The sequence below is a fragment of the Bactrocera oleae genome, chromosome X (assembly GCF_042242935.1).
Source record: "Bactrocera oleae isolate idBacOlea1 chromosome X, idBacOlea1, whole genome shotgun sequence".
In the NCBI taxonomy this organism is placed as follows: domain Eukaryota; kingdom Metazoa; phylum Arthropoda; class Insecta; order Diptera; family Tephritidae; genus Bactrocera; species Bactrocera oleae.
Window position 1 is genome coordinate 28,284,730 of NC_091541.1, and position 288,358 is coordinate 28,573,087.

At 36.8% G+C, this 288,358-nt stretch overlaps 6 protein-coding genes, 6 long non-coding RNA genes and 2 pseudogenes across 25 annotated transcripts in view; 6 read left to right on the forward strand and 8 right to left on the reverse strand.

Moving 5' to 3' along the window:
* Positions 1 to 16,248: 16,248 nt before the first annotated feature.
* On the forward strand, positions 16,249 to 17,305 carry LOC138858171 (uncharacterized; annotated as a pseudogene).
* Positions 17,306 to 27,246: 9,941 nt separating this feature from the next.
* LOC118681075 (uncharacterized) lies at positions 27,247 to 27,710 on the reverse strand. The gene is made up of 2 exons (XR_004976685.2): positions 27,569 to 27,710; positions 27,247 to 27,492 (listed from the first exon to the last, which is right to left on the reverse strand). It is a non-coding gene; the product is annotated as an uncharacterized lncRNA (long non-coding RNA).
* Positions 27,711 to 37,571: 9,861 nt separating this feature from the next.
* On the forward strand, positions 37,572 to 39,211 carry LOC118681074 (uncharacterized). Its single transcript, XR_004976684.2, has 2 exons — positions 37,572 to 37,955; positions 38,074 to 39,211. It is a non-coding gene; the product is annotated as an uncharacterized lncRNA (long non-coding RNA).
* Positions 39,212 to 40,581: 1,370 nt separating this feature from the next.
* Positions 40,582 to 42,251, forward strand: LOC106620743 (uncharacterized). Its single transcript, XR_011397222.1, has 3 exons — positions 40,582 to 41,139; positions 41,202 to 41,540; positions 41,598 to 42,251. It is a non-coding gene; the product is annotated as an uncharacterized lncRNA (long non-coding RNA).
* Positions 42,252 to 67,665: 25,414 nt separating this feature from the next.
* LOC106620749 (ATP synthase subunit beta, mitochondrial) lies at positions 67,666 to 69,713 on the reverse strand. The gene is made up of 4 exons (XM_036363656.2): positions 69,497 to 69,713; positions 69,264 to 69,319; positions 68,938 to 69,196; positions 67,666 to 68,879 (listed from the first exon to the last, which is right to left on the reverse strand). The coding sequence occupies exons 1-4, from the start codon at positions 69,558 to 69,560 to the stop codon at positions 67,738 to 67,740; spliced, it is 1,521 nt and encodes a 506-aa protein (XP_036219549.1). The 5' UTR covers positions 69,561 to 69,713; the 3' UTR covers positions 67,666 to 67,737.
* A 6,438-nt stretch (positions 69,714 to 76,151) lies between these two features.
* LOC138858172 (uncharacterized) lies at positions 76,152 to 77,875 on the reverse strand. Its single transcript, XM_070112715.1, has 2 exons — positions 76,292 to 77,875; positions 76,152 to 76,212 (listed from the first exon to the last, which is right to left on the reverse strand). Exon 1 carries the CDS (start codon positions 77,857 to 77,859, stop codon positions 76,456 to 76,458), a length of 1,404 nt encoding a protein of 467 aa, XP_069968816.1. The 5' UTR covers positions 77,860 to 77,875; the 3' UTR covers positions 76,152 to 76,212; positions 76,292 to 76,455.
* An 11,107-nt stretch (positions 77,876 to 88,982) lies between these two features.
* Positions 88,983 to 120,466, reverse strand: PlexA (plexin A). 3 transcript variants are annotated; one of them, XM_014239347.3, is made up of 9 exons: positions 119,852 to 120,466; positions 104,217 to 105,640; positions 102,462 to 103,707; positions 98,714 to 101,050; positions 98,458 to 98,653; positions 97,934 to 98,269; positions 97,732 to 97,862; positions 97,526 to 97,671; positions 88,983 to 97,452 (listed from the first exon to the last, which is right to left on the reverse strand). In XM_014239347.3, the coding sequence occupies exons 2-9, from the start codon at positions 105,621 to 105,623 to the stop codon at positions 97,285 to 97,287; spliced, it is 5,967 nt and encodes a 1,988-aa protein (XP_014094822.1). In that variant the 5' UTR covers positions 105,624 to 105,640; positions 119,852 to 120,466; the 3' UTR covers positions 88,983 to 97,284. The 3 variants fall into 3 exon arrangements, with proteins under 3 accessions (XP_014094822.1, XP_014094816.1, XP_069968815.1); XM_014239341.3 differs by having other exon boundaries at positions 97,934 to 98,320; positions 120,068 to 120,465; XM_070112714.1 differs by having other exon boundaries at positions 97,934 to 98,320; positions 119,852 to 120,465.
* A 29,774-nt stretch (positions 120,467 to 150,240) lies between these two features.
* Positions 150,241 to 156,184, forward strand: LOC118681070 (putative nuclease HARBI1; annotated as a pseudogene).
* Positions 156,185 to 156,208: 24 nt separating this feature from the next.
* Positions 156,209 to 160,802, reverse strand: LOC118681073 (uncharacterized). Its single transcript, XR_011397396.1, has 3 exons — positions 160,000 to 160,802; positions 159,254 to 159,922; positions 156,209 to 156,536 (listed from the first exon to the last, which is right to left on the reverse strand). It is a non-coding gene; the product is annotated as an uncharacterized lncRNA (long non-coding RNA).
* Positions 160,803 to 162,851: 2,049 nt separating this feature from the next.
* Positions 162,852 to 224,874, forward strand: Pur-alpha (Purine-rich binding protein-alpha). 10 transcript variants are annotated; one of them, XM_036363682.2, is made up of 11 exons: positions 162,852 to 163,007; positions 174,873 to 175,564; positions 183,899 to 184,153; positions 184,266 to 184,511; positions 185,527 to 185,589; positions 193,557 to 193,678; positions 193,739 to 193,841; positions 207,677 to 207,810; positions 216,272 to 216,393; positions 222,826 to 222,931; positions 223,009 to 224,874. In XM_036363682.2, exons 5-11 carry the CDS (start codon positions 185,544 to 185,546, stop codon positions 223,168 to 223,170), a joined length of 795 nt encoding a protein of 264 aa, XP_036219575.1. In that variant the 5' UTR covers positions 162,852 to 163,007; positions 174,873 to 175,564; positions 183,899 to 184,153; positions 184,266 to 184,511; positions 185,527 to 185,543; the 3' UTR covers positions 223,171 to 224,874. The 10 variants fall into 10 exon arrangements, with proteins under 10 accessions (XP_036219575.1, XP_014094823.1, XP_014094826.1 ...); XM_014239348.3 differs by lacking the exons at positions 183,899 to 184,153; positions 184,266 to 184,511 and having other exon boundaries at positions 174,873 to 175,261; positions 175,410 to 175,564; XM_014239351.3 differs by lacking the exons at positions 183,899 to 184,153; positions 184,266 to 184,511 and having other exon boundaries at positions 174,873 to 175,261; positions 175,422 to 175,564.
* Positions 224,875 to 229,603: 4,729 nt separating this feature from the next.
* LOC106620747 (ATP synthase subunit beta, mitochondrial) lies at positions 229,604 to 232,382 on the reverse strand. Its single transcript, XM_036363655.2, has 4 exons — positions 232,220 to 232,382; positions 231,211 to 231,266; positions 230,891 to 231,149; positions 229,604 to 230,832 (listed from the first exon to the last, which is right to left on the reverse strand). The coding sequence occupies exons 1-4, from the start codon at positions 232,281 to 232,283 to the stop codon at positions 229,691 to 229,693; spliced, it is 1,521 nt and encodes a 506-aa protein (XP_036219548.1). The 5' UTR covers positions 232,284 to 232,382; the 3' UTR covers positions 229,604 to 229,690.
* A 27,684-nt stretch (positions 232,383 to 260,066) lies between these two features.
* Positions 260,067 to 260,919, reverse strand: LOC118681066 (uncharacterized). Its single transcript, XM_070112734.1, has 4 exons — positions 260,914 to 260,919; positions 260,562 to 260,751; positions 260,386 to 260,505; positions 260,067 to 260,335 (listed from the first exon to the last, which is right to left on the reverse strand). The coding sequence occupies exons 1-4, from the start codon at positions 260,917 to 260,919 to the stop codon at positions 260,067 to 260,069; spliced, it is 585 nt and encodes a 194-aa protein (XP_069968835.1).
* Positions 260,920 to 279,627: 18,708 nt separating this feature from the next.
* On the reverse strand, positions 279,628 to 285,828 carry LOC106624234 (uncharacterized). 3 transcript variants are annotated; one of them, XR_011397240.1, is made up of 4 exons: positions 285,682 to 285,828; positions 284,914 to 284,995; positions 284,226 to 284,415; positions 279,628 to 279,704 (listed from the first exon to the last, which is right to left on the reverse strand). It is a non-coding gene; the product is annotated as an uncharacterized lncRNA (long non-coding RNA). The 3 variants fall into 3 exon arrangements; XR_011397241.1 differs by having other exon boundaries at positions 279,628 to 280,924; XR_004976686.2 differs by lacking the exon at positions 279,628 to 279,704 and having other exon boundaries at positions 284,111 to 284,415.
* Positions 285,829 to 286,058: 230 nt separating this feature from the next.
* Positions 286,059 to 288,358, forward strand: part of LOC138857984 (uncharacterized) — a 7,190-nt gene continuing 4,890 nt past the window's right edge. Inside the window, exons 1-3 of the long non-coding RNA XR_011397242.1 lie at positions 286,059 to 287,780; positions 287,843 to 287,893; positions 287,953 to 288,358. The exon at positions 287,953 to 288,358 is cut by the window's right edge and continues 4,890 nt beyond it. This is a non-coding gene — a long non-coding RNA (uncharacterized lncRNA). The remainder of the gene's footprint in view (positions 287,781 to 287,842; positions 287,894 to 287,952) is intronic.

Sequence of the window (288,358 nt, forward strand, 5' to 3'; positions counted from 1 at the left end):
GGCGGATGACACTACTGCGGTAAGGAGCGAATGCCTCGTAGTGAGTCGATCATCTGGCAGGCATTTCACTCTTAACCTTACGAAGGCTCCTAATTCTGAGCGATAGTGACGCGCTAACGGGCCACGCAAACCGCTACTCTGCCATAGCGCCATCCTCGGGTGACGCCACTACAACGCGGAAGACACCATTTTGTACAGTCAAGAAAAAGGGAAATTGTGGATGTATGGTAATTTTTAATAAAATACGATTTATAAAAGGCCCAATCGTTTACAAATTTATTGTAACGAACCCTTGACACGGCGATTATACCTCAGTAAATCACAAGAAGCAGGGGCAGCAAAAAGCAGTTAGTTGATAACATTTGATATAATGAAAAAGGGTAATATTTATAGTTTTTAATTATCGGGACTCGATGATAATTCAAAATGACAATTTGATTTAATTTTTTACGAATTACACAGGAATTCGATTTACCGAGATTCCCATTTATCGAGGCTCAACAAAGAAAAATTCAAATAAACGAGGCTTTTATATTTGAGATCATGTTTTCATTTTTAACATTATTGGAAATTAAAAAATAATATAGGTATGTACATTCATTTGTACCACTTACAAATTTAATAACAATTAAAAATTTAACAGAAACATAAAATTATAATAACAAAAAGTCAAGCGTTAAAAAAGCCCGTAACTTTTGATTGCTTTATGTTATTTCTCTTAGTTTTTCTATTTCGTTATCCAAACGGATTAGGTTGTCATATGCACTGTTATGAACATTATGTGTTGAAAAAGTTTTAATTGAGGAATCAATGCTCTGGATTGTATGTTGTCATCTCCTTCGGCGTAAACATCAGCTTTGTCACTTTCAGTATTTATATCCGAAACTCCATACAATATGTGGTTATCTGTCAACATACCAGATACAGCAAATTCATTATCAACATCTTCGTATTCCTCAAAAGTACCAGAATTTAGAGAGCTCTCAGAAATAGTTGCCCAAAGATAATCTATTTTCACTGGACTATCCTCCAATATATAATCGTTTAACTGAAACCGCAAGCACGGAAGCAGTTTTGAATACACAATGTGCTAATATTTTACCAAGCTTTAAAGCAATTTCTGTAGTTGTTAATATTGTGCAATTAAACATTTTTTTCTTCAAAGCTGTTTACCATTAATATTAATAACCATTTCCTTCTGGTATAATGATTTAAAATCTTTTATAATACCCATGTCAAGTGGCTGCACCGTGGAAGTGGTGTTGGGTGGCAAAAACTCAATTTCCACGTGGCTAAGATGAGGGTAACTATTATGCGACATACAATTGTCTATGAATATATACAATATGTTATCATTCGATTATTAGCTGCCATGGAGTGATTTCGTATTTACAGCAATTCGTTAAATATAGTTGTTGTTATCCACGCTTTCTTATTATGTCGATAAAGGTTGGTTGGTTTTGCTGACTTTCCGATTAGCAGGGGCTTTAGTTTTTCGGTGCCATCCACGTTTACAGCAAATAATAGGGTCACTCTCTTACTGTGTTTGCCCCCATGATATTTTTCATTTTTGAGGCAATAGGTTCGATCTGGCAAACACTTGTAGAATAACCCAGTTTCGCCTGAATACATTATTTGATTCGTAGTCCTTTATCAGATCACTCTGCTTTTTCTTCCATTCAGAATGTGTTTAAAATGATCTAGCCAACCACTGCTTTTCTTAAAATCAGTTATGTTCATAGCTTTAGCAAAAGCCAAAGCTTTTTCTTTTAATAACTCTCCCCCAATGGGAACATTGCTTTGACGGCATTGTGTAAACCACCAGAGTAGAGCCTTTTCTAAATCCGGAAATAGGCGACAGAAGCTTAGATGATATGGTTGATGGAGCGATATAGAATTGTTTTGCCAATTCAATCTTTTTTGTTTCATTATCCATGGCTGAAATAATGCTTTGTTTTTGCCCGATTGATAACGTTTTATGCGTACGTTTTTGTGCCATTTTGCCGCTTGAAAAAAACACCGCAAACTGCGCGAAAACAGTGTGAAAAACACAAAACTCAACATGCACAACTTCATAATGGCGCCATGGCAGTCTGCAAAACCTAACGGTGATTTAATGACAAGAAATTCCAAATTGAATTATAACAGGTTACGAAACAAAATTTCGTTTTATTAGAGGTTAAACATTGTTTGCGTTGCGAAAAAAATACGAATTAACGAGGGGACCAAATATATGCAATTTTTACAAATTAACAAATTTTTTTCAAGGATACTGCTTTTTTTTACGAGTTATTGAGGTTTTCGATTTCGATTTTTTCAAATTCAATTTAATTCAACTTTTTCGTATCGTACATCATTGGAAAACGTGGCAAGAGGATAATTTCTCTATTAATTTTCCAGTTAAAGTGGATCTACAATAATATTTCCTCTAATCTTTTTAATTACCAAACGTGTACCATTGCATAATTGAGTTGGATTGAAATAACGCAGTTTATTTTAAAATAAATTTTTCCTTTCAGGAATATACATTCAAGTAATCAATTGTTTTCGTGAACAGGAGTGCGAAAATTGTCTGGTAGTATAATGCAGTTCTATTCTACTATTTCCAATATCTAGCAATTGTTGGGAACATATTTGTGCTGTTGAATCAATTTGCTATTGTGCTCGCATATTTATGGTCCATCGAAGTATTTCAACACATTACCATGAGAGCAATTGCTGAAACATTCGATAATCTTATTGGCTTAAGAAAAGCGAAGGTGACCGTGCCGTCGGCAATAACCAGACAGTTGTAAGACAGAACCACGGAAAACTTCACTGTTGCCGTTTAAATATTGCTCTGTACAATGCTTCGAGAATATTTATGAGCCCTTATGCACTCATCTTAAATTATAATTGAACTTTTTATCAACACTGCAGCTATTCCGCTATTATTTTATGTTAGATGTTACATTTGGTTTGTTATGAATGCCTGTGCATCGTTCGTCCATAATCCAGCAAAGTCTTGGCGATGCAACTGTCCATAAAATTACCTGTTGTGATGTTAAAAATGCCTTACGCGTTCCAAATGGTGCGTCCTAACAAAAAACCGCCTTGTTCAGTAGCAACAATCAGTATAATAATCCATACAATGTATGTATATGAAAATTACTGTACTTTTGCAGTAGCTATGTGTTGTTAGTGTTTTTGTTTTTTTGAAGTAATAAAATATTGAAATGATTCTTACATGAATTTTGATTACATGCTTATGTTTTAAAATATAATTTTTGTATAAAGAAAATGTTCTACGTCCGCCCCTGGTTCTAAGCTACCTCCTTACCAATTTTCAGCCAAATCGGTTCCGCAGTTCTTGAATTATAAATAGTGTAACTAACACGACTTTCTTTTATGTATGTATACAGATGTAAGTACTTACCATATATGCAGGTGCTGTTTTGTTGGAAATTTGTATATTAGATTGTTAAGTTAGGTTTTTTCTAACTTTTTCTGATGTATGTTTTAATGGGAAAATCGCACCAAAACGAACCACAAAAGCTAATACATGTGTTTTTACAATATATACAATATAACAAAAAAAATGATATGAATATAAAATTATATACATACATATAATATATAAAATTATATAAATATGGGTTTAACTTTATTACGATTAGAAAACTTTTATATAAATTAGGAACATGTGTACAATTTATAATATATAAGGTTGTCATATATCTCCCTTCCGCTTTTTTGCTCTTCATTCAATGCTTTATAAAAAGTGTTACAGTGATCGGATTTAGTTAAAATATGCGCCGTTTTGTTCGATGATCTGTTTCCATCTAGACGGCAACTTCATAATACCTTCTTCGTAGAAGCCCCCCTCCTTATTTGCGAAGAATTCGGACAGCCACTTTCCACAAGCCTCTTTTGAGTTCAACTTCACACCACCAAGGGCATTCGCCATGGACAGGAACAGGTGGTAATCACTTGGCGCTACGTCCGGGCTATATGATGGATGCGATAAAACCTCCCATCCGAGCTCCCGTAGCTTCTGACGAGTCATCAACGAAGTGTGTGGTCTGGCGTTGTCCTGGTGGAACACTACACCCTTCCTGTTGGCCAATTCTGGACGCTTCTGGTCGATCGCCTGCTTCAAGCGGTCCAGTTGTTCGCAGTAGATGGTAGAATTAAGCGTCTGGCCATATGGGAGCTCATAGTGGATGATTCCCTTCCAATCTCACCAAACACACAGCAAAACCTTCCTGGCCGTCAATCCCGGCTTGGCCACTGTTTGGGACGATTCACCGGCCTTCGACCACGACCGTTTTCGTGTTGCCATATATCTCCCTTCCGCTTTTTTGTCTTTTGAATTTCGCGGCTATGTACAAAGCGCTACAGAGCTCGTATCTGGCAACACTATACATAATTTGAAAGGTCTTGACATAACCTACAAAACAGCGCTATGCATGATTAGTTTGGATATTGCGTTCAACAGTTATAGACGTGTAAACATGGATTTCACTAACGCCGAAATTCGCGCTATTTTAAAGTTTTCCTTCGTTAAAGGCAAATCCGCTAGAGAAACGTTCCGTGAGATTAATGGTGTTTTGAGGGATAGTACTCTATCACTTCGAACCGCGGAGGAATGGTTTCGACGATTCAGAGCCGGTGAAAACGACACCATGGATAAGCCAGCCGGCGGAAGACCTGTGACGACAAATACCGATCAAATCATGGAATACATCGAGTTAGACCGGCATATGGCATCTCGTGACATCGCCCAGGAGATGGGAGTTAGTCACCAAACCATTTTGAACCATCTGTAGAAGGCTGGATACAAAAAAAAGTTTGATGTTTGGGTGCCGCATAATTTGACGCAAAAAAACCTTCTGGACCGAATCAACGCCTGCGAAATGCTGCTGAAACGGAACGAACTCGTCCCATTCTTGAAGCGGATGGTGACTGGCGACGAAAAATGGATCACATACGACAATATCAAGCGAAAACGGTCGTGGTCGAAGGCCGGTGAATCGTCCCAAACAGTGGCCAAGCCGGGATTGACGGCCAGGAAGGTTTTGCTGTGTGTTTGGTGGGATTGGAAGGGAATCATCCACTATGAGCTGCTCCCATATGGCCAGACGCTTAATTCTACCATCTACTGCGAACAACTGGACCGCTTGAAGCAGGCGATCGACCAGAAGCGTCCAGAATTGGCCAACAGGAAGGGTGTAGTGTTCCACCAGGACAACGCCAGACCACACACTTCGTTGATGACTCGTCAGAAGCTACGGGAGCTCGGATGGGAGGTTTTATCGCATCCACCATATAGCCCGGACGTAGCGCCAAGTGATTACCACCTGTTCCTGTCCATGGAGAATGCCCTTGGTGGTGTGAAGTTAAACTCAAAAGAGGCTTGTGAAAAGTGGCTGTCCGAATTCTTCGCAAATAAGGAGGGGGGCTTCTACGAGGAAGGTATAAGATGAAGTTGCCGTCTAGATGGAAACAGATCATCGACCAAAACGGCGCATATTTTAACTAAATCCGATCACTGTAACACTTTTTATAAAGCATTGAATGAAGAGCAAAAAAGCGGAAGGGAAATAATGGCCAACCTTATACAATGATACAAAATAAATATGAACATAGATATATAAAAGTATTTTATTATGATGAACAATACATACAGAAAGAGAATACAAATAAAAATTAAGTACTTCAAACACGTGTCAGAAAAAAAAGATTAAATTAAAGTATGTTGTGTAGCATGTGATGCACTCGGATTAACTCTGTTCATTCAAGCATCTCGTGGTAAACGGCATTCTTTGTTTTTTTGTCTGGGGCAAGAACAAATAAGGCGGATGGTTTACCGACATGTGAACATGCCACGTACAATTGACCATGAGAAAACATGCATGCTAGATTGAGGCCACAAATAGTCAATGATTGGCCTGTGATTTGTTAATCGTCATGGCGAAGGCAAGACGAATCGGGAATTGAATTCGATTAAATTCAAAGGGCATATCCATTGGGATCATCGGAATCCTTGGAATAAGAACTTCCTTTTTCCTTTGAGTATCAACGCGTGAATCACATTTTTCATCAGTTTTCTTATCACCAAACGTGTTCAATTGTTGCCTGTATGTATTTCATATAGGACTTTTTCATTTGCCTTGAGCTCTATCAAGGCTCGAAGGGCCAATAAATAAACTCAATGAAGATTCTTTAGACTCTTACCGCTGGTGGAGGAAATATAAAGATCTTCACTGAGCTGAGAAATATTTCATTCCAATTTTATTTTATTAAATGCATGTCTTATATACTATTTACAAGTCTTACTATCTAATTATATGTATATATATGTGTATATTTTTCATGTATCGTTGCACGACATGGGGTTGTTTTTAATTGTACAACTCAATCTATGTGCGTGTACACATATCATTGTATAAGGTTGTGTTCGTAGGTTATCTATTTTATGTGATGTGACATATAATATTTAGTGTTCAAGTGCACAGAATTATAGTGCATAAATGTATTTTCAGAACTCTTTTTTTATCAATGCATACATTTATTTATGTATGCATATGTATTGCAGCATATAGTTTTATATTTGTTAATGTCTATATGTAAGTTTTGTACTACCTCAGCATTATTAAAGATAAGCTTGTTCAAAGATATTTGAACATATTGCCGAAGGAAAATATTTTAGTGGACTGTATTTCTTACATGTTTCTTATCTTATCTTATATTCTTAATAAAACTAAATTTATTGATGTATACTGAAAGTGATGCCCTTTGGCATCAACGCACATGTTCATTTTTGAACATACTACCGGGCGACAAAAGTGACTGCTGAAAAGGTACCCGCAGCATGTAGTCGTGTCATGGTCAACTAAGTGACGTCGTAGCTGGTTGCTGCATATTCGTCTTTCTGCCATTTAAATCTTGACATCTCAAATAACGGTTCACGATGACTATGCGCTTTTCTATGTTGTATTAACGATAGTTTACTTGTAACTATTTCTTCATATTCGTCGCAAAGTTATTCTGTCGGTTTTCTCTCTCTCTCTCATCAGGCGGTGGTGTACCCTTGATTTTATGCTTCTTTATTTGTGGCTTACCATACTCCTCTTCATTGCGTGGCGGACGTCTCATACGTTTCTTCTCCTTGACCTTTGAGTTCCGTGTTGCTGCTATACATACAGGCAACAATTGAACATATGGTCCTTCGAGCCGGATAGAGCTCAAGGCAAATGAAAAGGTCCTGTATGATATACATACAGGCAACAATTGAACATTTGGTCCTTCGAGCCGAAGAGAGCTCAAGGCAAATGAAAAGGTCCTGTATGATATACATACAGGCAACAATGAAACATTTGGTCCTTCGAGCCGGAGAGAGCTCAAGGCAAATGAAAAGGTCCTGTATGATATACATACAGGCAACAATGAAACATTTGGTCCTTCGAGCCGGATAAAGCTCAAGGCAAATGAAAAAGTCCAGTTTGATATACATACAGGCAACAATGAAACATTTGGTCCTTCGAGCCGGATAAAGCTCAAGGCAAATGAAAAAATTCTGTATGATATACATACAGGCAAAAATGAAACATTGGAAGCAAAAGAACAAATTAAAAGAGGATGCAGTTCTAGTGATCTTTGAAGATCTTACATACATAAAATTTACAAAAGAAATAGATGTTGAAGTTGATGTCATAATGGAAGAACACGACCCAATGGTAGCTAATAGTATGAACACCAAATTGTGGTCTCCTCTGGTATTCAAGGAGAATGAAAAAGGTGAGGAAGAAAACCTTATTATTTCCCCGGAGACTCCTCACCCTGGAGAAATTAGGGAGGCTGGGTGTGTTGTCATAGACGCAACATTGGATCCTAATCCTCCTGATGAAGAGGCAAATGACGATGAGGAAATTATTGTCTCCGACGATGGAGGCATAACAAATGAAGATGACTCGGATGATTCTAATACCAAACTTAGACGCTTTTATTGCAGCATATAGTTTTATGTTTGTTAATGTCTATATGTAAGGAGTTATGGAGTTGTACTACCTCAGCATTACTAAAGATAAGCTTGTTCAAAGATATTTGAATAAAACGTGTTCCTTTGCACAGTTTTTGTTGCTTTAAATTTCTAAGCAAGATGACTACCGAGCTAACCTTCAGTTGCAAATTGTGCGGTGGTAAACCAGGCACATCCAAGGAGCTTAAAAATATAGTTGGATAATTAGTGGCTTCATCTTCGTTCGTTACGCAGTCGATAGATTTGAAAGAATACAGAGTACCTACGATTTGATTCTGAATTATAATATTTAGGTCAGCTACATCTTTATTTTTAGCCCCCAAAATTGCTCGCTCGCTTAACCATTTAGTATTGTTGTGGTTAGCAATGATATCCGGGAATACTTTGTTGATAAGATCGTCTTTCGATGAGACGAAATTGCAAAAATTTGGAGGAAACGAAATCAATCCGCTCGATTCGCCAACAGGAACATGCCCATTACCGATAGTCAGCAATTGCTTGGAGAAATCATCAGCAGATAGATCTTTCAACAATACAACTCTCATATTTACTGACAGTTGAAGTTTCTTTGCATATCGCCACAGATTTGATGCTTTGAGGCAAGCGTTGATTTCGTCGGCAGCAGTAGATCTTGGAATGACTTGTAGTATTTGTCGGAAATCGCCAGATAGTAAAATCATTGCACCACCAAAACATCTCGAGTCATTGCGTAGATATTGTGTTCGGTCAAGAGCCTCCAATGCGCGCTTGTGCGCCATTGTGCATTCGTCCCATATTATGATTTTTGATGCTACTAAAACTTTGGCCATTGCGGAGTTTTTTGAAATGTTACATGTCGGTTGTTCAGTAGTTTGAAGGTCTTATGGCAATTTTAACGCTGAGTGAACCGTACGGAATCCGTCTAACAATTTGACCGCAATTCCAGAAGAAGCAACTGCTACCGCAATTTCTGATCTCGCACGAACAGTGGCCAAAATCAGTGACATGAGGGATGTTTTTCCAGTTCCGCCAGGAGCATCCAGAAAAAATAAACCACCAATTTCATCATCAATTGCATTAATCAATGTATCATAGACTTCTCTCTGTTTAGGATTCAACAGTGGAACATTCGTTCAAACTGATTGTACTACTTCATGTAGATCATATTCACGTTCACGTTCCAATTCTTTATTAAATGCGTCATTCATTCCGCAATCGGGCGCTGGCATTCTTAATCTGACTAAACTGCCGCAAATGAGGTAACACATATCTTCGATTTAGAGCAAAGCCTGGTTATGCATCACCTCATTCGCCTCAATATCGGGATTTCTTGTCCTGACACGAATTCGATGTAAAATGTCTTCTGACATGTTATCTTTGTATTTGTTCCACAGGTCACGTGGGTTCGATGGGAAGCATGTCGATATGATGATAGCAAATATTGTGTGTATCTGATTTGGAGATGCAGAAACAATTGCTTCGTGCGAACGGATCGCTTTAACAAATCGCAGAGAAACTGGTCAGTGTTGTCGCTGGAGGTGTTGCGGCACGTTGAGCAGTATTCGACGTTGTAAAATAAACTTTCTGACCGTTCTCTAGATGCACTCCCAAATGTGCATCAGTGGGATGACGTTCGTGAATAGGGAATGAGAATATACGGCAAATTACTTCATTGCAGTTCACGTATCTACCGACTTGATAGCGTGTAATTTCATCGTTGGTATTGGATGTTTGGATACCAAAAACCGCCATGTCGCTACCTTTCGAGACATATTTGCAAATGTATTTTATTGACTTAACCTAATTGCAATACTCAACATTACAATGTGCGTTGAATGTTTTGGAAAGAAGTGGCGAATATGGAACAACCCAACTGTTGTCGACCACAAAATCGTTTCCTTTCACTTTAGTTGTGATAGTTCTACCATATACAGTGAATAACCATCGTTGCCTGTGATGGTCTCTGCTGTAATTTTTCGTGGATACGATTTGGATCACTTGCCGTTGACCATGCACAGTGATTCAGTTCAGCTCCAAAACAGGTGAAGTCACAACGATCAGCAAAGAAGGTTATGGCATTAGTTTTTTGGGATGCAAAAGGAATTTTGTTGATTGGTTATCTGCAAAATGGTAAAACAATCAACTCTGAATTTTATTGCAGCCTTTTGGAACAGCTGGATAAAAAAATTCGTGAGAAAAAACCTGGTTTGCAGCACAAAAAAAAATTTTTTTATCAACACAATGCACCCGCTCACAAAGATGTTTTAGCAATGACAAAATTCAACTAATTAAAGTACGAATTGCTTGAGCATCCGCTGTATTCACCAGTTTTGGCTCCCAGCGACTACTATCTTTTCAGAAACCTGAAACAATGCCTTAGTGGAAAGCGTTCTTCGTCGAATGAAGAATCTATTACAGGTATTTTCCAGAGCTTCCGAAAAGTCATTATATGGATGGCATAAGATTATTGGAGGACCATTGGAATGAGTATATTGGAGTTAAGCGAGATTATATTGAATAAAAAAATATATTTCAACCTGTAAATAATTATTTATGCTTGATTTTTTTTTCGTCGCAACTTTCCGTTGTTCTGTTTTATAAAATTTATAACAAAATAAAGACATGTCTACATATGGTGTGTGTATGTACTCTTATTACTCGTGTGTATATGGATTACTCAAAAGCAATTTAAAAATAAAGGTTTATTTTTTTAACTAATTTTTTAACTTCGTCGAATTTTTCAAAAAAGTTACGAATTTCATTATTTGATTATTCAGGTAATAGAGAGATATTTAAAAAATATTTCAAGTAAATCGGCTGATTAGAACTTTAGATATTGTGACAGCTGCATCGAAAAAAGTAGTTTCGAGAAAAACGCGTTTAAAGTTTTACGTTAACGTTTACCGGTCCAGTTGCCACGCCACTAAAACGACTATAACTTCGGAAATAATTGGAATTTTGAAAAATACTTTTAAGGAGATATTTTTGATTATCTAAACTACCGATTTAAAAAAAAAAAGAATTTCTCAAATTTCTAGAATAGAATACCTCCTTAATTATAATATAATATTTATATAAATTTTAGCTTATTTGAATTTAAAATTCTTTTTGTCTGTAATTAGGACACCATGAAGCACCCAGACATTTGTGGACTGCTCCACTGGCACAGAGAAGATGCTGCAATAGCAGCTGCGTATCTAGACAGGCGACGCTCTTCGAATTCCCAAAAAAGAAAGATGTTCGCCAGAGTTGGGCAAAGGTTTGCAACATAGTTGTGTCGCCTTCCGATATCCCATTTGTTTGTAGCAACGATTTTAACCCAGATTACGTCACTAGATTCAAACTTTTGCCTGTGGCTATTCCATGTTTAAGATTATAGTAAGCACTAAATCGTAGCTCATCTAGTGCTGACTCTGATTGGGTGTGCCCACCCGTCACTGTCATCTATGAACGTCCTAAGGTAGCTGTAGAAGGTAGAGAAGAAGAAGACGACATAACTTTGAGGGCATTTAAAAAATATTCCATTTTAGAATAAAAAATATTAGGATTAGAGCCACAAAATAACGACGTAGGCTCTGCATTAGACAGCCGCGAACAATTTGCTCGATCCTTACTTTTTTATCAGAGTAATGCACTCAAACCAAATAAAATGGTCGAAGAGTTCGAGGGGGTTATTAAAGAATTAGAAACACAATATAAAGAACTTAAAGAACCCGCAATAGAATGAAGTTTAAAGCAATGATGCCGTAACATTCGCTAGGATGAACGTCTCAAAACGCACTTTTTTTAGCGACAATGAAAAAACATTGGCACAAAATATTAATTACATGTCCATCAAATCCTATAGTTTTATGCGTGGGCGAAAAAAGGCAGTAAGTCTTGTTTTTTTATGGTAAAAGGGTTGAGTTCAAGTTGGAAATATGTGTTTTCTTATTTTATTTCCAAAGGCACACTTCTTACACAAAATATATTATAAATTTTAAATAAAAATATCGCAGAACTGAAGTCGATTGTCTCGTTTGGTCATAAAGTAAAGGCTTTAGTCTGTTTCAGTTTCCTAATTCATTAGAAATCAGTGAATAAAATCCTTTTTACATGCAGACGTTTCTATGTAAAAGTGTATTGCTTATATGACTATTGCCAAGTATTCAAGCCCGTGCGCAGAACGTTGACGAAATATGAATATGAAATATGGAATAATCAGTTTTATTTTCACAAAAAAACTATTGCTTATTCTAATGTTCGTCGTTTTCTAATGTTATCCGCTATACAACAAAAAACCGGAAAGGTTTTTCCTCAATGGTTTAATCAGTCCGATGAGTTTTATGATCATAAAACCAAACTTTTAAAATATTTAGTGACTGTAAGTTGCAAGTCAGGTCCCGTTGATTAATGAACATCTTACTGTTGAGTGCGAAATGAATTAACAAAATAAAAAAATATTTCGGTTTTATTATGTGTTTTGAATTTGATTATTGTATAAGAACTTTTTTGTATTCAGTTTTGTTTTATATTTTCACCTTTTTTTTCTACTTTCAGTTTTATCTTATTATATTTCCAGTTTTTTTTTTTTAATTTTAATTTTTTACTAGCTAACCCGGCGAACCGTACCGCAATAGCGTAGTTTTGATGCACTACTTTATTTTGTAGAGCTGACAGTTGTCTTAGGTATGAGTACCTATTCAATTTAAACTGGAATCTATAATATCCCCATATAAAAATGAATCCCTATTTCCCTGGTCTCGCCATAACTGAGAAGGACTTTACTAATTTCATAATTTTATTACATAAAATATATATTTTTTTTTTCATAATAGTGCTTATTCCATAGAGTTTCATAAATCCACTTACATTTTTACAAATCGCTACCGAACAAGTTGGTATTTTGAAGTAAACACTGAGCTCAACACCACGCGCCACCACATTTTCGAACAAACGATACTCTTTCAATATAGTCTATGGCTGTGAATGACGATGACATTCGTTACGCGCGTTTTTTAAAATATGCAAAATTAAATGTATTTTTTTTCAGTATTTCTGAGACATTTTCTTAATTTTTTTTTTCCATAAGAACCTTCTACAGAGTATTAAAAGACTACAAAAAAAAAACAGCCAAATCGGTCTAGCTGTTCTCAAGTTATGGCGTGACAACGGGAAACGTGTTTTATTTATATATATATAGATAGATTAGCGTTGCAACTGAGCCTAGCTTTTTTAAACACTAATATTGCACTTGATCAAGATAGATTGATTGTGTTAAAAAAAAGCAGGAGAAATTAAATGACTTAATTTAATTATTAAGTCGTGTGAGAAATTTCCATTTTAAATAGAAAGCTTCGTAAATCAGTATTATGCATAATTTAAATTCTTTATTCATTTAAAAAAAACCTTAAGCTGTTAGTTTTAAGTAAAAATATATCAATAAAATTTGCATTTTTTATCCCAAAACAATTATTTATTTAGAAGTCCAAATAATTTTGGATTGAATTGAATTCAATTTCATGCATATACATACATATGTACAAACAAAAAAATCGCGTGCAGCACAATGCACGTAATAGAAGTAAATACTTCTTACCGATTCATCGCCACTTGAGAAAATCTCTGGGTACCAAAATGCCTATCAAATCTGTTGCAAAACTACCAAATTATCTCATCATTAAAACATTGGGTCTTTAGATCACATTTGAAAAATATGTACATACAAATAAACCTTAGAGGTTAACTAAATTTAGCTTCATGTAGGTATACCCTTCATTTTCTTCAAACCAATCGAATATGTTTAATCACTTCCTACGAAAATTTCGCTTTGAAGGTCAGGCGAGCATTTATCACTACAAAAGATTATCAAGAACTACCTGAGCGATCGGCAATCAACCGTACTGTTTCGAGGTCAAAATTCACGTTAAGAAGAATAAAACAAGGGATTCCGCATGGTCCTCTCTCCGCTACTGTTTAACTTCTATTCCGACATTCATCAACTACCCTGTACCCATTTGGTCGCCTGGATGTAGTGAAACGCAAACGAAGAATCTTCAGACGTTTCAGAATACTGCTCTCCGTATAATTACATATTGAGGAGTTGTGCTTGGGACACAATGAAGTTAATGTCGTACTTACAGTCAAACTACCATCCATAGCAGATGAAGAGCTCGAGTTGCCCCGAATCTAGAGTGACCTTTGAGCATCTTCGTTCTGGATACTGGAGCAGGTTAGACTCCTACTTATCCAAAATCGACCCCGACATACCAAATATATATATCAATCAATCCCACTCATCGCCAACTCCACTCCACTAAAGCCCGACCCCGTCGAAACAGCACATTTCCGTTAGATAACTTCGATGACAACTAACTTGAACCTTACCACCTAAGCGAAGATTAGATAACCGCTACAACAACAACATTATCAAGTTGTTAATTGACATGTCGCAAAATTAATAATTTTCATTTACCTGACGTCGATATCATTTTGCTTGCTTACTACGGAGGTTTAAGGTACTTTACTGTTATATCTAGAAAACCAGTTAAAGAGTATACTAAAGTATTTATTTGCCCATCAGCATCTTTTTCTGTCATTTAATGGAAGAAGTTTCAGAAATGCGCGAATATATCGTATTATTGACCATTTCCATCTTTATTTCACAGTTTTAATTATAGTTAGATCTCTCATTTTCCACACATTGAACAGATGGTTCCCATTCATGGCTGTTTTTAGTTAATATGAATAGCAAACAAGAAATTATGTAATTTCCAGTGAACTAATCTTAAGATTAACTTTCCTTCTAAATACATATGAAAAAAATACTGCCATAGGACTACCTATTTTGGTCTGATCGGACCAAAACAACCACACTGGTTACAGGGATAATCGAAATAATAAGATGGGGAATAGCAATTTTATATATAATTTATTTTTTCAATTTGTACATTATCTTCAGTCGGAGCAGGTATAGGTATAACGGATATAATGTCTAATGGTAAATAAAGAGTGAAACATATGTTCCTGATTCTAAATAGCGTCGATTTCTGGAGAATAGAGCATCAATCGTTGTTCCTGATTTAGTCGCGGCAATTTTCCGGTAAAATTTTTTATCTAAACCGAATTTTTTACGAAGAAACTGAAGTAATGACAAGGACGCATACTCCGCAAAACTTACATTAAAGTCGCCACCGAGAATCGATGGTATTGATCATCATTTCTAGGGTTGGAAACCTCGATTTCGATTCTTGACAATCGATTTTACGCTTAGGTGACTTGTTTCATATTCTACATACCAGAGATAAAGAGATGCCCAACTCGTCTCTCACTGGAAATGAGAGCGCAATTGCTAAACGTCAAAACCTCCTGAACTCAAGCAACTGTCAAAGTTCAGGAGGTCTGACGTTTAGCAATTGGAAAAAGAAGGACGGCCAGATTGAAATCACACAAAATTATAATGTGAATGGAGACATTTTTTATTTATACTCTCAATTTGTAACGGCCGTTATTACGAAGAATAACGAAAGAAAAACAGCACGCAGCTTGTGAACTGGTAAGTATATTTTAATTTTTATAAGATAAATTTGCATTTATTTAATAATTTTTAACGTTATTTTACAGCCGAAATGCCAAAATCAGTGTTAAAATGGAGAAAGTGTGTTGCAGGCTGCAGCGAGGAGGGACGAACTTACCATTTTCCATGTGAGGGAACGGATCTCGAACGGTGAGTACATCACAAAATAAATTAATTAAATAGTGCAAAAAGTGTGTTTAATATGTGATATATGATAAAAAAGTGTTAAAAATGTCTTTCGATAGTTTTCGATATATTAAAATTTAGACAATTATTTTTTGAAGTAACGACTGTGCGCATATCATTAATTATTTTGAATGTGCTATTAATAATACAATTTAAATTTTAGTTCTGCATATATTTAAGTGCAAAAGTGATCAAAAAAGTTTTAAATAATTGTAACAAGTGTTAAAATATGAGTTTCGATAGTTTACGATTTATCTAAATTTCATTCTTAAATTATTTTGAAGTAACGACTTATCGTTGAATATTTATGACAATTATAAAATAACTAACTAAATTAAATATCGATACGGCTTCATTAAAATAAAAGTTTACGTGTTTTGCCATTTTTTGCACTATTATAATTATATATATTTTATATTATATTATTTTATAACTTACGCATATAATTTTTTTTCTTTTAACAGGCGTAAATGTTGGCTCAGACGTTTAGGTGTTTCTGAAAGATTTAATGAAGAAACACCTAAACACATTTTTGCTTGTGAGCGACATTTTTCCGAAAAAATGCGCCACGCAAAAAAATTGCGTCCGAGAGCCGTTCCCGACGTTAATTTAATTGTTGAGCCTACATTTAACGCCTCAAATTTTTTTTTTGAAAACCCCATAGAACTGGGTTTTGAAGATTTCGCTCCCCAAATGGAGGAATCTGCCTCAAATGCAAACGGTGCAGCGAGGCAGCTTCTTCCGCTTTTAGAAAGGGAGGATTGCAAAATGATTTTAGAGCCTCTTCCACTTCTTGAGGAGGAACTATTAAATAGTACCGATAAAGCCGCGCAAACAGGTAGGGGTCTGACAGCAGGGACAGATAGGAAGAAGAAATTGAGAGAAGAGAATAGGATTTTAAAAGTAAAATTAGATGAAAAAGAACAGGAGAATAGAAGTTTAAAGGCTCAATTGGTCCAAATGGCCACTGAATTAGAAAGATGTAGGGAAATGTTAAGAAGTGGTTCATTTAGGGAAGAGTCAGATCCTCTTGAGATAGTTTGCAGCAAAGTTCCTCCGCAGTTAGGTGCTTGTATTAGAAGTAGTTTTATAAATAGTAATCGCCGTAACCACGGTCGGCGTTATGACAATTTTTTTAAAACGATAGCTTTGGGTGTATTTTTTTTGTCGCCAGTTGCTTATCGTTACTTGAAGCACCAGTTAGATTTTCCCTCCGAAAGTACTTTGGAAAATTTTGTTACCGACTGGCCTCGTTTCCCAGGTTGCACCCAAAGCAGCATAAAATCGTTAGAGATTAGGAGTAGGGGATTCTCTTTTGAACAAAAGTTCGTGTCGATTTCATGCGATGAAATGTCACTGAAATGTCATTTGCAGTATGATAGGAAATTCGATAGGATAATAGGTATTGAAGATTATGGCGATGAAAATCGCACTTCGAGATTAGCCACAACTGCAATGACCATAATGGTGCAAGGTATAGGTGGGGAGCCTTGGTCCCACCCATTAGCTTATTTTTTTGTTAAAGGAGCCTGCAAAGGGGATGTCCTCAAGAAATATATTCTTGAAGTCATTACCCAACTCCAAAATATAGGACTAATTCCTTGACATTTTGTATGCGACCAGGGCACCAATTTTCAAAATTTCGCTAATTTGTTAGGTGTTTCAGCGTCACGGCCTTTTTTTAATGTTAATGGCAAGAAAATATATTTTTTTTACGATAGCCCCCATTTAATAAAAAATAGTCGTAACTGTTTACAAAATTTTAAAAATACGGTTTTCTTTAAAAATTGTCGCGTAAGTTGGTCGGATATTATTCATTTTTATGAAATCGACTCAAAGTCGAGTTATCGGTGTGCGCATAAATTAACCGATGCTCATATTTATCCCAATACCTTCCAAAAAATGAAGGTTAAATTTGCATCTCAGGTATTGAGTAATACGGTCGCTTCTGGTATGTTGTCCCTTTATAGCTCGGGAGCTTTAAGCTCGAACAGTGGGAGCTTTATTAATACCGCGGAATTCGTTTCTTTTTTTAATAAATTATTTGATATTTTTAATAGCAGTTTCGTTGAGGCTATTGTACCCACTAAAAAAGTGTTTGTAGGTTCCCCAGAACAGTTAGAGTTTTTAGATGAGGCCGAAACAATTTTAAAAACTATTCGGGTCGTAGATGAGTTAGAAAACAACACAACCAATAATTTTAGTTTTTTAAAGGGGTGGGTATTAAATATAAACAGTTTAAGACGCTTGTGGCGATTTTTGTCACACTCAGGATTTCTATACTTGAAGACTAGACGACTATGTCAGGACAGTTTGGAACATTTTTTTGGGCAGATTAGAAGCAGAGGAGGTACTAGAGTAACGCCTTACATGTTCTCTAGATTATTTAGGAAATCGTGGGGCTTACGTTATGTAAATATCGTAACAAAAGGAAACTGTGAGCTGCCTTTAGAACCTGATGCTACAGTAATTTCAGAACATAGTAATAATGTTCTACTTAATGTGTGCAATGATTCACTTTTGAACGACCTTTCTTGGCAGGATTTTCAAGGCTTACCACGGCCTGAACACTTCCTCGTTAGATCAATTTCTTTAGATAGCACTTTAGAAATTAACTTTTTAAAAGAAAATGCTTTTTGTTATTTTTGCGGCTATCTGTACTTAAAAATTTTCAAAATGCACTCATGCTCCCTTCCATTACCTTATTTAGGAGATGAAATTCCTTCGGACGAATTCATCTTCATTTATCAAAATCAAATAGACAAATGCAATTTAGTGAAGCCGCCTCAGGAGTTTGTTGCATTTGTAAAAGTCTTGGAAACAAAATTTTTAGAAGAATTCGATAGTAATTGTCATAAGATAGGAATAGGAGACATTCTTTTTAATAAAATAAAAGATGTTAGGCCCTTTTTGTGTTGTGAAAATTGTGACCCGAAAATAGTTATAGCCCTTTTCATTCGAATAAGAATTTATTTTGTAATAAAATTTTTAAATAAAGAACTTTCTGTCCCTAATTTTAAAAATAAAATTTTGTGTGTTTCACACCTATAGGTTTTTATATTTATTTTTTAGTGGTTACAATAAGTGAACTTAATATACAATATTATACCAAAAAAATTTTTTAAACAGATGGGCTAGAACAAAGAGGCTCTAAAATTATAATGCAATTTTTTTTAAGTAAAATTAGAATTTGGGGTTTGAATGTAGGCATTTGTATATATGTATATTTTTATATTACTAAATTTTTGTATATTGTATATTTTTATATTACTAAATATTTTATTTTATCTGTGATATGAAGTGATATTGTTTTTGTTAATTTTATTTTATATGTATTTATCTGTGAATTTTTATCTTTTGTTTTTTGGTTTTGTTTTTTTATACAAATAAATGTATAATGGGTGATATAGGCCTACTGGGGAACCGAGCACCCAAAAATAACTTCGGTAACGCTTCATTTTGCATACCTCCTGGGTGGTGTGGAAACTGCAAATTGGGTATTTTAATTTAAATGCCCAAAAATTATTATTTTGTCCGATCTGGCTACAATGGAAAATGTTATACAAAACGCTAATTTTGAGGCGCTCTCACACTGGAAAGAGTTGGGCATCCCATTATCCCTGCTACATACCATTGCCATATCATAACAGACCGTCAGATAGAAAGGCATACAATTATATAAGTATATGTAGGAACTATTATACTATGTTCGCACCGAATTGAAATTCTCTTGAAAACACAATTTGTGGATTGTGGAACCAAAGTCGTTCTGACCGACATTGTGTGTTTTCGATGAGTTTTCATTGACAGTTCACACATCTATTTGTTATGTACCCTACAAGAACAGTGACGGTCATCTGATGGGTAATATGACAGTTATAGCTGAAAAAATTTTGTCAGTGCGGAGAACAAAGTTTCTATCATTTTCTTAAGAGCCATGTGCAAAAACTGATGTAAACAAACATATGTGTGTGAGTTTGCATCTCTCTTTAACACATGGGTATTCGGAATTGATTCACTATATATCTATACTGCTCACTCTCAAGTCTTTTTCTGAGTCATTGCTGACCATAAATCCGTCATAGCCGAAAATTGTCAGCTATGACTAAAACGCTATCAGAAGTGAAAAATTCTTTTGCGCAGTAGATAATATAATTTTTATTTCTTTACTAAATTTCAAACTATTAATCAAAATTAGTTATAATAATATACTTATACAATTTATAAAAGGAATGCAACAAAAAATATAATAAAATATGAATATATAAAAATAAATTTTCACTTGATGCCATCTCCTCCTCTCAATAGCTCTGTGTACGTCTTTCTCCAATCAGTAGATATTTCTGAATTTAAAAATGCAAATGTAAATTAACAGTACTGACATATCAAATGTGAGTGCGTTGGTGAACCCATCAGCAGTTTCTTGTAGGGTACATTAAGGCCAATTATGGAATGTAAACAAATTGTCGACCGACATTTAGGGCTGGCAAAATATATCTTCTAATAATATCGATTAAACTAGAGCAGGCACCGATTATAATGAGTGGAATGTAAGTTTTCAAGGGGTTTTCAGCGAAAACTGTGTGTTCGTTTGACAGATTTTGTATGAATGAAAACACAAGTTTTCGCGTGAAAACCTCTTTTGTCTATGAAAACCCGAATTTTGTCAGTGCGAAAATAGTATTAGGCTTTGATGAACGTAATACAATGAAACAAAATAAATATGCACATATGAAAGTTATATAAAAGGAGCTTTTATGATCAACAATACATACAGAAAGAGAACACAAATAAAAATTAAGTACTTCAAACACGTGTCAGAAAAAAAATGATTAAATTAAAGTATGTTGTTTAGCATGTGATGCACTCGGCTTAACTCTGTTCATTCAAGCACCTTGTGGTAAATGACATTCTTTTTTTTTTGTCAGGCATTTTATAGATTGAGGCCACAAATAGTCAATGATTGGTTAATCGTCATGGCGAAGGCAAGACGGATCGGGAATTGAATTCGTTTAAATGCAAAGGGCATATCCGTTGGGATCATCGGAATCCTTGGAATAAGAACTTCCTCATCTTTTAATTTTCCTTTGAGTATCAAAGCGTGAATCACATTGCTCATCAGTTTTCTTATCACCAAACGTGTTCCATTCCCAGTTTTGGTTGGTTTAAATTTCTAAGCATGATGACTACCGAGAAAACCTTCAGTTGCCAATTGTGCGGTGGTAAACGAGGCACATCCAAGGAGTTAAAAAATTCAGTTGGATAATTAGTTGCTTCATCTTCGTTCGTTACACAGTCGATAGATTTGAAAGAATACAGAGTACCTACGATTTGATTCTGAATTATAATATTAAGGTCAGCTACATCTTTATTTTTAGCCGTCAAAATTAATCGCTCACTTAACCATTAGTATTTTTGTGGTTAGCAATGATATCCGGGAATACTTTGTTGATAAGCTCGTCTTTCGATGAGACGAAAGTGTTCGTCGGGAATAGCCAGATAGTAAAATCATTTCACCACCGAAACATCTCGAGTCATTGCGTAGATCTTTTAATGTTCGGTCAAGAGATTCCAATGCGTGTTTGTGCGACATTTTGCATTTGTCCCATATTATGATTTTTGATGCTACTAAAACTTTGCGATTGCGGTTGTTCAATAGTTTGAAGGTTTAATGGCAATTTTAACGCTGAGTGAGCCGTACGGCATCATTGGGGGCGCAATTCCAGAAGAAGCAACTGCCACCGCAATTTCTGATCTCACACGTACAGTGGCCAATATCAGTGACATGAGGAATGTCTTTCCATCTCCGCCAGGGGCATCCAGAAAAAATAAGCCACCATTTCCATCATCAATTGCATTAATCAATGTATCATAGACTTCTCTCTGTTTAGGATTCAACATTCGTTCGAACTGATTGTACTTCTTCAAGTGGTTATGCATCTCCTCATTCGCCTCAATATCGGGATTTCTTGTGCTGAATTCGATGTAAAATGTCTTCTGACATGTTATCTTTGTATTTTTTCCACAGGTCACGTGGATTCGATGGGAAGCATGTCGAAATGATGATAGCAAATAATGTGTGTATCTGATTTGGAGATGCAGAAACAATTGCTTCGTGCGAACGGATCGCTTTAACAAATCGCAAAGAAAATGGTCAGTGTTGTCACTGGAGGTGTTGCGGCACGTTGCTCAGCATTCGACGTTGTAAAATAAACTATCTGACCGTTCTCTAGATGCACCCCCAAATGTAGAACAGTGGGATAAAGTTCGTGAATAGGGAATGAGAATATACGGCAAATTGCTTCATTGTAGTTCACATATCTACCGACTTGATAGCGTGTAATTTCATCGTTGGTATTGGATGTTTGGATACCAAAAACCGCCATGTCGCTACCTTTCGAGACATATTTGCAAATGTATTTTATTGACTTGACCTAATTGCCATACTCAACATTACAATGGGCCTTGAATGTTTTGGAAAGAAGTGGCGAATATGTAACAACCCAACTGTTGGCGTCCACAAAATCGTTTGTTTTCACTTTAGTTGTGATAGTTCTACCATTACCATCGGACGATCCACGTTATACAGTGGATAACCATCGTTGCCTATGATGGTCTCTGCCGTCATTTTTCGTGGATACGGCTTGAAGCACTTGCCGTTGACCATGCACAGTGATTGGCGGTTGATGGTGCCACACGGCCCATGAATCATATTCTTGATTACAACATCATGTAGGTCTGGGTCGGTTTCAGGATCAGGAATCTCCGCACATATGATGTCATCTATTTGATCTGTCCGAATTCTTTCGACTAACCAAATTAGAATGTGTGCATGTGGCAAGCCTCGTTATTGCAAACAAATCTAAAGAGTACCTGAACTTTCGAGACAGAGACAATAGTTTAGATAATAGACTATTACTTTGGATAGTGCACTTTTTAACCTTGGTAATAAATCTTTAAAAAATTATAAACAACATAAAAAGACATTTACGTTTTTATTAACCTATAAAATAATTTTAGAAATTGTTTTCGGAAATACAATAGTTTAAATCATAGATTACTACTTTGGATAATGCACTTTTTAACCTTAGTAATTATTAGTCTTAGAAAAATCACAGACAACATAAAAAGACATTTACTTTTTCGTTAACGTATAAAATAAATCTTAGAAATAGTTTTCGAATAAACTTTAATTCGTATAAACTTTAATTTACACAAAATAAATTTATGAACGCACGCGTAAACGTTAATCATTTGTCATTATTTCTAAACGCATGTCAACCATTACTTATAGTATTTGACATGATGGACAACAAATGTTTGGCAGGTACGAAACTAAGTAACATTTAGGGAAAATGATTCAACTTTTATAATTATGTTCTCGTCGAGTTTTTATTATTTTTAAGATGTATTCTGCTATTCGGGGCGGGGACAAATCCAACGAACCAAATCCATGAAAATTGGTCTAGCCGATCTCGAGTTATAAGTGTTGTAACAAACCCGACTTTGTTTTATATATATAGATTAGTTTATAATAATTAATATAATTTGTGATAACTGAAACACCATAAATTTGTACAACAAGTTGTTTTATAACGGTTTCGTTCCCGGTTTACTTAAATGTTTAAGTCCTTATTTCAGTCCGCCGGTCCCAGTCGTGCACTTTGGCTGATGCCTCGCCAAGGATGACATGATGCGCGACTCTCTCATTTTCAATTTTTCTGTCATTTTCTTTCCCTGATTATTAAGATTAGGGAATTTTGAACAGCTGATATTAAAAAAGGCGGGATGGCAGAAATAAACCCTCTAAAAATAGCTAACAAAAGCAGTGCGAAACAAAATTACAAGAAACGACACAAATACTTTTGAATTACGTGCAACTAAAGTTTTTTATGCTAATTAATTTTAAAACGTTAATCATAAAACCATGATATTATATTATGACTTGTATTGTTTCTTTGTTATAATTTTTTTATTTATGTACATATATTTTTTTTTTTTGTTATATGATGTTTTAAAAATTTTATTATATGAATATACGTATTTAGGGATGTATATGCGTTATAAAGGTCTACTCGGGAACCGAGCACCTAAAAATAATATCGAAATGCAAAATACCAAAAAGTTATTTTTAAAATACCCAGTCCATTTTCTTTCGACAGTGGCATGATTGACAAATGTTATAAAAAATGTTAAAACCCGGTTACACAGCTCTCTCTCGAATAAAAAAGTTTCGCATCATTTCATTCTTGGCCTCGCTACCAGAGAACGTATATCATAGAGAAGGTTCATGGTGTGCCGATTGTCAAAATGTTCCTCTTGACGGAGGGTTACTCGCCAACATTAGTGCATTTCACCACAAACAAATTATAAGCTGATTTCACCAGAATTTTACCCCTGCGTAGCGCAAAATAGCAGAATTGAGCATTTTGAATGTTAAATGAGAAAAATAATGCTAAATTTAATGTTAAGAAATGTACGCTTACAAATTCGTATATTTACAATGCGCAAACGACTTTGCATATAATTTTAAGATATTCTGCATATACAGGGCGGCTCACGAATCGTGCTACAAAAATTAACCGTATTAAGTTTCTTTTTTATCAATTTTTGTTGTATTGTATAGAAAATTTTAATTTTATTTTATACAATTAATTATTCCTCCATGCTTGGTCACGCATATGCGACACCTAATTAGCAAATTAATGCGGGCTGGAGGGTTCAAGTCGGGATTGCCTCAAATATCTATTTAATGGACTGCTGCAGTTCAGTCAGATTTCTGGGTTTGATTTTGTACTCCTCTTGCTTGACATAACCCCATAAGAAAAGACCAAGCGGTCGCAAATATTCTTATACATATATATGTAAGTATATGTATAATTATGTGTGCATGTAAACAAATATGAAAGTACCCATTATAATTGTTAATTTGTCTATATGCAACGTATGTGTGTAAATATGTACATTCATTGTTTCATGGGAAATCTCCGTTGCCACGGACAACCAATGGCCGAAGCTCACGTCTTTTGTTTTCTTGTCAAAGAGTCACTGTGTCGAAGGACTGACGCGACGACAAAGCGTCACAACATTGTGTTGTTGGTAGAAAATCCGAGCTGTGCCGAAAAAATATTAACGAACGGCCGCCGATTGTCACCGCTTCCCTTGCCGCTCTAACAGCTTTGCCCACAAATCATCGTAAATATGTATGTTTATATATGAGCATGCATACATATTGACGCAGATTTTTATGAGACACGGAAAAATATTTTAAAATTGTAAATTTAAATTGTAAAATATTTTAAATCGACAAAAGCTTTGTTGCCAGTTTTGTCAATTTTTTCTGTGTTTTGTGGGCGTGCGTGTTTGCAACTTTTCCCTTCCAGAGGGAATATCAGAAATTTGTTCAATTTATGATTTTTAGCTTTTGCCATCGTCGTGAAAAGACGCTTGTAGACAAAAGCATGCTCGGGGAGATGTGAGGGTGTCTGTTTTTATGAATAAAGCGAGGTTGCTTGTTAAAAGTACGCCTGCGTTCATGAATGAAAATGTTGTTGTTGAATATTTTACTATAAACTTGTGACGATTGTTGTTTTTGTAGAACAATGTTTGTAGTTTTTGCGGGTGACATATTAACATGTGTACGCATATACATATGTATGTATGTTGGTGTGTGTATGCATTATTTGTTCGGAAATTTTATGTATAAATACATATATGCGTGTACATATAAATCAATGCGCGCACATATAGTGTATTGATAAGTGATAAAATCATGATTTGAATTTCTGAATGCGTACATTCAAATACATACGTACATACATATGACTATATAAGATTAATATGATAAAAGATGTATATACATACATATATTGTAATAAATTTAATCTCTATTATTATAATATAAACTATTTAGTATGAATGTATATTAGGTAAAAACTAAATAAAATTATTAAATGCCCAAATTGACTATAAATATTATTTCGAAATTCCATAATTTCAGTTTTGCATGCATTCATAAAAATTCGCAAAATGATATTCATATCAATAAATATGATTGCATATAAACGTATAAGAATATAAGCCAAAAGGCTAACATGCAGCTGTAATATCAAAGCAAGTCTCTGAGAATAATTTTCATTGAATTCTCAGCTCTGTTCACTCTTCACTGTTAAAATTCCTCCTTCCGAGCCAGATTTGGTGAAATTCACTAATAAAATCTTGTTAGGTTTTGACAATTCACACGCTGGTCCGCAATTGAACCTTCTCTATGATATACGTTCTCTGTCGCTACTCACTGTCTAGCCAATGTAATTTTTGTCGTGTTACTCGTTTTACTTTCGATTCATCAGGGTTGTATTTTTTTGTACGTTAGTTGGTCTGTCCACTACATGTTCGGTGTCCATGCGATTCCACATACATACAATTAAGTATATAAGTATAAACAAATGTAATTACTCCCTGTACTTATCTATATATAATATATAAAAATTAAACCCGTTTCCCGTTATCACGCCATAACTTGAGAACGACTAGACCGATTTGGCTGATGTTTATTTTTGTAGTTTTCTAATACTCTGTAGAAGGTTCTTACGGAAAAAAATATTAAGAAAATGTCTCAAAAAGATTAAAAAAATACATTTAATTTTGCATATTTTAAAAAACGCGCGTAACGAATGTCATCGTCATTCACAGCCATAGACTATATTGAAAGAGCATCGTTTGTTCGGAAATGTGGTTACTTATTTAAATTCTATCGCACTAATTTACTAATTTTTGAAAATTACTCGCCACAATTAAATGTACCGACTTTGACGGTAATATTAATAATACCAGTGATGAATTTATTTTAATGTAACTATTTAATAATAATAAAATATGTATACTATAAGTTAGATTTCAGAACGCAGTATACAAACTTCGCATAACCTATTTAGCAATCTGTGGTAATCTGACACACATAGCCTAACATAGCGCAAACAATAATTTTATTAAGTTTTTGATAAAGTTTGTTTTGTTTTAAAGACTAAGAAGTTTGTTGTTTGCTAATAAGTGTTTGTTAATCACGGTAAGTTCACAGCTTAATATCGATTTTAAGTAACTTTTGATGACTACACAATATTAAAATTTTGTATACCTGGTTAAACAGAAAATATAAGGGAGCAATTTTTTATTTTCAGTTGGATTTTCGTTTTTAAAAATGCCACCAAGCAGACGTACAAACTTAGACCGCAGAACTCGAAATACTGCAAGTCAAAGATATATAAGAGCAAATCAAACAATTTTACTGTATTTAATAGTATGTAATTAATGTATACCTTAGCCACAGCAACGCGCGGACACAAAAAATTTATTTATTATTTGAATTTTGTGCTTTATTATATAATAAATTTAAATTAATTGTTTATGGCATCGCGATTTTATAAACAAACTAGCATGCCCAATTTATTTATTTCTTAGTTTTGTATATTCACTATATCCTGTGCAGTATAATTCAACATGAAAGATAACTTGAAATTGTATCTCTGAAAACCTTAAATTACAAAAACAAAATGTAAAGGATAGTTATGTAGGTTAGGAAGTATTTATAAGAACTTATGTAAAATATGTTCTTCGAAACAGTAACAAATTTCAAATTAATTTCAAAATAAATAGTTTTTGGTAATATTCGTAAGAAGAAAGAAATGGATGGTACCAAAACGTAACAAATGTGTTCAGCCGAACTATCCTTTATGAATCTTCATTCAGATATGTACTATATATAAAGAAATAAATTCAATGTTAAAACATTATCTAGTTGATCAAATTGTGAATCGAAACCATTATCTAACCTCCTTGAATACACACAAAAAATTTCATCAGAATCGGTCCAGCCGTTTAGAAAGAGCTCAATTACAAACACACGTACAGAAGATTTATTAACAATAAAAATTATTGATATTGTGGCGAACACGAGTACCAGAACAAATCAGAATTGACGATAAACGAATTCGTAGTTGCCAGGATGTTCTAGTAGCGAACTTTTGTTAAAAATTTACTATATAAGGGCTGCCGGATTGTGCAGCAAACACAGTTCTAATTAGAGTGTTGCCGTGTAAAGAGCAATTAAGCTATAAGCAATAAGTTGTAAGTTCGAATAGCGAGCAATAAGTGTTAAGTTGTATATTTGAAAATGACCAAGTTTAACGATTTGAAGATTCCACAACTGAAAAAAGGACTGGAGCAACGCGGTTTGGCGACAAATGGATTAAAAACTGAATTACAATCACGGTTGAGAGAGGCCATGGAGGCGGAAAACATTAAGGTTGGGGAATATGTCTTTCACATGGAATTAGAGGAAGAGACAACAAAAATGGAAGAAAAGAAGAGGCTCAATGCTCGTCAAAGATTGTGGACATAAACATGATTTTTGCTGCAATATCGCAGATGGGGAAAGAGATGTCAACGCAAATGTCGACACAATTTAAAGAGCAGGATACACGCATGTCTCAAATGTCAACGCAAATATCAACAGAAATATCGACACAATTTAAAGAGCAGGATGCACGTATAACCCAAAAAATAGCAGAGGTGTCATCACAAATGTTGATACAACAATCCCAATTGTCCTCGTTAGAAACGAGGTTGGAAGAGCAGTTCACAGCGCAAAATTCACGTATATCAGCACAGGTGTCCTCACAGTTAGAAGATCAGTTCACAGCGCAAGATGCACGTATATCAGCACAGGTGACCTCACAAATAGCAGAAACGTCCTCACAGATTTCGGAAGAGCGGGATAAAATTAAAACTGAAATGAATGAATTAAAAGATTGTCTCCGCGAGCTACAATTAAATCGGCCAATTGTGTCAACAGCTTCTGCCAAGGTAAAACCTCCATCCTTTGATGGCACTGTTCCGTTCCACGTTTTTAAGCTTCAATTCGAAAAGACGGCATCTTCAAATAATTGGAACGCTGAAGATAAAATAGCTGCATTGTTCGTTGCATTAAAAGGATCTGCAGCAAAGATATTACAGACCATTCCAAACTGCGAGGCGAGTAGTTATGAAACGTTGATGGGTGCATTAGAAAGACGGTATGGTAGTGAGCAAAGGAAGCAGATCTTTCAAATCGAGTTGCGAAATCGCCGCCAGAAAGCCAATGAGTCTCTGCATGAGTTTTCTACAGAGATTGAGAGGTTAGCTCACTTAGCTTATGCACATAAATCCATGAAATACATCGAGGACACGAAAATTCAGACTTTCGTCAATGGAATACGAGAAAACACTACACGCTTCGCTGCATTAGCATGTCCAAAATTGACGTTTGCAGAAACCGTTTCGTATGCTCTGACACAGGAAACTGCATCTCTGCTTTGCAATCAAACATTTAAAGCTCACAAGGTAGAAATAGAGGAACACACTTGGGTGAACCAATTACTTGAAAAAATTAACAACATGCAGAAAGCACTGGAAAAATCTAAGGAAGCGCATAGGAAAAATGATGGTGTGTTTAAATGCTTCAACTGCGGGAAAAGTGGCCATATTGCACGCAACTGTAACCAGCCCAATAATCCAGTTGGACGTAAACGCAAAGCTGAGGACGATCAAGCAAATGTCAAATCAAACCAATCGTTAAACTAAAACGAGCCAGCCGAAAAGGGCACGGGCTGGCTCCCGCAAGCAAATGCCCTGTAATCTCCATTTCACAAATAAGCAGGAATACGAGTAACGTTACCGTTAGTGGATGTGTAGACGGTAAAAAGCGCATACTGACTGTGGATACGGGCGCATCACATTCCATAATTCGATCTGATCTGGTTGAGAAAGAAGTGAGACCGTTACCTGGGGCAAAGTTGCGTACGGCAACTGGAGAAGATACCCTAGTTCTCGGAAAGGTAACGTGCGAGATTTTAATTGGAAAGGCAGCCGTGTTACACAACTTGATAATGACAGATATCGTCGACGAAGTCATTACTGAAGTAGACTTTCCAGCGAATCAAGAAATCAAAATTGAGATGAAGGACTGAATCCATACCAATATGGAAACTCCACTTATGTGCCGTTACGCTAATAAGTACAACGTTAGACGAGTGATAACAGAGAGCCAGCAGATTCCACCAAAATCAGAAGCAGTTATTTGGGCAGAAATAGATGAAGACTATGGGTCAAAATGGTGGATTTTTGAGGCCACAAAAGAATCTACACCAAACTTACTCATAGGCAAAACCCTGGCTACGACAAGACAAGATAAACGTGTTCCAGTAAGAGTACTTCCATCATCCATATTTGATAAAGACAATGCCAAACCAGGAAATACCAAAGTTGTGAAACATTTTATTAACACAGGTGATGCAAGACCAATCCGCAAGGCTCCTCGAAGCGTTCCTTTAGCAAAACGTGAAGTTGTAAGCCAGACCATACGTGAAATGAGCGAAAGCGGTGTAATCGAACCATCAAAGAGTCCGAGGAGCTCACCTGTAGTACTTGTGAAGAAGAAAGATGGCAACATGAGATTTTGTGTGGACTATAGAAGGTTGAATGATGTAACGGAGAAAGTCAGTTATCCACTACCTAGAATCGATGATACACTGGACTCGTTATCAGGCACAAAATGGTTCTCAACACTTGATTTGAAAAGTGGTTATTGGCAAGTGGAGGTAAACCAAGAAGACAAAGAAAAGACGGCTTTCAGCGTTGGAGATGGTCTATGACAATTTACCGTGATGTCCTTTGGATTATGTAACGCACCTGCTACTTCTGAGAGACTTATGGACCAGGTACTAAAAGGATTACACTGGAAGACCTGTTTGGTATACCTCGACGATATCATCGTGTTGGGTAAAAGCTTCGATGAACACCTTAAGAACTTGGAAGAGGTTTTCCAACGAATAACTAGCGCTGGTCTGAAGCTGAGTCCAAAGAAGTGTTCCCTTTTCAAAAAGCAAGTTAGCTACTTACACGAAGTGACAACGGATGGCATTTGCACAGCTGATGAAAAGATCGAGGCAGTAGGAGATTGGCCCGCTCCTAAAAATTTACATGAATTGCGGAGTTCCCTTGGACTGTGTACTTATTATAGACGATTCGTTCCACATTTTGCCAGCGTAGCTAGTAGCCTTCATGAACTCACGAAAAAGAACAGAGTTTTTGAATGGAATAAAGAACAGGAAGTGGCTTTCCAAACTCTGAAGAAACGGTTAAGTACTGCGCCAATGTTAGCATACCCTGTCCCAAGATCAACGTTTATTTTAGATACGGATGCTAGTGGATTTGCAGTAGGAGGCGTTCTATCACAAGTCATTGATGGGCATGAGAAAGTGGTTGCGTATTAAAGCCAGACCATAAGCAAACCAGAGAGAAATTATTGTGTTACTCGGAGGGAATTACTGGCGTTGGTGAAGGGCATCAAACATTTTCATAAGTACCTTTATGGCCAGCGATTTCGGGTGAGGACAGATCATGCAGCATTAAAATGGCTTTTACAATTCAGGAACCCTGAAGGACAGTTGGCACGGTGGATTGAGAGACTCCAAAGTTACGACTTCTCTATAGAACATCGCAAAGGTAGTAGTCATGGAAATGCTGATGCCATTTCCCGCCGTCCCTGTAATCTGGATTGCAGACATAGCTCAAAAGCTGAGGCCAAAGAAGACATTATTGATGTCCGATTAATGACTATAACATCAGACTGTATAATACACGGATTGGAGATGAATAAACGTCCAACGAGAGAAGAAAAAGCTGCAGAAAGTCCAGTCGCAAAGGCTTATTGGGCACAACGGAATAGTTTGAAGTTAGCGTCTGGCTGCTTGCATCGCGTATGGGAAAGTGAAGATGGGCAAAGTTCACGAGCTTTGATGATTGTTCCAAAAGCTGCACAACGGTCCAAGTGGAGGACACATGGGTGTCACCAAAACCTTGGAGAAATTAAAACAAAGATTTTATTGGGTTGGTTGTCGTCAATCAGTTACGGAGTGGATCGCCAATTGTGTCGAGTGCATTGCTGCTAAAGGGCCGCGGTCCAGGAGTCATGGTCAGATGAAGTCAGATATGTTTTGGTAGTCATGGACTATTTCAGAAAATGGCCAGAGGTATACGCAATTCCTAACCAAGAGGCAGGATGTATTCATCAACAATTGGGTATCGAGATATGGTGTTCCAATAGAATTACATTCTGACCAAGGAAGAAATTTTGAATCAGCTCTAATACAGGAGATATGCCAGAAGCTAGGTATCCGGAAAACCCGTACAACTGCACTACACCCGCAGTCCGATGGCATGGTAGAACGATTCAATCGAACTTTGGAAGAACATTTGAGTAAAGTTGTGGACAAATATCAAAAAGATTGGGATACCCATATATTCTTGTTCCTGATGGCTTATCGGTCTGCTGTACATGAAACAACGGGGCAGACTCCAGCAAGGGTAATTTTTGGTAATGATCTTCGTCTACCGATTGATTTAAAATTTGGAATTAACGCCAACGGAGGAAGGAATACTAAGAAATTCAATAGCATCCTAGAAGACGAGATGAGGGATATACGTGCTATGGTGAGACAGCGCACCAAAATTATGAGCGATAAGATGAAAGCAAAATTCGACAAGGCAGTAAACTCTGAGGGTTTTATTGAAGACGATTGGGTATTGTTATATAACCCTTATCTTTACTTTTATTTCCAACAACTTAACACTTATTGCTCGCTATTCGAACTTACAACTTATTGCTGCATTTGCTGCACAATCCGGCAGCCCTTATATAGTAAATCTTTAACAAAACATTGCTTCGATAACATTCTGGCAACTACGAATTCGCTAACTAGTTGCTTCTGGCAGTTTATCGTTGATTCGATTTTGTTCTAGCATCCGTGTTCGTCACACTGCCCTCCACCTAAGTCTGATCGTCCCGATAAGACATATTTGCGATACCAAACACAAAGCTTTTATGTCCCCCATCTCGTCTTCTAGGCTGGTGCTGACATCGTTAGCCGTCCTTCTCTTCTTGGAGTTAATTCCATCCGTTTTCCGGATACTCAGTTTCTGGTACATCCCTTGACTTAAAGCTGACTCGAGATTCCATTTTTGATTAGAACGTAACTCCATTGGAACACCGAATCTCGTTACCCACTTGTTGATGAATGCCTCCGCCACTGGTTCAGTCTCTTGGTTAGGAATTGTGTATACTTGTGGCCATTCGTTGAAATGGTCCTTGACACCCAAAACATGACTATTTCCTAATTTATTGGTGGGGAATGGAGCCTATTTTCTCAACTGGCGCACGCGAATTGTGCTGTTTCATCTGTCCTACAATGTTCTCAGCATATTTCGCAATCCTTTCTATAGCTGATTGACAACCAGTCCAATGAAACCTTTGCTTCAAATTCTCCTAGGATTTCAAGTCTCTCAAGTGCCCTCCTCTTGGACATTTGTACTGCACGTTAAGAACATCAGGAATTCCAACCCTAGAACAACCATAAGTACTCGGAAGGTTTGCCCATTTTCGCTTTTCCATACTCGATGCAAGCAGCCATACACTAACTTTAAACTGCTCCGTTCTGCCCAATATGATTTTGTGACTGGCCTTCCTGTAGTTATTTCTCCAATCGTTGTACATTGGTTCAACTCCAATTCATGTAATGCACCTTCCTATTCTGGATCTTCTTGCAAAGAGTCATCCGTTTCAGGTTCAATTTTATGCTGATCTTCTACCTGTGATGGTATACACGCTTCTTGCTCTTCCAACTGTGAGGACACCTGCGCTGGCATGCGCCCGTTCAGTTCTTCCGACTGTGAAAACACTTGTGCTGGTATACAAGCTTATTGCTCTTCATACTGTGAAGATCCTGGTTCACATGCTTCCTCCTCTTCCAACTGTGAGGATACCTGCACTGACATATGCACGTCGAGCTCTTTCGGTGCTGACAACTGTGCTGAAAAACTCTCAAAGAAAGATTCCAACGCAGTATAAAAAACCTCTACTGAACATTTATGCCTTTCAAGGGAAACAAGGCATCTTTAAGACGCAGAAAAAATTAAGATAGGCTGTGGGTATCGACAATAATAAGAAAAAAGTAGAACTGCCGTCTAAAGCCAGCGAAGCTAGCGAAATCGCGGATATGAGAAGTAGCTGTCACAAAGTTAGGCGGCAACGTCAAAGAAGTAGGGTTACGTGGAATATGTGCGACTACGCGAGAGTTTTAAAATAAAACGAAAGGAACTTAAAATAGCAATCAGGAGAAGCAAATCTGCGAATCTGCAAATCAGCAATTCAAGAACTCTGTGACAAAAGGGATGAAAGCCCTTGGGATGGAGCGAATAAGGCAGTAATGTCAAAGGTTAGAGGTGGTAAAGGATAAATGCCGACCTGCCCGGTATTACTAAGGTTTTTCTACCCGCCGAGAACCATGAGGTAGTGCAAGCATCGCAGCGTTTCAGAAGAGAGAGAACTGGTTTGAATTTAAGCCGAATAATGGCTAAAATAGGCGAGCCTAGTCAAAGACTACTATTGGCAAAAGTAACACAATCAATAGTGATGTATGCTGCGCCTTTATGGGCTAACGCCCTAGAGCAAAAAACATTTTGCGCATAGCGACGTTGACTTTTATTTGACGCAGTTTCTAAGTGGTCTTGGTTGTTTAACAAATATGGTCATGATGATGCAAAAATGTGTTCATGTTGTGATAGTGAGAGAGAGAATGCTGAACACGTCTTTTTCCACAGTCCGAAATGTAAGACAGATAAAATAAATTTAGAAAATCAAATTTCTGAGAGACTAATGCCAGAAAATATAGTGCTACACGTGTTTCATTCATAGCAGGTGTGGAATCATGTAAACTCTTAGGCCGCAAATGTTATTGAAGAACAGCGAAGATTAGATCGAATGTAACATAGCGTGACAAACAATCAAAACCAGTTAGTAAATCGCTGAGACGATCAAGCAGATAGGCTTAGCTAGCCCTGCGATATAATATTTAACGGTAGTCCCGCAGGGCAATCAAAACTTCGAATTATTTTTTGATAACAGGTTTTTTAGTGGGTTAAAGTCGCACACTCCTTTTGTAAAGGCAACAGTGTCTTTCGATAAAGAAAAAAAACACAGCAAACAGCAAAAAGTGTGGTGACGCGACCTTGAAAAATTACTCTACATATATTTACATACGTACATTCTTTGACAAATACAGTCAATCTTGGTTAAGTGTCACAACCAAAGATCCCGCGTTTTGTGATTTGTTAAAAATACAAATAAAGTATGGTACATAAGAGAGTGGTACTTAAAAGAATAATTTCCATGCTTTTAAAAAGAAGCGTGAGATGCAGCAAGACACAGGCAGATAAGGGGGATTGGCACTTAAGCGAAGTGGTACTTAACCAGGATTGACTGTATACATAAATCAGAGGAATATTGAATATTTTCTTTAAAAAGTTTTTTGACTTGCAAATTGACCTGTTGTTATTTTTATTCTAAAATATTTAAATACTTATATTTTTTGAGTTGTCACTTTTCCCTTCTAGAGGGAACATCAGAAAATTGTTCAGTTTACAATTTTTCGCGGAGATATGTATCTGCCGTCCTTAAAAAAAAGCGTCGAGTGGCGCGTTTTTTACCGCTCAGGGTTAACGCCGACGCGGCATCCCTAAATAAAGCGGCAACTTTACGTCAAGTTCTCACTTAAATTCTAAAATTAGTACAAAAGAAATCAAATGTAAAACGAATTAATTTATTTATATTACTTACATCCTTTTGTACAAACATTAAACATCGCGTGTTATGAAGTTTTTCAGAAAAGTAACAATTTCTTCGCTTTTTTCAGCCAATTTCACTTTTTAACGCTCTGTCAAAATCGAATTTTTCAACGCTTAGCGTTTTCGCCGCGTTTATTTAGGTAAGCGCCATACAAAATCTATGGGCATGAGGAATGTTTGACAGTAATTTACCACTGCCGCTTTTATTTAGGGACGGCAGTATGGCGTTTGGTTTTATGAATGAAAATGTTGTTGTTGTGCGATTTACTATAAATTTGGGCTTGGGTAATTTGGCTGCCATATCGACTTGTGAGGCTACTTGAGATGATTGTTGTTTTTGTAGAACAATTTTTGTAGTTTCTGCGGTGACATATTTATATGTGTAAATCAACTGGATAGGGAAGGATTAAAAAATTTAATTTATCCGCGAACGCGTTTATTTATACAGCCGAGTTCGTCCTCTTTTTTGATAAATTATTAAATTTTTTTAAAGTAATGTTTTTGGAGCAGTAAGGAATTTTAAAGAACCCTTTTCGGCAACTGCGGTGCAATTAAAATTTCTTAAAGAAGCCGAGGAGCTTCTTGACTCCATAAAAGTGCACAGTTTTTTCGGTCACAAAACAACAAACACTTTTAGCTTTATAAAAAGTCGGCTTTTTAATATAAGTAGCTTAAGACCTTTGTGGCGCTTCTGGTCAAATAAGAGATTCACACATTTAATGACTAGAAAACTGACTCAGGACAGACTGGAGAATTTTTTTGGACATATACGCAGAGGGGGGGTTTGTATTTTCAGAAAAGTCTGGGGATATATAAGATGTGTAGATAAATAAAATTGCGAACTCTTGCCAGTTGACCAGTGTGAGTCATTTTGTAATAGCTCCTTCCAAAACGCCTGTAACGACGCTTTGGTTAAAGCACCTCTTGGCAAACTTTTCAAGGTTTTCCAATTCTACTTCATTTCAAAATATACCAATCGAGGTAAATGTAGATGTAGACGAAACAGCTTTCTACATAAAACTGCTTTTGTATATTTCTGCGGTTACTTGTATTACAAATATTTAAAAACAAAACCTGATTGTTTAATGCCTTTGCCAATATTTGATGATGGTATTACTGAAGAAGAATTCTTCTTCACTACTGAAAAGCAATGTAGCCAAATAGTAAAACCACCCACATTTTGATTCAACTTGCCACAGGATCGGTCGGAAAGGGTGAACGTAGAACCATAATATTGTTGTGAAAATTGTAATTCCGATATTATAAAATGTTTATTCATTAGAATTAGAACATATTTCCTAGTAAATGCTTTTAACAAAAAAGTGAAACAAAATGATTTCAAAAACCTACCCTTACCTGGATCTATGATTTTGAAATAAGAATTTTTGTAATTAGGTTTGTACGCTTATTATTACGTATTTTTTTTGTTCGCTAAGTGTTTTCGTGTACCGAGTATAGGACCCTTTTCTCCACCACTATTACTTTGATAGGGGTTTTTAATTAGTATTTCGCTGTGAGTGATTTGGAATATTTTCTCAATATTATTTATTACTTAGTAGATTGTTTTGTTTATTATTATTGTTTTTCCTGAATTTTATTCAATTATTTTTGTTTTTGTTAAAATTAATACAAGTAGATTGTTTTCACATATATTTATTTGTTTATGAATACAATTGATTTGTACCTGATTTTTATATATTTATTTCCGTTTTTGTTTAAATCAAGTTGTATATTTCAACTTATATTGTTAATGTAATTAATATACATTAAACTGATTATATTTGTTACGAAAATTAGATTGTGTTAGAACTGTATATATTATATGGGTGAATATAGGGCTTTTGGGGAACCGAACATCCAAAAAAGATCGGTAACGCACCTATATTGCAACCTCAGTGGTGGTGAGGAAAAGCAATAAATATATAATAACCTTTCGTTTCGAAAATATTCTTGAAAGTTTTCATTAATATTCTCGATTATAAAAACATGTTCACAAACAAGTTGTTAAACTGCATTCTTTTTGTTTACATTTCTGTGTCAAAAGGCAGATTCGATCATGTGATCTCAGCTGTGTCACACACATAGGAAAACAGCTGATTTTTGGTTATCTGTTGGTCTATACAATGTTGCAGACTGATTTCATTGTCGCTTTGTCCCATCGCAAAGGCTCAGTTCAGTGATGCCAACTTGGGGGATTTTACCCTAAATTTTTAATTAAAAATTTACTGAATATACTGAAGCAAAGTACCAGAAAAGTGTACAATGAAAATTTAAAGTTGTGCTATAGATACAGATTCACGCATCTATATTGTAGTCTACGTCACTCAGTGGAATTTACTATTGAAATGTTGAAAAGTTCTGAGTCTAGTAAGAAACAAGTTTTATATTTTAAACACTGCACAATAACTCACGATTTATATTAACATAAATAATGAGCTTTAAGGAAAAAAAATTTTCAAAAATATTCCAAAGAATGGGGAAAAAATGATAGGTTGAAAGGTTCGTTTTTTATAATTTTAATAATTTCTTTTCTATTTCTACTTCAATATGATATATTTAATTTGATTTTCAAAGAGTTTTTGTTTATGAATAGAACTTTTTTTCAATATTCTTGTAGATTAGTTATATCCTGATCCTACTCGTGATAGTACGAAGGCGTTTTGTAAATATCTGTTTATGCAGCGCATAAAAAAGATTTAATAAAGCACACTTGAGTGTCGTCCGTTGCCAGTTATAAAACCTCCAGACACTAAAGTTAAGGAACTTCAGCTTGCAGCAGAACACACATCGATTGTTACAATTGATCACGAGTTATTAAAAAAAATTGACCTTGATTCGGCAATTTTTGGTAACATGATATTGCATCGGACAAAGTGCGCTGCTCTCATTAAAAATAGTTTAGGTCCGTGCATGCTTGAAGACTTAATAAATGATATGAAGGAGGCTCCCTTCTCACTTATTGTTGATGAAAGCACAGATGTACTAACTGAGAAAGTTTTGTGCATAATGATGCGTTATTTTTTTTTTAAGAAAAAGACATTAATAACAACATTCTATCGTATTGTGAAAATAGTTGATGCTACTGCCAATGGTATTTACAAAGCTTTAAAACTGCAGGCTTTCTTTGAAAAATTTAGTTGGGATTGGAGTCGGTGGTGCTAATGTGGTGGTGCGTGTAAATCACTCTGTTTCATCGCTGTTAAAATAAGAACTTCCTGATGTTATAATTATTAAATGTATCTGCTACTCTCTACACTGCTTCGTCAACTGGAATATCTTGTCAGGGAAGTTCACAATTGGTTTTCCAACAGTCCAAAACGCAAAGACGAACATAGATTACTTTACAATGTTATGAATGAAGCTAAGGATCCGAAACAAATTGCTGGTTTGAGCGGGACACGATGGCTTGCAAGATATTCAGCTATTAATACTATTTTGGAGCAGGGAGATAATTTAAAACTGCTCTTTGAACTAGCTAAAAGTAACGACAAATGTTTACAAGCGCAGTACTTATACGACATAATTGTTTGTCCGGCGTATAAACTATTTATGGGTTTTTTGCACTCTAATTTAGAACTATTGACTAATTTAAATAAACTGTTTCAAAGTACTACAATATAGAGATATTTATATATGTAATATAGAGATATTTAAACTGCTTGAAGACTTATTTTTTTGTATTAGAGTATTCTACAAAAAATTGTTGTTCTAACTCAACTACAAAAAAATAAAGATGACGATTTAGTTACATTCCAGTTTCAAAATTATCTGATTTATACATCATCAATTTTTTTAGGTTACAACTTTGATCAGGCAGCAAAATCAATTCCACTAAATGAAATATCCAATATTCGAGATCGGTGTAAAAAATTGTTAGCAAAATTATGTACTGAAAGTCAGGAACCTGTTAATATTGCAATCTTAAAATCAATTAATGGTCTTACACCGTTATACGCTACATCACAAAGGAAACCTGATATAGTGAAATTGTTGGAGCAATTTATAAGATAACCATTGTACGGATCGAAATATTACATTATGAAAGAGTGGAACATGATATCCAATAAACAATGGGAAAATACCAAAGAAACAGTTCCATTTTGGTCGAATGTTAATGAAGATCTTGATTCAGGTGGATTCAGGATTTAAAAATGTTGCCAAACTTGCTTTAGCACTGATAACTATTCCTATTTTAGATGCTGTTGTCGAGAGAGTATTTTTAATATATACTGTGAAAAAAAATAAGTTAAGGAACAAATTAGCATTAGATATGGTTCAGAGTATAATGATGTTTAAATTTTCTTTGCAACGAAATTACAAACAATGTACTTTATTTGTACCTACAAAAGAAATGCTGAGCATGTTTACTGTTCACATGTATGATCTTAAAAATGACTGTGAAAAAGTAAGTGATTCGGAGTTTCGGAGGAATTACTCGCTTTAACAAACGTAATACTCGTATAGTTAATTTAATCGTTGAAATGTGTGAATGTAGATAATATGAACAGATTAATATATATTAATTTATTATTAAAAATATTAGTAAAGTAAATATAATATGATATAATATATAATATAAATAACAAGACGAATGCTAAACAAAATAAGTCATTTTCTATTTTAAAGCCTTTTGAAAAATAAAAATTAATGAAAAAAAATATTCCTACACATCTTTGTTATTTAAATAATTATTATTTTAACTATTTAATTATTTAATAATTCTTAATTATTTAATTTATTTTAATTATTTCGATTTTAGCTTGTTCTTAATAGTTTAAACTATACTAATGCTATCTTAGAATCTGATCTCTGCGCCATCTACCAGGCAAATATACTTTTGAATATCTGTCACGATTGCAGCGAAGTCTGCCGGAATTCTATGTAAAACGTTCTAACATCTGCGATGGTAGCGCAGTCTACCGGATCCCATGTAAAACATTCCAAAATTAAGAACTACTTATAAATGAAAAATTAGTTAAATACAAATTTTACCAGTGGATCAAATTGTGAATCTAATCCATCCTCGAGTCCCTTTGAACTCACACAAAAAATTTCATCAAAATCGGTCCAGCCGTCTAGAAGGAGTTCAGTGACATACACACGCACACAAGATATATAAGTATATAAAGATTTTTATTGTTGCTGTTGTCATTGCTTCGGGGCCAATCAAGAGCAGGGAGTTTCTTTCGTTTATGTTAGGATGTTAATGTCGTAAAAACCTTCACGTTTAAATAACACCTGCAGGGAGTTTATTCCGTTTTAGTGGTTCGGGTATTTACTATTAAATAAATATTTTCATGTTATTAAAAAAAAAGAAATAATACTCTTCACAAAGTTTCATACAATAACTTAATTGTCATCGGTCAGTTTGTATGGCAGCTATATGCTATAGCGGTCGGATCTAAACAGTTTCTTCGTAAATTGTACCGTGGCTTTAGCCAATAATCCATGCCAAATTTTATAATGGTATCTTGTCAAATAAAAAAGTTTATTCTACAATATACAACGACATGAATTTCATAGTTTATTTTGTATGACAGCTAACGGGTGATCCAACTAGAGGTACTTTGTATAATATTCTTTGGCATTTCATCATGGAAAGACCTAGATCTGAACAACGTTAACAAATCGTTCAACTTTATTACGAAAACTCACGTTCTATAAAGAATGAAGTCTAGGAGGAGTTCAGTGACATACACACGCACACTAACTTTTATTCACATATATTTTTAATTTATGTTGTAGGTACCTCTTTCACGGAACTCCTTTTGAACTTGTTGCCTCTATGCATAAATTAGACAAAACAAGAGTGCGGAATATCGTACTTGAAACGTTCGAAATACTTTGGTCAAAATTGTCCACAATACAAGCACATTGCTGCTGATTTTTTAAAACTATGGAATCTACCAAATCGTGTTGGAGTGATTGACGGGAAGCATATAGCTATTATTCGTCAACAAAACTCAGGCACGTTGTTTTATAACTATACAAGGTTCTATAGTATAGTTTTAATGGCAGCCTGTGATGCTAGGTATACGTTTACATCTGACAGCATTGGTAGCTATGCCGGACAAAGTGACGGAGGTAACACTAAGTGATTTAAAACATTTTAATATTTACTTATTTTAATTTTATTTCAAGGCATTTTTCAGCAAATTACGTTTGGGAAAGCACTCCTGGAAAACAGATTGCCACTACCACCAAGAACTCCTTTATGGAATGAATCCACAGCACATTTTCCACATTTTTTGTAGTTAACGCAGCGTTTCCATTGAAGGAAAACTTAATGCGACCTTATCCCGGCTTACAGCTACCACGAAAAAAAGCAATTTACCAGTTTTCACGAGCTCTTCGAGTAATAAAAACTTGCTTTGGTGCTGGGTTCTGCACAATTTGTAATTCTGAATGATCATAATCGTTGGTATTGTCCAGACACATTTGTAGACACAGACAGCGCAGAGCACGGAATACTGCAAGCAGAATGGCGTGAAGATTTGGAGGTGCATTACTTTCAATAAATACATCTCGACGCATGCATCTATTGTAATACTAATAGCTCATTGCGTTTAAGGGACTTTTTGGCAGAGTATTTTGTAAACCAACGAGCGGTGTCATTTCAAGAAAATCATGTATACGCTAAGTAGTTTTTTTTGTTTTTTTTTTGTTGTTTTTAAATTTAATTTCAACCTAAGATTATAATAAAAAACATGCGGTGTATTTTTTGAATTTACAATGTATACATTATATATATTTTCGTTAATTTTAATAAAACTATAGATTATTCTATAACTTAAACCATCTGTACATTTATTTATTAAATTGCACTTAATATAAATATATATTATATATATAGCTCTGAACCATTCCTCGAAGTTACTTCAAGAATGTTTTCAGCCGCTACAACAACAAACATAACTATGTATATAAAAAAATAAAAAGGATACATGATTCAAAAGCATTCATTGTTATATACATATGTAAATATAAGTATAATTTCAATAACAAATTTTTAAAGCTATTATTAAAAATTAATTAATATAGATATCTGCTCTGGAGGTACATATGAACAAAGTAATTCAGTTAATAAACATATATGAATATATATGTATGTAAATATATATGTAGGTACAATTACATAGGACCAAAGTAAATCATGTAATATATATGAATAAGCAGCGAGACGGTGCAAGCATTCGGCAAAATGTTAACAGACGTTAAAAAAGAACACACGATCAGACATGGCTAAATTCAAATTCCTCTAGCTCCGCTTCTATGGCCATTAAATTATTGCTGAGCACCTGTGTGGCTTTCATCTGCTTACCTTAGCTCATATCAGTCATTATATATGTATGAGTTTCACCAACATTTTGTCGGATGCTTGCACCGTCTCGCTGCCTTTTTGAGAAGCCCGCTCCTTACACGCTTTTTTGTATAATTCAACGGCTTCTTTAAAACTGTCGTCAACGTCGCTGTTTGTCTTCCTTCGTTTTCTCCTTACTCCTTTACGCCGACAACTCCGGCGGCGACTGCATCAACTGCGGAGACTCCTCTGCATCAACCAACAGCGAATTTCGACGAGTTTTGAAAATCAAATATATTTGATGTGCAGCGATTTCTATAAAATAATATATATAAATAAATATGTCTATAATACTTTACATGTAAATAAATATGAACTTACGGTCTAGCCTTTACAAACGGTTTTAAGAAGTCTATATTTTTCAGCAGTGGCCAAGTGTCGTAATGAGCGCCGCACTGCCGAAAGAGGACTCAACCATTCGTATTTCCTTAATAAACCTGTTTCTCCTAGCCCTCGGGCGATGTTTGCCCATGTAGCCTTCTTTTTATCCGGCAACCATCATGATTATATTATATGTACATATACATATATAAGTGATAAAATCATGATTTAAATTTCTGAATGCGTACATACATTCATATGTGCATGATGCATGTGTTTACATTAGTATATAAGATTAATATGATAAAAGATGTACATATCTATCTTTTCTAATAAATTAAATCTCTGCAAATAACAATTGCAATACCAAATATTTATTAGGAAAGTATATTATGTAAAAATCATATAAAATTATTAAATGTACAAGTCCAAATTGACTATAAATATTATTTTAAAAATTACATAGTTTAATTAGAGTGTTATCAGTTTTGCATGCATTCATAAAAATTAACAATTTGAAATGCATATTAATAAATATAATTGCACTAGCTGACCCGGCCACGCGTTGCTGTGGTTTGAAACAGAAAATTTAACACAAATTAATATAACATTTATTCAACAAATACTTTAAAAATTTTTGTTTAACAATTAATACTCTAAATTAATAATTAATAATTGTAATAAATCACAGTTCCAATGTTTAATGAAGCGCCAATCGGTGTACAATATTTTTGGTCAACCGGTCTTTGGTTAATACAAATAAGCTTGATGGTCTTCCTACTCGTGAACAGGCCACGTATAATTGCCCATGAAAGAAACATGGATTTTCCAAGTCTAAACCGCAAATAGACATTGTTTGGCCTTGAGATTTATTTATAGTCATCGCGAAAGCTAAACGAATGGGAAACTGTAGTCTTTTAAATGGTATGGGAGAATCGGATGGTATCATCGGAATATTAAGGTTAGATTTTCTTGGTCGCATTTTACTAAAAATATTAATTTAATTTTTAATGTGAATGAATTTCGTTGTTTTCGGATTTTGTATATTTGGCTGTATTTATGTAACTGTCAAAGTAATGTAAGCAACGAAGACAAAATGAAAAATGATTCAAAAGAAGCGACGTCAAGTTATATAGTCAAAATAACACATGTATAGTGTGTAGTCTATAAGAAAGTATACTACATTAATGTGTGGTGCCATCTATCAGGTGCACAGGACAAAATTTTACAGTTCTCTGTAAAGAAACTCGCTTGAGGCGCCATCTGTTCCAGACTTATGGAACCTACGACTAATGACAACAATCAACATTGATGATCAGTTTATTGTTAATTATTAATTGTTGAGACGATTAATTGAAATAATAACTATCCTATCATTCAAGTTGGACCAAATTACATATACATGCCAATTTTCATGAATATCAGTTGACTCGTTTTTGAGTTATTTCGGAACATACACAGTGACACTGGATTTTTATATATTAAGATATAAACGTATGTATACAAACATAAGCCAAAAGGCTAACATGCAGCTCTAATATCAAAACAAGTCTCTGGGCATAATGTTTATTCAATGCTCAGCTCTATTCACGCGCCAATGTTAAAATTTCTCCTTTTCTCTGGTGAAATCCGTCCATCTTATCTTGTTAGATTTTGCAAATTCACACGCTAGTCCGCAAATGAACCTTCTCTATAATAGGTATACTACGTTATATGGCATTACATCCTGTCCGTTATATAATGATATATATGAGATAACTTGATCCGACTTTCGCTGTATATTTGTCGTAACATGTTCAGTTATTTTTAGTAAGATATATATATAGAAAAATACAAAATTCATTATATTGTATACACATACTAATATCAGAAAAAACAAACCCATCATTGCCATCAAATTGTATTCACATATTATTCATAAGCATTTCAAAACCATAATTGAAACTCATTAATATATCTCACATATTGACCGATATTTTCGGTAAAATGTGGCACAAAGATGTTTTTAGAGATACACATTTTCTGAATTTCCGTAAGACATCTCACATGCTGTCTGGTATATACGCTGTAAAATCAACCGGAGGTTCAAAAATGTTTATGTTAAGTATGTGGGGTGTAATGTAAGATTAAACCTGTTTTGAGTCAAGGGTACACTATTCTGATCAAAAGATTCTCTTTGAATTTCAATAATAAATTTCTGAGTTTTACCGATATTTTCAACCACAGGCACTGAGGTCCACATATTCTGTATCTGGGAACTTGAAATGATGAAAGGTGAGATCACATACCTTAAATTAACTTTATATGCCTAAATTTTATTGCGATCATATCATTGGCTTTCGATGGCACTGACATAAACTATAGTATATCCCATATTATACTTTCATTTAATTTTGCTAAAATATCTTACATATCGACCAATATAAACAGTATAAAGCCAACAGGAAGTTTGCAATTCTTACATAATTATTTTTTGTTAACATACCTTTAGAACATTTAACACAAAGACGTTCGTTCGATACGAAATGTTTTATTGAAGTGAACAAAAAACTGTACTTAGTATGTAAAAATAACAATGAAAAGAGTAACAGGTGTAATACATAAGAAACTTAATTATGTACATATACATGGTATTTGGTTTGCCCTTTTAGTGATGTCAACTATAACTAACAAGGTATATAAGGGCTATGGAATATTTTGTTCCGATTTTCTCCAAACCTCATATTGATAACTGCATTGATGTTTAATTTGTTTACTCTGAAGTAGAAAAATCAGATTAAATTTAAAAGTTTGTTATATACCTGTATAAACTAGGCGTTTCCGATTTCGCCCATTTTCACAGCGTGTGATAGAAATATTTGGATAACCTTACTAATCAAATTTGGTTGAAATTGGTCAAGTAGTTTTTAAGATATAGGATTTCCCCCAAAGGTGGACGGTGCACCTGCTCCCGTAAAACCCTTCCCTGGCATCTTGGTTGTAAAATTTCATGCATTTATTCAGTGAGATATCGCAGTTTTTAACACAACCGTTTATGGGGTTTTGATATTTTTACCATATGGGGTTTGGATGATTTTACCCATTTTCACAGCGTATGAAGAAATGCTTAAAATAATTTAGCAGCGGTTTGGGAGATATGTACATTAAACCATTTAGGGGACGATGACACGGCCACTTTAAAAAAATTGACATAGGTGTCCCTTGATCTGCTGTACCAAATTACAGTTTTGTATCTTAATTTAGTACTTAGTTATGACACATTATGTATGTATTTTCGCTTAACGGCTGTTTGGGTGCCAAGGAATATGTACCAAGTTTCATCATGATGTCTAAATTTTGCTCAAGTTATCGCTTGCACGGACAGACAGACAGTCACTCGGAATCCAACTCTTTTCGTAACCAAGATCTTTTTTATATTACATTGTAACGAAATTCTCGATAAATCGTCTACCTGTAACTCACTCTTGAGTTCGATCACTGGATTGTTAAATAAAAGTCCCAATTTAATGGCTACACACTTATCTTTATTTTTTATTCCAACAACTTAACACTTATTGCTCGTTATTCGAGCTTACAACTTCTTGCTTATAGCTTAATTGCTCTTATCACGACAACACTCTAACTAGAACTGTGTCTGCTGCACAAACCGGCAGCCCTTATATAGTAAATCTGTAACAAAACATTGCTTCTAGAACATTCTGGCAACTACGAATTCGCTAACTAGTTGCTTCTGGCAGTTTATCGTTCATTCAATTTTGTTCTATCATCTATGTTCGTCACACTGCCCTCCACCTAAGTCTGATCGTCCCGATTAGACATATTTGCGATATCAAACACAAAGCTTTTATGTCCCCCATCTCGTCTTCTAGGCTGGTGCTGACATCGTTAGCCGTCCTTCTCTTCTTGGAGTTAATTCCATCCGTTTTCCGGATACTCAGTTTCTGGTACATCCCTTGACTTAAAGCTGACTCGAGATTCCATTCTTGATCAGAACGTAACTCCATTGGAACACCGAATCTCGTTACCCACTTGTTGATGAATGCCTCCGCCACTGGTTCAGTCTCTTGATTAGGAATTGTGTATACTTGTGGCCATTCATTGAAATGGTCCTTGACTACCAAAACATGGCTATTTCCTAATTTATTGGTGGGGAATGGACCATCTTCATACACGCCTATTTTCTCACCTGGCGCACGCGAATTGTGCTGTTTCATCTGCCCATGAATCCTGGACCTTGATTATTTAGCTACAATGTTCTCAGCATATTTCGCAATCCTTTCTATCTGATTGACAACCAGCTCCAAGGATTTCATGTCTCTCAAGTGCCCTCCTCTTGGACATTTGTACTGCACGTTAAGAATATCAGGAATTCCAACCCTTGGAACAACCATAAGTACTCGGAAGGTTTGCCCATTTTCGCTTTTCCACACTCGATGCAAGCAGCCATACACTAACTTCAAACTGCTCCGTTCTGCCCAATATGATTTTGTGACTGGCCTTCCTGTAGTTATTTCTCCAATCGTTGTTTATTGGTTCAACTCCACCTTATGTAATGCACCTTCCAATTCTGGATCTTCTTGCACAGAGTCATTCGTTTCAGGTTCAATTTTATGCTGATCTTCCACCTGTGATGGTATACACGCTTCCTGCTCTTCCAACTGTAAGGACACTTGTGCTGGTATCCAAGCTTTTAGCTCTTCTAACTGTGAGGAACCTTTTATTGGTTCACACGCTTCCTCCTCTTCCAACTGTGGGAACACCTGCCCTGACATACGCAGTTCCAGCTCTTTCGACTGTGAGAACCCTTGTACTGGTACACACGCTTCCTCCTCTTCCGACTGTGGGGACACCTGCGCTGGCATACGCCCGTTCAGTTCTTCCGACTGCGAAGACACTTTTGCTGTAATACAAGCTTCTTGCTCTTCATACTGTGAAGATCCTGGTTCACATGCTTCCTCCTCTTCCAACTGTGAGGATACCTGCGCTGACATATGCACGTCGAGCTCTTTCGGTGCTGACAACTGTGCTGCAAAACGTGCATGTTGCGCTGCGAGCAGCTCTTCCAAATGCGTTGACAATCGCGTTTCCATTTGAGACATACGTGTATCCTGTTCTTTAAATTGTGTGGACATTAGCGTTGACATCTCATTCCCCATCTGCGATATTGCAGCACAAATCATGTTTATGTCCACAATCTTTGACGAGCATTGAGCCTCTTCCTTTTCTTCTATTATTGTTGTCTCTTCCTCTAATTCCATGTGAAAGACATATTCCTCCACATTAATGTTTTTCGCCTCCAAGGCCTCTCTCAACCGTGATTGTAATTCAGTTTTTAATCCATTAGTCGCCAAACCACGTTGCTCCAGCTCCAGCTCCTTTTTCAGCTGTAAAATCTTCAGATCGTTAAACTTGGCCATTTTCAAATAATTATCTCCTTGGGAATTTATTTGAAAATCCCACTTCTGACACCAATTGTAACGGATTTCTCGATAAATCGTCTACCTGTAACTCACTCTTGAGTTCGATCACTGGATTGTTTAATAAAAGTCCCAATTTAATGGCTGCACACTTATCTTTATTTCTTATTCCAACAACTTAACACTTATTGCTCGTTATTCGAGCTTACAACTTCTTGCTTATAGCTTAATTGCTCTTATCACGACAACACTCTAACTAGAACTGTGTCTGCTGCACAAACCGGCAGCCCTTATATAGTAAATCTGTAACAAAACATTGCTTCTAGAACATTCTGGCAACTACGAATTCGCTAACTAGTTGCTTCTGGCAGTTTATCGTTCATTCAATTTTGTTCCATCATCTATGTTCGTCACAATATTATATATTGTTGTATAACTCCATATCTATCTCGATTGGTTTTAGGTGATACAAACAACCCTTAGGTAAATAAAACTATTATACTCTGTGAAACTTGTTGCGCGAGTATAAAAAATGCTCATTATAATCAAAAACAAGGTTTTAACAATGGTCGGAAAAAAGCTAGATCATTTTCAAATACAAAGTCTTTGACGAGGCAATGGAGATGATTCTAATAATGAAATTGGTCGAAAATTAAACTATGATTTTACATAATAATGACGGAGGTAAATCCAAAATTACTGAACCAAAATCATGTCTTCAATCAAGTTATAAGTAAAATAGAATCCAGCAACAGAGAATCTTCTTTCTCGACGCACCTGCAGGAACCGGAAAAACGTTTTTACTCAGCTTATTATTAATGCCCGTCATAAATAACCAAAACATATATAATGGGAGGAATGGCAGTTTAAGTTAAATTCAGTTTGAAAACGAATATGAGGGTAAATCTTTATAATGACGTAGATTCCGGACTTAATGAAAAAATGTTGTTGAAAATCGGTGACGGTTGTTTAGACTTTGACGACGATGGTTATATTTCACTTCCAAGAGAACTTTTTAATTTAGTAGAACACGATGTTGATCTCATTTCTCATGATTTTCCGGAATTCCAACAAAATTTGAGTAGTAAAAATTAACAATTTGAAATGCATATTAATAAATATAATTGCACTAGCTGACCCGGCCACGCGTTGCTGTGGTTTGAAACAGAAAATTTAACACAAATTAATATAACATTTATTCAACAAATACTTTAAAAATTTTTGTTTAACAATTAATACTCTAAATTAATAATTAATAATTGTAATAAATCACAGTTCCAATGTTTAATGAAGCGCCAATCGGTGTACAATATTTTTGGTCAACCGGTCTTTGGTTAATACAAATAAGCTTGATGGTCTTCCTACTCGTGAACAGGCCACGTATAATTGCCCATGAAAGAAACATGGATTTTCCAAGTCTAAACCGCAAATAGACATTGTTTGGCCTTGAGATTTATTTATAGTCATCGCGAAAGCTAAACGAATGGGAAACTGTAGTCTTTTAAATGGTATGGGAGAATCGGATGGTATCATCGGAATATTAAGGTTAGATTTTCTTGGTCGCATTTTACTAAAAATATTAATTTAATTTTTAATGTGAATGAATTTCGTTGTTTTCGGATTTTGTATATTTGGCTGTATTTATGTAACTGTCAAAGTAATGTAAGCAACGAAGACAAAATGAAAAATGATTCAAAAGAAGCGACGTCAAGTTATATAGTCAAAATAACACATGTATAGTGTGTAGTCTATAAGAAAGTATACTACATTAATGTGTGGTGCCATCTATCAGGTGCACAGGACAAAATTTTACAGTTCTCTGTAAAGAAACTCGCTTGAGGCGCCATCTGTTCCAGACTTATGGAACCTACGACTAATGACAACAATCAACATTGATGATCAGTTTATTGTTAATTATTAATTGTTGAGACGATTAATTGAAATAATAACTATCCTATCATTCAAGTTGGACCAAATTACATATACATGCCAATTTTCATGAATATCAGTTGACTCGTTTTTGAGTTATTTCGGAACATACACAGTGACACTGGATTTTTATATATTAAGATATAAACGTATGTATACAAACATAAGCCAAAAGGCTAACATGCAGCTCTAATATCAAAACAAGTCTCTGGGCATAATGTTTATTCAATGCTCAGCTCTATTCACGCGCCAATGTTAAAATTTCTCCTTTTCTCTGGTGAAATCCGTCCATCTTATCTTGTTAGATTTTGCAAATTCACACGCTAGTCCGCAAATGAACCTTCTCTATAATAGCTATACTACGTTATATGGCATTACATCCTGTCCGTTATATAATGATATATATGAGATAACTTGATCCGACTTTCGCTGTATATTTGTCGTAACATGTTCAGTTATTTTTAGTAAGATATATATATAGAAAAATACAAAATTCATTATATTGTATACACATACTAATATCAGAAAAAACAAACCCATCATTGCCATCAAATTGTATTCACATATTATTCATAAGCATTTCAAAACCATAATTGAAACTCATTAATATATCTCACATATTGACCGATATTTTCGGTAAAATGTGGCACAAAGATGTTTTTAGAGATACACATTTTCTGAATTTCCGTAAGACATCTCACATGCTGTCTGGTATATACGCTGTAAAATCAACCGGAGGTTCAAAAATGTTTATGTTAAGTATGTGGGGTGTAATGTAAGATTAAACCTGTTTTGAGTCAAGGGTACACTATTCTGATCAAAAGATTCTCTTTGAATTTCAATAATAAATTTCTGAGTTTTACCGATATTTTCAACCACAGGCACTGAGGTCCACATATTCTGTATCTGGGAACTTGAAATGATGAAAGGTGAGATCACATACCTTAAATTAACTTTATATGCCTAAATTTTATTGCGATCATATCATTGGCTTTCGATGGCACTGACATAAACTATAGTATATCCCATATTATACTTTCATTTAATTTTGCTAAAATATCTTACATATCGACCAATATAAACAGTATAAAGCCAACAGGAAGTTTGCAATTCTTACATAATTATTTTTTGTTAACATACCTTTAGAACATTTAACACAAAGACGTTCGTTCGATACGAAATGTTTTATTGAAGTGAACAAAAAACTGTACTTAGTATGTAAAAATAACAATGAAAAGAGTAACAGGTGTAATACATAAGAAACTTAATTATGTACATATACATGGTATTTGGTTTGCCCTTTTAGTGATGTCAACTATAACTAACAAGGTATATAAGGGCTATGGAATATTTTGTTCCGATTTTCTCCAAACCTCATATTGATAACTGCATTGATGTTTAATTTGTTTACTCTGAAGTAGAAAAATCAGATTAAATTTAAAAGTTTGTTATATACCTGTATAAACTAGGCGTTTCCGATTTCGCCCATTTTCACAGCGTGTGATAGAAATATTTGGATAACCTTACTAATCAAATTTGGTTGAAATTGGTCAAGTAGTTTTTAAGATATAGGATTTCCCCCAAAGGTGGACGGTGCACCTGCTCCCGTAAAACCCTTCCCTGGCATCTTGGTTGTAAAATTTCATGCATTTATTCAGTGAGATATCGCAGTTTTTAACACAACCGTTTATGGGGTTTTGATATTTTTACCATATGGGGTTTGGATGATTTTACCCATTTTCACAGCGTATGAAGAAATGCTTAAAATAATTTAGCAGCGGTTTGGGAGATATGTACATTAAACCATTTAGGGGACGATGACACGGCCACTTTAAAAAAATTGACATAGGTGTCCCTTGATCTGCTGTACCAAATTACAGTTTTGTATCTTAATTTAGTACTTAGTTATGACACATTATGTATGTATTTTCGCTTAACGGCTGTTTGGGTGCCAAGGAATATGTACCAAGTTTCATCATGATGTCTAAATTTTGCTCAAGTTATCGCTTGCACGGACAGACAGACAGTCACTCGGAATCCAACTCTTTTCGTAACCAAGATCTTTTTTATATTACATTGTAACGAAATTCTCGATAAATCGTCTACCTGTAACTCACTCTTGAGTTCGATCACTGGATTGTTAAATAAAAGTCCCAATTTAATGGCTACACACTTATCTTTATTTTTTATTCCAACAACTTAACACTTATTGCTCGTTATTCGAGCTTACAACTTCTTGCTTATAGCTTAATTGCTCTTATCACGACAACACTCTAACTAGAACTGTGTCTGCTGCACAAACCGGCAGCCCTTATATAGTAAATCTGTAACAAAACATTGCTTCTGGCAGTTTATCGTTCATTCAATTTTGTTCTATCATCTATGTTCGTCACACTGCCCTCCACCTAAGTCTGATCGTCCCGATTAGACATATTTGCGATATCAAACACAAAGCTTTTATGTCCCCCATCTCGTCTTCTAGGCTGGTGCTGACATCGTTAGCCGTCCTTCTCTTCTTGGAGTTAATTCCATCCGTTTTCCGGATACTCAGTTTCTGGTACATCCCTTGACTTAAAGCTGACTCGAGATTCCATTCTTGATCAGAACGTAACTCCATTGGAACACCGAATCTCGTTACCCACTTGTTGATGAATGCCTCCGCCACTGGTTCAGTCTCTTGATTAGGAATTGTGTATACTTGTGGCCATTCATTGAAATGGTCCTTGACTACCAAAACATGGCTATTTCCTAATTTATTGGTGGGGAATGGACCATCTTCATACACGCCTATTTTCTCACCTGGCGCACGCGAATTGTGCTGTTTCATCTGCCCATGAATCCTGGACCTTGATTATTTAGCTACAATGTTCTCAGCATATTTCGCAATCCTTTCTATCTGATTGACAACCAGCTCCAAGGATTTCATGTCTCTCAAGTGCCCTCCTCTTGGACATTTGTACTGCACGTTAAGAATATCAGGAATTCCAACCCTTGGAACAACCATAAGTACTCGGAAGGTTTGCCCATTTTCGCTTTTCCACACTCGATGCAAGCAGCCATACACTAACTTCAAACTGCTCCGTTCTGCCCAATATGATTTTGTGACTGGCCTTCCTGTAGTTATTTCTCCAATCGTTGTTTATTGGTTCAACTCCACCTTATGTAATGCACCTTCCAATTCTGGATCTTCTTGCACAGAGTCATTCGTTTCAGGTTCAATTTTATGCTGATCTTCCACCTGTGATGGTATACACGCTTCCTGCTCTTCCAACTGTAAGGACACTTGTGCTGGTATCCAAGCTTTTAGCTCTTCTAACTGTGAGGAACCTTTTATTGGTTCACACGCTTCCTCCTCTTCCAACTGTGGGAACACCTGCCCTGACATACGCAGTTCCAGCTCTTTCGACTGTGAGAACCCTTGTACTGGTACACACGCTTCCTCCTCTTCCGACTGTGGGGACACCTGCGCTGGCATACGCCCGTTCAGTTCTTCCGACTGCGAAGACACTTTTGCTGTAATACAAGCTTCTTGCTCTTCATACTGTGAAGATCCTGGTTCACATGCTTCCTCCTCTTCCAACTGTGAGGATACCTGCGCTGACATATGCACGTCGAGCTCTTTCGGTGCTGACAACTGTGCTGCAAAACGTGCATGTTGCGCTGCGAGCAGCTCTTCCAAATGCGTTGACAATCGCGTTTCCATTTGAGACATACGTGTATCCTGTTCTTTAAATTGTGTGGACATTAGCGTTGACATCTCATTCCCCATCTGCGATATTGCAGCACAAATCATGTTTATGTCCACAATCTTTGACGAGCATTGAGCCTCTTCCTTTTCTTCTATTATTGTTGTCTCTTCCTCTAATTCCATGTGAAAGACATATTCCTCCACATTAATGTTTTTCGCCTCCAAGGCCTCTCTCAACCGTGATTGTAATTCAGTTTTTAATCCATTAGTCGCCAAACCACGTTGCTCCAGCTCCAGCTCCTTTTTCAGCTGTAAAATCTTCAGATCGTTAAACTTGGCCATTTTCAAATAATTATCTCCTTGGGAATTTATTTGAAAATCCCACTTCTGACACCAATTGTAACGGATTTCTCGATAAATCGTCTACCTGTAACTCACTCTTGAGTTCGATCACTGGATTGTTTAATAAAAGTCCCAATTTAATGGCTGCACACTTATCTTTATTTCTTATTCCAACAACTTAACACTTATTGCTCGTTATTCGAGCTTACAACTTCTTGCTTATAGCTTAATTGCTCTTATCACGACAACACTCTAACTAGAACTGTGTCTGCTGCACAAACCGGCAGCCCTTATATAGTAAATCTGTAACAAAACATTGCTTCTAGAACATTCTGGCAACTACGAATTCGCTAACTAGTTGCTTCTGGCAGTTTATCGTTCATTCAATTTTGTTCCATCATCTATGTTCGTCACAATATTATATATTGTTGTATAACTCCATATCTATCTCGATTGGTTTTAGGTGATACAAACAACCCTTAGGTAAATAAAACTATTATACTCTGTGAAACTTGTTGCGCGAGTATAAAAAATGCTCATTATAATCAAAAACAAGGTTTTAACAATGGTCGGAAAAAAGCTAGATCATTTTCAAATACAAAGTCTTTGACGAGGCAATGGAGATGATTCTAATAATGAAATTGGTCGAAAATTAAACTATGATTTTACATAATAATGACGGAGGTAAATCCAAAATTACTGAACCAAAATCATGTCTTCAATCAAGTTATAAGTAAAATAGAATCCAGCAACAGAGAATCTTCTTTCTCGACGCACCTGCAGGAACCGGAAAAACGTTTTTACTCAGCTTATTATTAATGCCCGTCATAAATAACCAAAACATATATAATGGGAGGAATGGCAGTTTAAGTTAAATTCAGTTTGAAAACGAATATGAGGGTAAATCTTTATAATGACGTAGATTCCGGACTTAATGAAAAAATGTTGTTGAAAATCGGTGACGGTTGTTTAGACTTTGACGACGATGGTTATATTTCACTTCCAAGAGAACTTTTTAATTTAGTAGAACACGATGTTGATCTCATTTCTCATGATTTTCCGGAATTCCAACAAAATTTGAGTAGTGATAAGTGGTTGTGCGCCACAGCAATATTCGCGTCAACAAATGAGGTGGTTAATAAAGAAAACACCGATATTTTGAAAGAATATCAATGAGAAATGAAAGTGTATTTGTCAATGGATACAATCATCATCAATGGAAACAAATATCTTGTGGAGTTTTTAAATTCACTTGAACTATCAGGTGCACCGTCACATAAATTGATACAAATGTATTAATAATACTTATGAGTAATCTAGATGATCCGAGGTTATGTAAAGGAACAAGGGTTCGGATTACAAATTTGGAACAAAATATTTTTGAAGTAAATTATTTCAAGCCTCCTAGGAGCATAAAGAGTTCTTTATATACCAACTTCAACCAGTCCCTCCCAGTGAATAGCGTACTTGGAGTTAAACCACTAGCCAAAGCAGACGAAAAGCTCGAATTGGCCCCAAGAATCTAGAGTGAACCTTGTGCAATTTTGTTCTGGATACTGTAGCAGGTTAAACTGCTACTTATTCAGAAAAGAACCTGACATACCAAATATATATTCTGCGTGTGTCCCACATTACTCTAACCTCCTCTTTGCATGCCCAATGAACCCCACGCATCTAACACCCCTCTCCCTATTGTCCGACCTCGTCAAAGAAGCACGTTTCCTGGGCATCCCGTTAGATGACAACTTGAAGCTTACCACCCAAACGGGGATTAGATAACCGTCAAAATAACAGCAATATCATATAGAACTACACATTCAAAAAGTAAACAATATTGACTGCTTATTTCATTAACAAATGGTACTTTTTAATTATTTTATTAAATGTAATACGTAGATAGATAGATAGATTGAATAGAGGTAAGCACCGCGACTTATGGTCTATTGTGTCCTCCCAGAAGTCACAACAACTCACCTAGCCCCAGCACATTGAAGAACTCCAATATACTACTAGGTGCTAGTGAGGCGATGTGATCCCTATTAGAAAACATGGATCCAAGGGCCTTAATTCTGCATCTGCAGACTGCTACGCAGTCTACTAGTAGGTGTTCTGGGGTTTCCGGATCCATGTCGCAGAACCGGTAGTCTGCACAAGAGGCCTATCCATTGGATGGTGCATGCCTTGGAGTTGTTGCCAATATCTCTCCCTGCCTGCTTTTTCCTCACTACGGAGTAGCTCCTTAATGGTGTGCGGACCAACCGCGACGAAATGCTCTGGTCCTACCATTCTTGTGGAAGCTGCAGAGCGGGCTAGCTCGTCAGCCAGTTCATTCCCAGCTATATACACTTCTGCACTAGAAGCGATTTGACCTCATAGGATCCCTTTTATTGCCGCCTGACTATCGCAAAGTATGGCAATGCTTTCATTGCGATAATTACGTTACAGGTTTATCCCTACAGACTGACCTTTAGCTTAGGTTTCCGCTTGGAATATGCTTGAAAAACTTCCCATGAAAATGGAGAATTCGGTACGTGGTCCTGCGACCCCTGCACCAATCCTTTCCGACGTTTTCGAGCAGTCGGTGTACCACTTGATAGTACTTTCCCTTAGCAGGAATCATTCCATTTCTCCTTACTGCCAAGGGCAACTTTGAACTTCCTAGTGAAGCTTACTACTTTGGTAATGCTGTCCCTTGGGAAAAGGGCTAGTGGCATTTCGTCACTTAGAGCCTACATCTGTTGGGACGAGATTACCTTCCCTCTGCCAAACCCTTCTGCTGTCATTAGAAGCAGGGTCTGTTTGGCCATCATTTTGATCACTAAATATAACGTTGTGAGTTCAAGCATTACTTCCAGTGCTGCAGTCGGACACGTACGGATTGAGCCCGACGCGCAGATGCAGGCTAGTCGTTGTAACTTCGATAGTTGAAGTCTCATCGAAGTCTTTGATACTTTAGAGACCCAAGCCACCGCTTCATATGTGATTACCAGTCAATCATGGTGTACATCCATCTTATAATCCTCGGGTTGCAGCCCCAGGATTTCCCAGCAATTGGATTGCACTCCATAAGCGCTTTTGTAGCTTTGACTTAGGTCAGGTCCACATGCTGCTTGCGGCCTAGATACTTGACCGTGTTAACCATCTCTAGCTATCTGTCGCCAAGGGATAGATTTCTGAGGCCCGGCAGTGACCTTCGTCTGGTAAACGGTATGATTGTAGCTTTAGAGGGGTTGATGTTTAAGACAACCCCACTACACCACCCCTTTGCCAGCCCCAATCCCCTTTGTCCAATATCGCAGAGAGTGTCTACGAATTTACATCTGGCTAAGATAACAATGTCGTCCGCATATCCCTAACAGCGGACTCCATTGCTCGTTAGCAGATCAAGAAGTTCGTCCACAACTAGGCTCCAAAGAAGGGGGAATAGCACTCTACCCCGTGGACAGCCTCTTGTTGTGCCCAAACGAATTCTGGTATCGCTTTCGGTGGTTTCAGCTATCCTGGTGCGCAGTACGGCTTCTATCCATACCGTACCGGTGCTGCCACATTCTTTTTCTCTAGTGCTCTTGACACGCTTTCGTGTGACGTATTGTCAAGGCACCTTCGATGTCAAGGAAGGCGCATAACAACACCTCGAGCCCATCTAACGAATTACGTATCTCTGAGGTTAACTAATACTAAGCAGTATTATTTGTCTGCCTGCTCTGTAAGCATGCTGCTACGCATGTAGCGGTGCAGCCTTCAGAACCTTCGATCGTATTTCGAAGTCAATGATCTTTTCCATGATCTTAAGTAGCAAGTTAACCTGATTGGCCTGAAGTATTTCGCCAATGTATAGTGTTTTCTTCCTACCTTGGGTATGAAGATCACCTCTGCAGTGCGCCATGGTTCTGGGATATATACCAGCACCAGGCTATCCCTGTTGCAGAAATGCTGGAAGAATGCCATCCGCACTCGGAGACTTATATTTTTCGAAAGAGGTCAAAGCCCAATTGATGGAGTCTGCAGTGAATTGTGACTATGAAATCCAAGCGAGATAGCTTTCGTTCGACAATGGGTCGAATTTGGTCTTCTCGAATTGTCTCCGGGAAATGCGAAGAGCCGTGGCTCTTTCTTCTGCGCTGGACGTATACGTCCCATCCGATCTTTTAATTGCTAGTACTGTGTCCGTCTTTCCTCTAGCCAGAACCTTACGCATCCTTGCAGCCTATGGCGTTAACTAGACGCTTTCACAGAACTTTCTGAAGCTCTTCTCCATTGCTGTCCTAATCTCCTTGTTGTAAGCAGTGAAGCTGCACTTGTAATCCTTCCAGTTCCCGGTACGCTTGGCTTTTTTAAATAGTTCGCTTACCGTTTTTCTAAGTACTGAGAGCTTACTTGACCACCAAGAACAACTGCGGCTCTTGGTGGTCGCCTTTAGGGGGTAGCTGCTGTGATATGCCTCTGTAATGGACTGGTTTAGCGCAGACAATCTGCTCTCCAGTCCAGAAGCAGTTGCACTGTTGTCCAGCTGCCCCCTCCTTCTGACATTTATTTCAAGCATATCCCTAAAGGTGGCCCAGTCTGGGATACGCCTGGGAGGGAGTTGTTTGACCTCTACCTCCAGTGCGAATCTAATGATGCGATGATCTAACATGGAAGGTTTCGATGACACTCTCCATCGCCCTGTCATAAGTTTGTCACAAAGGTGTGTTCGCATCCCACGTTTGCAATGCTTAAACTCTTACTAACTATAAATTCAAGGAGAGACTCACCCCGTTTGTTGCAGTCCGTGCTGCCCCATTCCATGTGATGGGCGTTGGCGTCGCATCCAAGGACGAGGGGCAGGTTATCTCTCCTGCAGTACTCCACCAGGTTACCGACGGCCTCTGGGGGTGTTGTCTCTCCCGGAAACTAGGCCGCTGCCAGGACGAAGTCTGTTCCTTCGTTGTTCTTTGCCTGCACTGCGACCAGGTCTTGTGGTAGGAACTCTGAAATACAAAAGAAGTCAATATCTTTCCTAATTACTACGCAGGTTCTAGCACTCACTAAAGAGATTCCAGATTACCTTATTTGACTCTGTTTTGAGATCCCTGACCTCTCCTTTGTAGATCCAATGCTTCTGCATCAACAGTATGCCCAGGCCATCCGCTGAGAATCTGCTCGCATTGACAGCCGACTACAGGATCGGATCAATGAGGAACTGGTCCTCATATTCGCGGTCCTGTGCGTTGCCACCCGCTAGGTACGTGAATCCCTCCAGAAACTCTTGCATGCAGGATAGCACACCCCTTGTTCGTGTGTCTTCTCAGTAGGGACCTTCACCTTGGCCTCCGCAGTTGCCGGGTTGAGTCGCACCTTATCTGCCAGCATCTTCTCTTCCGTTTTGTTTTCGGTGGCCGCCTTGGGCTTATAAGGCCTCGTAACCACCAAGCTGAACCTTGAGTTCAAGCGAAAGCTCTTCCTCCGGACGAATTTGTACGATTCGTCGTCTATGCAGAGGTTAAGCCTCCACCCAGAATCCTCGACCTTGTTATTTACTACATGCCAGGCTGATGTACTTAGCCCTTCGTTCTAGTTCTTTATGAGCGCGAGAGCAAACTCGTACGCGCACCTGGGGAGGAACACCGTTACGCTATGCATTGGCGGTATGTCGTCTCCTTTCTTTGCGCAGAGGACGGAGCCATTCCAGCCTACCAGCTTGGGAGCGCTCTCCCTCAGCCAGCTAGCAGATCTCTCCTTGCAGTCAACCTGCAGCATGCCTCCTTTGAAATATACTCCATGGAAGGAGGCTGCATATTCAGATCCTCTGAATACCTCCTCCATGAGTAGGTCTTGGAGCACGGTAAGCTCCTCCGACCCCAGCGTCTACGCCGGGTAGTTTAGTAGCAGTAGCAGTTTCCCCCCCGCAAGGAGGAAAGAGGCGAAAAGAGAACATATATTATAAATTTATGTTGATAAATCCAAATAAATCTGTAAATGCTGCATCATTAATAATATTGTACAATATTATATGCAAACATAAATTAGATATAGTTGTTAAATAACTAATTGACTAAACAATTAGTGGAAATAATTTAATGCTAAAATAATAATAAAATGAAATTTAATGTGTAACAAGTAAATGTTAAGATCAATAATAAATGTCAAAAATAAATATTTCAGACCAAAAAAGAATTACGTAAATAGGTAATTTTGTTAAACCGTAAAATAAAATCATTTCCGTGCTATTTCCAATAAAAATTTTAAATTACACTGTTATTTAAACTTAAACCAACAAAAACGGGCATGTTGCCAATAGCATATATCAGAGTATACCGCAAAATGTGCGTAATGCCCTTAAAACTTGGGTGGAGTAAATATATTACCACTTTTATTTACCCAACCTAAAACAACTAACTTCTTTTAATTGAAACCTATGCTATGTTAGAAATTAATTGTCATTACCAGGGTTGCAAACAATGCACTAAAAAATAATTTAACTAATATTTGAGTAAAAAAATTTTTAGGAATATAATATACAATAAAAATACCGAATAAAAAAATATATCCCAAGCATATAATGAAGAATTAAAAAAAAAAAAGTTTTAAAATTCAAATTTTTTTGGCGTTTGCGTACTTTGTGTTTTATTATTTTGAACTGGAGTTCGCACAGAACTATCTTATTCAATGCTTTAAAACACTGGTCGGCAAACCGACACTTTCGAGCGATTTATATTTTATCAATTTTTAATTCTGATTTTGGGATTAAAAATAAAATTTTTAATTTGACTATTAAATTAATAATTAAATTTTAAGGTTTTTCTGTTAAATTCAAATTTTTGATTTAATCTAGATTTTTCATTTTTAATCCCAACATCGGAATTAGAAAATGAAAATTTTTTTTTAACCCCAACAAAAACTTTAAAATTTAATTTTTAATCCAAGATGTAGGAATTTTGAATAAAAAAGAATCGCAACCCTGTTTAATACAAACGTGATATTGTAGTATATACATAAACATTTTCTACATATTGTGAGCAACTATGCTGGAAAGTAAAATCAAAAATCTTCCATTGAACAGCATTTTCTGAGCTCAATTTGTTTATGGCTCTATTCCTGACTTAGAGTTATGAAAACTATTTCATATGTTCTTTAAATAAGAGTCTTAATACCAATATACCCATCTAACACAATAAATTATTTGATTTATCATATACTAATAAGTTTCTGGCATTTTTGGTACCTCCTATTACAAATGACAAAATGTAAAAGTCGATAACAGATGTATTTAGGTATGCATAGAAAAACTATTTTATTATTTGTGTCTTTGACAAAAATGCTTTTGAAATTGGGATAATTAAGATTATTATCCTGATGTGGTTGTTGCGGCCGAAAACATCCTTAGCAAAATTTTGAAGAATGCTGCCGAGTTAATAGTCCTTGGTCGGATAAAAATCCGGGTCCGTTCCGGTTCCGTAGACCCGACTGCCGTGCCTATTTTAATGCTAGAGGTCAGATGTTATGAAGGTTTTCAAGAAGGAACTATCGGGTTCTCAACAAAATGAAATACTTAATTTCTCTGGCTACGAAACCTTAAGCAAATGTTTCCTTGAGAATTAGAACAATCCAAACAGAGTTAGGTCCCCGAAATAACAACCCCTGGCCGTATAAATTCCGTTAACGAAGAACATGCTGTTGCGAGAATTGCACTGTTCCTTCTGGACAACGTATTTGCTTTAATATCAACAAATCTCTAAAGCAACGAATTGGGAAATGATTTGCACTTTGTTTTTATATGGGCTACTAAATCGTTACATATTTTGTATAATTAAATTGTTACAAGTCGATGCCTGCACATATAAGATATTAAGAAATAACTTATTTCAGTAATAGCATAGTAATAATCAACATTTTAAACGCTAAACGGGGTCACAAAGTTTGTAACACCGGAGACCCTATAAAAAAATATATATATGAATGATCAGCATGACGAGCTGAGTTAATTTAGCTATGTCCGTCTGTATATACCTACGCGAACTAGTCCCTCACTTTTTGAGATATCGATAGATGGAAAACTTTTATATTTGACAAGATATCTTCACGAAATTTGGCTCGAATAATTATTTATAAGACAGTTGTTCAGATCGGACCACAATAGCATATAGCTGCCATACAAACTTCGATCAAAATCATTTATCTGATGCCTAAGGACAACAATAGTAATTGTACTATACTGTATATTATAAACAACAACAACTCATCTGGTGCTAAAATTTATCCGATAGAGCTTATAAGTCCTATTTCCTACCGAATTCTTCGTGCATAACAAGTCTTTGAAAGTGCCTACCTCGGGCATGATGCACACGCACTTAACATCTCTCCAGTTGTGCAATAAAACCAGTTTTAATTTGATGACTTAATTTGATTAAAATTTTACTGGCGAAGTCTCCGCCATATGTAAATTTCACAGAATGACCACTTTTGTAACCAACGGACAATAACAATACCAAACGCTCCCTTGAGCTGACAACCAACGTAACACAATTCCCACGACAACCAGTTTTACGTTATCGGAATCCAACAAGAGCTGTATTTTCTGTTTTGTATTCATTGAGCAACACCTAAAGAGGCTGATTTTCAGACCTTAAGACACACAGTGAGTGAACCACAGATTATGTGGCACATACTGTCAACACACTACTGACATACCTAGTTCACGTACGGCGCCATACCTCCCACTGAGTTGCTGTCAAATAACCTTAATTATAATGATCAACCCTTGCTCCCCCAACCTTCTTCCAGCTCTAATCATGGTTCGAGAACTGTGAACTCCTGGTCCCTCGCACAGTCGGTTCCGTGTGTCAGACCGTAATATATCGCAACATTGCAATTAATGCTTTGTCTGATATCATTTATAGCGTGTTATGCCCTGCTCACCATAAGTAAGCCGAATGTGACATAAGTTGCCCCGTTGGAGTCGCCAAACAGCACCACAGTGCGACCACCTACCGACCGGTGGTACTGCAGCAGCAACGACCACTACCTGTACACAACTCCTACATACTCATAGTCATTACTACTTCACCGAGACATATATTTCTAATAGTTTAACTACAAAGAACTGAGTAACATCCAAAATATAGTTAATTTAATATATCGATAGCTGCGGACCAAAAAAACCAAGCAACACAGCTACTCGGATTTTGTGAGTTGTGCCGATTTCAAAGTTATACGTATGGCGAGCGAGAAATTGGTTGGCGCCTACCTTTCAACCTGTACACTGTGTCGTCTCATCGATGACGACATTGACCGCAGTTACACTAACCTTGAATGTCAGGGCGAAAAATTTAACATATACATACATCGGTAAATGTTCAAAACAGCGGCTTTTTTGAAAGAACTATCCAATTTTTTCGGAAAATGTAAGGGCTATATTAAAAAATAAAAACTTGGTAAGGTAAGGTTAGGCTGGATTTTTAAATATAAAGAAAGGTAAGTTTAGGCTACAAAAGAACCAAAAGAAATAAATATAATACGTCAATGGCAGGAAATAAATAAAACATTATTAGTTTTCGCGTAGATAATAACCCAGGTCGATCCAACACCGGGGTGTCATAAAAACAAAAAAAAATCTTGTTTTCAACCGCATGCGTCCTATTTTTTGGTTAAGTGCAATTTAAACACACATTTGAAGATATTTTCCTAAAAAAATTTACCATTTTTTCAAAAAAGCCGCTGTTTATAACAATTACCTATACATCCCCCCTATTATATGTTGCCCAACAGGATATTAGCCGAACATAACTGCGCTACTACGTGGTGAAAACCGTTTGATACAAGCCGATTTTAACGCGCACCACGATCTTTGGCAGTCCAAATGTCATTCTTCTCAATCTAGATCACCCGAATTATGGACACATGTAGTACCTTTCCATTTATTACCACCGCTAGCCAGGTTTGATAAATCAATTCCCACAACAGCCGGTTCTGCGATACCGGAATTGACCCGGATTTTATCCGGCCAAGGGATGTTATTTCGGCGATCTAACCCTGTTTGGATCGGTGAGTTTTAGATTAAGTTTGTCGTCATTGGAGCAACGCCCAGCAGCAGGGTTGCTCCGTATCCTCCTAACCCGTGCTGGCAGCCTTTTAGCGCAAACCCAGCAGTAAAATTCTTACAATTCAACTGCAACGGACTCCAGAGTAAGATCGAGGAGATAGTTGTATTCATGAGCCGGGAGCGCGTAACGATAGCTGCGGTCCAAGAAACCAAGCTAAACAGCCGCTCAGATCTTCTGAGTTGTGCAGGTTTCAACGTTTTACGTAAGGATCGCGAGCGAGATAATGGTGGAGGCCTAGCCTTCATATTGCACAACACCGTGCAATATCGTCTTATCGATGTTGACATCGACCGTAGGGATACTACCCTAGAATGTCAGGATATAGCTGTCCGGTCAGGCGATGTCGAGCTTGAAATATTTAATATATACATCCGTCCAGTTACATGTTGCCCAACAGGATATCACCCGAACATAGATGCGCTACTTCGTGGTGAAAACCGTTTGGTGCTAGGCGACTTTAACGCGCATCACGATCTTTGGCATTCCTGCCTGTCAAACGATCGTTGGGGGATGGAGCTGGCGGAACAGATAGACGATTCGACATTCTGCACAATGAATGACGAAGCCCCCACCAGAATTATGGGCACCTGTAATAACTCGCCAGATATTACCATCGCTAGCGGTGGTCTGATAAATAGTATAACCTGGCGACCTATGCCAACTCTCGCATCAGACCATCTGCCCATAATTATCTCGATCGAGAAACCTCCTGACTTTATTTCTGTGGACAACCGCACTTATGTTAACTTTAACAAAGCTAACTGGGTCGGATTCACAGAATTTACTGAGAGCACCTTCAACGCACTACCCATTCCTACGGACGTCATCGTTGGCGAGCGTCAATTTCGCAAGGTGATCGCTGCTGCTACTGCTCGCTTCATACCGGCTGGAAGAATCGCGGAACTCCGCCCTAATTTCCCAGCCGAAGCTGCTGTACTAGCAAACGAGCGCGACACCTTACGCCATGCCGATCCCTGTGATCCCCGAATAAGGGATCTCAATTTGGAGATTCGGCAAATGATAAATCATCATAAGCAAACAAAATGGAATCAGCGTTTGAAGTCCTGCATTTATCCACCGGTGTGAGTAAACTTTGGACTACTGTCAAGGCCCTGTCAAATCCGAGAAGACATGACGATCGGGTTGAAATTCAATTCGATGGCCATGCCTCCTCGGACCCAGAGAAGTGCGCGAGCTATTTCAGCCGACAATTTACACTGCACCCTTCGACTGACAAGGCCAAACGACGTGTTACCCGACGGCTGCGCAAAAGGCCAAAGGCTGCGCACCACTTACTTTCGCCGATGGGGAGTTTCAGAGTGTCATCAAAGAGGCGAAATCGTCTAAATCCATTGGCCCTGATGGAATAAGCATGCTGATGCTAAAACACCTAGGCCGAACGGGAGTAAATAATCTCACCAAGGTCCTCAACCTGTCGATATCCAGTCTTCAAATACCCGATGTGTGGAAAGTCGGAAGAGTGGTCCACTACTGAAACATCGGAAACCCGCCAACAAAGGGGAGTCTAATCGTCCGATAACTCTCCTTTCCCCAGTAGTGAAGACACTTGAGGCTTTGTAACTCCCGTCATTCACTCACCACCTGAGCCTAGCAGATCATCAGCATGGCTTCCGAAAAGTCCACCACAGCACTTAGCGTCATAAACGCCCCGATAGTTCATGGCCTGAACCAGAAGCCACCCTGCGAGAGGACGATCCTCGTAGCGTTGAACTTGTCAAAAGCTTTTGACACAGTCAATCACACAACGCTACTTGAGGACCTAGAACAATTAACGCTCCCTCCAGGGCTGAAGCGGTGGACTATGAACTACCTGAGCGGGCGGCATTCATCCGTACTGTTTCGAGGTCAAAACTCCAAACTAAGGAAAATTAAACAGGGGGTTCCGCAGGGCGGTGTCCTCTCCCACTACTGTTTAATTTTTATATTTCGATACTACCCAGCCACCAGAGAGAATTTCCGTGACCTCGTACGCTGATGACTGCATGATATTGACTTCGGGCAATGGAATCGATGGCATGTGCTCAAAAGTAAACGGCGATCTTTCTCGCTTCTTCTCTGCAAGGAGTCTGACACTCTCCCCCACTAAATCCACAGGGACCATATTTACGAACTGGACGAAGGAGTACAGACTGGATCTAAACATTTCAGTCGATGGTACCAAAATTCCGACGGTAAACAACCCTAAAATTCTAGGCGTTACACTAGACAGTATTTGCTTCTTCACTCCTCACACGACCGCGATAACTGCCAAAGTACAGAGCCGCAACATAATGCTCAAGTCGCTTGCCGGCAGCTCTTGGGGAAAAGACAAAGAAACGTTGTTGGCAACATACATGGTCCCCAAACGGGGACTAGGTAACCGTTACAACAACAACAACAGGTATGATAAATCGCATAATCTGGCATGTGCTAACACTCCACCCGACTTTTAAAATTAAACAAATCTGCTATGTTTTCGCAGAAATTCTTGTACCTTCGCGCAACTTCGTTTTAGATACTGCAGTGCTACTACTCCTACTTATCCAGAATGGACTCTCACATACTGAACCTATGTCCTGCTTACAGAGTCAACGCATGACACTAACCATCTACAAATATCTGCTGTATTTTCGCAGAAATGCTTGGACCTTCACGCAACTTCGTTCTAGATACTGCAGTATGTTTAACTCCTACTTATCTAAAATGAGCTCTCACATACTGAACATGTGTCCTGCAAGCAATGAGTCGCCACATGACACTAACCATCTCTTTGTATGCCCTATGAAACCAACTCTTCCACCTATCCCCTATCCGACCCCGCTGAAACTGATCCTCCTCTAAATAACTTTAATGAAAATCAATACATGATCCCTCCAAACAGGGTTTATATCAGCTATGCAAAAATACAATTTTTTCTATGTAACCGGAACAGGCTCAAATTTTTATGTGATCATGGATTGTCAACTAGGCACCTTTCCATAAAAATATTTGGAGACTTTTTATGTTGTTACTATAAGTTATCTGACGGTTACTTACGGTGCTGCATAACATCATTGAAAAATACTCAATATTATATGTTGTGTGAACACCTTTTTACTATTTTTCGTTAAATCAGCTTAACATCCATATTTCATAATATAGCCTAAGCAGCTTCCTTTGCCAAACGCTCGGCTTTTTGTACCACTTCTTCGATTGGGCCAACCATATAGAAAGCGACTTCAGGAAGATGATCGTATTCACCTGACAAGATTTGAGTGAATCCCTTGATAGTTTCTTCCAATGGGACTAATTTTCCAGCATGACCAGTGAACACTTCAGCGACCTGGAATGGCTGAGACAGGAAACGTTGAATCTTGCGTGCGCGAGCAACTGTAAGTTTATCTTCTTCAGACAACTCGTCCATTCCTAAAATAGCAATAATATCCTGCAGCGATTTGTAGTCCTGCAAAATTTTCTGGACACCACGAGCTACATTATAGTGCTCTTGACCAATGATGTTGGGATCCATAATACGAGATGTGGAGTCTAAAGGATCCACAGCTGGATAAATGCCCAATTCTGCAATGGCACGTGATAATACAGTTGTAGCATCCAAATGAGCAAATGTTGTTGCTGGAGCAGGATCAGTCAAATCATCCGCTGGCACATAAATGGCCTGCACTGAGGTAATAGAACCTTTCTTCGTAGTTGTAATACGTTCCTGCATAGATCCCATATCAGTGGCTAGTGTTGGTTGATAACCCACAGCAGATGGAATACGACCCAACAAGGCAGACACTTCTGAACCAGCTTGGGTGAAGCGGAAAATGTTGTCAATGAAAAGCAGCACATCTTGTCCTTCCTGATCACGGAAGTACTCGGCAACTGTCAATCCAGTCAATGCAACACGTGCGCGAGCGCCTGGGGGTTCGTTCATTTGACCGTATACCAAAGCCACCTTCGAGGTCTTATCTTTTAATGAAATGACACCAGACTCAATCATTTCATTATACAAATCATTTCCTTCGCGAGTGCGTTCGCCTACTCCAGCAAATACCGAATAACCACCATGAGCCTTTGCCACATTATTAATAAGCTCCATAATCAATACAGTTTTGCCGACACCGGCGCCACCGAACAATCCAATCTTACCACCCTTGGCATAAGGGGCTAACAAATCGACTACTTTAATTCCAGTTACCAGAATTTCTTGTTCGACTGACATATCCACGAATTCTGGAGCTTCAGCGTGAATAGGGGCAGTCTTATTGGTTGGGATTGCACCGCGTTCATCAATTGGTTCACCTAACACAAAATTAAAATTAATTTTATTACTAGGCAAATACACCTATCCTTAATTTACCAATAACATTGATGATACGGCCTAAAGTTTCTGCACCTACTGGGATACGAATTGGGTAACTAGTATCTAGAACCTTTTGTCCTCGTACAAGGCCTTCTGTACCATCCATAGCAATCGTGCGCACAGTGTTTTCTCCCAAATGTTGAGCGACTTCCAACACAAGCCGTGGAGCGCGATTTTCCACCTCCAAAGCATTTAAAATTGGAGGCAAGTCATCGTCAAACTGAACATCAACGACGGCACCAATTACCGCTACAATCTAATGTATTATATAATAAACATTAACATATACATATTGAATAATACAATCACAAAAACAGACATACTCTGCCATTGGCCCCAGCCGCCGCCCGGCTTGCGGCTTTTGCTGTAGCACCACGGGCTAAAATATGCAGATAATATATTAGTTATCATTTTTATAATCGTCAAACGAATTGGGTCCGAACTTAACAATACATTAATTCAACACCAACATTCTTATTATGTAACCCTGTTTTTCAGACTCCACTTGCTTTAAATCGAATACTATTCTTAAATATTTCATTAATAAACTACTCACTGATTTTAGATAAATGCGGCAAGAGATTTTTCTCGCATTTTACAACAGCCCTTATTGCAAACATTTTGAATATAATTTTCGTTCTATAAAATAAATTGTAATGTTGGCGAACCAAATGACAGCACCGATAGAGTTATGCAAGGCGAATTTATTCCATTGCATACATTGTATAAAACTACAAGTAGCCAATCCTAAGATATTCACTAATACACAAGCAAAAATATCCCACTTGGTACGGGTTGCCTCGTAAATTCTACTACTAAAATTACACTTGGTACGGGTTGCCAACCAATATTCTGCTACTAAAGTCACACTTTATACGGGTTGCCAACCATTATTCTGCTACTAAAACGTCCAAATGACAGAAATCTGCTATAGTGTGTCGCCGTGTTCTGTTTTAAAATTTATAACTTTAAGAATGTTTTTATTACATATTCAAATAGTTTTCGGTTATTAAGATTCTTAAAGATTAAATTTACATTTAATAAGTATATCGCTGAGGGTGATTTAGAATATTTTGTAAATATTGTTTTTTAATTGGTACATTGTTTCGCTTATTATTATTGTTGTTCCTGAATTGTACCCCATTTTTTATTCCATTATAATATTTAATTCCATAATTTTTTTTTTTAATTAATTCAAGTAGATTATTTTCATTTATATTTGTTCATGAATACAATTGAATTGTACCTGATTTTCATATATTTATTTTCGTTTTTGTTTAAATCACGTTGAATGTTTCAACTTATATCGTTAATGTTATATCATATTGGTAATGTAGCTAATTTTATGTATAGATATTTTCGAGTTATATTTGTTACGAAATGTAGATTGTTTTAGAACTGTAATATAGGCCTCCCGGGGAACCGAACACCTCAATATTGCAACCTCAGAAGGAGTGAGGAAAAGCAATAAATATATAATAACCATTTGTTTCGAAAATATTCGTGAAAATTTTCATTAATATTCTGCATTACAAATACATGTTCACAAACAAGTTGTTAAACTACATTTTTTTTATTTACATATCTGTGTCTAACAATGGCAGATTCGATCAGGTGATCTTAGCTGTGTCACAAACAAAGGAAAACAGCTGATTTTTTGGGTACTTATGGAGAATACAGTAACTTTAAGGGAACAGGCTAGCAGTTGTCGCTGCCGTTATTGAAGCAGCAAAAAAGTCGATGGGACTATCGCTAGTTTTTTTCCGTCTCACTATCAATAGTTTATCAATCAGAAAATTGCTCTAAAGCGGCCTTTACACGGTCATTCATGTTTGCAAGCATGTGCGGCGTGATGAGAAGAATGAGCGTGTAAACATAATAAATTCGTGTTCGTCATACATGTGCGATGGGTTTTAATATTTTTAAAAACATGATGTTGTTATGAACATGTTTTATGGTGTAAACGCTGGCATCATGCACGCAGTATATTTTTTCAGTCGTAAGCAAACATTGAGGCGTAATGACGTCACGGATAAACGAAAAAATTTTGCAAGGACTTCTTTGAAATTTATCGAAGCGTTCTGGATGGCAGGATTATAAATTTTTTAAAAAATCATATAACATAAAAAAACATATAATTAAAAAAAATATAACAAAGAAACAATACAAGTAATAATAAAATATCATGGTTTTATGATGAACGTTTTAAATTAAATAAGCAAATAAAATTTAGTTGCACGTTATTCAAAAGTATTTGTGCCGGCCCCTGAAATTTCGTTTCGCACTACTTTTGTTAGCTATTTTTAGCTGGTTTATTTCTGGCATCCCGCCTTTTTTGACATCAGCTGTTCGAAATTCCCTGATTTTAATAATCAAGGAAAGAGAATAAAAGAAAAATCAGCGAAAATGAGAGAGTCTCGCATCATGTCATACTTGGCGTTAAGAGCAATTGAGACATAAGCAAGAAGTTGTAAGCTTGAATAATATATGATACAAGTATAAAATTATAAGTGTATAGCCATTAAATTGGGACTTTTATTTAACAATCCTGCATTCTACACTACCAATCGGTAATGAAAAATGCCTGGCAGAGAGCCAGAGAGCATTGCATTGATCAACGCATTGATTTGAACCGCTTTACTTTTGAGCACCGTGGGGTAAGGCTGTCGTCAGGAGGTACCCACGTTAAACACACCGGACGTTGACCCGAGCCCGTTGTTTGGATTCCGACGCGAATAGACGTGCTTGCGCATCGTTGTTATTTTATAGTGAGTTTTTCGGCATTTTCTTTTGTCCGGTATTTGTTTACGTGAATTAGTTGGCACCATTTTTACCTGGCGCGTGTTTATAGCGGTAGTGCGGTGCAATCGGGTTAGTGACCGCTTGTATTACTATTGCAGTTCACATTTTTTTCGCGTTTTGTGCATTTTTGTGCATATTGGACGAGTTTGGTGCATGGGTAGCAGTAAGTACACATAGTGTATTTGTAGGGTACTGTACCTTTAGGTACTTACTCAACATGGTTATTCACGTTGTTATTGTTGTAGGACTCCTTGCACAATCCCAGTTTAGTACCGTATTGTTGGTATTTTTGCCGGCGGGGCAGCCTATTTGGAGTGTTTTGTTGGGCATCTGGTGTTCAGTTGGATAGTTTCGGCAGACTCTAAGCAGGATTGCTCAAAAGGTACCGGCGTCTGTCCAGTGCTGAAGCTAGTAAATCTTGTGCAGACAAACGGTCGTAGCAGTGGGCGTTTAACCCACGGATCGATTCGGTCCAGCGCCACATCGATCGACTCGCGGCCATTGTAGGGACATTGATCCGTCCGGCGGTCAATTGAGTGACCTCTGTCGAGACCTTTGGCTGGAGTTGTGGGCTGTACCCTAGCGAGCATTAATCGTCTGATTAAGTCGTCGCTGCTATAGAGCGGGTCTACGATAGAGACATCTTCTCCAGCGCGTTCAGTTGCACGTGCCTGCCGAGCAGCTATTTCGGCATTTGTTGAACAAGTGCCATTTGCGTCAGCCGCCACCACGGAGGAGGTGGGTTAAATCCCTCGCTGGAAGGTTGGGGCCATCGACGGAAGCGGTGGATACTACGTCGGGAGACGAGGCAGCGGGGCCACCGGAAAGGTCCCCGCCACGGCGGAAGGCACGTATGGGGTCGCTGTGTAAAACGAGCGGTGGTGACAGTGCTGAAAAAGCGGCTGTTTACAACGCAAATTTGGGCGAGGGTGAAACAGGTGTCTCGCGCGTTGATATGGACGCGAAGAAAACGGGCGCTAACAAGGCGAGTGCGAACAAGGAGGGCGTGAGTAACCGGGAATGCCTGCGCCCCAGCACCTGTACTGGAGGCGATTGCATCGGTGACGCCGAAGCCTGTTGAGACTTGGTCGGTTGTGGTCAGGAGTAAGGGGCAGCAACTTTCTCTGAGGAAGTCGAAAAAAAAGTTGTTAAGGAGGTGGGTCCTTCACTCGGTTTGAGGATCCACAAGGTTAGGCCGGTTATCCGCACTCCCTTTGTTTTGGAGAGGGAGAAAGTAGCGACTAACGCAAGATTCGGGGAGGTGGGGTTGAACGTGACTGTCAACCGGAAGTTGGGTACTCGGGTTATAGTTCAAGTGGTTCATACGGAGATCTCCCATGATAAGTTCATGGAAGAGTTGATTGATTGATTGATTAATTTTGAGGTATGCACCGCGACCTACGGTCTATTGTGCCCTCCCCTAAGTCATATCGTGTCATCTAGGCCCAGCATATTGATAAATTCCAAAATTCTGCTGGGTGCTAGTGAGGCGATACAATCCCTGTGTGGAAACATGGATCCCAGGGCCTTGATTCTGCGTCTGCAGACTGCTGTGCAGTTCATCAGCAGATGTTCGGGGGTTTCCGGCTCTATGTCGCAGAACCGGCAGTTTGCAGAAGAGGCTATGCCCATGTTAAAGAGATGCTTCTTGAGCCTGCAGTGGCCGGTGTAGAACGCTACCAGTAGCCGGAATTTGTTTCTTGGGAGATTAATTATGGCATTGAACCGCTTGAGGTCGTAACCCCCCATTAGCAGTCTGGCATGGTGCATGCCCTGGAGTTGTTGCCAGTGTATCTCCCTGTCTGATCTTTCCTCCCTGCGGAGGAACTCTTTGATGGTATGTGGACCAACCGCTAAGTATGGTTCCGGCCCTACCATTCTTGTAGAGGCTGCAGAGCGAGCTAACTCGTCGGCTAGTTCGTTCCCAGCTATACCCCTATGGCCGGGCACCCAAATAAGGTGCACTCGGTTGTGCTCAGATAGGCTGTTCAGCCGTTCTATGCACTCCATCACTAGGAGAGATCTGACCTCATAGGCATTGATCGCTCTTAGTGCCGACTGACTATCGCTGAGTATAGCGATACTTTTATTGCGATAGTTGCGCTGGAGATTTATTCCTACACACCGACTTATAGCATAGACCTCGGCTTGGAATATGCTAGGGAAACTTCCCATGGGAATGGAGAGTTTGGTGCTTGGCTCTTTCGGTCGGACACGTTCGCATTGCTCCCGACGCGCAGATGCAGGCAAGTCTTTGCAGCTTCGACAGTTTAAGTCCTACCGAAGTCTGCGATGCTTTCGAACCCCACGATACCGCTCCATACGTGATAATCGGTCTCACAATCATGGTGTACATCCACCTGATAGTCCTTGGGGAGCACCCCCAGGATTTTCCAGCAAGTCGGTTGCACACCATGAGTGCTTTTGTAGCTTTGGTTAGGGTCTGGTCCACGTGCTGATTCCATCGCAGTGTGGAATCCAGCGTGAGTCCCAGATACTTGACCGTGCTGGACATCTCAACCACTCTGCCGTCCAGGGATATATTCCTGAGGCCCGGCAGTGACCTCCGTCTGGTGAAGGGAATGATTGTAGTTTTAGCGGGGTTGATATTTAAGCCAACCCCCCTACACCACCCCTTTGCCAGTCCCAATCCCCTCTGAACGATATCGCAGAGTGTGTCTTCAAATTTTCCCCTAGCTAAGATAACAATGTCATCCGCATATCCCTGACAGCGGATTCCATTGCTAGTCAGCCGCTCAAGGAGGTCGTCTACAACTAGGCTCCAAAGTAGGGGGGATAGCACTCCGCCCTGTGGGCAACCTCTTGTTGTACCCAGACGAATTTTAGTTTCGCCTACTGCGGCTTCCGCCACCCTAGTGCGCAGTACGGCTTCAATCCATCTGCGCACTGGTGCTGCCACACTCCTTTTTTCCAGTGCTCTTGACACGCTCTCGTGAGACGTGTTGTCGAAAGCACCTTCTATGTCGAGGAAGGCGCATAGCGTCACCTCGCCCCCATCTAACGAATTCTGGATCTCTGAGGTTAGCTGGTACAGAGCAGTGTTAGTTGATCTACCTGCTCTGTAAGCATGTTGCTTCTCATGAAGCGGTGAAGCTTTCAGCACCTTCGATCGTAATTCGTGGTCTATGATCTTTTCCATACTTTTGAGTAGGAAGGAAGTAAGACTTATTGGCCTGAACGATTTCGCCAATGAGTAGTCTTTCCTCCCTACTTTGGGTATGAAGATCACCTTTGCGGTGCGCCATGGTTCTGGGATATATGCCAGCGCTAGGCTATCCCTCATCAGCCGAACAAGGTGGGGCAGTAGCACCTGCTCCCCCTGTTGCAGAAAAGCTGGAAGGATTCCATCCGCACCCGGTGACTTGTATTTTTCAAAAGAGGCCAGAGCCCACTTGATGGAGTCTGCAGTGAAGAGCTGTTTTGCGACTGTCCAGTCCAAGCGTGACGGCCTTCGTTCGACCATAGGTCGAATCTGGTCTTCATGAATCGTCTCCGGGAAATGCGCTAGTAGAAGGGCCGTGGCTCTTTCTTCTGCGCTGGACGTATAGGTCCCATCAGATCGTCTGATCGCTAGTACTGTGTCCGTCTTGCCTCTAGCCAGAGCCTTATGCAGTCTAGCTGCCTCTGGGGTAGAGGAGACGCTCTCACAGAACTTCCTAAAGCTCTTCTGTTTCGCCGTCCTAATCTCCTTATTGTAGGTAGTTAGGCTGCATCTGTATTCCTCCCAGTTTCCGGTGCGCTTAGCCTTATTGAATAGCTTGCGCACCGTTTTTCTCAGTACTGAGAGTTTACTTGACCACCAGGAGCAGTTACTGCTCTTGGCGACTGTCTTTAGGGGGCAGCTGCTTTGATAGGCTTCTGTGATGGATTGGTTTAGGGCAGACAGTCTGCTCTCCAATCCAGAAGCCGTTGCGCTTATATCCAGCTGCTCCCTACTGCTAACATTTATTTTAAGCGAGTCCCTAAAAGCGGCCCAGTCCGTGTTCCTAGGGTTACGCTTGGGAGGGAGTTGCCCGACACCCATCCCCAGCACGAATCTTATGATACGGTGATCCGACATGGAGGGTTCCGATGATACCCTCCATTGTGAGATCAGCCCCATCTCAGGCTCACTGCTGAGAGTGATGTCAAGCACCTCCCTTCTGGCACTAGTTACAAAGGTGGGTTCGCACCCCACGTTTGCTATACTTAAATTATTACTAACTATAAACTCGATAAGAGACTCACCCCGTGTGTTGCAGTCCGTGCTGCCCCATTCGATATGGTGGGCATTCGCATCGCAGCCCATGATGAGGGGCAGTTTATTCCGCCTGCAGTGCTCTACCAGGTTGCCGATTGCCTCTGGGGGTGCTATCGGAGTCTCCCCCGGAAAATAGGCCGCTGCCACGACGAAGTCCGCTCCTTCGTCGTTCGTGGCTTGTACAGCGACCAGGTCCTGTGTTAGGAACTCTGAAAGACAGAAATAATCAATATCGTTCCTAAGTACTACGCAGGTTCTGGGTCTCTCACTTGAGAGATCCCAAATTACCTTGTTTGACTTCATTTTGAGGCCCCTGACCTCTCCTTTTCTGACCCATGGCTCCTGGATCAGTAGTATGCCCAGACCATCGATCGTAAACCTGCTCGCGATAACCGCCGAGGCTGACGCCGCGTGGTGCAGGTTTACCTGGGCAACTTCTATTCGCGGACCCACTACAGGATCGGCTCCATGAGGAACTGGTCCTCATTCTCACCGTCCTCCGCGATGTCTCCCGCCAGGTTCGTGAGCCCCTCCAGAAGCTCCTGAGTGGAGGGTAGCGCCCCCCCTTGCTCGCCCGTCTTCTCGGAGGGGACCTTCACCAATGTCTCGGCAGTTGCCGCCTGCTTTGACGTGCTTGCGCAGGGATGAGTCGCAACCTCATCCACCTGCATTTTTTCCCCTGCATCGCACATGGTGGTCGGCTTAGGCCTAAATGGCCTCAGGACCACCGAGCTGAACCTGTAGTTCAGACGGAAGCTCACCTTCCTGACGAATTTGTACGATTCGTCATCTATGGAGAGGTTGAGCCTCCACCCTGAATCCTCTTCAGTGCTGCTGGTCACCCGCCATGCCGATGTATTGAGGCCATCGTTCTGGTTGCGGATGAGCCCTAGAGCAAATTCGTAAGGCTTGCCTGCGCATCTGGGGAGGAATACCGTCATGCTATGCATGGGCGGAATTTCGTCCCCCTTTTTCGCGCAGAGGATGGGTCCATTCCAGCCTGCCAGCTTGGGAGCGATCTCCCGCAGCCAACAAGCCGACCTTTCATCCTTGCAGTCTACCTGCAATATGCCTCCCTTGAAGTAGACCCCATGGAAGGAGGCTTTGTATCCAGACCCCCTGAATACCTCCTCCATGAGCAAATCTTGGAGCACGGTGAGCTCCTCCGACCCCAGCGTCTCCGCCGGGTAGTTCAGCGGCAGCACCGCCATACGAATGCCTTTGAGGGCATCCGCATACCTGCGCTGTCCCTCCGCTACCCGGGGGGGATTAGGGGCGGAGCGGTTGCCACCAGTCGCATGAGCCACGTTGCCCCTCTGCCGCTTGGTGTTGGGCGGCTCCTGTGGCGTCAGCTGTCCACTTTTTCGCTTCGCCGCTTGGGTGGTCGAGGGAGCTGCCCTTTCGCAACCTCGGCCTGCGGGCTGAGTTGCGTTTACTGGGCAGTGGCCTCGATTGTTGCCATTGCGTTTTCTAGTGGCCGCAGTATTTCCACCCTTTTGTTTACCGGAAGCCGGGGAAGTGCTGTCACCTCTCACCCTGTTCCGCGCTAGGTCTTCTGCTACCTCCGGAGTTCTTCCCTCCTGGAGGTGCCTCAGGTACCACTTCAGGCTGGCACCGCTCATACCTTTTCTCCTGGGATCGTCCTGTCCTCCCGGACATCCCGTTGGTGGCAGGGGGGGTAGTCTGCCTCCCCTCTTCCTTTTCCGTTTAAGAGCCCCTCCGGAGGTCGCCCGTTGCGACTCCTCTACATCCGAGCAGTTGCTCCTGCTCGAGAGAGTCTCCGTGGGGTTCTCTCTTGTTTTTTCCGCAGCGGCCGCAGTCGAAATCGCCTGCTGAGCGCCGCTGCACGAGGGCATGTCATCGTCGTCGTCCCTGGCATGCTCCTCGAACAGCGCACGCTCCTCTGGCGAAAGGGCGTCCAGGAAGCTGAACTTTCGTTTAGCCCCTGATTCGCCCTTACCTGCACCGCTGCCCTTGTCGTTGCCGTTTTCCGTAGTCGTTAGCTGTTGTTGTTGCCGAGATCCGTTTGTTTTTGTTGTGGTTTCTTTTTTGTTTTTGTTGTTCATCTTGTTCGTACGACCCTTGGCTCGACGAGGCGAGCCGTCGGGTCAGCTTTTTGTATGGGGAACAAAGAGTCCGCCGCGCCAGAGCCCCTTGACGCGGTAAGGCCACCGTTACTTCCCAATGCGGCCCGGTGTTGGGAAGGCTCCGTTAGAATACAGCCGAATTTACCTCCTGGCTGCAAATCATCCAATGGGCACGGGAGTCGCATAACACCCTGGATTAGGAGGTGGCAGCTCTTGGTTGTCGCACGCATACGGCCTCTGACAACCAGTGTGAGGGTGCAAGCACCGCTCGCACCAGTTGGGAGATGCCGAGGATGCCTTGCGACTTAAGCCCCTGCACCACGGCAAGGTGCCTGCCATTCGCAGAGGAATGGAAGAGTTACTCCGGCTGAACCTGCAGGACTTCAGCCCGGCGCCCCAGAGGTCAGTCGTTCCTGGAAGGTGGCCCTTGATGGTAGCACCAATGTCATTCTAGACGGTACTGACAAAATGATGTCCGCCCTCTTGGAGGCAGGTAGGTGCTACATTAAGTGGTTCTCCTTCCATGTGCGAGCGGATAGCCCCGTTGCTGGCTGCTTCCGGTGTATGGGTTTCGATCACAGATTGGCTGAGTGTAGGGCCAAAGAAGATGTCTGTCAGAGGTGCGGTCTAGAAGGCCACAGAGCTGCCGGTTGCGTCAATGCACCCCAGAAGGGTGGGGATTGAGTGATCATAATTTGATCTCATTTCATCTCAGCTAAGATGAAGAGAAGTTAAGAACTCTTATTATTCTCCCTAAATTGCCAACGTTTACGGGCTCACGCAGTAGATTTGACGGAGCTCAACGAGTGAATATTTTACTATTGTCGGAAACATTAATAAACAATGAAGAAGCTGTGGATGTGCCGAACTTCGATTTTGTCGTCCATTTCAAACGTCCCAATGTAAGAGCTGGTGGGGTAGCTGCCTACCATAACTCCACTGACATAATAAATATTGTCACTTCACATGTCGTCCATTTTAAACGTCCCAATGTAAGAGCTTGTGGGGTAGCTCTCTACCATAACTCCACTGGCAGAATAAATATTTTCACTCCACATATGGATATGAATTTACAACAAATTAACTGGTTGGCTGTGAATGCTGCTGCAGTTAATACTATTTGTGCGGCCGAATGTGTCATAGATAGCGGACAGAGTGTGACAATGATTGTTCTTTATATCACTCCGAACCAGAGAATCAACGATATAATAAAATTTATACATAGAACATTATTGTCATATACTACAGAAACGTATACATAATCAAAATTGGTTTTAGAAGGATATATTAGGCCCTAATATATGTATTTTAGTCACAAAGGATTTCCAACATCAACTTTTAAACCTCAATATAACAAACTATTTTATTATTTCAAAACAATTACATGTTTTAAATCACCTAAACATGAAGCTTATTTCTTTTTCTGTTTAAATAATGTTATTAATAAACAAATACTCTTTGATAATTTATTCGGAAGTTAAACTTTAAATAACATTTGGGGCGAATTCTAACCAAAATATATACAATTATGCGTTGACTGTATCAAATCAGTTAAGCAAAATTGTGGAGTCTTAGGATTCTTTGCAGGATTCTTAGTGGTTGTTTTGCTTGTCATCTGCTCACGAAATTTCAGTGCTGTCAAATTAAACCACGAGATCATGAGCCCTCTCAACAAGCAAAAAGGAGGCTTTTTAAATCATATTATCCATATATTTCTTCTTGTATGATAATCTCGCTTTTAATTTGTAGTTACGCTCAATCAGTGTTTTGTAATTCAAAACAAGAAAAAACTTCGTTTGTACCGAAGCAAAAATACCCTTCACATATAAAAATATTTTTCATACAAGAACTTGATTTAGATCGGTCGATTTGTATGACAGCTATATGCTATAGTCAAATTTCGTGATGATATCTTTTCAAATAAAAAACAATGTACATTACCTGTGGAGATGCGGCGTTAAGTTATAACATTCCTTATACCATGTTCGAATCGACATTGAAAACATCTTGACAACAAAATCTGTGAATTGTGGAATCAAAGTCCTGATCGACATCGTATGTTTTCGATGCGTTTTGGTTGACAATTCACAAATTTATTTGTTTGAGGAACAAGAATGGTTAGTTTTGGAATCTTTAATATTTGCGTACAATTATTATTAAAGATCGTGTTTTATAGAATTTCGACAAGAAACTTTTAAAAATAAAAGTATTGGCTTAGAGAAGCCAGATAAATACCTTGCGCAACGATGATTCTTCTAGAGAAGTGATACGAGACTACAAGTATTACTACCCAGCACCTTGCCCTTGTAAACGATAAAAAGGTTGAAAAAACACTACGCTACTAGGTATAATAAGTACCATGGGATGCCGACTAAATCGTGTTGGACAAAAGTTTGTATAGGTTTCTACTGATGCAAAATTTTCATGGATCTGTTTTTTTAAAAAAAACTTTCGCATGAACCGAAGTTCATTTAAAAATTTTCAAAATATATATTAAAAAAAAACAATTTTTTTATTATTTTTACTAAATTTGCATTAAATTCAGATGTTATGGCTAATAATGTACTTATGACGGCAAGATGCTGTGCCTGCATTTTTGATGAAACGGAATAAATTATCTATAATTTAACTATTTGCTTTTAATTTTAACATTTTAGTGTTTATACGCTCACGAAAACAGAACAACTTATTGCGAAAGTAAACTTTGCAGTAAAAGTGTTCTATAACGTCAAATTATACACGCATCATTTTGCAATGTTGTTTGGCGTTGCATACCGACGACGTATGAACACTGTGGCGAACACGAATGCCAGAATGTTCGAGTAGAAAAGTTTTGTTAGCAATCCACTATATAAAGGCTGCCGGATTGTGCAACAAACACAGTTCTAATTAGAGTGTTGCCGTGTAAAGAGCAATTGAGCTATAAGCAATAAGCTGTAAATTCGAATAAAGAGTAATAAGTGTTAAGTTGTTGTAAATTGGGACTTTTATTTAACAATCCAGTGATCGAACTCAATAGTGAGTTACAAGGTATACGATTTATCGAAAATCCGTTACAAGTGGTGTCAGAAGTGGGATTGTCAAATAAATTCCCAAGGAGATAATTATTTAAAAATGGCCAAGTTTAACGATCTGAAGATTCCACAACTGAAAAAGGAGCTGGAACAACGTGGTTTGGCGACAAACGGATTAAAAACTGAATTACAATCACGGTTGAGAGAGGCCATGGAGGCGGAAAACATTAATGTTGAGGAATATGTCTTTCACATGGAATTAGAAGAAGAGACAACAAAGATAGAAGAAAAGGAAGAGGCTCAATTCTCGTCAAAGATGGTGGACATGAACATGCTTTTTTCTGCAATATCGCAGATGGGGACGCAAATGTCGACACAATTTAAAGAGCAGAATACACATATGTCTCAGATGTCAACGCAAATGTCGACACAATTTAAAGAGCAGGATACACGTATGTCTCAGATGTCAACGCAGTTAGAAACGCGATTGTCAACGCATTTGAAAGAGCTGTTCGCAGCGCAACATGCACGTTTTTCAGCACAGTAGTCAGCACCGAAAGAGCTCGACGTGCATATGTCAGCGCAGGTATCCTCACAGTTGGAAGAGGAGGAAGCATGTGAACCAGGATCTTCACAGTATGAAGAGCAAGAACCTTGTATACCAGCAAAAGTGTCCTCACAGTCGGAAGAGGAGGAAGCGTGTGTACCAGTACAAGGGTCCTCACAGTCAAAAGAGCTGGAACTGCGTATGTCAGGGCAGGTGTTCCCACAGTTGGAGAGGAGGAAGCGTGTGAACCAATAAAAGGTTCCTCACAGGTAGAAGAGCAAAAAGCTTGGATACCAGCACAAGTGTCCTTACAGTTGGAAGAGCAGGAAGCGTGTATACCATCACAGGTGGAAGATCAGCATAAAATTAAACCTGAAACGGATGACTCTGTTCAAGAAGATCCAGAATTGGAAGGTGCATTACATAAAGTGGAGTTGAACCAATGTACAACGATTGGAGAAATAACTACAGGAAGGCCAGTCACAAAATCATATTGGGCAGAACGAAGCAGTTTAAAATTAGTGTATGGCTGCTTGCATCGAGTATGGAATAGCGAAAATAAGCAACCCTTCCGAGTACTTATGGTTGTTCCAAGGGTTGGAATTCCTGATGTTTTTAACGTGCAGTACAAATGTCCAAGGGGATTGCACTTGAGAGACATGAAATACTTGGAGCATTTGAAGCAAAGGTCTTATTGGACTGGTTGTCAATCAGCTATAGAAAGGATTGCGAAATATGCTGAGAACATTGTAGCTAAAGGATCAAGGTCCAGGAGTCATGGGCAGATGAAACAGCACAATTCGCGTGCGCCAGTTAAGAAAATAGGCGTGTATGAAGATGGTCCATTCCCCACCAATAAATTAGGAAATAGTCATGTTTTGGTAGTCAAGGACCATTTCAATGAATGGCCACAAGTATACACAATTCCTAACCAAGAGACTGAACCAGTGGCGGAGGCATTCATCAAAAAGTGGGTAACGAGATTCGGTGTTCCAATGGAGTTACGTTCTGATCAAGAATGGAATCTCGAGTCAGCTTTAGGTCAAGGGATGTACCAGAAACTGAGTATCCGGAAAACGGATGGAATTAACTCTAAGCAGAGAAGGACGGCTAACGATGTCAGCACCAGCCTAGAAGACGAGATGGGGGACATAAAAGCTTTGTGTTTGGTATCGCAAATATGTCTAATCGGGAATCAAGCTATAATCAAGAAGTTGTAAGCTCGAATAACGAGCAATAAGTGTTAAGTTGTTGTAATAAGAAATATAGATAAGTGTGTAGCCATTAAATTGGGACTTTTATTTAACAATCCAGTAATCGAACTCAAGAGTGAGTTACAGGTAGACGATTTATCGAGAAATCCGTTACAATATGTAAAGTCATATGCATATACATGTTTAGTTAATATATAAATGATAATTATTAGTATACGTACATATCTATTCACATATTTCATTATTGATAATGGTACTCTCAAACTGGTAAATTGACATTACGTTAAAATTATTAAACTGTTGAACCATTTAAAATGAAATCTTATTTTTCCAAAAGTGCATATCCGTGCGTTCGTGCTGCGTAATAATTATAGCAATACTGCAGCTATGTTACATATTTAACAGTTCGTTGCTGATGTGTATCCATAAATTGAGTGTTGCCGATTATTTGTGTAAATTTTGCGCAAAACGTGACAGCAGAACGTGATGCTGGCGCAAGTGTTGCCAGAAATTCCCTCATAACGTGATACTATGACACTTTTGAAACACTGTTGTCGTGATTGTCATCTCGAACGCACCCTTTGTCTAAACAGATAAATTTTCTTTTTCCATTATCCTTATACATTTTTTCTTCTTCATAAAATTTCTAAACGGTTCAAGAGCTCAACAAATGTGAATGTGTGATGAAGTATTCACCCAATTCGATCTATTCGAGGCACATGAATGCACTGTTATTAGAAAACCACGCTCTCTCATTATTTTTAACACAACCCACATGTTGACCGATGATGGTATAAAGACAACGAAAATATTTACGATATATACCTCGTATATGAGGTATTTAGAGGCCAAAGTTTTTCCCCTTTTTGGCACAAGAGCACACTCTTATCAGGAAAAAATTTTTTCTGAGTTTTAATTATATCTCCAAGAAATACCTATATTTTAACTAAAATATCAGTTATAGGCACTGAGGTCTACAAATGCGATATCTAGGGGCTTGAATTGGTATGGTCCGATTCCAATAATTTTTAGACGTAAGAAGCCATGCTCCAAAACCACTCTTCAAACAAAGTTTCATTTCGATATCCCTTCGGTATTTGATTTCTACACTGTAAAGTGAAGGAATTAGATGAAATTCAAAGTTTTGTTATATGGAACGAATACGTGGTTGTCCGATGTCACTAATAAGAGCTACGTCCATTTCCCAGTTTTGACACCGGCTCCTATAAAGTTTTTCCGTAGCTACTTGGCTATGGAAATAAATGCCATAATGACGTACATATTTATTTAAGGAGTTATCGCACTTTTAGTTGTTTTCATCAAAACCGTTATATGCGGAGTGGACGGGGTTATCATCCGATTTCACCCATTTTCACACTGTCGTAGGAGATGTTGAAAGGATTTGTCCTCTGCAAATTTGATTGATACAGCTTGAGTGGTTTGGGAGATATATACATTAAATCTATTAAGGGGCGGCACCACTTCCACTTTTTAAATATTTTCAAACACCATAATATGATTCATTGCACCAAATAAAAGTTTTGTGTCTTAATTTGAGGCTTAGTTATAGCACACATACCCACATACCCAATGTTCCAAGTATCAACAAGATATCACATTCAAACGATTTTTATTTTATCAATTTGTAATTCTGATTTTGGGACTAAAAATCAAGCTTTAAAGTTTTAATATCAACATCGGAATTACAAATTTTAATTTTAAATTAAACATTTTTGAAATAAGAAATTCCCAACTGAGCAAAAGTAAACGTTTTTTTCACGGCAGTCGGTTCCGGTGATGACAAGACAATATTCGTCAAAATTATTTAGAGAGTGTCTTTTGCCCTTACAACCATCTTAAAAATTATACATGGAATATGGGATTTTAAAATATTTATCCGTATATACAAACGGAAGAGATTAATCAAGCAGCCTGCACTTGAACTCATTCTTCTTTAATAACAATAACAGAAATTTCTATTCCACTTTTATTGTAGCTTTTAAAAGAATATTTTACACATACACATATACATAAAATACAATTACATTCATTATATTATATTCATAATTATTCAAAATCTTATTCAATGTTTTATAAATTAGTTAGATATACTCACATTTTTACTTATTTATGACATTTTTATTACACAACGTATTTTGTATTTGTTTTTATTTTTTTTTTTGTTTTTGTTTCAATTTTACTTAGCTCTGCGCTTTGTAGTTATTAGTAAACACTTCTGCAAAGGGTGTGACAATTCGCTCTTCTACATATTTATGAATGTCATTTTTGGTATTTAGCTAATATTATTATTAATAATAATAATTTTGTTTAAACCAAGGCTGATTTTAACTTCAGCTATTTTTTTTTTTGTCCCGTGTTACTGCAAATTGATTCGTTTTAAGTTTAGCGTTCAAGTAAACGTTGAACTACATACATATGTATGTATGTAACCACCAGGTTATTTTGCCCTGCATACAATTTATATGCTTAAATCATGAGTCAATTTCATTTATATTTGAGATATTCTACTGTTTTCACATTGTAAAGTAATAATCACGCAATTGTTTATATAGTTTTACTACACACAAATAAAAGTATTGGATGATACCATGAATAATTGGTTACTTGATTTTGCGGTGCAATAAATTTGTATCGTTTTAGGATATGTTTTAAGACAACTTTTCATTATGTTTTAGAAAATATTCAAAAATATTCATATTCAAATTTTTGCGTTGCTAAACATAAGAAACCAGAGATAAGGAGATGCCCAACTCGTCTCTCACAGGAAATGAGAGCGCAATTGATAAACGTCAAAACCTACTGAACTCAAGCAACTGTCAAAGTTCAGTAGGTCTGACGTTTAGCAATTGGAAAAAGAGGGACGGCCAGATTAAAATCCTACAGAAAAATATGTAAACAGAGAGATTTGTGCTGCTGTTGAAGATCACTAACAAAAATTAGAAAACAATGAAAATGAAAGAAAACGCGAAATTGAAATGTATGTGATGATATCTTTTGTGATGTCATGCTAAGTGGTATTGATTTTCAATTGAAAATTTTTAAAAACATTTATTAATTGAGAGCTAATACATTTATTCTTTTGATTCCGTATTGAAAGTTCAAAGATCAATTGTTTAATAAATCACAAAATCACAAAAAAAAAGAGTATAAAAAGTTTCTGCATATGTTTAACGGATACATGTATAATAATATTTAATCTTAATAAATGATGGGTATTTTAAATTAAATTCCCAAAAATTATTATTTTGTACCATCTGGCTACAATGGAAAATGTTATAAAAAACGCTAATTTTGAGGCGCTCTCACACTGGAAAGAGTTGGGCATCCCATTATCCCTGTAAGAAACCATCGTACGAATTTAAGTGATTTAATTGATCATCTGCTTGTAGCACTAGGACTGATGCTGTTGCAATCTTGTTATTCATGATCAGTCTTCACTCTTCGTTAGTTAATCGACAAAATATAAAGAATACACCAAACGGAACTTGGAAGCACGTATCGATTTCATACAAAATTTCTATAAAAATCGACGTGAAAACCAAAAATATGTGCTCCTACGTGTTTAGATACAATGAAAAAATTGCGTCGATTATTACATTAAATTTAATCCACTTCAGTTAAGAAAAAAAAACCCTTTCATAAAAGCATTCCAATAAAACATGATCGATAGACATTTTATTATCCTTAATTCTAGTTCTAGGTTATCTTGGGGTCTGTAGGGCGTTGCGAAGGGCAATCGGTACTCTGTAACTCATTCGCATTGTAAACAGTGTTGTGCGGTTTTGCGATGACACATTTACGCTATTTGCACTGCGCTCATTGCCTTATCGCTATCGCGAACATTTTCACTTGCGCAACGTCTTACAGAGTAACTCTCCTGGTGTAGCATGCTGTGGCATAGAGCAACAAAACTTTGATGCAGTCAACTAGATTTAATTGAAAAAGTATGGAATTGATAAAATTTTTTAGTAATCAATGCTGATTAAAAAGAGTGTTTTTTTAGTATTTTGGTGCTTTTTTTAGTATTTTCGCGATAGCGAAAATTTTCACTTACGCAACACAAAGTAAATTTTCTGGTGCAGCATGGAGCAACAAATATACAGTCAACTAGTTTTAATTGAAAAAGTATAAACTTGATGAACTTTTTTAGTAATCAATGCTTGCTCTAAGTTATATAGTTTTTTTTTTAATTTTTGTAAGAAATTAATTATTCGCAAATTACGGCGTTAGGCGTAGTCAGAATTTTCGAAAAATCTATAATTTTTGCATTTTCTTAAAGTATAATATCTTAGAAATATTTTGAAAATTTGAAGTAAGTGCAACAAATGCTTCTTGAGTTATTCGATAATTAGCAAAGGGTTCTCGGTCTCTCTGGAACGTTCGTCTAAAACTTCAAATGCGTTTTTTTCAAAACCATGTTTTTTGAACTGGTGACCTCTGTAGCTCGAAAACCGTTCGGTAAGTTTCAATGAAATTTATACTGTTTCAGAAAACTTGAAAAACTACTGCCTGGTCGAAGGACCTTTTTGTTTTTAATTTCGTATTTTTATAAACAATTAAAGGTTGGTTTTTTCAGAAAATCTGGGAAAAAATTCCAGAGACCGCCATTTTGTAATTTGAAAAAAAAAGCTTCAATCGGGCACTAAATTATCTATTAATAAAACTAATTATTTTTGTCCTATTGATTTTATCTGAAGGATTCATTATATAAGGGTTAAGGATTAATCCAAGGATTAGTTATGGTCACCGCAAGAAGCTTCGGCTGGAGCTGGATCAACACAAACAGCCATTATTTTTAAAATTACTTTTTTAATTTCTGTCAAATCAAGTCGAAACCTTATGCAATGATGCTTTTATAAAATAAAAAAATAATAACATACAGCAATACATATATTGAGCTATTCAGGGGTGTTGTGGAATTCAAGACAGATTTGCGTAGTTGTCAGAATTGCAAACCAATTCTGATTTTGAATGGTGTCACAAAATCTGATTGGATTTGCGTCTTTTCGAACATATGCAAAACCAATATTCGAATCAGCTGTCTACTAATGTGACTGTGATTTCAAATGAATAAATAATTCTTGTTTTATTCTTATGTTTTCCCTTATTGAAATAACGATAAATTAACTCGTAACAATAATATAAATTATTTTCTTAACTAACATTTCAAATCTGTCAGCAAAAATCCTCTTGCTTTATTTCTGATAACAAAACCGATAAAATTGGTTTCCGTGACATCCAAAACCGATAGAATTTCTGTTTCGAACGTCAAACCAATAATATCTGAATTCATGACACCTACTACATTTTTTTATCGGTTTCAATTCTGATTCCGACAACTATCAGATTCTACAACACCCCTGATTGATATATATACTAACTAAGAAAAAGAAATTTCAAAAGTATTATTTCAAACATTATTATTAATTATAGTAGGAAATTTACTAAAAAAGGAAAAATATGGAGATAATCTACCCTTTTCTCTAATTTCAATGAGGTATAACATTTTATTTTTCTATTAGGCTTATATTACAGATGTATCCAGCGACCAATGTCAGCCCTTCGAAAAAAATAAAAATTTTATATATGAAAATAATATGGATTAAAAATTAAATTTTTGATCTTAAATTCAGTTGTTCGGGATTAGAAATTACAAATTTTATTTTTTAATTTAGTAGTAAAAACAGTAATTTTAATTTTTAACATCATGGATTAAAAATTTGAGTTTTAATTCCGAATTTAATTTGTAATCTAAAATTTTTAAATTTAAAACTTCGCAACGCTGAGTAACAAACATGTTAAAAATAATATTGGTGTTTGAAATAAGGTCAATTTCGAACTTCGAAGGCATATATTTCGTTTTTGGGGGCTAACTTCTCAAAACGGAAAAATCGTTTTTGTATTCGAAAAAAATTGCTTTTTTCTAAAACCCAGTCGAGTGTTGTACAGTGTAATGACCAAACAAATGCTATATACGCAATTATATTTGATTGTTTCATTTTGTAATAGGCATTACTTATATAGTTTAAAGTTTTGAGGGTAAAAAAATTCTGTATACTAATTTTTTAAACGTTGTGCAATTAGAATCGTAACAAATTATAACTCTATATGTACATGTGTTTTATTAAATTAAATTTTCTAATAGTTACATTTTTGTGTCACATTCCTTTATATAAACTAATTTCATTTAAATACCCTGTTATATGTTAAAAGAAATCATAGATGGTAAAATATGAAACGAACTTTGCGTTATTGTAGTGATAACTAAAGGTGATCAAAATTTCTAAATACATTGGTATGTGTGTATATATGTATGTTAAATGTGTATTTTACACAGGTCTAGAGTATTCTTTTATTTTGTAGCTATTTACCAAATGAAACCTACATATATATCTATTCAAGTATTTAAAGAACAAACATTAAAACTTATGTAAGTATGTTGCTGTTATTTGTTTACATTCACGATATTCGTAAGTATATCCGGTGAGGGATTTTGTGTCCGTGCTTATAAAACTAATTGACCTACGACCTAAGAAGTAAATGTATACAATATACCAATTGAGGGAAATTAAGAATGATTGACAAGCTTTCCTTTTTAATACTGCTTACATATGTATATCGGCGATTATATTTCAAAATATTCTATCCACACTAATAAACTTCTTTTAAATCTGATGAATAATCTGTCAAAAATTATTTTTAAAGTACGTATAATAAAAATTATCATATTTCTTAATAACATACACAGCTGGTTTAAAATGCTTATTGCTTAAAATTATTACATTTTATTTGTGATTCAAACATCATTTTATCAATACTATTAAGCCCGTAATCTAGGTCAAAATTAAAGTCCATGTGGAGTTTATAAATTTTTAACTTGTTTGTGAATAAATCTTTAACACGAATATTAAATCTGACTGAAACTCTTATGAATTTTGCCGTCATACATACATACATATGTATGTGATCAGTTTTTGATTAAATATAGTAAGTTATGGGTCTCCAAATATTGAACATAATTAAACATTAAAAACTAGTAAACAAGTAAGGAAGGGCTAAGTTCGGGAGTAACTGAACATTTTATACTCACGCAATTAGGGAGCTAGGAAATACTTTCAGGGGCTGCAAAACTTAATTTAAAAAAAAAAAAATTATTTCTAAGAATTAAACATAAATTATTTGACGCAACCTTGGATGAAAAAATTTCGTATTTCATTGACTGATATTAAAATTTGCAGACTCACTTAGTTTGATTACAAAATTTTGCTTCGTGTCCACAATATTTATTTTAAATCATCCTAGTAAACCCATTCAAAGGGGCTAAATTTAATATATTTTGGGTTTATGAGAAAAAAGTCAACTAAAGAACTACAAGTCATTATATTAGGTATGTGAGGTTCAGGTCAAGGTCAAGATCAATTCGATTCATATTCAACACTAAACCTCATTATTTTAAAATTGATTACTAGTATTTGTATAACCAATATAACACGTTCACTTAATTTTGCTTAGACATCATTAATGACGGATATATACGGTATAAATTCACTATGAAGTTGGACATTTCTATATTAGGTATATGGGGCTAGGGTTATTATTGGCCCTATTTTATCCATTTTAAACCCAAGGACACAATGTTACTAGAGAGCAACGCTGTCTTAATATGTTTAAGATATCTCACATATTTACCGATATATACGAGCGTGGGTGTAGCTCGATTTCGCCAATTTTGATGTTATGCACCAAATTTTGTTGAAATTGGTTAAGATATGGGATCTCACCTAACGGTGTACGGTGCCATGCCTACTGTCCAATTTTTATTTAGCGAGTTATCGCGTTTTTTGCAGTTTTCAACATATCCGTTATATGGGAAGTGAGAGAGGTTATCTTCTTATTTCACCCATTTTCATACCTTCACATGTACATAATATGTCAAAAGAATTCCTCCTTAGCAAGTTCGGTCGAAATAGTTCATACGGTTAGTAAGATATAAAAATTAAACCTAATCGTATCAAATTTCAGTGTTGTAGTCTAATTTGGAGCTTAGTTATACAACAAGTTTTGGGTTAACGGCATTTTGTGGGTGTGGCAATAGTTTCGTCCATCTGCAACAGCAACCTCTCTTGGCCAAGGTGTACCAATATCAACTCAATATCCCAATTTTTTACCAAGTTACCGCTTGCACAAACGGACGGACAGAATCACCCAAAATTGAACTCGACTCTTCATTCTGATCATTTATATATACATATGTACATATCTCTATATCTATCTCGATTAGTGTTAGGCGTTACAAACAACCGTTAGGTGAATAGAACTATTTTACTATGTAGAAGGGATGGTATTTGATGATTTTCAATTGTGTCGAATTTAGTGGAGAAATTGGGCAAAAATGTAGTTGAGTGCCGAAATTAATGAAGTTCAGTCTGAATCAAAGCGGCAAAGTCTTGATAGCTAATTAGTTTCTACATTATCTTTTCATTAAATTTTGTATAGAAAGTATCCGCTCAACACAAGCCGAAAAAAGGTAGTGCCAGAATACCTGTGCGATACGAAAAACATTTGCAACTAAATATTCGTTCAATTCATTGTTGTTAAAAAATCTTTTATTTCTGAATAGTTAGATAATGTTCTATATTCGTAATTAATTTAGACCTTTTTATTACAAAGAGGTTTTAGATATACATATGTATGTACATATTTTCGTTATTCGTCATATCGTACCAAAAGTAGTCGATTGTGCTTACGTACCGACTAGAGTTGAAAGGGCGGAAAAATGCACAATTGTGCGTACATTTGCCTTACTGCTCTGTAGAAACATTTTGAGAGAATATAAAAAATAAAACTAAACCTAATGCATCAAATATTAAGGGTTTTGAGGTGAACTAGTTAGGTTTTTGTCCGGGAAGTTTTCTTTAAATAATCTCGGTATTTGCTGTATACACAATATCAGTACCTTTGATAAAATACAAGTATATGAGTAGTGTAGCTAATATACATTGTTTTTTTTGTGCTTTTGTTGAAATATACTGTGATTATAGTGTGATTATTGTGCTATAATTTTTTGTGTGTTCTTAAAAGTCACAAGCTGTTATGGAAATGCTATTACAGATTTTTCACACTATTGTTATAACATTTATTAATCAAATTATACATTTAGAAGCATTTCGTTGCTATTCACTTTACTTATACAAAGTTTAAACAACATAACATGCGTAAGCGAATGCGTAACTTTGACAGATGAGTAGAATGAATATGTAAGTTCTTATGAGTTGAACTTCAAGCTTACACAAACAACACTCTGATATTTCGAGCATGGGTATAAAATGGTAAAGTTGAATTTCCTCTACTTTCAAATGCTAACTTGCGTAAAGATAATCAACTTCAACAGGTTGTATACTATTAACCCTAAATTGTTTGTATTGTTCTTTGTATGTTCTAGCTATAAAGTTGTTCGAATTTTATGCAAATAAATTGCTATGATTGCGAATACGCTTTCGCATGTTATGTAGTTACAGTTTATTACGTACATTGTTTGTGATATATTTTTAAAATGTATTTTTTAATAACTTTACATTTTCTTGTTGGTAAGTGTAGTATTAATGATGCTTTACGGATTTTTCATATAAGGTATACTATACATGATTTACACACAACCTATTATTATTACGCTATTTATTTACGGTTTCATTGCTTACATTTACATTTCTAACTACGTATTTTTATGGAATGTCTTGTAAATCATCTTTATACAATAATATTAAGAAAATATAATATAGAATTACATAGTCAAATTTAAAGCCAAACAAACATTTTACAACTTACTAAAATTCGATTAGCCAGATATACCGGGACGAAAACTCCAGCAACATTTCCTAAAAAGGTTTGTGCGGTGTTTCAGATTTATTTTTACGTAATTGTGCTTTTAGATATTCAGTATTTCTTGAATTGTGCAACAATTCTTCTGAAATTCTTCTGCACTCAACCAAATTGCAAAGTAGTTGTTTTGTTCATAAACGACTTTTGTAGTATATTGCGTATATAACGCATTTTAAGAATGTCTTGTATATTTTTGTTTCTTGTTTTCAAGTTGACATTAGTTTATTAACTACTGGCTTTTGTAAACAGAAAATAAGATATACAATATCGACATGAGAAAAGTACAACAACGTCGATATTAAATTGTGTGACAAAAATCCATTTCCCATCGGTTTAAAGTCAACAGTTCTTGTCATTAATAAATGTTTTTTGCGCTAAAATAGCATTTAATATGACACTCACCATTGGACATTCTTCATCTAACAATGAGGGTGTCATATATCTGTTATATTCATACTTTCTTTGAAATTAATCTACGTTACGTCAATTCAGGAAATTTACTGGAAAATGCCAGTAACCTAATCATAAATCATTTTAATATTAAATATTAAAATTAATTAGTAAATTGTAGTCTTGTAGTATGAAAATATATGCATTTATGTATGTATATAATATCGCGTAAATGTAACTATATTTTGACTATTTTTTCGCGTTGGTAAATATCGAGCAGTATTCAAATTGACATATGCGCAAAAGCACTTCTTTACAGAGCACTCATATGAACTATAACCTTTTTACAAACGTTTTAATATCTAACTCGTAATATAAAAAGTTTACAAGCTTTCAGGTTTTAAGTGGTTAAGTGTGTACCAGCATAGTCCTATGAACATACATACCATATTATTATATACATAAATGTTACGTATAAACAATATAAATATATATATATAGTTCTAATCAATTAAATCGTTTTTATGATAGAAATTTAAAAAGTAGATAACTCGCTCACTATTTTATATCGTTGTTTTCATTGTGTATCAATCTTGCAATCAATTGCCACACTATTTTCATTGCAATTTTAAATTCAAATTCGAAGATATTAGCAGTAATTATATATTTTAATACTTTCTAAATCAGTTCGATCATCAACAATTAGAGTGTGCATGCAATTTTAACGAAGAGCTGAAAGAAATAAATACGTATCTGTTTACATTTTCACAATGTTGATCATATGAGATTTAAAGAGGCATGTAAAATCTATACTAATTACAAGACTAATAGTAAACAATATTCATTGTAATCTAATTGCGTAACTCATTATAAATAGATGAAGTTATAGTTGTATTAGACATTAATATGAGATTTATTGGACTACGTACATACACATTAGGGTGTCCGTTATTTCACAAGTTGATTTCATATATAAAAAATATAGATTTTTTGATCTTTTGTAAAGAACAAAAACCTTGAAGATTGTTTTGATAAAAACATTCCTTCAAATGCTAATACTTTCTCAATCTTGTAGATTTATTCGCTTAATGCGAAGTATCAAAAAATCCCATGCTATATACATGGGAAAGGAATATGAATTAGACACGGTTTAAATTATAAATAAAGAGCTTGTTTACAATAGATCATTGTTTTTATGACAGAAACTGAAACTTTAGTGGCCTTTGCAAAAAAAAAAAAACAGCCTGGAAAATGATGGACGAAATACGTACACATGTACATGCTGAACTCTTGCACATATATTAATTACAATAATCTCTGTTACGTAGTCATATCGATTGAATAATTCAACCTTGACATCCATGTAACGTAATCTTTTATACCACTTTTTACGAAAATAGTAAAGTTATTATAGATATAGAAACAACTGAACATGATCATACTAAACGAACAGAAAGCACACTTAACAATTAATAAATAATAATATAGCTTATATAAAACTAATTTTTTTATTATTATTATTTGCGTTTTATTATTTTTATCAAAACTTACGCTAAATTGTTTAAAAAGATATATCTTCCATTAATAATTGTAATACACTTTTAAAAAGTCTTTGCTATAGAAGATGAATGAAGGATTTAAAACAATTAATTATTAAAGCATTATAATGCATGAAACAATTAAAAAAAAAGTTATAAAATAATATAAAGGCTAATATATTATGCAATCTTTAACCGCATTATTCATCAAATAATATATGATTAATAATTACAAACTAACTACTGGATTTTATTCGTCTATTTAAATTATTGCCCTTAGCAATTGTTTTTTTTTTAATTTTTTTGTGAAATGTATATAGCATATAGTATATAATATAATATAATAAAGATATGGGTAACATAATGTTCAGAGGTTTATAAGGGGGGTGAAAAGTGCACTTTACATACAGATATACTAATAAGTAATATGGATGATATGTATTGCGTTTTAAAACGCAATTTTTCTATTAATGGGTAAGGGGTAGTCAGAATTTTCCAAAAATCAATCTTTTCGCATTTTCTTAAGAAAATAATATCTTATAAGAATTCTAAAAATTTGAAGTACATTGAATTCAAAAATAAAAAAAATATGCGCTTATACATATATGTTTTTGTTTTTGATGACACATTTTTACAAATAAAGCATCTTCTTGTCTAGGTAAAAAGGTTTATTTTACAAATTCGATAAAAATCCAAACCAAAAAAGTACAGCAAAAACCGAAAATACCCGTATTTTGTAATGTTACTGAATGCCAACCAAAGCTTTAGCAACATGTCAACATTCGAACGCCACATTTTTTTAATATTACTGGATGGCGAGTTCCATATACTATTTACCATATTTGAATCACTCTAAATAAATTTCGAGTCAACCGGAACATTTGTTTAAAAATAACGTATATATTCACTAATTTTAGCAAGCAAATAAAAAAAATTTAATTAGATTAGCAAACTTGAGTTTTATTTATCAACTATTTAAACTGGGCTCCGTAGACTCGAGTTCCATTCCAAGGCGCAAGCTAATTAAATGGTTGTTGTACCAGTAGATTTTTTACCGTTGTAATAGTTTTAGTTTTAATATAATAAGAGTAGTAATGCCGAAACAAATATAACTTAATGTATCCTCTTTTTCTAATTTTAATTAGGAAACTTTTTAAAATTGCAAAAAAGTAGAATAGAAGTTAATCAATTCCCATAATATCTACAAATGATAACACCATTACGAGGGTTGTAACAAAATTCATGATTGCATTTCGGGAACCATTGGAAAATTTTATAGTTAGAAAGGAAATGTTATGGTATAATCTCGCTGTCATCCGAGTTCCATAATATATACCTTTATATATGTATAATAAGTAGCATATTCCTATGCAGTGAACCTCCCATCTGTAACCTAGGTTTACACTAATTTGGAGCAAATAGATTTACTAATACAGTTCTTATTGTTACGATTACGACTTACATTCAGTACACATTTACAATTTTTAGATAAATTATACAAACAGTTATTACTACAATTTTAATTTAACACATTACTTACATCCTTAGCAGTACAACCAAATAATATATTTTATAATATAAACATTTATTTTACTTTATATTTCATATAAAAATCAGTCGTTTTTGTGTTTTTACGATTATTTATGTTTATATGACCTTAAATCTGCTACATTAATATTTATGTTCGTGATTATGCAATTCCATCTGCAACAGATGGGCAAAGGGATGGAAAGATCTAAATCGACTATAGAAATACTTAAATAACAGCACTAGTGAGTAACCTTTAGATTTGCGACAGTTAAGCAAATTATATTTTTTAAAGATTTATGTCTACTTTTACAACTGCATTAATAAACAGAATAGCCAAAGGATTTAAAAAAAAAAAAACAGTCAAAATTATGTTGACTATGTGCGTTTCATTATAATTAAAATATATTATTTTTTTTTAGTATTTGACGTGGTTGGACTCTCTTGGATTCACAATAAAAAAAAAAATTATGATATATATATTGGTAAACAAGAAACGCAGATCAAAAGGAACTATATTAATAAACTTTGAGGCCTTTTGTCAATTGTATACTCAGAAACATTTGTTCGCCACCACATAAGAGATTGCCTTTGAGACTAAAAAAATTTAAATCATATTTCGTTACTCTGATAATTACAAACAGTTTACAGCATTTGTGTACGCAAATTAAAAAAGCAATAGTTACATTATACAATTTTTTAATACATTTATAGTGACGACTTTACTTCTTTAAATTTGTTTAGCATACAGATAAATCCGAATTGCTGTTTTTATTTTTTCTGTCAAAACTTTATATAAATAATGGCACTATTATAGTGTCGATCCATTGCAAACAATTATGTCTACACTGGCAGTTTCAAATTATTGCTCGTTTTTTTGTATATAATTGTTGTCGTTGTTATTAAATTAAGCAAAAGTTTATGAAAAAGCTGCTAAATGTGCCGTATTTCTTTGCTCTTTTGTTGAATAAAATTGATTTTATATATGTGTGTTTAGATAGAATAGACGACACTTAGCAAAATTATATCGCATATAAAATAAAATTTCTAGTTTGTATAGCTTTTTACTCTCCTGACATCATGTTATGAACTTGCTCCAATTTAAAGGCAAGTCTCTGTTTTTGTGAAAATTCATCTTCTTCTAATGTTACAGTTAACTGCTCATTATATTTTACAGCATAAGTATATAGTTCGTGGAGGGCACAGTTTGTATTGAACTCCGTTGTATGTAACTGAAATAAAAAGTTTCAAGATATTAATTTACATTTTATATATATGTAATTCATATATGTATATAATTCATACTCTCGATTCCTCGGCTAACATAGCATTCATGTCTTGATCGGAGATCGATGGCATCTCTCTTATATCACGATAATATCTTTCAACCCATTTGCGATACTCCGGTATATCTTTTGCGTACAACAATTTAGAGCTCGGCGAGTCCTTACCTGTTTAAAGTTTTGTACATTAACTTGTTAATAAGGCATAAATTAATAATGCACAATTACCTAAGCGGTGATCTGATGTTGAGCACGAGTCCATAAACGTCTGTGCTACAACTGATAAGCAGGAATCAACTATATTTGATTTATGTATGTCAAACACAAAATTCGGATTTTTAATCAAATTAACCCAAAACCTAGAATAAAAATGATTTGTTAGCACAGAGCAAAGATGATCGAGAGATCCCTATCCTACAAGTATAATTACCTTAAAGGCAAACTATTACTTTTCCAGGTGTGCACAACTTCGTGGTCTGTTATTCCATGCAGTATTGCTTGATCATCCAAAAAGTCAAACATATATTTGATTGCTAATGGCAACGCGGAGCCTCGATGAGCCGTACTAAAAATTGTCTCAAAAAGGTCATCGACAAACTTCTGCAAAGTCCCTTTGGTTGCTAACAGACGTGTCAAATATATCTCCGATACTAGCTTATTGACACGTTCACCCTCCTTTTGAATATCGCTATCGTGGTGTTTTACCAAATGCCAAAATTTTATACCATTTTCATGTAAGTCATGATTTAGAGGGCTACCAGCTCGGCTAAACGTTGGTGAGGAAGATGTATATTTCGATAAATTCAATGTTTCATATCTGTGGGAGAAACATTAGGACCAAAACTTAATTTAATATCTTTAAAGAATATGAAAGAAATATGTTCTATAGTATAGAGCAATATGCATAATTTTAAAAAATTGTAGCACAAAAATTACAACGTCAATATGACTCACTTGTGACACTTTTCATTTCTGTCGGAAAGTATTGAAAAGTTGTAGTTTGAGCTTTGCTTGGGTACTAAGCTCAGGCCTGCGCCGTCAGGAACATTATAGTGTTGTAGTGTATTGAGTTTCTTCCATTCACTTTCGGTTTTGGAAGTTGTATCTTCATCATATAAAATTACCCGACCACTAGCTCCCGTACGCCATTCTGATAAAATATAAATTTATATTGCAAATGAAGTTATATTGTTAATTTCGCCAGCAATACCTAAATCTAAGTCATCTCTTCGCGGTCGCTGACTCCAGGGAATGTTACGATATATTGTGTCCAAACACTTTTCCTTAACTTGACCAATTGTATCACAATCTAGTACCTTGACAGGTACATTTTCGGTATGTGTTGGCATCATATCAATACTATTGCAGAATATTGGCTGTTGTATAATACTAGCATACACAGTCATTGGGCGAAAATCGATAAGTTGACGTATAAGCTTTTCTTCACTTAGTGAGTAACGAGCCTCGTGTGTACACGCGTCAACGGGTCCTTTGTCTACTTGACCTTTGACTGCTCTAAACAGCATATACAAAGGTTCACCAGCACATTCCTTCAAAAACTTATACAACAAAAAGGTGAACCAAGCGCTAAGCATTTTTTCCGCCACACTTTCGGTACGACGCAACAGAAGTTTTGGATGACTCTTACCTTCAATACATTTTTCAATCAAATCGCCAAGCAAGGTTTTTAGTATGTCGGTGCAATATTCCAACTTTGATTGAAGTGTTACCATTATTAGAGAAGCGACGTTAACACGCTCACGCATGGAAAAGTAACGATTCGATTCTAATGTTCGAATAAAAAGTAATAAAAATGTTTTATTCATTATAAGTTGGCCAAAAAGACGTAACCCCTTTTCTTTTCGTAGCAATTCAGGACGTTCCCATTGTAGTACAATATGATCTTCGTGATTTGGAAAAAGAATTTTCATAGCATATGTACGATAGTCCAAAAATGGTATTCCCCCGGAAGTGAGATCACCTGTTAAATCTGTCATTTCAGTTTGAAGTTCGGCAAACGCTTCTTTACATTCCGCCGCAACACGAAGCTCTAATATATCCATTTGTTCTTGCATGTTACGCAAAACGCGATTGGATTCCGAAGTTTTCTTTTTGTATGCCACAAGAAATGCAACAAAAATTAAAAGAATCACCACTGTACCTGCCCCGATGCCTAATTGTACATTCTTGCTCAAATCATGCATTAAATTTGGTGATGCATAGCTTAATATTCCAATACGATATTGCAAAGAATGTCCTATACGCACAATTACTTCTGGCCCCGATTCATTGCCCGTTTCTGTTGCTACTTCTGGTGGCGGACGGCATGTCAATTGTTGACGGGACAGTGATGTTATGTTACAAATACCTCTGCCAATTCGTACTATTACGTCTGTTTCCTTACATGCGCGATCCAAATTTCGCCCGTTAATGGTTAAATATTCACTTTTATAATATTTTATATCCTCTTCAAAATTGTAATATAAAGGATTTGGATAAAGCTCAAAATGATTATTTTGCTTACTAGAGAGATTTTGAACTCTCAAAACGTTGTCCATAATAAATCCGTATTCTAGTAGTTCCGGATTATCTGCATCAAATAAGTCATTGCCAGTTTCAATTACAGGCGAATAACATAACATCTCCGTCGCCGATTGTACCTTACATTGGCTATAAAATATTTCACTTCTATAATATACGTACATTCTGGGACTTTGAATATAGTTAAATTGAGTTCCAGTTACAGCGATTTCAATACCTCCTGCTGGAATGCCACGGGGTACTTTTAGTTGGCTACTAGGACCTGACGACACTTGGTCGATACTGGGGTCCAGAACGTACTTAAAATTATATTCGTTAAACTCTCGGGGTCCGTTGTCAAATAGCATTTTGAGGCGACCTTCTATGATACCTGGTGAAGGTGCAGTGCGACATATAGCTTCCGTAACATCTACGCTTATTATTTCGCAACGCAGATGCTCGTTTATGAATGCTTGAATTCGGGATCCGGCATTCAAATATTTGCCAACTATCCGTAAATGAGTGCCACCAGAAACTGGGCCATATTGTGGCGTAAAATTTGTAATTTTTGGATCAACAAATTCGTAATCCTGTTTAGATTCACCCCTATAATCACCAATTTGTACGACAATGCGACCACTTCGATACAGTTGAACACCAGGACTATCTACGTTGCAAACTATTTCCTTTGTATCAACATAGTATTCTTGGAAAGGCATGCAGCTAATACCGGCGATTCGTACCCCTGAATATATGTCGGAGAAATTTTTTCCTAAATTGATACCGCGTATAGTAATGTTGGTCCCGCCTTCCCAGGGACCAGTTTTTGGGTAAAATAAATGAATTTCAGGGTTGGGGCAAGTTTCCATACGATTCAACCAATCAGTTTTACCTTCATTATTTTTATTACATTGTTCTTCTACTTCGCACGTATTTGTAGACGAACACCAACCACAATTATATTTTTCTGATAAAGCTAAACACATGCCACAGCTATCAGCCATATCACGACATCTATATATCACAACTAAATAATAATAGAAAAAAAAACCATAAAAAAAATAAAGTATATTTTATATTATTAGTTTTTTTCTTAACTATAAGCTAAAGCATTTTGATAAATTTAAAAGGCAAAAGGCACAAACAAACATTACTTGCTCGTTTCTCTCAACAATGCAAACTGCACAGTTTTTATGGCGTTAGAAGTTGTCAGAATTTGCATTTTCTTAAATAGCATCTTTGAAATATTCTCTGAAAATTTTGAGTAAATCCGACAATACTTTGCGATTTATTCAATGATTAGCAAAGGGTTATCGGACGCTCGAAAGCAGGTAGTTAGCAGCAGCTGCAAGCGACCGGTAAAATTGAGTGTAAAACTTTAAATGCGTTTTTCTCAAAACTATGTTTTTTGAACTGGTAACTTCTATAGCCGATCACCGCAAGGCAGATTTTAATAAAATTTATGCAGATTTTTGAAAACATGAAAAAGTAGAGCCTTATCGAGAGTTTTTTTAATTTCGATTTTTTTATACCATAAACAGTTAAATATGTTAGTTTTATACCAAAAATTTTCCTGAGACAGCCATTTTGTAATTTAAAAAAAAAACACAACTTCAATCAGGCACTACTTTATCTCTTAATGAAACTAATTCTTTTGTCTGATTGATTTTAGAATTATCTCCAAGGATCAATGATAGTTACCGCAAGGAGCTTCGGGCGGAACTGAATCAACGCAAAAATCCATTACTTTTCAAATTTCTTTTCTTTTTTAACACGCTTATATAATATTAGCGTTATATGTATGTACATATGTAATGGAATATTACAACTCAATTTTCACAGGTTTCCAGAAGTCTGATCAACTTGAAAATTTGCATACGTATCAAAGACCGATGACAATGCAATTGTTTGAAAGCAGTTTCCCATTATTTTAAAAGCGGGCGTAACCCCGCCACCCAAATTATTAAATATCCAAAAATACAATCCGCCAAAGCTAACTCAACCAAATTTGCTGATAGTAAGTCCTTTGAGCACTTTTCATACGCTGTGGGTAAAATCACGTGTGAGAAAAGCGTGCGATGGTTTGTGCCATATTTTTCGTATATCGGGCACATCACATTTTTCTCATATTAATACAAATATTTGTTGGTCAATATATCTGTCAGTTTATATAAGGAATTATTTTTCACTTTTTAGTTTGAAGTGGTTTAAAGGCGTGTTTTTTAGTTTTTTTTAAAACTATATTTATTAAAATTTCAGTCAAGCCAAGCCGAAACCTTAATGGTGTTATGCTTTTACTTTTATAAAATAAAATAATGTACTGGTAAAAAAAAATTATTTCAAATTGTAATTTTTTCATGACTCCGACTACACCTACCTAATACCTTAATGTTTGTTATGTTGAAATAATATTTTTTTCCGTTAAAAATACTACTTACCATGAATATCATGAGGGTTATCGAGTGGCTTAGAGCCACCCCAGATAACAGCAAATGTTGCAGTTAAATTGGGAGAGCGGGAAGTGTATTGAAACTCCATATTGTCACAATATATAGTATCTCCCAATAATTGTGCATTTAAACTAGTGACACGTCCTTCGATGTTAAACTGGCATACAAAACGTGTTTGCACTATGAACTGCCCGATTATATGCACTTTCACTTTTATGGACTTACTAGTCCCAGCAGCAACAAGCATCTCACTACCTTCCCCAGTGGCATTTATAGTTGGACAAAATCCAGGGCCTGAGCGATAACTAGGTCCAATGCGACTCACTCCAGTAACAAGAATGTCATTACGACAATTTTCAGCAGTGTCATGCGTACATCGATGAGCTTCTACACACCAATCGCAAGGAAATTCTGAAGATACACAGCGAGTACAGGATGAATGTGTGCTACAATCAAAGAAAGTAAAATCTGTGGAGACAAGATCTGGTCCATCCTTAGTTCGTACGGATAGTTTGGCGGTGAAATGATGTTTTCCCTGTTCTATTTGTGGTAGCATATCTGTACGTGGAGTTGTGCAATTCACACCATTACGTTTTTTTGTAGCATTAGTAAAGAGTGCTTTTTCTTCAGTAGTAAATGCGCATACAAGGTTCTCTTTCAATTGCGGCAAATGGTCGATAATGAGTTCTAAAGTTCTTGCTGTAGTACGCTGAAGTTGATGTGGTACAACACTTGTAATTGTAGTGCATTTGCCCGTTTTATAACTAACCCAGTATAGAGGGTCGTTGGCATCATCTTGGCAGCTAGAACGTGGACTACATTTGTTTTCAAGCGAACACCACCCGCAATAGGGATCACGTGCACCCAAACACTCCCCACATGTTCCATAATCGGAGCAATCATAAACCTTAACTTTGGCTACTTCATTATGCGACATTACGTATATGAAAAGATTTCGGCTATCATAGTGCATATCTGGATTAATAGGAGAACCCACTTTAATTGGTATATCTGCGTACTCATTTGCGGAATCCACCGATTCGACAACTACTTTTTTTAGGTGTCCATTTGCAGTGCCAATGAAAACGACTGTATATCCACTAGTACTTGTAGCCGCAACTGCCGTTAGTCGAGTATTAAACTTGGCTACGGGTATAACGGCGATGGGTTGTTCACCGCCCAATGGCGAGTTCACGTCGAGTCCGCAAAAATCTTCGCCAATAGTTTGTAATTTCTATGAACAATTTCGAAATAATATCCATAAATTTTCTGAAGTTATTTGGTTTAGAATTTAAGTTATAAACATATAAATGCTCTAAATGACGAAACAAGTTGAATTCCGAGTGACTGTATGTTCGTCCGTCTGTCTGTGCAAGTGAGAACTTGAGTAAAAACTTCGTATCAATAATTATTGATTTGGTCTAAACTTCGTATCAATAATTATTGATTTCCGTTCCTCTTTGGTTGCTGTTTTCGACATCTTCGGAAATCAGGAGAGTATCAAATGTTCGGTTACACTTTTCCTTACTTGTTCATATTATGTTTTAAGAAATTCAGTTTATTGTTTGTACTCAATTTGTTCAATTTACAAAATTTTTTTTCAATACATAAACCAGTGATAACCAGTTTTACTATAAACAACAATACATATACTTAATGAATGCTCTCGAATTATTACTTTAATTTCGTAAGTTATTAGAAAAGTTTTTAAAATCACAAACAACAATTTTACATAATACTTACAGTTGGAACACATAACATATTTGGTGATATAAAATCCAGACCGCGAGATCCAACGCCGTTAAAGCAAGATTTGATATTCTGCATAAATTTTCGTCGTATAGATTTTAATGAGTAAATGCACAAAGCTGAATTATCAGTAGATACATTTCCATCTCCAACACTAAATACTCCGAACAGAACGTCATCTTGGACTGTTATACCCAGACTTCCGGCTAGATCCATACTCGGCTTGCCCAAGTAACCAGCCTGAACTAGATTATATTTTGTTCCACCAGTTATACAGTCGATTGGGATTTCTGTATACGAATAGTAGTTTGAGTCTTCCTGGCAAATACGCACAATTTTCGTTATATACTCTTTCGGCGAAGAATGATAATTGTGTTTCAATTGGGTCGTTAAAAAGTATGAAAATCTTTCGGAACTAAATCCATAAACGTAATTAATTAAATATCCTTCACGGGCGTACGAATTTATAAAAGTTCTTGTTCCCGTTGTCACTGCCGATGATGCGATTTGAAACATTTTAGTTTTTTCCAGTGAGCGTGATGCTACAGCAGGAATCTCACTACGATATGGAGAGTTATTTGTGTACGTGACACCAACATACATGACATTGGTAATCGAAGGTTGCGGTGGCCCTGGCGCTATGAATGCTACAGTTGATGAGTTTGCATCATTCGCAACAACTGCATCTGGTACATCCTGTTCGACAATGCTAACGTTTTGCAAATTACGGACTGTGCACGTACCTTGAAATAAAGATCCACACGCAATTAAACGTGAGGTCGAACGATCGATGAGCAACACTTTGTTATAATTATCTGTAGGCTTGCGTACGGCATGAGCTGGGCAATCTAGAACAGTGCATTCGACAGAGTCATTTTTTGGACCGGTTTTTACTGTTTCGTGTAATTCTAACTCTGGTGAAAGTTGATATAAATAATTGACACCACCCACAAACACTCGTCCAGTGAATGGGTCGACAACCAAATGGTTCAACCGTGTATCAAAATTAATAACATTAGTTATTATGTTGCTATAGTTTTTGGCATCTACAGCACCACCTTTCTCACTATCGTCTTTACCACCGAATTGTGCTGATTCAGATGAAGATGGTGAACTTCCGCCATTGTTATCAGAAAGCGCAGATTTTAAGCTAGCAGATGTAAAACCGTCGATTATACCGTCGCTGTTTTGCACAAGGTCCTCTTCATCGCTCAAAAGTTCGGTCTTGTGAATACGTACAGCATTTAATAAGGAGCTAGCATATAAAATATCTGTGCTGATGTGATTATTTTCATTAATTCTACTGTTACTTTTAATTTGGCTATTTTGGGTATTAATGCTTCCTATTGAAGTCACGTAAGGTAGCATAAATGCCAGAAGGAACCAAATGATAACCGGCATGATTCATAACATCAAATCTAAAACGAAATAATCGAAAAATTTTTAATCTATATTATCCATATTATATTCCATATAACTTAATTTTAATAAAAATTATAGAAAGCCATTTTCTACAATAATATCGTCACCTAACATGCGTATCCAACGTATCAAAAAAATTGTATTAGAGTTTTTATTGAATACGATTTATTACATAATATTGCATATAATTAAAAAAAATTTAAGTTGCGGTTATTAGATAGTTACTAGTTATATCCAAAATTCAAATAACTTCATCCTCGCAGACTGACTTCATCCTCGTTCAGGACTAAAGACATCGGGGAATAATCTATACATGGCAAACTGCTTAGGTATGGTTAGGACATGTATATTGGCTAATAAAACGCTTAATGTCTTCTTGTTACAAAGCTATAGAAATTAGGACACCACAGCAGTAAACTGGGCGACTGCCAGCAGCAAACATTGGCTGGTGTCATGCTACATGCCGTATGATGATGTAGAGATACCATCGTAGCTGTCGAAAGAGCATGTACAAGACAGTGAAGCATACAGGTGCATGACTATACTCTTTAACTACCTACTAGGTACTAGGCTGGTGTTATGTAATAGAGATTAACCGGCAGGAGGTATTAAACATCACACTCAGGTCGGAAGAATTGATAAATAGGCCTAGACATCCTAGTTAAATAAGGCCCCCTTGGTGGTCTCATGTAGTTAAGAACTTACAGAAATATTGCAGGAAGCAATTTAATTTACCCAAATTATACCAAGGAGAAGAGAAGTGGGATAACTATTATAACCTCTTAAGGGCAAAAAAAAAAATCAGGAACGCAAACAGAAATTTGTGGAAATCTTTTTGTAATGATATCGACAATACGGAGGAAGCGTCTCGACTTAGAGAAATAATGACACAATGGGTGCATAACATTGGATATCTAAAGAAGACAAACCACAGCTGAACGATATCAAGTGAAAAGTCTCTAAGCCTGCTAATGGATACTCACTTCACAGGCAACTCTGAAAACCACGCAATGGAGTATACACTGGGCAGTGAAGTGGAAGCAGAGTCCCTTCCTGTAGACATAGTGTCAGACAGTAATGTCTATTGGGCAATAGACAGCTTCAAGCCTGATAAGCTATGATCAGACGTGATATTCCCGGCTCAGTTACAGCAGTCCCAGAGCTACAAAATAAACTGGTTAACATCCATGCTTAAAGAGGCACTGCAATTAAACTATATTCCCCCCGATATGGAGGAAAATCAACGTGATATATGTACCAAAGGTCAGCAAAAGCTCACACACTAATCCAAAGGATTTTAGACCAATTAGTCTTTCCTCATTTCTCTTAAAAACTTTTGAGAGACTAATAGAAATACACATAAGGGGAAAACTAAACCCAGGAAAAAATGGCAGTTTCACAGCATGCGTTTTCTAAGGGTAAATCCACAGTTGTCTGGCGACGCCCCTTATGGGATTGGGGGGGCAGACTCCTACAGCACGGGGCAACATACGACGCACTCCACTCACGTGTGGTGCGCCGGCCGGAACACGACAGAAAGTGACACCAACCAGCACAAGAATTACACTTGACGGATGTGACGTTCTAGCGTATTGCGGTCTGACACACGGAACAGACTGTGCGAGGAACCAGGAAATGCTGAGTGGATCTCGCACGAGGATTGGGAGAAATATGCGGTAAGACGTATGGAAAGTAAACATAGAGTAGCTAGTATTCGCATCAGGTGGAGGAGAAAAAAGGAATTAAAACAAATTTTTGTTCTTAAATTTAATTTTTTTAATAACAATTTACACTCACGACATTAAAAAAACCAAACTTAATCGAAATCAGAAGTATCGGAAGGACACAAAGGTCATTTTAGCTAAGAATAGCAGTTTCGCCTCTTCGTCCAATTTAATATTTCTTTTTGCACATATTGATCAATCTAGAAAAGTGAAGCTGCTGGCCTGGTATCACCCCTCTGCGAATACTAGGCACCTTGTTGTGGTGCAGGGGCTTAAGTCGCAAGGCATACTCGGCACCTCCCAACCACCATGAATGGTACTGAATGGCACTTTTCATGCGGGTTGTCAGGCACCATATGCATGCGACAGCTAAGAGCTGCTAACTGCTAATCCTGGGTGTTATGCGACTCCCGTGCCCATTGGATGATCTGCAGCCAGAATGATTCGAACGGAGCCATCCCAACACCGGACCGCATTGGGAAGTAACGGTGGCCTTATCGCGTCATGGGACTCTGGTGCGGTGGACCTCTGCGTTCCCTTCATAAACGGTCAGCTTCTTGGATGCCCCATCGACTGAGGAGCGTGCGTTGTTTGAGGATCATGCCAAAAATGATGACGATGACATGCCCCCATGCCGACATCAACTGCGGCCGCTGCTGTGGAAGCGAACACCACCAAAACTGCCTCTAGCCGGCTCAGCTCCTCGGATTCGGGTGAGTCGCAACGGGCTTGTACGGGGGGTGCTCGCAAAAAGAAGAGGAAGAGATGAGGCAGATTGTATGCTCTCCCACCAGCAGCTTGTCCCGGTAAACAAGACAATCCTCGAAAGAATTGTATGAGCGGTTTCAACCTAAAGTCGTACCTAAGGCACCTCCAGGAGGGAAAAACTACTGAGGTAGCCGAAAAGTTCGAACGAGAACGCAAGCAGCAAGCAAGACAGCTTTTTACTGTGAGACTATGGCTTATTTCCCAAAATATAATAAGTCTCTGGAGCCGGATGGCATCTTTCCAGCATTTCTGCAACAGGAGGAATAAGTTTTACTGCCCCACCTTGTTCGGCTGATGAGTTATCGTTGGCGCATATCCTGGAACCATGGCGTACTGCAAAAGTGATCTTTATAACCAAAGTAGGAAGAAAGGTCACTCACTTCCTTCCCACTTAAGAATTTGGAAAAGATCATGGATTACGAAATAAAATCAAAGGCGCTGAAGGCTGCACCTCTACATGCGAATCATAATGTTCACAGAGCAGAAAGGTCAACTAATACTGCTCTGTACCAGTTAACTGCGGAAATCCAAAGTTCACTGGATAGTGGAGAAGTAATGCTATGCGCCTTCCTAGACATCGAAGGTGCTTTTGACAATACGTCTCACGAAAGCGAGGCAAAAGCACTGGAGAAGGTCCCTGCCAGGCCTCAGAAACTTATCCCTTGGCAGCAGTGAATTAGAGATGACTTATGTGGTCAAATATCTGTGTCTTACTCTGAATTTCACTCTTCGGTGGAAGCATCATGAAGATTTGACATTAGATAATTTGATTGACATAGTCAAAGCTACAAATGCACTCATGGTGTGAAATCGATTTGTCGGGATATCTTGGGGCTGAGGATTATCAGATAGATGTACATTATAATCTTGAGACCGATTATTTCGTATCGGACTGTGGCTTGGGCTTCGAAAGCATCGTAGAGTGAGCTCACAACAAGGATATTTATATATACATATAGCCAGGCGGCTTTGAAATCACTTAAGCCTGTTAGGGTCTCGTCAAAATTAGAGAAAGAATGCCGTGGTCTCAAAGTGGATCTAACATCCTATTTCACGAACGATAAACCTGCAATTGGTGAGATGAACTAGCCAGAACAGGCACTAGACTACAACTAGAGTCCGGAAACGAGAGAATATGCCTCTGGCTACTTGTAGATATTTAATAGACAAATATGTTATAAACATATTAGAGTCTCGATGGGATCAATCGCTGACTTGCTCAACAAGGCAAACGCGGCAAGATTGGAAGATGGGAAGAAGATGCCGACTATTAAAATTTAAAAGGAATGATATAAGAATTCTAGTAGGAGTGCTAACAGGTCACTGTCTAATTGGCAAGCATGCCAGTAGACTAGGAACGCCATATAACGGCTATTGTAGAAGCTGTCAAAAGGAAGAAGAGGAAGAGACTATAAAACATCTTCTATACGAATGTAAGGGCCTATATAGGAAAATAATCTATAATAAATATATATATAAACTATCGGTCGAGAGTTTCTTGACGACGTCTCAGAGGTTGCACAGACAAAACTAAATAAAAACCTACCTACCTATCCCGTTTTTGTTGTTGTAACGGCAGAATTCTGCCGAGTTGGCAGTCCTTGGTCGGATAAAAATCCCGGTCCTCTCCGGTTACATAGTCTCGACTGTAGGGGGAACGACCTACACAGTTGAGTGCAAAAGTTATACATTAAAGCAAGAAAGAAAGGGCTAAGTACGGGTGTCCCGCCCCTGCAGGTAATACCGCTGCAACTACAACCGCCTGTACACAACTCCCTCACTCCCAGGATCACTACAAATTTATCGTGACAAACCCGACTTTTAGAACTGAACTGCAACGGATATCGAAGAGACAGTTGATTTTATGACCCGGGAAGGCATATCGATAGCTGCGGTGCAAAAAACCAAGCTAAACAGCAACAACAGTGGCGTTCAATCGGTTAGACATTAGTTTTGTATGTTACGATACAAAATCAGGGGAATTGCATTCCAAATTTCTTTAGTCCGCTCCTACAATTAATTAACCCCCTTAGGAGGTTTAGGGTACTTCGCTAGGTGCACCTTGACCTGACTTCACAAATTTTCGATTGGATTCATATCCTCCTTACGCATGATTCCATTAATGCGTGATACACCCCCCAACCATGACCGACACCGACCACATATGTTGTTAGACGTGGTTTTCAAATAATTTTGGTTTAACCTGTGCACAACTAAAAAATTCCCGCGTGCTTATTACAATTACAAAAACACATCGGTAATAAACGCTCACATGACGCGCGAGCATAACTTTAACACTTTAGTTCCTTTTAATTTTTGCTGTGCACAGTAGTTTATTGTTTTACAGAACAGGTAAAATACGATAAAATACACACAACATTAAAAAAAAAATTATGAAATATACTTAGTCAAAATAAAAGCGCCTTTAACCTGTTACAGTATTGCTCGTCACTGTATGAATTAAATATTTCGATCTCGACATCACCTGACCGGATAGCTATGTCCTGACATTCTAGGGTAGTATCCCTGCGGCCGATGTCGCCATCGATAAGACGATAATGCACTGTGTGGTGCAATATGAAGGCTACGTTACCAACACTATCTCGCTCGCTATGTTTACGTAACACGTTGAAACCTGCACAACCCGGAAGATCTGAGCAGCTGTTTAGCTTGGTTTCTTGGACCGCAGTTATCGATACGCGTTCCCGGCTCATAAATGCATTTATCTCCTTGCCTTGAGTCCGTTGCAATTAATTTAAAGTAGTTTTTAGTAAGGTCTGTGAAAGCGTCTCCTTAAGGCCATAGGCAGCAAGGATGCATAAGGCTCTGGGCAGAGGCAAAACGAACACAGTACTAGCAATTAAAACATCGGATGGGACCTATACGTCCAGCGCAGAGGAAAGAGCCACGGCTCTTCTAATTGCGCACTTCGCGGAGACAATTCGAGAAGACCAGATTCGACCTATGGTCGAACGAAAGCCATCTCGCATAGACAGTGGCAAAACTGCTCTTCACTGCAGGCTCCATCAAGTGGGCTGTGGCCTCCTTCGAAAAAGTCCCCGGGTGCAGATGGCATCCTTCCAGCATTTCTGCAACAGGGGGAGCAGGTCCTACTGCCTGACCTTGTTCGGCTGCCTAGCGCTGGTATATATCCCAGAACCTTGGCGCACTGCAAAGGTGATCTTCATACCCAAGGTAGGAAGGAAAGACTATTCGTTGGCGAAAACCTTCAGGCCGCCAATAAAACTAACTACCTTCCTACTTAAAAATATGGAAAAGAGCATTGATCACGTAATAAGATCGAACGATATTGTTATCTAAGCCAGGGGTAAGTTCGCAAACACTCTGCGCGATATTGTACAAAGGGGATTGGGGCTGGTAAAGGGATGATGTAGTGGGGTTGGTTTAAGCATCAACCCCTCCAAAACTACAATCATACCGTTTGCCAGGTGCAGGTTACTGCCAGGCCTCAGATACCTATCCTTAGGCGGCACGGAGCTGCAGATGGCTAACACGGTCAAGTACTTAGGCCTTACGCTGGATCTCACTCTACGGTGAAAGCAGCATGTGCACCTGACCTTAGCCAAAGCTACGAAAGCGCTCATGGTGTGCAATCGACTTGCTGGGAAATCTTGGGGCTGCAACCCGAGGATTATCAGATGGTTGTACACCATGATTGTGAGACCGATCATAACGACTTGACGACGAGCCCGTTCCCACGACAGTCGGGTCTACGTAACCGGAACGGACCCGGATTTATTCCGGCCAAGGACTGTCAACTCGGCAGAATTCTGTCGCTACAACAACAACAACTTGACGACGAGCGGTGACTTGCCTGCATCTGCGCGTCGGGCTTCAAACGACAGCAGAAAGGTTTGGCAAAGGGAAGGTAATAAGTGACGAAATGCCACTGGCCCTTCTTCCAAGGGACAACATTACCAAAGCAGTAACCTTCACCAAGAAGTTCAAAGTTACCCTTGGCAGTAAGGCGGAATGGAATGATTCCACACTGGACCTACTGCTAAGGGATAGCACTATCAAGTGGTACACCGACGGCTAGAAAACGGCGGAGGGGACTGGTTCAGGGGTCGCTGGACCACACACCAAGCTCTCTATTCCCATGTGAAGTTTTCCTTGCAAGTATATGCTATATGTCGGTGTGTAGAGATAAACCTCCAACGCAACTATCGCAATAAGAGTATTACCATACTCAGCGATAGTCAGGCAACACTTGCTCTAAGGACGAAAAACTTAAGACTAAAACATACCGATTCAAACAGGGTTAGATCAGAGAACTTAGAACAACGAAAAGGTGCAAATTGAATTTTGTATGATGCTCGATTGGTTGGCTGAAAAATTAAGATCAAGGAGTTCACCATTTTCTGTAGGATTTGCTGTTATTTAACAGAAATGAGAATTTCTAACAACGTTCTCTGACAAATTACGTATCTCCTAACATAAAGAGAAAAATGAAATGAAATGAATGAGAAAACAAAAAATACAAATGCCACTTCACATATGCATGATTATTTTTTGCCATATAAACGATTTTTATGATAAAAAATTTATAAAATATGATTTTTTTTGCACAAATGAGGCATGATAAAATGCGAAAGATTATGCAAAAAATGATATTTTACTATTTTTATAATTTTCTAATTTCAATTGTTACAGAACTAATAATTTATGTATGTACATATGTACATCAATATGTCATATAATATAATAATATATTATCACTTATCAATAAATACATGTGCGCGTACTGATCTATATGTAAGTATGTATGGACAAATCCTAAATTTGTAGTAAATCACACACCAACAACATTTTCATTCATGAACGCTGGCGCACAAGCAATAAGCTAAGTCGTTTCATTCATAAAAGCAAACGCCTTACACATCTCCCCGAGCATGCGCTTGCCTAATAGCGTCTTTTCGCGACGATGGCAAAAGCTAGAAATCATAAATTGAACATCTTTCTGATTTTCCCTCTAGAAAGGAAAAGTGACAACCCTGCAAACACAGAAATCAATGACAAAGCTTTTGTCGATTTAAAATATTTCACAATTCTAAAATATTTTTCCGTGGCTCGCAAAAATCTTCGTCAATATGTATGCATGTTCATATAAATACATACATACCTACAATGATTTGTGTTAGAGCGGCAAGGGAAATGATGACAATCGGCGAGCGTTCGTTTATTTTTCGGCACATCTCGGATTTTCTACCAATAACACAATGTTGTGACGCTTTGTCGTCGCGTCAGTCCTTCGACAGATAGACTCTTTGACATAAAAGCAAAAAATGTGTCAACGGAGATTTCACATGAAGAATTGAGTGTACATATATGTATATATATAATATGTTTCAAATAGCATATCAATATTCCCAGTTTGGCATACACATTATATTCTCTTCAATATTCGCCGTTTGGTTATGTTAAGAGAGCGTATGTTTACAGATTCACCGCTGTTATAAAAGCGAGAAATGTTATTTGTTTTTCGTGTATGTGAGGTGAACTCCTTGATAAAATCCTACAAATTGTTCGCTGTCGAACCTGCACCTTCTCGTTGTTCTAAGTTCTCTGGTTAGATCGCCTAACTAACAGTCTTTATTCGGATAAAATCCGGGTCAATTTCGGCAACGTAGAACAGGTTGTTGAGGGAATTGTTGCGTTGGCGGTTTTCGGCCGCGTTTGAAAAAACAATAACCCTGATCGGCCCAATACCATGGTGTTCTCAGTTCTTTCGCGTAGATCTCCGTTTTGGGTTGGCGGCCTTCGGTCGCGCTTCAAAAATAACCCTGGTCGATCCAACACCTGGATTTACGAAGAGGAAGGAGATTCATCAACTCATCACACGATTATAATACTTACTTTTATTTAGTTTTAGTCGATTGCAAAATATGGAATATGGCAAAAACACGGCGAATTTTGTCTTCCAAATGGTTAACCGCTTGTGGCTTAAGCGCATAGACCAATGACTTTACATAACCCCACAGAAAGTAGTATAGCAGTGTTAAATCACAAGATCTTGGGGCCAATTAACAGGTCCAAAACGTGAAATTAGGCGGTCATCAAACGTGACTTTCAATACATCGATTGTGGCACGAGCTGTGTGACATGTCGCGCCGTCTTGATGTGTTGGAACCACAGTTCAATTCAGAAATGAAAAAGTTAGTAATCATGGCTCTATACCGATCACCATTGACTGTAACGTTCTAGCTATCATCGTATTTGAAGAAGTACGGACCAATGATTCCACCAGCCCATAAAGCGGAGCAAACAGTCAGTATTTCTGAATGTAACGGTGATTCGACACACACTTGGGGATTAGCTTCACTCCAAATGCGGCAGTTTTGTTTATTGACGTAGCCATTCAACCCGAACCAGTCGACGATAAAATGAACGTAGTGGGGTATTACGCACAGAACCATTATTTTCGAAATAAAATTGCACTATTTGCAAGCGTTGTTCAGGCGTGAGTCTATTTACGATGAATTGCCAAACCAAACTGCGAATACATCACTTGACAGCTGTTAAATCGGTCGCCATCTTGAACAGTAATGCCAACTTAAAGTTCTATACCTCAAAAAAAAAACACCCGATATAATAACATCAACGCTGTTCCTAACCGTGGTAACATTTATGACAAATATCATTGCCATATTGCCGTCAGTGCAAAAGAACTATGGTCACCACGGTGTTGGACCAATCAGGGTTATTTTTTTGAAGCGCGACCGAAGACCGCCAATTCCCATAACAGCCGGTTCAACTTACCGGAATTGACCCGGATTTTATCTGGCCCAGGGCTGTTGGGCTTTAAGAACGATAGGGAGTGGACTACAAGTTATGTGGCCCCATGCTGCCAACGCACAACTGCGACACCTGTCTCAACGCCTGTGCAAGCTGCACCATGTTCGCGCACTGCCACTCCAGTCGAGTGGCTAAGGAAGGACCCCCGCAGCCCCAAGGAGCTCACACAGGCAGCATGACTCCCATTCTGATCAATCCTCCCCCCAACCTTCATCCCACTCCAATCCTCGTGCTAGAACCATTCAACAACTCCTGGTTCCTCGCACTGTTTGTTCCGTGTGTCAGATCGTCATACGCCAGAACGTCACATCAGCCAAGTGCAATTCTTCTACTGGCTGGTGTCACTCTCTGTTGTGTTCCGGCCTGCGTTCCACAAGTGAGTGGAATGTGTCGTATGTTGCCCCGTGCTGTAGGAGTCTGCCCCCGCAATCGCATAGAGCGGCGTCGCCAAATAACACCACAAAACGACAACCGCCCCTGCGAATATAACAGCTGCAACAACCACCACCTATACGAACCTCCCTCACCCCCAGGATTACCACTAAACACCCGAGACAAACCCGACATCTGTAAATTAATTGCAACGGACTCCAGAGCAAGGTCGAAGAGACAGTGCATTTATGAGCCGGGAACGCGTATCGATAGCTGCGGTCTAAGAAACCAAGCTTAACAGCTGCTCAGATCTTCTAAGTTGTGCAGGTTTCAATGCACAGTGCAATATCGTCTTATTGATGGTGACATCGCCAGCAGGGGTACATCGCTAACGGTGGTCTGATCTATGACTATCTGCCCATAATTATCTCGATCGATAAACCTTTTAAACTTTAACAAAGCTAACTGGGTCGGCTTCACAGAATTTACCCAGAGCACCTGCACCGCACTACCCTTTCCTGCGGACATCATCGTTGGCGAACGTCAATGCCGCAAGGTGATCGCTGCTGCTACTGCTATCTTCATACCGGCTGGAAGAATTGCGGGACTCCGCCCTTACTTCCCAGCCGGAGCAGCTGTATTAGCCAACGAGCGCGACACCTTACGCCATACTGATCAATGTGATCTATAAGGGATCTCAATTTGGAGAAACGGCAAATGGTAAATCAGCATAAGCAAACAAAATGGAATCAGCGTTTGAAGTCCTGCATTTATCCACCGGTGTGAGTAAACTTTGGACTACTGTCAAGGCCTTGTCTAATCCGAGAAAACATGACGACCAGGTTGAAATTCAATTCGATGGCCATGCCTCCTCGGGCCCGAAGAAGTGCGCAAGCCTTTTTAGCCGGCAACTCACACTGCACCCTTCGACAAACAAGACCAAACGACGACTTAAACGACGGCTGCGCAAAATGCCAAAAGACTGCGCGCCACTTTCACTGATGAGGAGGTTTACAATGTCATCAACAAGGCCAAATAGTCCAAATCCATTGGCCCTGATGGAATAAACATGGTGATGCAAAAAAATCTAGGCTCGACGGGAATAAGCTATCTCACCAAGGTCCTCAACCTGTCGCTGACCATTCTTCAAATTCCCGATGTGTGGAAAGTGGGAAGAATGGTCCCACTGCTGAAACCTTGGAAACCCGCCAAAAAAGGGGTCTTATCGTCTGAGAACTATCCTTTCCCCAGTAGTGAAGTCACTTCAGGCCTACCCACTCCCGACATTTACTCACCACCTGAGTCTAGCAGACCATCAGCATGGCTTTCAAAAAGTGCGCAGCACTATAGCACTTACCGTCATAAACGGCTATCTCTCCGACTTTTCTCGCTTTTTCTCTGCAAAGATCCCAGGGATATTTTTTTTGAAGCGCGGTCAAAGGCCGGCAATGCAGAATAGGATCCTACGCATAATAAATAATTTAAATAGTTGAATTTTTGAACATAAAAGTGCAAATATCTCAAAAACCATAAGTATGTATCTAGATTTTCTTAATCTGTAGAACCTCCTCTACAAACTCATTTAAATCCCCAACTCGGGAGATGCAATTCTATAATTTACCCAAAAAATAACACCGGTCGGCCCAACACAGGGGTGTCTTCAGTTCATTCGCGAAGAACTCGTTTTTGCGTTGGCGGCCTGCGGCTTTCAAAAAAATTACCCTGGTCGGTCCAACATCGAGACGTCTTCAGTTCTTTCGCGTAGAACTCTAACTTCCGTTCCCGCGACAGTCGGATGTACGTTACCGGAACGCATCCGCGTTTTTATCCGGTCAAGGATTGTCATCTCGGTATAATTCCGCCGCTACAACAACAACAATGAATTAAAGTTAGATTTGCACTATTTAATAGAAAACAAATGTTTAGAAACGAATAAGTAAAATGTTAGTGGAAATAAAAGTTAAAAATATCAGTATAAAATCATATTTCGAAGAAATACGCACTTTTAATAGTAGAATTTTTTAACTTTAAATGCAAATATCTCAAAATCCAAAAGTAAGCAGCAAAAGATATATAAAATATAACTGGGAAAACTTTAGAATACTGAATATTCGGGTATAGTCGGATAGAAGAGATCTTCTAGATCAAGAATATATATAGATATAGCCGGGGGAAACTTACTAGTTTTCGAGATTTTTACGTTTAAGGATGTAAATACCAATTGTTTAAAATACGTATTTTTTCAATTTTAAATGAATTTTTTACTTTTATATGCACTAACACTTCACTAATTCGTTTGTACACATTCATTTTACATTCTACAGTGCAAAAATAGCTTTAATTGCAATAAATAAAACCAATATATAAAAATTCAATACGGCTGAAAGTAAACACATGTGTGCACGTTGTGCTAAACTAATTAGAGCGAATTCTGGTTGTATCGGTTGCTGTGACTGTAAAAATTGGTATCACAAAATGTGTAGTAAGTTAAGTGACTCGGAGTTTAATGTTTACCTAGCTGAGTTCCGGAAAAAATGCTCAACTAGCTGGAAATATGCTAATTCACACGCAATGTCCGTCAACAAGAATGATCTCGAGAAAATTCTTGCTTTTACTTATCTCCTTTACCAAACCAAATGAAGAATATATCTCAAGAAAATTCTTGCTCTTAATTATCTCCTTTTACAAAACAAATGAAGAAAATTGAACAGAGTTTTCGCAGGTATCCGCACTGACCTAAATACTCTGAACAAAACAAAGTTTTTCCCAGCAGCAACAGAAACTTGATACGAGATTGACAGATGTTGAAAACAAACTTACATCTCTTAAGAACTTCCTTGATGATCCTATATATATAGGGGAACTTATAGTTTTCGAGATATTTACGTTTAAAGTTGAAAATTTCAACTATATAAAGTACGTATTTATTCGATTTAAAATGAATTATACACTTAAATTTTTCTCTTCCACTAACACTTCACTAATTCGTTTTAAACATTTTTTTTATATTATATGATGCAAAAATAGCTTTATTTCAATATTTAAATCATTCTTCAAATGTATTAATTTTGACAATAACAAAATGGTTGTGAATGTCAAAACACCAGTGTTGCCATACTAATATATTTTGTAAACGAAGAAAAACACCCCGGTGTTGGATCGACCAGGGTTATTTTTTTTTCAGCGTGGAGTTCTGCGCAAAAAAACCTTGATTCACCCCGGTGTTGGACCGACCAGGGTTATTTTTTTAAAGCGCGGCCGAAGGCCGCCAACGCAAAAAGAAGTTCTGCGCAAAAAATATTTTGATACACCCCGGTGTTGGACCGACCAGGGTTATTTTTTTTGAAGCGCGGCCGAAGGCCGCCAACGCAAAAAGAAGTTCTACAAGAAAAAAGTAATATTGTTATAGAGGGTATAACATAATACTTAACATCAATGCTTTGTAATAGTTTATTTCTCTAGGTTTTGGATTCCTGTATTTGGGGTATTATCTGTTTTAATTTCTTTCAGTTCAATTACAAAAGATGTCGATAAGGTAACACTGGTTATTTGAAATTTTGCAACCCTTTTGTTATTGTCAGAATTAATAGAATTTAACAATGATTCAATTATTGAATTAAACTATTTTTGCACTATATAATGTAAAATAAATGTGTACAAACGAATTAGTGAAGTGTTTGTGGATATAAAAGTGGAAAATATAAGTGTATAACTCATTCAAAATGGGAAAAATGCGTACTTTAAATAGTCGAAATTTTGAACTTTAAACCCAATTATCTCGAAAACTATAAGTTTCCCGCGGCTATATCTATATATATTCTTGATCTGGAGGATCTCCTCTATCCGCCCATACCCAGAGCGTGGGACGTTATACTAAAGTTTTCCCGAACTATGATTACCACTATTAATTTACTGAAAGCACTTCCCGCTTAAAGATTCCTAAAAATATTCTTTAGGCCATTACTGTATGAGGGTAAACCCAATATACAAACTAGTACAGGAGTGTGTAATGACGAATTTTATAGGTTTCTAACTACAATACATAAGACCCTTTTACAATACAACTTTTGCCCTGTCGGGGTTGACAGCTGATTATGTATACACACAATTATATGGATACCCTCAGATATCACAACGCAAAAATATGAGTTCTAAAGTTTGAAATTATCGACAATCAATCACTATCCAAATATGTATATTTTCAATGAACAATAATAAGATATTTTTACAGATCTCAAAGAATTTACAATAACATATCATTTGCATGTTATCTGTGTTGACGGAATCGCGTGACTTCTATATAAATAGGAGTATATTTAAGTTTATATTCCCCCATACGCACATATCAGGATATGTGCATATTCGTATACACTCCCACTTTCGCTCTCGTATGAGAGGGGCGAAAACAACAAATGTACAATAATTCTATACCTGCAGCTGCCGCCCCGGTAAAATTCGGATTGAAAAAGCAAGTATCTAGCACATTTCCACAATTCAGTTACAAAAGTATATCATTGTTAAACTTACTTAAGAATTTCAAAAGGATGCGTCGCATATATACTCCACAATGTCAATTTAAATTCCACTGCTTCAGTTTAAATTTCTTATTCAATTAAAATTGTTTTTACAGTTCCAAACAAACGAGAATTACATACTGTGAATTTGTATTTGAATTGGTAGATGTATGTATGTATTTAAATACACTTTACTTAATATAATTAAAAAAGTAAGAAAAACACACACCACTTTAATGAGAAGAAAACCACTTCCTCTATTTTCTTTTATGTTCCTTAATTATTGCGATACAGAAAACACAATGCCATAAACTTGATGCATGTCATCCCACACCTTGTAGCGCCTTTTAGCTATACTTTATTACACAAATTTTCAGTTATTTAGTGATTCACACTCTCAAATCCAAACAAACACACAGTTGTTCATTAATTAAAACTTCACTAAATGCGATGCATTTTGTATGATCTTACGCTGCACACAAAAAAGGAACTATTACAGAACCCACAATTAAAACAAAATCTTCAGCAAATGAACGAGTTCAATATTCCTACTAAAACCAAATTTTGTAGCAACAGATATATGCACATACCGTCAATTTATTCCCCGATTCAACCCGACCGTTTCAAATCGTTTATACGATTCCATACTGTACATAAATATACTGTATAACGGAGCATCTCGAGAAGCAATTAAAGATTGCTTAATATATGTATTGCTAGCAAGAATAATATAATACAAGGCTACGCCTATCGCCATCTTGCGACATTTCTATTCTTTTGACTTGAGAAGAAGGAGCATAGAACAGCTTGTAAATTGGAAACAGATACATAAACACTTTTATTAATTCGTGAAAAAGACATAATTTTTTTTGTTACTATTATTTACTTATTAAAACTATATATATATATATATATATATGAATTAAAACTAAAACGTTATTTCCGGTGTAAAAACAACCCAGTGTATTACTTCCAAAGTTTAAAATGATTGATACTAATTTTCTTCGATTTGTTATTAAGCACAAAGGTTGTTAGTATCATGCGGAGCTTCATTGCTCATGGTAAGTGTTAGTTTAAGTACTAAATTTTCCAGTCAAAGTGGTCGCTACACTAATATTTCCTGTAGTATGATTTGATTAACGTGTACTGTTGCATAATTGAGGTGGATTAAAATTACGCTGAATAATAATAGTTGAACGATTTTCAACCGAAGATGTGATATCATTTTAGGTATATTTATATAATTTACGTTTTCATTTTGATCAACAACAGTAGCGGATGATTTAAAACACATCTGATAGCCTGGCAACAACTGTTGTAACTTAAAACTAATTTCATCAACTTCTACACTTATGGCCGTTAATGTAGCCCAATTACTGAGCTAGTTATGATCCAAACAATTAAGTTTTACCTTCAGGAATACACTCTCAATTAATCATATTTTTTCGTGAACAGGAGTGCAGAAATTGTCTTGCAGTATAAGTCATATATGTGGCTGCAGTTCTATTGTATTAATTTCAATATCTAGCAATTTTTCTTAACACTTCACTATAAGAGCGATTGTATAATCATATTGCATTGTTCTGTGCTTCGCGAATATTTATGAGCCACTCTGGAGCTTTTCCGATATTTTTTTTAATATTAGATGTTGCATTTGGTTTGGTACGATGCTTGTGCGTCGTTCGCCCATAATCTAGCAAAGTGGCCGCTTTGCTTTGGCGATACTATATCCATGCGAGTTTCTGTTGGCATATTAAAAATGTCTTAACAGTTTCACATTGTGCATCCTAAAATACCGCCTCGTTAAGTAGCAACAATCAGTACAATCAATATAAATATAATATGTATACGAAAATTGTTGTACTCTAGCAGTAGCTATGTGTTGTTATTTTTTTTGTTTTGAAGTAATAAAATACGCAAATGATTCTTATCTGAATTTTAAACACATGCTTTCGATTTGAAATATAGTTTTTGTATATATATATTGTATTGATATATTGATAAAATGTTTTTCTATCGCCGTCCCTTGGTTCTAAGCCACCTCCACGCCACCTCAGATAAATCGGTTCAGGCGGTTTTGAGTTATAAATAGTGTAACTAACACGACGGTTTTTATACATATGGGTCTGCTTAATATTTATTGCAACTCGAGACTGCAGACTTCATTTTTCAAAATCAATATATTTTATACCTATAAATTTAATTTAATACAACCATCGCAATTACAATCATTTTTATCCGTTTTTTTAATTGGTAATTATGTTGTCAATAGATATATGTATTTATTTGAAAATAGGCCAAATATTCTCACGCTACATTATTAATAGAATATATATATATATATAAAGAATTTATATATTAAGAATTTTTCACTGTAAAGTAATATATTAATAAAAGTGTTGACGTTTTTGTTTACAATTTACATGCTGTTCTATGCTTCATCTTCCCAACTCAATAAAATTACGTCACAAGATGGCGGTATAGTGCAATTTGTTTTTGAAACAATTGTCAAAACCTAAACCGAAAAAGGTAATGGTAAATTATTGTTGTAATCATGTATTTTATCATTCTTGTGTTGCTAGCATATTGCCAATGGAGACTGCGCATTGCTAACGTTTAGCAATAGAAGTTTAAATATATATCTTGCCATCCATTGCCAACAACGAACTGTCATTTTGGTGCTTTGACAGAGATATTTTCATTTCTACAGAACATTTGAAGCGGCAACATACATATATAATATATACATACATACATAATTTCGGTCCCATGATGCCAGCAAACATGAAATTTGGGATGGTAACAGCGCGCGAAAAGTTGACTTTCGATTTTAGAGTCGACTTAGAATTTTATGACTCTTAATGTCAATTAAACATTGCTAAAAGTCGACTCTCAAGTCGACTTTTTTAAAAATTAAACAATTATATTTCGGTCAGTTATGTTATACTATGCTTATTTAAAACGGTTACCAAGGATACCAGCGATGATGTTTAATTATGTCCAATCAGAAAGAGGTTAGTTTAACAATAAAGTATAAGATATATATAAGTCGGTACATGAAAACGATACAAACTGTTATACCATCGAATGTTATAACTGTTGACAGAAAAGTCGAAGTCATCGAGTTAGAATTGATTTTAATCGACTTGAGGCATTCAAACTCGATTCTAAAAATCGATTATTTTAAGTTAAAGATCGATTCTTGACCAAAGTCAGAGTCGACTTTCCTACATGGATAATATTGTGACGAGCCTAGATGATAGAACAAAATCGAATGAACGATAAACTGCCAGAAGCAACTCGTTAGCGAATTCGTAGTTGCCAGAATGTTCTAGAAGCAATGTTTTGTTACAGATTTACTATTTAAGGGCTGCCGGACTGTGCAGCAAACACAGTTCTAGTTAGAGTGTTGTCGTGATAAGAGCAATTAAGCTATAAGCAATAAGTTGTAAGTTCGAATAGCGAGCAATAAGTGTTAAGTTGTTGGAAATAAAAGTAAAGATAAGTGTATAGCCATTAAATTGGGACTTTTATTTAACAATCCGGTGATCGAACTCAAGAGTGAGTTACAGGTAGACGATTTATCGAGAAATCCGTTACAATTGGTGTCAGAAGTGGGATTGTCAAATAAATTCCCAAGGAGATAATTATTTAAAAATGGCCAAGTTTAACGATCTGAAGATTCCACAACTGAAAAAGGAGCTGGAACAACGTTGTTTGGCGACAAATGGATTAAAACTGAATTACAATCACGGTTGAGAGAGGCCATGGAGGCGGAAAACATTAATGTTGAGGAATATGTCTTTCACATGGAATTAGAAGAAGAGACAACAAAGATAGAAGAAAAGGAAGAGGCTCAATGCTCGTCAAAGATGGTGGACATGAACATGCTTTTTTCTGCAAGGTAAAACCTCCATCCTTTGATGGCACTGTTCCGTTCCACGTTTTTAAGCTTCAAATCGAAAAGACGGCATCTTCAAATAATTGGAACGCTGAAGACAAAGTAGCTGCATTGTTCGTTGCATTAAAAGGATCTGCAGCGGAGATATTACAGACCATTCCAAACTGCGAGGCGAGTAGTTATGAAACGTGTATGGGTGCATTAGAAAGACGGTATGGTAGTGAGCACAGGAAGCAGATCTTTCAAATCGAGTTACGAAATCGCCGCCAGAAAGCCAATGAGTCTCTGCAGGAGTTTTCTACAGAGATTGAGAGGTTAGCACACTTAGCTTATGCACATAAATCCGTGGAATACATCGAGGATATGAAAATTCAGACTTTCGTAAATGGAATACAAGATAACACTACACGCTTCGCTGCATTAGCATGTCCAAAATTGACGTTTGCAGAAACCGTTTCGTATGCTCTGACACAGGAAACTGCATCTCTGCTTTGCAATCAAACATTTAAAGCTCACAAAGTAGAAATAGAGGAACACACTTGGGTGAACCAATTACTTGAAAAAATGGACAACATGCAGAAAGCACTGGAAAAATCTAAGGAAGCGTATAGGAAAAATTATGGTGTGTTTAAATGCTTCAACTGCGGGAAAAGTGGCCATATTGCACGCAACTGTAATCAGTCCAATAACCCAGTTGGACGTAAACGCAAAGTTGAGGAAGATCAAGGAAATATCAAATCAAACCAATTGTTAAACTAAAGCGAGCCAGCCAAAAAGGGCACGGGCTGGCTCCCGCAAGCAAATGCCCTGTAATCTCCATTTCACAAATAAGCAGGAATACGAGTAACGTTACCATTAGTGAATGTGTAGACGGTAAAAAGCGCATACTGACTGTGGATACGGGCGCATCACATTCCATAATTCGATCTGATCTGGTTGAGAAGGAAGTGAGACCATTAGCTGGGGCAAAGTTGCGTACTGCAACTGGAGAAGATACCCTAGTTCTCGGAAAGGTAACGTGCGAGATCGTAATTGGAAAGGCAGCCGTGTTACACAATTTTATAGTGGCAGACATCGTTGACGAAGACATAATTGGAGTAGACTTTCTAGCGAATCAAGGAATCAAAATTGACATGGAAAACAGGATTATGTCCTATAGAAATATGGAAGTGCCACTTATGTTCGGTTACGATAATAAGTACAACGTCAGACGAGTGATAACAACAGAGAGCCAACAGATTCCACCAACATCGGAAGCAGTTATTTGGGCAGAAATAGATGGAGACTATGGGCCAAACAAGTGGTGGATTGTTAAGGCCACAAAAGCATCTACACCTAACTTACTTATAGGCAAAACCCTGGCTATGACAAGACAAGATAAACGTGTTCCAGTAAGAGTACTTAATGAGTGCAAGTTACCAATCAAACTCTCCAAAGGAGCTATATTAGGGCAGTGTCAAGAGATTGAGGCCGTGATAAATTGCGAAATACGTCTTGTGGAAGATTCCATGGACGAAAACGACATATCGAGCGAAATAAACGAATGGACCAAGGAACTAGAGGCAAACCATCAAATTATGGCTAAACAACTTCTTTTCAGATACTCATCCATATTTGATAAAGACGATGCCAAACCAGGAAGAACCAAAGTTGTGAAACATTTCATTAACACAGGTGATGCAAGACCAATCCGACACGCTCCTCGAAGCGTTCCTTTAGCAAAACGTGAAGTTGTAAGCCAGACCATACGTGAAATGAGTGAAAGCGGCGTAATCGAACCATCAGAGAGTCCGTGGAGCTCACCTGTAGTACTTGTAAAGAAGAAAGATGGCAACATGAGATTTTGTGTGGACTATAGAAGGTTGAATGATGTAACAAAGAAAGACAGTTATCCACTACCTAGAATCGATGACACACTGGACTCGTTATCAGGCACAAAATGGTTCTCAACACTTGATTTGAAAAGTGGTTATTGGCAAGTGGAGGTAAACGAAGAAGACAAACAAAAGACGGCTTTCAGCGTTGGAGATGGTCTATGGCAATTTACCGTAATGCCCTTTGGATTATGTAACGCTCCTGCTACTTTTGAGAGACTTATGGACCAGGTATTAAAAGGATTACACTGGAAGACCTGTTTGGTATTCCTCGACGATATCATCGTGTTGGGTAAAAGCTTCGATGAACACCTTAAGAACTTGGAAGAGGTTTTCCAACGGATAGCTAGCGCTGGTCTGAAGCTGAGTCCAAAGAAGTGTTCCCTTTTCAAAAAGGAAGTAAGCTACTTAGGACACAAAGTGACAACGGAGGGCATTTGCACAGCTAATGAAAAGATCGAGGCAGTAAGAGATAGGCCCAATCCTAAAAATTTACATGAATTTGCGGAGTTTCCTTGGACTGTGTACTTATTATCGACGATTCGTTTCAAATTTTGCCAGCGTAGCTAGTAGCCTCCATGAACTCACGAAAAAGAACAGAGTTTTTGAATGAAATCAAGAACAGGAAGTGGCTTTCCAAACTCTGAAGAAACGGTACTGCGCCAATGTTAGCATACCCGGTCCCAAGATCAACGTTTATTTTGGATACGGATGCTAGTGGATTTGCAGTAGGAGGCGTTCTATCACAAGTCATTGATGGCCATGAGAAAGTGGTTGCATATTACAGCCAGACCATAAGCAAACCAGAGAGAAATTATTGTGTTACTCGGAGGGAATCACTGGCGTTGGTGAAGTGCATCAAACATTTTCATAAGTACCTTTATGGCCAGCGATTTCGGGTGAGAACAGATCATGCAGCATTAAAATGGCTTCTGCAATTCAGGAACCCAGAAGGACAGTTGGAACGTTGGATTGAAAGACTCCAAAGTTACGACTTCTCTATAGAACATCGCAAAGGTAGTAATCATGGAAATGCTGATGCCATGTCCCGCCGTCCCTGTAATCTGGAATGCAGGCATTGCTCAAAAGCCGAGGCCAAAGAAGACATTATAGATGTCCGATTAATGACTATAACATCAGACTGGGATCCGGAGGAGCTACGGAAATGTCAGCAAGAAGATCCAGATTTCAAAAATGTAATACATGGATTGGAGATAAATAAACGTCCAACGAGAGAAGAAATAGCTGCAGAAAGCCCAGTCGTTAAGGCTTATTGGGCACAATGAAATAGTTTAAAATTAGTGTCTGGCTGCTTGCATCGCGTATGGGAAAGCGAAGATGGGCAAAGTTCACGAGCTCTGATGATTATTCCAAAAGTAAAAGTAGTCTGAAGTTCTCAACGAGCTGCACAACGGTCCAAGTGGAGGACACATGGGTATCACTAAAACCTTGGAGAAATTAAAACAAAGATTTTATTGGGTTGGTTGTCGTCAATCAGTTACGGAATGGATCGCCAATTGTGTCGAGTGCATTGCTGCTAAAGGGCCGAGGTCCAGGAGTCATGGTCAGATGAAGCAGTACAATTCGGGTGCGCCGTTTGAGCGAATTGCCATGGATGTACCTGGTCCATTTCCTATCAGTAAGTTAGGAAACAAATATGTTTTGGTAGTCATGGACTATTTCAGCAAATGGCCAGAGGTATACGCAATTCCTAACCAAGAGGCAAGAACAGTGGCGGACGTATTCATCAAGAATTGGGTGTCGAGATATGGTGTTCCAATAGAATTACATTCTGATCAAGGGAGAAATATTGAATCAGCTCTAATTCAGGAGATATGCCAGAAACTGGGAATCCGGAAAACGCGTACAACTGCACTACATCCGCAGTCCGATGGCATGGTAGAACGATTCAATCGAACTTTGGAAGAACATTTGAGGAAAGTTGTGGACAAGTATCAAAAAGATTGGGATACTCATATATCCTTGTTCCTGATGGCTTATCGGTCTGCTGTATATGAAACAACGGGCAGACCCCAGCAAGGTAAATTTTTGGTAATGATCTTCGACTACCGATTGATTTAAAATTTGGAATTAACGCCAACGGAGGAAGGAATACTAAGGAATTCAATAGTCCCCTAGAAGACGAGAAGACCAAAATTATGAGCGATAAGATGAAAGCAAAATACGACAAGGCAATAAACTCTGAAGGTTTTATTGAAGGCGATTGGGTATTGTTATATAACCCACAACGAAAGAAAGGGTTATCTCCCAAATTACAGTGTAATTGGGAAGAACCATACCAGGTTATTAAACGACTCAATGATGTAGTGTATCGCATACAGACCATTGGAAGACCAAGGAATAAAATGAAGGTGGTTCATCTGGAACGGCTTGCAGCGTTTGGTACCACAAATATGTCTAATCGGGACGATCAGACTTAGGTGGAGGGCAGTGTGACGAACACGGATGATAGAACAAAATCGAATCGACGATAAATTGCCAGAAGCAACTAGACAGCGAATTCGTAGTTGCCAGAATGTTCTAGTAGTAAAGTAGTTAGCGAATTCGTAGTGACCAGAATGTTCTAGAAGCAATGTTTTGTTACAGATTTACTATATAAGGGCTGCCGGATTGTGCAGCAAACACAGTTCTAGTTAGAGTGTTGTCGTGATAAGAACAATTGAGACATAAGCAAGAAGTTGTAGGCTCTAATAACGAGCAATAAGTGTTAGGTCGTTGGAATTAGAAATAAAGATAAGTGTGTAGCCATTAAATTGGGACTTTTATTTAACAATCCAGTGATCGAACTCAAGAGTGAGTTACAGGTAGACGATTTATCGAGAAATCCGTTACAATATGTTTCTATGAAGAAAAAACCATAAAATAATTATATTAAAAACAATTATCAAAAACAACTTACCTTACAAAAAATAAGTCCGTCCGTTTCTCAAATAGTTGTTAATAAACTCAAATGTGTTGCCAGTATTGCTATTGAGCATTGCGTAACAGTGTTGCGTAAGCTAATTTTAAGTACTAAACTCAAAACTATATAACAATATGGTAATTTAATTATATAAGGAGTAGTTAATAAGAGACAGCTACTGGGTATACCTACCGTATTTTATACTATAAAGATTCACTTTGTGTTTGCGTTTTTGTTGCTTATGCGTATGCGTATGCGTTTTTATGTTTGCTTATTAAAAGTATACATTCGCCACAATTGAGGGAGCAACTTCAACAAATAATTTATTTAAAAAGGCTATATATTTAAGAAATAAACTTAGAACTATTTATTAATATGGTAATTTTTTATGTAAAGAGCTGTTAATGAAATATTGTACATATAATATTTGTATCGATAAATGCTAAAATATAAATGTAAATAAAATTCGTAATTAAATAAATGTTTACTTAAATAAGAGAAAACATCGGCTCAATAATTATTTCGTGATAACAATGATAAATTTTGCTTTATTGTTTAAATAAATTATTATGACTTTTAATATGAAATTATTTTACAATAGGTATTTCTTCCCGTCCCCTCATAGTTAAAAAAAATTTCAGTTTGTCCATTAATAAGTTAATTAAAAGGCTTAAAAATATACCGCATATTTACCTATATCAACATGGTATTATAAACAATAATATCATATTTGCTAACAGCATGAAACATCATTCTATTTGAATAACAAAAATTTTAAATATTTATAAATAATATACGGTTCGTCCATTTTATTGAACGAATAATGGAAAAAAGGAGTTTTATCATGGCAATGGTCCGAAGCACTCCTCGTTGTTGGTGAAGACTTAATTGCTATGTATATAAAAATTTGCCCCAAGGTCACAAAACCACCAGCGCAATGACCCGACCTAAATATGTGATATCAGCTATGTCACATGATTGAAAATAAAAGGTGCAAAACCAGGGATCAACTTAAAGCTTTGCTCCAAGAGGAATGAACGAAAATAACTCAAGATGTTTTTCGGAAACGGTAGAGAGTAGTCCTTAAATACTCCAAGAAATGGAAAAACAAAATTGATATAAAGCATAGAACAGCATGTAAATAGTAAACAAAAACGTTAACACTTTTGTTAATTCGTTAAATAAAATTTACGTATTACTTACATCGAAAAAGTTTTAATAAAATAATACAATAATTTTGCGTGAAAATATGTATGTCATTTTTAAATACATTTATCTATTGAAAACAAATGTATTGTAATTGCCAATTAAGTGAATGTATTGCGACGGTTGTATTTATTTAAATTTATACTTATAAAATATATCGATTTTGAAAAATGAAGTGTGCAGTCGCGAGTTGTAATAACTATTATGCAACTAAACCATTAAAAATTATTTTTTTTTTTGAGATTTCATTTGGATTTGGACATAAAAGTAGAGGAATGAATTTCATAATAATTATAATTACAGAAGTTTCTCACTATAGTCCCATTTAAAAACATCAGAGCTATTATTAACATATGTATATATTTGTGTATAATTAAAGAAAATACTGCTGGATACTTCGCAATCACAATTTATATATTTATCTATTAACAACATAATTGCTAATTAAGTGAATGATTAAGAGTACATTCGTTGGAGGAGTTTGTGTGAAATATTTTGTTAGCACGAACTCAAATACCACAATATTACGTCATTGCTAGCTGTATTGCAAAAAACAAAACGGGTAGCATAATTCCGCAACATTGTAACGGAGATCTCGATAAATCGTCTACTTTGTAACTCACACTTGAGTCGACAGTACTATACCTCATATCTTTTCTGTGTTGATTATTATGCACTTTGCTGAACTCATACCGAAATGACTGATTTTTAAATTCTCAATGACAATGCAATGCTTCATTGTACATTGCATCACTGGATGATATCGTTAGATCGTTGCACCCGTTGCGATGTCGACACAATATATCATCAGTCATCGAATCTTTATGATTATCCCACACTATTTGTGATCGGGCCGAGAAACATTTCGAGGATACTATAGCAAGTAATAGACGAATTTGTGTTTCTGTGCAGTGCTTTGCTGCTTCAAGAGGCATACTGTCCCACTTATTGTCATCTTCTAGTAATCCCAGTGCAAGCCATTCTTTACGTATATCTTGAAATGTTAATATATTATATTTTATATTTATTTCATCTGGTACAAGTCTATAGAGATGTTTAACATTTGTGCATAGAACCAGGGCATTAAAAATACAATATATTTAAGAGCTTATTTCCTAATATTATTAATATTATTGTATAGATAATAGTATATTACACTAAATATTGCGTTACAAAGTTATACATATAAAAATTATAAATTATACCTAGCAGGAGCAAAAATGAAACACTTAATAGATAGCTAAAATTTACTATATTGATAAGTTATTTATCCAGGATTTTAGATATTTGTTAAGAGATTTTTGATTACATGTAAGAATCTTCAAATTATTAGGAAGCATGTTAAAGTACTTAATTGCTATATAATATGCATTTTTAATGCTAATTGACTTTTTAATTTTTGGTAATGTTAGAGTATTAGCTCTAGTTTGTACTTGTTTAGTAAGATATTTTGATTTACACTTTTCATAGTATTGTATTAGAGCTTCAACAATAAAAGTTTTCTTAATGTCAAGTGGCAAATTAGTTTCATAATTGTTTTCAAAGAACTTTAATAAACGGTTTTGCATATTTGTTATGGGCTGCAGAGCATTTTTGTAGGCTCCACCCCAGGCAATTATTGATTACACTTTCGAAAAGTCCATAGTATATATATAAAGAGGAAAGCAAAGTATCTGACTTATTTTTGCCAGCTCGTTCACATAAAAATTCCATTTCATATGTGTATCAAAGTACAGACCCAGATATTTGCTGTAATCTACTCTTGTAAGTTCTCTGTTGTTTATATTTAGTATATAATTGACAATAACTGCCAAAAGTGATGTAAGTTGTCTATGTTAAGAGATAATTGATTACTCCGTAGCCATTTATTTAGTATCTCCAACCATCTATTCAGGCGTGTTTTAACTTCATTCCAATTTTTACCAGAGGTAAGCACGAGTAACTCCTTGTTTAGGATATGGATAAGGTTCCTCGGTCCTCTCCAGCCTAACCACCTTCCAGTCTTGGGTGGGAAGAGATGGATTGCAGTACCGCAACATCCCTTCAATTTCGGTCGTGGTAGAGGGTTCGGCCGGAAGCCAAACACGAGCACAAGGTCGCATCGGAAGATCCGATTTGGCCACCGCCTCGAGCCTTGCTCCCTTCCAAACTTCCCCCACCCTGGCTACCGCCTCCTTATAAAGGAATGCCGACCGTTCGTCGGCACACCTTATAAGTTTGTGTAAGCCGAGGTTCCACCCGGCACTTTCACATCTCCAGGTCCAGGGCTTCCCCTGACCACCTTCATAAACACAGCGGGGATAGCAGCCGCTACCCCTGGTGCTGTCGTACACCCCAAGCTCTATTGAGCTGGCGAGTTTAGCAATTTCGCTGAACATCAGTGCGGCTCCGACCCGAGGCTTCTTGCCGAGGGAGGATTCCCCCTCCTGCGACCTCTGTCGCATCATCGAGATGTGGGGCTCGCTCGGCCCCACTTTCCCGTCATTAACGTCGCTTAGCACCCTTTTGGCCGAATTAAGTGTGCTAGCATGCTAATCAGATTTCTGGTCAGCCTGCTTGCCACCATAGCGCTCCAAAATCTTGGCAGCCAGCCGACGGTCCGACTTTAGCTTTTTAGCTGTGGTCATGCACTTCCCTCCGGAACCCTTAGCGTTCGCTGAGGACCCCGCGCCCCCCATCAACTTAACAGAGATTCCTATGCTAGTGCTGGCGATTCCGCCGCGCACTTCCGCCCTGCCTAAGGTGTCAGTCGGCAGATTCCTGCCCACTCCCCCCGCCTTACCGCCCCTAGTGACGGTAAGCCAGACACCCCCGGAATTTTTCTTCTCAACCTTTAGCGGCAACGGTTTCGTCCCCATAGGTGAGGATGTCCCCCCCAGGGAACTGTCCACTGTTGAAGAGGTCGGTCTCGACCTGCTTCCTCCCTCGTCCTTGGTTGTGTAGTTAGCATTGTAACCTGGTGATCGGATATGATTTCATCATTACATACAAGATAATCCAGTACTGGCGTTACTTTAGTTTTTTTTACCTATTTTCGTGTTAACGTATTACCACATTTTTTAACATATTGTATTTATTTTCGTAGTTAGTTCTCTCAAGTACTTATACTACTTTTGTATTTTACAGTACGCGTTATAATCAGATTTTAATTTTAGATTATTTCTATCCAGGTTCTATAGTCTGTATAAAGTTTCTTTTGTTTTACATGATTTTATAATACCTTTAGTTATTCATTTACTCCTCGATTTGTTATTGTTTTTAGTTTTATTTACTTTGGATCTTAAAACATCAATAGTATTCTTTATATTTTCAGTCAGGAGCTTAATAAAGCTTCTGGATCTTTTGTATCGAGCATATGAGACCAATCATATAAACTAATATTTACTTTAATAAGATTGTGGTTAATGAAATTGGTTTCTTTAAGCATAGACTTTATAGGGAACAAATCAGGAGCAACAAAAATAGGATAATGATCTGTAAAAACATTAGCATAAGTAAAGGATCTGATTTTCTCAATATTTGATTTAACAAAAATGTTATCGATACAAGTACCCCTGAGTCATTAGGTCTGGTTACACCATTGAAATATGGTTAATAGCCACGATCTAATAGATTATTTAAATATTCATTTGTAGCAATATCAGAATTTAATAAATTGATGTTAAAATCCCTAACTAGAAAATGATTGTTCTCATGCTTGTTTACGTTTAAAATTTTGTTATTGCATCTATAAAGTTGTCTTTAGGAATGTCGTGACATCTATATAAACCCGATATTTTTACATTTTTATTACCTTTTAATTTTATTGTCGTTGAGATAATTTTCACGTTATCAATTACATCTATCTCAACATCATGTTTTAAAGATTTTTTAATATACAAGTATAATACAATAAAAAATATTACAATCAATCATTTCAAAAAAAGTATAAAAAGTAAGGAGCCAAGTCTCCGTACAGACAATAATATCTGGTTTTATTACAAGATGTTCAATAAATAACTCTAATTTGTTGAAATTTGTATTTAGACTTCTAACAATTAGGTGAACTATCAAGAAATTATTACTAGCACTCAGTCTGCCCCAGGGCATACATTTTTGATTGATCTGATGTAAAATAGCGCGCTACTTTTGCATAGGAATATTTGTGCAAAATCACCAAAAATATTCGCACGATTACACAATTCATTCGTGAACGGCTTTGGCCGCTTTCGAGATGTAAAAAGAAAATATGTTAAATTCGCTATGAGAATGTAATTAACGTGACTTAATGGGAATAAAATAAGCCGACTTATTTTTACTTCTACTCCGTGATGTTTGCTGCTTAAGAAGTGACAACGGAAGACATTTGGCGGGGATAACTGATTGATTGATTAAACTATTAAAATTAAATTATAGTATTGTAATCGCTTATATTTCTTTACTAAGCCGCACTCTAATTAGAACTGTCTGTGCTGCACAATTTTAGAGTGTTACCAAAACATCGCCACTCGAACATTCTGGCAACTACGAATTTCGCTATTTAGTTGGTTCTCACACTGCCCGCCACCTAAGTCTGATCGTCCAGCTTAGGCATATTTGAAGTACCAAACGCTGCAAACCGTTCAAGATGAACTATCTTCATTTTATTCCGAGGTCTTTCAACGGTCTCTATGCGATTTGAGTCGTTTGATTACTTGGTATGATCCTTCACAACTACCTTGTAATTTGGGAGACAGCCCATGCTTTCGTTGTGGGTTATATAACAATACCCAACCTCCTTCTCTCAAACCCACAGAGTTCATTGCCTTGTCGTATTTTGCTTTTATTTTATCGCTCATAATTTTTGTGTGCTGTCTTAGCATAGCTAGCCTCTAGAGAAATTGCTTCCTTGATCTTGGAACGGAGAGTCCTAGACAACCACTCCTTCTCCGATCATAAATATATTTCCGTGTACGAGGCCGGACTGACCATTTTCACGTCTGAGTTAAAGAAAGCCAAGAAAGCCTCGTGGAGTGCTTTTTGCGGCGGTGTAAAGGGTTGTCATAAGGCTTTTACGATTTAGGCGCATTCTTGCGAAAAATCCTACTCCATTAGAATATCTGAGAAATGCAGATAGTGGCTGGACAACGAGCAGTGGGGAGTCGTAGAAACTACTCCTGGATGCTCATTTTCCTCTCAACTGCTCTGCTGAAAAAGTGCCACTGGGGGAGCTTTCGGAGAGCTATACTAGTTGACCCGGCAAACATTCTTTTGCCATATAAATTATTTTTAGTTTCTAAATAAATTGTAGAGTAGACAAAAAGTTACTTACTTATTATATGTTTGTAAATATGTGGTATATGCGTGTTCCAATTTAATGACTATACACTTTCATTTACTGACAATTTAATGACTATATAATTCCAACATTTTAACATTCATTGCTCGTTATTCGAGCTTACAACTTCTTGCTTCTCTCAATTGCTCTTAACACGACAACACTCTAACTAGAAGAGTGTGTTCTGCACAATCTGGCAGTCCTTATATAGTAGAACTTTAACAAAACTTCTCTTTAAGAACATTCTAGCAACTACGAATTCGCTAACTAGTTGCTTTTGCCAATTTATCGTCGATTCGACTTTATTCTATCATCCGTATTCGTCACAGTATATAGTCGTATATAAGTGTTGTTTTGAAGATACACAGTCCAATCTCTACATTCATTGAAAGCCGAATTCAAATAAATTTTTCCATTCAAGTTCACTTGACGATCAAGTTTAAACAGCTAATCACATAGTTTTGCAAACAAATGTCATGCATTAGAACTGGTTTTAATTTTACCGATGACAACGGCCGGCTGTAGTGTTGCCACTAATATGTGAAATTTAAAATTATTTAAAGCACTAACTTATCTAATGTTATTTTACTAACAGAAGCATAAACTAGCATTAATATATTATTTTTAATAACAATTGAACGGAACATTTAAATATAATTGAAGTGAATGGTTTTAGTACGGCAGCAGCGAGATTTAAACATCAGCTGCTTGATATGTCGCTGCCGTCTTCAAAATGTACAAGGCGACTGTCGGGCAGTCTTGTCGTGCCGTCGTCTTTGTGTCGTCATGCAAAGCGAGCCAAGTTGTATGTCAATGGATCTTTACTTTTCGAACTTGAACGCCGTCTTGATTTAAATTTTCCCATTCAAGTCGTGGGGCAACTTGGCGATCAAGTGAAAACAGCTGATCACATAGCTTTGCAAAAAAATGCCATGTAACTGTCGGGAATATGAATATTTCGTTACGCTGCAGTTACACAATCAAGAACTTGATTTAAGGTTTATCACACAAACTACTTGTTAAAACTGATGTTGCCGTGCCGTAGGCTGCATGCAACTTGATAATCAATTTTAGTTTCAAAATGCCGTCGTCAAGGAAACAAATTAAAACTCTTGCATCCTTGAAAGTTTTGCAAGAAAAAATTAGTTTAATGGAAAAAGATAAAAAATGTACAAAAATATGTTGGATGAAACCGTTATACCTTGTTACGTAAATTTTATTTACTAAAGAATTTGGTTTGGGATGACGATGAAGTGATACCAGCAGCTTTACATTCATTGATATAAATAAGTTTGAACACTTACTCCAAATGGTAAAGATTTAGAATAATTAATTATACTGTAACAAAATAATAAAAGTACATATTAATTTCTATAAATCGGTTCAGAACCGGCTCAAAAAACACTGACACGGTAATGCGAGCAGCTATTACACCCTGAATGAAATTGTGTATTACTTAAAGGCTTTTAAGTACTGGAGAGCCCTTCAAGTCCTGGGAATTTTAATCAAGACAATTAGTTGTAGTTTTTCAATATATTTTTCCTTACCGATTTATTTAATTTATTTAAAACTAAAGTATACGCATTTACACAAAAAACATAAAACAAAATTCATTGCATACCACACAAAAAAAAAAAAAATTTTAAGCAATGACTTCTACATACATATAGGTATTTTACTTAAGGAATTATGCAGTCTTCTAGTATCTCAGCATCAGATACGGAAGAACTCTAAACATCACTTGAAATATTGGAATTATGTCTTTGAATCAGTGTCGATGCTCTGCTAACCATTTTTTTCTCACTGATTTTCTGTAACAATACCATTCTTCGGCTTGTTAATAAGACTTGGATATCCGCCATAAGCTGATAAGCCTCAGGAAATTCCTGTATTTCTCTAACAACATTTTGTCCAAACGTTCCATATATCCGAGTGCTTTCATTAACTGCTATTCATTTTTCTAATTTAAATTTCTACTCGTTCGGGATTGATTTTTTTTGTTCTTGTTGAAGATGATGGCATTTCTTCAATTTGTTTTTAAAATGTTGTTTTAAAATGTTAATATACATACAACCATAATTAAATCGAAAATTGTATATTATTTATTTCCAGATGATCATTACAGAATGCGAATGGAAACCTTGTGGCGATTCCCCAGCAAATGTTATAAAAAAGGTGGGTTTTGACAGCTCTCTCTCTCGAATCAAAGAGTTTCGCATCATTTCATCCTTGGCATCTTGCGCATCTTGCGCATATTCATGCATATGACGCGGGCTACCTGTGTATGTCGCCGGTAAAATAATCAATCGACCAACATTTTCTGCATCTCCTTCTGTGCTAATTGCATTGCGTAAATGGATATACTTTTCCGAACGCAATTTAGCTTGGTTCAACCGATGAAAGTCAGGCGCTCCGTTTCGATTTTAACGTACATGTCAACGCAATATTGTTGAAGCAGTCTACGAAATCGCAACAAATAGTTGTCATAATATTCACGAATCATCAAACGATATGCATAATAATTCATCGAACTAACCTTCTTGGTATGTTCCTCATCTGAAACAAATACTTACTGTATTTGTATTTTAGAAAAAAATCTTTGTCTGTATTCCTTGAAGGGGTAAACAGAATGTGATCACTAATTTTTGTTCAATATTTTCTAAACCAACAACCCCTAATAGGGTTAACAACTTTTACAGCTACTCTCTGCTAAATTAGTAGTGACCATTTTTTGGTACCAAAAGCAAGCAGAATAAAATGTATATATTAAGTTAAAATGAAAACTATGATATTGATGCTTACCATTCAATAGAATAATCATTTAGATATTGAAGTAATATCCATCATCGTAACATCAGGGGGTATTGTAATGCGTCATATGAACGGTGTGTTTCATATATTTTTTGTAGTTGCCTAGTATTGCGTCGTGTAAGTACGATCTCACGTGTTTCCAAGCTTTCACCAACAATCACGATTGCTACTTCATCGATTGTTGGAGCATTAAATGTGCGTTCATGTGTTCCAGCTGGTCATATATCTGCTCTGATCACAACTTTATAATCATCACTTGGCATGCGCTCTAATACTGTCTTGAACAGCCTGACCAATGCATGAAGTTCATGAAGCAGTTGCTGCAGATCTTGGAGAACTGCTCTTTTCATAGCTGTGTTGATCGCTTGACGCCGGTCAAATTGTTCTTCCATATTGCCCATGAAGCATATTTGCAGGAATGTATGCTGTGCATCTTCAAAAGGTTGCAATAATCCAATGCGATGGTAAATTTGGCTTTGAATCTGTAAAGTCAAAGGCATAGTTAGATTTACAATCACTTTTATTTTCAAATGGTAACATGAAATTTTTGTTTTAGAGACAAATACAGAAATCTAACAAACTACATTCCAACAATTTTTTACCATCACAGAAAATAAAGTCTTTAACATAAATTACCTTAACTGTCGGATTATATACGTGTTCTTCGACAATTTCTGCTCCAAATGAAGTCATTTGAAAGCAGCCATTGTATTTTTGAGTGTTCGCTAGAAAATGTGGTGATTCTGGTGTTTCGCCATAAAGTAAGGAACACAATGGCTCTGGTGGCGGAGCCAATAAACGCAATTTCACTTTGCCACTAAGGCAGCACAAAACAGACGTTTCACCAGCAAATTTCAATACGCCACAATTCTGGCAAGCAACGTCCATTGGACCAATGCTAACTAAACGATACAAGCTGTAGTCGATGGTGCAATCATATAGAAATGCTGCGATGTTCCGTTGCCTAATTGCATTACGGCTTCGCTGGGAAAAATTTGATCTGCTAGGACGCGGCATTATTATGAATAGTAATACTGAATATGTACTCGCACAAAACCACACAAAACAAACAAATTTACTCTTTGGAAACAAATTTAAAGAGAACCTGAACTTTCGAGACAGAGACAATAGTTTAGAGAACGCATTTCAACCATTACTTATAGTATTTGACAGGATGGGCAACAAATTTTTGGCAGGTACGAAACAAAGTAACATTTAGGGAAAGTGATTCATCTTTTATAATTATGTTTTCGTCGAGTTTTCATTATTTTTAAGATGTATTCTAAGATGTATTTAAGATGTATCTATTCGGGGCGGGAATCCAACGAACCAAAAACCATGAAAATTGGTCTAGCCGATCTCGTGTTATAAGTGTTGTAGCAAACCCGACTTTATTTTATATATATAGATTGATATCAAGATATAGATCTAATTATAAATTTCTACAAATGGCTGTGTCTCTCGAATAGCTATTATTGTAGATTTATACAATAATAGATATAGAGCAGAACAAGTTGAAAAAAGCAAAAAATCTGTAATATATCCTAAAGTAGCTTTCGTACAACGAAATGCCTTTTTTCAACTCATCTATTTCTACCCATTCCACCTCTCTATTAATTTATTAAGGACAATATGTGCATTATTCTAGCTGGACGCCAACACGTGCGAGATGTACTTTTGTATGACTACGTTTACATCAAAGCGATACGCAGCAAAGCGAAGAAAAATGTTGGGCAGCTCTCATTTTTTTACGCTTTGCCAAGCAACAGTCGCCATTACTATTAAGGAGTAGCATTCTGACATACCCTTTCCTTTCTTCGCTTTGTTGTTAAAATATGAATTATTAAGTAAAAAACGAAGAAAGTTGTATGTGAATGGGCCATAACAGTATACAATACAATCAATTTAATTCAAAAAATTGACGCGGAGACTAGTACGTCTGTAAACGCTGTGCAAGGCATAGCGCCAGTGCATAAGAAAAGGACTGATATCTCGTAGCGCTTTTGGGTAAATAACTGGTAATTTAACCGCTAGTTGGGCTGCAGGGACTTTTCTATCTAACAAGAAAATTCCAAACACTGTAAACTTTTTACACATGCTGCCAGTAAAAAGCAAAATAGTTTACATACACAACAAGCATTCATATAATCATAAACACATAAACATGCCCATTTGTGGAAAGAATATTATTCAAAAACATCAAATGAGATTATCAGATGACAAATGTGTTGAATTTGTTCTCTTCTTGGTGAAGCGAAATATAATATTAATAAAAGCGTTGAAAACAAAAAAAAAAGACCGGAAAAATTATAAATTTTAAAGATATGGAAGAAACAGAGAAGGCGATTGTATACTTAATTGCGCAGATTGTTGCCAGAAATAAAAAGTTGGCAAGAATACGGAAAAGACGACAACACAGATTGAAAATGCGTTATTGCATTTTGTATTAAATAATAATAGACCAAATCGTGTGTGGAAACACGTAAACAATTACATCACTTTTTATTAAATTTCCAAAAGAACTTATCTGCTTGATGTTGTATTGTAGGAAAGGTACAGTAATTTTTAGGAGCTCGACGTTGCTTGCAATAGTGACCAAATTTTCTAGGAAAGCTTCGGGATGAGTCGGGAATCATTCATAATTTTGTGTAATGAGTTCAAAAACATTGGCAAACGTAATACGAGATACAGGCAATATATTCCTTTTGAAAAAAAATAGCTTCGCTTATCGAATGAAACGAAAAAGCGACAGGAAATGTTAATAATAATGTTAATTCTTTACGGGTTCACGCAGTAGACTTGACGAACACGAGCGAATACTTTATTATTGTCGGAAACATGGATAAATAATGAAGAAGCTGTGGATGTGCCGAACTTCGATTGTGTCGTCCATTTCAAACGTCCCAATGTAAGAGATGGTGGGGTAACTGTCTACCATAACTCCACTGACAGAATAAATATTGTCACTCCACATATGGATATGAATTTACAACAAATTAACTGGTTGGCTGTGAATGCTGCTGCAGTTGGAGATATTTGTGCGGCCAAAATTGTCATAGAAAGCGGACAGAGTGTGGCAATGATTGTTCTCTACATCACTCCGAACCAGAGAATTAACGATATAATAAAATTCATACATAGAACATTATTGGCATATACTCCCTCTAGTGTAGCAGAATTAGGACCAGATTTGCACACCATGCCAATGATTTTAAGAAGTTTAATTAATGTCAATTTTGCTCTGGAAGAACCTTAACAACTTGTACAAATTTTAGATTAGTTAATTTAATTTAAAAATGAAGAATTCTCCCAAAGACGCAACAACCAGATCAGGTACGACAATAGATGTAATTTTCTCAAGATATTTAAATAGTTTACAATGACGAGTTTTCATTTCATATTTTTTATATCACAAACCAATTCTCCAATATTTGAAAAATCGCTTGAAAAGAATTTTGCAAAACCCTCTGCTTAAAGAGAATGCAAAAAAAATGTGTGACACTAAAGTTCCCATTGATGTTCTTGGGGACTCAGCATTTCGCTATACTCCGTTTCTAATGAAGCCCTATCCCTATAATCCTGCCACTGAGGATCACGAGTTTATTTTCAATTACCACTTATCTAAATCTGGAAGGGTTGTGGAGACCGCATTTGAACATCTGAAAGCAAGTTTAGAAAGATAGGAAAATGAATTGACAACGATATTAAAAACGCAATAACAATAATAAAATGTTCTTGCATCTTGCATAATTTTTAAATGAAATGGTTGCAAATGCAAACAAATTTCGAAAGCGCTTGCACACGAGAGCAACCAGATCCGTTATTAATTTCAGGAACTAATGACAATAATGCAGAGAACATCAGAAAATCAATAGCTCTATTTCTATGTAAGTTTAATTTCTTATATCAGTTAAATTTTTCATTTACATTCAGTTAATTTTTTGTTATTTTATTATTTACTGTAAATCAATTTTATCTCAACAACGAAACAAGTTGAATTCATTAACAAAACAAAATACTTAAACTTAAAAACTTAAAATTTAAATAGTGAATTTCTTAGTTTATTAGAAAGAAGTTGAACTTCCCTTGGACTAGAGCAGCTTCGTGGTGTTAATCACAAATCGCATGTTTTTAGAGATATATCGGTGGAAAAGGCCACAAAAAGGCCTAATGCTTCCAGAAATTTTTCGAAGATGGTATTTCTCTCTCCTTCAATTTGCAGGACCTCCTTGCCATCCTCTTTAATTGCTTCAATTTCTGTCGCTATTCTTCTATTTGCCACCCGGAATTCCTCCAAAAATTCATTTTGAATGTTCACTGATACATTTGTTTTTTTCTTTTTCTTTGCAGGCCTCATCCTTTGGAAGCGACAATTCTTCCTGGGAATCGATTCCAATCAGCGAAGAGCTTTTAAACGATGATTCATAATCTTCCACAACTTCGTGAACTGTAATAAATTAATTTACAAAAATAAATACAAACTTTTCAAAGTTCTGTCTTGTTTCACTAACCTGTGCTTTCCCCACCAAGGTTTCCAAATTAAAACTTTTATAGCCTCTGAGAATACCATTAATTTTTCTATAGTATTACCAAGTCGACGGGCTGCCACCAGAAGGACCCACTGATTTCTTTTCATCTCTGTAAATAGGTTAATTTTTTAAAGACTTTTTTATATATAAATAAATATGCATATTATATGAAGTTACCTGTAGTTATTGATCAAATTGTGTATCTTTACTTGAATTTCATTGTCGGAATAAGCATATCCCTTATTTAAACACATGGGAATTGCGTTTAACGCCACGAAGCTGCGGCAATACCAATCACATTGCGCTTTAGCTCTTACCAACATTACACCATGTTCACACCGATACTTAATCCACGAGATTCAGGCCAGGCTGTTGAGTAGATTAGACAGTACAAACTGTCAAAGAAAAAAAAAATACAGAAAATAGTATAAAACAAGTAAGGAAGAGCTAAGTTCGGATGTAACCGAACATTTTATACACTCGCAAAATCAAAGTCAGTGATATTTTCGGTAGAAGGTCAACTATAGGCACTGGGGTCCACATATTTAGTACTTAGGGGCTTGAACAGTTTTGGTTCGATTTAGACAATTTTTGGTCACAAGGTGGCATACTTTAAACGAAGTTTTACCCCGATATAATCATTGTTGCTTGATTGATATGCATAGGGGAAAGTGAAAGAATCAGATGGAATTTAAAATGGTGTTATATGGGAAATAGGCGTGGTTGTAGTCCGATTTAACCCATTTTCTGTGCCACGCCCACTGTCTAATTTTGAACGCGGTTCCTATAAAGTCATCTCATACCATCCCAGAGATAAAATTTAATGTCTCTGGCGTGTTTAATGCTTGATTTATCGCGCTTTTAGTAGTTTTTAACAGTACCGTTATATGGGGAGTGGGCGGAGCTGCCACCCGATGTCACCCATTTTCACACTGTAGGTAGAGGTTCTAAAAACATTTGCTTCCAGTGAATTTTGTTATTATATCATCAGCGGTTTAGGAGATATGCACATTAACCTATTAGGGGCGGGGCCACGCCCACTTAAAAAAAATTTTAACTGCAGATGCCCCTCCCTATTGTGATCCTGTATACCAAATAAGAGTCTTATATCTTGTTGTGGAGCTTAGTTATGCCAATTTATTTGTTTTTGAATAATGGCGTTTTGTGGGCGTGGCAGTGGTCCGATTACGCCCATCTGCAATACCAACCGTCTCCTGGTACCAAGAACATGTCTACCAAATTTCATAAAGATATCTCAATTTTTACTCCAGTTAGAGCTTGCACGGACGGACGGACAGACAGTTACCCGGATTTCAACTCGTCTCTTCATCCTGATCATTTATATATATATATAACCCTATATCTAACTCGATTAGTTTTAGGTGATACAAACAACCGTTAGGTGAACAAAACTATTATACTCTGTAGCAACAGGTTGCGAGAGTATAAAAATGGAGAGTAGTGTGGAGTGAAACTGCCGAGGCATAAATATAATCTTATCACTTAAAATTTTTGGTGGGAACATGATAATACGGAGTTGTGAATAGTATGAGTATAAAAATGAAATACTACATCCTAAGGTGCATTATGTGCAACATTGGTTAAATCAATGCAGACTATTTTTAAACAAAATATATATATAGGTATGTATTTCAACCAAGAAAGAATCCCCTAATTTTGTCCTTTTTGTGTAGTTTTTTATCCAAGAAGTTGCCAAAACACGATTAATTACCAAAGATAAGGAACTTGAAAAAAAGGGCATTGAACCAACGAAAGCTGAATCAGATTTTATGGTATATGTAAGTGCAAGTACCTTCGCCCGTGAAAAAAATTGTGAAATGAACTTGCACTTGCAGGTATGACACCTTAGAATGTTTTATTCCAGTTTGAATTTTCGGCAACTGGCATACCTAAATAAAAACCTTGAGCCGAGCATTTTTTACCGCTCTGCGTTAACGCCGACACGGCATCCCTAAATTAAGCGGCATTTTATATCAAATTATCATTTTCTAAAATAAGTACAAAAGGAATGAAATATCAAGCGAATTAATTTATTAATAATACTTACATCCATTTGAACAAGCATTAGAAATCCAGAAATTTTGCAGACAATGCACAATTTTTTCGTTTTCTGCAGCCAACTTTACTTCGTAACGCGCTGTCAAAATCGGATTTTTAACCACTCAGCGTTGCCGCCGCGCTATTTAGGTATGCACCATATAAAATGTATGGGCATGAGGAACTTTTGACAGTGATTTACAGCTGTTGCTTTTTTTTAGGATTGGCAGTAATAATTCGTATTCTTTACTGCCAACGATTTACTAGCATGTGTGACCACAAATCAATTTAACGCCCCAAAACGTTGTCAACTTCAATTCTTCGTGTTCCGTACCCAATTAAGAAATTACTTTCAAGTTGCAATACACTCACACTTCTCTACTACCTCACTTTAACTTTTCGACCTGGAACGGCATCTGATCTCATAGTTTTGCAAACCAATGCCATGAAATTGTCGGGAATATGAATATTTCGTTACATTCATGAATTTATACATATATATACTACGAACTTCGTACCGCCTAACAGTCAATTAATGTCGTGTTACCTTTTAGCTGAACTAATTTAGGCTTTGATGAACGTAATACAATGATACAAAATAAATATGAACATAGATAGATATATAAAATTATTTTATTATGATCAACAATACATACAGAAAAAGAATACAAATAAAAATTATGTACTTCAAACACGTGCCAGAAAAAAAAAGATTGAATTATAGTATGTTGTGTAGCATGTGATGCACTCGGATTAACTCTGTTCATTCAAGCACCTTGTAGTAAACGACATTCTTTGTTTTTTTGTCAGGCGCATGAACAAATAAAGCGTATGGTTTACCGACACGTGAACATGCCACGTACAACTGACCATGAGAAAAACATGCATTTTCTATATTGAGGAGACAAATAGACCATGATTGGCCCTGTGATTTGTTAATCGTCATGGCATTCAAAGGGCATATCCGTTGGGATCATCGGAACCCTTAGAATAAGAACTTCCTCATTTTTAAATTTTCCTTTGAGTAATGCGTGAATCACATTGCTCATCAGTTTTCTTATCACCAAACGTGTTCCATTGCACAGTTTTGGTTGGTTTAAATTTCTAAGCATGATGACTACCGAGCCAACCTTCAGTTGCCAATTGTGTGGTGGTAAACCAGGCACATCCAAGGAGCTTAAAAATTCAGTTGGATAATTAGTGACTTCATCTTCGTTCGTTACGCAGTCGATAGATTTGAAAGAATACAGAGTACCTACGATTTGATTCTGAATTATAATATTTAGGTCAGCTTGACACATTTTTATTTTTAGCCGCCAAAATTGCTCGCTCACTTAACCGTTTAGTATTTTTGTGGTTAGCAATAATATCTGAGAATACTGTGTTGATAAGCTCGTCTTTCGATGAGACGAAATTGTAAAAATTTGGAGGAAACGAAATCAATCCGACGGATTCGTCAACAGGAACACGGCCATTACCGATAGTTAGCAATTACTTGGAGAATGCAACTCTCATATTTACTGACAGTTGAAGTTTCTTTGCATATCGCCACAGATTTGATGCTTTGAGGAAAGCGTTGATTTCGTCGGCAGCAGTAGATCTTGGAATGACTAGTAGTGTTTGTCGGAAATCGCCAGATAGTAAAATCATTGCACCACCAAAACATCTCGAGTCATTGCCTAGATCTTTTAATGTTCGTTCAAGAGCTTCCAATGCGCGTTTGTGCATCATTGTGCATTCGTCCCATATTATGATTTTTGATACTACTGAAACTTTGGTCATTGCGGAGTGTTTCGAAAGGTTACATGTCGATTATTCACTAGTTTGAAGGTTTAATGGCAATTTTAACGCTGAGTGAACCGTATGGCATCCGTCTAACAATGTGTCCGCAATTCCAGAAGAAGCAACTGAGGACATGAGGAATGTCTTTCCATTTCCGCCAGGGGCATCCAGAAAAAATAAGCCACCGTTTCCATCATCAATTGCATTAATCAATGTATCATAGACTTCTCTCTGTTTAGGACTCAACAGTAGTACATTCGTTCGAACTGATTGTATTTACTTCACGTTTCAATTCTCTATTAAATGCGTCATTCATTCCGTGATCGGGCGCTGGCATTCCTAACCTGACTAAAAAACTGCCGCAAATGAGGTAACAGATATCTTCGATCAAGAGCAAAGCCTGGTTATGCATCTCCTCATTCGCGTCAATATCGGGATTTCTTGTGCTGACACGAATTCGATGTAAAATGTCTTCTGAGATGTTATCTTTGTATTTGTTCCACAGGTAACGTGGGTTCGATGGGAAGCATGTCGAAATGATGATAGCAAATAATATGCGTATCTGATTTGGAGATGCAGAAACAATTGCTTCAGCACTTTTAACCTTGGTAATAAATTTTTAAAAAATCATAGACAACATAAAAAGACATTTACGTTTTCGTTAATCTATAAAATAAATTTTAGAAATTGTTTTCAGAAATACAATAGATTACTACTTTGGATAGTGCACTTTTTACCTTAGTAATAATTAATCTTAGAAAAAACACAGACACACAAAAAAAGACATTTACTTTTTCGTTAACGTATAAAATAAATCTTAGAAATTGTTTTCGAAAATATAAACTTTAATTTCAAACACAAAGCTCTTTTGTCTATCATCCCGTCTTCTAGACTGGTGCTAACTTTCTTAGCCGTCCTTCTCTTCTTGGAGTTAATTCCATCCGTTTATTCTACGATACTCAGTTTCTGTTACATCATCTTAAAGCTGACCTAAGATTCCATTCTTGATCAGAACTTAACTCCATTGGAACCCCGAATCTCGTTACCCACTTGTTGATGAATGCGTCCGCCACTGGTTCATCCTCTTGATTAGGAATTGGGTATACTTCTGGCCATTCGTTGAAATGGCCCTTGACTACGAAAACATAACTATTTCCTAATTTATTGATGAAAACAGACCATCTTTATCCACACCAATTCGCTCAACTAGCGCACCCAATTGTACTGTTTCATCTGGCCATGACTCCTGGACTTTGACCCTTTAGCTACAATGCACTCAGCACATTTCGCAATCTTCCATATAGCTGATTGAAGACAGCCAGTCAAATAAAAGCTGTTCTTTAATGTCTCCATTGTTTTTCTGATCCCTCAATCAAGTGCCCTTCACTTGGACTTTTGTACAGCACGTTAGGTACTTCAGGAATTCTAACCTTCGGAACAACCAGAAGGGCTCGAGATCTTTGCTCATCTTCGCTTTTCCATACTCGATGCAAGCAGCCCCACAGCTGAGCTTTCTGAATTTATTTCTCCACTCGTTGTACATTGGTTCAACTTCGCTTTATTCATTACACCTTCCAACTCTGGACCTTCTTGCAAAGAGTCATCCGCTTCAGGTTTAGTTTTATCCTGCTCTTCGACCTGTGCTGGTATACACCTCTGCGAATGGCAGGCACCTTGCCGTGGTGCAGGGGCTTAAGTCGCAAGGCATCCTCGGCATCTCCCAACTGGTGCGAGCGGTGCTTGCACCCTCACACTGGTTGTCAGAGGCCGTATGCGTGCGACAACCAAGAGCTGCCACCTCCTAATCCAGGGTGTTATGCGACTCCCGTGCCCATTGGATGATTTGCAGCCAGGAGGTAAATTCGGCTGTATTCTAACGGAGCCTTCCCAACACCGGGCCGCATTGGGAAGTAACGGTGGCCTTACCGCGTCAAGGGGCTCTGGCGCGGCGGACTCTTTGTTCCCCATACAAAAAAGCTGACCCGACGGCTCGCCTCGTCGAGCCAAGGGTCGTACGAACAAGATGAACAACAAAAACAAAAAAGAAACAACAACAAAAACAAACGGATCTCGGCAACAACAACAGCTAACGACTACGGAAAACGGCAACGACAAGGGCAGCGGTGCAGGTAAGGGCGAATCAGGGGCTAAACGAAAGTTCAGCTTCCTGGACGCCCTTTCGCCAGAGGAGCGAGCGCTGTTCGAGGAGCATGCCAGGGACGACGACGATGACATGCCCTCGTGCAGCGGCGTTCAGCAGGCGATTTCGACTGCGGCCGCTGCGGAAAAAACAAGAGAGAACCCCACGGAGACTCTCTCGAGCAGGAGCAACTGCTCGGATGTAGAGGAGTCGCAACGGGCGACCTCCGGAGGGGCTCTTAAACGGAAAAGGAAGAGGGGAGGCAGACTACCCCCCCTGCCACCAACGGGATGTCCGGGAGGACAGGACGATCCCAGGAGAAAAGGTATGAGCGGTGCCAGCCTGAAGTGGTACCTGAGGCACCTCCAGGAGGGAAGAACTCCGGAGGTAGCAGAAGACCTAGCGCGGAACAGGGTGAGAGGTGACAGCACTTCCCCGGCTTCCGGTAAACAAAAGGGTGGAAATACTGCGGCCACTAGGAAACGCAATGGCAACAATCGAGGCCACTGCCCAGTAAACGCAACTCAGCCCGCAGGCCGAGGTTGCGAAAGGGCAGCTCCCTCGACCACCCAAGCGGCGAAGCGAAAAAGTGGACAGCTGACGCCACAGGAGCCGCCCAACACCAAGCGGCAGAGGGGCAACGTGGCTCATGCGACTGGTGGCAACCGCTCCGCCCCTAATCCCCCCCGGGTAGCGGAGGGACAGCGCAGGTATGCGGATGCCCTCAAAGGCATTCGTATGGCGGTGCTGCCGCTGAACTACCCGGCGGAGACGCTGGGGTCGGAGGAGCTCACCGTGCTCCAAGATTTGCTCATGGAGGAGGTATTCAGGGGGTCTGGATACAAAGCCTCCTTCCATGGGGTCTACTTCAAGGGAGGCATATTGCAGGTAGACTGCAAGGATGAAAGGTCGGCTTGTTGGCTGCGGGAGATCGCTCCCAAGCTGGCAGGCTGGAATGGACCCATCCTCTGCGCGAAAAAGGGGGACGAAATTCCGCCCATGCATAGCATGACGGTATTCCTCCCCAGATGCGCAGGCAAGCCTTACGAATTTGCTCTAGGGCTCATCCGCAACCAGAACGATGGCCTCAATACATCGGCATGGCGGGTGACCAGCAGCACTGAAGAGGATTCAGGGTGGAGGCTCAACCTCTCCATAGATGACGAATCGTACAAATTCGTCAGGAAGGTGAGCTTCCGTCTGAACTACAGGTTCAGCTCGGTGGTCCTTAGGCCATTTAGGCCTAAGCCGACCACCATGTGCGATGCAGGGGAAAAAATGCAGGTGGATGAGGTTGCGACTCATCCCTGCGCAAGCACGTCAAAGCAGGCGGCAACTGCCGAGACATTGGTGAAGGTCCCCTCCGAGAAGACGGGCGAGCAAGGGGGGGCGCTACCCTCCACTCAGGAGCTTCTGGAGGGGCTCACGAACCTGGCGGGAGACATCGCGGAGGACGGTGAGAATGAGGACCAGTTCCTCATGGAGCCGATCCTGTAGTGGGTCCGCGAATAGAAGTTGCCCAGGTGAACCTGCTCCACGCGGCGTCGGCCTCGGCGGTTATCTCAAGCAGGTTCACAATGGATGGACTGGGCATACTACTGATCCAGGAGCCATGGGTCAATAAAGGAGAGGTTAGGGGCCTCAAAAAGGAGTCAAATAAGGTAATCTGGGATCTCTCTAGTGAGAGACCTAGAACCTGCATAGTACTTAGGAACGGTATTGATTTCTTTTGTATTTCAGAGTTCCTAACACAGGACCTGGTCGCTGTGCAAGCAAGGAACGACGAAGGGGTAGACTTCGTCTTGGCAGCGGCCTATTTTTCGGTTGAGACTCCGACAGCACCCCCAGAGGCAGTCGGCAACCTGGTAGAGTAATGCAGGAGGAACAAGCTGCCCCTCATCATGGGATGTGACGCTAATGCCCACCACATCGAATGGGGCAGCACGGACTGCAACACACGGGGTGAGTATCTAATTGAGTTTATAGCTAGTAAGAATTTAAGTATTGCAAACGTGTGGTGCGAACCCACCTTTCTAACTAGTGTTAGAAGGGAGGTGCTTGACATCACTCTCAGTAACGAGTCTGAGACAGGGCTGATCTCACAATGGAGGGTGTCATCAGAACCCTCCATGTCGGATCACTGTATTATAAGATTCGCACTGGGGATGGAGGTCAAACAACTCCCTCCCAAGCGTATCCCTAGGAACACGGACTGGGCCGATTTTAGGGACTCACTTGTAGCAAATGTCAGTAGTAGGGAGCAGCTGGATAGGAGTGCAACGGCTTCTGGGTTTGAAAGCAGACTGTCTGCCCTAAACCAATCCATTATAGAGGCATATCACAGCAGCTGTCCCCTAAAGACAACCACCAAGATCCGTAACTGCTCCTGGTGGTCTAGTAAGCTCTCAGTACTAAGAAAAACGGTACGCAAGCTATTCAATAAGGCTAAGCGCACCGGAAACTGGGAGGATTACAGATGCAGCCTAACTGCTTATAATAAGGAGATTAGGACCGCAAAGCAGAAGAGCTTCAGGAAGGTCGGTGAAAGCGTCTCCTCAACCCCAGAGGCAGCAAAGCTGCATAAGGCTCTGGCTAGAGGTAAGACGGACACAGCACTAGCGATTAAAAGATCTGATGGGACTCTTCTACTTGCGCATTTCCTGGAGATGATTCAAGAAGACCTGATCCGACCTATGGTCGAACGAAGGCCATCACGCTTGGACTAGATAGTCGCAAAACAGCTCTTCGCTGCAGACTCCATCAAGTCGGCTTTGGCCTCCTTTGAAAAATATAAGTCCCCGCGTGCGGATGGTATCCTTCCAGCTTTTCTGCAACAGGGGGAGCAGGTGCTACTGCCCCACCTTGTTCGGCTGATGAGGGATAGCCTAGCGCAGGCATATATCCCAGAACCATGGCGCACTGCAAAGGTGATCTTCATACCCAAAGTAGGAAGGGAGGACTACTCATTGGCGAAATCATTTAGGCCAATCAGTCTTACTTCCTTCTTATTAAAAGTATGGAAAAGATCATAGTCCACGAAATTTGATCGAAGGTGCTGAAGGCTTCACCGCTTCATGCGAAGCAACATGCTTACAGAGCAGGCAGATCAACAAACACTGCTCTGTACCAGCTAACCTCAGAGATCCAGAATTCGTTAGATGGGGGCGAGGTGATGTTCTGCGCCTTCCTTGACATCGAAGGTGCCTTTGACAATACGTCTCATGAAAGCGTGTCAAGAGCACTGGAGAAAAGGAGTGTGGCAGAACCAGTGCGCAGATGGATTGCAGCCGTACTGCGCACTAGGGTAGCGGAAACCGCAGTAGGAGACAGCAAAATTCGTCTGGGCACAACAAGAGGTTGCCCACAGGGTGGAGTGCTATCCCCCCTACTTTGGAGCCTAGTTGTGGACCATCTCCTTGAGCGGCTGACTAGCAATGGAATCCGCTGTCAGGGATATGCGGATGACATTTTTATCTTAGCTAGGGGAAAATTCGAAGACACACTCTGCGATATCGTACAGAAGGGACTGGGACTGGCAAAGGGATGGTGTAGTGGAGTTGGCTTAAACATCAATCCCTCTAAAACTACAATCATTCCCTTCACCAGACGGAGGTCACTGCCCGGCCTCAGAAATATATCCCTTGACGGCAGAGTGGTGGAGATGGCCAGCACGGTCAAGTATCTGCGCCTCACGCTGGATTCCACTCTACGCTGGAAGCAGCATGCGGACCAGACCCTAACCAAAGCTACAAAAGCACTCATGGTGTGCAACCGACTTGCTGGAAAATCTTGGGGGTGCTCCCCAAGGACTATCAGGTGGATGTACACCATGATCCCGAGACCGATTATCACGTATGGAGCGGTATCGTGGGTTTGTAAAGCATCGCAGACTTCGGTAGGACTCAAACTGTCGAAGCTGCAAAGACTTGCCTGCATCTGCGCGTCGGGAGAAAAGCGAACGTGTCCGACCGCAGCACTAGAAGTCATGCTAGAACTTTCACCGCTACACCTGGTAATCAAACAGACAGCCAAACGGACTCTACTCCAAATGACATCAGAGGGGGTTGGCAAAGGGAAGGTAATCTCCTCCCAGCAGATGAAGGCGCTAAGTGAGGAAATACCACTAGCCCTTCTCCCAAGGGACAGCATTACCAAAGTAGTAAACTTCACCAAGAAGTTCAAAGTTACCCTTGGCAGCAAGTCTGAATGGAATGATTCATCACTGGACCTGCTGCTAAGGGAAAGCACTATCAAGTGGTACACCGACGGGTCGAAAACGGAGGAGGGGATTGGTGCAGGTGTCGCTGGGCCAAGCACAAAATTCCCATGGGAAGTTTCCCGAGCATTTTCCAAGCCGAGGTCTATGCTATAAGTCGGTGTGTAGAGATAAACCTCCAACGCAACTATCGCAATAAAAGTATCGCTATACTCAGCGATAGTCAGTCGGCACTAAGAGCGATCAATGCCTATGAGGTCAGATCTCTCCTAGTGATGGAGTGCATAGAACGGCTGAACAGCCTATCTGAGCACAACCGAGTGCACCTTATTTGGGTGCCCGGCCATAGGGGTATAGCTGGGAACGAACTAGCCGACGAGTTAGCTCGCTCTGCAGCCTCTACAAGAATGGTAGGGCCGGAACCATACTTAGCGGTTGGTCCACATACCATCAAAGAGTTCCTCCGCAGGGAGGAAAGATCAGACAGGGAGATACACTGGCAACAACTCCAGGGCATGCACCATGCCAGACTGCTAATGGGGGGTTACGACCTCAAGCGGTTCAATGCCATAATTAATCTCCCAAGAAACAAATTCCGGCTACTGGTAGCGTTCTACACCGGCCACTGCAGGCTCAAGAAGCATCTCTTTAACATGGGCATAGCCTCTTCTGCAAACTGCCGGTTCTGCGACATAGAGCCGGAAACCCCCGAACATCTGCTGATGAACTGCACAGCAGTCTGCAGACGCAGAATCAAGGCCCTGGGATCCATGTTTCCACACAGGGATTGTATCGCCTCACTAGCACCCAGCAGAATTTTGGAATTTATCAATATGCTGGGCCTAGACGACACGATATGACTTAGGGGAGGGCACAATAGACCGTAGGTCGCGGTGCATACCTCAAAATTAATCAATCAATCAATACACCCATCGTGCTCTCCCGACTGTAAGAACACTTTTCTGATATACAAGCTTCTTGCTCTTCCGACACTGAGGACCCTTTGACAGGTTCACACCATAAGTGCCATAAGTCAACTCTTTCGCTGCCGATGTGTGCTGATATACATGCATCTTTCCCTGCAAACTGCTCTTTCAACTGCGTTGACAACCACGTTTCTACCTGCGAAATTCGTAGGGTCGTACAAGCAACCTGCTCTTTAAACTGTGTCAATATTTGCGTTGACATCTCCTTTTCTTCTATCTCTGTTGTGTCTTTCCCTAATTCCAATTGAAAGACTTACTCCTCAATAATAATATTTTGCGCCTCCATGGCCTGTCGCAACCGTGATTGTAATCCAGTTTTAAATCGATTTGTCGCCAAATCACTTTGCTCCAACTACTTTTTCAGTTGTGAAATTTTTAGATCAGTAAATTTAGCTATTTTCAAACAATTCTTTTTTTGGGAGTTTATTTGACAATCCCACTTCTGACACCAATTGTAAGGGATTTCGATAAAGCTTCTACTTTGTTTTACTGGATTGTTAAATAAAAGTAACAATTTATTGGCTATGCTATATCTCAATTGCTCTTTACACGGCAACACTATAACTAGAACTGTGTTTGCTGCAGAACTAGGCAGCCCTCATATAGTAGATCTTTAACAAAACTACGAATTCGCTGTCTAGCTGATTCTGTCAATTTATCGTCGATTCGATTTTGTTCTATCATCCGTGTTCATCACAATATAATATACGATACTGGAATTATGTGGGATATAGTAGTTAGGAATAGAGTTAGTCCGGAGAGCTGTCAACCAAGCTTTTGCGCAGCAAGAATAGAGATTCCGAACTCAAAGAATTGAAAGCGAAAGTTAAACACTTATGGATTGAAACACCACAAATAGAGGTTTATAGTAACATCTCACTCGATATAATTAAATCAATCCCTGAAGTTAATGGCAACTGCACATATTATATTACCAGGCGGTAACGACCATTAGAAAGAAAATCAGAGGAGCGGCCATAGCAGTGTTAGTATCCCACAATACAGTCCTTAATTTTGAAGTAACCATTGCTGGAATAGATTGCTCGTATGCAGACTAAACCTTGCTACGCTTTCTGTGGCAAGGACTTGAAATGATTAGACAAGGCGAGCTAAGTCTAATGGAGTATTACATTGAGGTTGAAAAAAACAAACATTATTTGCCGATTAAATTGACACATGAAGCGGAGCAGGCTTCACTACTCAATGAAGAGATCAGAGCGGATGCATACTTAATTGTCATCGGTCAGTTTGTATGGCAGCTATATGCTATAGCGGTCGGATCTAAACAGTTTCTTCGTAAATTGTACCGTGGCTTTAGCCAATAATCCATGCCAAATTTTATGATGGTATCTTGTCAAATAAAAAAGTTTATTCTACAATATACAACGACATGAATTTCCAACTAGAGGTACTTTGTATAATATTCTTTGGCATTTCATCATGGAAAGACCTAGATCTGAACAACGTTAACAAATCGTTCAACTTTATTACGAAAACTCACGTTCTATAAAGAATGAAGTCTAGGAGAAGTTCAGTGACATACACACGCACACTAACTTTTATTCACATATATTTTTAATTTATGTTGTAGGTACCTCTTTCACGGAACTCCTTTTGAACTTGTTGCCTCTATGCATAAATTAGACAAAACAAGAGTGCGGAATATCGTACTTGAAACGTTCGAAATACTTTGGTCAAAATTGTCCACAATATACCCTAGTGAGCCGACTACCACACAATACAAGCACATTGCTGCTGATTTTTTAAAACTATGGAATCTACCAAATCGTGTTGGAGTGATTGACGGGAAGCATATAGCTATTATTCGTCAACAAAACTCAGGCACGTTGTTTTATAACTATACAAGGTTCTATAGTATAGTTTTAATGGCAGCCTGTGATGCTAGGTATACGTTTACATCTGACAGCATTGGTAGCTATGCCGGACAAAGTGACGGAGGTAACACTAAATGATTTAAAACATTTTAATATTTACTTATTTTAATTTTATTTCAAGGCATTTTTCAGCAAATTACGTTTGGGAAAGCACTCCTGGGAAACAGATTGCCACTACCATCAAGAACTCCTTTATGGAATGAATCCACAGCACATTTTCCACATTTTTTGTAGTTAACGCAGCGTTTCCATTGAAGGAAAACTTAATGCGACCTTATCCCGGCTTACAGCTACCACGAAAAAAAGCAATTTACCAGTTTTCACGAGCTCTTCGAGTAATAAAAACTTGCTTTGGTGCTGGGTTCTGCACAATTTGTAATTCTGAATGATCATAATCGTTGGTATTGTCCAGACATATTTGTAGACACAGACAGCGCAGAGCACGGAATACTGCAAGCAGAATGGCGTGAAGAGTTGGAGGTGCATTACTTTCAATAAATACATCTCGACGCATGCATCTATTGTAATACTAATAGCTCATTGCGTTTAAGGGACTTTTTGGCAGAGTATTTTGTAAACCAACGAGCGGTGTCATTTCAAGAAAATCATGTATACGCTAACTAGTTTTTTTTGGTTTTTTTTGTTGTTTTTAAATTTAATTTCAACCTAAGATTATAATAAAAAACATGCGGTGTATTTTTTGAATTTACAATGTATACATCATATATATTTTCGTTAATTTTAATAAAACTTAATAAAATACAATTGAAATACAAACAACCCTTAGGTGAATAAAACTATTATACTCTGTGAAACTTGTTGCGCGAGTATAAAAAACGCTCATTATAATCAAAAACAAGGTTTTAACAATGGTCGGAAAAAAGCTAGATCATTTTCAAATACAAAGTCTTTGACGAGGCAATGGAGATGATTCTAATAATGAAATTGGTCGAAAATTAAACTAAGATTTTACATAATAATGACGGAGGTAAATCCAAAATTACTGAACCAAAATCATGTCTTCAATCAAGTTATAAGTAAAATAGAATCCAGCAACAGAGAATCTTCTTTCTCGACGCACCTGCAGGAACCGGAAAAACGTTTTTACTCAGCTTATTATTAATGTCCGTCATAAATAACCAAAACATATATAATGGGAGGAATGGCAGTTTTAGTTAAATTCAGTTTGAAAACGAATATGAGGGTACATCTTTATAATGACGTAGATTCCGGACGTAATGAAAAAATGTTGTTGAAAATCGATGACGGTTGTTTAGACTTTGACGACGATGGTTATATTTCACTTCCAAGAGAACTTTTTAATTTAGTAGAAAACGATGTTGATCTCATTTCTCATGATTTTCCGGAACTCCAACAAAATTTGAGTAGTGATAAGTGGTTGTGCGCCACAGCAATATTCGCGTCAACAAATGAGGTGGTTAATAAAGAAAACACCGATATTTTGAAAGAATATCAATGAGAAATGAAAGTGTATTTGTCAATAGATACAATCATCATCAATGGAAACAAATATCTTGTGGAGTTTTTAAATTCACTTGAACTATCAGGTGCACCGTCACATAAATTGATACAAATGTATTAATAATACTTATGAGTAATCTAGATGATCCGAGGTTATGTAAAGGAACAAGGCTTCGGATTACAAATTTGGAACAAAATATTTTTGAAGTAAATTATTTCAATAAAGCCTCCTAGGAGCATAAAGAGTTCTTTATATACCAACTTCAACCAGTCCCTCCCAGTGAATAGCGTACTTGGAGTTAAACCACTAGCCAAAGCAGACGAAAAGCTCGAATTGGCCCCAAGAATCTAGAGTGAACCTTGTGCAATTTTGTTCTGGATACTGTAGCAGGTTAAACTGATACCTATTCAGAAAAGAACCTGACATACCAAATATATATTCTGCGTGTGTCCCACATTACTCTAACCTCCTCTTTGCATGCCCAATGAACCCCACGCATCTAACACCCCTCTCCCTATTGTCCGACCTCGTCAAAGAAGCACGTTTCCTGGGCATCCCGTTAGATGACAACTTGAAGCTTACCACCCAAACGGGGATTAGATAACTTTTTAATTATTTTATTAACTGCATACCTTCATTTCTGGCCCAAAAAAGTCCCTTAAATCTGTTGTCATTCCGGCACACCCAAAGAACCTACCATCTGCTTTAGCATTGGTCACAGAAACAGAAGCTAGTATCGAATGCAGTATGTTTTTGACCTGATACACCAAAGCCATTGCAGAAACGGAACAGGCCAAAGAAGAGTATATGATGTGCGAAGAAGAGAAAACATATTAGGGATGAACACGCTAGCTTTAAAAAATACCCAAAACTGAGATCAGGCCCAAAAAAGACCAAACACGTCCCATAGGGTAACATTGCCAAGGCGACAGAAACTGAATAACTTTCTTCAACGCGCCCCTGAGTTACAAGAATCGGACTATGGAAGGCAGCGGAAGCGCTGCACTCGAAGTCGAAGATGACAACGAATCGTTAGGTGACAATTACGCATGGCACTTTTTAGAGAGGGCAAACGACAGCTGGACGGGAGAACTTTAAAAATATTAGTTCATACAGGGCGGCAAAGAATTACGTTAAGTCCGTAAAGGAGCTAAAAAACGTAATTGCTTTCACTGTGAACTCAATTCATGGCTCAAGTAAAATAACAAATAAATGTTTAACAAAAATCTTCGAACAAACCTCACCATTTATTGTGCTAGACACACAAAGTTCATTCAACGCCATGATAGGATTTGACTTGTTAACACAAGCAAGAGCAGCGTTAAACTTATAAGACAGCACTTATAATTAACTAAACAAATCTGAACAACTGCTGTTATCAATACTGTGACAATGAAAACTTCACAGTGACATTGTAGTGCCCACATCCACCAAAAACTAATTCATAGGCATGATACTAAAAAAATTAAAGGCATTATCGACCCCTAACGAAGCATTACCGTTTAACACTGCGGTCATTGCTACGATTCGCAGTGTAGATAATGAACCAATTACACTAAATTATACCCTTACCTTATGGAAGTTTCAGATTTCGTAAATAACGAAATCAAACAATTACTTAAAAATGGCATCATTAGACCATCGAAGTCTCCCTACAGCAGCCCAGCTTGGTTTGTTGACAAAAAGGTGTCGATACTAATGGAAATAAAAATTAACGATTACTGATCCACTTTAGGCAGCTAAACGAGCGAACTATAGCCAATCGGTATCACACTATACCACAAATTAGAGAGTTATTAGCCAAACTAAAAAAGAAATCAATATCTTCACTGATTGGTAGCTCTTGCATTCGTAGTTTCAAAAAAATGAGTTGATTGATACACTGCATTTGTAAGAAGCACTATTATTTGAGGTCCATTTCAAATGAGCATCCTGTAGAAGTTCCTATAGCTAGCCTAACCAAAGCATCTAAAATTAAGGTCCATCCTAGTCCGAGAATTTCGTCCAAATATTAGTAGCATATCCTAAATTCATCTGCAAGAATATCACCATCTTCCCGCTCACACACAACCACGTCATTCTACAGATACAAGATGGTACCATAGCCGAATGCAACAACGACATACTAGCAGTCAGTGAGTGCGTAACAACAAAATACGCCTCCTTAACTGAGCAAGACACTTATACACGGGCAGCCGCACACAACCAAGCCACCTGAAGCCCATCACATAAGTAGATGACTGCATGATCGTCATCAACGAGAGCACAGCAAAAGTTAGTACAGACGAAGATTATTACATCATCACATTCCATACCTGTGCAACCATCAATGACACAAAATATGTGAACTAGTGTAAAATAGTAGACCTCTGACACATGAGTTCAGTATCCTGGCCACAATGGTCTGCAGCGGTAACCTGACACTTGTATATGTCGCAAGAGGCTGTGTTATTGCTTATGATAAGTCCGCATACTGCAACTTTGTAGTTCTATATGCTCAGCATTAAGTTTACTCTATTTGTATTCTTCAGTTTATTTCGTATTTTGAAGTTAAATTATAACAATAAAGTACTAGCTCTGGCACTAGCCGAATTACCTCTAGTATTGGCACTTGTTGCTGCTCATCGACTTAATTGGAATCCGTTGCTACTCATCAGTTTAAATTATATATTTGTGTATGTATACACTTTTGTGACGACTATTATATTAATTTCCCTAAAGCTTTTTCCCTATGAACTAATGAACTAATAATTAAGAGGGTATTCTAGTCTAGAGGCATGAATTCCAGGTAATTTTTGAAGTGTCGTAATATAAGAGAATTTATATTTTTAATATCCATTTTGTTATTAGTTATCTTTTAAAATAACAAAAATACAGAAAAATATCAAAAAAGTTAAAAGTTTCATATAATAGGAGCTGATGAAGTGCGGGTTCTAAAAAAATTGGCACGTGATCATACCCATGAATTCAATCCTCAAAACAACCTAAAACCAAAAAAACAATTTAATATAATATAATGTTGCATTGTCTGGAACTATGGAAAAGTTGGAAACAAAATTACTCAGGAAATGGCGACTGCCTGATAAAGAGATATTTTTTAATATCTAAACTGTCAAAATATGTAAGAAAAAAGTTTCGGATATTTTAGATTTCTAGACTAGAATACTCCCTCAAGTCTATTTCCCGAATTAAGAAAGCAGTTTATGAGTTTGTTTATTATTTAGATCCTCTTCTATGCTTCTTCTTCTCATTTAAAAAAATTACGTCACAAGATGGCGGTTGGCGTAATCTTGTTGCTATCGTTCTTGTGAGGATAGCTGCAGGACGGCTGATAAATAGATATACCGTGGCAGGGAAAGGCTTCTGGTAACATGGATTATAGAAATGGAATTGTGAAACCCTACGTCAGTTCATTGAAAATATAAAAAAAGTTTTTGGTATATTTACACTATGTGTACATTTAAGTTACAAAAGAATCAGCTGTTTTCCTATGTTTGTAAAACAGCTGAGACCACCTGATCGAAATCTGCCTTTTTTGACACAGGGATGTAATTTTTTGTGAACGGGTATCTGTAATGGAAAACTTTAATGAAAACTTTCAAATATATTTCTGAAACAAAAGTTTATTGCATATTTATTGTTATACCTCAACACCTCTGAGGATGCAATGAAAGTATGTTACCGATCTTTTTTAGGTGTTCGGTTCCCTAGGACGCCTATATACACCCGTATTAAATATACAAATCTAAATCAAACTACTTTTCATAACAAATATAACAAAAAAATAATATATATATATATATATAATATCAGTTACGCTTCATGGATAGTAAATACAATATAAGTCGAAATTATCACCTTAAGCAAAATTATATATAAAATAAATCGGGTAAAATTTATGTACTGATAAGTAAACAATATTTACAAAAGATTCTAAATCACTCAAAGCCATATATTTATTAAACGTGAATTCAATCTTTAGGAGTTTTACTTATCGAAATATATTTGAATATGTATTAAAAACATTCTTAAAGTTATAAATTTTAAAACATAACACGGCAACACACTACACAGATGAGTTATTTGGACGTTTTAGTAGTAGAATATTAGTAGACAACTCGCACCAATTGTGACTTTAGTAGTAGAATATAAGTGGGCAACCCGTACCAAGTGTGACTTTAGTAGTAAAATATTTGAGGCTACCCGTAACGAGTGAGACATTTTTGCGTGTGAATTAGTGAAAATCTTATCATTTCTTGTAGACTAATATAATGGCCGCAACTGTCGTAATATCTGTTTCTATGGTTTGTTTTGGTATTTAAATTTATTGTGACGAACACGGATGATAGAAATAAATATAACGACGATAAATTACGAGAAGCAACTAGAAAGCGAATTCGTAGTTGCCAGAATTTTCTAGAGGCGATGGTTTGTTAAAGATATACTATATGAGGGCTGCCGGACTATGCAGCAGACACAGTTCTATTTACAGTGTTGCGGTGTTAAGAGTAATTAAGATATAAGTAGGAAGTTGTAATTTAGGAAAATGAGTAGTAAAGCTTTAAGTTGTGTGGATTCGAAATAGAGATTATTGTATAGCCATTAAATGTGGACTTTTATTTAACATTGCACCGATCGAACTGAAGAGTGAGTTATAGGTACACGATTTATCGAAAAATCCGTTACAGTAAATTAGGGATGTATATGTATTGTAACGGATTTCTCCAATACAATACTCAAAAACAAATCACCTTTGTAAAGATAAGTCTGACCATGTTAAAAATATTCAAATGTGTTCCCAGTATTGCGTAAACTAATTATAAAATACTTTTTAGGAAAGAAAGATACCTAACTTTTTTATAATATAAAGATAATGGAACTTCAGCAAATAATATATTTAAAAAGTCTATATATTTAAAAACTAAACTTAGAACTATATTATCAATATTTTAGTGTTTTATTTAAAGAGTTGTAATAAAATATTGTACATATTTTTCTCGCTAGACGCTGAAATACTAAGACAGCTACCAGGTATGCCTACCGTATTTTATACTATAAAGATATTGCAACTTCAAAAAATAATTTATTTAAAAATTTCATATATTTAAAAACTAAACTTAGAACTATATAATAATATGGTAATTTTTTTGTAAAGAGTGTAATTTATTAAGCATATTTTAATCGCTAAAAGCTGAAATATAAAACGTGAATAAAATTTGTAAATAAATAAATGTATACTTAAATTAGAGGAAACATCGGCTTGCTAATTATTTCTTGATATATCTACAAAGATTAACTTTTTTTATTGTTTAAATGAATTATTATAACTTGTATGACAATGATAAATTTTGCTTTGTTGATCAAATGAACTATTATGACTTAAAATATCAAATTCTGCCACAATAGTTATTTCTTCCCGTTCACTCATAGTTAAATTGAATTTTCAGTTTGTCTATTAATATAAATTAATGCTTAAAAATATGCCGAATCTTCACTTATTTCAACATGGTATAATAGCATATGTTGTTAACAGCATTAAACATCATCATAACCAAAATTTAAAATATTTATAAATAATTATTACGGCGTTTTTCGTCATGCGCGACCTGTTTTAATCCCTCGCCACCCTAACTCCCCAGAGGCGACCGTGTTGGTTTTATTGTGAACGTATGCCTGGGAAGTGTGAAAGTACTTTGAATGGGCACTTTCGCTACTCCCTTATTACATGGTCTTATCACTACTGGATATGCTCTTAATGGGAGTTGAATTATAATTATTTAAATTCTTGAAATTTTATATATTAAACAAAATAGGACGAAATATCGGAGAATTAATTTTTCATTAATTGAATTACTTGTTGAAGTTCCAAAATAGTATGCACATGCAAACATTAATAAGTATTTTTCTCACGTCACTGCCTGCCGCTCTCAACCAAGTAGTTAAATATCTCTTTGGAAAACTTTACTCACTGCTTCTTCGGCGTGTCTTGTCATTCGGTTATTTGGTTCGACCGTCAGTCATTAAAGCAGTCAGTGTGAATGCTAGCTGTTCTGCAAAGTTCGTCGCACGGTTGGTTTACTTTAGTTTAAGTATGAACATATTTATTCAAAAGGAAATAAAGTTTATTAAAATGTAGTCATGTCGGCAGTTGCTAAATGAATTGTTAGAGCACATGATTAAACGCTGATTAAATTGTGAACAAAAGGCAAACTATTCATTAGAAAGATTGCATATATAACTTCAATATGTTTACATGAACTCAAAACTGTATATAACACTTTAAATATGAATGCATTGTATACGCAATATAAGGAAAGCAGTTAATGGAATCAAAATCATAGTGTTTATGGAAGCAAAAGATAATCTGTAATCCTGCTTAATGAGTTTTATTGGCACTTTTTATAATATATCGTGTGGCGTGTAACCTTCAAGGTTTTTCGTTATATCGTTATGTGTGCAAGTTTATCTACTTATTGTATCCTACTAATTTTCGTTGCTCACCGTTACTCCTTAGTAGTTATTCGTTCGTTTTATATTTCTAAGCTGTTCAAATCTGAATCTGCCTGTATTTGTTGTATATAGGACATAAGTGTGTTTGCAAATTTATTTGTAAAAAATAGCTGCACATACAACTTGAAACAAAATGTATGTGGTTATGAAAACTTAATGTACAAATACAAAACAAATAATGTGTGGAGAGATTATTTAAAATATTGTAACAGCGAAAAGAAATAGTTGGAATAAAATTACCAATTAATTAATCCCGATTGAAATATATATATATAGATAGATTTATTGTATGATTGTACTAACTGATGTGTGATGCGTTACACATTTCAGTCACTCAAATTACGTTTAATATCTTTTAGTCGTGTTTTTTTTTTTTTAATATGTTTTGATAAAAACGTTCTTTTTTTAAATACATAGCTATCTACACATCGGCATGTGTACACGTTCTAAATAAGTATAAAGTGCTTGTGTGCGTGTGTATAACTACTTTATGCTATCTTTTTAAGGTAAAATTTACTAAATAAGTCAAAAAATTAAGTGAAAAACAATGTATTAAGTTAAAAAGAATTATTAAAAACTCCAAAGTACTAAATATCAATCTATAAATAGGTGTACATATCTACTTCACATTCATACATTAATATATAATACATAAGTATATATCCCCGTTTTAAATTTTATTTTAAATCGCCAAAATATAATATATGGATGTTGAAAATCGTTTAAAAATTTAGTCACTACATGAATCTTTTTTAATTAAATGCATATGGAAAAGTTTTGCAAACCTAGTATATTTATATTTTTGTTCCTCCTATTGTAAACAAAAGAAACGGGTAAATTTTAGAATCGCATCCTTCGAATTCGGTGTTAAAATGGGTATGTACGAAAAGAGGAAGCTCTCCAGATTAAAAAAATATTTATATACAAGGTATTAGCATTTAAAGTTCAAAAATTCAAGAATTTTACACTTATATTTTTAGTGTTATTTTTTTGAAGCGCGGACGAGGGCCGCCAACACAAAAATGAGTTCTACTCGAATGAACTGGAGACACCCTGGTGTTGGACGGACCAGGGTTATTTTTTTGGATAAATTATAGAATTGCATCCCCCCGAGTTGGGGATTAAAATTGGTTTGTAGAGGAGGTTTTCCAGATTAAGAAAATATAGATATATACTAATGATTTTTGAGATGTTTGCGCTTTTAGGTTCAAAAATTCAACTATTTAAATTATTTATTTCGCGTAGAATCCTATTCTGCATTGGCGGCTTTCAGTCGCTCTTCAAAAAAATAACCCTGGTAGGTGCAACACCATGTGTTCTCTAGTACTTTCGCCGGGCTTAAAAAAAAATAACCGTGGTCGCTCTAGCACCACGATTTATAAAGAAAGATTTTTTTTTAAAGGTTTCGTTGAAAGATTTTTCGTTATCCATCACACGATTATGAATTTTGTATTGGTTTTATTGTATAATCTTTCTTTTTTCCTTTATTTGTTCGTTTGCAAAATAAGGTAACACTTATTTTTTGTTGCATGCATGCAACTATTTTGTTATTGTATGAATAAATGGATTTCAACTAAAGATAAATATTGGATTAAAGTAATTTTTGCACTATTTAATACAAAACCAATGTGAAGAAAGGAACTATGGAAGTGTTAGAGGATATAAATAAATATTTGCAAGAAAAGGTACGGACATGTTCCATAGTACTGTTATGAGATAACAATAATTTTAATAAGAATGAAATTCACAATTAAAAGCTGCCTAAAATCTTTGGTACGGAAATGTGCATTTAATCAATTTTTTTAGATTCTTTAAAATACCGGCGTTAAAATGGGTATAGGCGCATGAAGGAGGTATAAAACTCTCATACAACTATTTTGTCTGGAATTTAGAATAGCATTTTCAGAATACGGGGTTGAAGGTGGAGTAGGTTTTCTAGATTAGGTATATATGGATGTATATACACATGACTGCCGCTGACGTAAGGTTTTTAAGAAATGTATCTGTATCTAGGGTACAATCTCTGTTTATTTTATTGTTCTAAGCTATTTTTCAGCATCTAATATAAAAGAAAAATTTTTAAAAACGCATTAGTGAAGTGTTAGTGGATATAAAAGAGGAAAATATAAGTGTATAATTCATTTGAAATCAAAAAAATACGTACTTTAAATAGTCGAAATTTTGAACTTTAAACCCAAATATCTCGAAAACTATAGGTTTCCCGCGGCTATAACTATATATATTGTTGATCTGGAGGATCTCCTCTATCCGCCCATACCCATTTTATCCCCGAAAGCCTGGGACGTTATACTAAAGTTTTCCCCAACGGTGGATATACTCTTAGGAATATAGTAATCATTTCGGAATATTTTCATTCGATAATTGTGGCTTGTTTCGTGGTGTATACGCTCAAACATCGGGTGAAAGCAAGAAGTTGCGGACAGTTTGGAGTGGAGTTTTACAATGCCAGATTCCTCAACTCCACAGCAATAGCGACAGCAGTCATTTGCGGACGTTCCACTATCATCAAGTTTTCAACCCCACCAATTTTTTTTTAATTTTTAAATAATTTACTGAAAAATAGTATGTGTTTTGAGTAGTTTTGTTGTCTTGCCAATATTTGACCACGAGAGCTTTTAAATCCTAAGATGTTTATTTATTAACCTTTTTTTTTCTTTAAAAGCTACAACCGCACAAAAGAAATTCGCTTACTAAATAATACAGTTTGACCATACGCAAATAATAGCAGACAAAAATCACGACACCTACTTGATAACTGCATTTAAAGTGTTGCCAAAGTTAGTGTACAAAAGATTCTCATATTGTTACTCTTGGTTGCAGCTTAAAAGCTGAAATAGTTTAAAAGAAAATTCAGTTCAAAGTTCAAACATCTATCTGTACAAGTTTTATTTTTTTGAAGCACTTCTGAAGGCAGCCAGCACAAAAAGAAGTTCTCCGCGAAAGAACTGAGGACATTTCAATTTTGACCGACCAGGTTTGTTTTTTTTTAAGCGCTGCCAAAGGCCACCAATGCAGAAAAAGGCACGATTACGATTTCATTATTATATTTGTAATAACACTGTACACACTGAAATATATCCAAAATATAGATTTACACAGCTTTAAGAAAATAAATATGATAGGCTTTTAAAATTACTTGGCTCACTCACAGTTTCAAGAGATTTTTGTTTACATTTATGACACATTTTGTGTTTTAAAAAAACAATCAACAAATTCTCTGTTTACCATATAAAAGGACAGTGTACAGAGTAATTAAAAATATATTAATTGAAAAATATACACAAAGTTTATTACACATAGAAAAACAACGCGCATTACTTCTAAAATGTGTTTACTTTAAATACAAATATCTCGAAAACTATAAGTTAAATTTTTCAAACCTGAGGAGGTCCTCTATCCGTCCTTACCATCAGATCGAAGCAACAAAGAAAACGTAATTTTGCACAGAAAGGAATTCTACGCGAAAAAGTAATAATCAGAGGTGTGGTAAAATCCAAAACAGATTTGCGTAGTTGTCAGTATTGCAAACCAATTCTGATTTTCAATGGTGTCACAGAATCCGATTGGATTTTCGTCTTCTCGAAAATACGCAAAACCAATAATATGTGGACCCCAGTCCCTATAGTTGACCTTCTACCGGAATTATCGGTCAGTCCACAAAGAAATCTCAAACGAGTATACCATATGACTTTGCGAGAGTATAAAATGTTCGGTTACATCCGAACTTAGCCCTTCCTTACTTGTTTAACTTACATTTCCAATCTGTCAGCGAATATCCTTTTGCTTTGTTTCTGATAATAAAACCGATAAAATTGGTTTCCGTGACACCTAAAACCGATACAATTTCTGTTTCGAACGTCAAATCAGTCTGAATCCATGACAGCTGCTTCATTTTTTTATTGGTTAAATTCTGATTCCGACAACTATCAGATTCTACAAACTCCTGAATGCGTTTTTTATTTATTTCTTTTGGTTCCTTTGCGAAATATGTAGATAAGGTAATACTGATTATTTGTTAGAATGCAAAAGTTAAATCTTGAATTATAGTAATTTTTGTACTATTTTTTATAAAAGAAATGTATAGAAACGAATTAGTGAAGCGGTAGTGCATTTCATAATAAAAATAAAAGAAGCACGCATTTGAAATAGTTTGATTTTGAATTGAAAATACCTATTTCAATAACCATAAGCCAGCGGCAACTATTTACGAAGTGTGTTCCAAGGAACAGGTGAACTTTGAATTTTTTTTGAAAAATAATTATTTATTTATCAATATCTATTTTGTCCCCTCTAAAGTAATCCCCCTCGGATTTCATACACTAGTGATCTTATTAATTGTGGCAAAACGCTTTCCTTTCATTCTTCAGTTTTGGGAATAGGAAAAAGTCGTAGGCAGCCAAATCTGGTGAATACGGTGTTTAAAGCATGATTACGGTTTTGTTTCTGACCAAAAAATCACGAATAAGCATGGATGGCGGAGCTGGTGCATTATCGTTATGCAGCATTCACAATTTGTTTTTCCACCATTACGATCGTTGGATCCGTATTGCTTCACGCAAACGTTGCATAACGTTTGACAGGAACGCATGATGCACCACACCATTGTAATCAAAGAAAACAGTGAGCAAAGCCTTCACATTTGATCGAAATTGGCGTGCCTTTTTGGTCTTGGTTCCTCTGGCAGCTTCCATTGGGATGATTGGGCCTTGGTTTCGACATCATAACCACATATACCCACGTTTCGTCACCGTCGTCGTTATGACCCGTTTGAGCAAGCCCGGATTGTTGTTGACGTCATTCAACGATACTAACGCGACATTACTTGTGCCCAAAATTTACAAAAACAAAGTACTAATCGAAATCGGCTCCATATGCAAGCACATGATAATCATACAAGTATGTGTATGATTATAATTAAAACAAAATATCGATAATCGAATGTACACAGCCCGCGAAAAATTAAAACTCACCTTTTCCTTTGAACACACGTATATATATATTTTCTTCATTTGGAAAAGCGCATCTATTCGTACATACCTATTTTAACCCCGAATTCAGGGCAATAGCATCCTATAAAAGCATCATATAAAATTTACTCCGATTTAGTGAAGTGTTAGTTCGTATCAGAAGCAACGAAAGTGTTGGTCACTTGTGTTTGCATTATAAATCGAAACATGGCGTACTTAAATTGTTACATTTATGATATTTACATATATATTTCTTAAAAACTATAAGTTTGTTGTGGTTATATATATATATATATTAGAGCGGGTTGATTTACAGGGAGTCAAAAAAATCGCGGGAAATGTTCTACGGATCATTCTGAACAATTCTGAATAATTTTTAGGGCTCATAAAAATGTCTTCGTCAGTTTTTGAGATATCGAAATGAAATTTAAGGAAAACTTTAGTATACCGTCCCAGGGTTTCGGGATAAAATAGGTATGAGCGAATTATTCATTTTATATCGCAAAAATACGTATTTTAAATAGTTGAAATTTTCAACTTTAAACGTAAATATCTCAATAGCTATAAGTTTCCTGCGGCTATATCTATATATATTCTTGATCTAGAGGATCTCCTCTGTCCGCCCACACCCATTTTATCCCCGAAAGCCTGGGACGGTATATTAAAGCCGACCCGAAATTTAATACATACATAGGTGCAATTTGACATTTTTTTAATCATTTGTCGGATTCAGCCAGATTGGACACTTATGTATATCACATATCCATACAACCGATTATTTAGATATCCTTTTTCCGGTAGCCTGTCTTCAATTAAAAAGCTAAGCGAACGTAATTTTGCAGAATTGTCCTCCAGTGAATACTTAACAATAAAAAGGAAAAACGAAAATCGTGCAACTGTAATATACACATAGCCAATAAAGTCTGCGTTCACCCGACACATGTTTTTTAAGTGAAGTAAAAACACAATGTAAATAGGTAATTCAGTTCAAATTTTCTGCATGTACAATATTTCTTTTTTATATTCTAAAGTTCAAAATGCAAAAACAAAAATGTATATTCCTATTTTCACTTTTGTGATTAAGAGATTTTAGTGTAAGAACTAGTAAACATAGGCACCAATAAGTCTGCGTTCAGTTAGCTTGAATTGGAAATACCGTTACTTCTCATGAATTTGTTCGTTCTTTTTACGTAGATTATATTGTTTTTTAATATAATTAGTCGTTAAAGAAGCTCGTGACGCGTTTTAATAATATTTAAAACAAGTAAAGAACTGCTAAGTTCGGATGTAACCGAACATTTTATACTCTCGCAAAGTCAAATGGTATACTCGATCTTGCCGCCTTGTTCTATGTTGACCGATAATTTTGATAAAAAGTCAACTATAGGCACTGGGGTCCACATATTCAGTACCTAGGGGCTTGAACAGTTCTGGTTCAATTTAGATAATTTTTGGTAACAAGGTGGCATACTTTAAACGTATTATTCACGTAAAGTTTTACGCCGATATAATCATTGTTTCTTAATTTGCATACTGGAAAGTGAAAAAATCACATGGAATTTAAAATGATGTTATATGGGAAATAGGCGTGGTTGTAATCCGATTTCGCCCATTTTCGTACTATAACATAGAATATAAGAAGAATATTATGTACAGAATTTGGTTGAAATCGGTTAAGCAGATCCCAAGGTTGGGTTTTCACCTAAAAGTGGGCGGTGCCACGCCCACTATCTAATTTTGAACGTGGTTCTTATAAAATCATCTTATACCATCCGAGATAAAATTTAATGTCTCTGGCTTATTTAGTGCTTGATTTATCGCGCTTTCAGTAGTTTTTAACAGTACCGTTATATGGGAAGTGTGCGGGGTTGTCACCCATTTTCACACTGTCGATAGAGATGCTAAAAATCTTTGTTCCCAGTGAATTTTGTTATTATAGCTTCAGTGGTATAGGAGATAGATGCCCCTCCCTAATGTGATCCTGTATACCAAATAAGAGTCTTGTATCTTGTGGAGCTTAGTTATGGCAATTTACTTGTTTTTGAGTAATGGCTTTTTGTGGGCGTGGCAGTGGTCCGATTACGCCTATCTGCAATACCAACCGTCTTACGGTACCAAGAAACATGTGTACCAAGTTTATAAAGATATCTAAATTTTTTACTTAAATTACAGCTTGCACAGACGGACGGACGTACAGACAGTCACCCGGATTTCGACTCGTCTCTTCATCCTGATGATTTATACCGTTAGGAGAACAAAACTATTATACTCTGTAGCAACATGTTGCGATAGTATAAAAATGAAACATAATTTTATATGCGGATGATACGTTAATTAATTAATAAAAGAATAATTAATTAAAATGGTGAAAATGAGAAAGTGTCGAGATAAAATTTTAAGTGATATAGAGTTAGTCAGTAGTTGGTTAAAAATTAACAAACTTAAATTAAATGAAGAAAAGATTAAAATGATTTATGAAATTTAATGTCGCTTTTGAATTTAAAATAAACCATATAATAGAAAAAACATAGAGTATAAAAATGGAAACCAAAGGAAACGAAATTAGTCTGTCGGAATGAAAAATTATTATTAAGTTGTGGAAAGATGGAAAGTTTCAGAAATATTGGTTAAACTATTGGAAGAACGTATTCTTCTGTCCAGCGCGTCGTTATCACAAAAATGAAAATAGGAATATACATTTTTGTTTTTGCATTTTGAACTTAAAAATATAAAGAAGAAATACATGTAGAAAATTTGAACTGAATTACCCGTTTATATTCTGTTTTTACTTCACTTAAAAAATAGTGTCGGGTGAACGCAGACTTTATTGGCTATGTGTATATACCAGATACAACCGATTATTCAGATTCTTTTCCGGTATAACGTTTCAAGTAAAAGGCTAAGAGCTCGTAATTTTGCAGAATAGTCCTATAATATATAATATACTCAACAATGACAGTGAAAATCAAGAAATTTTATAAAGTTGATCCCGTATTCGAAAAATATTTTCCATTTTACATGCGTTCTAAACACATCAACCGCCTCTTTAGCTGTCGAAAAACGTTAGTTTATTTTTTTTGTACGTGAATAAAAAGAAGTCATTTGATGCCAAGTCAAGACTATACAGTGAAGGACTCATCAAATCGATGTTTTGAGTGCTCAAAAATGCAGTTGTTTCAGTCGATGTGTGAGAGCTCGCATTGTCGCGGTGAAGAGCTATCCGTTATTGACGGTTGGTTTTCTGGATTTTTTGAAAGCCAACTGGCAAACAATAAGTTGTATACCATTCAGAATTTACTTTTCTACGTTGTCCTAGTGGTATGGTTGCGACATGTCAAGTTTTTCCAAAAAACGGGCAGCGATTTGCTTGAAAATGTTTCGAACAACTTTTGTTGGATATGAGACGAATCCGAACACCCATACAGTCGACTGCTGTTGACTTTCGGGCTAATATGCGTAAGTCCACGATCTTTCACCTGTCATGATGTCATAGACGTGTTTTGAAGCACCGCTATCGTATTTTTTTTTTTTAACATTTCTCTCGACCAATCAACACGAGCCTTTTTTTCAGCGATTGACAAATTGTGAGGGATCTAACGTGACAATTTTTTTTTACAGTCAAATGTTCATGTAATATTGAATGTATGCTGGTCCCACAAATGCCTATAGTTTTCTCTATCTCACGATAGGTCACATGACGATCTTGCAATATCAGTTCGTTCACAGCATCAATAGCTTCCGGAACAACTGATTTTGGACGTCCTTCACGAAATACGTCTTGGAGTGATCTACGACCTCGATTAAATTCACCATATCATCGATAAACACTGGCTATCGGTCGAGCTTCATCGTCAAAAATTGAATTAAGTTCATCGATGCACTGTTGCTAAGTTAATCCACGTTGAAAGTTGTAAAAAAGTAGAAGCGCGAAAATGTTCGCGATTCAATTCCATTTACTGGCTGAGATGAATATTTTAAGTTACTGTAAACAACACAAATAGCATTCGTATTTCAAAACGTTCTGAATATGTATAACATTTGTGATAAAGTTGTAAATTGCCAGTTTGCAAATCTAGGGTTGCCAAATCCCGAAATATAAAAGGCAACCTACGTATGCTATAGCTGTCCGAATTTTAGTCTAAACTATGGGCTTAATTCCCGCAACAGAGGACACCAGATTCCAATATGGAAAGTTGAAACACGGTCTTTTGTGATACAAATACTCTTCAGTATGGATCAAAATACCATCATGTTTCGATGAAGCGGTTTGAGCCTATCCGAAATTTGTTGAGGGTACTAATACCAATTCTAGTTGGTTGGCCCGATTCAATAAAGGCAAGACATGACATGTTTCAACTTAATTCTAGCAAAAGCTGGACAGTCTAGAAAAAAATGTCTTGCGTTCTTCAAGATTTTAAACCTCTTCGCATTGTATGTTTATTTGACAGTGTCCGATTAGAACTTCTACCATTGCGACATGATGAACATAGGTAAAGAACAAGTAGTGCAGTAGACCAAAAGAAATTGAAACGAAGGTGTTCTTCATCTTCCTTGCTTCAATCATCATATCTTATTCTATAGAGCCAGCAGGTTTCTCCTATGACTCTCCTGTGACTTCCGATAGCAAGGCCTGAAGTGTTTTCACTACTAGCGTAAGGAGAGTTTTTGGGCGATAGGACTCCCCTAGATTGGCAGGCTTCCCAGGTGGGACCACCCTTCTGATTTTCTACACATCTGTAATGTGAAGAATGGTTAGTGACAGGTTGAGGATCGTGGAGAGATAACTTACTTCCGTCGAGACTAGATGTTTTACTCTCCTCTGAACCTCCTCGTCGGTGACCGGGCAACCGTCGGGTACCACATTTTCCGGCTCTTCCACCGTTAAGTGCAGTATGAATTGTCGGCTGAAATAGCTCCCGAACTTCTTCGAGTCCGAGGAGGTACGACCATGGAATTGGCTTTCGACACGACATAATTCCGGTGGGGCTTCGTCGTTCATTGTGCAGAATGTCGAGTCATCTATCTGTTTCGCCAGATCCATCACTCTACGATCGTTTGACAGAGAGGAGTGGCAAAGATCATGGTACGCGTTAAAGACGCCAAGCAACAAGCGGCTCTCACCAAGATGGAGGAGACTTTTGACGCAAACACTGCCGAAAAATTTTTCTGGGCCAGAGTTGGACTCAATGCCAGTAATTTTCAGGAGGATAACGAGAAAACCTGCTGCTAGGTGTTGCTTTATTACTTATCGATCGAAACAGAGCTAGATCCACGGTCGTATGTGGAGTGAAGGAGTACAAACTATCAAACGTAATACCCGAATTTTTGGGGTTATTTACTGTCGAAAATTTGGCACCATCAACAAAAATGTTGATGTCTAGTTTGTTTTTCTTCGTCCAGTTGGAAGTCTGACCGCTGTGGATTGCGCAGGAGAAAGTTTTAAGCTCCTTGCAGTTAGAATAAGAAGTTATAAAGGGTCAATTTGATAGGCGTTCACTTTTGAACACTTGTAATGGATTTCATCTTACCGTTTCGTAGCACACTATCCAAAATGTCTACATTTCTCTTATAAAACAGATACCAACTGTTTTAAACTATTTACTATTGTTAAAATATTTTTATATATATGTTGCAGGGATAATGGGTTCTCTCTAGGCAGTATGGAAAAAGTTCCAATTTAAAAGAAAATTGTTTTTCCAGAAAATTATTTTATTTTATGAAAGTAAACCCTATATACCATTATTAAATATAGAACAGGAATAGACAGAAATTTGAAAGAAAAGGTTAATAATTTTCTATCTATCTATCTATGTCTATCTGAAGCTCCTTGAATTGATCATCACTAATCCTTGGAGACTCATCCAAAATCAATCGGACAAAAAAATTAGTTTTATTAATAATTATTCTAGTGCTCGATCGCATATTGATTTTTCTAATTAACTAAATGTCGGCCTCGGAAAATTTTTTTTCAGATTTTCGGATGAAACAGCAGTTAATTGTTTAAAAAAATGCGAAATTGAAAAAAATAAATCCTTCGACCAAGCAGATTTTCAAATAGCTGTATAAATTTCCATGAAATCTACCGAGCTGTTTTCGACCAAAAGTGGTCAGCAGGAAATGAAACATAGCTTTGAGAAAAACGTATTTAAGTTTAACACTTAACCTACCGGTTTCTAACAACTCGAAAAGAATTTGGCGGATTTACTTAAAAATATTTCTGAGATATTAGATGCAAAAAAACAGTTTCAGGTTTCAGTAACAAATAAATATTTCATATATATTCATATCTAAACAATTAAATTGCATGAATATATTATATATTTTAAAAATATCGTATGAGATTGATTTTTACGTATACATTTACATTTATCTTTCATTAATCTTATATTACTTAATATATACGATAATTTTGGCTTTTATTTCTTGTCATTCACAGGTGGAAAGTGGTGGTGCGAGAGTGGCGCAAGTTTCAGTCAGAAATTTTTGTTTTGAATATCTGACAAACAGTTAGCACTGGATGAAAAATATATAAGTTTTATTTGTATTAATACCAGAGTTTTGAATAGAAGAAAGTATTAAATTATTACCCGTTTCAACTAAAAAACATAAATAAAGTGTTAAAGATTGTTAAAACCAATTTTCAAAATTGATTTAAAAAATTTAAAATACCAAATTTATCAACAACGTCACCTTTTGGGAAATTGGCGGGAATCAATGAATACTACCACCATAAAACGACAAATAACGCGAACTTCATCTACTTGTTTAAAACCGGTGCACTATAAAAGGATTGAATAATCGTTATACTATATAGATTACAGTTATGTAAGTACCTGTGGTACGAAAACGGGTCTATTGAGCGCTGGTCGTTTAAAAATTGTTAAATAGATTAACGAAAAGAAATAAGTAGAAGTTCTAGAATTAATATCCATTTATATGTATGTATATATAATATTTATATAAGAAAAAACAGCTTTCTTTAAAGTCAGAGGAAAGGACACCAAAAATCAAAGATATATATGTGCATATATATGCACACAAACATCGTCAGAAGCAACATTTAAAACATTTTTTACAACAATAACATGTCTGACCTTGGCAGTGGCGACGAAGGCATTTCTGGCTCAAGTAAGTTGTATATCAACTCTCCGTATAAGTGCAAATGTGTAAAATTTATATTACTTAATAAATCTCACTGCAAGGTATCCTCGCGTCCAGGCAACCTTTTAAAACAAAGGTGAAAGAACTAAGCCGAGGAAACACTTTCAAGTGTTATTTATAAAAAAATTTGCGTTAGAGTTCAACATGCTTTTATTAATTACAAACAACTTTTGTATCTTTTTAAATTATATAATACTAGCAGACCCAATTTATTTATTTCTTAGTTTTGTATATTCACTATTTCCACTACAGTATAATTCAAAATGAAAGATAATTTTAAAATTGTATCTCTGAAAACTCTAAATTACCTAAACAAATTTATAGGTTAGGATAGTGATATAGGTTAGAAAAATTTTATGAAGAATTATGTAAAATATGTACTTCGAAACAGTAACAAATTTCAAAATAAATAGTTTTAAAATGAATATCCGTAGTAATATTGTATATTCGGTATATGAGGAAAAAATCATAATATTATATTATATTAGAGATATGAAGTTTAGGTAAAGGTCAAGACCAATTTGATTCACATGCAACACTAAACCATATTATTTTTTGAGAAATCTACTTAGTATCCTTAAGATATTATATACTCGGTATAAACTCAACCGGAAGTCCAAAAACCTTTCTATTCGGTATAAGGGAGCCTAAGGAAGAAAGAATGCTCCTGACTTTCATTAAGAGACCTCGCAGCTTGACCGAAATTTTCGGTAAAAATCAACCATGAGGTCCACTTGTATCTTCTGATCTGATCGGTATCTGAGGACTTGACGGGTGTTTGTGTCACCTAAAACTAATCAAGATAGATATAGAGTTATATATATTTATATATATATATATATATATAATATAAATGAACAAGACAAGACGAGTTAAAATCCTGTCCGTCTGGGTAACTTGTGTAAAAATTTAGATATCTTGAGGAAACTTGGTACACATGTTTCTTGGCAGCGTAAGAAGGATGGTATTCATGTATGGATAATCGGACCACTGTCACGCTCACAAAACGCCATTAAATAAAAACCTATAATGTGCCATAACTAAGCTTCACAATAAGATACAAGGCCGTTATTACAAATTGCATAAAGGGCATCTATCTAGTATACTTGACCGATATAAACCAAACCTGGAAGATAATATTATCTTGACATTCCTACATTAAAGTGTGAAAACAAGCGAAATTAGACGAAAAATTTAAATTCCATCTGTTTTTTTCACTCTCCAGTATACAAATAAAGAACCAATCCGGACAAAACTGCAAAAATAGTGCGGTGTGGCACCGTATGGCCAAAAATTGCCATAATAGGACCAAAACTATTCAATATGTGAACCCCAGTTCCATTTGCGATCTTCTTATCGAAAATATCGGTCAATCTGTGAGATATATTATAGAAATTCGGATCAATAATTTCCTTAGCCCGCATATACCTAATAGAAAGTTTTTCGAACTTTCGGCTGACTTTATACCGCATGTATCGGCAAATATGTAAGATATCTCAAAGAATTGAGACAGCGTATTAATCTGATAACGGTTCATCTTAGTGCCTAAAATGGATAAAATCGGGAGAAAACTTGCGTTAGATCCCATATACTCAATACCAGGTAGTTCAAACATCTAGTTGACGCTATACCGTATATATTGGTGATGGTATGAGAACTACCTTAATGAAATTCAGAGAGCATGTTTTTCTGTTAATAATATGAAGTGATGCCAAACATAGATAAAATCGGGTCAATACTACTCCTATCTCTTATATACCTAATATAAAATATTCAAACTTTGCTTTGTACCGTATATATCGGTCAATATGTATGATATCGTAGCAAATTTAACTGAACGCATAATATTGGATATACAAGTATGTACTATAGTTTCATTCCGAATATGTGAAATTGGTCCACGAATTACTATATACATAATGATTTTCATTATTCTAACAAACCATACGCCGAATATGTCGGTCAGTGTATGAGTTATATATTTATAAAATTGCTCAAAAATATGTTCTCGAGTATACCTGAGGAATGTCAAAAAATTATGCAATCAGCCGAGACCTTTTCTGTCCCCAAAACACCCTATATAGTGATTTCCCACTCTCCATCTGTCTTTAAACCTTTAGGTTGATAAAATGTGAAATTTTAGTGTGTAGACTTTCTTAAAAAATATGTGGTTTAGCGCTTAATATGAATGGAATTGGTTTAGACCTTGATCTAAATCTCATTTTTCTAATGTAATGAATTCCGATGCTCTGGTTGACGTTTTGCACATCAACTTAATACATTAAATTTAGACCCTTCGATTGAGTTTATGTTACATATGGCTTAGTTGAGGATAATTTATATATAAATTTCGCTGTCGAGAAGTAAAATATAGTTAGAAAACTGCTTTATTCTATAACGTATAATATAAGTTAATAAGATATAAATTTGATTATAATCCATCCATTCACGATTTCATCGAACAATGAATATTTAACTCTTTCGCTACATTTTTTAATATGAAGTTTTGCCAACACCTGAAGGTTTATCCCCGTCTTTGAACTTGACAAGTTGCAAGAGTATGAAATGTTCGGTTATACCCGAAATTAGTTCTTCTTTACTTGTTGAACGTTAAATCGTATACTTCAAATACACTTTGTGTGGAAAGTCTTATTTCGATAACGTCATTGACTCGCAATTTACCATATGTACTGTATAGGGAAAGAATCATATGGAATTTTAAATTGTGATGTATGGGAAGTAGGGGTCATTCTCCAATTTCGCCCATTTTCACACTGTAATAAATGGATACAAATGTAATGTTACGCACCAAAATTTATTGTAATTAGTTGAGAAGTTCCTGAGTTATCTAATTTCTCCTATAGGTGGACGGTGTCATACCCATTTTCTAATTTTTACAACTCAACTCTTAAAACGGTTAAGTTCCATTTTAGGTTCAAAATTTTATGCTCATCACGGATTTATTAAGGAGGTTATCGCACTATTGAAAACTGCTAATCATAGCTGACCATTCGTCCAGGTTTGATAGGGACAGTCCGGATTCCGTGTTAAGCGTCCCGGGCTTAGAAAAAAAGAATGAATTAAATAAAATTGTGTTGCTCTCTCATCTATTATATGTCGCGATTTTCAGTGAATTATAATATGGAAACAATGGATAACTAAAAAAACCGTCCCGGATTTTGCCGGGACAAATATGGTCACCTAATGCTAAACATAACCGTTATATGGGGAGGTGTCAAAAGAATTCCTTTAGAAAGTTTGGTCGATATAGCTTATATTGTTTGTGAGATATGTACATTAAATTTATTAGGAGTCGAGGCCATGCACGTATTATAAAAATTTTCAGCATTAAGATTGCCCTCATTACAGGTGCGGTCTAATACTTTATTAAATTTTATTGTATGAAAATTAAAAATTAAAAAAATAAATATTTTTTTTACGATTTTTCGATTTTGTGGACTAAACTTTTTTCTTTGCGGTGTTTGGGTTTAAAAATTTGTTTGTTATTTTTAAATCCGGTATTTCGGTTTAAAAATTAAAAAACTACCATATGTATACTCTTGCAACATGTTGCTACAGAGTATAATAGTTATGTTATATATATATAAATGATCAGCATGAAGAGACGAGTTGAAATCCGGGTGACTGTCTGTCCGTCCGTCCGTCTGTCCGTCCGTCTGTGCAAGCTGTAACTTGAGTAAAAATTGAGATATCTTTATGAAACTTGGTACACATGTTTCTTGGTACCGTAAGACGGTTGGTATTGCAGATGATCGGATCACTGCCACGCCCACAAAACGCTATTAATCAAAAACAAATAAATTGGCATAACTAAGCTCCGCAATAAGATACAAGACTGTTATTTGGTACACAGGATCACATTAAGAAGGGGCATCTGCAGTTAAAATGGCACCGCCCACTTTTAGGTGAAAACCCATTTCTTGGGATCTGCTTAACCGATTTCAAACAATTAGGTGCATTACATTATTCTCATATTTCTATGTTATAGTGCAAAAACAGCGAAATCGGATTACAACCACGCATACTTCCCATATAACACCATTTTAAATTCCATCTGATTCTTTGACTTTCCACTATGCAAATCAGGCAACAATGACTGTATCGGGATAAAACTTTGCGTGAATAATGCTATTAAAGTATGCCACCTTGTGGCCAAAAATTGTCTAAATCGAACCAAAACTGTTCAAGCCCCTAGGTACTGAATATGTGGACCACAGTGCCTATAGTTGACCTTCTACCGAAAATATCGGTCAATCCACAAAGAAATCTCAGCGAGTATACCATTTGACTTTGCGAGAGTATAAAATTTTCGGTTACATCCGTACTTAGCCCTTCCTTACTTGTTGATAATGAGATTTTAAACAGCGAATTTCAAATATTTAGATGTGATCGACTGAACAGAATCGGAGGAGGTGTTCTATTTGTACATTCCTCTATCCCATATGAAGATGTTCTCGTTCCAGGAACCGACTCATTTGAATTGAAATGTCTTCGTTAATAATTGCTTTATTTATCTAACCCTATCTTATATACCACCCCATTTGGACTTATCTGTATACATGCAGCGTGCTTCTTTAATAAATAGTGATACCTCGTTGGAAAATAATGCTGATTCAATAATCGTTTTAGGAGATTTCAATTTTTCGTGGGCTTCGTGGAAAGCTTTCGATGACTATATAGTACCGATCTGCAATCGGTCATGTTTTAATGAGTTTTTAGAAAAAATTTCCGAGTTGGGTCTGAACCAAATTTATTTGATTCCGAATAAATTTGGTAAATGCTTTGATTTAGTATACGTTAATACCTCTTCAAAGTGTTCCGTTATTCAGAGTAATCCTCTTGTTCTACCAGAAGACTCGTATCATCCTGCTTGTGGACAATTCTCAATATTCTGTATTGCGTCGACAATATTTTGACCTAAACAAAAAATGTTATAATTATTACTTAAATAAAGTAAACAAGAATATTGTAATTAATCCAAAATCGTTTTATGATTTCGTCAACTCCAAACCCAGGATTTCCAAATTTCTGTCCGCGATGAAATACAAATCTATTATTTCAAGTGACAATGATATTATATCCAATATGTTTGCTGAATTTTTCAAGTCAAACTACTGTAATAATTCTTCTAAAACTTTTTCCTATCAGCACTGCTGTGTTCTAATACTTTAATTAACGTTCCAATTATTTCTGAAGAATACGTCCTATTTAATTTATATAAGTTAAAACCTTCTTTTAGTTACGGCCCAGACATGATACCCTCATGCTTCCTAAAAAATTGTGCCAAATATATTTACTTGGCTTTGACCAGGATATTTAATTCCTCCCTTAAACACGGTATATTTCCTTCAATATAGAAACAGTCATTTATAATTCCTTTGCCTAAAAGTGGATTTAGGTCCAATATTGAAAAATATAGAGGTATCGCAAAACTATCAGTTATACCTAAACTTTTGAAAGCTATCATCACTCACCATATAACTGCATCATCTCAGCATGGATTTCGTAAAGGGAAATCGACTCTAACAAATTGCTTGACTTTATAAACCATGTATCATTGGGTTTTAGGTAACATAAGCACACGGATGTTATATACACAGACTTTAGCAAGGCTTACGATAAAGTAAATGTCTCGATTCTCATACATCAACTTGATCTGCTGGGCTTTTAGCCAAGTTTTCTCCAATGGGAAGCTTCTTATAGTTATAACAGAACACAACGAGTGACATTAAAATCCTGTAATCGTTGGGTTATTATATACTTCATACGAATTTAGAAACGAAGCAACGATAACAATGCAACAACTTGGAAACGACAACGGAAATAGGGCCGAATATATTATTGGTCATCGAATCTTTGTGATTTTCAAACAAAATTTTTGATCGAACCAGAAAACATGTCTTCAGCACTATAGCAAATAGTAGACGAATTTGGAGTTAAATGCTGCTTCAGCAAGCATACTGTCCCAATGATTTTCATCTTCTAGCAAATCTAGTGCAAGGCATGCATCAATATACGTTAGATACTGTTGTCCATTTCTTTACGTGCGAGTATATCTTGAAATGACATTGGTCCGGTAACATTAACAGTCGCAGATTACAGCACTCAATCTTCCTTGGATTGACTATATGTATGTACACGACCCAAATTATTTAATTTAAATGCACCGGAATATCAATTTTTTCGGTTGAGCCCATGTAAAATAGTGTGGTTTCAATGGATTTATAGCACGTTCAATTGTTATTTCGTTCGGAAAAAATGCGCGTTTGCCGCTCGTTTGTTCGAGATACACAAAGAAATAATGCTAAGTTCACTATGAGAATTAAATTAACTTATGAGATGCAAAATTATAAGTATAACAGTCACTGCTATGATCGTGGCTCAAATAAAACCAAAAGAAAATAAAGGAACACTGTATTAAGATTGTGAAAAAGGAAGCTTCGTTTTCATCCATACTCCGTGATGTTGGCTGGTTGAGAAGTGACAACGGGAGACACATGGCGGGGATAACTGATTAGTTGACAGAACTTCACATGCAAATTATAGAATACCACAATTTTTATATCCGATTGAATGTTGTGGATCTGTGAATGGAACAGAATGATATTTTAAAACGCGATTAAAAATCAGGGGATGATCGTATAAGATTGAATATTTAAAATTGTATGTATCTTTCAACGCTGAACATGCTGTTGGAAACAAAAAATAACAAGAAACAATTTGGGCTGGACCACACTTAATATTTAGGGGTATAAAAAATAGATTCTCAGACCTATTCGGTAAGCCCACCAAATCTCACCAAAATTAGAACAGCCGTTTCGGAGGAGTTTGGCAACAAACACCGTGACACGAGACATGTTTTATATATTATATTAGATATATGTTATAATGTTTACTTGGACTACAAGGCTTCTTATAATGGTTAAAAATCTATTTAAATATTACATTGTAACGTTTGTTGTCATAAATACTGCTTATGAGAGTGATTACATTAATTGTTGTTGTTTACGTGTACTTCATGAAATTGCCCTGTCTGGAAGAACATACTAAATATAATAATCAACCTACAAAAGGGAAAGGAAAATTTTGAAAAGTTACGATATAGTTTTCTATATGGTCTTAATTTAGTTCGGTACATTTAATACAGCGAAGGGCCAACATCTTTAACTCTAATGATTTAACATTTTCTGAAGGACTTCAAAGTAGGCTTTCTTGGCGGCGACCCTCATAACCTTCGCATATCTTTTCACTTTACTCAAAGTGCTGCTCGGCGAGTGACTTTATTCTGTTTGCAAAAAAGAAATCTTACTGGGCTAACTCTGGAGAATACGGTGGTTGGTTGTAGCAGTCGGTGCCTAAATCGACCAATTTGGCCGTTGCGATAAAACTACTCTGTTGTGTACCAGTGGATTCATGCTTCATCGCGGGTCGCGAAATGGCCCCACGTTACGTTACCCTTCGTTGTAGTCGCCTTCGGGATAACTGGGTATGGTTCATCCTAAAACGGACGTGCGGCCATATTGAAACTCGTCAATATATGACGGTCGTTACCGAAAGAAAAAAGTCGCCATATATAGAATCCAGGTGCTCTTTGAATTCACTGCACCTTTTCTCTTTAAAAAGCAAAACTCAAACCACCTATTTTTCGCGGCCACGCCCGTTCTGGTAATGTAACTACATTTAATTGATTTTTGGTATATCAACTGCTTTCTATGAATTTGTTATATACCAGATTTTCGTTTTTAATGTGTAAACTAAGATGTTCTTTGCGGTTTTACTCTGATCACATTTCTTTCATAAATACTGAAAATATCAACATTTTTTCAATCATAGATGCCATTCTCTAATGCAAGTCGTTGTAGCAAATAGCATCCTTGTATCTTATTATGTAGCTTAGTTATGGCACTTTATATGTTTTCGATTAAGGGCGTTTTGTGGGCAAATATTCAATTACGTCCATCTGCAATAACAACCCTCCTTGGGCGAAAGGGAACATGTGTACCAAGAAGATATTTAAATTTTTACTCATCTTATCGCTTGCACGGACAAAACTATTATGCAACATGTTGCAAGAGTATATAAACAAATTTTACAATGATAAATTAATTAATAATTCAAACAAAGGCATTTTTGGTTCTATTGTGTCTCAGCTCAATCTCTTTTTTTCACGAATTCATCTGAATTAGAAATTAAATTATTTTAAATGGGTTTTATAATTTTTTTACAACATATATCTTTTATATACTTTCATTTCATTTTAATTTATCTTTTTTAATGTAGAGCGGAAATACTTAAACAATGTGCAACTTTTGGGACTTTGCGCAAAGAATGGCGTTCTTGGTATTTCACAATTTCTCGAAACCCCTATGAGAATGTGTTTTGTCTCTTTTTGACGTATACATAATTTGCTTTTGGAAAAACCGTAAACATTGACAGTAATTTTATTGTCATCATTTGATTGTCAGTGGTGAAACTACTCAAGAATTCAGCTATTTCATTCTTACTTATGTAAAGCTATAGTAAGCAACAAAGGTCGTAAGTGTCTCTTTTTAACAATAACAGTATCAACAGTAAATTTTTTGTTAATTGGTCGTCACCTCTGACATAATAAATGTGAGTGTATTGGTGAAACAGCAGTTTCTTGTAGGGTAGTATTGTGGACTTTATGCCAAATACATCGATCAATGTGTGAGTAATCATAATCAGGGGTGATGTAGAATCTGATAGCTGCCGGAATCAGAATTAAAACCAACAAAAAAATGTGTAGGGTGTCATGAATTCAGATATTATTGGTTTGACGTTTGAAACAGAAATTGTATCGGTTTTGGGTGTCACGGAAACCAATTTTATCGGTTATGTTATCAGAAGCAAAGCAAGAGGACAGTTTTGAAATGTAAGTTAAAAAATTAATTTATATTATTGTTACGATTTAATTTATCTTTATTTCTATAGGGAAAAACATAAGAATGAAACACAAAATGTCATAGTTATTGAGTTTATGGAAAAATTCAGTTATTTCAAGAAGATATACAAAACGTAATTTAGCACCCTAATGCGTATTTTTTTAGTCGATGATGTGATTTAAATCTGTAAAGCAAGCCAAATTTCACATGCGATTCCCTTGGTGCATCAAGTGGATTACTGTGATCTCTTAATTAATATCTTCTGTTTAATTTTTTCGTTGCTTTTTTCTTCCAATAAAATAAATGCTAAAATAGCGGAACTCATTGTAAACTTTAGTAGTCTTTATTCAGTATTTCAAATTTATCAAACGCTTTTTATTAATTTGCAGATTTTGTCACATTCGATTTTTCTCAACTTATACACAATATTTCCCCGCCTGCTGCCACTCAACATTTTGCATATTATTGCTGTAGAGAATTACAATGGCTTTTCAACAGAAAACCGTTTGGTTATTTGTGCAATCTCTTTACATTCTTGCTTATTGAAATGAATTTAGCAGAACACAAAGATAGTTGGTTTTCTGTAGAATAAAGGAAAAAGTGGTAAAGACCTTTGCTACGAATTCCATGAAGCTGATGCATAGGTCGCCAAGTCATGCTTTTTATTAGATCAGTTATATCAGATGAACTGCTGCATTTTTCTATAACACATTTAGTTATTCTTTGTACAGAGTGAGCTGTCCTAATATTCTACGTGTTTTTTTTTCTAACCGATCCAAACCGGGTTAAATCCTCGAAATAACAGTACTTGGCCGGATAAAATCCGGCTCAATTACAGCAACGTAAAACTGAATGTTCTAGGGATTGGCTCTATTACCCATTGATTATTATTTCTCATAAAACTTATATTAAATTCTGTTTTTTTTAATTTGAATATATACTTTAATTTATTTGTTAATATATACTATATATACATAATATATATAATATAATTAAATATTTCAGAATACAATGCAAGCGGCATGGAAGGCACAAGTGGAAGAAGTGACTTCGATTCTGCAGGCAAAGGTGAGTGTACATTGACTAATTAACCACTAGTTGTAATGACCAAAATGCTTGATTCAGTAAATAAAGGGGGCAAGGAAAACTGTAGATTTTTTGTATTTTTCAGCAATTTTGGTTTGAGATTCCTACCAGAGTTGCAACTCTGTAATTTTAATTTGTACCAAAACATTTAGCAAATGAAATTTTGTCTAAAGTTTTCAATTTTATTTGGTATTATTATGTATGTATACTTATACAAAATTTGAAGACGAAAAATTCTCATTTCCGTCTCCATATTTGGGTATTGCGTCCACTTAACCCTTATGTTAGTAACTGTGTATTGTGTGAATAGCTTAAAGAAAATTCAGTATTTCATTTTAAGCTCTCAAATCGTCGTTTTTTAACTTAAAAGAAAGCTATTTGTGAGTTCATTTAATTGATTTTTTTTTTTTTAAATAAGCTTAAACTCTAGCCATCGCCCTATTAACAACCGGGTACCCGGGTACACAGTGGAAAGCATAAGCAGAAAATTTTATATAATTTCTATTAATGCATGCAACTAAATTTTATTAAAAAAATAAAGAAATATTACACTTTTTTTATAATTAATGACATTGAACACATTGTACACGATTAACTGAATGCTCGTCACACACAGGTTGGTGAAAATTGGCACAGGCCTTACGTGTCTTTCGCCGTCTTCTTATTGGCAAAGCATTGCTGACATGACAAGATCCTGTTACTTTTTTCCTTCTGGTTTTATCTTTTGGAGCCTCTGGACCAGGATTTATCACGCCTGTGTCTGTCAGTATATGGCCTAATACACTTTCAATGGCAATCTTTGTTGAGAAGTGGCGCATTACTTGTGGATTCGCCGTGCGATGTTCAATCATCGGCAATGCTAGTTCTTCACTTAGTTTACGCATAAATTGACGACGTTCTGTCGTTTTTTTGACCATTTGGTCCATTGTGTCAAGTCCAGCTTTATATTTATTATAAAAATTTATTATTTCTGGTTTTCGTTGAGCGTCATCACCAACTGATATATCTGAATGCATTGTAGATATCAGAATGACAGCTTTATTTTTTTTAGGAACGTAGGAACACATGGTAACCTTTTCGTTAAATCCAAAAACTGTCGAATACTGCTCCCTTGTCTTATTTGCTCCCATAACACTAGGGATGTAAGGTTTATTCTTTTTTAGCGTGCAACAATGGTAATATTCCACGACAACAAATGTTTAGCAACTGGTACAGTAGTAAAGAAGTTATCCATGCAGATGTTTCTACCACTACCTCGGTACGGAGCCGCCAATTCTTTCACCTTGATTTTTTTCTCGAGTATTATCTGTTTTACCAGTGTACATAATCCCTTGCAAAGGATATGCGTTTTCTGCATCATAAATCCACCAGATCTTTATACCATATATACCTGGTTTCAATGGAATATATTGAGTAAATCCAGTACGGCCACGGTATGGATAAAGCTGTTCATCAATCGTCAAGTTAGCTGTTGGTTTGTACATCTGAGCTAAATTTGAATTCAACATTGTCCACACATCACGAATTGGAGCTGCCTTGGTTTTTAACTTCCCGTTAAGAAAATTGAAAATTTTCCAAAAATCGGGAAGATATTGGTTTCACCCCATTTTGCAAAAATCGAGTTCTCAACAGATCTCGACGTTTTGAGGGTCGAGGAAGCTTCCCCGAACATTTCTACGATGATGTCCGTATGTCTGTATGTATGTGTGTGTGTGTGGATGTATGTGACCCTCTTATAACTTTTAAACGGCTCAACCGATTTGAATAAACTAAACGGCATTCCAAAGGGTTTCATTGCACTTGAATTTCGTGTGAGTTTGGACCCAATCGGACCAGTAGATTTTGAGAAATCTTAAAAATAAAAATTTTGAAAAATCGTTTCTTCCAAACGACTTGACCGATCGACACCAAAAACTAATCAGTTCTAAACCTTGAAAAAACACATCGTTTGCCGCAAACCGGGTCAAAATCGGTTGATTTACTTGCGAGATATCGAAAACGAAAAATTTCGAAGAGCTCAAAAGCAGTGAAAAAAGCGAAATTTGAACGTTAGCGTATTAAATTAGAGGGAAGTTGCAGGGATGGCCCTTGAGGCCAACCGTTTTCCACATTTTTTTTTTTAAGTTCACTTCAAGTATTACCATCGTCGAATCGCAAATATTATTGAATCTCGTCAATCCCATCGTCGCACGATACATCGGATAAGAATTGTAGTGCCACATGTCAAATGTATGATCTGTATTCGAATTATTTGCTCCAGCACAAATCAAGATACCGAAGAACGAATAAATTTCGGGTATCGTAACGGGCTTTCATTGATGCTGTAGTTTGGATGGTTAACATTGTACTGTTGGAAAATTGTTTCAGCTTTTTTATTAGTGTGACGGACGATTATATCAACCATTTCGTAGGTAAACATTTTTTTTTAAATCTCGCTAATTGACAACGTCTCCGTACTGCGATAAGGCCCTCCGCTGGCGTACAACATTATGAGCTGCGGTCTGATGCTTAGTTGGTGGAGTTTTGTTCCACACTGTTTTATCTTTAGCAATAAAACTCCCAGATGTTCCTTGAGCTCTTCCTGAAATAATAATAACAACATTAATTAATTATTTAAGAAAAAGAATTATTATTTCAATCATTCAATAAATCAACTTCTTCTTCTGACGCTGAATTCTCTTCAGCGATTTCTTCTGTATATTCAGAATCTTCTGGTTCGTCACGCACTGAATTACCTTGTTGATTTTGATGTCTAGCTTTATTTGCTGGAATCCAGTCTTCGTCATCGCTATTAGAAACCCTACTTGAATCACTGTCTTGTTCCCCAAGTACTTTCCTCAAGTACTCATTCCTTTCGATTGCACTTAACCTAATAAATTAAATATTTTGTGATATACGTCGTAAATAATTATAATTATATTATTATTATATAATTGTAATTAAAATATAATATTTACAAATGTTAAATATATTTAACGTTTACTTACCGAGCATAGTCAGCTCTCGATAATTGTTTCATAGCTTTATTTTTCACTGTCAAGAGAACACCAAATAAACACGTCTGATCCCACCAAAAATCTGTTACATACTAAACAAGTAAAGAGAGTATAAAATGTCCGGATGTAAAATGTAACCGGACATTTTATACTCTCGCAAAGTCAAATGGTATACTCGTTTGAGATTTCTTTGTGGATTGACTGATATTTTCGGTAGAAGGCCAACTATAGGCACTGGGGTCCACATATTTAGTACTTTGGGGCTTGAACAGTTTTGGTTCGATTTAGGCAATTTTTGGTCACAAGGAGGCATACTTTAAACGTAATATTCACGCAAAGTTTTACCCCGATATAATCATTGTTGCTTGATATGCATAGTGGAAAGTGAAAGAATTAGATGGAATTGAAAATGGTGTTATATGGGTGGTTGTAGTCCGATTTTGCCCACTGACATAGAAATATAAAAAAAGAACGTTATACACCGAATTTGCTTGAAATGGGTTAAGCAGATATATGGGTTTTCACCTAAAAGTAGGCGGTGCCACGCCCACTGTCTAATTTTGAACGCGGTTCCTATAAAGTTATCTCATACCATCCCAAAGATAAAATTTAATGTCTCTGGCGTGTTTCGTGCTTGATTTATCGCGCTTTTAGTAGTTTTTAACAGTACCGTTATATGGGGAGTGGGCGGAGTTGCCACCCGATATCAACTATTTTCTATGTCATAGTGCGAAAATGGGCGAAATCGGATTACAACCACGCCTATTTTCCATATGACACCATTTTAAATACCACTTGATTCTTTCACTTTCCACTATGCAAATCAAGCAACAATGATTATATCGGCGTAAAACTTTGCGTGAATAATACGTTTAAAGTATGCCACCTTGTGACCAAAAATTTTCTAAATCGAACCAAAACTGTTCAAGCCCCTAAGTACTAAATATGTGGACCCCAGTGCCTATAGTTGACCTTCTACCGAAAATATCAGTCAATCCACAAAGAAATCTCAAACGAGTATACCATTTTTTATACTCTCGCAACCTGTTGCTACAGAGTATAATAGTTTTGTTCACCTAACGGTTGTTTGTATCACCTAAAATTAATCGAGTTAGATATAGGGTTATATATATATAAATGATCAGGATGAAGAGACGAGTTGAAATCCGGGTGACTGTCTGTCCGTCCGTCCGTCTGTCCGTCCGTCCGTCTGTCCGTCCGTCCGTCCGTGCAAACTCTAACTTGAGTAAAAATTGAGATATCTTTATGAAACTTGGTAGACATGTTTCATGGTACCGTGAGACGGTTGGTATTGCAGATGGGCGTAATCGGACCACTGCCACGCCCACAAAACGCCATTAATCAAAAACAAATAACTTGCCATAACTAAGCTCCGCAATAAGATACAAGACTGTTATTTGGTACACAGGATCACATTAGGGAGGGGCATCTGCAGTTAAAATTTCTTTTTAAAAAGTGGGCGTGGTCCCGCCTTTAATAGGTTTAATGTGCATATCTCCTAAACCGCTAATGCTATAATAACAAAATTCACTGGAAGCAAATGTTTTTAGCACTTCTATTGACGGTGTGAAAATAGTTGAAATCGGGTGGTAACTCCGCCCACTCCCCATATAACGGTACTGTTAAAAACTACTAAAAGCGCGATAAATCAAGCACTAAACACGCCAGAGACATTAAATTTTATCTCTGAGATGGTATAAGATGACTTTATAGGAACCGCGTTCAAAATTAGACAGTGGGCGTGGCACCGCCCACTTTTAGGTGAAAACCCATATCTCGAGATCTGCTTAACCGATTTCAACCAAATTCGGTGCATAACGTTCTTTTCATGTTTCTATGTCATAGTGCGAAAATGGGCGAAATCGGACTACAACCACGCCTATTTCCCATATAACACCTTTTTCAATTCCATCTGATTCTTTCACTTTCCACTATGCAAATCAGGTAACAATGATTATATCGGGGTAAAACTTTGCGTGAATAATGCGTTTGAAGTATGCCACCTTGTGAGCAAAAATTGTCTAAAACTGTTCAAGCCCCTAGGTAATTAATATGTTGACCCCAGTGCCTATAGCTGACTTTTTACCGAAAATATCGGTCAACATAGAACAAGGCGGCAAGATCCACAAAGAAATCTAAAACGAGTATACCATTTGACTTTGCGGGAGTATAAAATGTTCGGTTACATCCGAACTTAGCCCTTCCTTACTTGTTCCTTACTTGTTTTTTCTTTAAATTGTCACTGACTATTAATGTTTAAAGAAAAAAATTTGTCAGAAACAATTTTTTTTAATAAAATAAAGAAAATTTTGAATACACAGATCGGTTGCTAAAAGACGTCGGTAAAGTTGGTTACTAACATAAGAGTTAAACAACCACGATGAATTGGACACTTTATTCTAAAGTATTTCCAGATATTTAGTTATTATTTAATGCATTATGTTTTGAATAAATTGGTGCAAAATGAAAAATTCTTATAATAAAAAACAAAATTAATCTTTTCAACACTGTGGAAGTAAATTTCAAATTGAATTGTTAGTTTTTGATTGTACCATAAAGTCGTTATTATTATACCATGAATAATATATATTAATTTTGCGACGAAATTCGTAACACCTAGAAGGAAACGTCGGAGACCGTATAAAATGTACATATAAATAATCAGCCAGACGAGCTGAGTCGATTTCCGTCTGTCAGTTGATATGCGAACTTGCCCCTCAGTTTTTGAGATCTGAAATTGTACAGTTTCTTTTCTCCTCAAGAAACTGCTCATTTATCAACAAGTATATAGCTGCCATACAATCTGTCCGATCAAAAACAAGTTCTTGTTAGGAATATTTTGTATTTGTATTTGAAAATTATTGAAGCAAATTTCTTTTGAGTTTAAGAAACGAAATGAGAAAAGCTAATGTAGATCATACTTCATTTTTACCAATAATATTTAAAATTTTTAATTACATATAAGCTTTTTCTAACTCAATTTAATTCAGCCCTATTCGTTAAATAATATTCTTGGTTCAGCTAAAATAGATTCGATGGTTTTCACACACTAGTTTGGTGAACTGTAGCCTTCTCAACAGAACCGTATATTTTGGAGTACGTGACAACAGGACCATTTCTGATTACCAACCGTGTACCGTTGCATAGTTGAAGTAGATTCAAATTATGCTGAAGAATAATGGGTTAACCAATTTTCAACCGAAGCAATTGCAACTGTACGCGTTTATTTACGGTAAAGCGAAGTTTTTCAGCACTTCACCATAAGAACCAATGTTTAAGCAATCGTTAATCTCATTGGTTAAAGTAAAGCGAAAAATGAACGATCTGTCGGAAATCACCAAACAGTATTAAGACAGCACCACCGAAAAGTTCATCGTTGCCGTTTGAATCGTGTATTGTTCTGTCCAATGCTTCGTGAATGTTATTCAGTGATCCATTAAGGACTCGTATCAAATTATGATTGAACTTTTTTTCAACACTGCAACTATTCCGCTATTTTTATACTCATGCAACATTTTGCTACAGAGTATTGTATAATATGCATAAATGATTAGGATGAAGAGACGAGTTGAAACCGGGAAGACTGTCTGTCCGCCCGTCCATCTGTGTAAGCTGTAACTTGAGTAAAAATTGAGATACCTTGATGAAACTTGGTACACATGTTATTTGGCACCGTAAGAAGGTTTTTGGTTGTAGATGATAATCACCACAGACCACTGCCACGCCCCCAAATGCCATTAATCGAAAACCAATAAATTGCCATAACTAAGCTCCACTATAAGATACATGACTGTTCTTTGGTATAACGAATCGCAGTTTAAAATTTTTGTTAAAATGGGCGTGACCCCGCCCTCTAATAGGTTTAATAGGCATATCTCCTTAACCACTTAAGCTATAATAACCAAACTCACTCGGGACAAATGTTTTTAGCACCCCTACCGACACTGTGAAAATGGGTAAGAGCTAATGATAACCCCGCCCACTCTACATATAACGGTTTTGAATAAAACTTCTAAAAGTGCAATAACCCATTAAAAAAGTCAGAGACTTTGAATTTTACACATAGGATAGTACAATTAAGCTTTATCGGAGCAAATACAAAAATTGGACAATGGGAGTGGCACCGCCCACCTTTAGGTGAACACCCATATCTCGGGATCTACTTGACCCATTTCAACCAAATTTGGTAAATAATGCCTATGTTACAATTCAAAAATGTGCGAAATCGGATTAAAATGACTTGTTTTTCTAATAACGGCGCATCTGTGGGCCTAAAATGGATAAAAGCGGGTAAAAACTTGTTGGGGGGCTACCCATATAACTAATATCAGGATTTTCGAACATCCGGTTGACTTTATATTGGTGATGGTATGTTATGTGAGATATCTGAATGAAACTCAGAGAGCAGGTATTCAACCGGCTTTGTCCTTGCAAGTTGCAAGAGTATGAAATGTTCGGTTACACCCGAACTTAGCCTTTAATTACTTGTGTTTGTTACATGTTATGTTTGGTTTGTAATGAATGCCTGTGTGTAATTCGCCCTTCATCTATCAAAGTAGCCGCAAGCTCTGCAATGCTACTACCAATGCGATTCTCTGTTTCTTCTGTTGTGATATTAGAATTTTCTTACCGGTTTCACATGGTTCGTCCGGACAAACAGTTGCGTCAGTTGGGGTTTGTTATACCACGTTTAATGTAACGTTCCACGGGAACAGGATAAAAATCATATGTCCGTCTGCTAGTTCTAATCTACCTTTTCACCAATTTTCAGATACATCTCAGCTGTTCCCGAGTTAGAGATAGTGTAACTAACATCGCTTTCATTTAAATAATTTATGTAGATTGCTTTTAAATGTAGCATTATTTTTGTGGCAATAGTGGTAAACGTTTAAATACATATTATTTCATTTTATATTGATTTAATTATATCAGCTCAAGCCAGTGCACAGCAAGGCGAACAAGAATTGGCTACAAAAATGCTACAAATACAATCGAAACGATTTTACTTGGATGTGAAACAAAATCGACGTGGGCGATTCATCAAAGTCGCAGAGGTAAATGCATTAAATGAGGTACAACTTATTTATTACATTTTATTAATGTATTAATTCTAGATTGGTGCAGATGGCAGACGTAGTCAAGTTTATTTGGCTCTATCGACTGCCGCTGAATTTCGTGATCATCTTTCAACATTTAGCGATTATTATGCTTCTTTGGGTGAGTATTTGAAAATCATATCTATTTAAACATATATTTGAATACAAATGTATTTTAGTAAATTAGGGCCGTTATTGCTTAACCATAACTTTTTTGGCGATATGTTAAAAAATGGTTTTCTCAATATGTGGTTAGCAACCATCTGTCAGTTCTACCGAAAGATGGAGTTAGTTTCTAATCATAACATGAAATGACAGCTGTCAGCTGTAAAATCAATAAGAAAAATCAGCTGCACAGATGGCATTCAGATGGGGACTAATTTGTCGCTTATTATATTATGCAGATTTGCATACATCTGTATATATAAAAATAACGTGTCACCTTTTATCTCTTTAACTACTAAACCGATTTTAGTAAAATTTAAAAAAATGAAGAACAATTCATAAAAAAATATATTTTTAAACATAAGCATGTTTTCAAAATTGAAAAAAAAATAAAATGGAATTTACTGTAAAATGTTAAATGAAAAATTAATTTTTTCCACTGACTAAATTTGTATGAATCATTTTCTAAATTAAACCTTGTACTTAAGTTGAGATCCCTTGGATTCTTATACCGGCAATTACGTGTTCGCCTCTATTCGTACATAATATTTTCACTGTATTAAATAGTTTATTGTATATGTAGAAGTAGTTAATGTACATCATAGCCATAGAATCGAAGGACCGAATATACCTACTATCTATAATAAAATAAATCACTGAATGTGCTGCTAAGCGCAAGTCTCGAGAACAGCTGAACCGATTTCGCTAGATCTTTTTTTTAGAATATTGCTTGAAGTACGAGGTTGGTTCTTACACAGAGAAAAAACAAACGATTCGTAACATTATATATGTATGTATGTATATAAAAGAGAGTCGTGTTAGTTACATTATTTATAACTCAATAACGGTGGTTAAATGAGCTAAGCCTCAGTAACTAAACACACCACTCTACTCGGTAAAAACTGGCGCACCCTAATACTTCCCATCACATAATCACCAATACACCACAAATTGGAAAACATCATAGTCGATGACACCACACTCGCACTCAACACAATACCCCGTACCTGTACACTACCCAACTCAACAAAAAGGATGGACAAAAGGACAGCCGGGACTTTTCGCAAAACCACACTCGACCACTTAACATTCAACACGTCTCTGTTTCGGTGTGCTTCGGTTACTGCGATCGACATCACTCCGCAACCACTTTTCGATCATTCGCTTCAATCAACACGGATACTGTTTGCTGCTTTTATTCGTTTTTGTCGACAACAGCGATCCTGAGTGTTACGTAGTTATTTTCTATATTTTTTAATTTCGTCAAAATCGAAAGACATTGTTTATATATTCCGGAATAAGGCAAAACTTATTATATATCGAAACACGGGATATTCTTTAAAATAAAGCGAGTTTCAATTCTAAGGCAGTGGTGGGTGATCCCCAATAAATTGTGTATCTATTTATTCATGGTCCTTCAAGCCTAAACGAAAGGCACTATAATTTACGTCCAAGACACAAAATTTGGTGACAAAAAACAAAGAGTTTAAACACAAACCTACCAAAGATACAGTTAAGTGAAGTGTAGTGGAAAACAAAATAATATACATAAACATTTACAAAACTACTAAGGAAGAGTGCAGTGACTCAAAAAAAAAAAAATAAATATATTTATATTTACATTTATATATATATAAACAAAGCGCAGTGCAGTGCTGGAAAAATATCCATACTCGTATATATACATATTTATATACATATTAGATAAAGAAAAAGTGCGTGTAGCCCAAAACATAAAGACAATAACAAATACAAAAGGGTTTAAACAAACAAAAATTCTCACTAACATATACATATTATATAAAGAAAAAGTGCGTGTAGCCCAAAACATAAAGACAATAACAAATACAAAAGGGTTTGAACAAACAATAATTCACACAAACGGGCGCGAAATACTAAAGCACCTAAATACAACAACATAAATAAAAACAACTTAAACGGGCGCGAATTTAAAACAAACGATAATAAACAAAAACAACAATCACTAAAACCAAGCTCAACTGGAAGCGGAGAAAAAGGAATTGACAACAAAGGAATACACACACGTACATACCTATATATTATCCCCTCAAAAAACCCTTGAGGGAGCATAAAGTGAGTCGTATCGTTTCCTATTATTTTATTTTATCGTGCATATATGTATGTAAAAATTACAGTTTTATATATATAGAACCTGTAATAACAAATACGTTTACCAAAAAAAAAACGGTTACCAAACTGTCTCAGTTTCGAGTTTTTTTTGCGGGAAAAACCGAACACAGTCTAGTATAACATATATTTCAAAAAACATACTTATATATTAAAACAAAAACAAAAATTAATATTATCTTTTTGCCTAACTACAAGCTTACCTTTGTGTATTCAAACACACAAATTAACAAACACAAAAAACAAATTCAAGTATATACTTGCACATTTCTCCCGCAATACCCCTTATGTTTTAAAACAAAAAAAAAAAACAATAAGCAGGATTGTATAAACTAAGTAAGCAAAGGCACAAGTATAAATCAAAATTCTAATATAAAAAACAAAAAGAAGAAAACAAACAAAAGCATACAAATATGCATATTTGCTTACATCTTATACCTATATATATTTTTGATATACATATTTACATACCAGAACATAATTGTACATAAATACAAAGTGCATACGCCAACATACCTGCACATTATTCACTTCGCTTTCGCGCTCTCTTTGAACATACATATTTATACATACGGCATATAATCTATGCATATGCTTATATACCCTAATATAAACAATATAAAAAGTTGTAAAATTACATGAAAAATAAAACAATAAACGTTGTGGTAAAATTAACACTACTACAATTGCTTGTAGATATTAAAAATTTAAAAATAATAAATAATTTATTATAAACAAAAATAAACATATTTTCAAAGTCCACATTGGCATACATCCCGCAATACCCCTTGTAACAAACAAGCAGGATTGCGTACATAAAAAACTAAAAGCACATTGATCTCTTCAACGAGCAATAGAATATACATACATACGCTCAAACAATCCGTGCATACTTATGTACAAAGTGTATTGATCTCTTCAACGAGCTCTCAATTTCACGAGCACATAAATATATACTAACAAGTCCGTGTATTAGGGTGTACCTAAATACATCAACATAAGGACATAAAAAATATTATTGAATTAAAAGTGCGATTTTTATCAATTAAATTAAATAATATATTGAAAATAAAACCACAACAAAATCATATTGCAAGTAAATTCAGTTTACACTGAAAAAATTAATAACAGGTTATATATTAATAATTCGTTGAAACATTATATAAATAACATAACAAAAATGGTTAATGGCGACAAAAGTCAAACTACACTTGTAGGAGCTACACGCCCAAAACAGGTTGCCAAATTCATTTCTGAGAGTGACAGATTAACAGATACTGCACTCGATTTTCATCTTCACCGATTCAAGACATCTCTGAATCGTTATTGGAAATAAAAAAACAAAATATTGACAATTTTTGGACTCGTCTCCAAACGGCTCATGGCGCCATAGTAGATTATGACAATTCAGATCTACCACACGATTTTAAATCATCGGCTTATGCGCTATACGAAAACTGCTTAGACCAGTACGAAGAAACAAAAGCTATGATTTCTGATCAATTAAAGCTAATAAAAGCAATTGCACCTACTCCACATCAGCGAGTAGAGCTGCCACAAGTACAAAGTCATGAGGCAAGTTCAGGCATCCATCTCAAGGTGCCCACATGTGATACAGAAATATTTCATGGTGGTTATGAACAATGGCCGTCCTTCCGGGACATGTTTACAGCCGTTTACATAAACCACCCAAAATTAACAAATGCGCAAAAATTGTATCACCTCCGATACAAAACAAAAGGTCAAGCAGGCGTTATAGTCAAACAGTTCGCACTAAATGACGATAATTTCAATTTGGCTTGGGAAGCTCTTAAATCTAGATATGAAAATGAGAGAATATTGGTCGATAAGCAAGTAACGATACTAATTAACTTGCCTAAGATTCAAAAGGAAACAAGTGAAGTGGGAGCAATCGCTCTCATCTCGAAAAAAATGCCCAACGTGGCAACAGATGAAAGACTTTTTAATAACCCAATACGAAATAGCAGAAAGGGTAGATAAAAAAATGGTCAGAACGAAAACCGTTCAACACGACCTAAATAGAAGCTTCCACAGACCCCAAGCCAGTAGCAACAACAATTTAAACAGAAGCTTCTTCAGAAATCAAACGTTCACATCCGAACAATATAAACAAACGTCATGCGAACTATGTACAGGGGGGCATAAGCTCAAATCTTGCGAGAAATTCAAAAAATTGAATATTATCGACCGAAACAATTTTGTAAAAACAAAAAGACTTTGTACAAATTGCCTATCACATGCACATGCACTTAAAGAGTGCGAAAGCAAATTTAATTGCGTTTATTGTCATAAACGACATCATTCAATGCTGCATTAAAACACATTTTCCAGCTCACCCCCAAACAGCGCAAATATGAAAAGAGCCACGGGTTTAGTTGCAACAGCAAATCCCGAAGTGCGAAATCCCGATAATTGCCAAGAAGCACCATGCTGCTCAAAGGCATTAAAAACCCAAACGCTACACAGCGAAAATCAAAGTAGAGTACTACTACCCACAGCAGTCGTCTCCATCGAACACCGAGGAGAACTGTTTAAACTTAGGGCCTTAATAGACCAAGGATCACAACGATCTTTCATAGCGTCTAGGGCTCAAAATAGGCTACAACTGCCAACAAAACTAGCCAATTTTGAAATCACGGGAATGGGCGGAAGAGTAGTCCAAAACTCAAATAAAATCTGCCCCATTACCATAATTTCCCCACAAGCGGATAAGCACTTTCAAGCAGAAGCTATAGTCTTACCGCAACTAACAAATATGCTTCCAAGCTATCATATAAATAGCAAGCATTTACAAAAGGTTTCACACCTAAAGCTAGCAGTTCCCAACTGCAACACTCCCGCTCAAATAGACCTTCTATTAGGCAGCGATCTCATACCTCAGATAATACTCGAGGGTGTTGAGAAAATTTCAAACAAACTATTGCCACAAAATACTATTTTCGGTTGGATCCTAAGTGGACTAGTTACAGATCCAGTTTCCACAACAACAACTCAAGTTGACGAATACTCTAAAGAATACCTTCATTCACAATTAAGGAAACTTCGGGAGTTAGAAAAACGCCCCCTCATATCAATTACAACCCCAAAAGATCAGTATTGTAAAGACTTCTACAAACCCACAACTACTCGATCAAATAATGGTCGGTAAGTGGTACGACTACCACCAAAGCCACAAACTTCCAACACTCTACAAATTGGCACAAAAAACCATGTGAGAGTTTGTTCTGACAACCCCAGTGTTAAAAACGCAAATATATATAATTCAACCAAATCATCCAAATATATTACTAAATATTCCAAAAGAAAATTTGTTGTACACTAATTTCCTTTAAATCGAAAAGGGCAGTACAACAAAAACACAGGGGATCCAATGGAATGCGATATCTGACCAGTTTTCATATCTACTGAGCCAATATCCGCATTATCTGCAATAATAATTTCGACCCCGCAGGATGGCTTTCGCCAATTATGGTACAAGCGAAAATTCTAATTCTTCTTCACTTAGAAAAATGGTCACAATTCTTAAACAATCTAAACGATACCAGAATTTCTCGATTCTTGGCCACAATCGCCCACTTCCATACATAATATCGTCGGCAACATACGAGTAATTGTCCTAGAAAGTCGAAAAATCGAAACGTCTCTTACTACAATATAGTGCCTCATAGTTGCCTAAATTTTCATAATTATAACACAATTCAAACTTAAAGTTAAGGGATTACCATACTTCCAATGTGATACAGTGACGCACCCAGACTTACAAAAAACAAAGGTCGCACTTATCGCATCTATCTAAGCGCTCATCATACGGTTAGTTTATGGGAAACACAAGTAAAAGTTGAAAATCTCACTTCAAAAAGGTGAGCGAAAATCAAAAATCTCACACTCGCAAGATCCCTCTTCAAAGGTTTCAAAGGAGCACCCATTCTGGCCATATCTAAGCCAGGCGTGGAGTCGCTATCCTATAAGCCGATAATAAAGAAATAGTAAATGACCGCTAATAAAATGAATAAACAAAAAATATATACAATAATCCAATAATAAGTCCGCCCAACCAACAATCGAATAAGCGCAAAACAACGTTGCTTGTTTAACGCATTAACTACAAAATCAAAATACATAATAACCATTTAAAATCAAAATTGCTTTCTACACGTACAGGTAAATATAGATATACCACTACTGCATTATCATACATGCTGCGCGCTCTGCTATTCCAACAGCAGTACGCCGAGATACCTGGAACGTTTACTGCAAATATGTGCAATACTAGGCAAAATATTCGCCTAGGGGGCCCAGGATGTTTAAATGAGCTAAGCCTCAGTAACTAAACACACCACTCTACTCGGGAAAAACTGGCGCACCCTGATACTTCCCATCACATAATCACCAATACACCACAAATTGGAAAACATCATAGTCGATGACACCACACTCGCACTCAACACAATACCCCGTACCTGTACACTACCCCACTCAACAAAAAGGATGAACAAAAGGACAGTCGGGACTTTTCGCAAAACCACACTCGACCACTTAACATTCAACACGTCTCTGTTTCGGTGTGCTACGGTTACTGCGATCGACATCACTCCGCAACCACTTTTCGATCATTCGCTTCAATCAACACGGATACTGTTTGCTGCTTTTATTCGTTTTTGTCGACAACAGCGATCCTGAGTGTTACGTAGTTATTTTCTATATTTTTTAATTTCGTCAAAATCGAAAGACATTGTTTATATATTCCGGAATAAAGCCAAACTTATTATATATCGAAACACGGGATATTCTTTAAAATAAAGCGAGTTTCAATTCTAAGGCAGTGGTGGGTGATCCCCAATAAATTGTGTATCTATTTATTATTATATAACGGTTTAACTGACTTGGCTGAAAATTGGGGGAGAGATAGCTTAAAATCGTATATTTATATCTACTGAAATGGCATCATATAATCTTCGGTTATTCAGAGTAATTTCAATTCACCGCAATTATGCAACGGTACACGTTTGGTAATCAAAAAGATGACAGAAAATATAAAATATTATTTTTAATACAACATATTATATCTTATGTTTATTTGTGCTTAATAACAAAACTAAGAAAATTGGTATCAATCATTTTTTCAAATTTGGAAGTAATGCTGAAATTTTAACCTTTTGTATTCTTTCACCGGAAATAACGATTTCGTTTTTATTCATAAATACAATAATTTATAATTAATGTATACTTTAGCCACAGTAACGCGTGGACGGGATCCTCTAGTTAGATTATAAAATACATAAGTAGGTCGATGTTTTATTGTACGACAATGTATTTTGTTTCTTAAAGAATTATTAGTTGTTTACGTTAAGCATTTATATAGCGGAAGCGTTTGGAATTTGGAAATTGGTTTTGAGCTACGTTTAATTGGTTTGGCAATATTATGCACTTTATTGGAATTAAGCAGGGGTTTTTGGAGCTCTGGACTTAATTTCTCCCTCCTTTGATATAAGATTCTCCTGAATCCTGTTATACAGGGTGGTGCACGAATCGTGCTACAAAAACGAAACTGTAACACACTCTTTATGTGTGAGCAATCGACATACTTTCTTTTTTTGGCAGATAATTATTTAACTTTTTAAAAAATGAATGCTTAATTTACCGAAAAGAGGGTTTGGATAGTGCAGCGGTACTATGCTTTGAAGTCCGTCATTTTCGTCCAAAGGGAATTAAGACAGGATTTTGACGGCACTCCCCCGTACCATCGAGATCCGTATGTTCATGTTCAAGAAACAATCGTGGCTGTGTTACATCGTCAATTCAGGCAATTCCAAAAGTTTCGACTTGGAACTTAACGGTGCAACTTGGAATCAGCAGACGGTCATTTCAACGGATAATTCATGATGACTTAAACCTGTTTCCGTACAAAGCTCAAATAACAAGCCGTTTAAACTCTCTATATTTGCCTATTCGCCTGGAATTTTGTCAAAAAATTATTAAAATGGCCGAAGAAGACAATAACTTGATAAATTGCCTGTTTATGTCTGATTTTTTCTATCTAAACGGAAATGTTAATAAGCAAACTTGCCGTATATGGAATGAATTAAATTCAGAAATAATCCACGAGCCAGAACTTCACCCAGAACGAGTTAATATGTGGTGCGCACTTTGATGAAAACGGTCTAACTGTATCTGTCAATGGCCACCGTTATTTAAAGATGTTGAATGAATATACCTTAGCCACAGCAACGCGTGGACGGGGTCCTTTAATATATGTATATTACATACAAAATGGAGAAATAACATTTCAATTTCAGAATATGTTGTAAATATTCCTTTGAAACCGGGCGCTGTTTCAACCATGAAATTAATTTCAAAATTAAAAGGAATTCCAAATTGAGCAGCAGGGTGCTGTTAGGGAAAAGTACACAAAACACGGTCTCTTCGTCTTTCCTCGTCGTCACAGCGTTTACACAGTTTTACGTGTTCGCAATGCAAGTTTTGTGAACTGTTATTCCTACACAATATACAATAACAAACTATGTGTAATAGGGTGGGTCAAAAAATATAATATTTTTTTCCTTGGTTCTATGAAAAATAGATTCTTAGACACCTCTAGGAAAGAATCTTCAAGTATAAGATCTTTGTTGAAACGGGAAGGTCTTCCGCTTTACAGTTATCTATTTTTTCTTGTTATTATCATTATTAATATATTTATTGGTATAAAATTATACTTTACATTACGTTATATTACTCCTCTTACTTCTAATAAGTTCAATACATTTTTGCTTAATTGCTATATTCTTGGTTTCTTATTTTAATTGCATTGACAATGTATTATACAATCCTAAACCTATATAAAACAGTGACTGTTTAAAATTTACTCTAAAATTAACACAGTTGTTTTTTAATTCATATTTTTGTGATTATTCTACATACTCAATGTTATCAGTGAAATGTTTTGGTACATTTTGATATTAAGCTTTGAGGACTGTCGTAAGAGTGCTTATGTAGTTCAAATCGCTCTCTGATATTAAGCCGTTTTAAAGTTTCAAGCATTACATTAATAATGTAGTAAATTGTAATATAAGTGTCATTCCCTTATTTTGCAATTTTTGGGGCCTTTCCATCTGAGTTTGGTTGCAGCATGTATGTATATGTAATAGCAGAGCAATACTAAAAATGGGGCTTAATAATATCATTAAATATATTTATTGCTGTCATTATACAAACTTTTCTGCAATTTCTTTCAAAATATACTATCTTTCTACACATATATTCAAAGTTATCGTTTAATTCGCTATCAATAATTACTTCAAGATATTTAATATTATAAGTTTTTTCTATGGTTTTGTTTATTTTAAATGCAAAAGCGCCATTAAATTTCATAAATCATTTTAATTTTTCTTCATTTAATTTAAGTTTGTTAATTTTATGTGTTGTTATTTTTTTTAAAAAGTGGGTGTGGTCTGGCCCCCTAATAGTTTTAATAAGCATACCTCCTAAACAAAATTCACTGTAAACAAATCTTTTTAGCACTTCTATCGCCAGTGTGAAAATGAGTGAAATCGGGGGATAACCCCATATAACGGTACTGTTAAAACTACTAAAAGCGCGATAAATCAAGCGCTAAACACGCCAGAGACATTAAAGTTTATCTCTGGAATGGTATCAGATGACTTTATAGGAACCGCGATCAAAATTATACAGTGGGCGTGGCACCGCCCACTTTTAGGGGAAAAGCCATTTTTTGGAATCTGCTTAACCGATTTCAAACAAATTAGGTGCATTACATTATTCTCATATTTCTACGTTATAGTGCGAAAATCAGCGAAACCGGATTACAACCAAGCCTATTTCCCATATAACACCATTTAGAATCCATCTGTTTCTTTCACTTTCTACTATGCAAATCAAGCAACAATGATTGTATTGGGGTAAAACTTTGCGAGAATAATGCATTTAAAGTATGCCAGTTTGTGATCAAAAAAGTCGAACTAAAACTGTTTAACCCTTAGGTATTGAATATGTGCACTCCAGTGCCTATAGTTGACTTTTTACCGAAAATATTGACCAATGTGTAAAATATATAATTCAAATTCATATAATGAAATAAATTAGTGAAACTACTATTATCGAGTATGTTTTTGTGTCAAAAACGGGTTGAATCGGATCAATATTTCCTTTAATATAAAATTTTGCCAACACCTGAAGTAATTTCCCGGGCTTTGATCCTTGCATGTTGCGAGAGTATAAAGTGTTCGGTTACATCCGAACTTAGAACATCCTTACTTGTTTTATTATCATTTATAAACAATATAAATAATATTGGTCCAAGAAACTGGCGTACTCCTTTTTCCACCCTTCCCGAGTCTGATATCTTTCCGTTGACTTTCGTATCTATTTCTATCGAAGATATGACCTAAACTAGTCAAGTTCCACTCTATAAATCCCATATTTACTCATTTTTGAAGTGAATACTTTTTTCGCCGCATTAGAGTGATTTTTCAAGGTCGCGTCACAACACTTTTTCAAATTTCCTCTCGCCTTTGTTTTCCGGGAGCAGCTACGTGTGTGTAGCCATAAACACATTGTAGCAATGCATGTGCTGTTGTTTTGCGCTCACTCTTCGACATATGTGCATACATTTTAATAAACATGCTTGGTCGGTTCACTTCGCAGGCTTCTAGCTGCACCAGAGATAAGCTGCAAATTGACACTTACATACAGCACCGATGACAAGCGACAGGCAGCATCTGTCAAATATTAATATCCACACGTTCTTATGGGCACAGAACAATCAGCTGACTCGTTTTTACGGGAAAAACCAATTTTCGCGGATACCCTACGTTACGTACGGTAGAAGCGGTGGTTCATTTACATTGCGCTCTCATAAGATAGGTCTACGACGGTCTTGCGTCGGTCGCTAACTGAATCACTAGTGTACAGAAGATTACGACAACAGCATACGTGATCGAAACAAATGTAAACACTTTTGTTAATTCGTGAATTATACCTAATTTATTAGTTTATAGTGAAAACGTTTTAGTGAAATGAATAGAATAATGTTGCGAAAAAATAGTTTGGTCTGTTTTTAATAAATACTTTTATCTATTGGCAACATAATTGCCAAGTAGGTGAATGATTAAAAGGGATTAAAACTAGTATCAAGGAATTATGGATAACTACAACAAATGACGATTTAGGTTTTAATCATGGTCGGAGAGCTGATGAACTCCGAATTTATTGGAAACTGTTAATAAACAAATGCTAGACTTTATTCGCCATAGTAAAGGATTATCAATATACACCCGTAAATGCCAAAGTTTTCGAAGTCATTCTCAGAATCTCACAGATGCAGTGATACGAAAACAAACATTGTGTTGTTAACCGATACTTGGTTAGACAATGATGAGAACGTCAGCATATCAAACTTCACTTGTGTCGTCAAATATAAACGACCGAACATTCGAGCAGGAGGTGTTGCGATCTATTTTAATAATTTTATGCATTAAACATTGACATTCCACATTTTCATATCAGTGTAATAAATTCTACTACACATACAATGAGTTTGATAACAGCTTGGGCGCATGTAATATATCAAACGGAAAAGAATTTGTCATCACAGCCATCTACATACCCTCTTTATTATTTCCTAACCACAAAAACTTGAGGATATCATGTATTTCATACAGAGTTATATACACTAATGCTCTCAGGAACAACGATTAATGCTCTATCCTCCAGAAATCTACACTATTAAGAATCCAATATAATACTCTCTCTCTCCTTTTTTTTACTTTCTCTCACTCTTCCATTCATTAATAATATGGTTTAATTTATTGTTGCTTCACACGAGTGATGCTTGCGAAAGCCCAATTGGAATTTCGAAAGAAGTTCATTACTCTCCAAACATTTCATCAGTTGTTTTTTAACAACACTTTCTAAAATATTTTCTATGTTTTTTAACGTATTGATGGGTCGGAAGTCTTCAGCCTTCCCTGTTTTATTTAATTTCTTTATTGGCGTTATCATTGATTTTTTCAGTAATTGAGGAAAAACTTCTCTCGTAAGCGAATTAATAATCCAATGTAATAGACTATACTAATTTTTCCCAATGATCTATCAGCATCCCCTTATGAATTTTATCAATGTTTTTTTTTTTTTTAACATTCATACATACATTATTCAGCTCATCTATCGTAATTTTTTTAAATATAAATTCGCTACTTATATTTTCAGTACCGTTACTACATAGAACATATTATGGGATGAAACATATCTCCTTCGCAGATTTTGTGGGAAATTCTACAAAATGGTCTCTTACGATTTTTTGTAAACCTAACCGCTTAAATTTTATTAACGGTTGAAGTTTGATTATTTTAAGGCAAAGTTTTGATTTCTTATGAATTTTATAACTTAGTTAAAACAAATAACGTTAAGTTGCAAAACTCACAGTTTCCTAGGCATTTTACTAATCTACAAAAATTGGCTGTCATTTATTTTTATTTAAAAAAAATTATATTTTAAAATTTTTTCGTTGATTTTTGACGATGGATATCTCATAAACGCTTAATTTAAACGAAAAATAAAAAATACCATTTTACCACTATTCAACCTATATTTCAAAGAATCAAGCGAAAAAAAAGTTTGATGTTTTGACCCACCTAAAAGTGTAGGTAAGCTAACCTTGCTGAGAACGGTTCTGTCAGTTAAAGCTACCATCGAGTTAAGCTACCAGCGGTTTAGGATAATATTATATTAACCGGGTGTTAAGAAAACGGCCCCAAGTATATTTATAATATAAGTTGACCTATTTTTTTGGAATCGAATATACAAAGGTTGCAATTTAGGGTCTTATGCCACTAATGGCTTTATTAGCAATTTTTTGCAAATAACACAGGACAACGTTAGATCTTTTAATAATGGCGAATTAATATTACAATGGCAAGGAAGATTTTTAACATAACTGTGAGCAAGGTTGCAAAAAATTAATTAAAAAAATAAATGAATAATCATTTAAATTAAATTTTTTTCGAAATACCGGACTGAAAATTAAAATTCATTTCCATTCTCCTCATTTTGTAACCAACGGTCTATGTCCACCGTATTTCTCAATTATTCTGAAAGTTATTTGATGTATTATTGTCACTTACCTCTCTGCAATTCTTAAGAGAAAATCCGTTCACATCGAGAATTAAGTCCGTCTAAATAGTTGTTTGCTAAGGGAAAGTTTTCCATGTCGGAAATATACTCGGAGTTGAGACAAATCATTTTATTTTATACCTTTTTTTTTTAACGGAGCATGCACATAAATATATAAAAATTCGGTTTGTTTTGAGGTACGGACCAAATAATATTTGTCTTTACGTGGCTTATTTTTGTCTACTTTGAAATCTTTTAAAATCTGACCAAATTATAAAGTAAAGTCAAATGAGTATAGATGTCTGTCTAATTGAGATTTAAGCTTATGAAGGTGCTATAAGTGAAGTAAAGACGCCATTAAACCAATTTCATGCTTTTTGTTACATTTTCATTGATTTTTGACAGTTCTAGAAGCTAAGTGAACGAACCAATACTACATTGGCCCATTACCTTTAATGTATACTAACATAATAAAACATACATTTTAAACCATAGCAGTCAAATTCGCAGGGCCACCAAATCCAGATAATCTCCCTGAGGATGGAAAATTGAAATCGGAGATGATGATCAAAGATAATAGACGATATTATTTGGATTTAAAAGAAAATGCGCGCGGCCGATTTTTACGAGTAAGTATATATGATCGACATTTATTATCAAACTAAAATTTCTATATCGTATTATGTATTTCACCATTTAATTCTAAGTTCTAAATTCTAATAAGAATTCTGGATTAGATTTATTAGATAAGGGTTTGCATATATGTACTAAGAATGTTTTAGGCAAGTGTTGGCTGGCTCGCAGAAATAGGGGCCGTATGACAGCAATAACGCGCTGGAAATTCTCTTCCAAGGCGTAAATCGTATCGGGCTTATCTGTGTAGATAAGTGATATCACATAACTCCACAAAAAATAATCGCCTGCATATTAGACGCAGTGCAACTCCTAAAAAGGTATTTCCTCATTGAAAACCACACGTCTAAAAAAAACATCCGTACTTTGATCCATTCAAGAGATACGTTTATTAGAGGTTTCTAAAGTAGGTCTCCGGCTATAACCTCGTTTTTCAACCCAAATTTCTGCCCGACGAGGAACTTTTTTTATGTTTTTTCTGCAATTTGAAGTCAAATTGGCTCAATAATTCAGCATAATAAAGGCAGCTTTGCCCAACACCTTCCCGTCTGAGAGAGGTCTTCACCTACAACGGAATTGCCGACCGATATGAATTTTTTCAAGTTCCGCTGGCATGCGCGCTTTCTCAAGTGGTCAAAACCAAACTACGAGTCATATTCTCCTACGATAGATTCGCCATCGGACCACCCTCGTATATAAATACCAGACAGGCTGGAAATGTCATATCGTTTTGTGAGTTAATGAAAAAACAAATTAGGTGATAAGTTCTGCACATGGCGAATTAAAAATTCATTAGAGCTCTTCTAAATTCATTACAGAAAGGAAAAGAGACGCTATTATAGACAAAAACTTCAAAAGTTGAAGTATTGATAGGCAAAGGCAACTCATTAGCGGTGCGGGCAAAGTTGGTACCTAATATCGTTTATTGGGTAATTAGGCTGAAATGCCTTTTCTATGTGGTTCGCAAAGCAAATTTCCTTTTCCTCTTTGAATCGAGCCCAATTAGCACTCACGTCTCTTATGGGCATGATGGATGGAATCTACCGGTATATACGGGCTTTTCAAAAGGAGTTTTGCTTTTTTTTTACTAAGGCTTTGTATTAGGTGCAATCAGACAGAATAATAAAATGCAGTTAGGCAACGTTGTTTACAACAAAATTAGAAGATCTTTTATAAATTTCGAAAACTTCAACATACCACAGAAATATGTTTTGGTCTAGAAATATATTGTTGTCTTAATCACTTTTTGCGGACAAAAAATTATAGGTATAACTAGCTGACCCTGCAAACGTTGTATTGCTATACACGTTATTTTTATACTCTCGCAACCTGTTGCTACAGAGTATAATAGTTTTGTTCACCTAACGGTTGTTTGTATCACCTAAAACTAATCGAGTTAGATATAGGGTTATATATATATAAATGATCAGGATGAAGAGACGAGTTGAAATCCGGGTGACTGTCTGTCCGTCCGTCCGTCTGTCCGTCCGTGCAAGCTCTAACTTGAGTAAAAATTGAGATATCTTTATGAAACTTGGTAGACATGTTTCATGGTACCGTGAGACGGTTGGTATTGCAGATGGGCGTAATCGGACCACTGCCACGCCCACAAAACGCCATTAATCAAAAACAAATAACTTGCCATAACTAAGCTCCGCAATAAGATACAAGACTGTTATTTGGTACACAGGATCACATTAGGGAGGGGCATCTGCAGTTAAAATTTTTTTTAAAAAAGTGGGCGTGGTCCCGCCTCTAATAGGTTTAATGTGCATATCTCCTAAACCGCTAATGCTATAATAACAAAATTCACTGGAAGCAAATATTTTTAGCACTTCTATTGACGGTGTGAAAATAGTTGAAATCGGGTGGCAACTCCGCCCACTCCCCATATAACGGTACTGTTAAAAACTACTAAAAGCGCGATAAATCAAGCACTAAACACGCCAGAGTCATTAAATTTTATCTCTGGGATGGTATGAGATGACTTTATAGGAACCGCGTTCAAAATTAGACAGTGGGCGTGGCACAGCCCACTTTTAGGTGAAAACCCATATCTTGAGATCTGCTTAACCGATTTCAACCAAATTCGGTGCATAACGTTCTTTTCATGTTTCTATGTCACAGTGCAAAAATGGGCGAAATCGGACTACAACCACGCCTACTTTCCATATAACACCATTTTAAATTCCATCTGATTATTTCACTTTCCACTATGCAAATCAGGCAACAATGACTGTATCGGGATAAAACTTTGCGTGAATAATGCGATCAAAGTATGCCACCTTGTGGCCAAAAATTGTCTAAATCGAACCAAAACTGTTTAAGCCCCTAAGTACTAAATATGTGGACCCCAGTGCCTATAGTTGACCTTCTACCGAAAATATCAGCCAATCCACAAAGAAATCTCAAACGAGTATACTATTTGACTTTGCGAGAGTATAAAATGTTCGGTTACATCCGAACTTAGCCCTTCCTTACTTGTTAGGAAATATTTTTAATAACACTGACTCTATAAGTGAGTGGGGGATGTAATTATAATTGAAAGAGGTATGAAGAGTTGTTAATTATACTTTATATAAGCTCATAAATTGTTCTTTAATAAAGTAACAAATATATGTTAAATTACGATTATTGTTAGCTGTCTTAACATCAAAAAAAATTCATATTTCAAATTTTTATTACTAATTATGGCAATTTAAAATAAGCAAAGATTATTTTCTCAACGCAATATTTTTTATCAGTACGTCTTTAGTCAATACAATCAAACTGGATGTTTTGCCCACGCGAGACACATAAAGTTGTCCGGTGGAAAATGATGGTGTACCCAAATCTAGATAGATAGATTAATTTAGAGGTATGCACCGCGACCTATGGTCTATTGTGCCCTCCCCTAAGTCATCGTATCGTATCATCTAGTTCAGTATGTTGATAAATTCCAAAATTCTGCTGGGTGCTAGTGAGGCGATACAATCCCTGTGTGGAAACATGGATCCCAGGGCCTTGATTCTGCGTCTGCAGACTGCTGTGCAGCTCATCAGCAAATGTTCAGGGGTTTCCGGCTCTATGTCGCAGAACCGGCAGTTTGCAGGAGTGGCTATACCTATGTTGAAGAGGTGCTTCTTGAGCCTGCAGTGGCCGGTGTAGAAGACAAGTAGCCGGAATTTGTTCCTCGGGAGATTACTTGTGGCTTTAAACCGTTTGAGGTCGTAACCCCCCATTAGCAGTCTGGCATAGTGCATGCCCTGAAGTTGTTGCCAATGTGTCTCCCTGCCTGCTCTTTCCTCCCTACGGAGGAGCTCTTTAATGGTATGTGGACCAACCGCTATGAATGGTTCCGGTCCTACCATTTTTGTAGAGCATGCCCTGAAGTTGTTGCCAATGTGTCTCCCTGCCTGCTCTTTCCTCCCTACGGAGGAGCTCTTTAATGGTATGTGGACCAACCGCTATGAATGGTTCCGGTCCTACCATTTTTGTAGAGGCTGCAGAGCGGGCCAACTCGTCAGCCAGTTCGTTCCCGGCTATACCCCTATGGTCAGGCACCCAAATAAGGTGCACTCGGTTGTGCTCTGATAAGCTGTTCAGCCGTTCTATACACTCCAGCACTAGAAGTGATCTGACCTCATAGGCAGAGATCGCTCTTAGTGTCGCCTGACTATCGCTGAGTATAGCAATACTTTTATTGCGATAGTTGCGTTGGAGGTTTATCTCTACACACCGACTTATAGCATAGACCTCGGCTTGGAAAATGCTCGGGAAACTTCCCATGGGAATTTTGTGCTTGGCCCAGCGACACCTGCACCAATCCCCTCCTCCGTTTTCGACCCGTCGGTGTACCACTTGATAGTGCTTTCCCTTAGCAGCAGGTCCAGTGATGAATCATTCCATTCAGACTTGCTGCCAAGGGTAACTTTGAACTTCTTGGTGAAGTTTACTACTTTGGTAATGCTGTCCCTTGGGAGAAGGGCTAGTGGTATTTCCTCACTTAGCGCCTTCATCTGCTGGGAGGAGATTACCTTCCCTTTGCCAACCCCCTCTGATGTCATTTGGAGTAGAGTCCGTTTGGCTGTCTGTTTGATTACCAGGTGTAGCGGTGAAAGTTCTAGCATGACTTCTAGTGCTGCGGTCGGACACGTTCGCTTTTCTCCCGACGCGCAGATGCAGGCAAGTCTTTGCAGCTTCGACAGTTTGAGTCCTACCGAAGTCTGCGATGCTTTACAAACCCACGATACCGCTCCATACGTGATAATCGGTCTCGGGATCATGGTGTACATCCACCTGATAGTCCTTGGGGAGCACCCCCAAGATTTTCCAGCAAGTCGGTTGCACACCATGAGTGCTTTTGTAGCTTTGGTTAGGGTCTGGTCCGCATGCTGCTTCCATCGTAGAGTGGAATCCAGCGTGAGGCGCAGATACTTGACCGTGCTGGCCATCTCCACCACTCTGCCGTCAAGGGATATATTTCTGAGGCCGGGCAGTGACCTCCGTCTGGTGAAGGGAATGATTGTAGTTTTAGAGGGATTGATGTTTAAGCCAACTCCACTACACCATCCCTTTGCCAGTCCCAGTCCCTTCTGTACGATATCGCAGAGTGTGTCTTCGAATTTTCCCCTAGCTAAGATAAAAATGTCATCCGCATATCCCTGACAGCGGATTCCATTGCTAGTTAGCCGCTCAAGGAGATGGTCCACAACTAGGCTCCAAAGTAGGGGGGATAGCACTCCACCCTGTGGGCAACCTCTTGTTGTGCCCAGACGAATTTTGCTGTCTCCTACTGCGGTTTCCGCTACCCTAGTGCGCAGTACGGCTGCAATCCATCTGCGCACTGGTTCTGCCACACTCCTTTTCTCCAGTGCTCTTGACACGCTTTCATGAGACGTATTGTCAAAGGCACCTTCGATGTCAAGGAAGGCGCAGAACATCACCTCGCCCCCATCTAACGAATTCTGGATCTCTGAGGTTAGCTGGTACAGAGCAGTGTTTGTTGATCTGCCTGCTCTGTAAGCATGTTGCTTCGCATGAAGCGGTGAAGCCTTCAGCACCTTCGATCAAATTTCGTGGACTATGATCTTTTCCATACTTTTAATAAGAAGGAAGTAAGACTGATTGGCCTAAATGATTTCGCCAATGAGTAGTCCTCCCTTCCTACTTTGGGTATGAAGATCACCTTTGCAGTGCGCCATGGTTCTGGGATATATGCCTGCGCTAGGCTATCCCTCATCAGCCGAACAAGGTGGGGCAGTAGCACCTGCTCCCCCTGTTGCAGAAAAGCTGGAAGGATACCATCCGCACGCGGGGACTTATATTTTTCAAAGGAGGCCAAAGCCGACTTGATGGAGTCTGCAGCGAAGAGCTGTTTTGCGACTATCTAGTCCAAGCGTGATGGCCTTCGTTCGACCATAGGTCGGATCAGGTCTTCTTGAATCATCTCCAGGAAATGCGCAAGTAGAAGAGTCCCATCAGATCTTTTAATCGCTAGTGCTGTGTCCGTCTTACCTCTAGCCAGAGCCTTATGCAGCTTTGCTGCCTCTGGGGTTGAGGAGACGCTTTCACCGACCTTCCTGAAGCTCTTCTGCTTTGCGGTCCTAATCTCCTTATTATAAGCAGTTAGGCTGCATCTGTAATCCTCCCAGTTTCCGGTGCGCTTAGCCTTATTGAATAGCTTGCGTACCGTTTTTCTTAGTACTGAGAGCTTACTAGACCACCAGGAGCAGTTACGGATCTTGGTGGTTGTCTTTAGGGGACAGCTGCTGTGATATGCCTCTATAATGGATTGGTTTAGGGCAGACAGTCTGCTTTCAAACCCAGAAGCCGTTGCACTCCTATCCAGCTGCTCCCTACTACTGACATTTGCTACAAGTGAGTCCCTAAAATCGGCCCAGTCCGTGTTCCTAGGGATACGCTTGGGAGGGAGTTGTTTGACCTCCATCCCCAGTGCGAATCTTATAATACAGTGATCCGACATGGAGGGTTCTGATGACACCCTCCATTGTGAGATCAGCCCTGTCTCAGACTCGTTACTGAGAGTGATGTCAAGCACCTCCCTTCTAACACTAGTTAGAAAGGTGGGTTCGCACCACACGTTTGCAATACTTAAATTCTTACTAGCTATAAACTCAATTAGATACTCACCCCGTGTGTTGCAGTCCGTGCTGCCCCATTCGATGTGGTGGGCATTAGCGTCACATCCCATGATGAGGGGCAGCTTGTTCCTCCTGCATTACTCTACCAGGTTGCCGACTGCCTCTGGGGGTGCTGTCGGAGTCTCAACCGAAAAATAGGCCGCTGCCAAGACGAAGTCTACCCCTTCGTCGTTCCTTGCTTGCACAGCGACCAGGTCCTGTGTTAGGAACTCTGAAATACAAAAGAAATCAATACCGTTCCTAAGTACTATGCAGGTTCTAGGTCTCTCACTAGAGAGATCCCAGATTACCTTATTTGACTCCTTTTTGAGGCCCCTAACCTCTCCTTTATTGACCCATGGCTCCTGGATCAGTAGTATGCCCAGTCCATCCATTGTGAACCTGCTTGAGATAACCGCCGAGGCCGACGCCGCGTGGAGCAGGTTCACCTGGGCAACTTCTATGCGCGACCCCACTACAAGATCGGGTCCATGAAGAACTGGTCCTCATTCTCACCGTCCTCCGCGATGACCCCCGCTAGGTTCGTGAGCCTCTCCAGAAGCTCCTGAGTGGAGGGTAGCTCCCCCCCTTGCTCGCCCGTTTTCTCGGTAGGGACCTTCACCGTTGTCTCAGCAGTTGCCGCCTGCTTCGACGTACTTGCGCAAGGTTGAGTCGCAACCTCATCCACCTGCATTGTTTCTTTTGCATCACCCTCGGTGATCGTTTTCGGCTTGAATGGCCTCAGGACCACCGAGCTGAACTTATAGTTCAGACGGAAGCTCACCCTCCTGACGAATTTGTACGATTCGTCATCTATGCAGAGGTTGAGCCTCCACCCTGAATCCTCAGCCTTGCTGCTGATCACCCGCCAGGCCGATGTGCTGAGGCCATCGTTTTGGTATCGGATGAGCCCGAGAGCAAACTCGTACGACTTTCCTGCGCACCTAGGGAGGAATAACGTCATGCTATGCATGGGCGGAATTTCGTCCCCCTTTTTTGCGCAGAGGATGGGGCCATTCCACCCTGCCAGCTTGGGAGCTCACCCTGTTTCGCGCTAGTTCTTCGGCTTCCTCCGGAGTTCTTCCCTCCTGGAGGTGCCTCAGGTACCACATCAGGCTGGCACCGCTCATTCCCTTTTTTCTGGGATCGTCCTGTAATGTTTGCTGATTCAGAAGTGACAACGGGAGACACCTGGCGGGGATAACTGATTGATTGATAGAACTATACAAGAAAATAATAGTATATAACAATTATAATATTCGATTGCCACCCTGCGAATCTGTGGATGGAACAGAATAATATAAAAATTTTAAGAATAAAAACAAAAAAAATTTGTCCAAAAAAGAAGAAAATAATAATATTTGGGTTGGACCACCCTTAACATTTAGGGCTATAAAAAATAGATGCTTGGCGATTCTTAGACTTACTCGATAAGCACACCGTGACACGATAATTTTATACATTAGATAATTTGGAATATAACTTGTTGATAAGTTGTATTGTATAATTGGTTTTAGTTCAATTTAGTTTTACTAGTTGAATATTATGTAATTCCCTCCGATACCATTAACATGGCAACACAAGCGATTTAACGGCCAGCTCGAGGTATTTCTTAGACGCTAAAGAAAAAACATCACGCAATTTAAAAGTAGTAATAGCAATAAACAAGTAGGAAATGCTAATACAAAAAAAACGTTAACTTCGGTTGCACCGAAGCTACAATACTAGAATAAGAAGAATTTTTTGAGAGAGAAAAGGACGTGTGCAAAATTTGAGTTCGGTATCTCGAAAACTGAGGGCTAGTCCCGTATATGCAGGAAAATAGACGGAACGGCGAAATTGACTCAGCTAGCCGCGCTGATCATTAAACAATGTTAAAACAAAACAACAAATTGAAAAACTAGTTGAACGAGTAGCGAAAAATCCCGGAAGAAGAAAGCAAAAATTTGGAAGCAGTGAAAGTAAAATTCAGAGATTGTTGGAAACGTGGAAAAGATAAGGAGTCGAAACAATCTACTTTCCCTGAATGCTCTTTTTCAATAAAATTAAGATTTTCAAGCGTTTTGTGTAATAAAAACTACCGTCAGCACGGAAACGGAGAAATGCGCATTATTTAATTATGCGGTTAGAAGTAGTTAGAAACCTAAAAAAATTACGCTTTAAAAAATATTCTTTTACCAAGTTAAATTAATAATTTTAAAAGTAATGGCTGTTTGTGTTGATCCAGTTCCAACCAAAGTTCTTTGAAGTGACCATCACTAATTCATTTAAACTCGAAATTTGTGCGTTGACGCGATAGCAGTGTATGTTTTCATAGTCATTATTTGTATTTCAGGTATCGCAAACTATAACAAGAGGTGGTCCGAGGTCACAAATAGCTATACCAGCTCAAGGAATGATCGAGTTTCGCGATGCGCTCACAGATTTACTTGAAGAGTTTGGTACCAATGACGGCGGGTATGTAATTCAATAATTGATATTTTTTACTATTTGTTTTAATTTTAAACAAAATGTGGTGGAAATGGAAGTTATATAAATCATCGAATGTCTTGTTTTTTGTTTTATCCGTTACTGTTGTTGTAGCAGTTATTTAGTTATCCGTTGTTGTTGTTGTAGCGGTTATTTAAGTAAGATGGGGTCGGTTAAGATGTTGTTAGCCCACTGTGAATGGCTGCCAAATCGTGTTGCGTCCGATGTCTGGTAGGCGTACTGTTCGATGTCGATGACATCGGAGAGGAGTTTGTTATGTTCCTTGACCTGAAGCATGCGGACATCAGTGTGCAAATGTTCAACTGAAGACATCAAGAGGAGTACTCTTATAGTCCGGAGTACAGTATTTTGTCACGTCTGCAGCTTCTTCGTCTGCGTTTCACTATATCCAGGCGACCATATCGGTGCGACGTAGTCAATGACCGGCCAGCCGATTACCTTGTATAGTGCACAACGTTTTTTTTCTTTTCCACATGAACTGCCGGCTAGCGACTTGATGATTTTGTTGTGCTCTGTGAGCGAAGGAGCACAGGCTGTCGAATGTAACATCTATATTCTTACGGTTTTTGACAATCGGAATTTTAACGTAATCGGCTGTGATATTAAGATCCAGCCTGTATTTCTTCGTCCAGTTCGCGAATATGATCACTGCGAATTTGGAAGAGAATACCAAGCTCCTTGCAGAGAAGAAGCGAGAAAGGTCGAAGAGATAGCCATTTACTTTCGAACACATTCCATTGATTCCAATGCTTGACGTCAATAGCTTACAATCATCTGCGTACGAAGTGATGGAAATTCCCTCTGGTGGTTGACGAAGTTTCGAAATATGGAGGTTCAACAGTAACGGGGAGAGGACACCACCCTGCGGAACCACCCAGTTTAATTCTTCTTAACTGACAGACTGGGAGTCATGCTGCCTGTGTGAGTTCCTAAGGGCCGTGGAGGTCCTTTCTTGGCCATTTGACTGGAGTGGCGGCGCAGTGCGCGAACATGGTGCAGGTTGCACAGCCGTTGAGGCAGGTGTTGGCAGCATGGGGCCACGTAACTTGGGGTCCACTCCCTATGAGTCTTAAGGCCTGAGCAGGTCTTAAGATGGCTCCATCCATTGCTCTGAAGACGACCAACCTAAACTAAAACTTACCGATCCAAACAGGGTTAGATTGCCGAAATAACATCCCTTGGCCGGATAAAATCCGGGTCAATTCCGGTAACGTAGAACCGGCTGTCGTGGAATCGAGGGTTCCATAGTAACCGATAATATAACTTATAGATAGGTATTTGACAATTCACTAAGTATACGGGTGCTCTACCCAATTTCGAATTATGACATCGAATTATACCATACATAGGATATAAGTATTTCCTTATTCAAAATATGTACAGTGGAAAGTCTATGTAACGAAATTCAAGGGACCGGATACTTTTTACGTTATAAAGAGTGTTCGTTATAGGGAGAGAAGACTTATAACATTATGTCAGTGGGCCAGTAACAGTTCGAAAAACTTAATACATTTACATTATTTTTTACTAACGCACTCATAATTTTAGAACAGACAGGACTACTGAGAAAGAAATTTTAAAGTCAGTAAATTTTTCACACATGCTGCCACATAAAGCACTCATACAAACCTAGCGATGTGTGCAAAGAATGTTGTACAATTAAAGAAAAAAATTTAAGATTATTTTTACCCAATTCCAAGTTTTTGAACTAGCCTGCCCATAAGAATTTTTTACATGATTCCGTTTGAACTACCAAAGTCAAACATATTACGCTTTAGCGGCTTTTAACTTGACGGAGTTGTGAATATAGATCCAAAAAATCAAATTTTACATCTAAAGGCGCATTTTGTGCACCATTAGTTAATTTAGTGCAGATTATTTATGTACGAAATTTATACATATTGATTTCATCAAAAAAATGTCAACCCTTTTTAAGTAGCTTTATATCCAAGCAGTTATCAAAACACACTTAATTACGAAATATAAAAACACATTAAAATATGGCATTACACCACAGACAGCCGCGTAAGTTGTCGCCCCCTGTTCAAATAGCTTTTAACATGACTATCATTGATAATGCTGAGGAAGAACAAAACGTATATATAGGTAAACTGGTTCGATAGTCAAGAGAACGGCATTCTTGGCAATCTCATCAACTATTTCCTTTCCCGAAACTCCCTTGTGGCCTGGAACCCAGTATATATGCAGCCGCTTTCAGGCAGTCACTATATCTACTGCCTTTCTGCTTCTAAGGACATCTGTCGAAGTGCGATGTGAGATTATTGCTTTAATATACACTTTGCTATCTACGCATATATTAATATTATTTACGTCATTTCCTGCATTGTTAGCTATATCAGCAGCTTTCCGGACCGCAAAGACTTCTGCCTGAATTATACTGCAGTATTCCGGAAGCTCTAAGGGTCGCCTGACCGACGCGCACTCCATCAGCCATTTTCGATCCATCCGTTTAGATGTTAAAAGTTCCGGTGGCGGATCGCATGCTCCATCCACCCCTCTTTGAACGTGGCTTGAAAACTTCTCTCCCAGATAAATCGTGAAGGTATGTGGTCTATTTTATCCACAGGCCTATCGAGCTATGTCCGAAGGTTCTAGTGGAAAATTCACCTAACGCCGCCAATCTTGTAGCTGATTTCATTGCCGAGCTTCGACTGCAATGTCAATTGGTGGCAGGTTGAGTAACCTTTCAAGTGCAGCCGTTGGAGTGGTTCTTAGTGCTCCCGTTATGCGAGCCGCTGTATTTGCTCCAACGGTTTCCTGTATGCGATTTTACTGGCAACGGCATTTTCATTGACATCGTACAGAATGTTTTTGCTCAAGTTGTTCATAACATCTTGGACATCACTCTGAAAATTAGTAAGACAAAATTAGTATCAAATAATTGAAGAGCTGTTCAATGGCAAGGAAAAAATTACCGTAAAATTCCTTACGAATAGCATCCATCTCATCGGATTTGTATCTATCATCAACAAGTCTTTGCTTCTCTGCTACTGTTGCTGATGATAAAAAAAATCATCATCCGCAATTACGATAATACAACTCTGAAAAATTTCTTTAGCTGTTGCTCTCCTTTTTCGTGTGCGAGAGCCAAGAATCTGGTCTTTGTTTATTATATTCCACTTCGGTATCTTGACAAAATTCCTTCAGTGCCGTCACGCGTACAGTATAACTCAACGTCAAACGCTATCGCGTCACATGCTAATTTTAATGCGTTGAGTATAGTGTGAGCGACACAGAAGCAAACGATTTTCAACTTCAGACCGTATTTATTGGCGGCAGATTCTATGAGCTCGGATTCTATTGCAGAAGTTTCACCAGCTATTTGCGCTAACACGTACACCAGCAGTGGGAATAAAGTATCGAACTACCAAAAAAAAAAGTGGAATATTGCCATAATTCGATGCATCAGTGTAGATTGATACAAAATGGCATCCTTTTAAATTTTTTTCGAGCAATTTTTGGGCATGCGGTGAGAAAACATTAATGACTATTACCTGCCATTTCTTAGGAGAACACGAAAACTTCTTCATTTGAAAACACGATTTAAATATTTTCGTGGTACATTTCGACGACTGGAAACTATGATTGACATTTATCACATGAAAGTTCCAGATTCCTTCCATTGCCGCTCAATGTAAATCTAAATCCGATACAAAATGTGATTTTATTGAAGTGCTGACAGATGCAGCACTTAAAGCATTTTTATGTTTTATTGCTTTGACATGACGCACGATTTCCGCCTTTCCACCAGATGCAATTTAAAATGTAACTCTACATACTGTGTGTACAAATACAGTATTTTTGGACAAAATGCAGTATGCAGTATTTGGGTCGAAAATACAGTATAATACTGAACCCAGTCCACTTTCCACATTTTTTGCATATTAGCCTAGGGGTAGTCGGGTGCTTGGATAGTAGTTTCCTAAGCTTAGCTACCTCGGTTGTTTTTTCTAACTTGTCGTAGAAGCTCTTCTACGACTCTCTTTTAGCTTTGCGAATTTCTTTTATATATTTCTTATGTACATCCTTATATTCCCTTCAGCAAAACTCCTCACTGGCTATCTTGACCAGTTTGAAAAGCTCCTGGCGCAGTGTCTACGTGATTCGAGCTCCCTATTCCACTAAGGAGGCTTCGTGACACTCCCTCCCTCCAGTTCAGATGTTGAGTCACCTTCCTTGAGTCTAGTTAAATTCCCTATTACTATCTTACTGTACAAATCCCAGTTAGTGTTCTTAACATTTCTGAAAGTTTCATTTTTATTGAGGGGTGAGAATTATACTTGAACTCCTACATACCTATGGTCAGAAAACGAGTGTGTTCGAAGCACCTCGCAGTCTTCAAACTTGATCATTGTCCTAGTGTGAAGTGTTAAATCTAGAACGTTCTTTGAGGTAGGCTTACTAGTATAAAATTTAGTTTATTGAAGATTTCTGAAAGGTTCATTTTTATTGAGGGGGGAGAATTATACTTGAACTCCTACATGCCTATGGTCAGAAGACGAGTGTGTTCGAAGCACCTCGCAATCTTCAAACTTAATTATTGTCCTAGTGTGAAGTGTTAAATCTAGAACGTTCTTTGAGGTAGGCTTACCAGTATAAAATTTAGTATTAACTCACCCCTATCGTTGGTATCACTGGCGTCAGAGGCTTTTCCCAGCCTATTTCGCTTTCTAAGCTTTATCAACCAGCCGCCGGAGTTCCTCTAACGGCGCTTCATCGTCATGGGGCTTGTAACAGAATGCAAGGAGTTGCCTTGCCATCCCTCCACCGGCAGGTCATCTGACGAGAAATTTATATTAATTTTTAAATGTATACTTTTCCTTACCAGTATAACAGTTCTTACTTTGCGTTTTTGCACTCCAGATACCATGGCCATCTTCTCGAACCTTCCGTACATAATTTCCTCGGAGGATATGTTTATTTGGAGGATGTAGTTCTGGCTGCTATCCGACTTGCCGGAGTTGGTGACCTTCAACACCCTGCAATATTCCGACGATACATCGGGGTTTTGCCTCTGAAGGACCGTAGTGCATCCCCCGGTTCTACCGTGCGAAGTATAACCACCTTCGCTTTCAGGATGGCCCAGAGCAACTCCACCATCTCGAGGACGGTCATCCCCACTACAGGCCTTAAAGCTTCACCAACACTGCCTTTACCTGTCCTTACATATCAGGATTTTGACACCATTCAGCCTGCCCACACCATCAAAGGTTGGCATAGACGTCCCCTGGTCTCCTTCCATTTTTGTGAAGAGTGCATCTAGCAGCTTTAAGTCCACTGCTCCTGTGTGATGTGTACTAGGGGGTTGCTCCAGTCAATGATCACCACGATTAGGTACCTCTTGATTATGTCACTGATCGATTCCGCCGTTCTGGAGGTTGACTATTTCTCTTGGCCTCATTTGACGCTTTGCTTTACAACGTCGTCCTTTCGCTTCGGCCGTTAAGCTTTCCCCGCTGTCAGCGGACAGCTGCTTTTTGGCCGCAATCTTCTCCTCGATCCGTTTCGCAAATTTCGGATCCTTGGACTAGAATCGCGGTCGTGATTCGTAATACGCTCCGCCTTCTTCCATTTTTTCTTAGCCCAAACCAACCTCTCCTCTTTTTCCTTCATTCGGTTGGACTTAGACTTTGACCGCTCCTTTGTATATTGCTTTCGCCTTCAACATCTCCTGCATGTATTGCCCTGCGTCTAGTCTTTAATGCCGAACCCGCATCCCGGAAGCAAAGCTTCCTCTTTATTCGCGTTAACGACTGCTTTCGAGGTCGGAGTGTTCACGAACCGTGGCATCTTTGCGTTGTAAAGGGAACTGCACCCTTCACAGCAGAGGTATGGACACTGGCGACTCAGCAAGTAGACTCACTGTTCCCGCCGGTGTGGCAGCCACTTCTCCTATCGACATTTGGGCTGATGTCACAGCTGCTCTTTTCCTTTTTTCTTCTCTGTATTGAGTTTTATTTTAAGGAAACCTTTACTCCTAACGTTTTATATCTATCGGTACCTCTTTAGTAATGGCAGAGTCCGAGTATTATATGTAATATAACGTATTATTTACTGCTAACGATTTTATAACATGGGTGACTGCAGCGTTAGCGCCATTTAATGCTCGGAGGTGGCTCAACGTCAGCCTCTCTTCTGTCATATGAATTTGCAAGCCGAATTATTATTATTATTTCGTTACCAAGAGTGTATGTGACGCTATATAAAATATTTTATTATAGGAATAATAATGTAAATCAAAGAAATATTAGTATTGTCTAAGTTATATCGAGTTTTTCGTTAAATAGTGTTTCGTTATATAGAGTTTCTACTGTATATAGTAAAATAACTAATAATTTGAATAATATATTGCATATTTGCTTAAATACATTTTCACAGATTTAAAGGTGATCTGCCAGAAGAACGCCACATGAAGGTGGACAATAAAAATTTTTACTTTGATATTGGACAAAATAATCGTGGGGTTTATATGCGCATTAGTGAGGTAAAAATATTTTCACATTAATGAAAAAATTCAATAATTTCCCATGGGTCGGCACTATAATTTGAATTTCATTTAAGGTGAAAAGTAATTTTCGCACTGCTATAACTGTGCCAGAAAAATGCTGGCTGCGCTTTCGTGACATTTTTAACGACTATTGCGACAAAATGAAGAAATCGTCCGACACATCGTCTATCACTGCCGATAATAATATTCAAACCCCTGCTAACAGTCTAAAATAAAATTTACGGAATGTAATTAAAATACACTTTCGGAGGTTATACATTAGAAAATAAAAATAAATAATTATAATAACAAATAACGCTAATTCAACAAAAACGAGAACCAACAACAGAAAATGTTGAAAGCTATATTTTATTAAAATACATACTTAATAAAATAAATCTTATTTCATGTTGTAATTAAAGAAAAACTGAAGAAGAGAAAACTAGTTACTACTATAAATGTTAGATCAATTGATAATATAAATGAAGGATGTTGTTACGTAGATGCTTCTCAACATCTGATGAATTAAGATTAATGTTCAGTTACTGCTGTTAATTAGTTAGTCAGCGATTCTTCATATTATTATTTAAGGTATTTTAAAATTTGGTTTTTACTTTCGAAAGAAATTTATTTGCTATATGTAATTTTTTTTGACATTTGCATGCGGGGACATATATATAAGATAGGAAAACTGCATGTAGTTCCAAATAGTACCTAAAGTCTACTGCGCGCAGCAGATATACGATCTAGTTTTCCTCATAATCATTAATTGATTTTCATATTACATACAAATCTTAAAAAGAATAATGTACTAGATTAAAAAATGTTATACTATTATAATATACTTAAAACAAGCGGAAGCTCAGATACAAATCCTTAAAATTTAGAAAAACTATTTTTGGTAACAATAAAGTGAAAACTGAAAAGTTTATTGGTAATAAGAAAATATGTTGAAAAAGAGGCGTAAGAGAACATATATTAAAAATATAGTGATAATATTGTATCAAAAAAATATTATTTAGATTTTATGTTATCTCTAGCTTTTTGAAAACTTAATTGTTGAAATGTAACGCAAAACAAAACAACAAAACGAAATTAAATTCTAAATGTGTAAAAAAATATGTTTTAAATTGTTTTAAGTAACATTGTTGATTTCAACTTAAGAATTGAGAGAAAAAATGTGTTAATAAAACCAGAAAATCTGTGAATGCTGCACCATTAATAATATTGTATTATATGCAAACATAAAATAGATAAAGATGTTAAATAACTAATTTACTAAACAGTTAGTGGAAATAATTTAATGCTAAAATAATAATAAAATGAAATTTAATGTGTAACAAGTAAATGTTAAGATCAATAATAAATGTCAAAAAGAGGTATTTCAGACCAAAAAATAAAAAATAAAGTAAATTGAAGATTTTGTTAAACCGTGAAATAAAATCATTTCCGTGCTATTTCCAATAAAAATATTAAATTGCACTGTTTAAACCAACAAATACGGGCATGTTGCCAATAGCATATATCAGAGTATACCGCAAAATGTTCGTAATGCCTTTAAAACTTGTGTAGAGTAAATATATCACCACTTTTATTTACCCAACCTAGAACAACTAAGTTCATTTAATTCAACTCGCTATATTATAAATTTATTGTTAATACCAGCGTTGCAAATAATGCACTAAAAACTAATTGAACTAATATTTGAGTTACACATTTTTTTAGGATTAAAAAAATTTAATCCTAAATACGGGATTAAAACATTATAAATAAAAAATACCAGATTAAAAATAAAATAAGCATATAATTAAGAATTAAAACAAGAAATAGTTTTAGAATTTAAAATTGTTCGCGGTTGCGTACTTTGTGTTCTACTATTTTGAACTAGAACTGGCACAGAGCCGTCTTATTAAATGCTCTAAACTGACACTTTAAAAAGATTTATATTTTATCAATTTTTAATTTTGATTTTGGGATTAAAAATAAAATGTTTAAATTTGACCACAAAAGTAGAAAATAAATTTGATATTTTTACTATTAAATTGAAATATAGTTTTAAATTTTATATAGATTTTTCATTTTTAATCCCAACATCGGAATTAATAAATGAAAATTTATTTTGAATCCCAACAAAAAATTTTTAATTTAATTTTTAACCCAAGATGTTGAAATTGAGAGAAAAAAAATCGCAACCCTGGTTATTACAAACATGATACTGCAGTATATGCATATACATTTCTACATATTGTGAGCAACTATGCTTAAAAGTAAAATGAAACATTTGCCATTGAACGGCATTTTCTTAGCTCAATCTCTCTATCTTAGCTCAAAGTCTCTATCTTATGAAAACTATTTGAAATGTTCTTTAAATAAGAGTCTTAATACCAATAACACCATCTAGCACAATAAATTCTTTGGTATACGCGCATATACTAGTAAGTTTCTTGCATTTGTTGTACTAGTTATTACAAATGCAAAAGTCGGTAAAAGAAGTATTTAGGTATTATTAAATATTGGTAAATTTTTCCTTTAATCTTTTTGTAATCGGTGCATAAAAAAGTACTCATTTGATTTATTATTTTGTTTCTATAACGAAACTGTGGAAATTGGGATAATTCGATTACTATTCTCTTGTTGTTGTTGCGACAGAAAACATTCCCCGACCCGACTGTCATGCCTCTTTTAATTCTAGAGGTCTGATGTTAAAAATGTTTTCAAGCAGGAAGTATCGGGTTTTCAACAAAATGGAATACCTATTTTTTTTTTATACGAAACCTTAAATGAATGTTTCCTTGCGAACTAGATCAATCCAAACAGGGTTAGGTCCTCGAAATAACAACTCTTGGCCGTATAAAATCCGAGTTAATTCCGTTAACGTAAAACATGCTGGTGCGGGGATTGCATTGTTCTTTTTGAACAACGTATTTGCTTTAATATCAACAAATCTCTAAAACAACGAATTGGGAAAATGTCTGCACTTTGTTTTTATATGGGCTATCATTAAATAGTTTGTACAATTAAATGGTTACCAGTCGATACCTGCACATTTATGATATTAAAGAATAACTTATTTCAGTAATAGAGTAGTAAAAACCAACTTTTATATACGCTGAACGGGACCACGAAGTTTATAACACCGGAGACCCTATAAATAAATATATATATGTATGATCAGCACGACGAGCTTTTGAGATATCGATAGATGGAAAACATTTTTATTTGACAAGATATCTTCACGAAATTTGGCTTTAACTATTGTTTATAACAGCGATACAAGAAATTGTTCAGATCGGACCACAATATCATATAGCTGCCATACAAACTTAACGATCAAAATCATTTATCTGATGCCTGAGGACATCGAAAGTAATTACACCATCTATGAACAATTCCTGTATTTCTGACCGTTTATAAACAATAACAATCCATCCGATGCTAAAATTTATCCGATAGAGCTTATTAGTTCTAGTTTCTACCGAATTCTTCGTGCATAACAAATTTCTGAAAGTGCCTACCTCGGGCATGTTGCATAACCTCTTTCCAGTTATGCAATAAAACCAGTTTTAATTTGATGACTTAATTTAATTAAAATTTTATTGGCTAAGTCGCCACCATATGTAAATTTTAAAGAATTACCACTTTTTTTTTCTTTGGCACTCCTGTCTGTCAAATGATCGTAGAGGAATGGGGCTGGCGGATCAGATTGACGATTCGACATTCTGCACAATGAATGACGAAGCCCCCGCCAGAATTATGGGCACCTGTAATAGCTCGCCAGATATTACCATCGCTAGCGGTGGTCTGATAAATAGTATAACCTGGCGACCTATGCTTACTCTTGCATCAGACCATCTGCCCATAATTATCTCGATCGAGAAACCTCCTGACTTTATTTCTGTGGACAACCGTACCTTTGTTAACTTTAACAAAGCTAACTGGTCGGCTTCACAAAATTCACCGAGAACACCTTTAACGCACTACCCATTCCTACGCACGTCAATTCCGCAAAGTGATCGCTGCTGCTACTGCTCGCTTTATACCGGCTGGAAGAATCGCGGAACTCCGCCCTAATTTCCCAGCCGAAGCAGCTGTACTAGCAAACGAGCGCGACACCTTACGCCATGCCGATCCCTGTTATCCCCGAATAAGGGATCTCAATTTGGAGATTCTGTAAATGGTAAATCATCATAAGCGGACCAAATGGATAGAGCACCTGAAGTCCCGCAACCTCTCCACCGGTGTAAGGAAGCTTTGGACTTCAGAGTGCCATCACAAAGGCGAAATCGTCCAAATCCACTGACGGAATAAGCATGCTGATGCTAAAACATCTAAGCTCGACGGGAGTAAGGTACCTTACCAAGTTCCTCAACTTGTCGATTCCCACTCTTCAAATACCCGATGTGTGGAAAGTCGGAAGAGTGGTTCCACTACTAAAACCTGGGAAACCCGTCAACAAAGGGGAGTCTTATCGTCCGATAACTCTCCTTTCCCAGTAGAGAAGACACTTGAAGCCTTGCTACTCCCGACATTCACTCACCACTTGAGCCTAGCAGAACATCAGCATGGCTTCCGAAAAGTGCACAGCACCACCACAGCACTTAGCGTCATAAACGCCCGGATAGTTCATGGCCTAAACCAGTAGCCAACCTGCGAGAGAACGATCCTCGTAGCGTTGGACTTGTCGAAAGCCTTCGACACAGTCAACCACACAACGCTACTTGAGGACATCGAACAGTCTACGTTCCCTTCAGGGCTGAAGCGGTGGACCATGTACTACCTGAGCGGTCGGCAATCATCCGTCCAAACTCCAAACTGAGAAGAATTAAACACGGGGTTCCGCAGGGTGGTGTCCTCTCCCCACTACTGTTAAACTTTTACATCTCGAAACTCCCCCAACCACCAGAGCGAATTTCCGTGACCTCGTACGCTGATGACTGCATGATATTGACTTCCGGCAATGGAATCGATGGCATGTGCTCAAAAGTAAACGGCGATCTTTCTCGCTTCTTCTCTGCAAGGAGTCTGACACTCTCCCCCACTAAATCCACAGGGACCATATTTACGAACTGGACGAAGGAGTACAGACTGATCTAAACATTTCAGTCGATGGTACCAAAATTTCGACGGTAAACAACCCTAAAATTCTAGGCGTTACACTAGACAGTCTTTGCTTCTTCACTCCTCACACGACCGCGATAACTGCCAAAGTACAGAGCCACAACAAAATCCTCAAATCGCTAGCCGGCAGCTCTTGGGGAAAAGACAAAGAAACGTTGCTGGCGACATACAAGGCAATCGGCCGGCCGGTCCTAAACTATGCAGCCCCAATATGGTCGCCTGGATGTAGTGCTACGCAGACGAAGAAGCAGACCTGTCAGAACACTGCACTCCGGACTATCCCGGGATGCCTCTTGATGTCCCCAATCGAACACCTACACAGTGGGGCCCGTATGCTTCCGGTTAAGGAACATAACGAGCTCCTCTCCAAGCGGTTCTGCTGGGTTGTTTTCGTAGAAACTACCCCTGCAGTTGTCTGCTTGAAGCGGAGTTCCTCCTAGGAACATCAAGAGGTCTTTCCTTGATTACGTCGACGACATTAGACAGTACGCCGACCTTACTTCGGACGCAACGAACTTCAGACGCACTGACCGCCATTCACAGTGGAGCCATCAACACTTTCACCGACTCCCTCAGTGAATAGCGTACTACGAGTCAAACCACCACCCATAGCAGACGTAGAGCTCGGGTTGCCTCGCGAAACCAGAGTGACCCTCGCGCAACTTCGTTCTAGATATTGTAGCAGGTTAAACTCCTACTTATCCAGAATAGACCCCGACATTCCAAATGCATGTCCTGCGTGCAATGAGTCTCCGCATGACACTTACCACCCTTTGCATGCCCAACGAACCCCACTCATCTAACACCCTTTTCCCTATGGTCCGACCCCGTCGAAACAGCTCGTCTCCCGGGCCTCCCGTTAGATGACCTCGACGACAACCAATCTGGAACTTATCAACCAAACGGGGATTAGGTAACCGTTACAACAACAACAACTACTTGTATAGCACTTTTACATACCCATGGTCATACTTGCTTCACCGAGACACATATTTATTATAGTTTAACTACAACGGACCGAATAACATCCAACAGATATTTGATTTAATACATATCGTTAGCTGCAGATTATTCAATTTTTTCGGAAAATGTGCGCCCAGGCTAGATTAAAAAAATAAAAACTCGGTAAGGTAAGGTTATGCTGGATTTTTAAAAATAAAGCAAGGTAAGTTTAGCCTACAAAAGAAATAAAGAGAACAGATAATACGCCAATGGCAGGAAATAAAAAGCACATTAGTTTTTCGCATAGAACTCCTTTTGCATTGGCGGCAGGAAATGAAGATACTAAAAGATCACAGTAATCCTACAGTCATGACACCTACATTTTTTATAGATTTCAATTCTGATTCCGACAAGTATCAGATTCTACAACACCCCTGTAAATCACCTGAATTACGGACTCATGTAGTACCTTTCCATTTATTACCATCGCTAGCGGAGGTTTGATTTGGCAGATTTCCATAAAAATATTTTGAGAGTTTTTATATTGTAACTAAGAGCTATCTGTTGTTTACTTACCTTGCTGCACAACATCATTAAAAATACTCAAAATTATTTCAATATTAGATGTTGTGTGAACACCTTTTTAAATTTTTTTTGTTAAATCAGCTTAATTTTTACAATTCATATTTCATAAGCCTAAGCAGCTTCCTTTGCCAAACGCTCGGCTTTCTGTACCACTTCTTCGATTGGTCCAACCATATAGAAAGCGACTTCAGGAAGGTGATCGTATTCACCTGACAAGATTTGAGTGAATCCCTTGATAGTTTCTTCCAATGGGACTAATTTTCCAGCGTGACCAGTGAACACTTCAGCGACCTGGAATGGTTGAGACAGGAAACGTTGGATCTTGCGTGCGCGAGCAACTGTAAGTTTATCTTCTTCAGACAACTCGTCCATTCCTAAAATAGCAATAATATCCTGCAGCGATTTGTAGTCCTGCAAAATTTTCTGGACACCACGAGCTACATTATAATGCTCTTGACCAATGATGTTAGGATCCATGATACGAGATGTGGAATCTAAGGGATCCACAGCTGGATAAATGCCCAATTCTGCAATGGCACGCGACAATACGGTTGTAGCATCCAAATGAGCAAATGTTGTTGCTGGAGCAGGATCAGTCAAATCATCCGCTGGCACATAAATGGCCTGCACTGAGGTAATAGAACCTTTCTTCGTAGTTGTAATACGTTCCTGCATAGATCCCATATCAGTGGCTAGTGTTGGTTGATAACCCACAGCAGATGGAATACGACCCAACAAGGCAGACACTTCTGAACCAGCTTGGGTGAAGCGGAAAATGTTGTCAATGAAAAGCAGCACATCTTGTCCTTCCTGATCACGGAAGTACTCGGCAACAGTCAATCCAGTCAATGCAACACGTGCGCGAGCGCCTGGGGGTTCGTTCATTTGACCGTATACTAAAGCGACCTTTGATGTTTTATCCTTTAATGAAATTACACCAGACTCAATCATTTCATTATACAAATCATTTCCTTCGCGAGTGCGTTCGCCTACTCCAGCAAATACCGAATAACCACCATGAGCCTTTGCCACATTATTAATAAGCTCCATAATCAATACAGTTTTTCCGACCCCGGCGCCACCGAACAATCCAATCTTACCACCCTTGGCATAAGGGGCTAACAAATCGACCACTTTAATCCCAGTTACCAGAATTTCTTGTTCGACTGACATATCCACGAATTCTGGAGCTTCAGCGTGAATAGGGGCAGTCTTATTGGTTGGGATTGCACCGCGTTCATCAATTGGTTCACCTAACACAAAAATAAAATTAATTTTATTGCTAGGCAAATACACCTATTCTTAATTTACCAATAACATTGATGATACGGCCTAAAGTTTCAGCACCTACTGGGATACGAATTGGGTAACCAGTATCTAGAACCTTTTGTCCTCGTACCAGACCTTCTGTACCATCCATAGCAATCGTACGCACTGTGTTTTCTCCCAAATGTTGAGCGACTTCCAACACAAGACGTGGAGCGCGATTTTCCACCTCCAAAGCATTAAGGATTGGTGGCAAGTCATCGTCAAACTGAACATCAACGACGGCACCAATTACAGCAACGATCTATATAATTCAAGAGAATCGATATAATACAACAAATATACAGTTTATGTGTAAAATTTACCTTGCCATTAGCTCCAGCGGCAGCCTTAGCAGCGGCTTTTGCTGCAGCGCCCCGTTCTACAAAGAATTTTTACAAAAAAAAAAATGTATATATGTTTATAATAGGATTATGCAATAATTATTAACACACATGTACATATATCAACAATATATAAGAAAATTATATGCATATTAGTTAACGTTGTGAATTAAATCCAAATTAGTAACAACACCAATAATTGCAACAATTTTTGGTAAATGTATAGTTTGGGTCCTCCACCGAAGGAGGCTGCGAAAATTATAATTTTTTTCGTAAATCGTCTTATTTTGATGCGAAGATTACAAATTACAAAAGTGAGCAAAAAGTCGATTTTTTCAATTCTAATTTTTTTTAAATTTAACAATTTACAAGAAAAATCAAAAAACCTCGCACATTTTCTTTTGCGTAGTAACTCCTTTCTGCACTGTTGGCCATCGGCCGCGCTTCAAAAAAATAACCCTGGTCGGTCCAACAGCGGGGTATTGTTAATTCATTGGCGTTGAACTCCTTTCTGCGCTGGTGGCCGCACTTCAAAAAAAGAACTTATATTCTTTTGCGTGCTGAAAGGAGTTGGATACAATAGAACTATTGACACCCCGGTGTTGGACCGACCGACTTTCCGCTCATGGATTTGTAATCTTCGCGTCAAAATATGATTTAGAAAAATATATCAATTTTTAAGGCCTCCTTCGGTGGAGGACCCAGACTATACATTTACTCAATTTTTTACACTATACATATATTAACAATATATGAGAAAAGTATACGTATTGGTTAACGCTGTGAATTAAATACAAAATAGTAACACAAATTGGGGTGTGAAGTAAGAATCAACAGCAGCCCACAATTACATAACTTAACGAACGTGGCCGTAACTAGGTTAGGTGTCATTTAGTCAAAAAAGGGCAACCGAGAAAATCTTTTCGTATTTTTGTTCTTTTAGCAATTCGGAATATTTCAAATATTACAATGTTATTATTTGTGTACTTACTTAAGTTGCATAACAGTGGCAAAATGCTCCTGTCCGACTTTATAGCGGTCCTTAATCCGAACATCTTGTATGGAACTGTGAAAATGTCTTGCTACAAAGACGCCGTCTGCCAATTTTTGTCAAATAATTCTTATACACTTTCAGTGTTACCAAGTAAAAAAACTGGAAGGCATGGTATAAGGGAGTAGCAAAAGTCCCATTCACAATAGTTTCGCCACCCCTGAGGTGTACGTTCACAATGAATCCAACAATGTGGTATTCGTGAGTTAGGGTGGCGAGGGGTTAAAACGGGTTGCGCGTAGCAGAAAACGCCTAAATAATTATTTATAAATATTTTAAATTTTGGTTATTAATTGATGTTTAATGCTAACAATATATAGGTAAATATGCGGCATATTTTCAAGCATTTTAAATAACTTATTAATGGGCAAACTGAAAATTCAATTTAACTATGAGTGGACGGGAAAAAATAACTATTGTAACAGAGTTTGTTATTATATGTAAGTAATAATAATTTATATAATCCAAAAAGCAAAACTTATCATTACCATACAAGTGATATTAATTCATTTAAACAATAAAGCAAAATTTACCATTGTACTTATATCAAAAAAATAGTTACTGAACCGATGTTTTCTCTAATTTTGGTATAGATTTATTTAATCACAAATTTTATTTACGTTCTATATTTCATATAAGTATATCATATAGCGGTGGATATATGTTTGTACCATATTTTATTACAACTCTTGACAAAAAAATTACCATATTATTATGTAGTTCTTAGTTTAGTTTTTAAATATATAGACCCCTAAAATAAATTATTTGTTGAAATTGTAATATCTTTATGGTATAAAATACGGTCGATATATTTCTTTTATAAAAAGTAATTTAAAATTAGCTTACGCAACACTGTTACGCAATGCTCAATAGCAATACTGGCAACATATTTGAATTTATTAACAACTTTTTGTCAAACGGACGGACTTGTTTTTTGAAAGGTAATTGTTTTTGAAAATTGTTTTTAATATAATTATTTTATGTTTTTTTTTCATATAAACATTTTCTAACAACTTATTTGGGGTCGACAAGTTAGTATTATTTTCTATAATTTGAATTAAAAGAATTTAGTTAGATCTCCACTGTTGGCAATGCATGCACATAAAATGTATTTATTTAAATATTATTGTTAAATGAATTTTTTTAATGTTTTTGTTTTTTTATTATTTATTTATTATATATTATTTTGTTATTTAGTTACATGGGTGAAAATAGGCCTCCTGGGTAACCGAACACACAAAAGAATCGGTAACGCGCCTAGTTGCATACCTCATGGTGGTGTGGAAAGTTACCGAACTTTTTATAAAATCCTTCTAAAATGATATACCGATCATGCATATTATGGGCGGGTTAAAATAGGTTTATTATTTTCAACAATTGATTTTATTTTGAAAACATATTAAAGTTTTACATATAACCAATATTTTTTGAACAACTTTTTCGTAAATTAAAAGAAAATGGCAAGATGCAACCATGACCATGCATTGGTGTCAGAAGTGGGATTGTCAAATAAATTCCCAAAGAGATAATTATTTGAAAATGGCCAAGCTTAACGATCTGAAGATTCCACGACTGAAAAAGGAGAGAGAGAGGCCATGGAGGCGGAAAACATTAATGTTGAAGAATATGTCTTTCACATGGATCTAGAGGAAGAGACAACAAAGATAAAAGAAAAGGAAGAGGCTCAATGCTCGTCAAAGATTGTGGACATAAACATGGTTTTTGCTGCAATATCGCAAATGTCAACGCAAATATCGACACAAATTAAAGAGCAGGATACTCGTATGTCTCAAATGTCAACGCAAATATCGACAAAAATTAAAGAGCAGGATACACGTATGTCTCAAATATCAACAGAAATATCGACACAATTTAAAGAGCAGGATGCACGTATAACCCAACAAATAGCAGAGGTGTCATCCCAAATGTTAACACAACAATCACAATTGTCCTCGTTAGAAACGCGGTTGGAAGAGCAGTTCGCAGCGCAAGATGCATGTTTATTATCAAAAGTGTCCTCACAGATTTCGGGATAGAATTAAAACTGAAGTGGATGAATTGAGAGATCGTCTCCGTGAGCTACAATTAAATCGGTCAATTACGTCGTCAGCTTCTGCCAAGGTAAAACCTCCATCCTTTGATGGCACTGTTTCGTTCCACGTTTTTAAGCTTCAATTCGAAAATACGGCATCTTCAAATAATTAGAACGCTGAAGATAAAGTAGCTGCATTGTTCGTTGCATTAAAAGGATGTGCAGCGGAGCTTTTACAGACCATTACAAACTGCGAGGCGAGTAGTTATGAAACGTTGATGGGTGCATAAGAAAGACGGTATGGTAGTGAGCACAGGAAGCAGATCTTTCAAATCGAGTTGCGAAATCGCCGCCAGAAAGCCAATGAGCCTCTGCAGGAGTTTTCTACAGAGATTGAAAGGTTAGCTCACTTAGCTTATGCACATAAATCCCTGGAATACATCGAGGACACGAAAATTCAGACTTTCATCAATGGAATACGAGATAACACTACACGATTCGCTGCATTAGCATGTCCAAAATTGACGTTTATAGCAACTGTTTCGTATGCTCTGACACAGGAAACTGAATCTCTGCTTTGCAATCAAACACTTAAAGGTCACAAAGTAGAAATAGAGGAACACACTTGGGTGAACCAATTACTTGAAAAAATTGACAACATGCAGAAAGCATTGGAAAAATCTACGGAAGCGCATAAGAAAAATGATGGTGTGCTTAAATGCTTCCACTGCAGAAAAGGTGGCCATATTGCACGCTACTGTAACCAGCCCAATAATCCAGTTGGACGTAAACGCAAAACTGAGGAAGATCAAGCAAATGTCAAATCAAACTAATCGTTAAAACTAAAGCGAGCCAACCAAAAAGCGCACGGGCTGGCTCCTGCAAGCAAATGCCCTGTAATCTCCATTTCACAAATAAGCAGGAATACGTGTAACGTTACCATTAGTGGATGCGTAGACGATAAAAAGCGCATACTGATTGTGGATATGGGCGCATCACATTCCATAATTCGATCCGATCTGGTTAAGAAAGAACTGAGACCGTTAGCTGGGGCAAAGTTGCGTACTACAACTGGAGAAGATACCCGTTCTCGAAAAGGTAACGTGCGAGATCATAATTGGAAAGGCAGCCGTGTTACACAATTTTATAGTGACAGATATCGTTGACGAAGCCATAATTGGAGTAGACTTTCTAGCGAATCAAGGAATCAAAATTGACATGAAAAACAGGATTATGTCCTATAGAAATATGGAAGTACCACTTATGTTCGGTTACGATAATAAGTACAACGTTAGACGAGTGATAACAACAGAGAGCCAGCAGATTTCTTAACATCAGACTGAAACCGGAGGAGATACGGAAATGTCAGCAAGAGGATCCAGATTTGAAAAGTGTAATACACGTATTGGAGATAAATAAACGTCCAACGAGAGAAGAAATAGCTGCAGAAAGCCCAGTCGCAAAGGCTTATTGGGCACAATGGAATAGTTTGAAGTTAGTGTCTGGCTGCTTGCATCGCGTATGGGAAAGCGAAGATGGGCAAAGTTCACGAGCTCTGATGATTGTTCCAAAAGTAAAAATTCCTGAAGTTCTCAACGAGCTGCACAACGGTCCAAGTGGAGGACACATGGGTATCAATAAAACCTTGGAGAAATTAAAACAAAGATTTTATTGGGTTGGTTGTCGTCAATCAGTTACGGAGTGGATCGCCAATTGTGTCGAGTGCATTGCTGCTAAAGGGCCGCGGTCCAGGAGTCATGGCCTGATGAAGCAGTACAATTCAGGTGCGTAATTGGGAAAGACCATACAAGGTTATTAAACGACTCAATGATGTAGTGTATCGCATACAGACCATTGGAAGACCAAGCAATAAAATGAAGGTGGTTCATATGGAACGGCTTGCAGCGTTTGGTACCGCAAATATGTCTAATCGGGACGATCAGACTTAGGTAGAGGGCAGTGTGGCGAACACGAGTACCAGAACAAATCAGAATTGACGATAAACTGGCAGAAGCAACTAGACAGCGAATTCGTAGTTGCCAGAATGTTCTAGTAGCAAACTTTTGTTAACAATTTACTATATAAGGGCTGCCGGATTGTGCAGCAGGGATAGTTCTAATTAGAGTGTTGCCATGTAAAGAGCAATTAAGCTATAAGCAATAAGTTGTAAGTTCGAATAGCGAGCAATAAGCGTTAAGTTGTTGGAATTGGCAATAAAGATAAGTGTAAGCATTAAATTGGAACTTTAATTTAAGAATCCAGTGATCGAGCTCAAGAGTGAGTTATAGTTAGACGATTTATCGAGAAATTCGTTACAATATGACTGGTTTCGATCCATATCCCAATATATTTAAATATTTTTAAATCCGGATTGCGAATCGATCGCGCGTTAAACGTTCATTTTGATCGCGCGATCCACGACATTTTGTATGTAAATTCACGAAATGACAGAACTAAGTATTGAAAATAATTCAAAAACCAGAGAACGTATATTATAGAGAAGGTTCAATTGCGGACCAGCGTGTGAATTGTCAAAACCTAACAAGATTCTATTAGTGGATTTCACCACATCAAAATTATTCTCAGAGACTTGCTTTGATATTACAGCTGCATGTTAGCCTTTTGGCTTATATTTTTATAGGCTTATAAGCAAACATATTTATTGATATGAATATCATTTTGCGAATTTTTATGAATGCATGCAAAACTGATAAGATTAAATTATGGAATTTCGAAATAATATTTATAGTCAATTTGGGTATTTAATAATTTTATTTAGTTTTTACCTAATATACATTCTTGAGGTAGAGAGAGTGTTAGTGCAAGGTTGTGTGAAAAATCTATCCTAATTACTAAACATAATTTAATAGTAAAAGAGTCCTTATAAATTAAAAGATTATTTAGTGATTCAAAATGTAATTTATAGACTTAAAGATTTAAAGATTTTTCAAACTAATAGTTCTAATCATGTATCTAATATTAATATGCAAAAGTTAATAACTAATAATTAATAGTTAATAAGAATAGAATATAAGGTATCATGTATCTAAGTCCTGTTTCTAGGCCCTGGTGGCTGAAATAAATAAATAATTATATAATATACATTCTTAATAAATATTTTGTATTATAATAATAGAGATTAAATTTATTACAATATATGTATATGTACATCTTTTATCATATTAATCTTATATAGTCATATATATGTACGTATGTATTTGAATGTACGCATTCAGAAATTCAAATCATGATTTTATCACTTATCAATACACTATATGTGCGCGCATTAATTTATATGTCAACATATATAAATATGTATGTATATATAACAGTGCCGAACAAATAATGCATAGACAAATCAACCTACATACATCTGAATATCCGTACACATGTTAATATGTCACCCGCAAAAACTACGAAAATTGTTCTACAAAAACAACAATCGTAACAAGTCAATATGTCAGGCAAATTGTAAATCCCACAACAACAACATTTTCATTCATGAACGCAGGCGTACTTTCAACAAGCAATCTCGCTTCATTCATAAAAACAGACACCTTCTTATCTCCTTGAGCATGCGTTTGCATACAAGCGTCTTTTCGCGACGATGGCAAAAGCTAAAAATCATAAACTGAACAAATTTCTGATATTCCCTCTAGAAAGGAAAAGTGACAACCCCGCAAATATTTTAGAATAAAAGTGACCATATAGTATATTTGTCGATTTACAATTCAAGAAACTTTTTAAAGAAAATATTCAATATTCCTCTGATTTATATATACAGTAAACCCCGGTTAAGTATCACTCCTCCAATCCCTGTTATCTGCCTGTGTCTTGCTGCATCTCACGTTTTTTTTTCTTAATTTTTTTAAGGAAAACGGTAATTTTTTTTTAAATACATAGAAATTATTTATTTTTGGTACCACAATTGCTTATGCACTACAAAGCACAAAATATCTGCATCTTTGGTTTTGGCACTTAACCGGGATTGACTGTATTTGTCAAAAAATATACGTAAGTGCGTATGTAAATATTTGAATTTTTTGTACACACATCTGCCCGTATATATGCACATGATTTGTTGACTTTGTTTCCATTTACGCATGCCACGTTGTATATGAATAGGGGTTGATTTTGCACTTGTCATATGCGATGCATGTTTGTAAAAGTGTGTATGGTTCTGATTTCCCATGAAACAATGATTGTACATATTTCTGTACATATGTTGGATGTAGACAAATTAACATTTATAATGGGTACTTTCATATTTGTTAACACGCGCACATAATAATACATATATATATTATATTATATGTATAAGAAAATTTGCGACCGCTTAGTCTTTTCTTATCGGGTTATGTCAAGCAAGAGGTGAACAAAATCAAAGCCAGAAGTCTGACTGAACTGAAGCAGTCCATAAAATACATATATGTGGCAATCCCGCCTTCAACCCTTCAGTCCGCATCAATTTTCTAATTATTTGTCGCATATGCGTGGCTGAGCATGGAGGAATAATGAATTGTATAAAATAAGATTAAAATTTTCTACACAATACAAAAAAAACGAATGTAATGCATTGATTAATAAGAAACTTATTACGGTTTATTTTTGTAGCACGATTCGTGAGCCGCCCTGTATATGCAGAATATCTTAAAATTATATGCAAAGTCGTTTGCGCATTGTAAATATACGAATCTGTTGGCGTATATTTCTTAACATTGAATTTAGCATTATTTTTCTCATTTAACATTCAAAATGCTCAATTCTGCTATTTTGCGCTCCGCAGGGGTAAAATTTTGGTGAAATCCGCTTATAATTTGTTTGTGGTGAAATCCTCTAATGTTGGCGAGTAACCCTCCGTCAACAGGAACATTTTGACAATCGGCACACCATGAACCTTCTCTATGATATACGTTCTCTGCAAAAATATGCAATTTTTATTAAATATGTACTACTTATTTATATAATAATTATATAAAAATTTTAGCTTCTTCGTGGATCCGGTGAATTCTTCGAACTGGTAGCTAGTATTATTTTGCTAAAATGATTTGAGGATTGATTCCTCCTTATATTATAAATGCGAAAGTCCGTTTGTTGGTGACGCTTTCACGCAAAAACTACTTAACCGATCATCATGAAACTTTGTACACATACTCTTGGAGGTGTCAGAATGATAGAATACTTTTGATTAAAAAATAAATAATTTTTTTACGGATTGTTAAAAGAATTATTTTTGAGGATTATATATGTTTGTAAAATAAATTTCAAAATTTTGAATTTTGAAAAAAGTAAGTTTGGCAGATATGATTGTTTGTCGAAAAATGTAAGAAAACAAAAATGCATCAAAAACGAAAATCAAAGAAATACCACCACTATTATAATACCATCACACTATATTACCGACAGCCACGTCAACATCCAACCCAATTCACTAAACTACGGAGACTAAACACTATACTTCTACAGATTGTACCTTCGGGTATTTTGAATTTTTCTTCATTGTTATTTCTTCTATCAATATATGCGTATGTATGCCAATTTATTATTTGAGAATAATTGTTACTCTTATCTTCTTTAAAAATGCCTCGAAAGCGGAAATCTACGCTATCAAGAAATTTTTCGTCGGTCTGTGAAGCTAAAGTTGCACGAAATCAAGAATCTGAAGTTCACAAAGAGCTGAGAAGACAACAGCAAGCAGAGCGACAACGTGTTTTGAGAGCAGCTGAAACTTCTCTTCAGACGAGAGTTCGATCAGAAAGACAAGTTATGCAGCAGAAAGCTAGAAGAGCGACGGAAACGCCAGAACAATTGCAGGCAAGAAGAATTCATGATGCAGAAGTAAGGACCACGCGTCGTCGAAATTTCATGACTCAGGATTGGTCTGTATTTAATGATACTGGTTTTCAAAATTATCCTTTAGTTGAGTCTTCTAATCATTCCTTAATTGTTATTTGCTCAATGGAAAGATGAAACTCCTAGAATGTGCTGCAGCACTGGTAAAGTTTCACTTCCATTACTTGGTGAACCAGAAGAACCTTTAAAAACTTTATTGTTTAGTGTCACAGATGAGTCGAAAAGATTTCTAAGTAAAATAAGGAAGTATAACTCTTGCTTTAAAATGACATCCATCGGAGTTGATAAAGTGATAAGAATGCCTGGATATCATTTCAATATTTCAATCATCCATCCGACAACGAACGAACCAATTCCAAATAAAAAAGTTTCCTGTATGGACTTTTATGCGTATTACATGATGCATCGAGAGCATGACTTCAATCTTCTTCTGCGTACAAGGCAACTCTTCAATCAATTTTTACTAAATATGTATAGAAGTAGTAGAGAGTGAACGTCTTCGTTACATTTCTATAAATCAGAAAAAATTACGAAGTGAAAATTACATACATCTACAAGATGCGATTAACGCAGATGACAATATTAGACCTAACGACATTGGCAAAATGGTTATGCATGAGTACACTCAAGACACATTTACTTATGTACGAACTTATGGAAGGCCTGACCTCTTTGTAACTTTTACCTGTAATCCATCGTGGCAGAATGTTACTCAAGAACTTATGCCTGGTCAAAAAGCCACTGATCTGGGGATAAATCATCAGATGCTCTTGGTCGTGTCTATACCGTACACATTACAAATTTCGAATGCTTTTGTCTGCGTATGTTATTGCATCATGTTAGAGGTCTTGCGGTCTTTCTAACCCTCAAACTCTTTGGGATAAGTACAAAGAATACATGGCTGAAGATATTTTACATCAACTTCAGCAAGTACATACAGATATAACTTTCAATGAACGTATTTACAACCAAACGCTAATTCTAATTGAAAACAAAGTTTTTACAATGGTTAGAAAAAAATTAGATGATTTTGGAATGCAAAGTCCGTGAAGAGATAATGGGGATGATTTTAACAATGAAATTGGTCGAGAGGTAGAATATGATTTCATAGCACTGCAGCAACAAGAAGAATTAATCCCTATGTTACTTCCAATTTAAGAGAGTTCAGTTTCCCGTCAAGCTTAGCTTTGCCGTAACTATAAACAAAGCACAAGGACAAACATTACAGGTGTCAGGAGTGCATTTATAAAAGTCATGCTTTTCTCATGGTCAACTATATAAATAAACAATAAAAAAGAATTATTGAAAAAATTCACTTTCCGCTCACGGATTTGTAATATTCGCGTCAAAATAAGACGATTTAAAAAAAAAATTCATTTTTGAGGCCACCTTAGTGTGGGGACCTAAACTATACATTAACCTATATTTTAATCTTTGTTGTATTGGTTCAATAAAGTATATTTTATAATTTGAAACTTCATTGCATTTAGTAAGTTTTTCAAGTAAGTAATCCCAGGCAAGCAATAAAATATATTTTTTCTATTGATCCGTTTCTACTATAATAATCTTTGATACTTATTTGATGGATTCGATGCGAGCGTAGCCGCGGGTAAAACCTAGTGTTTTTACAAATGCCACAGAAAATTTTCGTCAGTTTTCTTTGAACATTTTATACCGGACAAAAACTTAAACAATTTAATAAAGCGAAACTATTTTTTTAACATATTTGTTTTAAAACTCGATTTATTTCGTATAAATACTGCTGTGTTTATTATTGAACGTGTAGCATTCACTCGCGATCAAACCATTATCAAAATGGATCACGATCCTAATATCAAAACTTAAATTGAACGTGTGAGACGGCAATGAAGAAATGTAATTTTATACTATGTTCGCACCGAATTGAAACGCTTTTGAAAACACAACTTGTGGATTTTGGAACCAAAGTCGTTTTGATTTTTCGATTGATTCGTTTGTGTTTTCGATGAATTTTCATTGACAGTTCACACATCTATTTGTTTACATTTGTTATGTACCCTACAAGAACAGTGACGGTCATCTGATGGGTAATATAACAGTCATAGCTAAAAAAATTTGTCAGCGCGCAAAACAAAGTTTCTATCATTTTCTTAAGAGCCTTGTGCAAAAACTGACGTAAACAAACGTATGTGTGTGAGTTTGCATCTCTCTTTAACACATGAGTATTCGGAATTCATTCACTATATATCTATACTGCTCACTCTCATGTCTTTTTCTCAGTCATTGCTGACCATAAATCCGTCATAGCTGAAAATTGTCAGTTATGACTGAAACGCTATCAGAAGTGAAAAATTCTTTTGCGCAGTAGATAATATAATTTTTATTTATTTTCTTTCTTTAATAAATTTCAAATTTTTAATCAAAATTAGTTATAATAATATACTTAAATATAAAAAGGAATGCAACAAAAATATAATAATATATAAATAAAAATAAATTTTCACTTGATGCCATCTCCTCCTCTCAATAGCTCTGCGTACGTCTTTTTCCAATCAGTGGATAGTTCTGAATTAAAAATGCAAATGTAAGTTAACAGTACTGACATATCAAATGTGAGTGTATTGGTGAACCCATCAGCAGTTTCTTGTAGGGTACGTTTAGGCCAATTATGGAATGTAAACAAATTGTCAACTGACATTTAGGGCTGGCAGAATATGTCTTCTAATAATATGAATTTAACTAGAGCAGGCACCGATTGTAATGAGTGGAATTTAAGTTTTCAAGGGGTTTTCAGCGAAAACTGTGTTTTCGTTTGACAGTTTTTTTATGGATGAAAACACAAGTTTTCGCGTGAAAACCTCTTTTGTCTATGAAAACACGAATTTTGTGTCGGTGCGAACATAGTATTAAATATAATAATAAGAATATACTTCCAATCATTAATTTACAAGTAATTATTGATGTCTTTTTATTACAACAGTTCTAGTTTTGAAGATTCCACAACTATAAAGGAGCTGGAAAAACGAGCAACAAATGGAGTAAAGTTCGAATTACAATCACGGTTATGGGAGGCCATGGAAACAGAAAACATTAATGTTGACGAATATGTGTTTCTATTGGAATTAGAGGAAGAGACTACGAAGATAGAAGAAAAAAAAAGAGGCTCAATGCTCGCCAAAGATTGTGGACATGAACATGACTTTTGCTACAATATCGCAAATGTCAACACAAATTCGTTGCATTAAAAGGATTTGCAGCGGATATAACAGAGGCAAGTAGTTATGAAATGTTGATGGGTGCTTTATAAAGACGGTATGGTAGTGAGCACATGAAGCAGATCTTCCAAATGGAGTTGCGAAATCGCCGCCAGAAAGCCAATGAGTCTTTGCAGGAGTTTTCTACAGAGATTAAGAGGTTAGCTCACTTAGCACTTATGCACATAAGTCCGTGGAATACAACAAGGACACGAAAATTCAGAGCTTCGTCACTGGAATACAAGGTAACACTATACGTTTAGCAATCAAGCATTTAAAGCTCATAAAGTAGAAATAGAAGAACACACTTGGATGAATCAATTACTTGAAAAAATTCACAACATGCAGCAAGCACTGAACAAATATACAGAAGTGCGTAAGAAAAATGATGGTGTGTTTAAATGCTTCAACTGCGGGAAAAGTGGCCATATTGCACGCAACTGTAACCAGCCCAATAATCCAGTTGAACGTAAACGCAAAGCTGAGGACGATCAAGCAAATGTCAAATCAAACCAATCGTTAAACTAAAACGAGTCAGCCGAAAAGGGCCCGGGCTGGCTCCTGCAAGCAAATGCCCTGTAATCTCCATTTCACAAATAAGCAGGAATACGAGTAACGTTACCGTTAGTGGAGGTGTAGACGGCAGAAAGCGCATACTGACTGTGGATACGAGCGCATCACATTCCATAATTCAATCTGATCTGGTTGACAAAGAAGTGAGACCATTAGCTGGGGCAAAGTTGCGTACTGCAATTTTGGTGAAATCCGCTTATAATTTGTTTGTGGTGAAATCCTCTAATGTTGGCGAGTAACCCTCCGTCAACAGGAACATTTTGACAATCGGCACACCATGAACCTTCTCTATGATATACGTTCTCTGCAAAAATATGCAATTTTTATTAAATATGTACTACTTATTTATATAATAATTATATAAAAATTTTAGCTTCTTCGTGGATCCGGTGAATTCTTCGAACTGGTAGCTAGTATTATTTTGCTAAAATGATTTGAGGATTGATTCCTCCTTATATTATAAATGCGAAAGTCCGTTTGTTGGTGACGCTTTCACGCAAAAACTACTTAACCGATCATCATGAAACTTTGTACACATACTCTTGGAGGTGTCAGAATGATAGAATACTTTTGATTAAAAAATAAATAATTTTTTTACGGATTGTTAAAAGAATTATTTTTGAGGATTATATATGTTTGTAAAATAAATTTCAAAATTTTGAATTTTGAAAAAAGTAAGTTTGGCAGATATGATTGTTTGTCGAAAAATGTAAGAAAACAAAAATGCATCAAAAACGAAAATCAAAGAAATACCACCACTATTATAATACCATCACACTATATTACCGACAGCCACGTCAACATCCAACCCAATTCACTAAACTACGGAGACTAAACACTATACTTCTACAGATTGTACCTTCGGGTATTTTGAATTTTTCTTCATTGTTATTTCTTCTATCAATATATGCGTATGTATGCCAATTTATTATTTGAGAATAATTGTTACTCTTATCTTCTTTAAAAATGCCTCGAAAGCGGAAATCTACGCTATCAAGAAATTTTTCGTCGGTCTGTGAAGCTAAAGTTGCACGAAATCAAGAATCTGAAGTTCACAAAGAGCTGAGAAGACAACAGCAAGCAGAGCGACAACGTGTTTTGAGAGCAGCTGAAACTTCTCTTCAGACGAGAGTTCGATCAGAAAGACAAGTTATGCAGCAGAAAGCTAGAAGAGCGACGGAAACGCCAGAACAATTGCAGGCAAGAAGAATTCATGATGCAGAAGTAAGGACCACGCGTCGTCGAAATTTCATGACTCAGGATTGGTCTGTATTTAATGATACTGGTTTTCAAAATTATCCTTTAGTTGAGTCTTCTAATCATTCCTTAATTGTTATTTGCTCAATGGAAAGATGAAACTCCTAGAATGTGCTGCAGCACTGGTAAAGTTTCACTTCCATTACTTGGTGAACCAGAAGAACCTTTAAAAACTTTATTGTTTAGTGTCACAGATGAGTCGAAAAGATTTCTAAGTAAAATAAGGAAGTATAACTCTTGCTTTAAAATGACATCCATCGGAGTTGATAAAGTGATAAGAATGCCTGGATATCATTTCAATATTTCAATCATCCATCCGACAACGAACGAACCAATTCCAAATAAAAAAGTTTCCTGTATGGACTTTTATGCGTATTACATGATGCATCGAGAGCATGACTTCAATCTTCTTCTGCGTACAAGGCAACTCTTCAATCAATTTTTACTAAATATGTATAGAAGTAGTAGAGAGTGAACGTCTTCGTTACATTTCTATAAATCAGAAAAAATTACGAAGTGAAAATTACATACATCTACAAGATGCGATTAACGCAGATGACAATATTAGACCTAACGACATTGGCAAAATGGTTATGCATGAGTACACTCAAGACACATTTACTTATGTACGAACTTATGGAAGGCCTGACCTCTTTGTAACTTTTACCTGTAATCCATCGTGGCAGAATGTTACTCAAGAACTTATGCCTGGTCAAAAAGCCACTGATCTGGGGATAAATCATCAGATGCTCTTGGTCGTGTCTATACCGTACACATTACAAATTTCGAATGCTTTTGTCTGCGTATGTTATTGCATCATGTTAGAGGTCTTGCGGTCTTTCTAACCCTCAAACTCTTTGGGATAAGTACAAAGAATACATGGCTGAAGATATTTTACATCAACTTCAGCAAGTACATACAGATATAACTTTCAATGAACGTATTTACAACCAAACGCTAATTCTAATTGAAAACAAAGTTTTTACAATGGTTAGAAAAAAATTAGATGATTTTGGAATGCAAAGTCCGTGAAGAGATAATGGGGATGATTTTAACAATGAAATTGGTCGAGAGGTAGAATATGATTTCATAGCACTGCAGCAACAAGAAGAATTAATCCCTATGTTACTTCCAATTTAAAAGAGTTCAGTTTCCCGTCAAGCTTAGCTTTGCCGTAACTATAAACAAAGCACAAGGACAAACATTACAGGTGTCAGGAGTGCATTTATAAAAGTCATGCTTTTCTCATGGTCAACTATATAAATAAACAATAAAAAAGAATTATTGAAAAAATTCACTTTCCGCTCACGGATTTGTAATATTCGCGTCAAAATAAGACGATTTAAAAAAAAAATTCATTTTTGAGGCCACCTTAGTGTGGGGACCTAAACTATACATTAACCTATATTTTAATCTTTGTTGTATTGGTTCAATAAAGTATATTTTATAATTTGAAACTTCATTGCATTTAGTAAGTTTTTCAAGTAAGTAATCCCAGGCAAGCAATAAAATATATTTTTTCTATTGATCCGTTTCTACTATAATAATCTTTGATACTTATTTGATGGATTCGATGCGAGCGAAGCCGCGGGTAAAACCTAGTGTTTTTACAAATGCCACAGAAAATTTTCGTCAGTTTTCTTTGAACATTTTATACCGGACAAAAACTTAAACAATTTAATAAAGCGAAACTATTTTTTTAACATATTTGTTTTAAAACTCGATTTATTTCGTATAAATACTGCTGTGTTTATTATTGAACGTGTAGCATTCACTCGCGATCAAACCATTATCAAAATGGATCACGATCCTAATATCAAAACTTAAATTGAACGTGTGAGACGGCAATGAAGAAATGTAATTTTATACTATGTTCGCACCGAATTGAAACGCTTTTGAAAACACAACTTGTGGATTTTGGAACCAAAGTCGTTTTGATTTTTCGATTGATTCGTTTGTGTTTTCGATGAATTTTCATTGACAGTTCACACATCTATTTGTTTACATTTGTTATGTACCCTACAAGAACAGTGACGGTCATCTGATGGGTAATATAACAGTCATAGCTAAAAAAATTTGTCAGCGCGCAAAACAAAGTTTCTATCATTTTCTTAAGAGCCTTGTGCAAAAACTGACGTAAACAAACGTATGTGTGTGAGTTTGCATCTCTCTTTAACACATGAGTATTCGGAATTCATTCACTATATATCTATACTGCTCACTCTCATGTCTTTTTCTCAGTCATTGCTGACCATAAATCCGTCATAGCTGAAAATTGTCAGTTATGACTGAAACGCTATCAGAAGTGAAAAATTCTTTTGCGCAGTAGATAATATAATTTTTATTTATTTTCTTTCTTTAATAAATTTCAAATTTTTAATCAAAATTAGTTATAATAATATACTTAAATATAAAAAGGAATGCAACAAAAATATAATAATATATAAATAAAAATAAATTTTCACTTGATGCCATCTCCTCCTCTCAATAGCTCTGCGTACGTCTTTTTCCAATCAGTGGATAGTTCTGAATTAAAAATGCAAATGTAAGTTAACAGTACTGACATATCAAATGTGAGTGTATTGGTGAACCCATCAGCAGTTTCTTGTAGGGTACGTTTAGGCCAATTATGGAATGTAAACAAATTGTCAACTGACATTTAGGGCTGGCAGAATATGTCTTCTAATAATATGAATTTAACTAGAGCAGGCACCGATTGTAATGAGTGGAATTTAAGTTTTCAAGGGGTTTTCAGCGAAAACTGTGTTTTCGTTTGACAGTTTTTTTATGGATGAAAACACAAGTTTTCGCGTGAAAACCTCTTTTGTCTATGAAAACACGAATTTTGTGTCGGTGCGAACATAGTATTAAATATAATAATAAGAATATACTTCCAATCATTAATTTACAAGTAATTATTGATGTCTTTTTATTACAACAGTTCTAGTTTTGAAGATTCCACAACTATAAAGGAGCTGGAAAAACGAGCAACAAATGGAGTAAAGTTCGAATTACAATCACGGTTATGGGAGGCCATGGAAACAGAAAACATTAATGTTGACGAATATGTGTTTCTATTGGAATTAGAGGAAGAGACTACGAAGATAGAAGAAAAAAAAAGAGGCTCAATGCTCGCCAAAGATTGTGGACATGAACATGACTTTTGCTACAATATCGCAAATGTCAACACAAATTCGTTGCATTAAAAGGATTTGCAGCGGATATAACAGAGGCAAGTAGTTATGAAATGTTGATGGGTGCTTTATAAAGACGGTATGGTAGTGAGCACATGAAGCAGATCTTCCAAATGGAGTTGCGAAATCGCCGCCAGAAAGCCAATGAGTCTTTGCAGGAGTTTTCTACAGAGATTAAGAGGTTAGCTCACTTAGCACTTATGCACATAAGTCCGTGGAATACAACAAGGACACGAAAATTCAGAGCTTCGTCACTGGAATACAAGGTAACACTATACGTTTAGCAATCAAGCATTTAAAGCTCATAAAGTAGAAATAGAAGAACACACTTGGATGAATCAATTACTTGAAAAAATTCACAACATGCAGCAAGCACTGAACAAATATACAGAAGTGCGTAAGAAAAATGATGGTGTGTTTAAATGCTTCAACTGCGGGAAAAGTGGCCATATTGCACGCAACTGTAACCAGCCCAATAATCCAGTTGAACGTAAACGCAAAGCTGAGGACGATCAAGCAAATGTCAAATCAAACCAATCGTTAAACTAAAACGAGTCAGCCGAAAAGGGCCCGGGCTGGCTCCTGCAAGCAAATGCCCTGTAATCTCCATTTCACAAATAAGCAGGAATACGAGTAACGTTACCGTTAGTGGAGGTGTAGACGGCAGAAAGCGCATACTGACTGTGGATACGAGCGCATCACATTCCATAATTCAATCTGATCTGGTTGACAAAGAAGTGAGGCCATTAGCTGGGGCAAAGTTGCGTACTGCAACTGGAGAAGATACCCTAGTTCTCGGAAAAGTAACTGGAAATTCAGCCGTAATACACAATTTTATAGTGGCAGATATCGTCGACAAAGTCATAATTGGAGTAGAATTTTCAGTGAATCAAGTAATCAAAATTGATATGAAGAACAGGGTTATGACCTATACAAATACGGAAGTGCCACTTATGTTCGGTTACGATAATAAGTACAACGTTAGACGAGTTATAACAGCAGAGAGACGGCAGATTCCACAAAAATCAGAAACATTTATTTAGGCAGAAATAGATGGAGACTATGGGCCAAACAAGTTGTAAATTGCTTAACTAACGCATGGACCAAGGAACTAGAGGCAAACCATCAAAATAAGGCTAAACAATTTCTTCTCAGATACTCATTCGTGATGATGAATGAATATAACCCCAGATTGGGATCCGGAGGAGCTACGGAAATATCAGCAAGGATTGGAGATGAATAAACGTCTAGCGAGAGAAGAAATAGCTGCAGAAAGCCCAGTCGCAAATGCTTATTGGGCACAATGGGATAGTTTAAAGTTATCCCATCTGCTTGCATCGCGTATGGGAAAGCGAAGATGCTCAAAATTCCCGAACTCTTATGATTATTCCGAAAGTAAGAATTCCTGAAGTTCTCAAAGAGCTGCACAACGGTCCAAGTGGAGGACACATGGGTATCAGTAAAACCTTGTCGTCAATCAGTTACGGAGTGGACCACCAATTGTGTCGAGTGCATTGCTGCTAAATGGGTCGAGGTCCAAAAGAGATGGTCAGATGAAGCAGTACACTTCGGGTGCGCCGTTTGCGCGAATTGCGATGGATGTAGCTGGTCCATTTTCTATCAGTATTAGAATAGCATTCTGACCAAGGGAGAAGTTTTGAATCAGCTTAAATTCAGGACATATGCCACTGGGTATCCGGAAAACGCGTACAACTGCACTACATTCGCAGTCTGATGGCATGGTAGAGCGATTCAATCAAACTTTGGAAGAACGTTTGAGGAAAGTTGTGTACAAGTATCAAAAAGATTGAGATACCCATATTATCCTTGTTCCTGATGGCTTATCGGTCTGCTGTACATGAAACAATAGGGCAGACTCCAGCGAGGATAATTTTTGGTACTGACCCGCGACTACCGATTGACTTGAAATTAACGCCAACGGAGGAAGGTATGCTTAGGAATTCAACAGCATCCTAGAAGACGAGATGTGGGATATACATGCTATGGTGAGACGGCACACCAAAAGTATGAGCGATAAAATTAAAGCAAAAGCGACAAAGCAATGAACTCTGAGGGTTTTATTGAAGGCAGATGGGTATTGTTATATAACCCACAACGAAAGAAAGGGCTGCCTCCCAAACTACAGTGTAATTGGGAAGGACCATACCAGGTTATTAAACGACTCAATGATGTAGTGTATCGCATACAGACCATTGGAAGACTAAGGAATAAAATGAAGGTAGTTAATCTCGAACGGCTTTCAGCGATTGGTACCGCAAATATGTATAATTGGGACGATCAGACTTAGGTAGAGGGTGGTGTGGGGAACACGAATGCCAGAACATATCAGAATCGACGATAACTTGCAAGAACCAACTAAATAGCGAAATTCGTAGTTGCCAGAATGTTCGAGTAGCGAAGTTGCGTTAACAATCTAATATATAAGGGCTGCCGGACTGTGCAGTTCTAATTAGAGGTTGCCGTGTAAAGAGCAATTAAACTAAAAGCAATTAGTTGTAAACTCGAATATCGAGCAATAAGTGTTAAGTTGTTGGAATTAGAAATAAAGATAAGTGGTAAGCTATTAAATTGAGACTTTTATTTAACAATGCAATGATCGAACTCAAGATTGAGTTCCAAGAAGACGAATTATCGAGAAATCCGTTACAATATATATATATATATCTTTATATTGTGACGATAAATTACCAGAAGCAACTAGACAGCGAATTTGTAGTTGCCAGAACGTTCTAGAGGCGAAGTTTTATTAAAGATGTACTATATAAGTGCTGCCAGATTGTGCAGCACACACTGTTCTAGTTAGAGTGTTGTCGTGTTAAGAGCAATTGGGACATAAGCAAGAAGTTTTAAGCTCGAATAACGAGGAATAAATGTTAAGTTGTTGGAATTAGAAGTACAGATAAGTGTATAGTCATTAAATTGGAACTTTTATTTAACAATCCAGTGATCGAACTCAAGAGTGAGTTACATGTAGACGATTTATCGAGAAATTCGTTACAGTATTACGTTATCTATGGCGTGTATATCGTTCAATATCTTAGCGTAATTGTCTCATTATGACGTTTTTCATGTTCTATATCTCAAAAAAACATAAAAATCGACCGCACCGGTCAAAAATAAAAAATTACGTGAATGATTAAAAGTATATATTAAATCATAATGACTTGTAAATGAGTAATGGTGTGTATATTTTTACCTCCGGAAAAAATTACATTTTTTCAATAAAACAAAAAAATTCATCTTTTCAACAACATGAACCATATTTATTGTTTAAGCACATTTAAAAACATATAGTATAGTTTGAACATTTAACATTATTATTATGGAACTATGATCAGCTGATAGTTTCTCTACTCCCCCTTTACGATGGCCATTGGTCCATACTTTGTGAATGGTTCATTTAGAGTGCAATGCTTAAGGAATTTTTCTTTGTCCAATAAATGAAAAAAGTATTTTCATTATCGCCACAATCATATTTAATTTCAGCGTTGCTAAATAGTTTCCCGACTGTTTTTCAAGTTATCGAACCCGAACACAGCTGTGAACTTTGGAATAAGTGCTCTTAATTTAAAATACTTGATACTACTTTTGTTTTGCTATGCATGTTTACAATATAATATAATAAGCCTGAAGAATATCTAATATTTGTTTTGTCATATATGTACAGGTGTGTATAAATTGATACTAATAGCGCAATTCAGTTAGCAGTCTCTTGTCACTATTTAAGACATTTTGAAGTAAAGTTGTTGTTGTTGTAAGGATTACCTAGTCCCCATTTGGGTGATAAATTCCAGATTCGTTGTCGTCGAGGTCATCTAGCGGGAGGCCCAGGAAATAGGCTGTTTCGACGTGGTCGGACCATAGGGAGAAGGGTGTTAGATGAGTGGGCTTCGTTGGGCATGCGGAGACTCATTGCACGCAGGACATGCATTTGGAATGTCGGGGTCTATTCTGGATAAGTAGGAGTTTAACCTGCTACAGTATCCAGAACGAAGCTGCGCGAGGGTCACTCTGGTTTCGAGAGGCAACCCGAGCTCTACATCTGCTATGGGTGGTGGTTTGACTCGTAATACGCCATTCACTGAGAGGGAGTCGGTGAAGGTGTTGATGGCTCCACTGTGAATGGCGGTCAGTGCCTGTCTGAAGTTCGTTGCGTCCGAAGTCCGGTCGGCGTACTGTCTAATGTCGTCGCCGTAATCAAGGAAAGACCTCTTGATGTTCCTAGGAGGCGGCTCCGCTACAAGCAGGCGACTAAAGGGGTGGTTTCTACGAAAACACCCCAGCAGAAACTGCTTGGAGAGGAGCTCGTTATGTTCTTTAACCGGAAGCATACGGGCCTCACTGTGTAGGTGTTCGATTGAAGACATCAAGAGGCATCCCGTGACAGTCCGGAGTGCAGTGTTCTGACAGGTCTGAAGCTTCCTTGTCTGCGTGGCACTGCATCCAGGTGACCATATTGGGGCTGCATAGTTTAGGACCGGCCGGCCGATTGCCTTGTATGTTGCCAGCAACGTTTCTTTGTCTTTTCTCCAAGAGCTGCCGGCTAGCGATTTGAGGATTTTGTTGTGGCTCTGTACTTTGGCAGTTATTGCGGTCGTGTGAGGAGTGAAGAAGCAAAGACTGTCTAGTGTAACGCCTAACATTTTAGGGTTGTTTACCGTCGGAATTTTGGAACCATCGACTTAAATGTTTAGATCTAGTCTGTATTCCTTCGTCCAGTTCGTAAATATGGTCCCTGTGGATTTAGTGGGGGAGAGTGTCAGACTCCTTGTAGGGAAGAAGCGAGAAAGATCGGAGAGGTAGCTGTTAACTTTTGAGCACATGCCATTGATTCCATCGCCCGACGTCAATATCATGCAGTCATCAGCGTACGAGGTCACGAAAATTCTCTCTGGTGGTTGGGGGAGTTTCGAGATGTAAAAGTTTAACAGTAGTGGGGAGAGGACACCACCCTGCGGAACCCCCTGTTTAATTCTTCTCAGTTTGGAGTTTGGACGGATGATTGCTGACCGCTCAGGTAGTACATGGTCCATGGGATTTGGCCTTTGTGATGGCACTCTGAACCTCCCCATCGGTGAAAGTAAGTGGCGCGCGGTCTTTTGGCATTTTGCGCAGCCGTCGGGTAACACATCGTTTGGCCTTGTCAGTCGAAGGGTGCAGTGTAAATTGCCGGCTAAAATAGCTCGCGCACTTCTTCGGGTCCGAGAAGGCATGGCCATCGAATTGAATTTCAACCCGATCGTCATGTCTCCTCGGATTTGACAGGGCTTTGACAGTAGTCCAAAGCTTACTCACACCGGTGGAGAGGTTGCAGGACTTCAGGTGCTCTATCCATTTTGTCCGCTTATGATGGTTTACCATTTGCCGAATCTCCAAATTGAGATCCCTTATTCGGGATCACAGGGATCGGCATGGTATAAGGTGTCGCGCTCGTTTGCTAGTACAGCTGCTTCGCGATTCTTCCAGTCGCTATGAAGTAGCAGTAGTAGCGGCGATCACATTGCGGAATTGACGCTCGCTAACGATGACGTCCATAGGAATGGGTAGTGCGTTGAAGGTGCTCTCGGTAAATTCTGTGAAGCCGACCCAGGTAGCTTTGTTAAAGTTAACAAAGGTACGGTTGTTCACAGAAATAAAGTCAGGAGGTTTCTCGATCAAGATAATTATAGGCAAATGGTCTGATGCGAGAGTTAGCATAGGTCGCCAGGTTATATTATTTATCAGACCACCGCTAGCGATGGTAATATCTGGCGAGCTATTACAGGTTCCCATAATTCTGGTGGGGGCTTCGTCAGGTTGGTCAGACTGGGAGTTATGCTGTCTGTGTGAGCTTCTTAGGGCCGTGGAGGTCCTTTCTTGGCCACTCAACTGGAGTGGCGGCGCAGTGCGCGAACATGGTGCAGGTTGCACAGCCATTGCATGTATTGCACCTAACCGAGATGGAGTTTGGATGGAGCCTTTTAGCGCAAACGCAGCAGTAGAATTCCTCGGGGCCCGGGTTGGACTCGATGCCAGCACGGGTCAGGAGGATACGGAGCAACCCTGCTGCTAGGCGTTGCTCCAATGACGACAAACTTAATCTAGAACTTACCGATCTAAACAGGGTTAGATCGTCGAAATAACAGCCCTTGGCCGGATAAAATCTGGGTCAATTCCGGTATCGCAGAACCGGCTGTTGTGGGAATTTAAAGTAAAGTCTTAATCTGTGACAAGTAACTATTCACGATATAGTCTCCAGTCTTTAGTCACAAAATACTGTCTCTAATTTGTCACCTAATAGAAAGCAGGTCACAAAACTAATAAGAATACTTGTTATCCATTTTGAAGGAATACTTCACTTATCGAGATATTAATCGATTGCTGGTATTTTATATATTGTAACGGATTTCTCGATAAATCGTCTACCTGTAACTCACTCTTGAGTTCGATCACTGGATTGTTAAATTAAAGTCCCAATTTAATGGCTATACACTTGTCTTTATTTCTAATTCCAACAACTTAACACTTATTGCTCGTTATTCAAGCTTACAACTTCTTGCTTATGTCTCAATTGTTCTTATCACGACAACACTCTAACTAGAACTGTGTTTGCTGCAAAATCCGGCAGCCCTTATATAGTAAATCTGTAACAAAAGATTGCTTGTAGAACATTCTGGCAACTACGAATTCGCTAACTAGTTGCTTCTGGAAGTTTATCGTTGATTTGATTTTGTTCTATCATCCGTGTTCGTCACAGTATTTTTTTTTTAAATAAAATCAATTTGAAACAAATTTCGTACAATTTTGATGCTAAGTTAACATTTTATTTGTATTTTTATTGGTAATTATGCTCTTTGACTGCGTATAGAAAATTTAATATATTGTGGCGAACGAGTACCAGAACAAATCAGAATTCACGATAAACTGCTAGAAGCAACTGGACAGCGAATTCGTAGTTGCCAGAATGTTCTAGTAGCGAACTTTTGTTAAAAATTTACTATATAAGGGCTGCCGGATTGTGCTGCAGACACAGTTCTAATTAGAGTGTTGCCGTGTAAAGAGCAATTAAGCTATAAGCAATAAGTTGTAAGTTTGAATAGCGAGCAATAAGTGTTAAGTTGTTGGAATCGAAAATAAGGATAAGTGTATAGCATTAAATTGGGACTTTAACAACCCAGTAATCGAGCTCAAAAGTGAGTTATAGTTAGACGGTTTATTGAGAAATCCGTTACAATATGTAAAATGTGCCTATACTCGTGGACCTAAAAGATGTACTAAAAAAATGTGAATGATCTCAAGAAAAATAAAAAAATAAAATTGAATTAATAAAGTGAACGTATATTTTTTTTGTTTGTGGAAAACTATATATTTGTTTTTTGTTATGTGGTCAATTTTTACCAAATTTGTTCCACATTTTGATCCAGAAAAAAGTCAAACGACAACCGTAGTCACAGCCTAAACCGAAAAAAGTAACGGTAAATTACTTTCGTAATTTTGTATTTTATCATTCTTGCTAAAAATAGTTCGTTTGGTTATTTTTTTGGTTACCTAAAAGTTGCAGAAAACTGGTGCAAAGGTAACTTGCAGAGAATGTAAAATATAGAGAAGGTCCAACTACGGACCAGCGTGTGAATTGTCAAAACCTAACAAAATACGCTGAGCGTTTTTCACCACAGCTAGCTCGGAAGGAGAAATTTTAACAGTGGCACGTGAACAGAGCTGAGCATTCAATGAAAATTATGCTCAAAAGTTTGCATAGATATTACATCCGCATGTTACTCTTTTGGTTTTTATTTTTATACGCGTATATGCAATCATATTTATTGATATGAATATCACTATGCGAATTTTTATGAATGCATGCAAAACTGATAAGACTCTATTACATTATGTAATTTTCAAAATAATATTTATAGTCAGTTTGGGCGTTTAATAATATTATATAGTTTTTACATAATATGTATAACTAATAAATATTTTGTATGATAATTGTTACTAATAGTGATTAAATTTATTAAAACGTATACATACATCTTTTATCATATTAGTCTTATATAATCATATGTACATATATCTGAACATGCGCGTTTGAATGTACGCATTCAGAAATTCAAATCATAATTTTATCACTTATCAATACACTATATGTGCGCGCATTAATTTATATGTCAACATATATAAATATGTATGTATATATAACAGTGCCGAACAAATAATGCATAGACAAATCAACCTACATACATCTGAATATCCGTACACATGTTAATATGTCACCCGCAAAAACTACGAAAATTGTTCTACAAAAACAACAATCGTAACAAGTCAATATGTCAGGCAAATTGTAAATCCCACAACAACAACATTTTCATTCATGAACGCAGGCGTACTTTCAACAAGCAATCTCGCTTCATTCATAAAAACAGACACCTTCTTATCTCCTTGAGCATGCGTTTGCATACAAGCGTCTTTTCGCGACGATGGCAAAAGCTAAAAATCATAAACTGAACAAATTTCTGATATTCCCTCTAGAAAGGAAAAGTTGCAACCACGCAAACCCACAAAACACAGAAAAAATTTACAAAACTGGCAACAAAGCTTTTGTCGATTTAAAATATTTTACAATTTAAAATATTTTCCAATTTTACAATTTTTAAATATTTTTTAATTTTAAAATATTTTTCCATGACAAAAATCTCCGTCAATATATATGCATGCTCATATATAAACATACATATTTACAATAGTTTGTAGGTAAAGCTGTTAGAGCGGCAAGGAAAGCGGTGACACCCAGCGGCCGTTCGTTAATTTTTTTTCGGCATAGCTCGGATTTTCTACCAACAACACAATGTTGTGACGCTTTGTCGTCGCGTTAGTCCTTCGACACAGTGACTCTTTGACAAGAAAACAAAAAACGTGATCTTCGGCCATTGGTTGTCCGTGGCAACGGAGATTTTGCATGAAACAATGAGTGTACATATTTACATATATATGTTGCATATAGACAAATTAACAATTATAATGGGTACTTTCATATTTGTTTACATGCACACATAATTATACAATATATTTGTATAAGAATATTTGGGACCGCTTGGTCTTTTCTTATCGGATCTTGGTCTATTCTTATGTCAAGCAAGAGGTGTACAAAATCAAACCCAGAAATCTGACTGAACTAAAGCAGTCCTTTAAATAGATAATTGAGGCAATCCCGAATTAGGTGTCGAATATGCGTGGTTGAGCATGGAGGAATAATTAATTGTTTAAATAAAATAAAATTTTCTACAAAATAACAAATATTAATGTAATGCATTGACTAAAATCTGTATAGGCAGAATATTTTCAAATTACATGCAAAATCGTTTGCGCATTGTAAATATACGAATCTGTAAGCGTACATTTCTTAACATTGAAATTAGCATTACTTTTCTCAATTAACATTGAAAATGCTCAATTCTGCTATTTTTTAGTCCCCTTATGTTAATTTTTCCCCTGCGAAATGTGAAATATTTTGATAATGGCCGCACTGTGAACCTTCTCTATAATCTACATTTTCTGTAACTTGTTTGGTTACAGAAAACTGGTGCATCGGTTATCTCGTCAATTACTGTCGTCAATTTGGTTATTTATCAATTGGTAACCATGCCTATTGTATCGGCTATCTTTTTTCTTATAAATAAAACAATTGAAATTTTTCTTTTATATTATGCACTTATTATTCAATAACACTTCACTACATTGTTTCTACATATTTAGTTTATATAAATTATTAAAATATTTGCTTTAAACAAGCATTTTACTTTTTACTTTTGTTTTTATATATTTTTCAATGTTTACACACTATAGTTCTCTTTTTCCTTCCTATTTTTACACACTTTTAGCAACACTTATTATTTGTCAACATGAAACCCTTTTGTTATTATGCATATAAGTGCCGTTTCAGACAGGGATGCAAAAGAGTCTGATGTTTTTCAAATTTTCTTTTGGTGTCGCTCTGAGCATTCAGACGGTCAAAAAGAGTCCAGCAACTCGAGTCTAGTTTTTCTGCATTCCTTTTCACAAAATGTTCGTAAATATTTGTGCGGTTCGACTGCGCAACACCGCGCAACACTGCGTGCTGCGTATTTCATTTGTATGTACACATTGCACACATTTGCTTGCAATGAATTACCATGAATATGGTAGAACAATATGCATAATACAAGTAGCTACCCGCTAAATAGTTTCAAAAAAATACTAAAGACGGGAATTCCCTAATCCACACGAATGTATTGAATATCCGCTACTAATATTTTCAAGGCCAAATTTATAATAGGAATTTCCTAATCTTTAAGTATTAAAAACTCATAATTTCTTTACTCCGTATTAAAAATTCATAATTTCTTTACTCCATAATCTATATCTTAATTTTCTCCTTATTTACAATTTGTCATAATATTTCTATTATTCTATGCATACGTATTTGCATATTACATACAAAAATAGATAACAGAACTCAAATTTGCGATCGAATTCATTTAAAACCGAGCGCTCTTGCAACCATTCAAAGGATTTGAAAGTGAAAAGGAATGCTGAAAAGGGTAGCAGCGAGCTGTTACGAACAAGAACACAAAGCGTGCCACCCGAACACGAGTGGCACGGTCCCTTCGTCTTTCCTCGTCGTCCCCTCACCCACAATAAACTGGTATGAGACTCTTTTGCGTCCCAATGTGAAACGGCACTAACGAAACTCAAATTATGTATAGTGTTGCCAGATACGAGCTCTGTAGCGCTTTGTACATAGCCGCGAAATTCAAAAGACAAAAAAGCGGAAGGGAGATATATGACAACCTTATATAAAAGAAAAATTAACTAAAAATCGAGAAATTGCAAGATAAAAATTTTCAACTTTAAATGAAAATATCTCGAGAGCTATATAAATCCGGCGGCTATAATTCCTAACATATATATATATATTCTTAATCTTAATCTGGAGAATCTCTTCTATCCAACTGTATCCATTTTAACCGTGGAATCATGGGATGGTAGACTAAAGTTTAAACTTAAACTTTTTTGTATTTGATTAAGTATATACATTATATTTTAAAAAATAAATATGTATATGCCAGTTTGTACCCAATCGTTATAAAAAGTCGAGGGCTGCAATATTTAACATGCTACTTGGGGAAACTTTAGTATAACGTCCCAGGCTTTCGGGGATAAAATGGGTATGGGCGGATAGAGGAGCTCCTCCAGATCAAGAATATATATAGATATAGCGGCGGGAAACTTATAGCTTTCGAGATATTTGGGTTTAAATTTCAAAATTTCGACTATTTAAAGTACGTATTTTTTCGTTTTAGAATGAATTATACACTTTTTTTTCACTTTTATATCCACTAACACTTCACTAATTCGTTTTTACACATTTTGTTTATATTATATCATAAAAAATAGCTTTATTTCAATATATTAATAATTCTTCAATTTTTGTAATTTTCACAATAAGAAGATGGTTGCAAAATGTTAAATAACCAGTGTTACCTTATCGACATCTTTTGTAAGTGAACTGAAAGAAATGAAAACAGAATATACCCCAGTTACTGTATTCCAAAACCTAGAAGAATAAAAAATTAAGAAATTATTTCAATAAAATATAACGAATTTTTTTATGGCTTGTAGGTGTGTATTATTATTATTATTAATTTCACAAAAGGATCCTCATGCTTATTTGCTCTATTTTTTCGCCACACATATTCAATAATGAGATCGGCAAAGTTTTCTGGATTATTGTAATTATCCTTGGCGAAAAATCTTTTCATTACCCGCCACTGGGGTTCTATTCGTTGGATATGCGTCCCGTCTTCCGCAACGAACGGATTGTCAGGATTGCTATGGGTTACCCGACGGTGCTCATACCCGTGAGTTGTTAAACAATCATACGCCTTCTAACAATCGGTACAAAAAATTGTGCCGGGCGCAACGTGTTTCTCAATAAGGATATGAGCACCTCAGCAGCCCTGACATTGTCAGGACATACCTCCAACCGCAAGTCCTCACTGCCATCTTCCACCATTCCCAACACCCAGTAACCTTCCACCCTCCTGCCTGAAATAAGAAAAATATATAAGTAATTATGTATTATTGTTTATTTTTAATATTACCTTTGTTGTATTTCCTCTTTCCAAATTTGCTTTCGTCAATCTGGACTTTTTTCCCAGGGCCACCAATTTTACCCAACTTCTCCTGATGGTCCACTTGGTATATTACTACAGCTTCGCGGCAGTAGTTATACCAGTCGCATATGGTAGCGCTGGATAAAATCGGTTCCCTGACAATGCTATTTTTACGCACCTCCTCATGCGATCAATGCGACGAAAAGCAAAACATAAGGTAAAATATCTGGTTTAAGGGTATTTTGGCGTTCTTAAACCAAGTACCCTTAGACCTAGATATTGCTGAACGCGTACGGCATGATCCTTATCGGTATCTAAATGTGTCGACGATACTACTAACCGCCATTGACAATACCATCGGGACCTTATGCATCCTGCAAATCCTCTTGGTTAGTATGAGCCCTTGCTCTTCAACAAAGGCTATACAGCTCTCACTTGTTTCGAATGTTTGGAATACTTTCCTCACGTTCCACATTTCCTTCAACTCTGCCACTGTTAGAACATTAGTTCTGCGCATCTCGCCACGGCTGGTCGATTGTTCATCAATATCTAAATATTATTATTAATAAATATTAAAAAAAAAAAATTAAAAAGTATAATAACTTACCTGTTGAAATTCCACTAATTTTTAAAATAAAAACTTGAATAATAACTTTTATATCACAAATTCTCACTAAACGCGTTTGAATTTTATTTGCCAAATATGAAGTAAATAGCAAATGGAAAAAACGAAACGGTACTTTTCTTTAAAAGTAACAGTATTAATATCCATCAGAGAGCATTGATGTTAAGGATTATGTTACACCCTATATGACAATGTTACTTTTTCGCGTAGAACTCCTTTTTGCGTTGGCGGCCGTCGGCCGCGCTTCCAAAAAAATAACCCTGGTCGATCCAACACCTGGGTGTACCAAGGTCTTTTCGCAGGGAACTCCTTTTTGCGTTGGCGGCCTTCGGCCGCGCTTCAAAAAAAATAACCCTGGTCGATCCAAAACCGGGGGGTACACAAGTTTTTTCGCGCAGAAATTTCTTTTGCGTTGGCGGCCTTCGGCCGCGCTTCCAAAAAAATAACCCTGGTCGATCCAACACCAGGGTGTACCAAGGTCTTTTCGCGTGAAACTCCTTTTTTGCGTTGGTGGCCTTCGGCCGCGCTTCAAAAAAAATAGCTCTAGTCGGTCCAACACCTGGGTTTATCAAGAGAAGGATACTAAAAGATTTATTAGTGTCCATCAACAATTATGATTCCTGTATTTAGGGTATAATTTCTCTTTTTATTTTATTTTTCTTCGTTTGCAAAATAAATTAGTATGGCAACACTGGCTATTTGACATTTACAACCATCTTGTTATTGTGAAAATTACAAAAATTGAAGAATAATTAAAATATTGAAATAAAGCAATTTTTTGTGATATAATATAAAAAAATGTGTAAAAACGAATTAGTGAAGTGTTAGTGGATATAAAAGTGAAAAATATAAGTGCATAATTCATTCTAAAACGAAAAAATACGTACTTTAAATAGTCGAAATTTTGAACTTTAAACCCAAATATCTCGAAAACTATAAGTTTCCCGCCGCTATATCTATAAATATTCTTGATCTGGAGGATCTCCTCTATCCGCCCATACTAATTTTACCCCAAAGAGCCTGGGACGGTATCCTAAAGCCGACCCTGTTACTTAACCAAGAAATATTATCTACGACGATTACATTGGCATTCATGTTAAGAAACGTCAAAAATTGTACAGAAAATTTACCAGATAAATTTTTGTTTGATTACCGAAATATTTTGATTGGTTATCTTAGAAGGCATCTCGACAAGCAATTTAAGATTGCTAAAAATCCTTATTTCTACCAATATTGCCAATGCAAAGTGCACATTGCTAATATTAAGCTATTGATGTCTGAATATATTTCATGTCATCCATTGCTAGCAATGAAAAGTCACTTTGGTGGTTTGACGGAGCTGTTTTCATTTCCACACAAGTTTTGAAGAGGCAGCTCGAAAATGCATAGTTTCTGTCTAATGTTGCATTGTATAATTCTACAAGTTACAAAAGTATTAGCTGTTTTCCTATGTTTGTAACACAGCTGGGATCACCTATTTGAAATCTGCCTCTGAGGATGCAATGTAGGCGCGTTTCCGATATTTTTTGGGCTTTGGTTCCCCAGGAGGCGTATACTCATTCATATAATATATACACCAATACACTCACATTTGTTATGTCAGTACTGACGGTCAATGTACCTGGCTTGCTTATTACTGTCACCATTGGCAGTCGAATAAATTGAAAAATGATGAGTCAATGTTAACAATTTTTCCAAAAGCAAATACTGTATACGTCAAAAAGAGACAGCACTCATTTTCATAGGAGTTCCGAGAAGTTGTGAAATACCAAGAATGCCTCCTATCCTAAAAGTTGCACATTGTTCAAGTATTTCCGCTTTACATTAAAAAAGATAAATTAAAATGAAAAGAAAGTATACAAAAAATATAAAGCCCATTTAAAATAATTTTATTTTTAATTATGATGAATTGGTGAAGAGGAGAGATTGAAGTGAGACACCATAGAACAAAAATGCTCTTGTTTGAATTATTAATTAATTTATCATTGTAAAATTTGTTTTTATACCCTTGCAACATGTTGCTACCGAGTTTGTATCATTTTAAAATTCGGAGTGACTGTCTGCCTATCCGACCGTGCAAGCGATAAGTTGAATAAAAATTAGAATATCTTCTAGAAACTTTGTGCACATGTTCCCTTTCGCCCAAGGAGGTTTATTATAGCAGATGAACGTTATAGAATCTTTGCCCACAAAACGCCCTTAATCGAAAACCTATAAAGTGCCTTAACTAAGCTACATAATAAGATACAAGGATGTTATTTGCTACAACGACTTGCATTAGAAAATGGCATCTATGGTTGAAAATTTTTGATATTTTCAGTAGTTATCGAAAGAAATGTGATCAGATGTAAAGTGGCAAAGAACTCAGATTACATATTACAATCGAATATCTGGTATGTAATTATAGTGTTACATCGCCTGAACGGGCGTGGCCACGAAAAATAAATAGATTGATATTTGCTTTTGAAAGAGAAATGGCGCAGTAAATTCAAAGAGCACCTGGGTGCGATATATGGTGACTTTTTTCTTTCGCTAACGTGGGGTCACATCAATACTGGGGCCATTTCGCGACCATCGATGAACATGAATCCACTGGTACACAACAGAGTAGTTATCGCAACGGCCAAATTGGTCGATTTAGGCACCGACGGCTACAACCAACCACCGTATTCTCCAGAGTTAGCGCAGTAAGATTTCTTTTTTTCCAAACAGAAAAAAGTCGCTCGCCGAGCAGAACTTTGAGTCAAATGAAAAGATATGAGGAGGTTATGAGGGTCGCCGCCAAGGAAGCCTACTTTGAAGCCCTTCAAAAAATATTAAATCATTAGAGTTAAAGATGTTGGCCCATCGCTATTTCAAATGTATCGAACTAAATTAAGACATATAGAAAACTATATCGTAATTTTTAAAAATTTTCCTTTCCCTTTTGTAGGTTGATTATTAGTTGTAAACATGTCTCGTGTCGCAGTTTTTGTTGCCAAACTTCTCCTAAACGGCGGTACCGATTTTGATGAGATTTGGTGGGCTTACTGAATAGGTCTGAGAATCTATTTTTTATACCCCTAAATATTAAGTGTGGTCCAGCCCAAATTGTTTCTTGTTATTTTTTGTTTTCATCAGTATGTTCAGCGTTGAAAGATACATACAATTTTAAATATTTACCCTTATACGATCAACCCTGTGATTTTTTAACGCATTTTAAAATATTATTCTGCTTGATTCATAGATCCACAACAAGGCAATCGAATATAATAATTGAAGTATACTATAATTTTCATGTGTAGTTCTGTCAACTAATCAGTTATCCCCGCCATGTGTCTCCCGTTGTCACTTCTCAACTAGCAAACATCACGGAGTAAGGATGAAAACGAAGCGGGCTTCCTTTTTCACAATCTTAATACAGTGTTCCTTCGTTTTCTTTTGGTTTTATCATAAGATCATAGCAGTGACTGTTATACTTATGACTTAAATTTTGCAACTCATAAGTTTATTTAATTCTAATAGAACTTAGTTATTTTTTTGTAAATGTCGAAAACGAAATAACAATTGATCGTGCTATGAATCCATTAAAACCACACTATTTTACATGGGCTCAGATTGACTGTATGTATGTACTCGACCCAAATTATTCAAATTTAATATTCATGAAATTAATTAATGCCACCGGATCAAGGTCATTTCAAGATATACTCGCACATAAAAAAATGGACAACAGTATCCATCGTATATTGATGCATGCCTTGCACTAGACTTGCTATAAGATGACAATTATTGGGACAGTATGCTTGCTGAAGCAGCTTTTAACTGCAAATTCATATACTATTTGCTATAGTGCTGACGACATGTTTTCTTGTCCGATCAAAAATTTTGTTTGAAAATCACAAAGATTCGATGGCCAATAATATAATAATAATAATAATAAGCCCAACGATTACCCTCCCCCCGCCCAACCGACGCGAGGGGCGCAATCCGCATACGTGCGGAATTAGCCGAGTCAGAAAAGGCAAGAGAGTTTTTTAAGTGTTGAGATCTAAAACTGCTCAGCTACAGAAACAAAAATTTCAACAGCTAAGATCTAAAGTTACAATATAATAAATTCTTACATTTATTAAGAGAAAACAATAAAGTCTTTTTAATTTTGAAAAGTGAGTCAGATAAGTCAAATGTGCTGGAATGAGAAATAAAATCATGACATATACGGCGGAATGGCTCGTTTAGTTCAAAATTTGATCTACAGGATTTTAGCATTAAAGGTCTAAACTGCCTCGAAAGGCGAACCGGGATATTAAATTTAATTTCAGACAGGAGAAAAGAACTGCAAACAGTTCCATTCAAAAGTTTCACTAAGAATATTATGCCAAGCATTTCCCTACGACTAGAAAGTGTAGGTAGATTAATAAGTTTTAAACGACTTGTGTATGGAGGTAGACTTACCCTAGTTTCCCATCGGAAATGCGCTAAGGCGAAAAGTAAAAATTGTTTTTGAACCGACTCTAACTTGTCAGAATGGATTTGGTAGCTAGGGTTCCATACCACAGAGCCATATTCCAATATAGGTCTAACCAAAGTTGTATAAAGTGTTTTAGTAATATACGGATCTCTAAATTCTTTAGACCAACCTTTAACAAAACTGAGGACAGCTTTTGCTTTCAAGACCATGGTATCAATATGAAGACTGAAATTAAGCTTAGGGTCCACATTAACTCCCAAATCAACATAGTTTAAAACTTGCTCTAGAATATGGTGTTTTATTACGTAAGAAGAGGGGTGCACAGATCTACGGGAAAAGCACATCGTCTTACATTTATTGAGATTCAATGGCAAATCATTTCTATCACACCATGCAACCAAATTGTTTAAGTCTGTTTGCAACAAACACCTTTCCTCAGTTGAAGTGTATGATTTAAAAAGCTTTACATCGTCAGCGTATAATAAAATTTTTGAGAATTCTATTACTGAAGAGATATCGTTAATAAACAACAAGAACAGAATCGGGTCAAGATGACTACCTTGCGGAACACCAGAAGAAACATTAATTGTATCTGAAGGTGTATCCTCAAATATCACTCGTTGTGTTCTATTATAAAGATAGGAAGATACCCATTGAAGGAATCTTGGCTGAAAGCCCAGCAGATCAAGTTTATGTATGAGAATCGAGATATTTACTTTATCGAAAGCTTTGCTAAAGTCTGTGTATATAACATCCGTATGCTTATGTTCCCTAAAACCCAATGATACATGGTTTACAAATTCAAGTAAGTTTGATATAGTCGAGTTCCCTTTACGAAATCCATGCTGAGATAAGGAAATTAACGGAGAAATCGAAAAGGTTATATGGTCAGTGATGATAGCTTCAAAAAGTTTAGGTATAACTGATAGTTTTGCGATACCTCTATAGTTTTCAATGTTGGATCTAAATCCACTTTTATGCAAAGGGATTATAAATGACTGTTTCCATATTGAAGGAAATATACCGTGTTTAAGAGAGGAATTAAATATCCTTGGCAAGTAAATATATTTGGCACTATTTTTTAGGAAGCATGAGGGTATCATGTCTGGGCCATAACTAAAAGATGGTTTTAACTTATTTAAATTAAAAAGGACGTCTTCTTCAGAAATAACTGGGGCGTTAATTAAAGTATTCGAACACAGCACTTGCTGATAAGAAAAAGTTTAGGAAGAATTATTACAGTAGTTTGACTTGAAAAATTCTGCAAACATATTGGATATAATATCATTGTCACTTGAAATGATAGATTTGTATTTCATTGCGGACGGAAATTTGGAAATCCTGCGTTTGGAGTTGACGAAATCATAAAAAGATTTTGGGTTACTTACAATATTTTTTTTAACTTTATTTAAGTAATTATTATAACATTTTTTGTTTAGGTCAAAATATTGTCGACGCAATAGCGAATATTTAGAATAGTCGACAAGTGAACCGGTTTTTTTTAAATGTTTAAAGGCTCGAGTTTTTCTGTTTTTCAATTTATATAACTCTTTCGAAAACCACGGACTTATACTTTTGTTTTTGTTAACAATTACTATTGGAACATACTTTTCAAATAATTTCATAATAATATTATTAAAATGAGAGACACTCAATTCAATGTCACCATTATAATTAGGCCATGTTATTGTAGAAAGTTCTGTATTTAATTTTTTTAAATTAGCTTTTGCAAAGTTAAACCGAGTACAGAAGCACGAAGTTTGATGATTATTATCCCGTACAATGCCTGAGATTTCGACAGATATTTCCAAAGCAGGATGATATGAGTCCTCTGGTAGAACAAGAGGATTACTCTGAATAACGGAACACTTTGCAGAGGTATCAACGTATACTAAATCTAAGCATTTACCAAATTTATTCGGAATCAAATTAATTTGGTTCAGACCCAACTCGGACATTTTTTCGAAAAACTCATTAAAACATGACCGATTGCAAATCGGCACGATATAGTCATCGAATGGTTTCCACGAAGCACACGGTAAATTGAAATCACCTAATACAATTATTGAATCTGCATTATTTGCCATCGAGGTAGCACTATTTATTAAAGAAGCATGCTGCATGTATACAGATAAGTCGGAATGGGGTGGTATATAAGATAGGGTTAAATAAATAAAGCAACTATTAACGTATACTCTAATACATTTAAATTCAAATGAGTCGGTCCCTGGAACAAGAATATTTTCAGATGGGATAGAGGAATGCACGGCAAATAGAACACCTTCACCGATTCTGTTCAGTCGATCACATCTAAAAATTTGAAATTCGCTGTTTAAAATCTCATTATCAAAAATGTGAGGTTTTAACCAAGTTTCTGTAAATCCAATTATATGGAAATTAAAATTGGAACTGTTCAAATACAAGTCAGTTAATTTTGTATTAAGACCTCTAACATTTTGATAATAAATGCTTAGCGAATTTCTACCAATCAGTTTTTTATATCGGTGGTTGCTTTTGGTAATTTAACACTGTTTTCCTCAGTTTGACTTCTAAGTTTAGGTTTAAATTCGCGTACAAAAGTCCCAGGTGGCCAGAATGAACTATCTAAGATCTTTTTGAATGTTTCAAGAGATACGTCTATTTTAAACGATGATATACTTCTATCATAATTGAAGTTAAATTTACGTATATTGATATCATCGATTTTTAAACGTGACGAAATGTAAGATTTAATGTCCTCCACCAAGGTATCTTTGGCAAGTCTCGAAATAAATATAGACTTTTTAGGTGGAATAACTATCAAGTTATTAACTGATGCTACTAAGTTAATAGGGGGAGCCTCTGCAATTGTGAGACACTTATTACTATTAGATAGAGCTTTTGGGGAATTGAGCTCTTTGGAAGTTGACGGCTTATCACCTTGAGGGCAAGGAGAAGAGAGAGTTATTAGGTCATTGGGAGGAGACGTTCTTTTCTGAACAGAAGAACTAAGTGTTACTTCATCGGAAGGACGTTTACGCTTAGGAGCAGGTTTAGAGGATTCGTGAGAATCATTCAGGCACTTAAAAGATTTGAACAATTTTTCATAGTGCCTAAATTTTTCAGTGAGGGTTACAAGATCACGACCGATTTCGTTAAAGCCATTGCGTGTCTCCCTATAAACTTTAAATAGATCGATTTCAATAGATCTACAATTTAAACAGGACCAATGCAATCCTTTACAGTCGAAAATAGAATCTAAGATTCTACCTGTCATTCCAGCATATTTCGAGTAAGTAAAACAAAATCTAATAGATATATAATAAATTTGTGTGTTAATAAAATATTAATAATAATAAATACAATTAAAAACGAACGAATTAGTGTGTTGATAAAATATTAAACGCAAAAATAATAGTAATTTTTTTTTATCAAAGATCAAAACCAAGATAATATGAAAACACAATATAGCGAGCAGTTGGAAAAAATAAAAAACTACACGCAACACAGCTGTGAATAGAGAAGTAGATGAGATAAATAAAGAGAGAAAATAAAATAAAATAAAACAAAGCATAAAATAAAACAAAATGAAACAAAAACAAAAGCTGACTCGGCACCAAAATTCGAATATTTAAATTTTTAGATAATGCACAAAACTTAAGAACATTTATACTTAGCTTGAAATTCAAAATCAAATCACTAAATATTCAATTAAATCTATACATATATAAATGAAACCCGTTGTCACGCCATAACTTGAGAACGGCTAGACCGATTTGGCTGTTTTTTTTGTAGTTTTCTAATACTCAGTAGAAGGTTCTTACGAAAAAAAATATTAGGAAAATGTATCAGAAAGATTGAAAAAATACATTTAATTTTGCATATTTTAAAAAACGCGCGTAACGAATGTCATCGTCATTCACAGCCATAGAGTATATTGAAATAGCATCGTTGTTCGTAAATGTGGTTACTTAATTAAATTCTATAGCACTTATTTACTAATTTTGACTTTGACGGTAATATTAATAATACCAGTGATGATTTCATTTTAATGTCAGAATTTAATAATAATAAAATATGTATACTATGAGTCAGATTTCAGAATAGAAGTTAGATTTCATATACTAAATGCAACCAAATACGAAATGCCCTAAACTTCCAGCCAATTTTAGCACTATTTTACACGGACAAAATTAATTAATTGCCCGTATTTTCTCAGTCGCACATAATAATTATTTAAATAATAACTAGCTCGGAAATCGAGCTCAGAAAAAAATGCTGAAATTTGTTTTGATAATAACATTTTACTAAATTAAACTGCTTACCCAATATAATTTAATTATACCTTAGCCAACGCAAGGCGTGGCCGGGTTCTTCTAGTCATTAATAAAAATTAATTAAAATTAAAGATTTTTATAAAATAAAAACACAAAAGTTCACAGCCAAAAAATTTCAGCTTTACAGCTTGAAGTGTTGCCACCCATATATCCTAACGCTAAAAGAAAGTGATCGAAATTTTCAATTAAAATGAAGAAATTATGATAACGCCCAAAAGCGCCATTGTATCTAACCATGTTAACTGGTGTTTTAAAGAAAAATTTTGGACTTTTTGCGAATCTAAGTACATAATAACTAAGACAATAATTATAAAAATAATAATAACTCGTCCTTCTGGCTCTAGCTTCGAATTTGTTGTGCACCATTTTTCTCCTTATCTTAAATATATACATACATAAATGTTAGACATCTCCATAGATTTAAAAATGCAATTTTACAAATTTAATTTAATTTATGCCAACCGTCTATGTCACGACATGGAGGTGCATTCAGTTTTTTAGAAATATCCCTCCAAAAAATATAGAAATTCAATGGTTTTATTCCCTTTCTTAAATCTTTGGCGTACGCAGGACTTTTTCCAGTAATTATTCTTATTCATATATTTTAATATCCACTTCAAATACTAGAGCTCGTATCTTATACTATGTTCGCACCGACACAAAATTCGTGTTTTCATAGACAAAAGAGGTTTTCACGCGAAAACTTGTGTTTTCATCCATACAAAATCTGTCAAACGAAAACACAGTTTTCGCTGAAAGCCCCTTGAAAACTTAAATTCCACTCATTACAATCGGTGCCTGCTCTAGTTTAATCGATATTTTTAGAAGACATATTTTGCCAGCCCTAAATGTCAGTTGACAATTTGTTTACATTCCATAATTGGCCTAAACGTGCCCTACAAGAAACTGCTGATGGGCTCACATTTAATATGTCAGTACTGTTAATTTACATTGGCATTTTTAAATTCAGAACTATCCACTGATTGGAGAAGGACGTACGCAGACCTATTGAGAGGAGGAGATGGCATCAAGTGAAAATTTATTTTTATATTTTCATATTTTATTATATTTTTTGTTGCATTCCTTTTTATATTAAGGTATATTATTATAACTAATTGTGATAAAAAGTTTGAAATTTATTAAAGAAATAAAAATTATATTATCTACTGCGCAAAAGAATTTTTCACTTCTGATAGCGTTTCAGTCATAACTGACAATTTTCAGCTATGATGGATTTATGGTCAGCAATGACTGAGAAAAAGACATGAGAGTGAGCAGTATAGATATATAGTGAATCAATTCCGAATACTCATGTGTTAAAGAGAGATGCAAACTCACACACATACGTTTGTTTACGTCAGTTTTTGCACAAGGCTCTTAAGAAAATGATAGAAACTTTTTTCTGCGCGCTGACAAAATTTTTTCAGCTATGTCTGTTATATTACCCATCAGATGACCGTCACTGTTCTTGTAGGGTACATAACAAATGTAAACAAATAGATGTGTGAACTGTCAATGAAACCTCATCGAAAACACACAATGTCGGTCAGAACGACTTTGGTTCCACAATCCACAAATTGTGTTTTCAAGAGAATTTCAATTCGGTGCGAACATAAATAGTATTACTATCTACTTAGGCTTATACAATGAACGACAAAGAACGACTGTTTCAATGTCGTTATGATAGTTTATTGTCGATAACACCATCACGAATGCCACATAGCTTTTTTTTATTTCGTTTTAAAACGAAAACGACAACGGGCATAGGACCGATTATATCAACATCGTACAAGGTGCAACGATCTAATGATATAATTCAGTGACGCAATGTAAAATAAAGAATTGATTGCTTTAGAGAATCATTGCATTGTCATTGCTACGCAGGATTTGTCACTTACTCAGTGAAATATAGAGCAATAGGCTTCCAACCGTTTAAAGAGGAAGCAAGTCTTGAATGCAGTTGTAAAATAAATAATCATGTCAGTATGAAATGAAAATTAATTGGATAGAATAAAAGCTATTGTAATTGTAAAACAAATATGCAGTTAAAAGTTATTGACTTTTGTATTGCAGTCCATCCCAGCTGAGATGCAATTTTATTTGAATGGAAATCCACCGTGCTACAATTTAAATGACGAAGATGTTGTAATTTCTGTTGAGGACTAAATACATTTAAAGATTATTTGTAGACGTGTAGGCGCTACAGATTTCGAAAGTATCAATAGCATAATGCTAATGATATTTGAATGAGTTTTAATTAAATTTCATTTCCAGTTTAGGTTTAGTGCGCAGATAGATTGTTAGTTCTTTTCTATTGGTAAACCTATAACAGGTCTGAAACTATTTCATTATATTATACTTATGTATTTGTATGGGCGAATTACATGAAAATTCATTGACTTTATATATAAAATGAGGTTTACTGAATACATCAAGCAAAAAGGGGAAGGATTCTGAAAACCAGTAATTTATATAATTTTTATTGATATTGTTGAGAATAATAATATCACTGGCAACGCTGCATGTCCCCTATTATAAAATAATAACGTCTGGCAACCCCTGACTAGAACTTCGCTTTTGTGTAATAGATAAATTCTTTACTTAGTCCTCATTAATTGACTTCAAACAGGTTATGGGCCCAGTCACGTGTAAAAAAGAGTGCTTGTGAAATTGAATAATTCATCGGACTTTCTGATCAAGTGATGCTTAAGCTAAATTCGGGAATGTTCGCCATAGAAAAGCTAGACGATGACAATTATAGTGCATGGGCTATTCAAATGAATTTTTGATTTTGATACATACTAAACTATGGCCAGTTGTGCTAAACAAAATGCACAGTTCGACGCCAAAGACGAGAAAGCGCTTGCGAGCATCATGCTGTGCATAAATCCGTCACAAATAAATAATGTGAAGCACTGTAAAAGAGCGTTGGAAGCGTGGAACAAATTAAAGGAAATACATACGCCAAAAGGCCCCGCTCGTCCTATTAATTTGTTTAAACAATTGTTATATTTGAAAATGAGTGCAAATGATAGCATTGGAACCCATGTGAATAGTTTTTCCGATATAGTTGAAAAACTGCAAGAAATAGAGTTAACGGTTCCTGATGAAATGCTAGCGATAATTTTGTTGTCAAGTTTGAATGACTCATTCGAGAACTTTGTTGTTGCCATCGAATCGCGTGATGTCTTGCCTAGTGTTAGTGCACTGAAACTCAAATTGCTTGAAGAAGGCGAAAGAAGGAAGGCATGTGATGAATACACAGAGAGAAGTGAGCAGAAAATATTTGCAGCGCGCACGGATAAACGGTCAAGCAAGTCAAACGGTTCTTCAAACACACAACAGAGAGGGAAATCGAATGTCACTTGTTGGTCGTGTGGTCGTCGCGGTCACATTGCCGCAAATTGTAAAGTGAAAGATAAGTCGACTAAACCAGAAGAAGATAAGTCCGTAAAGAAAACAATTTTCACTGTATTGACTGTGGCTACGAATAATGAGCTAGCAAAAGAAATGTGGTGTTTGGATAGTGGTGCAACCGCCCACTTGTGTTGTGCTCGCTCGATGTTTATAGAATTTTATGAGCATAAAGAAAAGATAATGCTAGCTGGTAATAATTCTATTTGTGCGGAAGGTCGTGGTACTGTGCGCTTGTATTGGCGCAAGCGATCTTTTGATTTGATCGACGTGTTGTACGTGAAAGAACTGCAGTGCAATTTTATGTCTGTCGCGAAAGCCAACAAAAATGGACTTAAAGTAATATTTGAAAACAATGAAGCAAGAATAATGGACAGACATGAAGTCTTGTTAAAAGCACAACATAGAAACGGGCTGTATATATTTAAAAACGAAATAAAAAAGTGTTTTGTGTCGCAGCCTATAAGAGCGCAAATGGAAAAATGGCACAATCGGTTCGGTCACCTGAACTACACGAGTTTACAAAAGATGGCCAAAAATGGCATGGTGTTCGGCTTGGATGCAAACATGAGTTTTGATATAAAAGAACATGTGTGTGAAACGTGTGCAAAATGTAAGATTTGCGAAAAGCAATTCGGTAAAAGATCAGAGAATAGGTCTGCGGACATTCTTGACCTGGTGCACACTGACATTTGTGGGCCAATGAATAAGCCCTCCATTGGCGGTGCACGGTATTTTGCGACATTTATAGACGATAAAACGCGCTATGTGTCTGTGTGTTTCTTAAAGACAAGAGACGAAATATTTGATAAATTTAAACAGTTTAAGGTATTTGCCGAGACACAGACTGGAATGAAGATTAAATCAATAAGAAGCGACAACGGCCGAGAGTATGTCAGTGAGAAATTTTGCAGTTTTTTGGTGAGTAATGGCATAAAACGGCAACTAACTGTTCCCTACACTCCCCAGCAAAATGGTGGGGCAGAGCGTGCCAATAGAACATTGGTGGAGATGGCACGGAGCATGTTAGTTCATGCGTCTGTTGACGAGATGTTTTGGGCAGAGGCTATTAACACGGCTGCCTATCTGCGAAATCGATCTGAGACGTCAACGTTGCCTGCAGTGACGCCGTACGAGGCGTGGTCGGGCAAGAAGCCATCGGTATCTCACCTGAGAGTGTTTGGCGCGAGGGCGATTGTACTTGATAAAACTCACCGGAAGAAGTTCAAACCAAAAGGTGTTGAATACATGTTGGTCGGATACTCCGAGACTGCGAAGGCGTATCGTTTGCACAACCTTGAAAAACAAACGATTATTGATGCTAGAGATGTCATATTCCTAGAAGATGACTTGGTAAAACATGGCAGCAAGGGAGCCGCAAACGTTGCTGATGTGAAATTAGCTGAACTCCAAGACCAGTCAGCGTGTGACGCAGTTGATCTGCAGTTTGATGACTTTGTGGCAGATAAGGTGAATCCTGCTAGAGAAGCTGTGGCCACTGAAGAAAGCCATGACAATGAAACTGAGGGAGTAGTGTGTGCCAACAATAGATGGTCATTGGAAGAGCTACCTAAAGGTGAAAAGCTGATTGGCTGCAAATGGGTTTTTTCTGTGAAGAGAGATCACTTGGGGAAAGTGGAGCGATTCAAATCCCGGTTGGTTGCAAAGGGTTGCGCTCAACGTTTTGGTATTAATTACAATGAAACATTTTCTCCTGTTGCACGTTATTCATCAATAAGGATGGTGATAGCCCTGTCTGTTGAGTACAAGATGTACATGCATCAGATGGACGTGGCGTCCGCGTTTCTGAATAGCGAGCTTACAGATGTGGTATATGTGAAGCAACCGGAAGGGTTTGTGGATAAGAGCTATCCTGAGCGCGTGTTGAAGTTACACAAGTCATTGTACGGTCTCAAACAAAGCGGCCGTATCTGGAACGAGAAGCTGGACGAGGTGCTTCAAGGATTTGGCTTTGTTCCTTGCGTTAGTAAACCCTGCATATATACACGAAAGGTTCGAAATAACTTCACTATTATTGTCGTATACGTTGACGACCTAATAGTGGCGAGTTCGAACAAACAAGAACTAAACAACGTGAAGGCGCTTGTATCTGGCGCATTTGATGTGGTCGACGGCGGCGTTCTGAAACATTTCCTGGGTATGGAAATCGAGCGCGATGGTGAGCTTGGCAGTATCCATATTGGCCACAAACAGTTTATTGAGAGTCTTCTCAATGAGTACGGTATGCAGAACTGTAAGGCGAACGCGTTACCATTCGAAGCAGGCTTTCAAGTAAAATGTAACGAAGAAAGCTGCCAAGGGGTCATCCAAAAGGCGTATCAGTCATTGATTGGTTCACTGATGTATCTGGCGATGACAACCCGGCCAGATATCCTACATTCCGTAACGAAGCTTGCACAACGGAATGTCGACCCGCACAAGGAGCATGAAGTGGGTGCCAAACGAATATTGTGATATTTGAAGGGCACCACAGAGCTGAAGTTGCACTACCAAAGCAATGGTCCGCCCATCCATGGTTATGTCGACGCGGACTGGGCTGGAGATAGCAGTGATCGGAAGTCCTTTAGTGGCTGGTCCTTCTTCGCTGCAGGTGCTGCATTTGCTTGGGAGTGCAAGAAGCAATCGGTCGTGGCACTGAGTACTACGGAGGCGGAATATGTGGCGCTTTCGTCAGCAGCTAAAGTAGCGTCGTATATTACGAAACTTGTTAATGAAATGGGTTTCGGCGATGTCCCGGCAGTGAAGATATACAGCGACAACCAGAGCGCACTGAGCCTTGCAAAGAACTCCAAATTTCATGCGCGTAGTAAGCACATAGACATTAGGCATCATCATATAAGAGATTTGTACAAGAATAAGAAAATTGAAATCGAGTATGTACCAACGGAAAGTATGATTTCAGATGTACTAACTAAAAACTTGTGTAAGGTTAAACATTTTAAATTTGTTAGTATGATGGGATTGCATTGAATATGTTTATTTTGAGTTTGTAAAGTTAGACATGCAGCTTTGAGAAGGCATGTCCCCTATTATAAAATAATAACGTCTGGCAACCCCTGACTAGAACTTCGCTTTTGTGTAATAGATAAATTCTTTACTTAGTCCTCATTAATTGACTTCAAACAGATATTGATAATTTCTCTGTCCCCAATTACAAAATATTTGGAAGTGGAGATAGATACCAAACTGAACTGAAAATTGAATATTGAGAAACGTATGTATTAGGAAAGCTTATATGCCGTATTACACGTGCAAGATTACACTCAGCAGAAACTTGGGCCTAAAACCAAATATAGTCATGTGGATATTTACGGCCGTCATTAAACCAATCCTTACATATGGAGCACTGTTTTGGTAGCCAGCATTAAATAAACATTACAACATCAGGCAGGGTTAGGGGCGTTTAAGTCATGTCCGAATGATGCGCTATATATGCTCCTGCACCAAGTGCCCATAGTTATTTGCATACAAAAAGTGCCAACACCAGCACGGCACTAATCGAAATAAATCAGACTATATTCTTTCAAGGTCGGACCTCAATGGTGACTTCTACTTGAGAATACCGTCTAGACGTCAACTGAGAAGAGGTTTAGTAGGGGAGGAGAATACTAACTCAATCTATACCGACGGGTCCGAAATGGACTGCGGTGTAGGGACGGGGTGTACTCGTAGGATTTAGATATCTCTTTATCTTTCCGTCTACCATCTTCCAAGCGGAAGTACTAGGCGTAGAGAAGTTCTACTGAACAACTACGGGAGGATACATAAAGCAGCAATTTACACAGATAGCCAGGCGGAACTACAAGCCTTTTTGTCGCCAAAAATCAACTCCAGCTTAGTAAACAAAGCGAGGAAGGCTTTAAGCTCACAGACCCCCCTAGACGGACTCGAAGCAGAGACAATACCAAGTCTGCTAGGAACGATCAGAAAGGTGATCAAAACGCAATTTGAACAAATAGCGCAAAATATATGGAAATATACAACAAAATGCAGAATACTAAACAGATATAGCCAAATAATGACAATACAAAACTGTGGACCTTTTACATAGGTCCAGGAAAAGTATATATAGACTTACAGCAACCATAACAGGGCGTTGGCCATTCGGAGACCATGCGTTAAAAGTGGGTATTGCCTATAATAGCATCCATCAGTTACCAAACCTCGAAAGTCTATCTACAAAATTGACGGTGCCAAATGGTTTAAACACAACAATGGGACGTGATATCAATATGTAAGATCTTACGATGGTGTATCAAAATGGCGTTTCTAGCGTTAATTGTGCCCGAAGAGGCAGCACTTTTACCTACCTATCTACCTATTTATATTGTATGTAGTCATACACATATCGGCATTATAATATTGCATGTATGTATTGTGTACATACATATATGTAAATGACCAAAGTATATATATATTAAAGAAGTTGTTTATACAAATTTAAATTTTTTATTAGTATTTTTTTCTAATTAATAATATTTTCATAACTTGTTTTTTACATTTTGAACCTGGGCAGTCAGTTCGAGTAACCTTAGGGGCCAGCGGAAACCGGGCTGGCTATGGGTGCAGTTCCTCCATCTTGCTGGAACCAAACGCTATTGAAAGCTATATGTCTTCAGCGCAGTCCTGGGTAAAAAAACTTCATTCAAACGGTGACCTTCGGCAGTTATTGTTGCACCGTTTTTCTCAAAGAAGTATGGTCCGACAATACACCTTGATGAAATTGCGCACCACACAATGACTCGTTCTTTTTAAAAAACTTAAATAACAGCCTGCCAAATAAAAAAAACGGAACAGCCTAGAAAACTAGGCGATAGAAGTGAAGTTTTTTGGATCTCGATGCGTACTTGAAATGAAAATACTCACTCTAGCCAGCAAGTTTTATGAGATAGAAATATTTCCCCAATAACAGAAGCCACTATTGATTATTCTGGAATTTTTAAGGGTGTTAGGTTAATGAAAAAAGATAGTTGATGTTATCGCCTCCATTTATTAAAAATCTATTCATTCACTTCCATACCTTCATGTTCCAGAAAAGATACAATAAATTGGTTTGTGGTATCAAAAATATGAAATGAAAACTCGTGATTGTAAATTATTTAAATATCTTGAGAAAATTACATCTATTGTCGTGACTGATCTGGGTTTTGAGTCTTTGGGATTATTAAATTTACTTTACTAAAATTGTACAAGTGTTAGAGATCTTCCAAAGCAAAATTGACATTAAAATCACCGCTTAAAATCATTGGCATAGTGTACAAATATTCTCCTAATTCTGCTCCACTAGAAGGAGTATATACCAATAATACTTTATGTATGAATTTTAATATATCGTTAGTTCTCTGGTTCGGAGTGATGTAGAGAACAATCATTGCCACACTCTGTCCGCTTTCTACAACACATTCGGTCGCACAAATATCGCCAACTGCAGCAGCATTCGCAGCCAACCAGTTAATTTGTTGTAAATTCATATCCATATGGAGTGACAATATTTATTCGGTCAGTGGAGTTATGGTAGACAGCTACCCCACCAGCTCTTACATTGGGTCGTTTGAAATGGACGACACAATCGAAGTTCGGCACATCCACAGCTTCTTCATTGTTTATCCATGTTTCCGAAAATAATAAAATATTCGCTCGTTGGGCTATTGTGTCCGTCAAGTCTACTGCGTGAGCCCGTAAACTTTGGCCAGAGAATGTTTACAAGAACAGCTAGAACGAAGCAAGATGAACGATCGCAAGCAAGGGAGGGTCAGGGGGTACACTAAAACATAATTATTTCAGATATATTTTTTATTAATCCAGTTTATATTAAAACGTTTAAATAAGTATGAATTTATGTGTATTTATATTTTTACCTAAATAAAATATTATAATATTATATAAATAAACCCTAAGATATCAGTAATTTTCTATACAAATTAAATAATATAATAATATGATATAAATCCTCCGTTGAAACGCCTCTGTCCATGTTGGCATGTCATGGAAGTAACGGCGAGTTCTCGCGGAGGCGGTGCGGAGCAAAAAATTGAGTTTTGACAAAACGTTGAAAAAAAACAAATGACAACTTTGCCGACAAACATACATACATAGAAGCTCGCATACATATTGACGCCGAATTTTGCGCATCGTCGCGGAATTGACAAAATTTGTTTGAATATTGCGACAATGTCGGTCGGCTATGCTGCCGCGTTTGTCCTTTTTGGAGTGCTTTGCTATTGAAAATTGACTTATGCTCTTTGGAAATACTACGACTACCGATTGGGCTGCATTTTCATAGCGTCGTATTTAGATAAAATGGGCTACATCGAAAAATTATGAAATAATATTAATAAGTAAATGTACCATATGGAGTGTGCTTAAAACATATAAAACTAATAAAAGATTTCATATGTATGTATGTATGTATAAATTGTGTATTTTATATAAATTGTATAATATAATGTCATATATATTGCATAATATGAATTAAATGTTAATAAAAATTTTAAATCGCTAATAGGCCATGTTGCCGATTCTCTTTTCTGAAAAGAACATCAGACAATATCTTCAATTTCTGATTTTTAGCTCGTCGCGAGGAAGCAGCTTGTGGGCAACATACAAATGCAAAGGGAATGGTAGGATCAATTGTAAGATCTTCAATCTTAATTATGAAAACCAAATTTGGTTGACCAGGCGCACAGAAAAAAGCGCGCAATGCAGAGTTATGAACGATCGCACTTCGTTTTGTAGCATACGCGCGTTACTTATGAATGAATTTGTGGGTGTTGTAATATGAAATATTTAACGAATATAGTGCGAGCTTGCTCGATGTTATTGGTCGGTGATGGTACGTCTGCGATTTTTTTTGTCGCTTGCGTCAATGCTTTATTTTTTACAAATAGCATATTGAGTGACATACATATGTACATATGTGTACATATAAGCAAATATATTTGGACATGCGAATGCAATATATACTTACATACACATAGTTTTAGTTTGAAACAAGTACCCGACGATTGCTGTTTGAGTTCACATATTCGACCAATCTAAATGTGTAATATTCGTGGCGCTGCTTGTATAGCACAGCTCCTTATTGCAAATTTGCATCAAATATATTGCCTGAGTTCAAATCCTATCACAGGTGTTGTTTTTTTTCTTTTTTAATTTTTATAAACCTTTTTTATTATTCTTATTTTAATTTTTTCCTGATTATATAAATGTTCTTCAAAATTTTATATTTCTTTTTGTTATTCTAATTTTCTTTAATACGCATGCCAAAAAACATCTGTGCATATATATATTGGCCGTTCTTTTATAAAGCGGTGAAAATTTGCTTGGTACCTTCTTAGAGTAGTGTAGTTAGTTGAGTTCGCTTATAAAGAGAAGTGGGTTCCTTTTTGACGTGGTGTAATTTGATTTTCGAATTTGCGCATTTTTTTTATATTTACATTTGAATACAGCTAACATTTGCGCCTTTGGCCCATTTATTAACATTCTCTGCATTAACATTAACATTTCCTGTCGCTTTCGTTCAATACTGGAATTACAGCCCAACGAGCGCAAAGGAGTTTTACTTCAAAATTTTTAATACTTTTTATATAAGTAATTATTTATAAGATTGCAATTCTTTATTAGCTTTATATTACTTGTTCAAGTATAAATTTTAATTGTTAACATTACAATTTAAACTTATGATATATATGTATATTTATACTTCTCTGATATCCCAGATGTCAACGCAAATATCGACACAAGGGAAAAGCAGAATGCACATATATCGCAGATGTCAACGAAAATATAGACACTGTTCAAAGAGCAGGATTAACGTATGGCCCAACAAATAGCAGAGGTGTCGTCACAAATATTGGCACAACAATCCCAATTGTACTCGTTAGAAACGCGGTTGTCCACGAGGTTTGAAAAGCAGTTCGCAGCGCAAGATGCACATATATCTCAGATGTTATCAACGCAGTTGGAAGAGCAGGAAAAGTGTATACAAGCACAGGTGGAAGAGCAGGAAAAAATTAAAACTAAAACGGATGACTCTTTGCAAGAAGATCTAGAATTGGAAGGTGTAACGCATGAAGTGGAGTGGAACAAATGTACATCGAGTGGAGAAATCACTACAGGAAGGCCAGTCGCAAAAGCATATTGGGCAGAGAGGAGCAGTTTAAAGTTGGTATATGGGTGCTTGCATCGAGTATGGAAAAGCGAAAAAGGGCAAAACTCAGCATTAAGTCAAGGAAAACTAGGTATCCCGAAAACGGATGGAATTAACTCCAATAAGAGAAGGACGAATAAGGAAGTTAACACGGAGAGCAGTGTGACGAACACGGATGATAGAACAAAATCGAATCACCGATAAACTCCCAGCAGCAACTAGGCAGCGATATCGTAGTTGCCAGAATGTTCTAGAGGCGAAGTTTTGTTAAATATCTAATATATAAGGGCAGCCAGATTGTGCAGCAAACATAGTTTTAGTTAGAGTGTTGTCGTATTAAGAGCAATTGAGACATAAGTAAGAAGTTGTAAGCTCGAATAACAAGCAATAAGTGTTAAGTTGTTGGAATTAGAAATGAAGATAAGTGTATAGCCATTAAATTCAGACTTTTATTTAACAATGCAAACTAAACTCAGGAAAAATTGCAGTTTCGCAGCTACGTATTCTAAAGGTAAATCCATAGAAACGGCGTTAAGCTCAGTGCAACAGGTTAGACATAGCAGGTGCTTTCAATAACATCCAGCCGAGGGTCATACTTAGCGCGCTTAAAGATTTGGGCATCTCTGAGCCTCTTTGGAAATTAATTGAACAGATGCTCTTGGACAGGTCAATTATTTCAACACTGGGAGTTTCAAAGATGTGCAGATCTGTCCGAAGATGTACACCCCACTTCTCTGGATCCTGTAGGAGGTACATGCTGTGGCCTACGATGACGAGGTGGCAGTTTCGCTTAGAGGCAAGTTCCCGGATACCCTCGGTAGCCTTACGCAAACAATATTAAAGGATATTAGTCGGTGGGCCGTATGATGCGGGCTAACTTAAATGCTAGCAAGACAGAGCTCAGTAAGAAACACAGTACTCCAGAAATCACGTTGCCATTATTAAGTGGCTCCAGACTACCGATAGAAGATGAGGCAAGCTGCTAGAGACTAATTTTGGACAAAAAGCTTTCTTGAAAACCAAACTTGAAAGCTAGGGTGAAGAAAGCAGCTACAGCACTTTACGCGTGTAAAAGAATGGTGGGGCTCTACACAGGAAGGCCGATTATGACTTACGGTATATTGGTAAGGTGGCGAATGACAGAAAAGAAATACGCGATTAGAAGTATAGAAGCGGACGCGATTAGAAGTATTAAATGGCAGCGAAGTCAGCTCTGAGACTGAGGAAATCCTCCCTAGTAGTCGTCAGTAATAAGGGGCATTCTATGATACTTACGAAGTTCTCTTTCTTTTCACAACTACGAATTCTTACAGAGCTGAATCTAAATCCAGTCCCCAATGTTGCAAGAGAGGCGTGGGGAAGAGGCGTGGTGGACAAGGAATCAGGGGAAAGCTTCTATACGAATGGTTCCAAACTGGATAACCGAGTAGGCGGCGGTGTCTCCTCACCTAAACTAGATACCAAAATCGCCTTTCGGCCTCCAGACCACTGTAGTGTCTCCCAAACGGAGGTCACAGCAATTAAAGAAAGCCTTCTTGTACTGTTAAGAAGTGCGATCACAACTAGAAAAATATTTATATATACGAACAGCCAGGCGGCTTTGAAATCTCTAATGTCTCATAGGATTTCGTCAAAGACAGTGAAAGAATGTCTTGATATCTTAACGGATCAGACATCATATTTCACGATAAACCTGCAATAGGTCCTAGGACGCAGCAATATCCCCGGGAACTGTATAGCAGATACATACTTGTGGATACTCAATCGACGTGCATGTCATAAACATATCTGAGTCACAGTGGAATCAGTCCCTGACTTGCTCAACAAGCAGGCAAACGTGGCATGAATGGAATATGAGCCGCACATGCCGACTGTTAAAAATCAAACGGAATGATATAAGAACTCTAGTAGGAGTACTAACAGGCCACTGTTTAAAAAGCAGACATGCTAGTAGACTTGGAACGCCATATTACGACTATTGTAGAAGCTGTCAGGAGATAGAAGAGGAGGTGACCATTAAACATCTTCTATGCGATTGCACGGCTCTATATAGGAAAAAAATTGCAGCTATCGGCAGAGGTTTTCTCGACGAAGTCTAGGAGGTTACACGGATAAAACTGGTCTTGCTGATAAAGTTCATCAGAAGTACGGGGTAGTTCAGAGAGGAGCCAATGGAGTGAGGGACCTTAGCCCAGGTGGCATCACAATGGGCTTCCTAAAGGCCTAGGTGTGTCTGAAGACAGCCACTCTACCTACCTACCTACCTTTAACAATCCAGTGATCGAACTCAAGTGTGAGTTACAAGGTAGACGATTTATCGAGAAATCCGTTACAATATATAAAGATATATAGATATATATGTATATAAATATTCATTTATATAATATAAAAGTAGTAGTAGTAAAAGTATATAATAATCCAATACATACTATATTTACATATACCTATATACAGTTCAAATATAAATATTAACACTTAAAATGTATACTTAAACAAGAAAAAGCACATCTAACAATACAACCTTATAAACAATTACTTATACTACAATTATAAATGACTATATGCATAAAAAAAGTTATTTTTTTCCTTTATTACGAGAATGTACTACGTCATACTACATTAGTTCTTCGAGGGTTTTTTGCCAACAACTCGACTATGTGGTTATTGATTTAAGTACCTGTTTCATATGTGTATCACGTTCTTCCTTAAAATGGGACTTTTCAGCTAGTACAGCATAAGAAATAACATCGGTGCGAAGATTCACATCGGTCATTTGACCGTTACTCATTTTTTGTTTAAAGATTAAACGTTCGCATTCTTTGCGTTTTTGCATTTCACCCTTGTGTATTGAGATAATGTTAGGAATACTGTTGAGGACGATAGTGAAATAAAAAATACATAGAAAACGAAGCCATTAAGTATAAGTATACATATACAAATATTTATTCACGTATGTATGTATACATAAGTTTTTAAGTAATGAACGAAATTGATAAGCGAGTTAGAAAGTGGCAAAGATAAGTAACATACAAAACACATATGACACTAGATAAGATTTTAAATGCAAACACAATTCTAATACCAGTCAGAAGATACTAAAATATCGGTTTTTGTAGTATCTCCGAGCTAGCTACAAGTTCGTTCCATCAATTCTTTATGCATAAACAGAGACTAAGGGTGCGTTCGAGATGGCAATTACGACAGCAGTGTTGCAAATTTGTCAAAGTATCACGTTCTGCGTGAATTTCTGCCAACACTTGCAACAGCATCATAATGGCAGAGTATCAGCAAATATGCAACACAGTTGCTATACTGCTGCAATTATTACGTAGCTCGAACGCACTCTTACTTTCGTGCCGTATTACCTGTAGATATGCAAACGGTCCGATAATAGTATCCAGTCCAATTTAAGTTGGTCACCAAAAACAGGGAGGCGGATGAATTGTGCTACAAAAACAAACCGTAATAACTTTTGTTTTAATCAATGCCCTAAGTTTGTTTTTTGTATAGCAAATTATTTTTTAATTTATATAATAAATCCCCAAATGGCCTTCATGCTCATGTATCACTGGTTATTTGTCATTTTGCAACCCATTTGTTATTGTGTGCATTAATAGAATTGAACAATAAGTTAAATATTGAAATAAAGCTATTTTTGCGCTATAAAATGTAAAATGAATGTGTACAAACGAATAAGTCAAGGAGATATAAAAGTGAAAAATATAAGTGTAAAATTCATTTTCAATCGAAAATATACGTACGTACGTTAGATAGTTGAAATTTTAAAATTTTAACGCAAATATCTGGAAAACTATAAGTTTACCGCGGCTAAATCTATATATATTCTTGATCTGAAGGTTCCTCTATCCGCCCGTATACATTTTATCTCCAAAATCCAGGGACGGTATTCTAAAGTTTTCTCCTGGCCACTATTGCAGTGTAACGTTGATGGTTAGTTCGTTGATGGTAGCCAATAGCAACAATTTTCCACATATTCATTGCACAATTTCTAGTTCAGAAAGCTTTTCCATATTTTCTAATCCCAGTATATACGATTCCGAAGGCATTCGTGTTTTATCAACGGAAATATTTAAAATATTTTTTATTTGAATAATTATCAAAAAAGAACTTACCTGTTGAAACGCCAATAGGGTTGTTAAGGCTATTCAAAGAAAGATAGATGATAAAGCATTCAAATACACATATATAAGCACTTGTATTGATGCACAATAATATTTTTTGGCATTACTGCCCATCGCATTCATAATTCGCATTCATTATTATACCCTGACTAGATATGTTAATTTTGCTAAGAACTTTGTAACAACAAACGTCGGAGATCCTATAAAGTACATACACATGGCAGAAAAAGTCTGCATTCACTTATGCAAATTTCCTTTGTACTATGAAAAATCGGAAAAAAAGATATGAATAAAAAGTAACTATTTTACAAAATTACGTACCAATAACGTAATTGAATTCAAAATAATTTCACGTAAAAATAAAAAGGTCATTCAAGCCAAGCAAAAAAAGTCTGTTTTTACTTCAACAATAAAGGAATAAAAGGCTAAAAGTTAAAACGTATATAATAAATTGGTAACTAGTTGGATATCCATTCATTTAATGACTTCTAGTAGGGGATTTTTCACTGAACCAACTCATTTGGCTGTTGTTTCTGGACTTATATCTTTCCATTCTTCTTTAAGCGCGTTCTTAAGCATTTATTTGCTGGTGAAAACAGGCTGGCTAATTTTTCTCTCTAGTAAGACCCATAAGTGTTCCATTGGGTTGAGGTCAGATGATTGCGGGGGTGTACGAAGTTGTTTTGGAATATTATAGAGCAACCCTTGCTTCACAATTTCTGCTGTGAGCTTCGGGTCAGTGTCTTGTTGGAAAATAAATCGCTCACCAAGTCCCAACTTAACTGCACTTTCTTTTAAATGTATTTTTAAAATATCAAGATAACCATATTTATTCATTATCGACTCTATAAACTGAAAATTTCCAACGCCCGAACTTGCCATACACCAGCTTATCATAGCACCTCCACCACCATGCTTCACCATAGGTACGAGATTTTGTTTATCCAGAGCTGTTCCACTTTTCCTCCAAACAATCTTACGATCTTTTATGATGCAGAACTTACTCTCATCTGAAAAAATAACGCTTTTCCAAAACTCTGGAGGCTTGTTTAAGTGCTCTTTTGCAAAGGGGATCCTCTTAAGTCGATTTACTCTCGATATGTGGGGCTTTCTACATGCCACTCTGCCGTAAAATCCAGCTCTTTTCATAATTTTTCATACTGTATCTGAACATAACTTCTTTTGGTATTTAAATTCTATGTCTTTTGAAATTTGGCTTTCTGTCAGTCGTGGATTACACCTCACAAGAGAGGTTTTATTGCGCTCTTCTCTTTCAGTTAGTTTTTTTGGACGTCCAGAACGTGGCTTGGACTCATGACATTTTGTTTGCATGTAATTTTTTTTTACTCTCTGGACTGAGGAGTACTATCACCCAACAGTTTTCGCGATTTCTCGATAACTTTTGCCATTTTGCCACAATCCATCAATGAGTTTTCTTTCGCCAATACCTATATCTTTTCGCTTTTGGTCCATATTAAAACAAGAAGAATAACTCCTGTGATTATATATGTTTTAGACGTGTTATTAACCGCGCTAACTATAGTTTATCATTTAAAATAAAATTGATCTAAAAACGTGTACTTTTCATACAACTAACCATCGATATTTAAAGTGAACGCACACTTTTTCTGCTCAACTTACTTAAGTAGCAGTAATAAAATCCCGTTAACTCAGAACGACGCAGACTTTTTCTGCCATGTGTATATAAAAGATCCAATTTCAAATGATTAACATGGCCCTGCAAGACGGATGTAACAAATATCACAAATACAATCAGACCTCTTCAGCTGTTTCTCAACACATGTACATTCACTGTTATTTCTAATTGAATCGGTAATCCTAAAGTTAGAAAGAGTAAACACTACCGATATTCATGCATATCGAAATCTAACATGTTAAAAGAGGAATATACAATCTTTCAAAAAGAAAAGTTTACAATGGACGGCGGTAAAAGGGAAATTTCATGGAAAATTTTGCCGCTTCAACAAAGCAAGTCTTGAATGCAGTTGTAAAACAATCATGTCAGTATGAAATGATAATTAATTGGATAGAGTAAAAGCTATTGCTAAGTTGTAAAACAAATAAGCACGGTAATTTTTGTAATTGCAATATATTTATTATTAAAATACAAATACTTATCGTTTCTATACAGGTTGTTATGTTCACGAAAATTGGTCCGTTCTTTTATTTTATATCCCGCCATGTAAGTATGAAATGAATATTAACTGGAGACTGTTAAAGTTATTGACTTTTGTATTGCAGTCCTTACAAGTGGATGAGCAGGATGCGTGTATACTAGTACAGGGGTTCTCACAGTCGATAGAGCAGGAAGCGTGTATACCTGTACAAGGGTCCTCACAGTTGGAAGACCACGAAACGTGTATACCAGCATAGGCGAAAGAGCAGGATAAAATTAAAACTAAACGGGTGACTCTTTTTTACCTGAAGCTCCTTTTCTTCACTCCGTAAAAAGTCGTACGGAAGTTGACCGTGCAACTGGAGAGGAAACTTCATGAAATTTTTTCCCTGGGCGTTGAGCGTAACCCTTCGCTACCAGTCGAAATTTCTTTGGATGCTCATCTTTAGAATGGAACACGATCTTGTTGCCAATTACTTTATGGTTCGAAGGTTTTTCAACTATTTGCAAAGTTCTGTTCTTCATGAATTA

Excerpts from the sequence above, each read along its gene's own strand:
- LOC138858172 (XM_070112715.1), bottom strand. The coding sequence starts at position 77,859 with ATGCCCTCGTGCAGCGGCGCTCAGCAGGCGATTTCGACTGCGGCCGCT.
- Pur-alpha (XM_014239348.3), top strand. The coding sequence starts at position 175,522 with ATGTCTGACCTTGGCAGTGGCGACGAAGGCATTTCTGGCTCAA. Across the intron at positions 175,565-185,526 it reads CGAAGGCATTTCTGGCTCAA|AATACAATGCAAGCGGCATG; the intron begins GTAAGTTGTATA and ends TAAATATTTCAG. Across the intron at positions 193,842-207,676 it reads CGATTATTATGCTTCTTTGG|CAGTCAAATTCGCAGGGCCA; the intron begins GTGAGTATTTGA and ends TTTAAACCATAG.
- LOC106620747 (XM_036363655.2), bottom strand. The coding sequence starts at position 232,283 with ATGTTCGGATTAAGGACCGCTATAAAGTCGGACAGGAGCATTTTGCCA. Across the intron at positions 231,150-231,210 it reads CCGCTGGAGCTAATGGCAAG|ATCGTTGCTGTAATTGGTGC; the intron begins GTAAATTTTACA and ends TGAATTATATAG. Across the intron at positions 230,833-230,890 it reads CCGTATCATCAATGTTATTG|GTGAACCAATTGATGAACGC; the intron begins GTAAATTAAGAA and ends TTTTTGTGTTAG.
- PlexA (XM_014239341.3), bottom strand. The coding sequence starts at position 105,623 with ATGCCGGTTATCATTTGGTTCCTTCTGGCATTTATGCTACCTTACGTG. Across the intron at positions 98,321-98,457 it reads AGAAATGAAAAGTGTCACAA|ATATGAAACATTGAATTTAT; the intron begins GTGAGTCATATT and ends TTTCTCCCACAG. Across the intron at positions 97,863-97,933 it reads AGTAATAGTTTGCCTTTAAG|GTTTTGGGTTAATTTGATTA; the intron begins GTAATTATACTT and ends TTTTTATTCTAG.
- LOC106620749 (XM_036363656.2), bottom strand. The coding sequence starts at position 69,560 with ATGTTTGCAATAAGGGCTGTTGTAAAATGCGAGAAAAATCTCTTGCCG. Across the intron at positions 69,197-69,263 it reads CGGCTGGGGCCAATGGCAGA|ATTGTAGCGGTAATTGGTGC; the intron begins GTATGTCTGTTT and ends ATAATACATTAG. Across the intron at positions 68,880-68,937 it reads CCGTATCATCAATGTTATTG|GTGAACCAATTGATGAACGC; the intron begins GTAAATTAAGGA and ends ATTTTGTGTTAG.
- LOC118681066 (XM_070112734.1), bottom strand. Across the intron at positions 260,506-260,561 it reads AAAGAGGAAATACAACAAAG|GCAGGAGGGTGGAAGGTTAC; the intron begins GTAATATTAAAA and ends TTCTTATTTCAG. Across the intron at positions 260,336-260,385 it reads GCTCATATCCTTATTGAGAA|ATTGTTTAACAACTCACGGG; the intron begins ACACGTTGCGCC and ends AGAAGGCGTATG.